The following is a 288,358-nucleotide window of genomic DNA, read 5'->3' as shown; positions in this document are numbered from 1 at the left end:
GCAGTGTGGCCCTGGCGAGAGTTGGGGAGCCCAGGTCCCTGCTGGGCCAGTGGGAGTGAAGCTTGGGCAGAGGGGCCGGTGCCTGCAGCCAAAGTAGCAGAAGTTGAAGCAGTGGCGACAGCCGGGCCTGGCAGTGTCCAATGAGCACAGGGCCATCCCCAAAGCCCCTAGGCTGGATGCATACCAGATCCTGAGGGAGGGCAGTAGGGGGAGCGCTGGGGGAGGCCCCACCCAACAAAAGTAGGAGACTGACACCCCCTTTCCCAGCCCGAGGGCAGCTGGGCTGCATTCTCAGGCCCACAGAGCCCCCATGGGTGGATCCCTCCTGGGGGCCCTGTGAGTCACTTCCCCAGGCCCTGGAGGCCTCAGATGAAGGTGCCTCCCTCTGCAGCAAAGCCTCCTTTGTTCTCCTGCTGGCTTCACTTCACAACCCTTTCCTCCCCTCTGGGTTGCAGATGCAGGTTCTGAGGGTTTGGGGGGCACTGACTGTCAGCAGCACAGAGGTGGCAGATGGACAGTGGTCTGGCATTGCAGAAGGCTGGCACCTCCCTTCCTCTGTCCCCTGCTCTCAGATCTCAGGCTCTCTCACCACCCCAGACATCTGGGGAAACCCTCACCTCCTGCCCAGGTAGTGGGTGTGCAGCCTTCAGAGCTCAGTCCTGGACGATTGCCGGGAGGGAGGGTGGTTTGGATGTGCTCATCCTGGCCGGCACCACCTAGAGCTGCTGAACTGGCCCCTGACTCTTCTCTTGCATCACGAAGAGGCTCCCTTGGCTCAGATGACTGCGGCACCATCACTTACTCTCGTGGCTCTCCATTCTCTCAGCCTCCCCTACTTCCCATGCCCCGGTGGAGGAGCCCAGTGGAAGCCCAGCCCAGGAATGGAATTTGTCAAAGTGCCTCAGACACAGCCTCTTGTCTGCCTTCTTTCCCCTCCCCATCTGCCATCTCCAGCTGGGCTGACCACATAGGGGCTCACTGTCCCCAGGGGTGGGAGGGGGGTGGTCACCTGCCCACTCTGCGCTGAAGGCAGAGTAGGTAGCTACCTACCCGCTTGGTGTGATGAGCACCAGCCTTGCAGCCAACTAGAACTCTTGTTTGGAAGAAGTAGAAAGCTAAAATTTCAGGGAAAAAAAAGCTGTGCACAAAGATTCTCAAATTTTATTTACAATAGTAAAAATTAAAATAGGGGTTCAGAGATCAGACAAGACAGGGGACATTCAGGGTAATACAGCCGTAGACGATCTTATTTACAAAGCAGAAATACAGACACAAATATAGAGAACAAATGTATGGATACCAAGGGGGAAAGAGGGGTGGTGGGATGAATTGGGAGATTGGGACTGGCATATATACACTCTTGATACTATGTATAAAATAGATAACTAATAAGAACCTACTGTATAGCACAGAGCACTCTACTCAATGCTCTATGGTCGCCTAGATGGGAAGGAAATCTCCAAAGGAGGGGATATATGTGTACATGTGCTGATTCACTTTGCTGTACAGCAGAAACTAACACAACTTTGTAAAGCAACTACACTCCAATAAAAAAATGTGTTTAAATGTGGGAATGTGTCCTAAAAACAGAGAGAAGATGACATCTATTATGGAACATCATTTGATGAAATGTATTTATCCTTCTATAAATACTTATTGTCTCCAGTCTGCCAGGCCCTTGTAGGGCCTGGGTTCAAGCAGAGGGGCTTCTAAGGAGGTCAGGCTCTGAGCCATGAGTGTTTCACGCATTAACTCACCAAATCCTTCAACCACACCTGGGATGAAGGAGCGATCAAGTCTCATTTACAGAGAAAAGGAAAGGTGTGAGATCCCACAGCTAACGAGGGCCAGAGGGGCAGCCCTGGAGTCCACACTCCTGCCACTGAAAGCAGCAACTATTGTGTTAACTTCATATTGCTGCTGTGACTTATTACCACAAACTTAGTGTCTTAAAACATAAATTTATCATGATGCAGTTCTAGAGATTGGAATTTTGACATGGGTTTGCCAGGCTAAAAGCAAGGTGTCCGTGCAGCTGACTGGTGGCTCTAGGGAAGAATGTGTTTCTTTGACTTTTCCAGTTTCTAGAGGCTGCCCACATTCTTTGTCTCATGGCCCCCTCCATCTTCAAAGCCAGTACTGTAATATCTTTAAATATCTCTGACTCTGACTCTTCTGGACTCATGATTACATTGGGCCCAACCAGATATATGGGCTTCCTTTGTGGCTAAGATGGTAAAGAATCTGCCTGCAATGCAGGTGACCTGGGTTCAATCCCTGGGTTGGAAAGATCCCCTGGAGAAGGGAATGGCTACCTACTCCAGTATTCTGGCCTGGAAGTGCCAGACACACCTGAATGACTTTCACTTTCACCCAGATAATCCAGGATAATCTCACTATTTCAAGATCAACTGATTAACCTGAATTATATTTGCAACCTTACTTGTTCTTTGCCACAACATCTAATACATTCACAGATTCCTAGGTTTAGGATGTGGACATATTTGGGGGTGTTATTCTCTCTGCCAGAGCTAAGTAGCAACCTTAACTAATCAGAAACTTTTTATTGAGCACCAACTATATGCCTATGGTCTTCCTTGGTGGCTCAGATGGTAAAAAAAAATCTGCCTACAATGCAGGAGACCTGGGTTTTATCCCTGGGTCAGGAAGACCCCCTGGAGAAGGGAATGACTACCCACTCCAGTATTCTTGCCTAGAGAATCCCGTGGACAGAGGAGCCTCCAGGCCTTAGTCCATGCGGTCACGAAGAGTCAGACATGACTGAGCGACTAACACTTTCACTTTCTCTCAACTATATGCCTAGCACTAGTGTAGGTGCTGTGCATGTGTGTGCTAAGTCGCTTTAGTCACGTCTGACTCTGCAACCCCATGGACTGTAGCCCGCCAGGCTCCTCTGTCCATGGGATTCTCCAGGCAAGAATACTAGAGTGGGTTGCCATGCCCTCCTCCAGGGGATCTTCCCAACCCAGGGACCAAATCTGCATCTCCCGTGTCTCCTGTATTGCAGGCAGGTTCTCTACCACCAGCACCATCTGGGAAGCCCGGTGCCGGTGCTGCTGACGCACAACAGTGAAAGAGGAAGGCAGATCCCCGACCTTGTGGAGCTTATGCTCCAGTAGAGGGAGATGCGCCATCAAAACAAATGAATAAATAAGCAAAACATTCATAGGTTACTACTACTAAGTCGCTTCAGTCGTGTCCGACTCTGTGCGACCCCATAGACGGCAGCCCACCAGGCTCCCCCGCCCCTGGGACTCTCCAGTCAAGAACGCTGGAGTGGGTTGCCATTTCCTTCTCCAATGCATGAAAGTGAAAAGTGAAAGTGAAGTCGCTCAGTCGTGTCTGACTCTTAGTGACCCCGTGGACTGCAGCCTACCAGGCTCCTCCATCCATGGGATTTTCCAGGCAAGAGTACTGGAGTGGGGTGCCATTGCCTTCTCCGTATCATAGGTTAGATGGTGCTAAGTCAAGGGGAAAATGTGAAGCAGAGAAAGGGATAGGCAGTTATGTGTGTATTGCTATTTCAGCCAACGTACTGGACATCTACCATTTGTCCCTCTATTCCTGCCCTTTTCCTGGTGGGCTAACATCTGTGAACAGCATGGTTCTCTTATCCTCTGCCTTTCTTTTGGTCATGGCTGATGAGAAACACCTTCAGGAGACTGGAGGGCAGAATACAACTGAGGTCAGCATCCCTCATCCAAAGGCCTCACCCCCTATCAGGAGTCTTTTCATGCAGCCCACCCAGCTCCAAGAACATCTTCCTTTTCTTGCCCTTTCAAGCCTAGGGATGGTAACTATGGCTGCCTTTATTAGTCCCAGGGTGACTCATCACCATTTCTGGTTTCCCTAAACCCTGTCCACTTTTTGTAATAGTATTTTATTAAACTCTCTTCAGCTTGTTCTAACTGGAGGGTGCCATCTGTTTTCCCAGGAAGCCTTGCTGAGCTGGTAACATTTAGATAAAACCCCTAAAGAAGGTAAGGTGGGAGACATGCAGATATCTGGTGGAAGAGCACTTTGGGCATGGTGGCTGCGAGTGCAAAGGTCCTGTGGCAGGTAAAATCATGCATGATGTGTTTGAGACACAGCCAGAAGGAAGCTTGTGTGGCTGGAGTAAGTACAGGAGTGATAGGTGAGGTCACGGGGGGACTTGGTGTAGGACAGAAGTCAGACCATGTGGGGCCTTTGAAGAAAGTGCTGCCGGTGCCCCACCTGTGTCCCCTCAGCGCTGCCCACTGATGCGTGCAGACCCTCTGGCTTCCTACTGCCCCTGCAGCTCTCTGTCTGAGGGCCTTTTCTGGCCACAGGAATACAGCAAGGCATGTCAGGGAGTTATTATCCTTGGAAGTAGCTCTCAGACAATGTGGAGTTGGTGAATAAATACCCAAATGCCTTAACGCTTGTGAGGCATGCCCTCGGCAGCCTCCCAGAGGTCCCCAGAAGCATGAAGCCCTGGTGCCCACAGCAATAACTCACTTTTAACACACCTTGTATTGGCAACCTTCCTTTCCCTGTCTTACTTTCCCATTTCTCTCTCTCTCTCTGCTCCTGGGGACCTCCCAAATGAACCTCTTGTACTCAAGCTCTTGTCTCAGCATCAGCCTCTAGAGCATCCTAATCTAAGGTAGCCTGTGGGCCATTACTAGGAGTTGGACTTTTAAGAAACTGAGATGAGCATTCACTGCAGGATGGTCATTAGAGGAATGACATGGACTGAAGTGGGCAAAGGGAGAGGAAGAGAGACCAGTTAGACGCTACAGTAATAGTCTGGAGGAGTGATGAAGGTGGCTTGGAGCAGGGTAGAAGCAGCAGAGGTGGTAAGATTTTGGAATACACTTTGAAAAGAAGAGTCAAGGTCATTTGCTGTCTGTTTGGATATGGCATATAAAAGACCCTAAACTGTCTAGGGTGATTTCAAGTTTTTGCCCTGAGCAAAGCAAGGATGGAGTTGCATTTTACTGAGATGAGGAAGACTACTGGGGGGAGAGTAACCTTCCCAACAGAAGGTTGGGAGCTCAGGTTTGGATATGCTGAGGTGAGATGCCTGTTAGACATATGAGTGGAGATGATGAGCAGGCAGATAGTCAGGTACACAAGTGGGGAACTCGGGAGGAGGACAGGCTACAGACAGAAGTTGGAGGCTCATCGGTTGAGATGTAGTAGATAAAGACTGGATGAGGTCTCCAAGGGAGTGAGGGGAGAAAGAATAGGGAAAAGGCCCCAGGACTGAGCCTTGGCACCCAAGGTCTAAAAGTTAGGAGAGACAAAAAGGGATTAGCAGAGGAGTCTGAGAAGGAGCAGCCAGCAAAGTGGGAGGAAGGCAAGAAGGCTGAATGAGGAAGATGAGATCAACCTGCCAGATGCCACTGATGAGGCAGGCATGAGGCCCAGCCTGGGGCTTACCGCTGGATTCAGGAGCATAGAGCTCATCGATGACTTCAATACTCACCCCATCAAGCGGAATGAGGAGGCAAGAATCTAAATATTCTAGACAGAAGAGGAGAAAATTGGAAACAAGTATGGACAACCTTGAAGGAAAATGTATCAAATATTTTAAATTAATTGTTTTTCATTTTGAAACAATCCCAAATCCACAGAGATGTTGCAATCACCATGTAAAACAAATTTTTTTTTGATGAGCCATTTCATAGTAACTCATTGACATGATTTTCTGTCCATCACCCCCAAATACTGATGTGAGTTTTTCACAAACAAGGACATTCTCTCATATAGCCACCAAACAATCTCAACCATCAGGCAAGTACACTGATACGTTATCAACATCTACTCCTCTGACCCACTGGGTCACCGCCTCTTCTGATAGCTTTCTTAACAGCAAGGTAACCAGTCCAGAATCATGTGTTGCATTTAGCAGCCATGGCCATGTGTTTTTAGTATCTCCATCTGGGAAATTTCCCCTGTCTTTCCCTAACTTTCATATTCTCAACACTTTTGATGATTATAAGTCAGTTATTTTACAGAATGTTCCTCAGTTTTGGCTCACTGATAATTTTCTCATGACAAGAGCAGGGTATATGATCCAGCAATTCTACTCTTAGGTACAGCCTCAAAAGAATTACAAACAGATGGCCAAATAAATACTTGCACAGCACTACTCATAATAGCTGATAAGTAGAAACAACCCAAATGTTCAGCAGTGGTTGAATAGACAAACAAAAGATGGTATATATGTGTGCAGTGCTAAGCGGCTTCAGTCGTGTCTGCCTCTTTACAACCCTATGGACTGTAACCTGCCAGGCTCCTCTGTCCAAGGGATTCTCAGGCAAGAATACTGGAGTGGGTTGCCATGCTCTCCTCCAGGGGATCTTCCTGACCCAGGGGTTGAGCCCACATCTCTTTACATCTTCTTCATTGGCAGGTGGGTTCTTTACCACTAGCACCACCTGAAAAGCCCTGGTATATATACATGGAATCTTAAAAACAAGGTGTGAAACAGAAGGTGAAAGTGAAAGTGATGAAAAATGGTGTAAATGAACCTATTCACAAAACAGAAAAAAACCTCATGCTTACCAAGGGGGAAAAGGGAGAAGGATAAATTGGGAGATAGGGATTGACATATACATACTACTATATATAAAATAGGTAACTAATAAGAATCTACTGTATAGCACTGGAGAAGGAAATGGCAACCCACTCCAGTGTTCTTGCCTGGAGAATCCCAGAGACAGCGGAGCCTGGTGGGCTGCAGTCCATGGGATCGCACAGAGTCGGACACGACTGAAGTGACTTGGCGGCAGCAGCAGTATAGCACAGGGAACTCTACTCAATATTCTGTAGTGATCTATATGTGAAAGGAATTTTTAAAAGAGTGGGTATATAACATATATAATCTGTATGTATAACAGATTTATTTATCTGTAAAGCAGGAACTAACACAACACTGTAAATCAACTATACTCCAATAAAGTGAAGTGAAAGTTGCTCAGTTGTGTCCAACTCTTTGCAATCCCATGGACTATACAGGCCATGGAATTCTCCAGACCAGAATATTAGGGTGGGTAGCCTTTCCCTTCTCCAGGATATCTTCCCAACCCAGGGACTGAACCCAGGTCTCCTGCATTGCAGGTGGACTCTTTACCAGCTGAGCCACAGGGAAGCCCAAGAATACTGGAGTGGGTAGCCTATCCCTTCTCCAGGGGATCTTCCGGACCCAGGAATCAAACCAGGGTCTCCTGCATTGCAGGCAGATTCTTTACCAACTGAGCTATCAGGGAAGCCTGTACTTCAAAAAAAGTTAATTTTATAAAAGGGTGGCATATCTATACAATGGAATACTATTCAGCCATGAAAAGGTGTTGATATATGCTACATGGATGAATTTCAAAAGCATTATCTAAGGTGAAAGAAGGCAGACACAAAAGGTTACATATTATATGAGTCCATTTATATGCAATATCCAGAATAGGTAAATCCATAGAGGCAGAAAGCAGGTTAGTGGTTTCCAGGGACAGGAGGTATGTAGTAATAGGGAGTTACTGCTTAATGAGTAGGGTGCTTTTTTGTTGTTGGGTTTTTTTTTTTTTTTTGAGTAATGAACATACTTTTGAACTAGATGGAGGTGGCAATTCCATAACATTATGAATGAACTAAATTTCACAGAATCATTTGCTTTAAAATGGTGATGTTTATGTTACTTGAATTTTACCTTAATTAAAAAAAAAATAAAGATTCAGGTTATGCATTTTTGAAGAGACTATCCCAGACAGGTATTCTTTTTTGCTCATTGCAGTCTACCAAGTTGTATATGATTTCTATTTGTCCCCTTACTGGAGATGATTGCTTTGATCATCAGATTAAGGTGGTGTCTACCAGGTTTCTCCTCCTTAAAGTTACTCCTTTCCTGTTTGTAATGAATAGTACTTTGAAATTATGTAATACTTGGTTCTTTGTGGAATTTTCCATCTATTTGTTTATCTGTTTATGTCAGTGACTTCATAGTCATCCACTTCTATTCTATTCGTTGGGTTATAATCTGTTACCTTACTTACTTTGGTGCTTCAATTACCCCAGATTTGTCCAGTAGGAACTTCTTTATGCTGACTTTCATATTCTTTTGACATGCCCTCATTATTTTTAATACCTCCTTGCTTCCTGGCATAACAAGGTCATCTTGTATTTTTCCTGCTCTGATCCTAGAGTGCCCTTCCTGCAAGGACCTCTAGTTCTTTATAATGGAGACTAGTATTTAGAAGCCAAGATATAGGGCTAAGCATACTCTTTGCTACTGGGGTATCATTTCTCCCAGACATTCTCAGTGGACAATGCCAGGGAATATAAGTGTGTGTGTACATCTCATGCTTTTATACGTATTTATATACTTCCATGGGTTTTCCTGGTGGCTCAGACAGTAAAGAATCCACCTGCAATGCAGGAGACATGGGTTTGATCCCTGGGTCAGGAAGATCCACTGGAGAAGGGAATGGCTACCCTCTCCAGTATTCTTGCCTGGAGAATTCCGTGAATAGAGGAGCCTGGCAGGCTACAGGCCACGGGGTTGCAAAGAGTCGGACACTACTGAATGGCTAACACTTTCACTTTCACTTTCTTTTTTTTTCACTTTCGCTTTCACATACTTCTATATATATAGAAAATTATGAGTTCTTACCAATAATTCCAATCTAGTATTCTCCGTTTTCCAACTATGAGAAACACAGCTCCCAGAGGCTTCAAGTATCCAGCCACTGCCCTCTTCCCAAATCCTCAGATGTCTTCCTCATTCCCCTTCAGCTCTGACATCTGTGCTAGGTCACACCCTTGCACAGATGTTCTCCTCATCCATCATGGGTTCTGACACCCTCATCGTGCACTGAAACACCCTCCTCTGCAGATGTCCTGCTCAGCTCTCAGGATGCAAGGGGTGCCTTGGATGACCTCAGCTTCCTCCCTTGTTCAGCCCCACCTAATAAATGTTTTCTTGAATTGTTAAGGAAAGAAAAAGAGATAGAAGAACTCTGATAAAACACCAGGCATAAAAGCAGATGAACAAACACTATGCAGTCTATATTTACAGTTTTAAATTTTGGGTGGAAAAAAAGACTGTAGAAAGTACACTAAAATGAGAATCAGTATGATTGTAGAGGTTTTTCCGTTTTCCATAGTTCCCAAATTATCTCTAATATGGTTATGTTACTTTTCAATTAAAAGCATAACTAAAATAGCACTTTCTTTTTTAAAAAAATATTTATTTACTTATTTATTTGGCTGTGCTGGCACACAGGATTGCTAGCTGTGGCACATGGGATCTTTAGTTGCAGCATGTGGGATCTAGTTCCCTGACCAGGGATTGAACCTGGACCCTCTGCATTGGGAGCACAGAGTCTTGGTCACTGGACCAGAAGGGAAGTTCCAAATAACACTTTCTAAATCATTGCAATCTGTATTCAGTGTGCTCAGGATTCATGCTGATGGCCCAAGAAGATACCCACAATTTTAATAGAAGGTCTGGAGAAAAGCAGGTTTAATATCAAAACAAACCTGGATCAGAATACAACAATTTGATAAAAATTAAATTCTTAGGAATTTTTAAAATAAAACTTGAGTACCAGTTCTGGCAAAAGATGATGCTTTTTTCTGCTTCTGTGTTGTAAGACTCAATACGGTGTGCTGTCTTGACACCTGGGAAAATCAGGAGGCCCTCAAATGGCATAACTGCAGGTTCCCTCCTCACTCTGCTCCCACAGATACGATCCCCTAGCCAAACAACCTCCTTATCAAAGGGACCCAGGTCCCTTTGTATCCTGAGTATTAGCTTTCAGTACTCTATCAGTCCATGGAATTATTCAAACAAGTTAATCACATTCTCCTGTGGGAATCAGGGGGCACCCCATCTTCCTGATACTGTGTGGCCTGCCTCCTACAGCCCCTGTTTGTTCACTCTGTTCCCAAGCGCAATCCCCATGTGACCCTGCATGGCATGTGGTGTCCTGCCTCAGGCTATGACTATATGTGACTATTAAAAACCTGGGAAGCTCATTTGCCCATCTCAGCAGTTGTATATTCAACCATCCCCACAAACCTAGGGCAGGAAGACCTCCTCACCCGTGGAGTAAAGAAAAGGTGTTAAAACACTGCCCTCTAATGATAACTAAGTATCTTGGAAATTATTTAACAGACAACGGTTAAAAGACTCTTAAAGTCAGAAAGCAGAAGGTGGACTAGCTAGGGGCTTCAGGACTTGAGGAACAACAACACAGTGAATTTCCCCAGTTTTCCTTTTTATCTCACATATATCAAGGAGTAGGTGTCAAAGATTCCTACAACTCAGAACCAAAAGGTCTGCTCTTTCTGGACAAAGGACAAAGAAAAGGCCCAAAGAGACTTAGCGGGGAGCCCCAGTGCCCGCTCTGTGATGGAGGCACTGGCAGGTGATCTGGTCCACCTACAACAATTGAACCACCAGAGTAGAGGTTGGTGAACTGGTCAATCTGCAGGGGCAGCAGCAGCTAGCGGCATAGAAAGATCCAGGCCCAGCAGCTTTTGTCCCCCATCCCTAACCCTCTAGCTGAAAAAGATGTTGCAGCAATGCCAGGCAGCCTTAGGAATGGCACTGACAGATGACGTCCACAGAGACTGAGCAGTAGCACCAGCAGCACTAGAAGAACGAAGCTAGAAGCCCAGAGTCACACTGAAAGGATTCCATAAGCAAACCATCACTGTAACTAACACACGTAGGTTCTGGTATACATAAGTCTACATATGATGTATTTCAGTTCAGTTCAGTTCAGTCACTCAGTCGTGTCCGACTCTTTGCAACCCCATGAATCGCAGCACGCCAGGCCTCCCTGTCCATCACCAACTCCCGGAGTTCACTCAGACTCACGTCCATCGAGTCAGTGATGCCATCCAGCCATCTCATCCTCTGTCGTCCCCTTCTCCTCCTGCCCTCAATCCCTCCCAGCATCAGAGTCTTTTCTAATGAGTCAACTCTTCGCATGAGGTGGCCAAAGTACTGGAGTTTCAGCTTCAGCATCAGTCCTTCCAAAGAAATCCCAGGGCTGATCTCCTTTAGGATGGACTGGTTGGATCTCCTTGCAGTCCAAGGGACTCTCAAGAGTCTTCTCCAACACCACAGTGCAAAAGCATCAATTCTTCGGCGCTCAGTCTTCTTCACAGTCCAACTCTCACATCCATACATGACCACAGGAAAAACCATAGCCTTGACTAGACGAACCTTTGTTGGCAAAGTAATGTCTCTGCTTTTGAATATGCTATCTAGGTTGGTCATAACTTTCCTTCCAAGGAGTAAGCGTCTTTTAATTTCATGGCTGCAGTCACCATCTGTAGTGATTTTGGAGCCCAGAAAAATAAAGTCTGACACTGTTTCCCCATCTATTTCCCATGAAGTGATGGGACCAGATGCCATGATCTTCGTTTTCTGAATGTTGAGCTTTAAGCCAACTTTTTCACTCTCCCCTTTCACTTTCATCAAGAGGCTTTTTAGTTCCTCTTCACTTTCTGCCATAAGGGTGGTGTCATCTGCATATCTCAGGTTATTGATATTTCTCTCGGCAATCTTGATTCCAGCTTGTGCTTCTTCCAGCCCAGCGTTTCTCATGATGTACTCTGCATATAAGTTAAATAAGCAGGGTGACAATATACAGCCTTGACGTGTTCCTTTTCCTATTTGGAACCAGTCTGTTGTTCCATGTCCAGTTCTAATTGTTGCTTCCTGACCTGCATATAAATTTCTCAAGAGGCAGATCAGGTGGTCTGGTATTCCCATCTCTTTCAGTATGTGTCTGTGTGTGTGTGTGTGTGTGTGTGTGTGTGTGTGTATATATATATAACGTATATACCAGCACCTATATGCTAAAATGGATTAAATAAGTCAAGAGTTCAGTTTAGTTCAGTCACTCAGTTGTGTCTGACTCTTTGAAACTCCATGGACTGCAGTACACCAGGCTTCCCTGTCCATCACCAATTCCCGGAGCTTGCGCAAATTCATGTCCATCGAGTCAGTGATGCCATCCAACCATCTCATCCTCTGTCATCCCCTTCTCCTCCTGCCTTCAATCTTCCCCAGCATCAGAACAATCTTTTCCAGTGAGTTTTCCCATCAGGTGGCCAAAGTATTGGAGCTTCAGCATCAGTCCTTCCAATGAATATTTAGGACTGATTTCCTTTAGGATTGACTGCTTTGATCTCCTTGCAGTCCAAGGGACTCTCAAGAGTCTTCTCCACAGTTCAAAAGCATCAATTCTTCGGTGCTCAGCCTTCTTTATAGTCCAACTCTCATATCCATACATGACTACTGGAAAAACCATAGCCTTGACTAGACAGACCTTTGTCAGCAAAGTAATGTCTCTGCTTTTTAAAAATGCTGTCTAGGTTGGTCACAGCTTTTCTTCCAAGGAGCAAGTGCCCTTTAATTTCATGGCTGCAGTCACCATCTGCAGTGATTTTGGAGTCCAAAAAAATAAAGTCTGTCACTGTTGCCATTGTTTTCCCATCTATTTGCCATGAGGTGATAGGACCGGATGCCATGATCTTAGTTTTTTGAATGTTGAGGTTTTTGTTTTTTTTTTTTTAATTTTTAAACTTTACAAATTGTATTAGTTTTGCCAAATATCAAAATGAATCCGCCACAGGTATACATGTGTTCCCCATTCTGAACCCTTCTCCCTCCTCCCTCCCCATACCATCCCTCTGGGTCATCCCAGTGTACTAGCCCCAAGCATCCAGTATCATGCATCGAACCTGGACTGGCAACTCGTTTCATACATGATATTATACATGTTTCAATGCCATTCTCCCAAATCTTCCCACCCTCTCCCTCTGCAACAGAGTCCATAAGACTCTTCTATACATTAGTGTCTCTTTTGCTATCTCATACACAGGGTTATTGTTAGCATCTTTCTAAATTCCATATATATGCGTTAGTATACTGTATTGGTGTTTTTCTTTCTGGCTTACTTCACTCTGTATAATAGGCTCCAGTTTCATCCACCTCATTAGAACTGATTCAAATGTATTCTTTTTAATGGCTGAGTAATACTCCATTGTGTATATGTACCACTGCTTTCTTATCCATTCATCTGCTGATGGACATCTAGGTTGCTTCCATGTCCTGGCTATTATAAACAGTGCTGCGATGAACATTGGGGTACACGTGTCTCTTTCCCTTCTGGTTTCCTCAGTGTGTATGCCCAGCAGTGGGATTGCTGGATCATAAGGCAGTTCTATTTCCAGTTTTTTAAGGAATCTCCACACTGTTCTCCATAGTGGCTGTACTAGTTTGCATTCCCACCAACAGTGTAAGAGGGTTCCCTTTTCTCCACACCCTCTTCAGCACTTATTGCTTGTAGACTTTCGGATCGCAGCCATTCTGACTGGTGTGAAATGGTACCTCATAGTGGTTTTGATTTGCATTTCTCTGATAATGAGTGATGAATGTTGAGTTTTAACCCAGCTTTTTCACTCTCCCCTTTCACTTTCATCAAGAGGATCTTTAGTTCCTCTTAACTTTCTGCCATAAGGGTGGTGTCATCTGTATATCTGAGGTTATTGATATTTCTCCTGGCACTCTTGATTCCAGTTTGTGCTTCATCCAACCCAGCATTTCGTATGATATACTCTGCATATAGGGCTTCTCTGGTTGGCTCAGATAGGTAAAGAATCTGCTTGCAATGCAGGAGACCTGGGTTTGATCCCTGGGTTGGGAAGATCCCCTGGAGGAGGGCATGGCAACCCACTCCAGTATTCTTGCCTGGAGAATCCCCATGGACAGAGGAGCCTGGTGGGTTATAGTCCATGGGGTTGCAAAGAGTCAGACACAACTAAGCAACTAAGCGTGCATGCATGCGTGCGTGCATGCACCCACCCCCCCCACCCCCCCCCCCCACACACACACACTCTGCATATAAGTTAAACAAGCAGGGTGACAATATACAGCCTTGATGTACTCCTTTCCCTATTTGGAACCAGTCCGGTGTTCCATGTCCAGTTCTAACTGTTGCTTCTTGACCTGCATACAAAAGTCAAGAGTATCATAACATAAAGACAAAAGTATCTAGGATACAATTGAAAAATCGCTCATCATTCCAAAGAAAAACAGTTTAAATGAGAAAACTGACTCTAATAACTAGATGGATTAGATGTCAGAACCACCTGACAATTTTAAAGCCATGCCATAAAAATTCTTCAACAAACACAAATTCTCAGAGAATAAATTTAAAAATTAAAAATCTTAGCAAAAAATAACTGTAATAAAAGACAACCAAATGGAAATTATAAAACTAAAAAATACAACAACTGGAAAAAAAAAACTTGCTAGATGGATTCAATAGTAAAACGGAGATGACAGAGGATAGAAATGATGAACTTGAAAACAGATCAATAGAATTTACTCAATCTAAATAGAAAGCAGATTAAGAATTTACAGAGCTTCAGAATTCTGTAGACAGTAATAAAAGATGTAACATTAATATGATCCAAGTCCAAGAAGGAGAGGAGAAAAGAATGTGGGACTGAAAAATATGAGAAGAAATTCTAGAAGAAATCTACACCAAGATATAGCTTCATCAAACCTCTGAAAACTAAAAATGATGGGGAAAAAATCATAAAAACAGTCAATGAGTAACAACACATTACCTGTAAAGAAAGATCAATTTAAATAACAATGAATTTCTCATCTGGAACCATGGAGGTCAGAAGGAAGTGGCACAGCATTTTTCAAGTGCTGAAGAACCATTAACTATGAATCTTCTAACCAGTGAAACTATTCTTTCAGGAATAAGAGAAAAGAAAGTCCTTCTCAGATAAAGAAAAATCAAGATAATTTGTTGCTTGCAGATCCATTCTTAAAGGAAGCTCTTCAAACAGAAAGAAAATGATAAAAGTAGAAGACGGAGTCATTCAGAAAAGAAAGAAAAGCAATGGAATGGGTGAAAAATAGAAGTCAGTACAACAGACTATCCTTCACCTCACGAATCTGTTTGATCATATTTTGTGGTTGAAGAAAAGGTTATAACACCAACTGGTATATAGAGAGGAAACAAGTCCATTATGTTTAGAATGTGGAGATGGTAAAAGGATCTAAATGGAAGTATGGCTTCTACCCTTCACTTGACGTGGTCAAACGCTGACACCAGTAGACTGTGATGCTATATGTGTATACGGTAACACCTAGAGCAATACTTAGAAAACCATACAGAGCGATATACTCAAACATACCATAGAGAGTTCAAAACGAAGCTCTAAAAATGCTCAAATAGCCCATGGGAAGGTAAGAAAAAAAGAAACAGAGCAATGAGAATCAGAGACAACAAACAGAAAACAAATAATAAAATGGCAGACTTAAACTCGAACATATCAGTAAGTGCTTTAAAAATGAATGCTCTAAATTCACAAATTAAAAGACAGAGATTGACAGAGCATGTAAAAAAGCACAACCCAAGGATATGCTGCCTACGAAAAACTCACTTCAAACATAACAACAGAGAGAGGTTAAAAATAAAAGGATGGAAAAGACATATCATGCAAACATTAATTTTTTTTAAATTGGCAATGATTTTTTAGATTTGACACCAAAAGCAAAGCCAACAAATGCAAAAATAAACAAGTGGGACTATATCAAACTACAAAGCTTCTGCACAGCAAAAGGAAACATCAACAGAAAGAAAAGGCAGCCTGCAAAATGGGAGAAAATACTTGCAAATCACATATCTGATAAAGGGTTAATATCCAAAATAGATAGCAAACTCAATATATATTTAAAATTTTTAAATGGGCAGAGGATCTAAATAGATGCTTTTCCAAAGAAGACATACAGATGGCCAACAGGTATTTAACATCCCTAATCAGCAGGGAAATGCAAATCAAAACCATAATAAGATATCACCTCATATCTGTTAGAATGACTATTAGCAAAAAGACGAGAGATAATAAATATTGACGAGGATGTGGAGAAAGGGAACCATTGTGTGTGGGTGGTTGGATGTAAAGTGGTACAGCCACTATGGGAAACAGTATGGAGGCTCCTCAAAACATTAAAAATAGAACTACCGTATGAACCAACAATTCTCCCTCTGGATATTCATCTGCATAAAATGAAAGCACTAACTCAAATATGTCCCAAAATGTTCATTGCACCCTTGTTCATATACTAGCCAAGACATGGAAACAATGTAAGTGTTCATTGATGGACAATGGATACAGAATATTTGGTGTATTTATACAATGGGATATTATTCAACCATAAAAAGAATGAAATTTTGCCATGTGGAACAATATGGATGAAACTTGAGGGCACTATGCTAAGTGAGATAAGTCAGAGAAAGAAAAATACTGTTTCACTTATATGTAGAATCGAAAAACAAAACTGATATAAACAAACAAAGGCAAACTAAACTCACAGATACAGAGAACACACGGGTGGTGGCCAGAGGCAGGAGCTGGGGGCGGGGAAAACGGGTGAAGGCCGTCAAAAAGATGTAAAGTTCTAGTGATAAAAAAATAAGTCCTGGGAGAGGTAATACAAAGTATGGTGACCACAGTTAATAATATTGTATTATATATATTTTAAAATTGCCAAGAGAGTAAGATCTTTTTTAAAAAAAATAATTAATCAATTAATTTTGGCTGTGTCAGGTCTTAGTTATGGCCCATGGGAGTTCTGCTGGAGCACATGGGCTCAGCCAACATAGACCATGTCCTGGGTTATAAAACAAATCTTAACAAATTTAAACCGATTGAAATCATACAGAGTGTGTTCTCTGACCATAAAGGACTCAAACTAGAAATCAATAACAGAAAGACAACAAGAAAATCTCTGGATGCTTTGAAACTAAACAACTCACTTTTAAACAGTCCATGGATCAAAGAAGAAGCCTCAAAGAAATTTTAAAAATATATCACTTTGTGAAAATGAAAACAATGAAGACACAACATATCTAAATTTGTGAGATGTAGCTAAAGAAGTGATGAGAAGGAAATTTATACAACTAAATGCTTACATTTGAAAAAAAGGAAAAGTCTCAAATAAATCATCTACACTCCCATCTCAAGAGTCTAGAAAAAGAAATTAAAAGCATACAAAAAAAAAAATTAATTAATTAAAAGCCCACCTCTCTCCATGGAATTCTCCTGGCAAGAACACTGGAGTGGGTAGCCATTCCTTTCTCCAGGGGATCTTCCTGACCTAGGTATTGAACCCAGGTCTGCTGCATTGCAAGCAGATTCTTTACTGTCTGAGCCACCAGAGAAGCCCAGAGAAAGAAATTAAAAGCATACAGATGGGATGGAACAAATAAAACATTCTCTTATTTGCATATGACATGCTGTTGATGAGTAAAATCCCAAGAAATTTACAGAAAAACAACAAAAACACCTCCTAGAGCTTATAAATGAGTTCAGTACACTTGCAGGAGACACCATCAACACACACAAAATCAATTGCATTTCTATATACTCACATGAACAAGTTAAAACTAAAATAAAGAATGCAATAGCATTTAAAATTGTACCAAATTAAATTAAATACTTAGGTATAAACCCAACAAAACATGTAAAAGTTCTATTTGATGAAAATTACAAAATGCTGATGAAAGAAATCAAAGACCTAAATACCTGAAGGGAAATACTATGTTCATTAACTGGAAGACACAACACAGTAAAGATGTGAATTCTCCCTAAAATGATCTACAGGTTTAATGCAACTTCTATCAAATTCTCAGCAAGATTTTTTGTAGATGAAATCAAACTTATTCTAAAATTTACAGGGGAAGACATAGACCCTAGCTTGACCAAAACAGTTTGAAAAAAAATACAGCGAGAACCAAAGAAACAAAATAGAATGAAGTGATGAATGCAAATATAGAAGCTTGACATATGAGAGAGGTGACTTTAAAATGAGTGGACAAAGGAATTACTCAATAAGTATTGTTGGGACTACTGACTACACATAGAAAAAAATAAAATCATCTCCCCCTACCATTTCACAGTATATATGAAAATAAAATCCTAAATGTGAAAAGCAAGATGTAAACATTTAAATAACATAGGTAAATTTCTGCATCTGGCCATCATATACCACACAGAATTAGAAAATTGGACAAAATATACAAATCCACCATATTCTTTTTTGTTTTTAAAGCAACATTTTTTTCTATTATTTTCTCATCCAGTTTTATTGAGATATAGTTAATATGCTGCTGCTATTTCGTCGCTAAGCCACGTCTGACTCTTTGTGACCCCATGGACTGAGCTTGCCAGGTTCTTCTGTCCATGGGATTTCCCAGCAAGAAACTAGAGTGGGTTGCCATTTCCTTCTCCAGGGAATCTTCCCGACCCAGGGATCTTCCCAACCCACGTCCACAGGCGGATTCTTTACCACTGAGCAACTTGGGAATCCCCCAAATCACCTATTTTCTAACACCAAACAACAGGCAGTGCAGGACTGTGATGTCTGAGAGAAAGGAAACGGATGAAGTGGGTTCTGATAATCACTTTGGCTTTCTGCTTGGCGGTACCTTTGGACTGTGCCACAGGGGAAGGAATTATTCAAACAGAGCAAGGCACTCCTATTCAAATGAGAATACAGAGACAAGAGTTCAGAGAAGTGAAGGAGACTGGAATTTTCAGGACACAATAGAGAAAAAGGAGTTCTGTACAGTACAATCTCTAGAAATATGTATAGGCATTCCCTTGATTCTTTAGTTGCAGTTAAACTGTATGTATAATGTGAGACTCAAAGAGGTAGGATAAGGAGCAGCTTATCCCGAAAAGAACAGTTATCAAGAAGCAATAAGTGGGAAAATTCCCAGAGCTCACGCAGAGCTGGAAGATGTTAGAATTCTAACAGGCAGGGTGGAGAGAATTCGTTGAACACAGAGGCCATTCAGTAAACACCCTAGAAGGAACACAGTGCAGTATTGGAGCCAAACTAGGCCTAGCAGAAAGACAACTCTAGACCCAACATAACAAACGTTTAAAAAAAGAAATGCTTCAAATGATCCACAGGTAACTTGGTTGGTTGTCAAAATAAAACTTCACTTTCTTGAAAGGAAGACAACAAAATCCAGTGACTAAACAATGTCTGCTGCTGCTAAGTTGCTTCAGTCGTGTCCGACTCTGTGTGACCCCATAGACGGCAGCCCACCAGGCTCCCCCGTCCCTGGGATTCTCCAGGCAAGAACACTGGAGTGGGTTGCCATTTCCTTCTCCAATGCATGAAAGTGAAAAGTGAAAGTGAAGTCACTCAGTCGTGTCCGACTCTTAGCGACCCCATGGACTGCAGCCCACCAGGCTCCTCCATCCATGGGATTTTCCAGGCAAGAGTACTGGAGTGGGGTGCCATTGCCTTCTCTGAAACAATGTCTAGCATCCAATAAAAATTATTAGGTATGTGAAAATGTGACCTATAACCATGAAAAAAATGAGGCAATACAATATACCAGAAATAATAGAGATGATAATATTATCAGGCAAATATTTAATCAGCTATTTTTTAAATTTAAATCCTTAAATTGAAGGATTTAAAGGGAATATAGTAAGACTAATGAAAGGTATAAAGAGAAAAGCCAAATTGAACTTCTAGAGATGAAAAATTTAAATATGAAATGAAAATTTCACTGGATGGGGTTAATATCAGAATAGACACTGAAGAAGATAAAAACCAGAAAACATGAAGACAGAATTTGAAAGCATAGAAATAAATTTAAGCAGAAAGAAAAAACTTTTAAAAATGAACAGTTTCAGGGATCTGTAGAACAATATCAAGCAGTATAGAAAATTGAACATTATCGACCATCTTGACATAACTGACATTTATAGAACACTACTCTTAATAATGGAAGAATACACATTCATTTCAAGTGCACTTTAATCAGTCACCAAAATAGACTATTGGCTGTTATATAACACAAGCCTCCATAAGTCTAAAAGGATTGAAATAATAGGTTTTTCTGACCACACAATGTTAAATTAAAAATCAGTAACACTAAGATACGGAGAAGGCAATGGCACCCCACTCTAGTACTCTTGCCTGGAAAATCCCATGGACGGAGGAGCCTGGTAGGCTGCAGTCCATGGGGTCACTAAGAGTTGGATACGACTGAGTGTCTTCACTTTCACTTTTTACTTTCATGCATTGGAGAAGGAAATGGCAACCCACTCCAGTGTTCTTGCCTGGAGAATCCCAGGGACGGGGGAGCCTGGTGGGCTGCCATCTATGGGGTCACACAGAGTCGGACATGACTGAAGTGACTTAGCAGCAGCAGCAACAATAAGATATCTATTAAATACCTAAATATTTGTAAATTAAATAATACAGTTTTAAATATTCAATGGGTAAAGAAGAAATCACCCTGCTTATTCAACTTATATGTAGAGTACATCATATGAAATGCTAGGCTGGATGAATCCCAAGCTGGAATCAAGATTGCTGGGAGAAATATCAACAACCTCAGATATGCAGATAATACCACTTTAATGGCAGAAAGTGAAGAGGAACTAAAGAGCCTCTTGATGAAGATGAAAGAGAAGAGTGAAAAAGCTGGCTGAAAACTAACATTTAAAAACCGAAGATCATGGCATTGGTCCTATCACTTTATGGCAAATAGACAGGGAAAATGTGGAGACAGTGTCAGATTTCATTTTCTTGGGCTCCAAAATCAACACAGACGGTGATTGCAACCACAAAATTAAAAGACACTTGCTCCTTTTAATAGCTACGACAAACCTAGACAGCGTATTCAAAAGCAGAGATATCACTTTGCCTACAAAGGTCCATAGAGTCAAAGCTATGACTTTTCCAGTAGTCATGTGTGGATGTAGGAGGTGGACCGTAAAGAAAGCTGAGCATCGAAGAACTGACGCTTTCAAATTGTGGTGTTGTAGCCTTGGACAGCAAGGAGATCAAACCAGTCAATCGTAAAGGAAATCAACCCTGAATATTCATTGGAAGGACTGATGCTGAAGCTGAAGCTCCAGTACTTTGGCCACCTGATGGGAAGAGCTGACTCATTTGAAAAGTCCCTGATGCTGGGAAAGATTGAGGGCAGGAGGAGAAGGGGATGACAGAAGATAAGATGGTTGGATGACATCACTGAGTCAATGGACGTGAGTTTGAGCAACCTCAGGGAGACAGTGAAGAACAGGGAAGCCTGGCATGCTGTTCATGGGGTCGCAAAGAGTCACATACAACTTAACTGAACAACAACAGAAGAAGAAATCACAGTTAATTAAATGAAACAAGCTAAATTACTGGTACACAGCTAATGTGGACTTGAGTGTAAATAGTGCTTAGCTGAAAACCGAGGTCTTTCAATGCATATATTTAGAAAATAAAAGTCTAAATTTAATAATCTATGATACCATATTAAGAAACTAGAAAAAGAAAAGAAAATCAAACCCAAGGAAAATAGAATATAGGAAATAATATAAATAAGATAAAACATAAACAAATTGAAGATGAAAAACAATAGAGAAAAAGCAACGACATTAAAATATGATTTTTTAAAAAATCAATAAGATCTAAAAACTTCTGGTTAAATTGATCACAAAAAAGTGAAGATAATTACCAACACCATATGCAAAAGAAAAGTCATACTAAATAATATACAAACATTAAAAGAATAATGAGGTATATTACAAACATCTCTATGTCAATAAAATTTGATGATGCAGAAAACTGGACAAGTTGCTTGAAAGATACAAAGAAACAAAACTGACTCAGTAAGAAACAGAGATTCTAAATAGTCCTCCAAATCTAGACAGCATATTAAAAAGCAGAGATGTCGCTTTGCTGACAAAGGTCCATAGAGTCAAAACTATGGGGGCTTCCCTTGTAGCTCAGCTGGTTAAGAATCTGCCTGTAATGCAGGAGACCTTGGTTCCATTCCTGAGTCAGGAAGATCCCCTGGAGAAGGGATAGGCTACCCACTCCAGTATTCTGGCCTGGAGAATTCCATGGACAGAAGAGCCTGACAGGCTCCAGTCCATAGACTCGAAAAGAGTCAGACATGACTGAGAGACTTGCACTTTCATGGTTTTTCCAATAGTCATGTAGGGATGTGAGAGCCGAACCATAAAGAAGGCTGAGCGCTGAAGGATTGATGCTTGTGAATTGTGGTGCTGGAGAAGACTCTTGAGAGTCCCTTGGACTGCAAGGAAATCAAACCAGTCAATCCTAAAGGAAATCAACTTTGAATATTCACTGCAAGGGCTGATGCTAAAGCTGAAGCTCCAATACTTTGGCCATCTTATGCAAAAGCCAACTCATTGGAAAAGACTCTGATGCTGGAAAAGATTGAAGGCAAAAGGACAAGAGGGTAGAAGAGGATGAGATTGCTTAATAGCATAACCTACTAAGTGGACGTGAATTTGAGCAGATTTTAGGAGACAGTGAAGAACAGAGAAAACTGGTGTGCTTCAGTCCATGGAATTGCAGTCTGATATGATTAGCAATAGAACAACAACAACTTTTAAAACTAACAAAATTACTGGGCCTAGGTGGCTTCACTGATTATTTCTGTGAAACACTTAAGAAATCATTCATAAGGATACATAAATTTTTTTTCAGAAAATACAGAAGAAAGGAACCACTTCCCACCCCATTTTATGAAGCCAATATTAACCTGATAATGCAGCCATGAAATTAAAAGACATTTACTCCTTAGAAGGAAAGTTATGACCAACGTAGACAGCATATTAAAAAGCAGAGACATTACTTCACCAACAAAGGTCTGTATAGTCAAAGCTATGGTTTTTCCAGTGGTCATGTATAGATGTGAAAGTTGGACTATAAAGAAAGCTGAGCGCCAAAGAATTGATGCTTTTGAACTGTGGTGTTGGAGAAGGCTCTTGAGAGTCCCTTGGACTGCAAGGAGATCCAACCAGTCCATTCTAAAGGAGATCAGTCCTGAGTGTTCATTGGAAGGACTGATGCTAAAGCTGAAACTCCAATACTTTGGCCACCTGATGCAAAGAGGTGACTCATTTGAAAAGACCCTGATGCTGGGAAAGATTGAAGGCAGAAGGAGAAGGGGATGACAGAGGATGAGATGGTTGGATGGCATCACTGACTCAATGGAGATGAGTTTGAGTAGTCTCTGGGAGTTGGTGATGGACAGGGAGGCCTGGCATGCTGTGGTCCATGGGGTCGCGAAGAGTTGGACATGACTGAGCGACTGCACTGAACTGAAACCAAACACGTACATTACAAGAAAAGAATACTCCAGGCTGATATACTTCATTAACATTGGTGTGTAAGTCTTCAACAAAATACGAGCAAATTAGTTCCAACAATAGATGACCAAATGTGGTTTTCCTGAGGAATGTTAGATGGGTTTAACATTTTAAAAATCAATGCAATTCATTTTGTTAATGAAATAAAGGGGGAAAATTCATATGACCATCTCAACAGATGCAAAAAGAAGCTTTTGCAAAATTCATCGATCATTTATGAAAAAGAAAAAACTCAGCAAACAAGGACTAGAAAGGAACGTCTTGAGCCCAATAAAGGGCACCTCTTTATTGGGCTACACCTAATATCATACTGAATGTTTTCATTCTGAGGTCAGGAATAACAAGATTTCCACTCTCACTGCACTTCTATTTAACGTTGCATTGAATATCCTAGTCAATGCAATAAGGTAAGAAAATTTTAACACAGACATCCAATTTAGGAAGAATTTTTTTCTTCAAAGATGACATAATATCATACACAAAAATTCTAAGAAATGTTCAAAAGTCTACTAGAAATAATAAGTGAATTTAGTAAAGCCCCAGAGTTAAATTCAGTATTAAAAACCCAGCTTTTTTGCATATTAGCAACAAACAATTGAAAATTTAAGTTTTAAAAATTTACAATAGCACCTAAAACCAGGAAATTATATAGGACTAATTTTAACAATGGGGGCTTCTCTGGTGACTCAGTGGTAAAGAATCTACCTGTCAATACAAGGGACTCATGTTTGATCCCTGAGTCAGGAGGGTCCCCTGCGGAAGGAAATGGCAACCCACTCCAGTATTCTTGCCTGGGAAGTCCCATGGACAGAGGAGTCTGGTGGGCTACAGTTCATGAAGCTGCAAAGAGTTGGACACAATTTAGTGACTGTATGTGTGTGCGTCTGTGTATCTATGAGTTTAGTCACTCAGTTGTGTCCGACTCTTTGAGATGCTTTGACTGTGGGATTCTCCAGTCAAGAATACTGGAGTAGGTTGCAATGCCCTTCTCCGGAGGATCTTCCCAACCCAGGAATTGAACCCGAATCTCTTGTGTCTCCTGCATTGCAGGCGGATTCTTTACCCACTGAATCATTGGGAAGCCTAAACAGCAACAAATTTAACAATAGATTTTCAAGACTTTTATATTTAAAACTATAAAACACTTGAGATAAATTAAAGAAGACCTAAATAAGTGGAGAAATATTCCATGTTTATTGATTGAAGACTCAGTATAGTTAAAATGTCAATTCTTTCCAAGTGGATCTACAGATTCAAAACAATCCCAATTAGAAATGTCAGTGGGCTTTTATGTTTGGGTTGAATGGGACAAACTTACTCTAAAATTTATATGGAAATGCAAAGGTCTAGAACATCCAAAACAATTTTGAAAAAAAGAAAAGTTGGAGGACTTGTGCTAACTGACCTCAAGACTTTTGGTAAAATGAGAGTAACCAAGACAGCATGGGGTTTCCTTGGTGACTCAGTGGTGAAGAATCTGCCTGCCAATGCAAGAGACACGGGTTCAACCCCTCATCCGGGAGGATCCCACATGCTGTGGAGCAACCAGGCCCAGAGCCACAATTACGGAGCCCACGCACCTGGAGTCCACGTACCACCAATGGGAGAAGCCACTGTAATGAGAAGCCCAAGCCCCAAGCTAAAGAGCAGCCCCCCACTTTCCCCGACTAGAGAAAAGCCTGTGTAGCAACAAAGACCCAGCACAGCCAAAAATAAATAAATAAATAACATTTTTTAAAAAGGACAATTGGTGTCAGGATAGACGTATAGATAACTGGATATAGATTCTGAAAAACTGATCAGAAGTCCAGAAATAGGCCCACGCTTAGTTACTTGATTTTTTTTTTCTTTCAGTTACTTGATTTTTGACACAACTTCTAAGGTTATTTGATTGGGAAAATGATAGTCTTTACAGCAAATGGTGCCAGAACAACTGGACATGTGTAGGGGAAAAAAATCAGCTCAACCCTTATTTCACAATTTACACAGAAATTAACTTGAAATGGATTCATAGACCTAAATGTAAAATATAAAATGATAAAATCTACAGTAGTAAACATAGGAGAAAATCTTTGTGAGCTGGTAGTAAGCAATCCCAGGGAGCCGCCTATGGGGTTGCACAGAGTCGGACTTGACAGAAGCGACTTAGCAGCAGCACCAGCAGCAGCAGTGGCAGCAGTAAGCAAAGATGTGTTGAATAAGACATATTTTCTTTTCATAAAAGACAGTTTTGACAAACTGGATTCTATCAAAATAAAAAAAAAAACTGCTTTCTGAAAGACACTTTCAAAAAATAAAAATTCAAGACATAAGTGGAGAGTAAATGTTCTTAACACATGTCTTACAAAGGACTTCATAATATTTACAAATGATTCAATAAGACAAACAACCCAAAATGAAAACGGGAAAAAGATATGAATAGACATTTCACAGGTCAAGAAACACATGAACAGATGTTCAACATTATTAATCATTAGGGAGATATCAATTAAGACCGCAATAAGATACCACTAAACACCCACTGCAATGGCAACTCACTCCAGTACTCTTGCCTGGAAAATCCCGTGGATGGAGGAGCCTGGTGGGCTGCAGTCCATGGGGTCGCTAAGAGTCGGACACGACTGAGTGACTTCACTTTCACTTTTCACTTTCATGCATTGGAGAAGGAAATGGCAACCCACTCTAGTGTTCTTACCTGGAGAATCCCAGGGATGGGGGAGCCTGGTGGGCTGCCATCTATGAGGTCGCACAGAGTCGGACACGACTGAAGCAACTTAGCAGCAGCAGCAGCAGCAGCAAACACCCACTAAAATAGGTTAAAATTAAAAAGACTGACCATACCAAATTTTGGTGGAGCAACTAGAACTCTCTTATATTTCAGAAATGTAAAATGGTTGAATTTGTTTGCAAACAGCCTAGCAGTTTTCATAATAATGTTAAACGTATACTTATATGTGAATCAGTGATCCCACACCTAGATATTTACCTAAGAAACAGCAAAACGTATATACATAACAAATATGGGCACACAAATGTTCATAGCAGCTTTACTCATAATAGCCCTATTGGAAATAAATGTGTAACAGATTTGCTGGAAAAATAAATTGTGTTATATCCATACAGTGGAATACTACTCAGCGATAAAAATGATGTACATGTGACAGCATGGATGACAGTCAAAACCATGATGCTGCACATGAAGAAGCCAGAAGTCTATCTATGTGCCGTATATTTTATTGATATGAAATCTGGAAAAGTTAAGCTCATTTATAGTGACAGAAAGTTGATGAGTCATTGCCTAGGGTTGGAGAGTAGGAAGGCAGTCTGTCTGGGCATGTATGAGGTAACATTCTATATTTTCTTTGGGGGGCAGGGTTACATGGTTGTATGCTGCTGCTGCTGCTGCTGCTGCTGCTGCTAAGTCACTTCAGTTGTGTCCGACTCTGTGCGACCCCATAGATGGCAGCCCACCAGGCTCCCCCATCCCTGGGATTCTCCAGGCAAGAACACTGGAGTGGGTTGCCATTTCCTTCTCCAATGCATGAAAGTGAAAAGTGAAAATGAAGTCACTCAGTCGTGTCCGACTCTTAGTGACCCCATGGACTGCAGCCTTCCAGGCTCCTCTGTCCATGGGATTTTCCAGGCAAGAGTACTGGAGTGGGGTGCCATTGCCTTCTCCAACATGGTCGTATACATTTGTCAAAATGCGGCAGGCACTATACTTCAAATGGGTGCGTTTTATTGTGTGTAAATTATGCCTCAATCCATTTGAATTAAGAAAAATATAGGAAAATATTTTTATGTCACTGAGGTTACAGAAGGATTTTTTGAATAAAATAGAAAAATTACCAACCACAAAAGAAAGAGAGACTTTTACCACATTAAAATTTTAAAGTTCTGCACATCAAAAAGACACCACTAGCAATGTTAAAAACCAAACCAAAATAAACAAAAAAAGCCACAGTCCAGTCAAAAGAAAACCCACAGTCCACAAGCTTGGAGGAAATATTTACAACCCCTATAACAACAACAACAAAAATCATATCCAGAGTATTTAGCAAACTGTTATAAATAAGAAAAATATGAATAATCCAATAGAAACGTCAGGATATCATCAGGCAAATCATAGGTGAGAAAAAAAGAAGTCCATAAATATGTGACAAGATATTCAAGCTTACTATTAAATAGGTCAACATAAATAAGAATGGCAAAATGTAACAATCTTCTGATGACATCAGCTGTTGGCAAGGATGTTGGAAATGGGACCGGTTTTGTGTTCCCTGTGGGACTGTACCTTCACGGCAGAATTTGGAGGTGAATTGGGCAAGAACTCAGCAAGTCGAAGATGCACTAACCCATCACCTGCAAGTTCTGCTTTTAGCTACATTCCCCAGAGTGCCCAAGGCTGGGTGCACATGGAAATCTAAAATGTGTTACCTGCAGCATTGTCTATTAGCACCAAACCGGGACTATCCTAAACTTTCATTAATTTAGCAATGGACAAATAAAATGTAGTACATGTATACACACAGCTGATTCACGTTATTGTACAGCAGAAACTAACACTTTATAAAGCAATTATATTCCAATGAAAAAATGTAGTACAGTCATATGATGAAATATATTCAGGAATTAAAATGAATAACCTAGATCTGGACGCATCACCACGATATACATTTATATATATAGAGAGAGAGAGATGGTGGAAAAGCAAGCTACAAAAACTGCCCCAGAAAGGGAGGTGCTTAGCAGGACCCTGAGACAGGGGGTCCCCACTTTATGGAGATAAAAGGGGGACCTGCTGGGCGATAAGCCCTTCCCCCTGACTGGGACTTCTCAACAGAGACCCGGTCCAAGCCGTCCACCAGCAATGCAGGTCTTTTGAATGTGTGGGATGCTGCTGCTGGCTTCCCGTCTCACCCGTGGCAATAAGATATGAACAAGTGCCGGAAAGCGTTGTGATCCCACACAACCGCGCTGCAGAATTCCAGATGAGCAGGCCCACAGGGCCTCCTGCGCCACGCCACATCACAACCTCGCCTCCGTGTTTCTTCTCCACTCCCATTCCACTTATTTAGGCTCCACGGACTTGCTTTGAGGTTTGGCACTTTCACATTTTTAATATAAATTCAGATTCTTAAGACACTAGCATCAAATAAGAAGGAAAAGAAAAAATAAAAAGCTACTTACTAATTTTCCAACTGCCCTTTGTCTCCAAAAATGACATGCATAGAAGAATAGCTTGTATGTTGAAAACTTTTAACTCAAAGAGAAATCTGCTTTTTTTCCTTCCCATGCACTCTGACCTCGATAATCCCAAACGAGTTTGTGGATGGAGCCTCGTTGTGATTTTAAACATGTGACTTCTGATCCCCCTTCTGAGGCTGGGGTGTAGGAAGATGGGGCATGGGGATGACTGTGGTTTGTCTCTGAGCAGGACCCTACCTGAGTCTCTGTCTGTCTTCTGTGGGGAATATAAAAAGCAACAGAATCTGTTCGCCAAGCAACAGAATGGGCAAAGCAGATGAAGGCCCTTTTCTGTACCCATCAGAGAACACTGCTGAGAAATGAGACCCACTTCCCCTTCCCCAGAGAGCCAAGCCTGCTCCTTTTGCCCTTCCACATCCCTCTTTACCCGGCCCTCCACCCTCAGGGCTGGCCCAAGTGGTCCGCATTAGTGGGTTCCTTTGCCTCTGGCTTTTAGTGGGGGTTCAGCCCCCAGGGATTCTCCGGCTCAAGATTGGAAAGAGAGAGGGCATTTATCCCCTATGGGGCCACCCTTGGTAAAGGTTACTGCCCAGAGGAGCTTCACACAAGCCCACTCACAGCCAGCTTCTTGTGACAATATCCTAACAGTACCTTCATTGTCATTGTCTTAGCAATCTCTCTCTATTAAGAAGAAAACTTGCTCCTTCATCCTCCTGCGTCTTTCTCTTTACTTTCACATGGAACACTTCTCATGCTTCTGGTCACCAGATGTGTGTGTGTGGTGGGGGTGGTGGGGGGCTGGGGCGGTTCCCACAGCAAGCAAGTCTGCAACATCAGCTGGATGTCCTACCATTTAACTCAGTTCTGCCACAATCAACCTGAAGATATTGTCAGATCCCATGGTTAAGGGCTCAGTCTCACAAAGCTGCCCTGCTCCCCACCCTGCCTTCAGATGCCAGTTACAAGTCTGGGTTGCCACCTGTGCTTCTGATGGATCAGCTATAAATCAGAAGCTCCCACGACCCTCTCTTTGTTGTTATCGTTGTTCAGTTGCTAATTCATGTCCAAATTTGTGACCCCATGGACTGCAGTACTCCAGGCTTCACTATCTCCCAGAGTTTGCTCAAATTCATGTCCATTGAGTCCATTCATGTTAGATACTACCTCATCCTCTGCCACCCCCTTCTCTTTTTGCCTTCAATCTCTCCCAGCCCTGGGGTCTTTTTCAGTGAGTCGGCTCTTTGAATCAGGTGGCCAGAGTATTGGAGCTTCAGCTCCAATAATCCCCAACCCTCTCTTTGGGCTCAATTAATTTGCTAGAGCAGCTCACAAAACTGAGGAAAGTGGTTACTTACATTTACCAGGTTATAAAAGGATATGATAAATATGATGAGCAGCCAGATATAGAGACACACAGGGCAAGATCCAGGAGAGTCCCAAGTCCAGGAGCTTCTGTGTCCATAGAGTTAGGGTGCTTCACCCTCCTGGTATGTGGCTGTGTTCACCAACCTGGAAGTTCTCTGAACCCTGTACTTCTGGGATTTTTGTGGTGGCTTCATCAGACAGACATGATCTATCATTAATTTCATTTTCTTCCTTTTCAAGAGAATCAGGGGCGGGGCTGAAAATTTCAAGCTTCTAATCACAGCTTGGTCTCTCTGGTGGCCAGTTGTCATCCAGGAGCACCGCCTCCCACCCCCTGCCCCGCCCAGAGTCACTTCATTAGAACCAAAGACACTCCTACCACCCAGAAAATTACCAGGGCTTCAGGAATCTCATGACAGGAACCAAAGTCAAAGACCAAAACATATTTTCTGTTATCTCACACTCTCTGTCTCCTTCCACTCATTCATTTACAGCATCTATTTATGCAACACCCATCATGTTCTCAGCATTGGGAGGATGACAAGGAGGAGCTGGATGCAGTCCCTGCCTTCCAGGAGAACGTGGTATGTCTGGGAGAGAAGTGCAGATACAGAGCTGGGAAGGTCACAAGGAGAGGACGGTTGGGCATTCCTAGGTAGTAATTTCAGACACTCGAGATTCAGAGCAGTTGCCTCGCCTGCAACTTCTACAAGTGCCTCGCCATTGGAGGCAGGTGTACAAGTTGGAAAACAACCCCTTCCCTTCCCTATTGAAGATTACGGTCTACTAGGGGGTATGGAGAAGGCAATGGCACCCCACTCCAGTACTGTTGCCTGGAAAATCCCATGGACGGAGGAGCCTGGTGGGCTGCGGTCCATGGGGTCGCTAGAGTCGGACACGACTGAGCGACTTTACTTTCACTTTTCACTTTCATGCATTGGAGAAGGAAATGGCAACCCACTCCAGTGTTCTTGCCTGGAGAATCCCAGGGACGGGGAAGCCTGGTGGGCTGCCGTCTATGGGGTCGCACAGAGTCGGATATGACTGAAGTGACTTAGCAGCAGCAGCAGCAGGGGCTTCCCTGGGGGCTCAGTGGGTAAAGAATCAGCCTGCAATGCAGGAGACCCCGGTTTGATGCCTGAGTCAGGAAGATCCCCTAGAGAGGGAACCCACTCCAGTATTCTTGCCTGGAGAATCCCATGGACAGAGGAGCCTGGTAGGCTACAGATCATGGGATTACAAGAGTCGGACACGACTTAGGGACTAAACCACCACCACTACAGGGGAATGTCAGCTGAGTGGGGCTGTCTGATGAGGAAGGATTTCTGGTGGGGAAGCAGCCTGTGGGCGCAGGGGAGAGTGGAGAAGGAGGGAGTCCACTAATGCTCTATCACACCAGGAAGGGGTTCCTTTAGTGAAAGGCCTTGAAAGTGTTTACAAATAGAGTGGCTTCAGATAATACAAAACACTGCTCCTGGACTCTTGAGTCACCCAGGGACTAATCAGCTCCTACATACATGTGTGTGCTTAGCCGTGTACGACTCTTTGCGACCCCATGGACTGCAGGTCACCAGGCTCCACCATCCATGAGATTTCCCAGGCAAGAATACTAGAGAGGGTTGCCATTTCCTTCTCTAGGGGATCTTCCTGACCCAGGGATCAAACCCATGTCTCCTGCATTGGCAGCAGGTTCTTCACCACTGAGCCACCAGGGAAGCCCAATCAGTTTCCGACTAGCATTCAATGGCTAGGAAGTTACCACCTGGTTCCCCAGGAGCCTCAGGACCAGCTCCGTAAGAAAGACCTGTAAGTGGGCCCACGAGTGATGCATACGGGCTGCCTTCTTGGGAGAGCTTGGCCCACTCTTTCCTTTTCATTCAACCCAACAGCAAAAGCTGTAGTCACAAACCAATCTACCAACAAATGTTACCCAAATAGCCACCATCTTTGCGTCTGCTGCAACTCTGACAAAGCTCCTGCCCTGCAGGTCCCCTGCCTTCAGCCCAGCATGAAACCATCTGTCAGAGGTGCAGAAGGAACTCCACAAGGAGGAGATGACCCCTTCAATGGAGGTGATCAGTGGGGCGGAGACAGAGTGGTGCCCCGAGGCCAGGTGGAGTTTGGAGAGGTGGTAGTAATAGTAATCATAATGATGATGATGATCAACACGTCACAGCTAATCATCAGTAGCTGTGGCCCACAGCTTAACTACTTAACTACTACTGTTAAGGGCTTCATGTGAATATTTCCCTCAGTCCTCTCTGAACTCTGTAGGGGAGACAATGAGGAAACTGAAATGAAACAGGTAAATTACCTGCCTGAGGTGACTCTGGGTTGTGTACTCTTCACACTAGTGCCACGTGGACTTGAGGGAAAATTCTGCACAGAGAGGGCTTCCCAGCTGGCTTAGTAGGTAAAGAACCTACCTGCAATGCAGGAGGCACGGGTTCTATCCCTGGGCTGGGAAGATCCCCTGGAGGAAGGCATGGTAACCCACTCCAGTATTCTTGCCTGGAGAATTCCATGGACAGAGGAGCCTGGCGGGCTGCAGTCTGTGGGGTCACACAGAGGCGGACAAGACTGAAGCGACTGAACACACACACACACACATACCTGCACAGAGAGCACAGCATAGGTGATGACTGTGGTCAAGAGTGGGCAGCACAAATCGGGTTTGGAGATGGGCAGGAAGCCAGTTCAGCCAGGGCAGAGGCTGGGTGAGGGGCCTTGAGGAGCCCTCTGGTGAATGCTTCCAGGGTCAGGGCTGGAGGGGGAAGCGGGAGGAGGGGGAGACCCCAGGAGGGCAACCCTGCTGGCTGTGGCGCTTCAGGCAGAAGTGGCTGCCTCGTCAGCCCCTTTTCATTCACATAAAGCTGTGTTTGTTTCCATTTATCTGCTTGGCTTTTCAGCCAAGATGCTGTTAGAAAAACATATTGCTCTAATTTAATCCACATGTGCATCCCCAGGACCGACTCTAAAAGGAAACTTTAGGTCCTGAGTCTCAGGCCCAAAGCTCCAGCCCTGTGGATGTGGCAGGGAAGGGTTGTGGCCTCAGGACTGACCCAGACCCACCTTTCAGGGTCCCCCTGAGCTAGTCTGCACCCTGCTGTGTCCTGAGCAAGGAGGAGAGGAGTGTCATGGGAAAGCAGGCTTGCAAGGAAGCCTCTATGGCCTGTACCGTGTAGGACAGAGTGGGCAGAGGGACCGGGCATGAGAGGTTTGACTTCCCATCACCTTCTTCTACTCCTTTCCCCAGGAACAAGGTCTCAAAAGTGGAGCAGGGGTGACATGAGGTAATTTATCCAATTGCTCGGGGGAGATGCTGTCTGCAGGATGGGCCCGGGTCAGGGCTCTATGATGTGGCAGAAGAACACATGAGACATATACGGAATCTAAAAACGTGATACAGGTGAACTTACTTACAGAACAGAAACAGACTCACAGACATAAAAAACAAACATGGTTATCAAAGGTCAAAGTGGGGAGGGGTAAATTAGGAGTTTGGGGTTAAAATTTATACATTTATATATATAAAGTAGATAACTATAGCACAGGAAACTATACTCAATCTCTTGTAATGGAAAAGAACCTAAAAAAAGACTATATAGGGCTTCCCTGGTGGTCCAGTGGTGAAGAACCTACCTTGCAAAGCAGGGGACACCAGTTCGATCCCTGGGTGGGAAAGGTCCCATATAGTACAGGGCAACTAAGTTTGTGGCCACAATACTGAGCCCGTGCTCTAGAGCCCTCAAGCCCTAGAGCCTGTGCTCCGCACCAAAAACCCACCGAAATGAGAAGCCCGTGCACCGCAACTCGAGAAAGCTCGTGTGCAGCAGTGAATACCCAGTACAGCCAAAATAAATAATTATTTGTTAATTTTTAAATGAAGAATACATAAATATATACACGTATAACTGAATCACTCCTGTACACCTGAAATGAACACAACGTTGTAAATCAATTATATTTCAATTTTTTTAAAAAAGAGCGAGAACACATGAAATCTGTGTCAACACCTGGCTGTGTGTTGTGGGCCGTGGTTTCAGAAACTGGTCTCGCAGCCCCACCTCACTGGCAGGAAGCCAGCAGGGAACAAAGCCAGGGCACTCATTTCAATACTGCCTTCAAATTCTGCTCCCGTCACAGAACTTATTTTGAATATAATTATTCGGAGGAACCCGTTGCCACAAATTAGGAAACAGGACCTCTCGCACACAGATGTTTACTCCTGACTGGGACAGGAGACACAGCACAGAAGGGCTGAGCCTAAGCGTATGACTTCGACTCACAGTCTAGGCTCTTTGGGTGGCTTCTGCGTCAGGGTCTTAGTGAATGAAAGAATCCACACAGAAATGCTGCTCCTCCTTCCCCAAGTTGGCCACCTCTGGAGTTGTTCCCTCTACTCCAAAACTTGCCGTCTACTTGGTCTGGCCTTGGATTCCAAGCAAAAGCACATTTAGACACCTGTATATAAAGAAACTGATGTCTGAGGCAGCACGGGAATGTTCACACAAGCTTACGCCTGGGACCCCTTTCACACTTGTGGTTTCCAAGAGTTGAGCCCACCCTTTAGCGAGGAAGTGCCAGGACCTGCCCTCAGAACCCATGTGGGTGGCAACTTAGAGGACGTGGCTGGAAAGATGGGATTTGGACAGCTAATGAATTTTTCTAAATTATACTAAAATGCATTCCATCAGAAGCAGCAGAGGAAATGAAACCAGTATTTGAGAACATCAGCATGGAATGGGTTTCCATTTACTGTCCACAGATTGGAGAACAGTCCTTGTTCATGTCTCTGACCAGGCTGTCTCATCAGGGTCCCCTCTGCCAAACACAGGGCAGGGCTCCCTGGGGTCTTAGATTGAAAGTTTTGAAATCTCCTGGCCACCAACTACACCTCTTAATCTGAAGACAGGGGTCCAGATGCAACCCGGAGGCCGCTATCAGGAGCTTCCTTCAGGATGGAAGGGTCTAGGAGACCTTCCTGAGCATGGCGGGACCCCAAGTGCCTCTCCCCTAGGTGGGCAAGGTGAGGGACGTCATTCTAGATTTCTCAAGGACTGGTGTCCAGGGCAGGCTCGAGCCCTGTGGCCCTGTAGGGGTGACTTAGCCCAATTCCTGGCCAATTCTTTGATGATCTTCACACAAAGGAGCTAATGGGCTACCACAGTGGGAGACACTTAGCAAGAACCTGGGCCAAGAGCAGGCAGAGAGCACAGACCCAGAGGCTAGACCAGCACACACTCAGCCCTGCGGTGCTGGATGGATCCAAAGTGAGGGTCCACGCGCGCAGCTGTGAGCTCACCACCTGGGGGGTGAAGGCAAGGAGGCCCCCAGATGCAACATCAGATCTAGTACCAGAAACCAGCCACCCCACTTAGACTCCAAGGAGAAAACCCAGCCCCTCGTGAGCTCCGGGCACCCGGATATAAATGGCACTTTACTTCCTTATTGGTGACTCAGACAGTAAAGAATTTGCTTGCTGTTCAGGAGATCTCGGTTCGATCCCTGGGTCGGGAAGATGCCCTGGAGAAGGGAATGGCAACCCACTCCAGTATTTTTGCCTGGAGAATCCCAAGGACAGAGGAGCCTTGTGGGGCTACGTTCCATGGAATCATGAAGAGTTGAACATGACGGAGCAACTAACACTTTCACGCCCTTTACTTCCTTATTGCGGCTGTGCTGAAATGTTGGTTTATCAGATTGGTCTTTCCCAGTTCCAGAGACCAATCTTTATTGGAAGGAAACCACCTTTCGCCATTAACCAAGTTGGTGACAGAGGCACAAATGTGCTCCCTGCTCACAGGCATCAAGGCGCCCAGGTTCCCCTGATAGAAACTTTCTTAGGGATTGACAAGAATTTGATGTGATTCTTTTTCCTGTGAAGGGCTGGGCCTCTCGACACAATGCTATATAGTAACCCTATAATCTTGGACCTCAGTCAAAACATATTTCAACAACATATTCTGGTCAATAAATGAATGTTTATTTTAAAACAATTTACTATGGCTTTTTTTTTTAAAGGGGATGAGAGAAGAGAATTTCTTGGGGCTAGATTTCTCCTTGCCCCTAAGTGGTTCTCTCCACTCAAAAGTCTGTGTCATATGCTCAGGTCATAATTAACCACAGCGCTGCTTGGGAGAAAGGGACAATGAGAAGGCATTTGACAAAGAGTTAACAGATGTCATTTCAGAGGCGGCTGGCCCGCTGCTGCCGGGTCATTTGGTGGATGGAAGCTGATTTTGCTGCTGTTGTAAACAGAGAGTGGTAATAATTATATGCAGGCTGCATTAGGCATAACAGATTGGATGTATAACATTCTGCTAAAAACCAGCTCGTATCCTGTTTCTCGACATACAATGGAAACGACCCCTGGTTCCTAGTTTTGAAAGTCGTCTCCCAGGATTCTTAGACTTTCCGATAGAGAAATAGGTCATGTTCTTTCGGGGCTAATTCTGCCGAGGTCCGGGGACGGCAGAGGTCTCTGCCCAAGAACAAGTACGGGCACACTTCAGCGAGCCAGCATCACCGCCCCACCGAGTCGCCTTTTTCCATTTGAAAAATGAAAGAATTAAATTCAAAACAAACAACTTCAATTTAACACCAAACTACAGGATAACCAATCTTAAAAATGTCACAGCGTAATGGATCTTAATACCCACAGAAAACACAAAAACAGCACCATTGTTCCCCAGCAAGCAGAGCAACCTCGTAGAATTTCAGTGAAGGAGAAAGAAGGGAAAAACACCTTATTACTTCCAACCCCTGCGAGCCATTTTGGTCTCCAAAGGTTTTAGGCTGCCCGAGGCCGTGTGTCTGCAGTGTTTCGGGAAATGACTTGCCTTTGCACGAACGCTGCTCGGTTCTGCAGCGAGGCTGCCTGCCCCGGAGCTGCGCCGCTCCATTTCTGGTTAACTCTTCCTTCCCGGGCCCGCCGCTCGCAGGAGCAGTGTGGACAGGGCTGGCGGTGGGCGGTCAAGGCCCAGGGACGCCAAGGCCGTGGCCACCCGGCTCCTGCGGGGCAGCCAGGGACTCACCCAAACCAGAGCCGCTTCCCAAAGGTGGCGACTCTGGCAGAAAGGCGAGTTATTCCCTTTGCTCTTTGGAGAATCGATCTTCGAACTAAACTATAAAGCAGCTGTCATGAAACACAACACGGCTGAAGCTAAGGGACAGAGGTGGGACTTTGTGGGCCAAGACTGGCTGATCCAGCCTCTAGGGACCCTGGGTAGGGACAGCTCACTGTCTCTGCCACCGGCTGGGCAGGACTGTCTTCTGGTGAGTGTGGTGCCAGCAGGCTCCGGCCTGCTCCCAAGGCAGGACTTGGGGTCGAGGACACTGGCCTCCCCCACTGACTGAGGGAGGCAGAGGAAGAGAAACACTTTGGGGCTGCACATCTGAGCGGGGAGACAGGCAGCCAACTGCTTAGCACTTAAGAGGTTAACACAATTCCTAAGTGTTCGGCAATCACTGCAATTTAGTGCCATTTCGATTATTACACAATAAACAGACCATGTTGTCTGGAAGCAAATTTTTATGAGTATAGCTGAAGGGGCTGCAACTTATTTAGCTGCTGAAACTCGAAGGGAAAGAGCGTTTCCGAATGCTAACACCACAGATCAGAAACCCAGGTAGCAGCAAAGGGTTATGCTTAGGTCACAGCTCCGGCAACACAATACCCTGACCTTTTCAAATGAGCGTGTCGTTAAAAGGCAACCAAGTTCAGCCAAGTGTTCTTTAAACAGAACCATGTTAATGACAATATTGTTGAGTTTCAGAGTGAAAGATTTGGGAATTTTCAGAAACATGTTATGTTCAGGAAAGAACATCATGTTAACATGGGTTGGGAATATGTAAACCATTTTGCCTGTCTCGAATATACATTATACACACACACACACACACACACACACACACACACACGTGTGCACGCACACACACACGCACACATACATGGAGGTATGCATGCACACCAAAAACAGCCAATTCATAGATACTAGCCACGGCTGTATTTTACAGGTGAAAAGTGAAAGTGCTAGTTGCTCAATAGTGTCTGACTCTTTGCGACCCTCTGTCCATGGAATTCTCCAGGCAAGAATACCAGAGTGGGTAGCTGTTCCCTTCTCCAGGGGATCTTCCAAACCCAGGGATTGAACCCGGGTCTTCTGCATTGCAGGTGGATTCTTTATTGTCTGAGCCACCAGGGAAGCATTTTAGAGGTACTTGGGTGTAATGCTCACAAAGGAGATCAAATTCCTAATATAACAAGGATGCAAACATTTAATCTGGAAAAGGGGGTTGGAGGAGAGGCTGAGACCCTCCAAGTCTGTGCAAAGTCTCACTGCACACAGACCTTCGAGGGGCCCTTGTCCTTCCCACCCCACCCTCCACCCCACAAGGCATGCAGAAGTTCAGATCGGGGGAGGAGGACAGCCCTGCCCCAGCTGCACCATGGAGGAAAGAAATCACCCCAGATGCACTTGAGGACTGTTAGTTCAAATGGGCACATATGCACACAGCCTTTGTTTACACTAAGACTTGCCAAGGCCTCTCACCTTCACAGGACGTCTGAAGCAACCAAGCATGGAGGTTGTTCTTACTCCCAGTTAACAGATGAGATGACTGAGGCTCCACCCAAGAAGCAGCTTTGTTAGCTGACCCCAACAACAGCTCTACCTCAGGAACTCCTCCCTGAATCCCAGAAGGAAGGTCTAGGCTCCCTCCTTTGGGAGAACTGGCTGGACAAGCTTGTAGCAAACCACTGACCCAAAGAGCCTGGGACCCCTCACTACACAAGGTCCCTGGGACCCAAGGAGCTTAATGTGGCAGCATGGGGGCAGGACAAAGCTGCAGAGGCCCACCCTGATCCCAGGAAGTGAGGAAGGTGCCTGCTGCTGACAGAGTTGGGATGAGGATTATGGGAACATAGCCTCTGCCTTGTGACTGGCAGGGCCCCTTGTGTTCAGGAGGCTGGGCTGGATCCTCAGGCTGCCTGGGCCCAGCAGATAAACAGTAGGTGGTGCAGAAAGGAGGTTCTAGCTGCTGACACCAGGAAAGAGTTTCCATTCCACCTTTTTCAGATCAGCATCCGGACTGCTGAAGTCTTACTTTTAGGATAGCTGCTGCTGCTAAGTCGCTTCAGTCGTGTCCGACTCTGTGCGACCCCATGGACTGCAGCCTACCAGGCTTCTCCGTCCATGGGATTCTCCAGGCAAGAACACTGGAGTGGGTTGCCATTTCCTTCTCCAATTTAGGATAGCAGAAGTGCTCAAATGCTCAAATGCCCACCAGGTTCCTCTGTCCATGGGCTTCTCCAGGAAAGAATATTGGAGTAGGTTGCCATGCCCTCCTCCAGGGGAATCTTCCCAACCCAGGGATTGAACTTGCTGTCTTATGTCTCCTGCATTGGCAGGCAGGTTCCTTACCACTAACAATACCTGGGAAAGCCCACTGGAGTGCACAAGAATCCTCAAATACTGGAGTGCACCTGTTCAAAACACACAATTCTGATGAAGTAGGTCTTGAGCGGGGCCCAGGGACTCAGTAAACAGGCTGCTCAGGCAAGTCACGTAACAAGTGGTTAGAGGAGCACAATTTGGGGAACCCCAATTTGGGGTAACATTTCTTTGTGTGTGCAGCATCCTACCTAGTGATAAAAGAAATTTTCATGTACTGAGGTATGGGGAAGTCATTCTGGCTTATATATGAATTAACTTGCACTGTATGCTAACTAAAACAGCCTGTTTATGGCCTATCAAACATACATTATACATCTGCTTTCGGTATTAAGGAAAGGGTGCATTGACCGGAAATACAGAATGTCCATATTAAAAATAAAGATGAAAAAGCCTTCCTTCCTGGGACACCAGTGCTGGTCCTCTTTCCATGATAAGATTCCCTCCCCGGGTGCCGAGGCCATACTGACTAGCTGTGTACTGCTGATCTATTTTTTGGACACCTTGAAGGAATGTATCCCTGACTTGTTTAATGTTCTTTGTTCTGATGAGATATAAAGCTGTGCTGAAAACCACGCTTCTCCGGAGCAGTCCCTCAGAGTTAGCTGAGAGGCCGGCTTCTAGACTATAGTCAGTTTGATTCAAATAAACTCTTTTCTATTCCTATCATAGATTGTTTATTGATTATTTTAGTCGATACTAGGTCTTTCAAAAAACACTCATGCTCCGGGGAGGGGTAGCTTATTCAGTTCCTGACATGAGTTTATGAGATACTCTCAACCATCCTCCAATCTGTCCATCCATCCATTCGCCACCAAGCCAGCCATCCATCCTTCTGCTCAGTGGATCTTTCCTGAACACCTGTTCTGTGTCAAGCCATGTTCTAGGTGCTGGAGTGATAAAAAGTGGTCTCAGTATGCAGAGGAGGGAGCAGATCTTAAAGGGGGCTAGTGACTCAGAGAGGGGACACCACTGTGGGAGATGCAGAGATGGGTGAGCCCACCACGACTGCACACACTGTTGGCCCTGGGCAGGGGGTCTCACAGCAGGCCCTGTGTGGCTTGGACCATGATAAAAGATGGCTCAAGGCACAGTTTAAACCCTAAGGCACTAATCGTCTCCTTGAGAGGTCTCTTCCTACTATCTCAGAGAGAAAAAATGTGATACACCATGCTTGCACAGTGAGAGAGAGGAGGCATGGGCAGGAAGGGAAACAGGAACAGGAGGGGAATGACAATGGCGGCCACAAACAGACTGTGCAGAAAATTCTGCATGCAGGGTCCCTTTAGAGACCCGGGTTGAGCCTATCCGGAGCCCAGAAGCCACCAGACTTACAGCCTCTCGTCCTCATGCTCCGGCTCTATTTTGAATTCTCTTTGAAACACTGTTTGTAACTGGCCATTTCAAACAACCCTAGTAGTTCTAAAGCCATCACCCACGTGGTCCAGTCTCAGGGAAGAGTCTCAGATGAAACACCATTGACCAACTTAAAGGTAATTTCAAAATAAGCCAAGTTCAACCCTCACACTTGTCTAACAGTCTGAAGGAGATAACAGATTACAGCACTCCTTTGGAACCCGGCTCTTCTGTCCTGCTTTCTCCCTGGAGTACTGTGGTGGCCCCATCTTTTCTACCCTCCTCAACACTATCCACCAGGCCTCTCGCTCTCTAGCTTGACCTTCTTTCCCTCTCTTTTTCTTTCTGATCCTGCTGTCAAAACCCCCAAGGGACTGGCCTGCTTGCCCAGAGAGGGAAGTTGCTGCATGATTGTGAGGCCCTTGCACCCATCTGAAAAATGGAGACAATATCATGACCTCATGAGTTTGTGGTAAGGATCAAATTATTTAAATAAAGCTTTTCATAAAGTAATTGGTATATGGTGGGCAACTGATGAATAACTTCCCCCACATGAAAACTTAAATGTAAGGAGATCATAGTAGATTTTGTTTCAGAAGAATTTACTATTTCACATAAAATGATTCTATACATTATAAATTATAAATTTGGAGAGAATGTTCTCATAGTTTATGGCAAGGAGAATTGGAGAGTAAAGTTACTATTATGCAATGTTTTTCCCTTCAATAATTCCCATACTGATAGTCTAATGAAAATGGGCTCCCAAAATTCTGCATTTTTCTCATGTGTGTCTGTGCTAGCATTTATGTTATATTCTGAATTAACAAACATCAAACGCTAAAAAAATTACATATGCATAAAAATGGGGAAAGGAATTTACATCTTTTGTAAATCTCGGTGGGAACATAGTCAAACCTCTAGCCCTACCAGATACTCCCAGCTGAAACCACATGGTAATTTTGGAAGAGGGGAGCATTAATGACTACAAAACAAAAAGAAGGCTATTTGGGCATGTGCTAAAAAAAAAAAAAAGCCTTAAATCAGGCTATCGTTATCATTGGATACTGACTAATGAATATCATTCTCAATAAAGAACCTTCTGGCTCACTCATTCTGTTTGTTAAAATAGCATTCAAGTCATTTATATAATGCAAAGTTAATGCCAACCCAAAACAAAATAAAGAAAGGAAAGAATGTCAAAAGAACAAACTTTTAAACTCTGCACTTTTTATTATTAGATGCTATTCCTAACTTGTTAAAACTGATCAAATAGAAAGCTGTGAAAAGAGAAAAAATTAAGCCAACTAGAAAAGTGTGACTTGGATTTAATATTTTATAATTGCCAAGGGACATACTGAGATCAATGAATTTTTGCCTGAGATGAACGTCAGAAAGAGATGTACTTCAGTCTTTTAGGGAACATTGGTCTATTTAATTCCTGTGTCTGATGCATGTGAAATAGGCCTGCCTTGGCCTTCTTTCTTTGCCAGGGGCACTGCCGGCAGCGAACATTACCACTTTTAATAGGCCGCTGTCTGAGGAGTGGCAAGGGATCCGATAACCCATCGACTCTAATGGATCTGCCTGTTTATTCACTTACACCTTTTTTTCCAGCTAATTTTAGTTTTGCATGCTGAGTTGTTCCACTTTGAATTAAATGAAAAGAAACAAAGGAAAAAGCCCGTGCAGCTAATAAACCATGATTATGTTCATCATGGCCCCTTCTCGACTGGCTCCTCCACATACCAGGTACCCCATCGGAGAACAAATTCACTGTGGCATTTTCTCCACTTGTTGACAAAATTAATATTTTATACATGCTCAAATTTAGAGGAAAGATGAGATTATTCAAATCACTTGACATAAAACGCACTGTTGTTTATAGCAGATCTAAATGCCCAGCCTCGGGCCCCAGACGTCCTCAGATTTCAGACACCCGGTCAGTGACTTTTCCTGCCTGGGGACTCACCCCAGAGCTCTCTGCAGGGTCATACAAACAGGACAAATGCCCAAATGCTTTGCTTTGTCTAATGAAAAACCAGAGGAGACTAGGTCTGGATGCCCTTCAACGGAAATAACAGGAATCAGTGCTTTAAAAACATCTTCCCTCCCCAACTCCTTCCTTATGCCCAGAGAGTTTGAAGTTTTCAGAAACCTTTTAGGCCAACATATGCCAAGGGACAGGAGAGGGACAAGGACGTCCAATATGGGAGATGATGAAAAAGGGGCCTGCCTCCCCAGATTTGCCAAACAAGAGCCATTTTCCACTGTGGGATTTTGTTACACAGATCCTGCCCACAGAGAGGGTGGGCAGGGACATCCCTGCGCCATGGGGGCTCCCCCTGATTCGTGGTCCCAGCAGGTTCTGGGGGCTGCCACCTCCCCCCACCCCCTACCAGCGGTAAAGTCCGCCTTGATTAGAGGGTGGTGGCCTGAACTTTGGGGGGAGGCTAACATCTCCCAAAGACCAGAAGTCTCACCTCTGACAGCTCATGCCCCAAGGTCACTATGCCAAGGATGGCACTAGACTGTGTGGCTGAGTTGTCTCCTGGCCAAAAATTAAGGCGATTGTTGCCCAATCAAAAACTAAGATCACTGATAATTTTTAGAGAGGGATCTGGAAATTTTTAGAGACTGTAGACTCATTGGGAGGAATAGAACATGATGCATCATAGAATTGAATAAAAAATAGGGCCCTCCATCAGAATCTCAACAGTTCTCTGAATGAAATCCTTTTGAGACGAAACAGCCTAATACTTATGTTTGCCCTCACGCAATAAAAACTGGGTAATTTTTTTAGCCTGTTTGTCTTCGCTACAATCTGTCACTCGAAGGAGAAAGCCCCTGAGCATCCCAGCTGTATCCAGTTGAACACAATGGCTCTTCTCCCCACTGAGCCTCAGCGCAGCCGGAAGTCAGGCAGCTCACAGACTCCTCAGCCCTGCCTTTCCTGGACGCACATTCCTGAGCAATGCTTTCTACCCTCCAAGTTCCACATCACCCAACCAGTCTTTCCTTCATTCAGCAACATTTCTTCAGTAAATCTCCATCAACTTCTTCCCTATGCAAAGGACTAGACTGTCTGCTCAGTCACTGGCCTCGAACTGAGTAAGATGTATTTCCATTTGCTTAAGAAATGAAGAAATGTGGTGTGTAGGGTCCCCGGCTTACCTCCCTGCAGTGTCATTCAATCCTGCTGTTCAACCCAGAGTCTAAGAGGCTTTCTCTCTTATCAACACACAGGGTACCATAAAATAACGGATAGGTCCACAGTCCGTGCCTGCGGCGTCACTGTGAGCACGTCCTCAACAAGCAAGAAACTCTGCAGTCACCGAATAATTATATTTCCCCTCGATCTGTATGTGTATGTGTGTGTGTGCGTGTGTGTGTACCTGGCTCTTCACTCTCACACCCAGTGTGCAAAGCAGACGGGGGAACAACAGACTCAAGTTGGAAGTGATTTACTTCATTAGCTGGGATTACAAGTTTAACTTACAAACCAGAGGTCAAAATTTCTCATTAACAAGGGGGCCGTGAATCGCTGCAGGCTTTGGTTCAAGAGGAGACCACTCTTATTACTAACTACACATTTCAATCTGTCTTTGATGTTCTCCTTCTTCCCTCCTCCCTTTTATTTTTTGGCAGAGGAGCTGATTTTAATTGTGGCACTACAACAAGGCTCCCTCCATCCCGGGGAGCAGCCTCCTGTCTGCCGCCGAGCGAGCCAGGCTGCGAGATTGGGTGCAGCCCATCGCTCAGGGCACATTTTAATGGCTCCCCTTCCCTACAAGGCTTGGATTGTTTTCCACGTGATTCTGGTTAATTTCGCTGCGGGAAAGGGCATCGGTTTTCCTTGTGAGCTTCTGATCCGTCTGCCTCAGAGAGGTGAAATATATTAAAACAGAGAAGGAGGCTGTCGTTCTAACTTTCCAAATGCGCATTCTCCAGCACTCAGAATACAGAAAGAAGTTTGACAGAGACCATGACGCTAGAAGAAAAAAAAAAAGTGCTCTTTTGATAAATCAGCTTTGGTTGTTTACAAAATACTCAGACCGTCTCCCTGTGCCTCTTCTCTTCAAAACCACTGCCAAGGGTTAAAAGAAGCAACTCAAATGAGATGCAACCTTTGCAGAGGACAGTAGGAATTTCAAAATTCAACAGCATAGACGCCTTCTCCAAATAGGAACAATGGGAAAAATATAGCCGAGCTTGTGGTGGGCAGTAAAAATAACAGGATGCTTAACACACACTTTCTATTTCCAAAGACTGAGCCCTTCATGCAGGCCACGGTGGCACCATGACCGTGTTAACTGAAACAGGGCTCCGAACGGAGTCACTGATGGAAATGATTACAATATCTAATTATTTAGAAGCATAGCCCTTATCGAAAATAACTAAATTGTTATTCCGGTCTAGTCTGGTAAGAAGGTCACATTCAAACCACATAAGCTCTAAATGCTCCGCTGTTTCTGTTAATGTGCAGGGACGTTGCCATTCAAACCTGTTCTCCCTGAGAAGTTTTCTTAGTGGCCACTGTGTGAAGAGCCCGTAGGTACCACAGAGACGATGGATGGGTGCCCAGGGCCTCGCGGAGAGGTGGCCGCGCTGCCCTGGATTCGGACGGCACAGTTAGCTGCCTGAACCGGGCTTGCCCGTTTGGCTGCACCCGGATCCCGGGTAAGGCGGTTTGGTGTGGAAGCCACATGATGTGGGGAAGAAAAGCCACTGTGCAAGAGAAGTAAGATTAAGTGGGGTATCGCAGGGGTTCTGCAGAGGACCAGTCCCCATTCTGTGCTCCTCCTTCTTGGAAGGTGACTGCATTCTTTGTTAATGTTCAGGTCGAGTCCCTTTATATCTCCAGGTTCCTTTAACAAAAAATGCTTGTTAGAACTCAAGGAATCTGTTTGACCTGGAGGTGGGAGCCATTCTCAGCTGGGGCCAGTCAGCAGCTCAGACCTGGGGAGCATCGGTGGCTCCAGGTTGTAGGAGCCCGAGGACCATGGCCATCTGGGCTAGCGGCCACTTCCCGCCACCCGGCAGCACCTCCGGCCAGGCCAGGCGGTTACCTTGACCCGGCTGACTGCTGAGGCATCTCACCCACTCTGGTCGGGGGGCCCCCTCGGCAGCCTTTCAATTTCAACAGGGGGCTATCTTAACAACGAGACATCTTAGAAAGGTCATTACTGCTCATCTAATTTCAAACAGGCACCACAATGAAGGGCTGTCTTTGTGTGGGATTAATTTTAAAACCTCAGGATTTGATGTCAGTGGGAAAGAAACCAGCGTGGGACTCATACTGCTGCCTTCCCCTGCTTCTGGCCATCGCCGGCGGCGCGTTTCTTAGGAGATGAAAACTCTGACAAGCCCTTCAGTCAAGCTGAAAGCAGGCAGCAGTCCAACAACACCCACAGGCCTCCAGGGCATCCTGTGACCCCTCCGAAAAGTCACATTCACTTTGCTCTTGAGAAAGGAAAAATAATGCTGGAGGCATTTTATTTTAAACCATGTGAAATAAGGAAATGTGAAGATGCGAAAATAAAGTGAAAAAAAAAAAGTTAGAATTCATTTCCGTCCTTCGCAAAGGCTTAGAAGCCAAACTGGTTCATTTTGAAGAGTGCAAAAATCTGATCCATTCACCAGTAGGCAGAGACTACAAAATGCTTAAGGTAAAATATGTAAATATGTAAAATTATCTGTTGAAAACCATCTCCTTTTGTGCTTGAAAGAATTTTTTTAAAGCATCTTTATTTCTATTCTGCATTAATATACTGTTGAACAGAAAAGTTACTTTCTGGCAAAGATAACAAAACCAAGGTGCTGAAAATAAAGTGATTTTAAAATGAAGTCCACAGATAAAGGGAAGGACAAAACGGATTCCATTTTCCCGTTCCCTTGGATGGCATTTTTAGTAATAATTTAAAGTATATCGTTAATATAAAAAAATTATAGAATCCAGTTTTTTTAAAAGCAGTATTTGCTTGAAAACTTAAAACTCAACTGCCTGCCTCCATTGCTGTCTCTTTTGGAAATGGGGTCTTCCTCTGCCCTAGATTTCCTCCAGCTCCCCCAACCTAGTCCCCCGACATCCCTCCTGATAGAACAGCAGCCTCCTCAGCAGTGAGCGAAGAACACACACCACAAATAATCACCACCAACAGCTTGTTGTTTAGTTGCTCAGTCACGTCCGACTCTTGAGACCCCATGGACTATATCCCACCAGGCTCCCCTGTCCAAGGGATTCTCGAGGCAAGAACACTGCAGTGGGTTTCCATTTCCTTCTCTAGATGGTCTTCCCGACCCAGGGATCATTGCAGGCGGACTCTTTACCACTGAGCCACCAGGGAAGCCCTTATTTCTAAATATTCTCAAATTAGTTTCTTTTTTAATATGTAGAATAGCAGAATAAATGCATATGATTACATTATTATTAATCTAGTTTGATTTAAATACTGTATCGCAACAAAAATTGTTACATGATTTCCAACTTAAAGAAAAAGGCCTTTCCCCCCTGCCCCAACCCCATTCCCTGGGTTGGGAAGAGTCCTTGGAGGAGGGCACAGCAATCCACTCCAGCATTTTTGCCTGGAGAATCCCACAGACAGAGGAGCCTGGCAGGCTACAGTCCATGGGGTTGCAGAGAGTCAGACATGACTGAGCGACTTAGCACAGAGCACATTCCTTTTGGGAGGGTATTTAACCAACTAAGGGATTGTCTCATCGAGCCAACATCTTCTACATTGTAGCTGTCTTGTCTCTTCCTAGGTGGCAGAGACCTAGGTGTCCCATACTGGATGCCCAGCCAGTATGGTGTCTCTTCCATACTGGCTGGGCATCCAGCCCCCTCAGCCAGGGATGGAGGGATGAGCCTGGGACTGAGATGGGTGGTGTCTGAGGGCAAACCAGCTGAGCTTTCAAGCCAGGTGTACAGAATGCTCAGATTCTAGAGGGGCAAGTGGGATGTGCACTTGAACTGTATTTACTGCAGCAGCATCGTTGAGGGGAAATAAAGGCACTTAAAACTGAAAATTTGCTTTTGCAAATTCCTGGCTATTTTCTGAAAAATCAGATGACAGACAGTAGAAGGCTTTCTGAAAACTGTTTTCAAATCTGCTTTCTCTAAATTCTCATGTTCCTATCCCTTGTTTTTAGGTTTTATTTTGTTTAAATCTATTTCCTCTACAGGGTCACCAAAAAATAAATATTTTAAAAAATCATATAGGAACTTCCCTGGTGGTCCAGTGGCTAAGATGCTGCATTCCCAATGCAGGGGGAACGATTCGATCCCTGGTCAGGGAACTAGATCCCACATGCTGCAACTAAGACCCAGCACAGCCAAATAATTTTTATTTTTAAAAAAGCCAGTGTGTGCTGTGCTTTAAAAAAAAAAAAAAAATCACACACACACACTCAAAAGATAATTGTCCAGAAAGGTTTCCTTGCTCCTCCCCATGCTGATGGAAGACAAATTACAGAGTCCATTCCCCAGCCCCTTTCTCCTAGACCTAGGCAGACCAAGCCATGCCCAAGAGAGCCCAGCAAGGAGGATGAAAACAGCTTGACAGCAGCTTATGGGATCAGTAAGATGAGACTGGAAGCCAGGGTGTAAAGTGATGATACTTTGTTCATCGTAGATTTTTTTTTTTGCATTAATTCTTATTAAACATATATTGCATTAAAATATTATTTATCTTGATTACTGAGTGCTTTGGCATGCTGTGCATGCTAAGTTGCTTCAGTCGTGTCTGACTTTTTGTGACCCTATGGACTGTAGCCCGCAGGCTCTCTGTCCATGGGATTCTCCAGGCAAGAATACTGGAGTGAGTTGTCATTTCCTCCTCCAGGGGATCTTCCCAACCCAGGGACTGAACCCACATCTCCTATGTCTCCTATATTGGCAGGTGGGTTCTTTACCACTAGTGCCACCTGGGAAGCCCAGTTTTGACACCGCCTTAAATTTTGCCCCCAGGCAGGTGCCTCGCTCACCTCTCCCTGGTCCTGGCTTTGCTGGTGGGAATGATGGATGCCTCACTAGCTGACTGGGGTCCCACAGGGGCCAGCCAACATGGCAGAGGAGGGCCCATTTCTCTGAACGCCTCGCCTCTGGATGGCTGGAAGCAATTTCTTTACTGGCCTTTCCCAATCCAGGCTCACTGGGATCTCTCTTCTTAGGTCTCATTCCTTCATAAAGATTTCTGAAACTATAAGCCTCCAATTTTAAGAAATGCAGGATAGGAAAGAGTTACTGAGTTAAAAGAAGAGTTTTCTTGAACATCACACTAGAATAAACTAAGTATTGGTTTGGCCAAAAAGTTCATTCAGGCATTTCTGTAAGATCTTCTGCAAAAACCCAAATGAACTTTTGACCAATCCAATACATCAGAAACCACATTCACAGTACGTCAAGGTCTGCTGTTCTGATAAAGGTCTTGAAGAGACAGGAGATGTATGTTAGCATCATTATTTTCAACCACCTCTGGGCGACATTCATGGAGCTGAGAGCTTGATAACATTTTATTTATTTAGTTCCCAGAAAGGCTGCTGGTGTATCTGAGGTTGCACAGTTACACGTACCAGCCGTGGGAATGAGCTGGCGTATGAATTCAGATCGGACTCCAAAGCCCCCATACTATGGAGCTTTGGAGATAAGTTTTACTCTTTTTTGCACATTTTTCTGGCCTAGCTCTGTGCCAGGATACTGAGCCCAGGGCTGAAGGTTGCCCAGTTGGCTGCAACTGAGGCTCCCATACCATCCCCACCTTGTAAACCTGAGGACCCCTGAGCATGACCCAGGAGAAGCAGGTTCCCCATCCACACACACATGGGCAGAAGCAGGTTTCTAGACCTGTTGGGCAGCCCTTTACAGCAAAGGTGTGTCCAGGGTCAGTGTCCATTCCTGCGGATGATGCTCTCAGAGGGGTCAGCAGCAGTACTGATTTTTAATTTATTTTTTATTGGCTGCATCAGTCTTAGTTGCAGCACATGAGATCTTCTTGCATCATACAGGATCTTTCGTTGCAGCGTTTCGACTCTAGTTGTGGTGGGTGGGCTCAACAGTTGCAGGCATGCGGGATTTCTAGTTCTGACTCATAGGATCCAGTGTGGGGGCTTAGTTGCTACACAGCATGTGGGATCTTCGTTCCCCGGCCAGGGATCGAACCTGTGCCCCCTGCATTGCAAGGCACATTCATAACCACTGGACCACCAGGGAAGTCCCAGGAGTACTGACTTTTTAAAATTTTTATTTTTGGCTGCACTGGGTCTTTGTTGCTGCACATGGACTTTCTCTACTTGCAGCGAGTAGGGGCTACTCTTTGTTCTGGTGTGTGGGGCTTCTCATTGCAGTGTCTTCTGTTGCAGAGCACAGTCTCTAGGCATGTAGGCCTCAGCAGTTGTGGCACATAGGCTTAGTTGCTCCCCAGCATGTGGGCTCTTCCCAGACCAGGTATCGAACCCATGCTCTCTGCACTGGCAGGCAGATTCTTAACCACTGGACCACCAGGGAAGTCCCGGAGTACTGAATTGTAATTCAGGGTCCTTATGCAAAACTAATCAATACTTCCTCTCTAAGCCAGCAAGAGAAATAGATTTCCAGCTTGAAAGGAAGAGAGGAGGAGTGTGGGGAGGAACCTTAGCTGTCACAGCTGGAAACTTCAGCATCAGGAAGGGCATCTCTGTGTGTCATGCTCCCTCTCCAGTCAAGGACAAAGCAATCAGCAGCCTGGCTCTTCACCTTCCCTCCCTGGGGGTTCCTTCTGCGTGTCCAGGCTCCCTGACTTTCTCACTCTGCTCTTCCCTTTCCTCCCCTCGGCCAGCCCCAGAGGGCTTTTGCACACAGTATGCTCACTCCCATTCCTTCTTCACCATTCTCTCAGCTTTTCATGTTGTATTCTGCCAACTGTGCCTACATGCAGTCTGTTTCCCCTAGCATACTCTTTTCAAAATTAATCTATATTCTACATAAGGTACAGTAACCCATTTGTCTCCCCAAAGCCTATAGCATTGTAGAGAAAACTCAAGCCATTCCATCCTTGCCAAACTCCTATAATCCATGGCTACCACTCAACCTTCTAAAAGGTAGCCACTGTACATGAGTCTGTACATATTTTTTCTGATTTTTGTTCTCTGCTTTTGCAATACACATAGAACTCCGTTAAAACTATGCAGTATTTGTCGTTATTGATGAAGGTTTTTTTTTTTTTACGTGAAAAATACATGTATTGTTCTGCAGATTTTTTTTTTTACTCAATCTTAGAAATCTATTTGCATACATATAGGTTCAACTCAATTTTTTTAAATTGCTATATAAAACTCCACACTGCGAAGATGCCTTAATCTATTTAGGCATTCCAATACTGATGGGCATTTGGGTTTCTACAATTACAAAGACTGGTGTGATCATTTCTCTCTGTGTGCATATGTATGTTTCTTGGGGGCAGGTAAAGCAGAAGGGAAATTGCTGGGTTTCAGGGTATACACATTTGAAGTTCTAAAGGACATGGCTAGGCCCTCCAAAACAGTTGCACCAATAGGTAGCTCTGAGAGCACTATCCTGACATTCTCACTAGTACCTGATACTATCAGACATGTAAATTTTTATCCATCTGATGAGTGAGAAATGCTACCTCATTTTTCAAATTTAATTTTTTGTTAGAGTGCAGTTGTTTTGGACTTCCCCAGTGGCTCAGCAGTAAAGGATCTGCCTGCAAAACAGGAGACTCAGGTTTATCCCTGGGTTGGGAAGATTCCCTAGAGAAGGGAATGGTAACCACCCCAGTATTCTTGCCTGGAAAACCCCATGGACAGAGGAGCCTGAAAGGATACAGTCCATAGAGCCGAAGAAGAGTCGGACACAAACGAGTGGCTAAACAACAACAGTTGAGTTACAATGTTGTGTTAGTTTCAGGTGTACAGCAAAGTGATTCATTTATACACATATTCATTCTTATTCAGATTTCAATATTCTTTCATATAGGTTACTACGGAATATTAAGTATAGTTCTGTGTTCTAGACAGCAGGTCCCTGTTGATTATCTATTTTACATAGCAGCACTATGTTAATGCCAAATTCCTAATTTATTCCTCCCCTGCCCATCTTGCCCCTTTGGTAACCATAAGTTTGTTTTCCAAGTCTGTGAGGCTGTTCCTGTTCTGTAAATCAGTTCATTTGTGTCATTTCTGTAGTTTCCACATATAAATGGTATCATATGATATTTGTCGTTCTCTGTCTAGCTTACTTCACTTCCTATGATAATCTCTAGGTCCATCCACGTTGCTGCAGAGAGCGTTACTTCATTTTATTTAAAAAATAATTCTATTTATTCACTTCTGGCTGTGCCGGGTCTTCACTGCTATGAGGGCTTTTCTGTAGTGGTGGTGTGCAGGCTTCTCATTGCAGTGGCTTCTCCTGTTGCTGAATGTGGGCTCTGGGGTGCATGGGCTTTAGTAGTTGAGGCACACGGGTTCAGTAGTTGTGGCTCTGGGTTCAGTAGTTGTGGCTCCCAGGCTCTAGAGCATAGATTCAATAGCTATGGCTCATGCGGCTTGGTTGCTTCTTGGCATATGGGATCTTCCCAGATTAGGGATCAAACCCATGTCTCCTGCATTGGCAGATTCTTTACCACTGAGCCACCAGGGAAACCCTATTTCATTCTCTTTTTCTGGCTGAGTACTATTCCAGTATATATATATATATATATATATATATATATATATATACACTACTTGATTTAAGTTGCATCTCCCTTCAGGTTTGGCAGGACTGAGCATTCTTTTTAAAAATCAATTTCCGAGCCATTTTCCATGCCTCTTTGGTGAACCTATTCATATTCATATACCTATTCATACCTACTCATATTCTTTGCCCATTTGAGCAGCTTGTCCTTTTGGCTTATCACTTGCTTTCCTGATTGAGCACACAGCAGGTGCTTGGGACACAGGGAATTTCAAGTTACTTATCCACTGTCTACGGGGACACAGCAGCTTTGGGCCAACCTGTAGGGCTTTGATGTATTCCTTTAAAGGGGATCAAATAGCACCTCCTCTGGGAAGCTTTCACAGTATTCTCATGGCACTGGGGGGCCACTGGTCCTGAATCTGGTAGGGACGTGCGCTGGCACTGAGCAGAAGCCACTTCACCACACTACACCTTGGGCCCCACAGCCAGCTGGGGTTTCTATGTGGAGCTCAGCAGCCTCTAATGGGCTAGGCCTGGGCCTGCCTCAGCCCAAAGCCTGGGGCTCCATGGGCCCCACCTGCAGAAGCCTTCACTAGCTGAGGGCCTACTGTGTGCAGGCCATATGCAAGGTGGCCCACGACTGCCACTTTGTTTCATCCCACTACGTTGACGGATGCCAACTCCAACTTCTGCAATTTTCTCCAAAGCTCCCAGTGTGGCCCTGGGAAGACTGGGATTTGAACTTGGATCAGCATCCCTGCTTTGCTGATAGCCCCACTGTGCTCCTGGGCTGGCTGCTCCTGGAAGCTGAAGAGTACAGGTCAGTGTAATCAGGGCCCAGTCACAGCATCCCACAGCCCTCCCAACACCTTTGCCCACTTGGTCCATCTCCAGAGCCCTGGTGGCAGAGCACTGGGGAGCCTGAATTCTCAGTGAGGGGAACACCCGCCTCCCCTTCCCCAAGGCCCCACATGAGAGGATGCTGAATAACAGGGACACAAGGGGACAGTCATCCTTGAACTGAGAAAACCTCAGGTGGAGGATCAGAGTCAGCCAGAGGACCACCCACCCCAAGTGCCCCAGCTCCACGAGCCAAAGGAAGAGAGAAAGAAAATGGGTCAGGGGACTTCCTAGATGGTCCAGTGGTTAAGAATATGCCGGCCAATGCTGAGGACACAGGTTTGATCCCTGATCTGGAACTAAGGTCCCACATACTGTGGGGCAACGAATCCAGTGCACCACAACTTCTGAAGCCCTCGAGCCTAGAGTCCATGCTCCACCACAGGAGCAGCCCCCGCAATGAGGAGCCCGTGCACTGCAATGAAGAAGAGCAACTCCCACTCACCGCAACTAGAGAAAGCCCACACACAGCAACAAAGACCCAGAATGGCCCAAAGTAAATTATAAATAAATAATAGGAAGAAAGAAAATGGGCGAGGGGTTCTCAAAGGTAAACAGACAAAATTTTGGTCAAATTCCAATACATCTTCCTCTTAACATTTAATACTAAAAAATCATAATGGTGACCTGATTGCCTCTTGTGAATTCCAGTGCTCTCAGAGAGCCTATCTCTTGAGGTGACAAGCCGGGGGTACCTGAATTCATTACTGCCTGATTAATTATGCTGCCTTTGTAGGAGGGAAATGGGGACTTCAATCAGACATAGCCACCACCCCCGGCCACCACCTCGTCAGGCCAGACGCTGCCTGCAAGCCTGGCCCGACTCCCAGTGTGGGGGTGACTAGGAAGCTGGGAGTGGTGGCTGGTTAGATGTGGCTGCCAGCGGTCAGAAGGCTTGGGATGTGGGGCCCTCTCTGCAGAAAAGAGCTTTGGGGCAGTCGAGGGAGGGAGGGGCGAGTTGGGTCCAGTGGCAGCTGAGTGGAGATTTCTACTCTGTCCCAGTAAGGGCCTGGCCACGAGGCCCTCCTCTGGATTCTCTGAAACTGGGTATCATTCCTTTGGGAGGGAGCAGGATCTCAGAAGGTGCTATTTAGCATAAATGTATCCCTTGGGACATACGGTCACTTGGGTGAAGGCAAAGGTTTACCCAGAGCTGTGCATGGGCACAGCCCTGACAAGCATCAAGGCAGAGTCTTGCCCTCTGGAGTGGAGCTCGGGGCAGCTCCAGGCACGGGGCAGGGTGAGAACAGCACCTCCCAACTGGTTTATTAGCCGCCAAGGCACCCACCGCTGCGGCCCTTTATCCTGCACGCTCTGCATTTATCCAGGTCTGTCTAGCAAGTAGTGAAGCACAGTCATATTTGAAGACTTGCATAGTGGCGTACTTTTTCAAAGAAGAAAAGACTAAGTATCTTTGGAAATATCAGTTGCCCACCCCTATCCTGAGGCTGCTCTGTGTGTGGAGCAACAGAAGGTGCTCATTCCAGCCTTGCGCCTTGTGAGCCTGGGCCTCGGTGGGTATGGTTTAAAATCATACCCTGTCATAGATGTGCTGTGTGACCGTGGCCAAGGTACCTAACTTCTCTGAGTCTTATGTTTTCAGAGAAACCACCTCCCCCAGGGGTAGTTGTGAGAGCTAAATAAGAGAGCACACGTGAAGTCCTTGTTCTTGCCCTGAGTACCTCCTGACACGGGCCAGCTTGATCCATACATCCCCCAGGGGTAGATGTGAGAGCTAAATAAGAGAGCACACGTGAAGTCCTTGTTCTTGCCCCAAGTGCCTCCTGACACGGGCCAGCTTGATGCAGTTGTATTGCTGCCACGTTGTCAACCCTGAGCAGTCAAAATGGGAAGTGCTGCTTTTTGTTACTAAACTGTGCATGAATCCATCCTCCCGCTGCCAAACTTCCAGGGGTGTGGAGAGCACGTAGTACAGGGCAATTCTGTAAAGCCCTGTTTCTAGGTCACAGCAGAGCAATCCAGACCCACCAGCTTTGCTGAAGTCCCCTGCCCCCTGCCCCCAGACTGCCCTCCCTGGAGGTGTCACCAGCCTCCTGACAAGCCACTTGGCAGGTATGGTCAGGGGCACCCTCAAAGGGCGAGGAGGGAGGGAATAGGCCCCAGGAAGACCCAGGACAGTTGCTCACGTGCTAGGGACAGGGGTGTGTGTGCAGAAGGGTCACCAGGGAAGCCATGAAGGGTCAGCAGTGGTTTTCAAGGGCACCGGGAAACTGGGAGAGGGTGTCGCCGATCAGAAGCAGAGACCAGAGTCCAGTCAAGGGAAAAGCTTAGGTCCAGGCTGGCCAGAAGTGGCCACAGGCCAAGCAGCAGGAGTCCTCAGCCTGGTAGGAGCACTGAGGCTTGGACACCCCACTCAGACTTCTGGTGCAGGCCCAGCACCTGAAAGAGGGCTGGGCTGGGCGTCAAAACCTTCGCTCGGAACCCTAGAGCACACAGCATGAGGTCCTACCAGAAACAAGGGGACCAGGTCCCCAAAAGGAAGATCTAGTAAATAGATTCTCCTGAGGATCAGTGGGAGTGAGTTTGGGGCACAGAGACAGACCATCCAAAGAAAAATAGGGCAACAGCCTCTACAGCATCTTTGTTTTCAGCAGCTGAACCTATAAGGTTCAAACTTCAGAGATTTAAAAACAATTAATTGGGAAAGCTATAAAATATGTAAAGGCCACTTAATGACCTGACCTTCAGATGGGAGCAGCAGTCACCTCCCTTAGGTCTCCAGGTGTCTAGACACATGCTCAATACCACCTGGGACATCTGGTTCCCACCCACCCCCCACCAAAACTCACTCAGAGAACTTGCATATAGCCTCCTTGGGGTCTTTTTTCTCAGTATGGGAAACTGGTCTCTCCTGAAACCTGACTATGAAACTGCCAAAGGGACCCCTGAAAAGACAAATGTTAAAGAACAAACATCAGGGCAGTGGCTCTTACTTGCTACCCTTTTGGAATCATAATATGCCCATTACCCTGGTAAGAGATGACGAGATTTGCTTGAAGGAAAAACCAATGTCTATGGGCTGAATTGTGTCCCCTCCAAATTTACACATGGCAACCCACTCCAGTATTCTTGCCTGGAGAATCCCATGGGTGGAGGAGCCTGGTGGGCTACAGCCCATGGGGTCATACAGAGTCAGGCACAACTGAAGCGACTTAGGATGTACACAGAAATTTATATGTTGAAGCTCTAACCTCTCATGAGATAGTACTCAGAGACGGAGGCTTTGAGAGGTAATTAGGTTAGATGACATCATGAGGGTGGGGCTCCCATGATGGGATTAGTGGCTTATTACAATTCCAGTGAGCTCACTCTTTATGCCATATGAGGACACAGTTAGAAGGCAGTCCTCTGCAAGCCAGAAAGAGAGCTCAGAGCCTGTCCATACAGGTATCTTGATCTCAGACTTCTACCCTCCAAAATTTTGAGAAAATCAGTTTCTATTGTTTAAGCCATCCAATCTATGGTATTTTATTAAGGCAGCCCGAGAAGACTACGACACCTATGAATGGTCTTTTCTTCATTTTTCTCTGGTCTGGTTTTGAAGCTACACTGTTGGCCAAAAGGACTAGGTGAACATCTTGCACAAGAGCCAGATGCAGATGCCAGTTCTAAATGAGTAAAGGACCCTCTAGAAACTGTCAAGAAAATGCTAGGACCCCCCTGATGATGAGAGGATCATCCACAAAGACAAAAGCCTTTATTCACCTTCAGTTGCTCTATCTCACTACCTGTCAGAAGATGACATGCTGATGCTAAGTCCCAAAGACAGGAAGGCCAATGGGGTGAGCGGTGGGTGGAGGAGGCACCAGACTCCAACCCCATCTGGGACTTCTAGGCATTTCAACCCATCAGCAGAGCAGACAAGGAGGATGAAATGTGTTCCCTCAGACTCCTCACATTGCCTCACAAATACCAGCCCCAAGCCCAGGGGATCCATGAGTGAAAAAGAAGGTCTCCAGGACACCTACTACTCAGTTGCCTTGTGTAGGAAGAACACTGGACCCAGAGTCAAAAGGCTTGGCGTCTATAGACCAGCTACTCAATTTGTAAGCTGGGGCCTTGGGACAAGTTACTCAACCTCTCTGTGCCTGAATTTCCAACCTATAAAGTGTACCCACACTTCCCACATTTGGTTATCATGGGGATCAATGAGAGAATAAACAGTGGAGGTTCTGTAAGGGTTATTTGCCTTCCTCTTCCCCTTTTCCCTACCTTGGCCTCTTGTGTTTACCTGTTTGCTGTTAATTTTATAGGTATTTCACAAAACTCACTGACTGGGGAGAAAAATCTTCCCCTTTAAAAAAAATGATGTCCATCCAGGGGCTAGGGCTTTGTGCTTTCAAAGCAGGGGGCACAGGTTCAACCCCAGCATAGTTTCGATCCTGCATGCCACATGGCACAGCCAAAAAAAAAAAAGTCATAGTTTTTTTTGGAAAGACTATGGGTCTTAGTTCAGAAAAAAATAAGACAAGGGGGAAAAAAAAACATGTTAATGAGTCTGGCACATAATAGGTGCTCAATGAATATTTGAGAAAGGAACTCTGCAGAAAGAATGAGTCCCTCTCTCACTGGGCTCCTGTGTCTTAAGTACAGCGCACACTCAGAGATGTGGGGTCCCATCCATGCCTGCCTCTCTCTCTCTCTCAAGTTTTGAGCTCCACTAGGCAGGATTGCAGCCATGAAGTTAAAAGATGCTTACTCCTTGAAAGGAAAGTTATGACCAACCTAGATAGCATATCAAAAAGCAGAGACACTACTTGGCCAACAAAGGTCTGTCTAGTCAAGGCTATGGTTTTTCCAGTGATCATGTATGGATGTGAGAGTTGGACTGTGAAGAAAGTGGAACACTGAAGAATTGATGCTTTTGAACTGTGGTGTTAGAGAAGACCCTTGAGAGTCCCTTGGACTGCAAGCAGATCCAAGCAGTCCATTCTAAAGGAGATTAGTCCTGGGTGTTGATTAAAAGGACTGATGCTAAAGCTGAAACTCCAATACTTTGGCCACCTCATGTGAAGAGCTGACTCATTGGAAAAGACTCTGATGCTGGGAGGGATTGGGGGCAGGAGGAGAAGGGGATGACAGAGGATGAGATGGCTGGATGGCATCACCGACTCGATGGACATGAGTTTGAGTGAACTCTGGGAGTTGGTGATGGACAGGGAGGCCTGGCATACTGCGATTCATGGGGTTGCAGAGTTGGACACAACTGAGTGACTGAACTAAACTGAACTGAGGACAGGCACTGCCCAACACTGAACCTGACCTTTGGCAAAGCTCAGCAAACTTGGGGTGAACAGAAAGAGAGCTATGAGTATTTATACACTATACACATGCCGACTGCCAGACTCAATGGCATGGTTTTCAGGCTAGCAGGAAGCTCTTGGCACCTGACTCTTGGAGTATGGGTGGCATGTGGGTAAAACAGAGTGTGATCCTTCTTTAAGAAAATGCTAGCTTCAAAGACATGAAAACAATCAATAAGATGGTTTGATCCAATTGTTTGATCCAATAAGAATCAGAAAAATACATTTTCCATGAATTATTACTGACAGTGCCAAATTTGTGTGGTCACAGAAATATTTATCTTTCTGCCTCTCAACAATCTCTTTAGTCCTTGTTTGCATAGTGTGTTGTTCTTTGATTTTTGGTAGTTTGACTCGGATGTGTCTAGATGTGATTTTTTTTTTTTTTAATTTACACTGCTTAGGGCTCTAAAGGCTTCCCTGGTAGCTCAGCTGATGAAGAATCCACCTGCAATGCAGGAGACTCCGGTTTGATTCCTGGGGCGGGAAGATCTGCTGGAGAAGTTAGGGTACCCACTCCAGTATTCTTGGGCTTCTCTTGTGGCTCAGCTGGTAAAGAATATGCCTGCAATGTGGGAGACCTAGGTTTGATCCCTGGGTTGGGAAGATCCCCTGCAGAAGGGAACAGCTACCCCCTCCAGTATTCTGGTCTGGAGAATTCCATGGACAACAGTCCATGGGGTCGCAAAGAGCTGGATGTGACTAAGTGACTTTCACTCACTCACAGGGCTCTAAAGGGATTCTTGAATCTGTGGATTTATGTATTTCATCAATTTTGGAAAATTTCCGGCCATTATCTATTCAAAAATTGCTCTGTTCAATTCTCTCTCTCCCTGTCATTTTCTGGGACTTCAGTTACAATTTTGCTAAAACCTTTTACTATGTCCAAAATATGATACACTCTTTCTGTATTTTCCACTCTTTTATCTCTTGGTGATTCATTTAAGATCATTTTCTTTCTTCCAGTTCACCTCTCTTCATCTGTCTAATCTACTTTGAACTCATCTAATATGTTCTTATTTTAATTACATTCTCTCTCTTGTAAAATTTCCATTTATTCTTTATATATATATATATATATATACACACACATTTCCTGTTGGAATTTTCCATTTTGTCTTTATCTCCTGAAATGTATTGATCAGAGGTTATTCTATCAATACATGTCTATATCTGATAACTCCAATAACTGGATTTCTGTGAATCAGTTTATATTATCTATTTCTTCTCTTGGTTAAAGGTGACTTGGTCTTATCTCTAGTATGCCTAATACATTTTGATCAACTGCAACATGTTGTATATGAAAAGTTGTAGAACAAATGTAGTTTTGTAGGTAATGCTATCTTTCTCCAGAGATTTTCTTTTGCTTTTGTAATGCAGTTAGTATAGAGGCAGACCATCTTAACCTAGTTTGAGTCAAAGCTGAACCTTTGTGAGAGTTGAGTTGGTCTTTTTGTGATTTGCCCTTCCTACTGGTGTAACCTTTCAGAGTGAAGTGAAGTCACTCAGTTGTGTCTGACTCTTTGCAACCCATGGACTGTAGCCTACCAGGTTCCACCATCCATGGGATTTTCCAGGCAAGAATACTGGAGTGGGTTGCCATTTCCTTCTCCAGGAGATCTTCCTGACCCAGGGATTGAACCTGGGTCTCCCGCATTGTAGGTAGACGCTTTACTGTCTGAGCCACCAGGGAAGAGACCTTTCAGAAGTCCTAACCAAAAGCCCAGGATATTAGCAGGGTCTCTATGAGATTGCCAAAGCTTTTCTCAACTTCTTAGCATTGAAATCACTGTTCTTAGAGATGTCTTAAGGGGAATAACAGTGCTGTTATGTACTGAATATTTGTGCCTCCCCCATTCATATACTGAAGCCCTGGCCCTCAAAGTGCTCATATAAGGAAGTGAAGCCTTGGGAAGGTAATCAGGTTTAGGTTGGGTCAGGTGTAGGGTGTAGCCTCTATGATGGGATTAGTGCTCTTGTAGGATGAAGAAGAGACACCAGAGCTCTCTCTCTGCCATGTGAAGACACACACAGAGAGAAGGTGGCAATCTGCCAGGCAGCCATCACCAAGAACCAAATCTGCTGACACCTTGATCTTAGACTTTCAGCCTCTATAACTGTGAGAAAGAAATGTCTACTGTTTAAACCACCCAGACTCTGGCATATTTTATTGCAGCCCAAGCTTAGACAAATGTCAAATGTCAGGCTCACCTTCCTATGTTTCCATTCTCTCTAGGATCTTGCCCTCTCAGGTTCTCACTGTCAGATATATTCATTAAATTATCCAGCTGTTTTACTTGTTTGAGGTAGGAAGTTTAGTTTGATCTAGCCTGGTGTTCCAGAGCCAGAAGCAGAGGTCTCAACTATTCTTATAGCATAATTCCTCAGTTATAATGATGGCTAGCACAAAAATTAAGGTTTAGGTTATTAGCTTTGGTGTAATAAATTCCATCTGGGTGGGTAAAAAAAATACAAATTGGTTCAACCGATTGGAAAAAGTAGAAAATTATAGTTTCCTATTAAGGTAAATTATTCTAATTAAATTAGTATAAGAAGCTTTTGAGCAGTCACTGGAAACATACAATATATCATAGCTAATTTCCCAATATTTTCCCACAGTGAAGTGTACCTTTGGTTTACAGCAGTAAAAATTAGAGGAGCTGCTAGCATTCCCAGCCCTCCACCAGGCTCTGGATCACACTGCTAGATGCTGCCAGGTCCCTAAAAAAACAGCATATTTGATTCAGCATCATAGCCCAGGCAAACTCATTCAACAAACACGGAGCAACCAAATTTAAATAGTCATATCTTACTTCTCCAAGAGTTTCAGAAATTGTCCTTTTAAAGTACAAACATCCACAAAACCAAGAAGATGAAAAGAGAATAATTCTCCATAATGGAGTAAAGACGTGATACTTCCAACTACTTGCTAAATGGCAACTAGTGTTTTAAGCTTTGCCCCAACAGATGGTTCATGTCACATGGGTGAAAAGGCCATCAAAGCACAAAGTGTGACCTGTTTTGGCAGAGTATCAGCATGAACAATTAACCTGAAGGCCAGGCTGCATGCTGTATATTAAACTGCATGTCCTACAGGAAGAGTTGGGAAGGCAGAGAGTATTCACTATAGGCACCCATGTTTTGAGGAGCAAATGGGCTTTACCACCAAGGCTGAGCCTTGGTATAGCTAAAGTTACTAAGTGAAATGCCTTGGGAACCAGATAGACAGAAATAAATCTAGGAGTCCAAGAGACCATTCCCAAAGAAGGTTATAGACTGGTTAATATGATGATGCTTTGGCCTTCAAACACAACTAGGGGACTCACGTTTGGATTGTCTCAGCTAACAACATAAAGGATGATGACAAGAAGTACACAGTGTGGAGCGGGTGGGAGGTGGCGGGGGGGGGGGGGTCGCTCAACTCCCTGGAGGGACACCCAGAGAAGAAAAAAATTGGTTACCGGCACGTTAAAACCCCAGAATCTATTAGGATTAAATGGATGTAGACCTAGTCTAACCACCTTACCTTATAGAAGATGAACTGATGCCACCCAGGCAACTCCTTTTCTTCTGTCAGAATCCATATCAAATGTCAATTCTTTTGCAAAGCCTTTCATGCTTCTATTTGGCAGATTCCTTCTTTGTTATTTTCTAATTTAAAGTGTCAGTGCCATGATTTAGAAGCCCAAGCAGACAGGAGGTTCTCCAGAGTTTTTTTTGAATGGACAAGTGAGAAGTGACATGTACAGTCACAGAGCAAGACAAGGGCCAGTCGTCCTGAGCTCCATCCCAGGTAATTTTGTCAGGCTACAAGGCTGGTTCCCAAGTTTGAGAATACCTTGCAAAAAGTAAAACATAAAAAAAAGAATAATAAAATGAACCACCATATACTCATTACTAATGTTCAACCCTGTTTCCAACACTTACTTTTTCTTATTTCTACATAAGATTATTTAGAAATAAATTCCAGATTTCATATCATTTCATCTGTATTTTAGTACTGCATTTCCAAATTTCAACATACATTGAAAATGTTTAAATGTTTGTAAATACTTAAAAATATAACCATGATATTATCCATCTGATATAATGTAATAATACTTTTTAAATATCCAATACCCAGTAGTGTTCAAATTTACAAGTGTCCTATGAATGTCAATTTTTCCTTTCATTTATCCAATTTAGAATCTAAATGCAATATTTTCTACACAATTATTATTAAAGAACTGGGCCATTTATAGTTTCACAAGATGTAGATCATTTTGATTATGTTCCACAGTGTTGTTGATCTAGATGACTCTTGATCAGATGCTGCTTTGATTTGTGTGAGGGCAGGGTTGTAAGGAGTATCAAGATGATTTCATAGCTGGTGATGAGTTTTTTCATTAGCACATCATGTGCTCTTTTCAAGACTTAGTAGTCATAGCTGATCATGCCTAGATCTAACCATTCATTAAGAATACAAAATGGTGATGTTCTGTCTATAATTCTTTCTTCATTTATTAGCTGGAAATACTTTCACAAAGCGAAATTTCCCCCCATCTACCATCTGGCCACCCAAGCCCAGTTTTAAAAGAATTTGAACCAACACCATGCTTTCTCTCAAAGTAGAATCCTCTGCAGGAGAATGAACAGCTTCAAGGAAACCTTCATTTATTCTTTATTTTTTAGTCAAGAACTAACTGAAAGACGGTGGGCCTGACAGCTGCAGAAAGACCATCTCACTTGGTTCTGAGGACCTGCCTGCCCTGAGATTTTCTTTAGAAGCATTGCTCCTGGGCTTGCTCTAAAAGTCTACCTTTTCTCTTTGAAAATGTTTTCTCCTGTAATTAAGGGAGTTTCTAATTTGGGGAATGGATAAAAATTCATCAAACTTATATTTTAAAAAAGTCATAATCCTGAAGCTGCAAATATCTGGCTCCAGGGAAATCCTGGATGGAGGAAAGATGCTAATCAGGGTAGAATTTAAGACAATAGTTTATAATCTTTCATCCTCAGAACCGAGACTAACCCAAGGAAATGCCAAGCAAAAAAGTAAAACCGGCGATTGATTCTGCATTTTGAGAAACTGACCAAGTTTCTTGATCAAATGCTGATTGCAAGTCTGACTCAAGGTTGAGCATATAAAAGAATCCTCCAGGGTACCCCGCTTTCGGTCTCAGCATGCTGCGATTTTGAAAAAAACAAGACTCTGGCAATCAGAGACCTCACTCGTTCCACTGCCGCAGAGGAAATGAAGGATGCTTCGCCTCCAGTTCCTGGCTCCTGCTGACATGCCCTCGGGTTCATGCTGGCGCCAGGCTGGGAGGAGAGTGGTCGCTGTCTTACTGTCTGCAGAGGTTAAACGGAACCTCTACTCCTCGACTGAGGAAAGAAAGGCCTCTTCCTCATTAATTTCGTGAGGCTGGGGACCGCCGCGGTGATCCTGCGAACCTGTCAGGGCAGCGTGCCCAGACCTTCCTGCGTCCCTGCCTGCCTCTTCTACTCCAATCCCTCAGGACTCAGGCCCTGGGAAAAATCCTGGCCTTCGTGGGGTCTCTCCGGTAGGCTTTCCCTTGGCTTCCTTGTGGTTGGCTAACTTACGGTAAGACCTTGGCACAGTGTGTGCCTCAGTTTCCCCAGTTGTAAAGTAATAAGGTTACTTTATTCGCAGCCTTGATTCGCAGAATCACCCAGGAAGCTTCAACATAAACCTTCGGTCAGGGTGCCCTTGGGGAGCCACCGGATCGGAAAGAGGGGCTCCAGAGCTCGCTAGAACCCAGGACCCGGGCTCTTGCCTCTCCAGCCGCTCCACCCACCCTCCTGCTCGCGCCCTCGGCCCGGGCGGGGTCGTTCACGTCTCCGAGCGGGTTCCGGGAGGCCGGGCGGGGCGGACCCGGCTGGGCAGCCCCACCGGAAAGACTCGTTTCAGCCGGCGCAGGCGGAGACCGGGAGGAAACAGACTTGTCGCCCCCGCCTCGGGCCGTCCGGGTCCCCAGCCCCCAGCGCAGCCCCACCGAAGTCGGAGAAACTCCGGCCGGCAGCTGGGCAGCCCTGGAGTCACCCACTCCCACGCCCGTCGGGCTCCACACCCCCAGGCCCCCAGGCCACACCTGGGCTCCGCCTTGGGTCCCGGGGCTCTGACTCTGCAGAGCTTCAGTGGGGGAGGGGAGACCGACCCAGAAGAGGGAGGGCGCGACCCGTGCAAGGGCCTCGTTGCCTAGAAACCGACCCCGCCTTGGGCACAGGCCGCAAGCAGCCGTGGCGCAGCTGCTTCTTCCCCCTTCCCCCACGCCCTCCGGAGGAGCCCTGGTAGACGCAGTACTCAGGCGACCCCAGGCGGAGACCGGAACCTCGGACGGCTGCTTTGCCGGTGAAAGCCCGCGGGCACGCCAGCGGACGACCCCCGTCCCGCCCGCCCCGCGTGGGCCGCGGGCGCCGCGCCTCTGGGCTCCGGGTGGGGCTATCCGGCCGGCCCAGTCACGCCACCTCCGTGGGCCGCACCTCCTAATGGGGGCGCTCGGGCTGAGCTGAGCCTTGTGGCGGCGAGACCCAGGCCCGGGTCTGGGGGCTGCCAGAACCCGCCCGGGGTCTCTGGGGTTTGCAGCTCAGGCCATCTGGTCAGCTGGCGCGCCCAGGGCCTCCAGTTTCGCTCCAGGGGCGTCAGGGCACGAGCGAGGCCGGCGCCTGTTCAGGCTGCGTGCGGCCCTGCTGAGCGGGGACAAAGCACGGCCTCCTCTGGGGCCTCGTCTCTGCCTTTACTGTTGGGTAAGATCGCCCCCTTCCCCGCTACCCACACCAGCCCCACCCCCTCACTCCCCCCCCCCCCCTTTCTGCTACAGCTCCCCTAGGGACACAGTGACGCACGAGGTCGGGCATCCAGGCGTTTTACACGCCCTCTGTGAGAACGGAAAACTAGACAGAAAACAGCCCTTTCAGGGAAGACACGCAGGTGACCAAGAGCGCATGTCGAAGACCAAAAGCATGTCAGATCTCTGCTTACTCTCTGGGAATTTATGCCAGGCGAGGAGGGCAGATCGGCAAGTACGACTGTTTGGAAAATACCCACAGTAACCATTGGCCTTTGAGAACAAGTGCTGCTTAATTGTCAAGCTGGGTTTAGACGGAAACAAGTCTGGAGACCAGTTAAGAGAGAAGTGCCAAGACCAAAGCCCCCAAACTGGGCATCAGGAGACTTGAGCGTCAGAGCTGCCCGGTCCCATAATCCTGTGTGACTTGGTCAATGTATGTAAAGTCTCTGAGCCTCACAGTGTTCTCATGCATAAAAAGAGCCTGCCCTACTTCAGAGTACAACAGGACACGCAGACAGGACAACTGACTGCTACCAGTTTTCTTACCCCCTGGAAAAGAATGTACAACTGCCCAGACTTCTGGGAGGGAGATGATACCATCCCCGAAAGAAGAGAACTTAAATAAGAAGTTTATTTTTCCTTCTGCAAAAGTATAATTCCATCCTGGAGAAATGTAAAAAATCAAGGAGTCATTAGAAGCCATTTATTGGGTTTTAACTTTTTTTTTTTTAATCATAGAGATGGATGGAGGGTGGACAGGAATGCTGGTGTTCTAGATCTAAGAGAGTTAAGAGCATCAATTATGGAATCACACATTTCTGAATTAGAGTCCCACCTCTATTTACAAGCGTTGTTACTTCAGATAAGTGACTTAACCTCTCCGAGCCTCAGACTGCTTAGCTATCAAATGGGGAAAATAATAGCACCAGAAAATAATAATATGGGGCTGTTAGAAAATTAAGTGAGATGATTATAGCAGTGCTTGGTACAGGCCCAGCACATTGTAATACATGATAAATGTGAACTAGTGATTTTTTTTTTTATTCACAGTGGTTCCTACTCTTTCCCTTACCAACATTCTATTGTAAAAAATGTCAAATATACAGAAAAATTCAGAGAATTGTGCAGTAAACACTTATGCATGTTCCACCTACATGATACAATTAATATTTACAATACTTGCTTTATCACGTATCTGTTCATCTGCAGTCCTCCAGGACTGTGAGAAATTGAGTATCTGTTGTGTAAGCCACCCGGTTTGTGGGGTTTTGTTACGGTTAGCCCTAGCAAACACACATAGAACACTTTAGGACTAGATGACAATTGGAGTTATCAGTGCAAGTACATGGTTTTCAATGTACATTAAAATAGATATAAAAACAAATGCAGATGTAAATGCGTGTGTGTTATATAAATAGGTGTATGTATGTTTGCATGTATGTATATGCATTCATGTGTTTCCTATTTCTGTTCCCATCCCCGTTCACTGAGAGTCCCTGGGAGCAGTGACATCCCCAAAGGCACAAGTTCCCCTAGTGTCCAGATCTTGCTTTCTAAATACCATTCTCCATTAAAAGGGCAGATTAGGGAAAGAAGAAGATGAGCCTGGAACATCTTGTGGTGCCAGAAAATAAGGAAGTGCCCAAAGAATGATACGGACATGGCAAACACACAGAAGGAGCTCCCCCTGGCCACGTCTGGGGCAACTGAATGAAAACCCATGAATCTGTACTGATAAGTGAAGTGAAGTTGCTCAGTCATATCTGACTCTTTGCAACCCCATGGACTGTAGCCTACCAGGCTCCTCTGTCCATGGAATTTTCCAGGCAAGAGTACTGGAGTGGGTTGCCATTTCCTTCTCCAGGGGATCTTCCCGACCCAGGGATCAAACCCAGGTCTCCCGCATTGCAGGCAGACGCTTTACCATCTGAGCCCCCAGGGAAGCTATCTGTACTGATACTCATGATTAAATGGGAAGAACAGTAGAATGCTTCCCTATGGCAGAATGCCAGCTGTAAAAGGAACAGTGGAGTCAGAAAAGTATCATTTCACAACTAAGAGTAACTCATCTAAGAATCATCAGTGGATGTTAGAACTAATAGGAAGAAGTTTGATGAGGAATGAGATAGTATTTTCAAAACACTTTCCCCACAAAATGTTTACTAATTACAAAGGTAAAAAGTAATTTTGTAGTAAAGAAGCTTGGTAGATACAAATCCAGCTTAATCAAGTTACCATCATCAGTAATGGGATAAATTGAAAATTGATGCTACTTCATGGGGTCGCAAAGAGTCGGACACGACTGAGCGACTGATCTGATCTGATCTGATAAGGTATACCTAGAAGAGCAACCTGTGACCTTCCCACTCATACAAATCTGAATCTAAACATGAGGGGACATCAGTCAAACCAAACTGAGGGACAGTTACAAAATACCTGGTCTGTATTCAAAAACCTTCAAAAATATTAAAGTTAGGAAAGTCAAGGAAAGTCAGGAACAGTGGGAATATTTCCAGACTGAGGTAAACTAGAAGATGTGACAATTAAATGCTTCATGTGATTCTAAACCTAATCCTTCTGCTATAAAGGATGTGACTGAAACAACTGGTGAAACTTGAATAAGGTCTGAGGAGTAGATGTGAGTAATGTGTCAATGTTAATTTCCCAATGTTAGCTGTGCATTGTGCTTATTTAGGAGACTGTCTTTGTAGGAAATACGCATTCAATACAGGGCATCAAGCCAGCAACTTAAGTTCATGTTGTTCAAGAATAGTGAAGCTCTTCATACTGTATTTGTCTTCTTTCTGTAGATTTGAAATTATTTAAAAACAAAAATGATCTATAGAAGATATACAGATGGCAAATAAGCAAATGAAAAGATGTTTAACGTCGTTTGTCATTAGGGAAATGCAAATCAAAACAGCAATGCAATACTGCTACACACGTATTAGAATGGCTAAAATCCAAAAAACTGACAATACCAATTGCTGATGAGGAAGTGTGAAGCAACAGGAACTCATATTGCTGATGGGAATGCAAAATAGAGCAGCCACTTTGGAAGATCATTTGGCAGTTTCTTACAAAGTGCAACCCAGCCTTACCAAACAACCCAGTCATACTCCTAGGCATTTATCCAACTGGATTGAGAACTGTGTCCACGCAAAAGTCTGTCCATTAATACTTATAGTAATTTTATTCATAATTATCCCAAACTGGAAGCAACCAAGATATTCTTCAGTAAGTGAAAGAGTGTGTGCATGCACACTAAGTCGATTCAGTTGTGTCTGACTCTATGTGACCCTATGGACTTGTAGCCCACCAGGTTCCTCTGTCCATGGGGATTCTCCAGGCAAGAATACTGAGTAGGTTGCCCTGCCCTCCTCCAGAGGATCTTCCTGACCCAGGGATCAAACCCATGTCTCGTATGTCTCCTGCATTAGCAAGCAGGTTCTTTACCACTGGGAAGCCACCTGCCACCTGGGAAGCCCCAAGTTAAAGGATCAATTCAGTTCAGTCACTCAGTCGTGTCCGACTCTTTGCAACCCCATGAATCACAGCACACCAGGCCTCCCTGTCCATCACCGACTCCCGGAGGTCACTCAAACTCATGTCCATCGAATCGGTGATGCCATCCAGCCATCTCATCCTCTGTCGTCCCCTTCTCCTCCTGCCCCCAATCCCTCCCAGCATCAGGGTCTTTTCCAATGAGTCAACTCTTCGTATGAGGTGGCCAAAGTATTGGAGTTTCTTCAGCTTTAGCATCAATCCTTCCAATCAACACCCAGGACTGATCTCCTTTAGGATGGACTGGTTGAATCTCCTTGCAGTCCAAGAGACTCTCAAGAGTCTTCTCCAACACCACAGTTCAGAAGCATTAATTCTTTGGCACTCAGCCTTCTTCACAGCCCAACTCTCACATCCATACATGACCACTGGAAAAACCATGGCCTTGACTAGATGGACCTTTGTTGGCAAAGTAATGTCTCTGCTTTTGAATATGCTATCTAGGTTGGTCATAACTTTCCTTCCAAGGAGTTAAAGGATAAGCAGTGATAAATCCATTCAGTGGAATACTATTTAGTGATAAAAAGGAATTGTTGCTGTTTAGCCCATCAGGCTCCTCTGTCCTTGGGGTTTCCCAGGAAAGAATACTGGAGCAGGTTACCATTTCCTTTTCCAGGGGATCTTCCCAAGTCAGGGCTTAAACCAGTGTCTCCTGCTTGGCAGGCAGACTCTTTACCACTGAGCCACCTGGCAAGTCTAAAAGGTTAAAAATCAATTACATCAATTAAATTAGAAAAATAAAATTTTCTAAGTTACGTTGTTTAGTCACTAAGTCACGTCCAACTCTTTTGTGACCCCATGGACTGTAAATATGGGTGAATATTAAATATATATTGCCAAAATGAAAGAAGCCAATCTGAAAAGGCTTTTTTGATTTTTTATGATATCATATTTTATGATTCCATTTATATGACATTTTAGAAAAGGCATAACTGTAGAGATGGTAAACAGTGGTTGCCAGAGGTTTGGAAAAGAAGGCTTATTTGAGCAAAACCCAGGTGATTTTTGTTTTTAAGGCAGAGAAACTATATGATGCTGTAATGGTGGATACCTGATACTATGCATTTATCAAACCCATAGAACTTTACAGAGAAAAGAAGAATTTAAGCTGTGTAAATTTAAAAAATCATTTAAGAGGCTGGAGAATCCCAGGATAGAATGCAGATGACAAGAGAATTTAACTGTATTAGAAATGGATGAAGTAACGTCACTGAAGGGATTGGGACAGTAACTTAAGAAATGAGTGGAGGGACTTCGCTGCCAATCCAGTGGTTAAGAGTCCACGCTTCCAATGCAGGGGACACAGGTTCAATTCCTTACAGTCAGGAAACTATAAGATCTCACATGCTTCACAGCACAATAAAAAAAAAAAAAAAAAGCAGCAGCAGCAGAGAGAAGACTTAGGACTAAAGGCAAAGGGAACTATACATACATACTGAACTGTAGTCGATACAGTGTTTCCCTTGGGGGTTGTTGTTATTCAGTCACTCTGTGTCCAGCTCTTTGCGACCCCATGAACTGCAGCTTGCCAGGCTTCCCTGTCCTTCACTATCTCCCAGAGTTTGCTCAAACTCATGTCCACTGAGTCAGTGATTCCATCCAACCATTTCATCCTTCGTAGCCCCCTTCTCTTGCCCTCAATCTTTCCCAGCATCAGAGTCTTTTCCAATAAGTCAACTCTGTGCATTAGGTGGCCAAAGTACTGGAGTTTCAGCTACATCATCAATCCTTCCAATGAATATTCAGGGTTGATTTCTTTTAGGATTGACTGTTTGGATCTCCTTGCAGTCCAAGGGACTCTCAAGAGTCTTCTCCAACACCACAGTTCAGAAGCATTAATACTTCGGCACTTAGCCTTCTTTTTCTTAGTTCAGCTCTCACATCCATACATGACTACTGGAAAAACCAGAGGTTTGACTATAAGCACCTTTGCTGACAAAGTGATGTCTCTGCTTTATAATACGCTGTCTAGGTTTGTCATAGCTTTCTTTCCAAGGAGCAAGCGTCTTTTAATTTCATGATTGCAGTCACCATCTGCAGTGACTTTGGAGCCCAAGAAACTAAAGTCTGTCACTGTTTCCATTGTTTCCCCATCTATTTGCCATGAAGTGATGGGACCGGATGCCATGAATTTCATTTTCTGAAAGTTGAGTTTTAAGCCAACTTTTTCACTCTCCTCTTTCACCTTCATCAAGAGGCTCTTTAGTTCCTCTTTGCTTTCTGCCATAACGGTGGTGTCATCTGCATATCTGAGGTTATTGATATTTCTCCCGCAACCTCGATTCCAGCTTGTTCTTCATCCATGATGGCATTTCATATGATGTACTCTGCATATAAGTTAAATAAGCAGAATGACAATATACAGCCTTTCCCAATATACTCCTTTCCCAATTTTGAACCAGTCCATTGTTCCACTGGACTGCAGCCCACCAGGCTCCTCCGTCCATGGGATTTTCCAGGCAAGAGTGCTGGAGTGGGGTGCCATTGCCTTCTCCATCCATAGGGGTAAGGGTTAACAATTGTAAAACTACTCAATATATATAATAATTACATAAATGGATGGTGGATGATTGGAGCCAGGTTTCTCACTAATGGAGTGTTGGTTTACACATAAGCAATGGGAGGATACTAGAATGATACATGCGGTAATAGATTAGAGTTGGAGACATCAGTATGTGTCCAATAAGATCCAGGTAGCTCAGTCGTGTCTGACTCTTTGTGACCCCATGAATCACAGCACGCCAGGCCTCCCTGTCCATCACCAACTCCTGGAGTTCACTCAAACTCATGTCCATCGAGTCGGTGATGCCATCCAGCCATCTCATCCTCTGTCGTCCCCTTCTCCTCCTGCCCCCAATCCCTCCCAGAATCAGGGTCTTTTCCAATAAGTCAGCTCTTCGCATGAGGTGGCCAAAGTATTGGAGTTTCAACTTTAGCATCAGTCCTTCCAATCAACACCCAGGACTGATCTCCTTTAGGATGGACTGGTTGGATCTCCTTGCAGTCCAAGGGACTCTCAAGAGTCTTCTCCAACACCACAGTTCAAAAGCATCAATTCTGCATTCTGCTTTCTTCACAGTCCAACTCTCACATCCATACATGACCACTGGAAAAACCATAGCCTTGACTAGATGGACCTTTCTTGGCAAAGTAATGTCTCTGCTTTTCAATATGCTATCTAGGTTGGTCATAACTTTCCTTCCAAGGAGTAAGCGTCTTTTAATTTCATGGCTGCAATCACCATCTGCAGTGATTTTGGAGCCCCCAAAATGAAGTCTGACACTGTTTCCACTGTTTCCCCTCACGTTTAACTTAATATAAATAAATATTGCTACATTTAGACATATTTAGAGATGTGTATGTGTACACAAGTTAGCATATACATGTATATTTTCTTGCTCTGTCATTTGAGAGGCTCCAGAAGCAATAAGACCCAGGTAGCAATGAACACATCTATTGACCAGATCTTGGCTTCTAATATCACACTCCAATGAGAAGGAACTAGGGCTCTATGGAGAAACAGCTGATTCTAGGACTGGGGTATACAAAATGAACCTGGAGCATCTTGCAGTGCTAGAAAGTAAGGAAGTGCTCCATAAAGGGAGAGTTATGGAGGAACGTCAGAGACATATGGAACCAACTGGAAAAGCTCCCACTGGAGCACGTGCCACATCAAAGGATCTGCATGATGCAACAAAGATCCTGTGTGCCACAACTAAGACTTGATGCAGCCCAATAATAAAAAATGAATATTTTTAAAAACAATTTTTAGAACTTTTAAAAGTTCGGTATTACTATGGAGAAACACACATTAATCAGGCCTCAGTTCCAATGGTCACTCTGCCGTGTGTGTGCAACACTAGTTAGAGGCTCTTGCTGGACAGAGGCTGTGTGGGGGATTGAGATATGCTTGGGAGCTCTGCCGGTCAGGGCTGTGCTGCTGGTGCTGCTGTCCCTTAGTCATTAACCGACCTCTCCTCCCCACTGGTCCCTGACCAAGAGACAGATTCAGTCTGTTCCTCCGTCCCTGAAGGTGGAGATTCAGTCATTGCAAAGATGCAGTTTCCCTGAAGCAACCCTCAAGACTTGTGCGATGCCTATAACCATGTTTTCTGAGTGCTTCAGAGGTAGACTTTACGAGTGCTGTTCTCATTTATATATTTTCTTCCAATACTTTTGCACACACTTGCTGCTCTACACAATCATCTCTGAAAATGCTGTCCCTTTAACCATGGATCCAGAAAGGTGACAATGCATCAATGTCATTGGCTTTTAAAGTAATCAAGTCACCTCTGATTTTAAAAATAAATAAATAAAATGGAGTAAACAGGCAACCTATGTTTTTCTTGAGCAAATCCAGAGCAAGGCAGACCACAACATCCATTCTTGTCTCAGACCGGAGTTCCTGCCTGGGCCCAGCGTGGCTTGGGTACTATGGATTGTCAGTGGAAAAAGTTCCAAGTCAAAGTAAGAGAGAGAAAGAAAGACAGGAAAGAGACTTCCCTGGTTGTCCAGTGGTTAAGAATCCGCCTGCCAATGCAGGGGACACAGGTTGAGTCCCTGGTATGGGAAGATTCCACGTGCAGCGGAGCCACTAAGCCTGTGTGCCACAACTACTGAGCCTGTGCTCCACAACAGGAGGACATGTTAGTCACTCAGTTGTGTCCAACTCTGTGTGACCCCATGTACTGAAGCCTGCCAGGCTCCTCTGTCCCTGGAACTTTCCAGGCAAAAATACTGGAGTGGGTTGTCATGCCCTCCTCCAGGGGATCTTTCCAACCCAGGGATGGAACCTGGGTCTCCTGCACTCCAGGCAGATTCTTTACCACTAGCGCCACCTGGGAAACCCACAACAAGAGAAGCCACTGCAGTAAGAAGGCCACGCATCACAACTAGAGAGGAGCCCCTACTTGGTGCAGCTAGAGAAAGTGTGTGTGCAGCAATGCAGACCCAGCACAGCCAAAATGAACACTTTTTAAAATTGATTAATTATAAACAAAGGCAGGAAGGAAAGAGGAAGGGAGGGATGGAAGGTAGGCTCGTTCCTGTCCCATCCTGGACTTCTTCAAAAGGCTGGCAATCTAATGGAAGGAAAGTGAGCAGATGAAACTTCTGTCTATGGTGCATCCAGATAGGGAGGTGGAAGGTCCCCTCTTAGCTTTACTAGGGAGCTTGCAGTGCTTTCAAGTGTGCTCAGAGAAGTGACTTTAGTTGCACGGCAGTCCTCCTGGGAACTGGCCAAGGCTGACATCTCCTTCTTTCAGAGGATCAGGTTGAGTTCAGGAGAGCAGACAGATTGTCCACTGTCAGAGAGCAGGAGCTATGGACGTGACACCTCAATGACAGGCACAGGCTGCCTGCTCTCATCAGCTTGAGAGATGAGGGTGTATCTAACAAGGCTTCCAAAGACAGACATCCACACCCGGGATCATCACTGCGTGAGATCAGGAGCAGTTTGAGAGCTGCCTCCAGCTGGGCGCTTCAGACAGCATGCAGGAAAGGTGATGGTGACACTGTCTCCTATTCAGGTTTTTAGACCAGTCAAGTGTATTGCCAGACAGATGGATCAATAGGAATTTTATATTCTTTATCTCTAGAATTTAAAATCATTCAGGCAAGCATACTGCTGCTGCTGCTGCTAAGTCGCTGCAGTCGTGTCCAACTCTGTGCAACCCCATAGACGGCAGCCCACCAGGCTCCCCCGCCCCTGGGATTCTCCAGGCAAGAACACTGGAGTGGGTTGCCATTTCCTTCTCCAATGCATGAAAGTGAAAAGTGAAAATGAAGTCGCTCAGTTGTGTCCGGCTCTTAGCGACCCCATGGACTGTAGCCCACCAGGCTCCTCCACCCATGGGATTTTCCAGGCAAGAGTACTGGAGTGGGGTGCTATTGCCTTCTCCAAGCATACTAGAACACCTAATAAACTCGTGGTTGAGAGTGATGGATGCCAGGAGTCCATTTGAAATGTTCCAAAGTTGCTTTGAACCTTAGCTACAACAAGGAGACCTTTGGGAGGCCCTTGGACCTTAAGGAAAAAAATTTTTACAATTAATAAGCTTTATTTTGGGGACTTCCCTGGTGGGCCAGTGGGCTAAGACTGCGCTTCCGATGCAGGGGGCCTGGGTTCGACCCACAGTCAGGGAACTAAAAATCTGGCATGTCGAAACAAAGACTCAGCACAGCAAATAAATCAATAAGTATTTTTTAAAAATAAAGTTTATTTTTTAGAAAGCAGTTTTTGGTTTACAGAAAACTTGAATAGAAAGTACAGAGAGTTCTTATATACTCCCTCTCTCCCACACAGTTTCCCCTATTAACACTGTATTAGCATAGTGGGTGTGTGTTTGGCTTATCAGTTATAACAAATGCATTCATGTGGTACATTTGTTACAATTGATAAGCCAATATTGATACATTATGAACTAGTAAGTGTTACTATTATCAACTATCAACTGTTATAGTAAGGTTCACTCCTATGGATTGCCACCCATCTCCACCCTTATAGCATCATATAGAATATTTCCACTGCCGCTCAAAACTCCCTGTGCTCTGTCCCTTCATTCCTTCCCCACCTGTTCTTCCCTGAACCCTGTAAATCACCAGTCTTTTTTACTTTTTCCTAGTTTTGTCTTTTCCAAAATGTCATGGAGTTGGAATGATATGATGTGTAACCTTTTAGATTATGCCTAAAAATACGCATCTTAGGTTCTTCCTTGTCTGTTCATGGCTCCATTGTTTTTACAGTGCTCTATAAATTCCACTGCACGGATGTTCCACAGTCTGTTTATCCAGTCACCTATTGAAGGATATCTTGGTGGTTCCAAGTGTTGGTGATTATGAATGAAGTGCTATAAACATTTGTGGGTGGACATAAGATTTCAACTCGTTTGAGTAAGTACCAAACAGCATAATTGCTGAATCACATGGTAAGAGTAAGAGTACGTTCAGTTTTGGAAGAAGCTGCCAAATTGTCTTCCAAAGTGGCTGCATGTATGAGTTTGCATTCCCACCAGCAATGGATGAGCACTCCTGTTGCTCCACATATCACCATCATTTGACATTGTCAGTATGTTAGATCCTAGCCTTTCTAATAGGTGTGTAGTGGTAGCTTATTGTTGGTTTAATTTGCAGCTCCCTGGTGAGCATATTTTCCTGTTTTATTTTGCAGTATTTTTGTGAGGTGTCTGGTAAGAGCTTTTGTCCATTTTTTAATTGAGTTGTTTATTTTCTTGTTGTTGATTTTAAAGAGTTCTTTGTCGATTTTGGGGAGCAGTCTTCCATCAGATACGTGTTTTGCGAAGATCTTCTAGTCTGTGGTTTGTTTTCACTCTCTTAACAGTTTCTTTCCCAGAGCAGACATTTTTAATTTTAATGAACTCCAACTTACCAACTCTTGCTTTCATGGACCATGCTTTTGGTGCTACATCTAAAAAGACATTGCCAAACCCAAAGGCCATGCAGATTTTTCTCCGAGGATATCTTCTAAGAGTTTTATAGTTTTGCTTTTTACATTAAGGTTTATGAAGACCTAGTTTGAATTGAAAACCCCAACGGATGGAACCACATCATCAACACTTGGAACACCTCAAGTGAAAATAATAGTCATTGAAGGCCAAGTTGCAGTTGAAAACACCCATGACAAGTGTGGCAGGTGAGATCTAATCCTCCTGGAGAGAAGGAAAGTTCTTTCAGACAGAGATGCCAGAGACTTGTCCCCCAAGGATATGCTGCTTCTCCTTCATGTTTCCTGACTCTTTTTCAGCCACAAGAGGAGTTAATCTTATCAGAGAGAGAGGCAGGGATAGAAATAGTCCTGCTTGTCGCCCTGAGGGTCCCCATCCTCAATTAAAAAAAAAAAAAGAATTTTGAATTATCACTAGTTTTTGGTTAATATATACATATTTTTCTGCTGCACTGTTATTTCTTTGCATCTGCTTCCAAGAAAAGGACAGACTCCAAGGAGAGGTTCTGGAGTGGTTACAAGCTTCTGTGAGTTTCTGTACCCATCCTCAATGTCACTCACACTGCATAGGAGGGGCAGGAAAAGAGAAGGGAAAATTCCCATCCTCCTGGTCAGATGATAGGGAGCAAAGGGAAAAAGAAAGAGTGAACAAGAATTTCAAATTGGGACTTCCCTGGAGGCCCAGTGGTTAAGAACCTGCCTGCCAATGTAGGGGACACAGATTTGATCCCTGGTCAGGGAAGATTCGACATGCTGCAGAGCAACTAAGCTCATGGTGCCACAACTCTAGAGTTCATGCTCAGCAACAAGAGAAGTCACTGCAATGAGAAGTTCAGTGCAGCCAAAAATAAATAAATAAAAATAAAATTAAAAAAAGAATTTCAAATTATTACTTGTTTTGGGTTAATTTTTTTTTTCTTTCCACTTCCAAGAAAAGGACAGACTCCAAGGAGGGGCTCTGGAGGTCACACTTCTGTATCCCTGCAGGATTACTTTGCTTGGAGGTGAGACCTGGAAAGGGGTGCTGAGGAGGCTGCCAATGGAGGCTGGAGGTTTGCAAGGGAAGTTTTCTTGTGTGTGTGAGGCTTGAGCAAAGATGTCCCAGGACAGGGCTGGATCTTCCGATCTCCAAGACAGTCCCAAACCTATTCAGTGAAAAAGACAAGGTCCATTTGGAATATACTACTGAGAACTAGAAATGAAAGGGCAGGTGAGTGACAGGGGGAAGGACAAATGGAAGGAGGAATCAGGGAGGCCTGTGGAGTTCTGGCTCAGGTAACCCTCTCCAAGGAAGAGATTCCACAGCTCTCTGTTGAAAGGTGTCAAGTCTGAAGTACTTGAGGACATCTGAAAAGTAATGTGTTCCTGCTAAAGCCCCAGTATCTGTGATCAAGGGGGCTTCCTGGTCCCTGGGAGTGCCTAGCTGGTCAGGGCAAGCACAGAGATAAGTGGTCCAGCCAAGACCAACCTTAGAATGAAAATCGCTTTGAGTTCCAATGGGCCTTGGGCCAAAGGAAAGAAAGAGTTCATGAAAAAACTAAAAATAATTCGCGTATTTCTTAGCTAGGCTGGCTTTGCTCAAGTCTTGGAAAAGGCAAGAGAAAAAAAAAAAGAACTTGAGAGCAGAAATCCATGGCAACAAGCAACTTCTGTTTAAGAATTGCATCCTAGGGAAAGTAAATGTCTGGCTGCTATAGAACAGAAATGCACGTGAAGTCATATATATCCATTTATCTTCCAATTGAGCAAAAGAAAATTCATACCTGTTCTATCTATTCATGAGAGATATAGTCTTCTATTTTTGTTTGACAAGACATATGCTGTATTGTTTCAGGAGTTTTGAATAAAGATTATAACATACCACTCTGATTGCTGACCTAGATTGCAAACTGGCTTTCTATAGCCTGGATTACCAAGAAGAAAGGGGCATAGGATGAAAGGGGTGTTCATAGGTGGAGGTTCTGATTTCTTTTTAAAATATTTATTTTATTTATTGATTTTGTTTCATATTTGGCTGTGTCAGGTCTTAGTTGTGGCACACAGAGTCTTCGTTGCAGCATGCAGGCTTCTCTCTAGTCGTGGCCGCTGGGCTCAGTAGTTGCCGTGGACATGCTTAGTTACCCCTCGGCATGTGGGATATTAGTTCCCAGAACAGGGATTGAACCTGAGTCCCCTGCACTGGCAGGCAAATTCTTAACCATTGGATCACCAAGGAAATACCTGGAGGTTTTAATTCTTAATTAAAATTCGTCTCACTTTTTCACTTAAACTGTTGACTGCCCTCCTTGATTCCTTTTTAAAATTATAATTGGTTTCAAACATACAGAAAAGCAAAATGATCCACATTCAATGATCTATAAATATTTTAAACACATTTTTGAATGTCTTTCAGTTTGTTCTATTATTTCCAGTTCTTGAAATGCCAATTTCTCTGTTGGAGCAGACTCTCTCTTGTGGTGGTTTGTAATTTATTATTGTGAACTCAACTTCAGCAGGGGTTTCTTTGGGAGTCTCATTTGCCTTGATTGCAAAAGCAACATAAAGTGTTGTGACATAGAAGTGGTGTGAGCCTCTCCTCCAAGACCTTGAGGCTCTGCTCTTATTCCTGACCTGAGGTGCTCTCAGGACCCAGTAAAGCGATCACTACAGATGTCTGTGTCTCAGAGTGTTGCATGCCACAGGTGACCACACGCGTTTTTGAAGTCATCTCTCCTGAACTGATGCGAAGAGCCAACTTATTGAAAAAGAGCCTGATGCTCAGAAAGATTGAAGGCAGAAGGAGAAGGGGGCAACAGAGGATGAGATGGGTGGATGGCATCACCAACTCAATGGACATGATTTTGAGCAAACTCCGGGAGATAATGAAGGACAGGTAAGCCTGGCGTGCTGCAGTCCATGGCATCGCAAAGAGCTGGACACAACCTAGCAACTGAATAACAACTCATGCACAGGGCATTGTTGCCTGTCCTGAAAGGTGTTCCTCTCCATGAATAAGGACATTCCCATTTCATATCTTTCACTTCCTCCTGCCAGGGTTGTTGGCCAATCAACACTTTCATCCATCAATATTCCTCCCAAGTTAAAGACATGCCTCTGCCACTATAGAGGCAAACAGGGGCTGCTTCACAGATTTTGCTGGCACTGTCCATGTTCCTGTTTCATAGTCCTGAAGTTGTAAACAATTAGAAAACCATGCTCTGAAGGAGTGTGACTCGAAGGGAAAGTCTTTACTATGCTGATTTATCGTCCCTTCTTTAGACTCACAGAATAGTCTGACTTTATCCATAACACACCACTGTCTCTCCGGCTGCCGTGGGGGAGTCAGCCAAGCAAGACTGAAGAGACGGATGACAGGGAGATGGATGAGGGAAGGACAACCAGAAGGCTTGGAACTTGGCATAGGAGGCAAGAAACGAGGAGAATGAACAAGAGCAGCAATCCTTTATTAGGGAAGGATCACTATGGAAGTCTGAAAGAGGAAGGCTGCAGGGAAGCCAGAGCAGCGGGACAGAAGAGGGAGGGCAGAGATGGGAAAGAGGGTCTGGGCAGGTGTGCAGTGCGTGACAGGTGTCCAGAAGGCAGGCTGGTGTCCTTGGATGAGGGGAGAGGTCAACCCTCTGAAGTCACATTGTCTGACAAGCAGGGTCCGTCCAGCCTTTGGTCAGAAGGTTGCCACCCTTTTGGACCCTCCATGGTGGGGAACCCTCAGACTCTGACACCACTGTTCCCTTCCCCATCAATCCTGCTGATACCATTCATCAGATGAAGGGGATGCCTTGAACTGGAAGACATTTCCAGGCTCATTGAGACAGCAGCTCGGGAAAACTGGTACCAAGCCAGGGTCCCTGAGCCTGCATTGCTCAGCACTCCCTCTCAAGGATGCGTAATCCTCTTGAGCTATGTAGGTGAAATGAGAGTTCCTTCCTGCCTACAGAGGTGGGGCCAGAAGGAGAAGGGGGAGCAAAATCCCAGAGACAGGAATAGCAGTGGGGTGAGAGAGCCATGTGGGGGCCTGTTACCCAAAAAGGACTCTGCCTGTAGCACAGACTGCAGAAAAGGGCACCTGTAATCAGAACCAGGTGGCTGGACACAGGGGGCCCCCCCTGACCCCAACACCCACCCCTGAGATATCCAGATCTGGGGGTGAGGTGAGACATTCAGAGCCAGGTTTGAGCCCTCAGGTTCTAATCGATTTTCCAAATACCGAACACGCTCCAATGGCGAGGTTTTCACCCGGGCCAGGCACTGCACATGGTATAAGGGCACATCACATTTCAGTGACTGCCTATGGCCAGCTCCCCGCTACTCCTCAGGTGCTAACAGACACGGGCCCGCAGTTCATTCTGCTTCTCAGCAAGTATTCACAGAGTCTTCCAAGTCACAGGTGTGGTTCCAAACGCAAAGGGTCAGTGTGAATGGGACAGACCAAGACACTGACCAATCTCTCCTCATGAGATTCACATTCAGGCAGGGAGAGATAATAAAACAATAAATTAATAAGATAACTTCAGAGAACAATGAGTACTAGAAAGAAAATAATACATGTTCATGGTATATAGGGGCTTCCCTGATAGCTCAGTTGATAAAGAATCCACTTGCAATGCAGGAGACCCCGGTTCAATTCCTGGGTCAGGGAGATCCGCTGGAGAAGGGATAGGCTACCCACTCCAGTATTCTTGGGTTTCCCTTGTGGCTCAGCTGGCAAAGAATCCTCCTGCAATGCGGGAGACCTGGGTTTGATCCCTGGATTGGGAAGATCTCCTAGAGAAGGGAAAGGCTACCCACTCCAGTATTCTGGCCTGGAGAATTCCATGGACTGTATTGTCCATGGGGTTGCAAGAGTAGGACATGACTGAATGACTTTCACTTTCACCACTTTCTTTCATGGTATGTAAAGTAACAGCGGGATGTGAGGTGGAACAGACCTGGTGATGGGAAAACACCTCTCACAAAGTGGTTTTGGAACTTCCCTTGTGGTCCAGTGGCTGAGACTCCGCACTCCCAGTGCAGGGGGCCTGGATCTGATCCCTGCTCAGGGAACTAGCTCCCACATGCCACAACTCAGAGTTCAAATGATGCAACTAAAGATCCTGAGTGCCACAACTAAGATCTGGCACAGCCAAATAAATATATATTAAAGAAAAAAAGGTGGTTTTGAGCTTTGATCTGAATGACAAGGAGAAGTTAACAAAGAAGATCAGAGGGAAGACATTTCCAGGCAGAGAAATAGCAAGTGCAAAGGCCCTGAGGCAGGAAAGGGCTTGAGCCCTTCCAAAGGCTGAAGAGGCCAGGGTGGCTGAAGCCTCTAGGAAGGAGGAGAGTGGAACAGAGAAAGTGGAGAGGAGAGGCCATGCAAGGGCAGGCCGGCCTTGGGCCATGATTATAGCTGGAGTCTACTCCAAGTGGGGCAGGAAACCCTTGGAGGGTTTGAGGTCGGGGCATGGCATGCCAAATCATCTTTTATTTATCTATTGGCTGTGTTGGGCGGCTTGCAGGATCTTAGTTCCCCGACCAGGGATTGCACTCAGGCCACGGCAGTAAAAGCGCTGAGTCCTAACCACTGGACCACCAGGGAAGTCCCCAAATCATCTTTTCAAAAGTCTCCTCTGGGGACTTTCCTGGCAGTCCAGTGGTTAAAGCTGCACTTGCAATGCAGGGGGTGCAGGTTCAATCCCTAGTTGGGGAACTAAGGTCCCACATGCCCCATGGTGCAGCCTTCCCACCCCCACCCCCAATTGTATGTTGCCACGAATGATCATTGTCATAAATGGTTGATGGGTGGGTGAATTTTTAAAAAAGTAATGGAGGGGCTTCCCTGCTGGTCCAGTGGTTAAGAATCTGAGCTTTCATTGCAGGGGGCATGGGTTTGATCCCTGGCTGAGGAACTAAGATCCCACAAAAGGACAGGGCACTAGTGGAAGCTGTCATAGTTTTCAGGTGAGCAGGGATGGAGGACTAAGTTAGGACAGCTGTGCAATTGGTAAAGAAACCTGTTTCACCTGGTTGGACCTAGTACTTCCCAAACTGCCTGGACAGTGGAACCCTTTTCTCCTGTAGCCCCTTTTCACCTATCCCAGCGGCTTGGGTATTCCCTGGAATACACATCAGAATATGTGGCTGTCTGCTCTGCCTATTTCAGCTAAATTCATGAACGCCATCTTCTCTGCTGGTTTTGTCCCTGCCAGTTGGTCTGGGTGTGAAATTATACTATATTTACTTGACTACACAAGTCAATTATTCCAGAATCTTGGGGGCACTGATGCATGGCTTCTTCTGAATTTTTTAACATACAGATTCAGAAAAGAATTTAGAAAACTACCCAGCCCTCGACTCAAACATTCATCATTTATTGATACAGGTTTCTGATGAACGCCCCTGAACTCAGGTCTTTTGGAGGTCTGTAGCATCAGCAGAGCTCTGCAAAAGTAACATTCCCACAAAGGTTAAGCAGTGACTCTAAGTGCAAATTACACACTTTAAAAATGCAGGGCATTATTCTAATCAGAATAATTACTAATAGTATATGTGCCAAGACAAAGGTGAAATTCCAGAGATACAAGTTGCCTGTGGTGGGATCAATTATCATACCTCACTGCCGTGCACTTCCTTCGTTCGCAGGAGCAATAGCTTTTGCACTAAAGATTCTCACCTCAGTCCTACTGTTATACATTATCTGCAAAACATGACACTAATGTAAGCATCTTTGAAAACACTTACATGTACACATGTTAATAGTGGGAAAATAAACTAAACTAAAATCAGCAAAGTTGCTGCTCTTCAGGGAGTGAACAAAAGGTACCGACACATAAAGATGCAGCAGCATCCTCCACAGTCAAGATGCTTTCCCGTCCCACACTGTGCTGGGACCCATGCCTGAGGATGTCAGGGCTCCCAGGATGGCGGTTCCACGAGTTCAGGCCCCAGGCTCAGATCTGCTGCTGAGCCTAAGGATGCACTTTAGAGCCCATCCTGACTGCACACAAAACACATCTTACGCTTCCCGATTGCCATGGTATTGGGGAATTAAATCAATTGCTTCCAACTGTAATCCTTGGATGTACCATAACAGAAATATCTTGAAATATGCTGTGCTCACATTACGGGGCCCTGCTAGAATGTATACATTAAAACTCGACGAAAAAAGAAATTTAAATGAAAACTCGACGATGGGATTTTCCTGGTGGTCCAGTAGTTAGGAACCCGCCTGCCAATGCAGGGCACACACATTTGATTCCTGGTCTGGGAACTAAGATCCCATGTGCCTCAGAGCAACTAAGCCCATGTGCCACAACTACTGAGCCCATGCTCCAAAACAAGAGAAGCCCCCACAATGAGAAGCCCGAGCATTGCAGCAAAGAGTAGTCCCCACTCGTCGAAAGTAGAGAAAGCCCACTTGCAGCAACGAACACCCGGTATAGGCAAAATTAAAAGAACATTTTAAAATTAAATCTTTTTTAAAAATGATGATGACAACTGGGAAAGCCCACAGATTTCAACCCCAACCTGTCAGATTACACTCTCTTGTTCTATAAATAAAGGAACAGGACCAAGGAGACACATGGTACTTGGTTTCCAATGCACTTCAAAGGTCAAACAGAAGGAAATGCTTACCCATGAGATATAGAAGAAACCATGCACAGCCACCTAGACAGATGCTCACCTCTCCAGCCGGGGAAAAAGCTCAGGTGAGTTTACCTGGCTGCCTCTCACGGGCTGGAAGCTATTGATGCTGTTTGGTTCTCTGCCTTTGCCTCCACTGAGCTAGCTTGGATCTATGTTCATGACAAAGAAAGAAAGTTGTCCTGTACATTCTGTTTCTAAGAACACGGGTGTACTCATGACGCACGGGGAAACACAGCCATAGCACGCACCTTCCTGAGACTTGTGCAGCAGGACAAAACAGTGCTTTACATGAGACTTCGCATGGGATTTTTAGATCATAACTCTTTTCAAAAATTAATTTTTATTGGCATATAGCTGCTTTACAATGTTTGCCAGTTTCTACTGCACAGCAAAGAGAATCGGCCACACACATACACACATCCCCTCCTCTTTGGATTTCCTTCCCATTTAGGTAACCACAGAACATTGAGTAGAGTTCCCTGTGCTACACTGTAGGTTCTCATTAGTTATCTATTTTACACATATTAATAGTATCAGTAGTGTATAGCTGTCATTCCCAATTTCCTGACTCATCCCACACCTTGCCTTTCCCCCTTGGTATCCATACAAGGGAATATGACTCAGCCAAAAGAAGGAAAAACATTGAGTCATTTGTAGAGACGTGAATAGACCTAGAGACCTTCATACAGAGTGAAATAAGTCAGACGGAGAAAAACAAATATCGTATATCAACGCATGTACGTGGAATCCAGAAAAATGGTATAGGTGATCTTATTGGCAAAGCAGAAATAGAAACAGACATAGATCATGACTCTTTTTAAAAACAGTTCTTTATTTTTGGCTGTGTTGGGTCTTCCTTGCTGCTCTGGCATTTTCTCTATTACGGTGAGCAGGGGCTACGAGAGGATCGCACAGGCTTCTCATCGTGGTGGTTTCTCTTGTTATGGAGCACAGGCTGTACAGTGTGGGTTTATAGTTGCATTCCCAGGTTCTAGAGCACAGGCTCAATAGTTGTGGTGCCTGGTGTAAGTCGGGCTTCCCTGGTGGCTCAGACAGTAAAGTGTCTGCCCGCAATGTGGGAGACCCGGATTTGATCCCTGGGTCAGGAAGATCCCCTGGAGAAGGAAATGGCAACCCACTCCAGTATTCTTGCCTGGAAAATTCCATGGACTGAGGAGACTGGTAAGCTGCAGTCCATGGGGTCGCAAAGAGTCGGACATGACTGAGTGACTTCACTTTCAGGTGGCACAGTAGTAAAAAATCTGCCTGCCAATGTAGAAGACATCGGTTTGATCCCAGGGTCAGGAGGATCCCCTGGAGTAGGAAATGAAAACCTATTCCAGTACTCTTGCCTGGGAAATCCCCTGGACAGAGGAGCCTAGAGAGTTACGGTCCATGAGGTCACAAAACAGGCAGATAGGACTGAGCACGCACACTCGCATAGGCTTAGTTGCTTCGTGACATGTGAGATCTTCCTAGATCAGGGATCAAACCTGTGTCTCCTGCATTGGCAGGCAGATTCTTTACCCCTGAGCCACCAGGGGAGCCCTTGTAGATTATAACTCTTGGTGATGTCTTTCACTTCGGGGAACACTGGTGCTTTTATGAGAATTCTGTTAGAGGTTGCATCACAGAGACATGCCAGCAGCCAACCGTGGGATCAAGCTTTGTTTGCTGACTCATCTCAGCTTATCCCCTTCCCTGGTGTCCCCCTCTAATCCTGGGAGCTCAGGTGAACTCTCATGGGTTGGAAGAGGAGATAGGCTTTCCTGGGGACTGGCGAGATAAGGAGCTACAGTAAGGTTACACTCAGGTGCTTAGCCGGAGATGGGGGTAACCCATCTGCTTCCAGTATCTGCTTCCTGAGCAGGTACAGGCCTGCTGCCCAGAGCGCTCAGAGGAGCCAACACAGAGCTAGGCTGTGTGCAGTGGACAGGGGAGGTGCGGGGTGATGATGGGTGTCATGGGGCACTGCATGGATAGCAGCTGACATGCAGATACCCAGGAGGGTCAGTCCCAGGAGAGCTGGCCTGTCTGCAGAGGGGATGGAGGGTGTAGAGAGAACCAGTGGGTGACAAGGCTGGTCTTAGGGATGTTTAGAGAGACCTAGTAGCAGACAGCCCAAAGACCACTGTCCAGAAGGAAACAGGTTGCTATTACATAAAACAAGACTCTGGTAAAGCAAGGCCGTCAAGACTCTATTTCAATGACACAGCTGCAGCCTGACCACAGACAAAGGTAGCAAATTATTCTTAATAGCAGTGGTTCAAGAAACTGATGAGGGGGCTGGCATTTAAATAGGAGGCTGTCTCACCCTCCCTGTGGCCCCAACATTGCCATCAAGGGGGGCAGGTGGGAAGCAGCCTTCCTGAAAACCCACCTTTAGGAAATGCAGGAGGATCATGTTCTAGGCTTCTGTGGCTGAACTTCAGCTATCTGCCCTCAGGCAGCACCCCCAGGGACCTCGGGCGGGCAGCTCAAACATGCTGCAGCTGGCTTCAGCCTGAATCAGAAAGCCTGGCCCTGAGGACAGCTGGGACATTACGTGGGAGCTCAATGCTAGGCCTGGATGAAGCTTCTTCAGTAAGAACTATTTACACTGCAGCTTGAGCTTCACAATCTAAAGCTTAGCAAGGAGATCAAATCCAGTGATTTAAGAAAAAGAAGAAGAGGAAAGAAACTTCTTCCTAGCAAATAACAATTTTATCTGCAGGTTTCAAACTTCCAGGGATGTTCTGAATTCAGGCCCCAAGGGTGCTTACTGCAGCTCCATCCAGATATTCTCAGAACCCGGGACTTGGTCCAAAGAAAGTGGGTGTGGGGGACACACTGGAAGTGTCCTTGGGGCGGAGACAAAGTCCACAAGCCCTTTCTCTACAGGCAGCTCATGGCCGGTTTTCACCTGGAATATCTTTGGCCCATGTCCAGATTAAATGCCAGTTGGAAAGCTCTGGCCGCTTGCTCTTTCTGGGCAGACAGCAACAGTGGTGAGCGCTAATCATTTACAAAGGTCACGATCGGGAGCCAGCCCCGGAGCAGTCATTTAAAATTCGATTGATCCCGATTTGTAGTCAAGGAAAGAAAATGGGCACTTGGACTGTATTGTAATTATGGGGCTTCCAGGCAACCATAAATAGATGTGCAATCTCGATACTGGCAAATACCTGGGAGAAGAAATTATTACTCTGGTAGAGCACGTTGCTAGGAAAGGTTGAAGATAAAATTGCGCATAAAAAAAATCAATCATCTTTTGGCTAATTTGCCCTGCTCACCACCCATCAAGGTTATCACAATTGTCAGATGTCTGCTGAATATATGAAGATGAGGGTCTACTTGCTAAAAATGATCACCAAGAAAGCTAAGGCCTCACAAAGCAGTGGGGCCCCTGGAGTGCTGATGCTGGGAGCTGGGTGGGTTCACGGTACAAAGAAGGGGACTCTTACTGAGGGACACAGTAGTAGGGAAATCAGCACCAACTCATGTCTGAGATGCCCTTCACAGTGGGCACTGCAAACACCAGCCCCAGGTCCACCCTACTGACGACTGGGAGAAAGCCATCCGGATGGAGGAGAGTCGCCGTCCTGTGAATGGCAGTGGGGGAGTGAGGGTCGGCACATTCTGAGCTGCTTGGTTACACAGGGCTGGGCCTGGCACTTTTAACACCCATAACCTTAACCTTCACTACAACCCCCAGAAATAAGTAGTATTAGCGCCCTTTAAAAGAAAGAAAGAAAGTCAGTCACTCAGTCATATTCGACTCTGCAAACCCATGGACTGTAACCTTCCAGGCTCCTCTGTCCACGGGATTCTCCCGGCAAGAATATTGGAGTGGGTAGCCATTCCCTCCTCCAGGGAATCTTTTCGACCCAGGGATTGAACCCAGGTCTACCACATCACAGGTGAACCCCTTACTGTCTGAGCCACCAGCGAAGCTCATTAGTGCCCTTTACTGATGGGAAAATGGAAGCACAGCAAGGGTCAGAAAGGTGGCCGAGGTCACAGGGAGGAAAGTAGCAGAGTGGGTTCAGAGTCAGCTGGAGGTGGAGACCGGGGTGTCCGGGCGATTCATTCTGCTCCAGCCGAGGTCCCACCAGCATCTCTGGAAGAGCTGAGGGCAGGGGCTGTTGGCAAACCTGCAAACCCCTCTCCACACCTGCCTCTGCCTCTCCTGCACACCTGGAGCATCTCCCCCTTGGCCTCTCTAGAAACCTACAAGGACCAGGCAAAAAGTGCTACTGGCGGAGGTGCAGGCAAATTCTGTTTGGTCCCACTTACATGAAGTACAGAGAACAGTCAAATTCATAGAGTCAGAAAGTACACTGGTAGATGCCAGGGGTGGGGGGAGGGGGAGTTAATGTTTAATGGAGACAGAGTTTGCATGTGTGCATGCTAAGTCACTCAGTCGTGTCCATCTCTTTGCGACCCCATGGACTATAGCCCGCCAGGCTCCTCTGTCCATGGGATTCTCCAGCCAAGGATACTGGATTTGGGTTTCCATGCCCTCCTCCAGGGGATCTTCCTGACCCAGGGATGGAACCTGTGTCTCTTATGTCTCCTGTGTTTGCAGGCAGGTTCTTTGCCCCTAGTGCCACCTGGGAAGCCTGAGTTTCCATTTAGGAAAGTGAAAAACTTGGAAGGACTGGTGGTGAGAGCTGCAGAACAGTGTGAATGTACTTAGCGCCACTGAACTGTATAGTTAAATGCAGTTAAAATAGTATTTTTTTGAATAGTATGTTTTGTATTGTGTGACTTTTTAAATTTTATTTTTAATTGGACGATAATTGCTTTACAATGTTGTATTAGTTTCTGCTATATAACAACATGAATCATCCATAAGTATACATATATCCCCTCTCTCTTAAACCTTCTTCCCACCCATCCTCATACCACCCCTCTAGGTTGTCACAGAGCACCAGGCTGAGCTCCCTGTGAAAGCCTGGACAGCAAATATTCCCCACAAGAACTGGTGGTGGCGGCCGGGTTGGGGTGGGTTCTGTCTTTCTTCTGAGCTGAGTCTACCTTATGAGAAGCAAGGTTGTAACAGTCTGGAGAGGTCAGTTCTGCTGAGGATGGTCTCTAACATTGGCACCCTCTCATCAATCCTTCCTTCTAAGGTTGGTGTGCACAGCGCCTTGGTATCCCAGGAGCTCTGTGACGGCTGCCCAGAGGGATGGGCAGGGCCTCTCTCAGGAGCGATGTGTGTTAAGCCAAGATACCCCTTTCTCCAAGTGGAGTCAACAGCACCAGGACACAGGTGGTGGGCTGGGCTTCAGCCAGAGGAAGTGCCAAAGGTACAGCCTTTCTGAAATCAACCTGCCACCATGGAGCAAACTTCTATAAGCATTCGATATCATACCCAAGTAATTCTACTCCTAAAAATCTATCCCAGGGAAATAACCACGGGCTAGACAGAGATTTATGCACAGAGACCTTGATCCTAGTGTTCTATGTAGTGTGAAAAACTGTGGGACTTCCCTGGTGGTACAGTGGATAAGAATCCACCTGCTAATGCAGGGGATACAGGTTCAATCCCTGGTCAAGGAAGATTCCATATGCAGAGTAGCAACCAAGCCCATGCACCACAACTACTGAGCCTGTACACCATAACAAAAGATCGCATGCGCCAAAACTAAGACCCGACTCAGATGAATAATTAAGTGGTGAATTACAGCATTTCCATATGGCCTTTATAGTGCTTTATACAGAGCTTCCAGTGATATAGGGAAATGTTTATAAAAGAGTGCTAAACAGTCACAACAATAAAAACCCAGGTATCAAATTGTAGAAAACTTTGTAAGGAAAAATTCATAGATAACTACAAGGATTACAGGTGACGTGGTGCAGCTTTCAGATACTCTAGTTCTTTTCAGAGTCGTCTACATTTAGTTATTATTCTCCAAGGTGTCTGGGGTCCAGGCCTGGGCCAGGGTCCAGCCAGGCCACAGCAGCTCAGGAAATCCAATTTGCGTGCATCAGAATGGATATGAGAGATGGACCATAAAGAAGGCTGAGCGCCAAAGAATTGATGCTTTTGAACTGTGGTGCTGGAGAACTCCTGAGAGTCCCTTGGACAACAAGGAGATCAAACCAGCCAATCCTAAAAGAAATCAACCCTGAATATTCACTGGAAGGACTGGTGCTGAAGCTAAAGCTCCAACACTTGGGCTACCTGATGCGAAGAACTGACTCATTGAAAAAGACCCTGATGCTGGGAAAGATTGAGGGCAAAAGGAGAATGGGGAGACAGAGGATGAGACGGTTGATGGCATCACTGACTCAATGGACATGAGTTGGAGCAAACTTCAGGAGATAGTGAAGGACAGGGAAGCCTGGCATGCTGCAGTCCATGGGGTCACAAAGAGTTGGACACAACTTAGCGACTGAACAACAATAACCCATTGAATAATGACTCTCTATTCTTCCCTCCTCCTAGCCCCTGGGAATTGCTATTCTACTTTCTATCTCTATGGATTTACCTATTCTAGGTACCTCAAACAATGTTCATCCCTTAGTGTCTGTCTTATTTCACTTAGCCTGATATGTCTTCAAGGTTTGTCCAAATTGACACACCCACCCTACTTTTACCTCCATTTTCAATGAACTTAGGATGGACAGGGTTGTGCCCACTTCAAACTGAAAAAACAGAGGCTCACAAGGGTAGAGCAGGGACTTTTCCTTGGGTTGACTGAGTCCATCCCTTGCTGTCGGCCATCAGTGGTCCAGAGTCAGACAACAAGTATTGACCTGGCCTCTTTGCTGTGCTTATCTACGCTAAAATTAAGTGACTAAGCATCTCCCTCACCAAAACCAGAGAATAAAAGTTGCATTTCAACCAAAAACTTTCTTTTTAAAAAAATATTTACTTATTTGGCTGTGTTGGGTCTTAGTTGCAGCACTTGGGGTCTTATGTTGCAGCACATGGACTCTCTACTTGAGGCACAGGGGCTTAGTTGCTCTGTGGTATGTGGGATCTTAACTTCCCCAACCAGGGATTGAACCTGCATCCCCTGCCCAGCAAGGTGGATTCTTAACTGCTGGACCACCATGGACGTCTGCCTCCTGCAACCCAAAAAACACTTTGTTGAGGTCAGTAGGGTCTGGCATAAGAATCCACTCTTTCTGGGCAGTGGGTCCCCAGCCCGACCATTTCCAAAGCACAGCTCTGCACCCTGGCTCTCCAACCTTCCTCCCCACCTGTGGGCAGAAGTAAGCAGACACCCTTGCCCACAACCAGCCCACCACCCACCCCACGTGCTGCCCTCCCCCTGCAGCATTACTCTCGGCTGAGTAAGCAGCCTGAGTGCAGCCTTGTCGAGAGCCTTCTTACCTCCTCCTTCCAGATGCATCCTCACGGGGGATGTGGTGAGAGCTGGGGCAGCAGGGTCTAACTGTCCCCAGAACAGGTCTTCTCCTAATGCTGGCCTTTTGCTCCTGCCCTGAGAAGCATTCTCACTCTGAAAGATGTCACAGGTGGATTGTGAAAAGCCTACCCCTATTAAGGGTACATTTTCCAGTGTGCAGGTTTCTTAAAAAACTAAAAATAGAACTAGCATATGATCCAGCAATTCCACTCCTAGATATATATTCAAAACAAACAAAAATAAACCCTAATTCAAAAGATACATGCATTCCTATGTTCACAGCAGCATTATTTACAACAGCCAAGATATGGAAGCAACCTAAGTGTCCATCAACAGATGAATGAATAAATAAGATGTGGTTCGGACTTCCCTGGTGGTCCAGTGGCTGAGAATCCGCCTGCCCATGCAGCGGACATGGCTTCAATTCGTGGTCTGGGATGATTCCACGTGCCTTGAGGCAACTAAGTCCGTGCGCCACAACTGCTGAAGCCTGTGCGCCTAAAGCAGGTTCTCCGCAACAAGAGAAGCCACCGCAAAGAGAAGCCTGCGCACCGCAACAAAGAGAGCCCCCACTCACAACCGGAGAAGGCCCACGCACAGCAATGAGGACTCGGCACAGCCAAAAACAATAAAAAAAATAAACGTTAAAAACTTCTTAAAAAGTTATACATATATATGCTGCTGCTGCTAAGTCACTTCAGTCGTGTCCGACTCTGTGTGACCCCAAAGATGGCAGCCCACCAGGCTCCCCCGTCCCTGGGATTCTCCAGGCAAGAACACTGGAGTGGGTTGCCATTTCCTTCTCCAATGCATGAAAGTGAAAAGTGAAACGGAAGTCGCTCAGTCGTGTCCAACTCCCAGCGACCCCATGGACTGCAGCCTACCAGGCTCTGCCGTCCATGGGATTTTCCAGGCAAGAGTACTGGAGTGGGGTGCCATTGCCTTCTCCGATACATGTGTGTGTGTGTGTGTGTGTGTGTGTGTGTGAGATGATACACACACACACACACACACAATGGAATACTGCTCAGCCACAAAAAGAATGGAATTTTGCCATTTTCAGAAACCTAGATGCACTTGGAGAGAATTATGCTCAGTGAAATAACTCAAAGAAAGACAAATACTGTATGATATCACTTCTATGTGGAATCTAAAAAATACAACAAGCTAGTGAATACAACAAAAAATAGACTCACAGGTATAGAGAACAAACCAGTGGCTACCAGTGGGGACAGGGAAGGGAGAGGGGCAATTTAGGGGTAGGAGAGTAAAAGGTACAAACTATCATGCCTAAAATACGCTACAATGACATATTGCGCAACATGGGAATTATAGCCAACATTTTATAACAACTATAAATGGAGTACGACCTTTGAAAATTGCGAATCACTATACTGTACACTTGTAATATATGTAATATTGTATAGCAACTATACTATGATTATAAAAAAAATAAAGGTACACTTTTCATGACCCAATCACAACAGTTCCTTAAGTTGATGGAGTCCTTCTAAACAAGTCTAATACCTGCTAACAACACACACCTCGTAGAATACATTACCTGTGAACTGATGCTAGGCAATTATCAAGTTTCTCTCTATTTAAGACAACACATTACATCACTACTGTGGCACAGTCACTGTAGTGACTTAGAAAATGGTCATTTTTGTCCTTCTGTGTATTTCACTTTGATCCCAGCATACCCAGACAGGCCTCTTCCTGCAATGCCCATCTTTGCCCAAACCTCTCCCACCATCACCCAGGCTTCCCAGCTGGCACTAGTGGTAAAGAACCCACTTGCCAATGCAGGAGACATAAGAGATGCAGGCTCGATCCCTGGGTCTGGAAGATTCCCCTGGAGACGGAAATGGCAACCCACTCCAGTATTCTTGCCTGGGAAATTCCAAGGACTGGGGAGCCTTGTGGACTACAGTCCACGGGATCACAAAGAACCAGATGTGACTGAGCATGAACTTGAAAAAAAACAAAACCAAAAACCTCCCATCACCCCCAGCTTGGACAACCATGGGGCCTCTTCACTACCCTCCCTGCTTTCACTCTTGCCCTCTTTGAGTCCATTCTCCCCAAAGCCAGAGTGACCTTTTTAAAAATTGATATTTATGTATTTGTTTGTTTGTTTGCTGTGCCGGGTCTTAGTTGTGGTATGGGGGTTTTCCATCTTCACTGGGGCATGCAGGTTCTTCAGCTGTGGCATGTGGGACCTTGTTCCCTGACCAGGTATCAAACCCAGACCCCCTGCGTTGGAGGCAGGGAGTCTTAGCCACTGGACCACCAGGGAAGTCCCCAGAGTGACCTTTCAAATATGTAAATCATTCCATGTGTAAATCATTCCCTGCTTCAGAAGCTCCAACGGCTTTACACGACAACTAGCCTCACCTCAAGCCCCCATGGCCTACAGTGCCCTGCGTGGTGCCAGTCAGCAGCCTCCTGTCCTTGACCTGCTCCAGGCCCATGGCTTCCCCCTCTCCCTCAAACACCCACCCCAGGGTCTTTGCACTGGCACACCCTCCCCCAGTTCTCTGCCCAGCCAGGTCCTTCTCATTCCCCAAAGCCACAGCACTCGTCACCTGCTCAGAGAGACCTTCCCTAACTGGTCCTAACAGTTGAAGTAGCCCTCACTTGCACATCACCCTGATTTATCTCTTTGTGCTTCTTATCAATATCTGAAATTATTTTATCTATCTCTTTCTCTTTATTTAATTTTTTTGGGGGCAGGACCTTCATTCCCTGACCAGGGATTGAACCTGGGCCATGGCAGTGACAGGGATAATGACCACTGGACTGCCAGGGAATTCCCTGCAGTTATTTTATTTTTGTTTTATGTTTACAGTATCTGAAATTGTTGTGTTTTCTATACACATTTACTCTCCAAGGAGAGAAGCTTAGTGTGTGTTGATAATGGTGGTATCCCCAGGGACTGTCATAGATTAGGGGCTCAATAATGCTTGTTGACTGACTGACGGAATAGTCTTTTTCTCAACTTAAATCCTCCTTTCACTCTAACTCTCACTCAACCTCTGTCCTATGGTTCTCCTTGAAGGGACTGTCCTGGGCTGTGGGCTTCACGTCACCCCTGCCCCCTCACACACACCCCACTGCAGTCAGACTCCGTCCCTTTGCTCTTCTGCAGCTGGTCTCACCAGGACCCCTCACCCTAGGGCTCCAGAGCTTCAGCCCCACCTCAGCTCAAGCTGCCTGCAGGCCCTGGCATATGAAAACCCAGCCCATTGCTACTAGAATCTGTGCCCCCTCCCCAAGCCTGGCTCCACCTACTGGGCTCCCCACTCCCCTCCTTGCCCAAGCCAGAAGGTCAGGAACCTGAGGCGGATGCTTCCTGTGCCCTAGCTGCGTCCCCCAGACACACCTGATTTCAGCACAGCAGTCCCACCTCCAAGGCACCCCTCAGTACTCACCAGATTTTTCAGTCGTCACAGGAGACCACTCAAGCAGGGGACGGAGGGACAACACCCTAGGGCCTGGGTGACAGTTCATTCCGTGTGTCAACCTGACTGGGCCATGAAGTACCCAGATACTTGGTCACACATTACCCTGGGTGTATCTGTGGGGTGTTTCTGGGTGACATTAACACTTGAGTTGGTAGACTGAGTAAAGAAGATGGTCCTCCCCAATGTGGGCAGCCCTCGTCCAGTTTTTTGAAGGTCGGAATGGAACAAAAAGGCTGACACTCTTGAGAGTGAGAGAGAATTCCTCTTGTCCGTTTGAGTTGAGAACACGGGGTTTTTTGTTCCTGCCTTTGGATTTTAACTGAACCATCAGCTTCTCCTGGGGCTTGTGCCTGCTGGTTTTCAGTGGTCTTCTACCCCCATTGGCTGTCCTGGCTCCAGCTGGCTGACTGCAGATCTTGTGATAATCATGTGAGCCTCCATAATCATATGAACCAGTTCATCATAAAATCTCTCTCTCTATTGATACACACACACACACACACACACACACACACACATAGTTGCTGTTGTTATTTAGTCGCTAAGTCATATCCAACTCTTTGGTGACTGCATGGTCTGTAGCCTGCCAGGCTCCTGTCTCCATGGGATTTCCCAGGCAAGAATACTGGAGTGGGTTGTCATTTCCTACTCCAGGATATCTTCCCAACCCAGGGTCTCCTGCATTGGCAGGTGGATTCTTTACCACTGAGCCACCAGGGAAGACCTATATATACATATATATATATATATGTATACATTCTTATTTTTGTTACATGTTACAGATATAGATATTTAGCATATATGAGAGATGTATATGAGATTAATTATAATGAATATTTGACATATTTATATTAAATATAATATAAATATAATATTTACATAGTCCATTGATTCTAGAAAACCCTAATACAGGCAACCATCAACCACTGGGACATGGGAGCTAGTGGATAAATGCCCCAGCTACCTGTCCTCCTGAGGGACGATTCAGGTGAGTATTCCACGTGGCTTCTCTGCCTGCTGAAGTCACCAGCTCAATCACACACCTTCACAGGAGTCTCTTCCTTCCCTGGGTCCTCCCTCTGCTTCCTGGGCCTGGTCCTACACCTCTAACTGAGTCTCAGGCTTGCTTTTGGCAGAAGCCAGCTTGGGTACCTCCTAGATGTCTCCCATCCCTGCAACAAATACATCCACTCAGTCCCCAGGCTGGTGGATTCTACTCCTAGGTCCCTCTGACTCTGTCTGTATTAGTTTCCTGTGGCTGCTGTAACAAGTAACCACAAACCCTGAGTACAAAGGGTGGGGGATGGGATAGGGTTAAAATGACACAAATGTGTTCTCTTACAGTTTTGGGGTAGAAGTTAGAAATCAGTGTAAAACAACAGAATGATCTCTGTTTGTTTCCAAGGCAAACCATTCAATATCACAGTAATCCAAGTCTATGCCCCAACCAGTAACGCTGAAGAAGCTGAAGTTGAACAGTTCTATGAAGACCTACAAGACCTTTTAGAACTAACACCCAAAAAAGATGTCCTTTTCGTTACAGGGGACTGGAATGCAAAAGTAGGAAGTCAAGAAACACCTGGAGTAACAGGCAAATTTGGCATTGGAATACGGAATGAAGCAGGGCAAAGACTAATAGAGTTTTGCCAAGAAAATGCACTGGTCATAACAAACACCCTCTTCCAACAACACAAGAGAAGACTGTATACATGGACATCACCAGATGGTCAACACCGAAATCAGATTGATTATATTCTTTGCAGCCAAAGATGGAGAAGCTCTATACAGTCAGCAAAAACAAGACCAGGAGCTGACTGTGGCTCAGACCATGAACTCCTTATTGCCAAATTCAGACTTAAATTGAAGAAAGTAGGGAAAACCACTAGACCATTCAGGTATGACCTAAATCAAATCCTTTATGATTATACAGTGGAACTGAGAAATAGATTTAAGGGCCTAGATCTGATAGATAGAGTGCCTGATGAATGAGGTCCATGACATTGTACAGGAGACAGGGATCAAGACCATCCCCATGGAAAAGAAATGCAAAAGAGCAAAATGGCTGCCTGGGGAGGCCTTATAAATAGCTGTGAAAAGAAGAGAAGCAAAAAGCAAAGGAGAAAAGGAAAGATATAAGCATCTGAATGCAGAGTTCCAAAGAACAGCAAGAAGAGATAAAAAAGCCTTCTTCAGAGATCAATGCAAAGAAATAAAGGAAAACAACAGAATGGGAAAGACTAGGGATCTCTTCAAGAAAATCAGAGATACCAAAGGAACATTTCATGCAAAGATGAGCTCGATAAAGGACAGAAATGGTATGGACCTAACAGAAGCAGAAGATATTAAGAAGAGATGGCAAGAATACACAGAAGAACTGTACAAAAAAGATCTTCATGACCCAGATAATCACGATGGTGTGATCACTGACCTAGAGCCAGACATCCTGGAATGTGAAGTCAAGTGGGCCTTAGAAAGCATCACTACGAACAAAGCTAGTGGAGGTGATGGAATTCCAGTTGAGCTATTCCAAATCCTGAAAGATGATGCTGTGAAAGTGCTACACTCAATATGCCAGCAAATTTGGAAAACTCAGCAGTGGCCACAAGACTGGAAAAGGTCAGTTTTCATTCCAATCCCAAAGAAAGGCAATGCCAAAGAATGCTCAAACTACCACACAATTGCACTCATCTCACACGCTAGTAAAGTAATGCTCAAAATTCTCCAAGCCAGCCTTCAGCAATATGTGAACTGTGAACTTCCTGACGCTCAAGCTGGTTTTAGAAAAGGCAGAGGAACCAGAGATCAAATTGCCAACATCCGTTGGATCATCGAAAAAGCAAGAGAGTTCCAGAAAAACATCTATTTCTGCTTTATTGACTATGCCAAAGCCTTTGACTGTGTGGATCACAATAAACTGTGGAAAATTCTGAAAGAGATGGGAATAACAGACCACCTGATCTGCCTCTTGAGAGATTTGTATGCAGGTCAGGAAGCAACAGTTAGAACTGGACATGGAACAACAGACTGGTTCCAAATAGGAAAAGGAGTACGTCAAGGCTGTATATTGTCACCCTGTTTATTTAACTTATATGCAGAGTACATCATGAGAAACGCTGGACTGGAGGAAGCACAAGCTAGAGTCAAGATTGCCGGGAGAAATATCAATAACCTCAGATATGCAGATGACACCACCCTTATGGCAGAAAGTGAAGAGGAACTAAAAAGCCTCTTGATGAAAGTGAAAGTGGAGAGTGAAAAAGTTGGCTTAAAGCTCAACATTCAGAAAACGAAGATCATGGCATCCGGTCCCATCACTTCATGGGAAATAGATGGGGAAACAGTGGAAACAGTGTCAGACTTTATTTTTCTGGGCTCCAAAATCACTACAGATGGTGACTGCAGCCATGAAATTAAAAGACGCTTACTCCTTGGAAGGAAAGTTATGACCAACCTAGATAGCATATTCAAAAGCAGAGACATTACTTTGCCAACAAAGGTTCATCTAGTCAAGGCTATGGTTTTTCCTGTGGTCATGTATGGATGTGAGAGTTGGACTGTGAAGAAGGCTGAGCCCTGAAGAATTGATGCTTTTGAACTGTGGTGTTGGAGAAGATTCTTGAGAGTCCCTTGGACTGCAAGGGGATCCAACCAGTCCATTCTGAAGGAGATCAGCCCTGGGATTTCTTTGGAAGGAATGATGCTAAAGCTGAAACTCCAGTACTTGGGCCACCTCATGGGAAGAATTGACTCATTGGAAAATACTCTGATGCTGGGAGGGATTGGGGGCAAGAGGAGAAGGGGACGACAGAGGATGAGATGGCTGGATGGCATCACTGACTCAATGGACGTGAGTCTCAGTGAACTCCCGGAATTGGTGATGGACAGGGAGGCCTGGCGTGCTGCAATTCATGGGGTCACAAAGAGTCGGACACGACTGAGTGACTGATCTGATCTGATCTGAACAGGGAAGTGCTCAGTAGATAACTGTAGAATAACGAATATGCCCTCGTGCTTAAGGAAATCAACACTGAATATTCATTGGAAGGACTGATGCTGAAGCTGAAGCTCCAATACTTTGGCTACCTGATTCGAAAAGCTGATTCATTAGAAAAGACCCTAATGCTGGGAAAGATTGAAGGCAAGAGGAGAAGGGGACGACAGAGAATGAGATGGTTGGATGGCATCACCGACTCAATGGACATGAGTTTGAAAAAACCCTGGGAGATGGTGAAGGACAGGGAAGCCTGGTGTGTTGCAGTTCATGAGGTCACTGAGTTGGACACGACTGAGTGACAGAACAACAACCTCAAGCTTAAGAAAGCATCACACATTTCATTTTCTGAGCAGAGCCCCCAAATCACCAAGTTTTGAAATATAAATATGGGTTAAAGTTGTATCAAGATGAGTCCTTCGATTTAGAATTCAAGATTGTTTGGTCTATTCTAGCAAAGGACAGACAGGAAAAAAGATGCGCTGTCTGCATCTTAAGGGCAGATTCACTAGTCCCTGATTTATACACCGTTTGCTGCAAGCACTCAGCAGCCTTCTGTAGCTGGGATACCTGCATCCATCTGCACACACCTGCATGCCCTGTATCCCAGCTCATCAATACTACTGTGGGCTGGACTTCTGTGCTGGTCCAGTGGTTAAGATTCCATGCTCCCAACGCAGGGTCACTGGTTCAATCCCTGGTTGGGGAACCAAGATCGCACATGCAGCCAAATAAATGAATAAAATAAAGAAATGTTATAAAAAATATTTGATATTAAAAATTCTCATGTGAGTGAGTGAGTGAAAGCTGCTCAGTTGTGTCTGACTCTTTGCGACCCCATGGACTATACAATTTTGCACTTTCCAGATTGGAAAGTGCATCATCACATTGGTCCATCGTCACACACTAACACACATTACCTTTAGAATCAAGCAAAGGATGAAATTTTTAAATGTGTGGAGAAACAACTGATCATTTAGCAGCAGTTCCCCAAAAATCCACTGTGCTGCTAGACTCGGCACCACTGGGGCACCGGGCAGTGGGCAAGACTCTTCTCTCCTGAGACATGTCATGAACTTAAGAAGCTAGAGCACCAACGTGTGGCACTCAGCCCAGAGGCCGGAGGACAGTGGAGTGGATGGCCAGGAGAATGAGGTCCATGGTGGGAAGTCTCATGTCCTGGGAGAAGCCTTATGGGGATTTCAGTTGCTATTTTAATACTACTTTCCCTTCACTGTGTGTGTGTGTGTGCCCCTTCATGGTACTGAAGCAAATGACTTGCTAAAGGAACAACCTCTTGTCTTCTTCAAAGACAGAGACAGAGGTTTGTGCCTGAGCACCGATGCACTTGTGAGAGGTAGGCCCCAACCCCATCACCCTTCCTGAGAAGCTTCCCCCAGGCGCACTGGCTCTGGGAGGGGCCACTTCAGAGACCAGCTCAGAGCCCAGCATCCATCAGTGACACTGACTGAATCTTGAAGGATGACAGATGAAATTCAAGCATCGTCTCTAACCCTGAATGTGGCAAAGCCTCGTAGCGGTTATGAGCATTAAGGAGCAGAATTGTGCCTGAGGACTGTCCCAAGGGAGAGGGTACTATGCTGGTTGATGGTTACTTTCAATCAGTTCAGTCACTCAGTCACGTCTGACTCTTTGTGACCCCATGGACTGCAGCACACCAGGCTTCCCTGTCCATTACCAACTCCTGGAGCTTGCTCAAACTCATGTCCATCACGTTGGTGATGCCATTAATCCTACAATATTTAGATAGCATTATGAACCCCCCGAAGTGATCTGTAAAGCTCACTCCACACACAGGACTTGTTTGAGAAGGTGGTTTCATCCCCTTGGAGATGAGGTTGTGTCCAGGTATTCCTGAATTAAAAGAGGGTCCAGGTCTGGGCCGCCTGGCTTTCCCTCCTGCTTGGTGCCAGGCTGACCACACCTTTCTATAGAAAAGAGATTCTAAAAGGGGGGAGCACACCATATAAAGTGGGTACAGCTTTCAACTGTCATCTTACAACCAATTTAGAAGCAGCGGTGTGTCCTGGGGGTGATGAATTCATCATCAAATCCAACACCACCTGGACGGTGGGTGTGAATATGGCTGGATTTTCCATTTCTGTGGCTGTAAACCAGTAAGCTGTGAAACGAGAAGTCTCAAGTAGCTGCAAGAGACAACCGCTAGACTCTACAAATAGAAGGCTATTAATTCACTCTGATGCTCTGTCCCCAAAGCTGGAAGCCTCCTTCTGGAGGGTCCCTGCACTCTCTTCTCCCAAGGTCTATTTTTTCCACCTCAGAATCTCCTTCAGTCCATGCTGGTTCAAACCCTGGCTGCCTGGATGGGCAGAGAGTCTCTGCCTTCACCTTGTACAACATTTTATAAAACATCAAGGAGAGGAAACATCAGGGAAAGCACCTCTGGTGTGGTACAACTGAGTGGGGGAGGGATTGGCCAAAGCCTCCTTTATAAATTTACATCTGATCCTGTTTTCACTTTGTCCTAAAACCTCGCAGTCGGAGGTGACTCATTTGGTAAAGAATCCACCTGCAATGCAGGAGGCCCAGGTTCAATCCCTGGGTTGGGAAGATCCCCGGGAGAAGGGAACAGCTATCCTCTCCAGTATTCTTGCCTGGAGAATACCATGGACAGAGGAACCTGGTGGACTACATCCATGGGGTTGCAAAGAGTCAGACATGACTGAGTGACTAACACTAACACTAAAACCTCTGATCCTCTCCCCCGGGAGACCCTACTACAAACTCTCTAGGTTCATTCCAAGTTGGAACCTGATGAATTCTTGCAGCCTCTGAACCCACCATGCACACTCACGTCTCCTCACTCTGCACTAACTGCCCCTTGTTTAGAAAATCCTCCCCCACTACTTCATTCTAATAAATTTTCCTCATTCTGGAAAACTCAGAGCCATGTCACCTCCCCAGTGAGGCCTCTCTCTCCAGGCTGCTGCTTTGAAATTTACAGTGCGTCCTCTATATTCTCTGCAAACACACACCACTTCTGCCGTCTCTTGTGAGCTTCTTAAAGAGAAGAGACGGGGCTTTTATATCTTTGCATCCCTGGCTATTCACACTCCCCTGAAGAAGGAAATGGCAGCCCACTCCAGTATTCTTGCCTGGAGTATCCTGTGGACAGAGGAGTCTGGCAGGCTACAGTCCATGGGGTCACAAAGAGTCAGACACAACTGAGCGACTCACACTTACTTGCATTCAACCCAGTAAAGGCCCAGAGAAGGCAATGGCACCCCACTCCAGTACTCTTGCCTGGAAAATCCCATGGATGGAGGAGCCTGGTAGGCTGCAGTCCATGGGGTCCTAAGAGTCGGACACGACTGAGCGACTTCCCTTTCACTTTTCACTTTCATGCATTGGAGAAGGAAATGGCAACCCACTCCAGTGTTCTTGCCTGGAGAATCCCAGGGACGGCGGAGCCTGGTGGGCTGCTGCCTATGGGGTCGCACAGAGTCGGACACGACTGAAGCGACTTAGCAGCGGTAGCAGCAGCAGTAAAGGCCAGGTGCTCAAATCCCACCTGAGGAACTGAACAAGGTGTTTGGGAAAGTGCTGTGTGAGGACCCATGCTGCACCCTGTGACCCTCAGTAAAATTTTCAAGGTCAAGCAGGCGGATGCTCTTGCAGAGGCAGCTTCCTTTGCCTCTGAGATTCCTGGCAGGCCAGTATCCATCCCATCACCCTCTATTCCCTACATTTCATGGGCCCTGCACCCGGGGCTGGAGCTGTGCAGAGAGTAGATGCGTTGAAGGGGCTGAGGACACTTCTGCATCCTCCCATGGAGTTCTATAGACCTGCATGGGCTCCTCCTAAGCCAAAGCCCAGGCCTGCGGTGGCCACACACTGTCCCTTCTGCCCCTGACTCCCCAGCCGGGCTGGAGGCTATAGCAGAGCCAACAGCAATGCTGTGCACCCGAGCTAGCATCCAGGGTAGTGTGTGGGCCTTAGGGACCTGAGCAGTGTGCCCCTGTCCCCTGCAGCCCTCTCTCCTCTAACTGACTCATCCTCCAGCCTTCCCTCCACTCACACCCCTGCAACGGGCAGTATTTCCACACCTTTGCACGTGCCGTGCTCCCTGCCTGCAAGTCCTCCTCCACTTGGCCAGTTCTGCCTGGTCCCCAGTGGCCCTCACAGAGTCCCTCCCTCTGTGGCCTCAGTCCCAAGTCCCCTCCCCTGGCAGGCTCCCCACTACCCACCACTCAGGGGTAATGACTTGCTTCTTTTCTGGTTCTTTATTCCACTCGTATGTGGGGTCCTGAGGACAAGGATGACCTCTGTGTCTCAGGCTTCCCCCAGGACTGGGGCAGTGCTCTGCAAGCAACAAGTGCTCAGTGTGTGCTCATGAGCGCAAGGTCGGATGTTGAGAATGGTGGGGAAAGCACCTACAAAAACAGTTACGCGCTCTGTGTTTTTTTCTCAGGAAAAGCAGGTATAAAAGGCTTCCTTTTTCTAAAGAAACATTTGCAAATCTTTTGCCAAAAATCTGTTATTGAGCACATACAATGATTGCAAATGCTCTGGATGTGCAGAAAGGTGAACCTGTTTAAGATATTCATTAACCACCCAGACTGATAATGGGGTTATTGAACAGGCTTCTCAGCAGAGACACCCAGACTTGGTGGGGCTGAGCCTCGCTTCTCTCTCTTTTTTTTAAAGCTACACCTTTCACCCAATGAGAGGTCACTCTCTTTTCCATTCTCATTTAACCACAACACTTCTTTTTAACCAAGCAGCAGGAGAGAAGGCCACTGAAATTTATTTCCAAAGTGTTTTGCAGGTTGGAATAGGAGGCAACGTGGTGCTTAAAGGCACTACTGCTTCTGGCATGGCATCTAAGCCAAACTACTATTTAAATTTTTGGTCTTTTAAAAGACACACGATAGGGACTTCCCATGAGGTCCAGTGGTTTAGATCCCATGCTTCCAAGGCAGGGGGTGGCACGGGTTTGATACCTGGCTGGGGAGCTAAGAACCTACAGGCTGTGCAGCACAGCCAAGAAAATATTTTTGAGAAATAAACTTTAAACAAACACTTAAAAAAAAAAAAGACACAGTACATTTAAAGTCTCGGTTCTGGGCTTCCCTGGTGGTCCAGAGGTTAAGAATCCATCTGCCAACGCAGGGCACATAAGTTTGATCCCTGGTCCAGGAAGATTTCACATGCCTCAGGGCAACTAAGCCCGTGTGCCACAACTACTGAGCCTGCGTTCTAGAGCTCAGCCTCTGCGACCAGAGAAGCCACCCCAGTGAGAAGCCCATGCACCACAAGGAGTAGGCCCTGCTCACTGTAACTAGAGAAAGTTCATGCGTGGCAATGCAGACCCAGCACAGCCAAAAAAATCCATTTTTTTTTAATTTAAAAAATAAATAAATAAAAATTTAAAAATAAAATAAAATTTCAGTTCCAAGAAGTGCAGGTCTCTATTACAAAAGACCGTGTCCAACAAAATGACCTGTTGCATCTTGCTTCTTCCTGAGCAGAGGGGGGCCGAGCGTGGCCTAGGAGAAGGAGCTGGTCAAACTCCCTCCTTGGATGACTGTGTTTCAGAGGCTTCCCTCTTTCTGTGCAAGAGAACAACAAACCACCAGACCAGACTCCAACAGCTCAAACGAAGCAGCTGTCTTTCTCACTCAACACCCTCCTTTCCCAGATGAAGGACACTGATTCATGGAGGGGGGACACATATTTGAGGCCATTTTTCATACACTGACAAGAAGTAAATTAGGAAATCATGTAAGTACAATACCCAAGTCATCCCTTCCTATTGATCACATGTAATTTACATCTTACAGAGATGTGAATTCTTGCATTCTCACTCCACAAGGAAAATCTCAATGATTTATTCATTTCAAATGAAAAATAGAAGGTAGATGAGAAGAATGACTTCACAGACGCATCGTTCTCGGGGCACTGGTGCGAGGCTGTCTCGCACACTGCCCGAAGGGCTCCGTGTGCAAGTCCCTCTAATTAACAAGGTGAATCAGGCGGCAGCTCTCTAATTAGTGAGCATGACAAGCCAGTGGAAACAGGCAGGCAGACTGGTACACAGAGCTGGCCAACAAAGGCTCGGCACATTTCAAGTGAAAAATGCAGATTTCTTCTAAATAACTATTAAAAGTAAGACTGTTAGGGGGAAGAGAACACCTCATTTTAATTCGCACGTTTCATGTGTATTCTTCCTTCATTCTCAGGGATCACCAGCTCCTTTGGTAAGATAGGGTGTGTGTCAGCCCTTTGTACAACCTTTCCAGGCAGAGCATTGCTGAAAACACAGGCATTTTTGCTTGAAATAAGAATCAACATCTTAGTTTGGGATTTATGATCAATTTGTGTGTGTTTTAGTCTAGTAAGCAGTATCTGCCATTTATCTTTATTTTTTCTTCTTCCAGAACTCAGAGGTGTCTGACGGGAAACTCTCCGGAGACTTTGCTCAGTGCTGTTCAGTCCCTCGGGAAACACTGCAAGGAGCCCCCACAGGACAGAAACTACTAGCACCTCCTCCCTCCAGAGAGGGGCAGAGCCCCTGCATGGTCACACCTGGTTACCAGCTCGATCTCAAGGTGAGCCTAGACTGCCGCTGGACACAGGCTTGGCCCCCTGGTTATTGCCCTGGTTTTACCAGTCTTTGCTCATCTGCCATCTTTATCTGTCTCTGCTATCTTGAGGGCAGCAGTCAGGCCAGCTCCCCTCTGCATGAGCCAAGCTCCGTAGGTGCAGCCTGCAGTCACCCACAGCACAGCAGCATGTCTCTGGGGACACCATCATGCACGTTCACCTCCTAAGCAATGGCTCCCAAGGACTGGGCTTGCTGCCCGACGGGTTGGGCTTCACCAAGAATGGTGAACAGCCTCTTTTCCATTCTAGCTGCTTGCAGTGTCTCCCGAAAGGTATTTTCTTTCAGCATCAGGGACTTGTTATCAGGTAGCTGCTAAGAGAGTCTTGTGAGTGGAGAACATACTGACTCAGATTCAGCTACAACAGTGGTTCCCAACCTTTTTGCCACCAGGGACCAGTTTTGTGGAAGACAATTTTTCCACAGACCTGTGGAGGAGGGGTGGCGGGTGGTTTGGGATGATTCAAGTGCACTACATTTATTGGGCACTTTGTTTATATTATTATTATGGCAGCTTCACCTTAGATCATCAGGCATTAGATCCTCGAGGTTGGGGACCCCTGACATAGAACACACGTCTACTGAATCTGAACACCGTGCTGGACACTTCCTCTGGAGCAGGCACTGATGCTACTGTTTACAATTTATGGTCAGGAGTGGTAGAGAGGGTGTCCTGGGTCCCTCAGCTGACAGATGCTGCTGGAAGCAGATGATGAACTCTGGGTTTATACCCCAACCTGAAGTCTCCCCTCCTCTCTTTACCAAGACTTACAAGTTCTGATCCACAGACCAAAAGATGTCACTTCATAAATCTCACTGCTTTTCCCATATAAGCAAACTCTAAGACCTGTGAGCAGTTCAACAGTTGCTTACAAAGAATAGTCTTCCTGCCTGTCTGGAGAGAAATAAGAGGGATAGCTTAGAAATATGGGGATCCTTGTAAGGGTACCTGTTCCCTGCATTTCACTGTTCCTGAAAGACTGAACCTTGTGAAAGATTATTTCCAGGCAATATAAGTGAAAAAGATCTGAAAAGCAATCATGGGGGTGGGAGGCAGTCATGAAAGAGAAGTCAAAGGAAGCTGGGCCAATTGGGAGGCTGCAGGAGCTCTGTTCCACTGTGCCCTGGGCTCCCCTGCCACATGTGCCAGGCAGCGCCCATATTAAATTTCTACAGGGCTTTCTCTGCATCCAAGCAAACATCCCTCCACATGCCCTCTCTTCCCTCTTCAACTCTTCACTCATCATCAGGTTTATCTATATAGTCTCCATCTTATGTAGAAATTCAGCATTTAAGAGTTTCTAGGACTTCCCTGGCAGTCCAGTGGTTAAGACTCCATGCTTCCCATAAAGGGGGTGCAGTTGCCTGGCAAGGCCAAAATAAAAGTTGCCAGCGCACACTGGCCCCAGGACAGCGGTGGCCGAGAAGCAGGGAGGGCAAACGTGTCACTCCTTCCTTCTCTCTGCCCTCCCGCTCATTCCTCACCAGCTCTGCCTGCAGAAGCCTCTGGAGCCCCTCTCCTGCACCCACTGTTCCCTGAACTTACCCTCGTCACCACAGCCCCTTCCTCTGAATCCCATAGGAACCGGATGCGCTTTTTGAGCCGTCACCTTCTGTCTCCCACGCACTGTCACTCAGGCAGCAGGACAAAACTGTGCTTTCAGTCAGTCAGACCTGGGCTCCAATTCTGCCTCTGCTAATTTCAGGCCATGGTACTCTATTTCCATCCTTTAAGTTTCTGTTTCCTTACCTGAAAAAAGTAGAAATAACCCTCCAACATTGAAGAGGTGTTCAGAGGATTGAATGGGATAAAGCTGAACTAGCCTCATGTGTTATCTAGCACATAGCAGGTGTTAAGGTCTAATTTGGGCTTTTCTGGTGGCTCAGTGGTAAAGAATCTGCCTGCAATGCAGGAGACCCAGGTTCGATCCCGGGGTCAGGAAGATCCCCTGGAGAAGGAAATGGCAACGCACTCCAGTATTCTTGCCTGGAGAATCCCCATGGACAGAAGAATCTGGCAGGCTATAGTCCACAGGGTCATAAAGACATGAATGCTGCTAAGCAACTTAGCAGCAGCAGCAGCAGAAAGGACTAATATAAGAAAAATTATTTTCATTTTGGAAATTTAAAAAATGGTATAATTTTTTAAATGGTGTATTTGAACTTCATTTATATATGGTACCAATCCCAGGCAGGTCAGTCATAAACAAACTATGTGACCTTGTGCAGGGCACTAAACCCCTCTGAGCCTTGGTTTCCTCATCCATAATACAAGGTTGACCATTCCTGAGTCCCAGGTGTGGCTTAACGAAGCAGTGGATGCCAGAGCCCTAAACACAGGGGTTGTTCAGTAAGCGTCAGTCAGAAGCAAGAACCTTGTGTGTGCCCGGACCTGACAAAGAATTTGAACAAGAGGAATACTCTCAATGAATGAACATTTGTGGAAGGAAAGAGAAGGGAAGATACATGCTAGATACATGTTCCTGTTGCAGTTTTTATTCTTTATGGCTTTAGACAAGCCACTTGCCCTTCTGAGTCTCAGCATTTTCAATCTACAAAATGGGAGAAAATCTGTCAACCTCATTGGATTGCTTCCAAAACTAATGTTTAGAAAACATAAGTCTGACTCAGCCATTAAAAAGAATACATTTGAATCAGTTCTAATGAGGTGGATGAAACTGGAGCCTATTATACAGAGTGAAGTAAGCCAGAAAGAAAAACACCAATACAGTATACTAATGCATGTACATGGAATTTATAAAGATGGTAACGATAACCCTGGAGAAGGCAATGGCACCCCACTCCAGTACTCTTGCCTGGAAAATCCCATGGACGGAGGAGTCTGGTAGGCTGCAGTCCATGAGGTCGCTAAGAGTTGGACACGACTGAGCGACTTCACTTTGACTTTTCACTTTCATTCATTGGAGAAGGAAATGGCAACCCACTCCAGTATTCTTGCCTAGAGAATCCCAGAGACGGGGGAGCCTGGTGGGCTGCCATCTATGGGGTCACACAGAGTCGGACACGACTGAAGTGACTTAGCAGCAGCAGTAGCAGCAACAATAACCTTGTATGCGAGACAGCAAAAGAGACACAGATGTATAGAATATTCTTTTGGACTCTGTGGGAGAGGGAGAGGGTGGGATGATTTGGGAGAATGGCATTGAAACATGTATAATATCATATAAGAAACAAATCACCAGTCCAGGTTCAATGCAGGATATAGGATGCATGGGGCTGGTGCACTGGGATGACCCAGAGGGATGGTATGGGGAGGGAGGTGGGAGGGGGGCTCAGGATGGGGGACACGTGTACACCTGTGGTGGATTCATGTTGATGTATGGCAAAACCAATAAAATATTGTAAAGTAATTAGCCTCCAATTAAAATAAATAAATTTATATTAAAAAAAAAAAGAAAACATAAGTCTGGGGGGAAAGTACATCAAATTATGGAACAAGGACTATTTCAGAAATTTAGTTAACTAGTTCAACAGGAATGAATATTATAGATGAAAGCATCTATGACATTCATTATAATCCTATGTTGTTACCTGGTGAAAATTTGATGGTCGATTTTCGCTCAGTACTAAAAGTTTCTGCCTTTTAACCTGTGCAGGTAAGCCATCTGAGCTAATTCATGAGAGCTGCTTTTAATCAGTCACGGAAATTTTTAAATTTCATCTTAAAAATATAACAAATTTTATGTAAGAATAGTTTGAAATGTCTGAACTTTTCTATTGAAACGTTAGCATGTGGTTTAAAATTCCGAAGTAGATTTTTAGGGGTTTGCAAACCATTGAAGTAACATTTACTTATGTTTGGGGCAGGATGGGAAACACCTATTTAGTAAATTATAATTTGTCTTTAGGAATATCTTTTGGTGCTAATGCCTTCTAATACACAGCCAAAATGCTTATCTCATCTGAAATGAACTTTTGAAAAATTAAAAAGCACTAGACAATACTTACTCAGCCCTGCAGAACACCTGTGCCAGCTGGGAAAAAAATTCCCCATAGCCAGAGATTCTCCAGGGCCACACCAAGTTAGCCTGAGTGTATTTTATATTCTTAAGGCATTGCTTTTCCAGCAACAGGTGATGTCAGGGACCAGGGCTCTGACATCAATGGTGAATCATAATGAACAGCTTTCCCTGGGGGCTCGGTGGTAAAAAATATGCCTGCTAAGCAGGAGACTTGGGTTTGATCCCTGGGTGGGGAAGATCCCCTGGAGGAGGAAATGGCAACCCACCCTGGTATTCTTGCTTGGGAAATCCCACAGACAGAGGAGCCTGGCAAGCTATAGTTCATGGGGTCGCAAAGAGTCAGACACAGCTTAGGGATAAACGACAACAATGGACAGCTTTAATTCAGAATTCCCTGGCAAAGAGTCTGGTACTAGGTGTATTAGTTTCCTAAGACTACCATTAAAAAGTTCCACAAATTGGGTGGCTTAAAATAACAAAAATGTATTCTCTCCCAATTCCAAGGCTAGAAATTCAAAATCAAGGTGTCATCAGTATTGGTTCCCTGTAAGGGCTGGGAGCCTCTTCCATGTTTCTCGTATCTTCACATCATCTTCTCTTTGTTTTTTCCCCTCTTAAAAACAACAACAACAACTTTATTTATTGATTCTGGCTATGCTGGTTCTTAGTTGTGGTGTGCAAGATTTTTTAGTTGTAGTATGTGGGATCTTTAGTTATGGCATATGAACTCTTAATTGCAGCATATGGAATCTGATTCCCTGACCAGGGATCAAACCCAGGCCTCCTGTATTGGGACCACGGAGTCTTATTCACTGGACCGCCAGGGAAGTCCCTCATCTTCTTTTTGTGCCTCTCAATTTCCCTTTTTTACAAAGACACCAGTCCAACTGGATTAGAGTCTACCCTACTCACCTCATCTTAACATGATCATCTGCAAAGACCTATTTCCAAATAGGGTCACATTCACAGATACTGGGGGTTAGGACTCCAGCATCTTTGTGGGGCACTGTTTGGGCCTATAACAGGAGCCTGGTGAGCTGCCATCAATGGGGTTGCACAGAGTCGGACACGACTGAAGCAACTTAGCAGCAGCAGCAGCAAGGCTGTCACTGGTCAGGGAGCAGAGGTGTGTGGCTGGCCTGTGCTTGCCAGGCCTCCCAGAAGGCAGCTGGCAGAAGTGCCACAGTGCAGGGTCTACCCATGGGCCCTGCAGGGAGGGAAGCTGAGTGTTGCCAACAAGTGGAGAGTGCCTCCATCTCTCAGGAGCTGTGTTCCATGAGGCAAGTGCTCAGGACTGTTGTACAAAATCAGCATGCCCATTTACTGATAGAAAGGGACCATTCACAGGGAGGGTGACACCTGGGTCTACATGATCTGCACATTCTCCTCCTCCAGGCAAACGTGCAGCTGTGCAGAGAGTGAGTTTGTCTGTTTCAGGTAACATGGCTTGGTCTCCATCTCCATCTCCATCTCAAGGAGAGTCTCACAGCGGGAGTGCGGCCAGGATTCCTGGGGAGAGCCTTGAGGGGCTGCTCATAATCTCTCCCTGCTAATCTCGAGTGGACCAGACATGCTTCTAAGAGACACTCTTTTCTTTTTTCTTTTTTTGAAATATTCCTGGGAACTTTCCTTTTGACAAACTGACTCTGAAGAATTCAGCTTTGATTCAATTCCTGTAGATTTCATCATTTAGCACTGAGGTCATTCTCTCCTCCCTCATTTCCCGGTTCTTGGAGTACCTCACTGTAGTCCCCAACTACACACTCACAGCCTTCCTGAGAACATGTTTGCCTTAATTAATTCTCTCTTTAAGAATAAATAGAACCAAACCTTCTGACGTGGTATTTTATTCAGTGACCGTCTTGGAAAAGGTCTGCTTCTTCTCTTTCACAAATAGGGGCCAACCAGACAAGCTCATCAAGATCCACGCAAGCAGGCTCTGAGCCGAGCTGGCACATGTGTGAATGGCCAGGAGGGGCTGGTCTTTGCTGAGATGTGAAGCCAAGTTGGAGGGGACTCAGTTGTGGCCAAAGAATTAAGGAAGTGCTGTAAATTCTCTTCTTTAGGACCAGGGGCATTTGTAGCTCCTGAAAAAAAACAGCCTGCAGTTTCTCTTGTGCCATGTAAAATGTTCAAATAGATAACTGATGTCAATTATACCTCAAGAAAGCTGGAAAAAAGTAAGTAAAAAGAAACGAGATACAGTAAATCTCCTACACATGAATGAGTTCCATTCCAAGAGCATGTTTGTAAGTCCAATTTGTTCCTAAGTCCAACAAAGTCAGCCTAGGGACCCAACTGATACAATCAGTTATACAGTACTGTACTGTAACAGGTTTATAAAACTTTACACACAAATAATGCATAACAAACAAACACAAAAAATAAAGAAAACATTTTTAATCTTACAGTACAGTACCTTGAAAAGTACAGTGGTACAGTACAACTGTTGGCATACAGGGGCTGGCATTGTGTGAACAAGCAAGAAGAGTTACTGAGAGGAGGTGTGATATGATCGAGTTGAAGGATCATTAGCAGTAGGAGATGGAGGGCAAACTGCAATTTCACTCACATCTGATGTTGATGGAACACACGTTCACATCTTTGAAAGTTCTCCAGATTTGTATGTAGGGGACTTACTGTATTAAAAAAAATAGATCGCTCATTTTTCTAAGTGACAAGATAACTATAAATAAATAATAAAAAGAAGTCTTATTCTAAGATCAGTAATATACACCTCTATTAATTATTAAAATATAATAATTTGGGGATAAGTAAGTATTCGTAGAAACGATCATGCTCTAACTTAGAAAATCACTTTAAAATCAGCAGTCAAAATGACTAGTTGAGATCATGGAAATAAACAACTAAATAATTTCTTACTAAATATGAAGTGATCTCTTTTATCTAGCTTCTATTTCATCCATGTCTTAATAAGAGTGAACATTTCGATCTTTACTATCTTGCTGAATATAATTAGCACCTGATTCCTACTCTGTAGTCAGACTAGTTTCCCATTTATATCTCTGACACCTCCCGACAGCCTACTTGACTTGCCTGACACATTTTCAAGGTAATAGGAGGACTCCATGCAGAAGAGAGATTTCTTGTCCTCACTATTTGGGGATATGAATGGTTTTTGGGAGGCTTAACATTTGGATAGAATCTCTGGCAAAAAAAGGGTGAAAAAGACATTAAAATAGAATTATCACTGGTTTTTAAAATAGGAATACCTTAAAGAAGCTCCCTCAGATACTGGTATACTTAAAGATTTATTTTAAAGTGCATCTATGATGTTTCTGTTTAACAGCAGAATCTGTATAGCAGACAAAGATTTCCTTCATCCTGTCCCAGAGAAATGGCAAATTCTATGACCAAGACAAAGGATGCAGAACTAAGAAGCCATGGCAATTGGAAATAAGAATCTGTATGATCTCACCAGTGAAGAGACTGACAAAGCACTGTGAAATAACAAACAAAAAGGCATGGACATGAAGAACATGGGGCTTTTGAGTCATGTAGTGCTGTGTTTGAGGCCATACCAGTTGTGGAACTTGTTCTGTTGTCCTGCCTGGGTAGGAAAGCAGATTTGAAGCTCCATCTACTATTGAATATAACCCCCAATCTAGCCCAGCTAGGGGCCTGGCTGGAGTACCCAAGGGTTGCATGGCCCATCCTACAGTCCTACTTACAATGGTACTTGAGCAGAGAACCAAGTCAGGAGCTCTGTCCACATGCAAAACCAAGCCAATGGCCTTCTCTGGTCAGAGAACTCAGTGGACATTTCTGCCTGATTCAAGCCCCTAGCCAATAAGCTATGCCATCCTTGGAACCTGTTCTGCCACCCCACCCAGAAAGGGAAGCAGGTTCATTGTATATTCCTGCCATGAGAATAGCCCACAATCCCACCTAACCAGAAGGGTTAACTAGAGCATCTTGGAGACTGTATGGCCCACCATTCAACCCAGCTTGCAGTGGTACCCAAGCTGATAGCCCAGCCAGTGAGTGGCTGGGTTGTAGGATAGATATGCTGCTGCTGCTGCTGCTAAGTTGCTTCAGTCGTGTCCGACTCTGTGCGACCCCATAGATGGCAGCCCACCAGGCTCCCCCATGCGTAGCATTTTCCAGGCAAGAGTACTGGAGTGGGTTGCCATTGCCTTCTCTGTAGGATAGACATAAAGCTACAAAATATCATCAAATCACAAAAAAGACAGAAATGTAAGTGAGGAACAAAGACTCTACAAAACAGCCAGAAAACAATGAACAGATAGGCAAGAGTAAGTCCTTTCCTACCAATAATTACTTTAAATATAGATGGAGTAAATTCTCCCACGAAAGACACAGAATGACTGATAGATTAAAAAAACAAGATATAAAGGAGATAAACCAATCAAGAAGATATAACAATTGTACATATTTATGCATCCAACATCAGAGCATCTGTATAAATCAAAAGCTAACAACTAAAAGGAGAAATAAACAGTAACATAATTATAGGTAGAAACTTTAATACCTCACTCTCAGCAATAAATAATCATTCAGATAGGTAGCCAATAAGAAAACAGTGGATTTTAACAGCACTATAGACCCAACAGACAACATTCCCAACAACAGCAGCAGAATACCTATTTTTCTTTAGTACACACAGAACATTTTCTAGAGTATGTTAGGTCACAAAGCAAATCTTGGCAAATTTAAGAAAACTGAAATCATACCAACTGTCTTTTTCAATCACAAGAGTATGAAACTAGAAATAGTAGCTGAAGGAAAGCCAGAAAACTTATAAATACATGGAAATTAAACTACAGAGTCCTGAACAACCAATAAATCAAAGAAGAAATCAACAGAGAAATTTTAAAGGAAAATTTTAAAATTTAAATTTTAAAAGAAGAAGAAATCAAAAGAGAATTTTAAAATAAAAAATTTTAAATTTAAATTTAAAAATTTTCATTTGTCTTGAGACAAATGAAAATGGAAACACATGTAACAAAATTATAGGATATAGCAAAAGAAGTTCTAAGAGGGAAGTTTACAATGATAAATGCACACATTAAAGGGGGAAATCAATTTAATAACCTAAATTTATACCTCAGCGATGAAGAAAAAGAACAAACTAAGCCCACCTGGTGCAAAGAACTGACTCATTGAGAGAGACCCTGATGCTGGGAAAGACTGAAGGCAGGAGCAGAAGGGGGCGACAGAGGATGAGATGGCTGGATGGCATCACCGACTCGATGGACGTGAGTTTAAGCAAGCTCTGGGACTGGTGATGGACAAGGAAGCCTGGCGTGCTACAGTGCCTGGGGTCACAAAGAATCACACATGACTGAGTGACTGAACTGACGGAAGCCCAAAATTAGCAGAAGGAAGGAACAAAAACTAGAGCAGAAATAGAAGAAACAGAGGACAGGAACATAATAGAAAAGATAGGCAAAAAAAAAAAAGGATTGGTTTTTTGAAAAAATAACCCAAATTATTAAACTTTTAGCAAGACTAATCAGGAAAAGAAGAAAGAGCCAAATAAATATGATTATAAATGAAAAAGGAGACTTTACAACTGACACCACAGAAATACAATGAATCATGAGACTACTATGAAGAACTATACCCCCAACAAATTGGACAACCTAGAAGAAATGGATAAATTCCTAGAAACCTACAACCTGCCAAGATTAAATCATGAAGACTAGAAAATCTGAACAGATCAATAGCAAGCAAGGATTGAATCAGTAATCAAAATTCCCAACAAAGAAAAGTCCAGGACCAGATGGTTACACAGGTGAATTTCACCAAATAGTCAAAGAAGAATTAACACCAATCCTTCTCAAACTTTTCCTCAAAAACAAAGAAGAGAGAATACTCCCAAACTCATTTTAAGAGACCAGAATTAACCTGATACAAAGCCATACAAGGACACAACAACAAATAAAAACTATAGGCCAATATCTCTGATGAATATAGATGGAAAAAATCTCAACAAAATACTGGCAAACTGTAATTTAACACCACATTAAAAGACTTATACACCATGATCAAGTGAGATTTATCTCCAGTCTGCAAGGATGGTTCAACATACATGAATCAGTAAAAGTGATATACCACATCAATATAGAATGAAAGATAAAAAATCATATGATCATCTCAGTTGACACAGCAAAAGCATTTGACAAAATACAAAATCTTCTCAAATAAAAACTCCGAACAGAGTACAGAAGGAATACATGCCAACATAATGAAGTTCATATATGACAAGTCCAGAGCTAACACCAAATTCAATGGTAAAAGGTTGACAGCTTTTCTTCTAAGAATCAGGAACAAGCCAAGAATGCCCACTCTCACCCTCGTACTCGACATAGTACTAGAAGTCCTAGCCAGAGCAATCAGTCAAGGGAAAGAAATGAAAAGTATCTGAATCATAAAGGAAGAAGTAAAATTGTTTCTATGCTTTTATATATAGAAAATCTTGAACACCACCAAAATGTGTTGTAACTCATCAGTGAATTCACTAAAGTTGCAGAACACAAAATCAACATGAAATATTCAGTATCATTTCTATACACTAATAATGAATTATCTGAAAAAGAAATAAGGAAAACAAACCCACTTACAGCAGCATCAAAAATAATAAAATACTTATGGATAAATTTAACTAAGTAGGTAAAAGATCTCTACCCTAAAAACTGTAACATATTGATGAAATAAATTGAAAACGTGAATAAATTGAAAGATATTCTGTGTCCATGGAGTAAAAGAATTAATACTGCTAAAATGTCCATATAAACCAAAGCCATCTACAATGCCATCCCTATAAAGATTCCAATGACACTTTTTACAGAAATAGAAAACACAATTCTAAAATTTGTTTGAAAGCACAAAAGACCCTGAATAGTCAAAGCAATGTTGAGAAATAAGAATAATGCTAGAGGCATCTCATTTTGTGATTTCAAACTATACTACAAAGCTACAATAATCAAACTGCATGATACTGACATGAAAACAGATCCACAGACCAATGAAACAGAATTGAAAGCCCGGAAATAAGCCCATGCATGTATGGTCGACTAATACTGGACGAGGGTTCCAATACTTACTAAGGAAAAGGTAGTCTCTTCAATAAATGGTGCTAGAAAAACTAGATATTCACATGGAAAGGAATGAAACCAGACCCCTATCTTACACCATTCACAAAAATTATGCTGAAATATATTCTGCTTAAATGTAAGACTTGAAACTGTAAAACTAGAAGAAAGAATAGGGGAAAAGTTCTTGTATTGGTCTTGGCAATGATTTTCTGGTTATGAAACTGAAAGCACAAGCAACAAAAGCAAAAATAAGTAAGTGGGACTACATCAAACTAAAATGTTCCTGCACAGCTGAAGAAATAATCAAGAAAATGAAAAAGCAATCTATGGAATGGGGGGAAATATTTGCAAAGTATATATCTGATAAGGAGTTAATATCCAAATATATAAGGAACTCACTCAACTCAATAGCATAAAACCAATAATCCAATTTAAAGATGGGCAGAGAATCTGAAGGGCTTTCCTGTTGGCTCAGCAGTAAAGAAACCGCCTGCCAATGTGGGAGACACAGGAGTTGTGGGTTTGATACTAGAGTTGGGAAGATCCCCTGGAGAAGGAAATGGCAGCCCACTCCAGTATTGTTGTCTGGAAAATCCCATGGACAGAGAAGCCTGGTGTTGCAAGAGTTGGACACAGCTTAGCAACTAAACAACAGCAACAGAGAATCTGAACAGGCATTTTTCCAAAGAAGGCATATAGATGGCAAATGGGTATATGAAAATGTGCTCGACATCACTAATCACCACTAATCATCACTAATCATTTTGAAATGCAAATCAAAGCCATAATGAGACATCACCTCACACCTGCCAGAATGGCTATTAACAAAAAGACAAAAGATGACAAGTGCTGGCAAGGATGTGGAGAAAAGAGAACCCATTTTTACTGTTGTTGGACATGTAAATTGGTGCAAACCAGTATGGAAAACGTTTTGGAGGTTCCTCAAAAAATTAAAAGTAGAGCTATGGTATGATCTAGCAGTTTTCACTTCTGGGTATATATCCAGAGGAAATGAAATTATTATCTCAAAGAGATATCTACACTCCAATGTTCATTGCAGCATTATTTATTAATACAATAGCCAAGACATAGAAACAATCTAAGTGTTCACTGATTAATGAACAGATAAAGAAAATGTGGTATATATAACAAAATATTATTCAACCAAAAAAGGAAGGAAATCCTGCCATTTATGAGTCATGGATGGGCCTTTAGGGCATTATGCTAAGTAAAATAAGTCAGATAGATACAGGCAAATACTCTATGATCTCACTTATATGTGGAACATTAAAAGAAAAAATCAAACCCATAGAAACAGAGAACAGATTTGTGGTTGCCTGAGGCAGCAGGTGGAGGTAGAGGAATTGGGTGAAGGTGGTCAAAAGGTACAAATGTCTAGTCACAAGATAAGTAGGTTCTGGGGATGTAATGTACAGCCTGGTGACTCTAGTTAGAACTACCGCATTATATATTTGAAAGTTTGAGAGAGGAGATCTTAAAAATTCTCATCGTAAAAATTGTAACTATGAAGTGATTAATGCTAATTAAACTTATTATAGTAATCATTTTGCAATATATACGTATATCAATGCAGGAGACCTGGGTTTGATGCCTGGGTCAGGAAGATCCCCTGGAGAAGGAAAGGGCAGCCCACTCCAGTATTCTTGCCTGGAAAATCCCATGGACAGAAGAGCCTGGTGGGCTACAGTCTATGGAGTCATAAGAGTCAGACACAACTTAGTGATTAAACCACCACCATCACCATGTTGTATACCTTAAACTTATGCATAAATTGTATTTCAATAAAATGTTCAGATTTTTTAGCCATCATCAACTGTACCATAAAGGATATGTTCCATTGGTCTATAATGGTCAAGGTCAACTACAGTGTCTGAAATTCAGGAAGACTGACATGATCCTATGGTTGTGGGACTCAAGTCAACAGGATCTTGCTTTGTGTGAACATTTTAAACCCTCAATGTCTTTACAGCTTCTCTGACTCTTCACATATTCCTTCTTTCTATTATATAAACACTATATGCCTAGCCTTCATCTCCACCTGCATGTCTAAATAGCCAAGTCAAATTTAACATGTCTGAAGCCGCGTTCCTGAAATTCTACCCCTAATCTGCCCTAGCCACAATTTTCCCCATCCCAGGTAAAGGCAGTTCAATTCTTTCTGGTACTTGTGTGAAAAGCCTGGAATTACTCGACTCTTTTTTATCTCAAACTCCATACCCAGTCCATGAATATATTGTGTAAGCTCTGTTTCCCAAATATATCTAGAATCCAACATTTCTCTCTCTACTTTTACCACAGCCACTCTGGTGCAGGTACCCACCTTATCTCTGGGGACTACTGCAATGGCCCCAGTCAGAATCCTGCTTCCACCTACATTCATTATGGTTATTCTCAACATAGCCTGACTGGCAACTATGGACATTACTCTGTCCATGGAATTGTCCAGGTCATTCCCTTCTCCAGAGGATCTTCCCTACTCAGGGACTGAACCTGAGTCTCTTGCACTGCAGACAGATTCTTTATCATCTGAGCCACCAGGGAAACCCTATCTGACTGGACCTGTGATCAAATAAGTCAGACCATAACCCTTCCATTGATCAAAATTCTCCAGCAGTACCCCATTTCACCCAGAGTAAAATCTGTATATGTTGGAGCCTTAGATGTATTTGTCTGTTACATTGTTGTTGTTTTTAGTTCCCTGCTGTGTTTTTGTGGGAGGTGACAGTGGCCTGCAGTAAATAGCAGGGATAGAGATGAAGAGGGGCAGAAAGACAAGAGAGATGAAACAGGGAAAAAAGGAAAAAAGTATGCAGCCAAATCTAGCAAATAACTTCTAATACTTCTTAGCTTAGAAAGTCCTCCCTTCTGAGATTTGGTGAATATTCAGTTGAGATTTTCATGTGCTTTTAAAAAAAAACTAATTCATTCATTAGGCTTTGTTGAGTCTTAATTGCAGCATGATCTTCCATCTTCATTGTGGTATGTGGGTTCTTTAGTTGCAGCATGTGGGATCTAGTTCCTTGAACAGGGGTTGAGCCCAGGCCCTCTGCATGGGGAGCATGGAGTTTAACCACTGCACCAGCAGGGCAGACACATGTGCTTCTTTGTTATAAGGTAAAGTTTTTTTTTTTTTTTTTTTGTCTGCTGTTACCATCTCTAAGATGCAAAGATCCCATGAACCCTTTGCTTCCAATGAGTCAAAAGACTTAAGAGAAGAGAAGTGGGGGCAGGGGTAGGGAGGGTTATTTCTCCTTTTGATGCCAGCCCATCTTTGTTTGCTAAATAAATCTGTATTTCACTGACTAGCAACTTACTTATTCTTCAGATCTATACAGAATCAAGAAAATTTAAGCAATGAATATTTATTAATCAATAATTATCTTCTTTTAGCCAGGGTCAAGATAAACAATCCATAACTTACCACTGACTTTTAGAAGAATAGTCACAGAGAAGGCAATGGCACCCCACTCCAGTACACTTGCCTGGAAAATCCCATGGACCGAGGAGCCTGGTGGGCTGCAGTCCATGGGGTCGCTAAGAGTCGGACACGACTGAGTGACTTCACTTTCACTTTTCACTTTCATGCTTTGGAGAAGGAAATGGCAACCCACTCGAGTGTTATTGCCTGGAGAATCCCAGGGACGGAGGAGCCTGGTGGGCTGCCATCTATGGGGTCGCACAGGGTCAGACATGACTGAGGAGACTTAGCAGCAGCAGCAGCAGTCAACAAAAATACTAAAATTTATCAGTTCATTTTGAACACCGCTAGTATCTGATCAATAGAAAGATTTATCATATTTTCACTACTTTCATAAGTCCCACAGTGAAATCTTAATTAATTTTAGTGAGTGAGTAAGTGAGTTAGTGCTCAATCACGTCTAACTCTTTGTGATCCCATGGACTGTAGCCCGCAAGGCTTCTCTGTCCATGAGTTTTTCCTGAGAAGAATACTGTTAGTGGGTTGCCATTTCCTCCTCCAGGGGCTCGTCCTGACCCAGGGATGGAACCCACTTCTCCTGCGTTCCCCTGCATTGCAGGCAGATTCTTTACTGCTGAGCCACTGGGAAAGCTCCAGTTAATTTTAGTAGACCCTCCTAAACAATTCCTTCCAACTCTCAAATTACAAACTCACTCACTATAAGAGAGATTTAGGAGAAAATTGACCATACTATTGACACTTATTTACTTTAAATGGCACTTATTTACTTTAAAAAATGTAACTGGAGGGAGAAAACATTTTTAACAACATGCTAAGCATCATATCATTATTCAATTAAGATGATATCCTTATAAATCAGAAAGCTCTTCAACAGGCTGAACGGTAAGTTATTTCCCACGCAAATGAGAAATTAAAAATAGATATTCAAACAAGGATTCTTTAGTCATCTCAACACCAATTAGTGATACACTGCTTAATTTACATATAAGCTGAGTTTGGGGGCATATAACTATATATTGCTTGGCATTAGGTTTTTGATATTTTGGGAAAATGGGAATTTTTGCATATCTTTGGGCAATTGGCTGCACAGATGGAAAATAGTATCACAGATGCAACCATGCTATGTGCCCTACCTGAAAGGAAAGGAGCAATCAAAGTCAGTCTTAACCCCACAGAAGGCTCAACTGAGGTCCTTAGTCACACTTGGTTTTATCCAGAATGGCTTGTCCAAACAAGTTCATAGGTCAAGGCTGGATCCAAAATTCTTCTCAATTTAGACAAAATCTTTTATCAATTTTTACCTTTCATTGGGCACCACCAACTTAGGGAACAGAAGCTAGAAAGATCTGTACAAATTAGTTTCTTTTACTTTATTTTAGGTTTCTCTGTCTTAAGTACTCTACCTTCTAGGGTTCGGGGAACAAGAACATTAGTTCAACATCAGGAAGACTGAGCAGATGCTCTCCCCACCTTGCCTTGCCTCTTCTGGACCTGCCATATTTACTCTCCTTCCTGTGAGTGTGCATGTGTGTGGCTAAGTCACTTCAGTCGTGTCCAACTCTGTGCAACCCTATGGACTACAGCGCTGAGGTCCTTTAATGGACCGGAACCTGGTGGTCCAGAGTCAACAATAAGAAGTAAAGGAGAGAAAGAGGCTGATATTCCTTGGTTTTTGCAGAAAGCCAATAAAGCCCCTGGCACGGGGCTTGCTCTGTTCACAGAGGCCTCAGGCACCCTCTCTATAGGATGAAGGCGCAAAGCGCCTTCTCAAGAGGGTCTTAGAAGCCTGGGCAGGAAAGTGAACTCAGAGGGCCTCTGCGCTCCAGGGGATCAGTCTGAAAAAGAGAGAAGGGGAGAGAGAGAGAGAGAAAGAGAAAGAAAGAGAAAGAAAGACACGGGGACCAGAGCTCTGATGGAGCAAAGGTGTTTTAATCAACATGGTGTGGGCATATATACTCTCTTACAAGGTAGTTATTCTCAGCAAAGATAAAGATTAAAATTCCAGACTTACAAAACATAGGTGATCCGTATTAAAGAGAGAGAGAGTTGTAAACAATCACTTTTACAGTATGGTTCACAAGAAGGAAGAGGGTACTTATCATCATATAGAAACACTAATGAAGGAAATGCTTGGATTCCTCAATCCTGGGAGAGGCTTGCCTCTCCTCTTAATTCCAGAATATTCAGGAATTAATAAGGGACAGAGAATTCCTGATAGATCCAAAACAGCACACAGGAAGCCTCCTGTTAAATGCTTCCTGACACTATAGCCTGCCAGAGTCCTCTGTCCATGGGATTTTCCAAGCAAACATACTGGAGTGGATTTGCCATTTCCTCCTCCAGGGGATCTTCCCAACCCAGGTATCAAACCTGTGTCTCTTATATCTCCTGCACTGGCAGGCAGGTTCTTTATCACTAGCGTCACCTGGGAAGCCCTCTCTCCTTCCTGAATATCTGCCCAAGGTAAGTCACAGCTCAGCTGGGGCTCTCAGTGGTCCTCGATGGACCACCTGATGACAGCTAGGCCTGCACCATTCTTCAGGTCAGCATCACTGACAGCCCACCTAGGAGAGTTCACATGACCCCATTTTACCTACCCCTTCTTGGTCTACTCCACGTCTCAGTGAAACAAACCTCAAATCTCACACCTGGGAAAGGCTTCCTTCCAAACCCAGAGGTCCCGGTGCTCTGTGATCTCCAGATTATGGATAAAGATTTTTTTTTTTAAAGGTAACTGACACCAGTAAGGCTCCTTATGGCTCATCTCTATTCTCATGTGTCTTTTAGCCAGCTTTCTACATGCCAAGACATCAATCCCCACTCTCATTGGGATGAATTTTTTAAAAACATTCTCCATATGAAATGTTGTCAGTGTCACCACCTTGAGCCCTGCAGCTGCTTATGATACCCAGGGACATCCCGAGTCTGATTCCTTCCCTCCCGCCTGCCTCAATCCTCTTTCCCTTTTTTACTTCAATGACTTTTTATGTGCTGGGAACTGTTAGAGCTCTTATTTAATTAATTTTTAATGAAAAAATTTTAACATGATGCCATATTATTTGCTTCAAGTTTTTTCTTTTGTTTTTTTTTTTTTTGTTGTGTAAGAAATAACACATTACTACTAGAGATGAAGTCCCTGCTTTATTCCTCTATCCCAACCTCCACTTCTCAGCCAGTGGTGATTGGAAGTTGGTGTGCATCCTTTCTGTTCATGTTGTTGCATCTTTACAACTTCTGTGTACATATACATATTTTAAAGAGCTTATAGTATTATTTCCCTTATGTATTTAATAAAAGATTCTTCTTATATAATTTGATTTACTTTGGCTGTGCTGGGTCTTTGTGGCTGAATGGGCTTTTCTCTAGTTGTGGGGAGTTACTCTGTAGTTGCGATGTGTGGGCTTCTCATTGCAGTGGCTTCTCTTTCTGCAGAGCACAGGCTCTAGGGTGCACTGACTTCAGTAGTTATGGCTCATCGGCTCAGTAGTTGCGGCTCCCAGGCTCTAGAACACAGACTAAGTAATTGTGGTACATGATTAGTTGCTCCAAGGCATGTGGGATCTTCCCAGACCAGGAATCAAACCCGTGTCCTCTGCATTTGCAGGCGGATTCTTTACCACTGAGCCCCTAGGAAAGCCCTGTTTCTCTTACTTTCAAATTTTGCATTATGTCATGCTGTACATCACCATTCAACATGGTCCTCCTTTCATCAAATGTATTCTCAAGATTTATCCCTGTTGATGCACATAGATCTAGTGAATAATTTTAACTGCTTTGTACTAATCTACTAATCAAAATACCTCAGTTTTAATCTCATTTTCCTTTTGAGGGACACATAGTTTGCTTTCCTTTTTAATTATCATAATAGTGCTGCAGTACAGACCCTGATACGTCTCCCTATGCATACATTCAATACCTCAAGAATTTATAACTAGATTTGGGATGGCTGGATCAAAAACAGTACATGTATTGGACTTTCAATAGATATTACCTATTATAATTAGCTGTCCTCATTTGTACTCTGACTCACAGAGTGACTTCTTGTCTCTCCAATATGTTTTAAAGAATTGTATGATTTTCTTTAAATTTTGATAATATGATGGGCATGAAACACTTCATTGCTTTAATTTTGAGTTCCCTGATTCCTGGAGAGCTGAACATCTTTCACATGTACTGGTCACTACATCTTCTTCAGACAATTGTCTATATCTTTTGCCATTTTCCCCTATGGGGTTTCTTTCTTTCTTTTTTTAAAAAAATATTTATTCTGGATACAAATCTTTGGTCAGTTATGGAGGCTTAAAAATTATTTCTGAAATGGACATGCATTTTAACCTTGATTTTGGTGACTTTTGTTCTTATGAACTTTACATTTTATTTGGTCTGATTTATCAACTATTTTTTAAAAGATGCTTTCTGGATACTTCCGCTTTAAGAATATCAAGATAGGGTCCTCTATTTTCTACTAGAAGTCTTAAGGTTTTACTTTTATTTTGGCCTTTAATTCATGTTGAGTATATTATTGCATATGAAGTGAAGCAGAGGTTCACTTTTCTTTTTTCAAGACAAGCCAATTTTCAAGGGAAAAAACTAAGCAGAGCACTCCCGCTTCAGGTAATGGTGGGCTAGATCCCAATAACCCACAAAAGTCAATTAGAAAACCTGGAAAATGAAAATAAAACCTGCTTGAACAACTAAAGAGCTCTACCATGATAGTACAGAATTACCAGGATAAGGAAAAAAAAAAAAAAGAATTAGGATATGGGGAAAAAGGGAGACTCTGTGAGTAGAGCATACATTTGGGGCCACTTTCCCCAAGAGGCATTTGCCTGTTCTGAGATGGAAAAATTGAGAAGCCAAGAATTAAGCTATAATTTTGCCAGCCTTGAGCACGAGAGGGATTGGTGTTCAGGCCTGCCAAGTGGGGAGACTAGTGATGGAAGTGACTAGCGATGGGAGACTCCCATCACTTTGGCATGGGACCACAATAACTCTGTGTCCTGGATGAACCATATGTAGGCTCTTTCAAGAACTTCAACTCAACTATAATTTCTGTCAAACACTAGAATTTTCTTCCCTCTCATTATGTACTTTGACTATGTGTGTGGGTATTAATGGGCTTCCAAGGTAGCACTAGTGGTAAAGAACCTGCCTGCCAATGCAGGAGATGTAAGAGATGTGGGTTCAATTGCTAGATCAGGAAGACCACCTGGAGGAGTACATGGAACCAACTCCAATATTCGCCTGGAGAATCCCATGGACAGAGTAGCCATAGGGTCACAAAGAACTGGACATGACTGAAGCGACTTAGCACACATGCACACACATACATTTAATATAAATTTACATAACTGTAACCTTGCTTATCTGACTTGGCTATGTATTATTTCTGCTGGCTCTTTCTTATGTTGCCTCCATTCGTGTATATTTTGAGTATGTTTTTGTTTGTTCAGTTTTACTGTACGCTCATATTTTTCTAGAACATCATCTAGGTAAATTCTTTGAGCTCATAAGGAAGGTGAGTTCCTACAGAAAGAGATTTTCACTTGTTTCTGTCTATTGTTCTGGAGTACTTCAAGAATGGGAACATTCTACACTAAAACTTCAGTAAATCTCAGGTTGAGATTTTCTTTGACCATCTAGGTAGTGTGAATTTATGGTGAAAGTTTATATAAAGACCTGACTTGTCTGTGGTTACAAACATTGAGGAAGGATTGTTTCCCATGTGATTTTATCATTACATTTCAAGACCGGTCATTTTCTTTGAAATTCCTTGGGGTAGGAGGGTGGGTTTATTTCTCGTTTGTCCTTATTTTAAGGGTGTAATCTCTGAGGTCTCAGTTTTATGGTGGAGGACTCCTATTAGACTTCCTACATTTGAATGGGCTGCAAGTTGCATCCTATACTCCACAGCCAAGAAGGAAATAAAAATAAAAATTCAAGTTCATCTTATTTAGCAAATATGCTCAACATAAAGGGGAAGCATCTATGTTTCCCTTTCTGAGTTTCTCTCCTTACTTGGTTTTTGGTTTGAGGGCTTCTTACTTTCTTGCCACTTCACTGATTCATTTAAAATTTTATATTAAAATTGTTTTCAATCAGAACAAGATGGCAGAGGAGTAGGTGGACGTGGAGTACATCTCTCTCCACGGATACATCAGGAATACACCTTCAGACACAGAAATGCATGCAGAACACCAGCTGAGGGCAGACAGGAGTACCTGACCAATGGAAAAGAATATATAGAACCATGCAAAACTCTGTAGGCAGAACAAAGGAACTAGGGGAAAAAACAGGAGTGGTATTAGGACTGGACCTGCCCTCGGTGGGTGGGGGAACTGAAGCAGGGGTCCGATCCCCACATCAGGGCAATTGTCTGAGTCAGAGGAGAAACATTAAAGGCTGAGAGTGAAACAGCTGATCTGTGGCAGCCTACATGGAATGATAATCAGATAGTCTTTGCTGCAGCCAGATATACCTCAGACAGCAATGCAGGTCCCCTGGAAGGCACAGCCTCTGAGAGCTGGAGTTTAGGGTTTGTGGAGCAATCCCAGGGCGAGGGCTGCTGTTGACTGTGGAGAGATGGATTGAGGGGATGTGAGGGACAAGACTGTGGTGCGAAATGCTTGTGGAGGAAAGCCAGGCAGCCATGGAAGCAAGGTAATACTGCTGAGTCAGGCATAGGGGGTGGAGCCATCATTATAGCTTCTCTCCCCCACACGCCACCATTGGCAGCTGAACAATAGAGAGTCTGGCCCATCAAATGCCTGAGACACTGAACTACAGAGTAGGGCCCCACCCAGGGTGCCCCTTTAAGTGCCTGACCAGAATAACAGAGAAGGATCCCAGGCAAGGGAGCCCTCTAAGTACCTAAATGGGCAGAGCTATGGAGAAACACTGGCCAAAGAGGCCTTCTGATTGCCAGCTACCAGAGGCTCGAAAAAAGACTCTGATAGGGCCATAACTCCTGCAGCGGAGGCAGTCTGTGTCCCTGCACACTTGGCGCCGCCAGGGTCCCCACAAGCCAAGCAGCTGCACCACCTTCATGCTCAACTCTCACTGGGGCAGAGCTGCCACAGGCAAAAAAAAAAAAGACTTGCGTCTGCGCACACAGGGTTGCTTTGGTAGTGTCTGACTCTTTGCAACCCTATAGACTATAGGCCTGCCAGGCTTCTCTGTCAGGGAGTGGGGTTCTCCAAGCAAGAATACTGGAGCATATTGCCCAATACTGATTGCCATTCCCTCCTAGAACACTATATTTTCTGCTCCCCTAGCCACCAACTCCTCTGAGTACCTGGTGCTGCCAGAACCCCTGTGACCCAAGCAGTTGCACCACCTCCACACCTGGCCCTCACAGAGGCAGACCCAAGTCTTCCAGGGAAGAAGCCTCAGGAGCAAACACTAGTGGATGACCCACACGCAGAGGTGGAAATAAAATCACAATTGAAACCCAGGGACAGCGTGGCTAAGGAAGAAGACCCAAAACCTTCCCACCAGCTGTACAAGCTGCAGATTAAATCCACACTGTGTCTATGAAATATATATAAAGTCATTGAGAGCTCCCATAGAAGAAAACGCACTAGTTCTGATAGCTGTGGACATTGGAGGCAAGATCACATAGGAGTAGGACCAGATTCGAATCTGAGCTGCCCCCCACAGCAGGTCCAGAGATCAGCAGTGTTTGAGGGCATTCTAGGGAGGTGAGGTGGACTGTGACTCCCAGTGAGGGAAAGGACTCTGACAGCAGTGACTCAAGAAAAACATTTATTATTCTTATGTTTTGACTTCTTCTGTAGATTCTTTTGGATTTTTTTCTCTCCCTCCCCTGTTGTAGTTGTCAATTTTATTGGCACTGTGAAATCTAATTAACGTTTTGAGCTTTTTTTCTCAGTCACATTTTTTATTGTTGTTATAAACCTCTGCCTCTATGTTGGGCTTTTGCAGTTCTGTGGAGTCTTCCTTTTTTAAAATTTTCTTTTCTCTTTTTTAATTTTAATTTTTAAACCTATTATTATTTTCTACATTTATTCCTTTGTTTGTTATCCTGTTGTTCTTTTCCCCTTGCAGTTAATCTTTAATGTATATAAATCTTCTTATCTACCTCTATTTAACTTTGCATATCTATTCTTTCTTTCTTTTCTTTCTTTCCTTTCCTCTCAACATATTTGTTAGTTTTATTTTCATTGCTTTATTCCCCAATTGGCATCTTACTTTAGTTTTCTTTTCCAGTTCGTGCTTTAGTTAGTTTTCTTCTAATAGATATAATTTTTGGTTTTCTTTGTTCGCCGGGTCAATCCATTGTACTTTATTTTTGTTGAACTATTTTGATTTTGCTTATGTGTGTATATGTTTATGTGTATGTTTATGTGTATATTCAGTCACACTTTTTATTGTTGCTATAAACCCCTGCTTCTACATTGGGCTTTTGCAGTTTTGTGGAGTTTTCCTTTTTTTCCCCCCTTTTTCTTTCTTCTTCAGTTTTTTCTTTTCTCTTTTTTATAATTTAAATTTTAATTTTTTTAACCTATTATATTTTTCTACATTTATTTCTTTGTTTGCTTTTCCTACTGTTTTTTTCCCCTTGCAGTTAATCTTTAATGTATGTAAAGCTTCTCCATCTACCTCTATTTAACTTTGCATATCTTATCTATTCTTTCTTTCTTTTCTTTCTTTCCTTTCTTCTCAACATATTTGCTAGTTTTGTTTTCATTGCTTTATTCCTCACTTGGCACCTTACTTTAGTTTTGTTTTCCAGTTTATGCTTTAGTTAGTTTTGTTCTTAACTGGTAGATGTAATTTTTGGTTTCCTTTGTTCACCAGGTCAATCTATTGTACTTTATTTTTGTTGGACTGATTTGATTTTGCATATGGATGTACATGTATATGTGTATATTCCATTATTTTAATTATTATTTGCCTGATTTTGTAACTGCCATTTGTCTGGGGTTCATCTTTGGTTTCTTGTTTTTGGATATTTGTTTTAATCTCACTTAATACACTCACAAACCACTTGTGGAATTTTCATTCCTGACCAGAAATCAAGCCCTGAGCCTTTGGAGTGGGAGCACTGACTCCAAGGCCCTAGACTACCACAGAATGAACCCTAGAGAGTATCAGATAGTGAGAACTCACAAAGGAAACCACTTGAATACAAGACCCAGCATCACCCAACCACCAGTAGCACTCTGTGCAGGATGCCTCATCTAAACAACAAACAAAACAAAAATACAAACCCAATCATCAGTAGACAGGATCACCACCTTCCTCAGCCTTGCCCATCAGACGAAAAACAAACAAACAAACAAAAACTCAGCACACATTTCACCCTATACAAAGCTTACACAAACCACTGGACCAACCTTAGGAGGGCAGAAACCAAAAGGAAGAAAGAATTCAACCTTGAAGCCTGGGAAAAAGAGACCTAAAACACAGTAAGTTAAAATAAAATAATGAAAAGGCAGAGAAATACTATGCAAATGAACAAACTAGAAACACAGAAGTCCAAATAAATGAAGAGGAAATAGCCAAACTACCTGAAAAAGAATTCAGAATAATTATAGTAAAGATGAGCAAAAACCATGAAAACAAAATGGAGAAAATGCAAGAATCAATTAACAAAGACCTAGAAGAATTAAAGAATAAACATACAGAGACAAACAACACAATTACTGAAATTAAAAATACTCTAGAAGGAATCAATAGCAGAATATCTGAAGCAGAAGAACAAACCAGTGAGCTGGAAGATAAAATGGTGGAAATAACTTCTGAAGAGCGAATAAAGTAAAAAGATTGAAAAGAAATGAGGATAGTCTCAGAGATCTTTGGGACAATATCAAATGCATCAACATTCAAATTATAGGGGTCCCAGAAGAAGAGAAAAAGAAAGGGTACGAGAAAATTTTTTGAAGAGATTGGAGTTGAAAATTTCCCCAACATAGAAAAGGAAATAGTCAATCAAGTCCAAGAAGCACAAAGAGTCCCCTACAGGATAAACCAAAGGAGAAACATGCCAAGACATATACTAATCAAACCAACAAAGACTAAACACAAAGAAAGAATATTAAAAGCAGCAAGGGAGAAGCAACAAGTAACATACAAGGGGAACCCCATACACTTAACAGCTGATCTTTCAGCAGAAACTCTGCAGGCCAGAAGGGAATGGCAGGACATATTTAAGGTACTGGAAAGGGAAAGATCTACAGCCAAGATTACTGTACCCAGCAAGGGTCTCATTTAAAACTGATGGAGAAATAAAAAGCTTTTCAGACAACAAAAGTTAAGAGAACTCAGTACCACTGAACCAGCTTTACAACAAACGTTAAAGGGACTTACATAGTCAAGAAATACAAGAGAAGAAAAAAATCTACAAAATCAACCCGAAACAATTAAGAAAATGGCAATAGGAACATGTATATCAATAATTACTTTAAATGTAAATAGATTAAATGCTCTAACCAAAAGACAGACTGGTTGAATGGATGCAAAAACAAGACCCATATATATGCTGTCTATAAGCAATCAACTTCAGACCTCAAGACACATATAGACTGAAAGTGAGAAGATGGAAAAATATATTCAACGTAAATGGGAAGCAAAAGAAAGCTGGAGTAGCAATCCTCTTAGACAAAATAGATCATGAAATAAAAAATATTACAAGAAATAAGGAAGGACACTACATAATGATCAAGGGATCAATCCAAGAGGAAGACATAATAATTGTACACATCTATTGTCACCCTGCTTATCTAACTTACATGCAGGGTACATCATGAGAAATGCTGGGCTGGAAGAAGCACAAGCTGGAATCAAGACTGCCAGGAGAAATATCAATAACCTCAGATATTCAGATGACACCACCCTTATGGCAGAAAGTGAAGAGGAACTAAAGAGCCTCTTGATGAAAGTGAAAGGGGAGAGTGAAAAGATTGGCTTAAAGCTCAACATTCAGAAAACTAAGATCATGGCATCTGGTCCCATCACTTCATGGGAAGTAGATGGGGAAACAGTGGAGACAGTGTCAGACTTTATTTTGGGGGGCTCCAAAATCACTGCAGATGGTGATTGCAGCCATGAAATTAAAAGATGCTTACTCCTTGGAAGGAAAGTTATGACCAACCTAGATAGCATATTCAAAAGCAGAGACATTACTTTGCCAACAAAGGTCCGTCTAGTCAAGGCTATGGTTTTTCCTGTGGTCATGTATGGATGTGAGAGTTGGACTGTGAAGAAGGCTGAACACTGAAAAATTGATGCTTTTGAACTGTGGTGTTGGAGAAGACTCTTGAGAGTCCCTTGGACTGCAAGGAGATCCAACCAGTCCATTCTGAAGGAGATCAGCCCTGGGATTTCTTTGGAAGCAATGATGCTAAAGCTGAAACTCCAGTACTTTGGCCACCTCATGCAAAGAGTTGACTCATTGGAAAAGACTCTGATGCTGGGAGGGATTGGGGGCAGCAGGAGAAGGGGACGACAGAGGATGAGATGACTGGATGGCATCACTGACTCTACGGACATGGGTTTGGGTAGACTCTGGGAGTTGGTGATGGACAGGGAGGCCTGGTGTGCTGCGATTCATGGGGTCGCAAAGAGTCAGACACGACTGAGCATCTGAACTGAACTGAACTGATGCACCCAACACAGGAGCACCTCAATACATAAGACAAACACTAACAGACATAAAAGGAGAAATTGACAGTAACACAATAATAGTAGGAGACTTTAACACCCCACTCACACCAAAGGACAGATTATTAAAAGAGAAAATTAATAAGGAAACACACGTCTTAAATAATACATTAGATAAGGTGGATCTCATTGATATCTTCAGGACATTCCATCCAAATGCAGAAGAATACACCTTTTTCTCAAGTGCATATGGAACATTCTCCAGGAAAGACCACATCTTGGGTCACAAATCAAACCTCAGTAAATTTAAGAAAATTGAAATTGTATCAAGCATCTTCTCCTACCACAATGCTATGAGACTAGATATCAATTACAAGAAAAAAACTGTAAGAAACACACATGGAGATTAAACAACATGTTCCTAAATAACCAACAGGTTACTGAATAAATCAAAAGGGAAATAAAAAAATTTCTAGAAACAAATGAAAATGAAAACACGACAACTCAAAACCTATGGGATGCAGCAAAAGCAGTTCTAAGAGAGAAGTTTATAGCAATAAAATCCTACCTCAGGAAACAAGAAAATATTGAATAGACAATCTAACTTTACACCTAAAACAACTGGAAAAAGAAGAACAAAAAAAACCCCCAAAATTAGTAGAAGGAAAGAAATCATAAAGATCCGAGTAGAAATAAGTGAAAAGAAATGAAAGAAACAATAATAAAGTTTAATAAAACTAAAAGTTCATTCTTTGAGAAGATAAACAAAGTTGACCAACCTTTAACTAGACTCATCAAGAAAAAAAAAAAGAGAAGAATCAAATCAACAAAATTAGAAACAAAAAGGGAGCGGTTACAACAGACAATGCAGAAATATGAGGATTATAAGAGAGTATTATGAACAACTATATGGCAATAAAATGGATAACCTGGAAGAAATGGACAGATTCTTTAGAAAAGTTCCATCTTTCAAGACTGAACCAGGAAGAAATAGAACTTATGAACAACCCAATTACAAGCACTGAAATTGAAGCTGTGATCAAAAATCTCCCAAAAAACAAAATCCCAGGACCAGATGGCTTCACAGAAGAATTCTATCAAACATTTAGAGAAGAGCTAATGCCTATCCTTCTAAAACTCTTTCAAAAAATTGCAGAGGAAGGAACCCTTCCAAACTCATTCTATGAGGCCACCATCACCCTGATACCAAAACCAGAAGAAAACAACACAAAAATGAAAACTATAGGCCAATCTCATTGATGAACACAGATGCAAAAATCCTCAACAAAATTTTAGCAAACAGAATTCAGCAACACATCAAAAAGCTCATAGACCATGATCAAGTTGGGTTTATTCCAGGAATGCAAGGATTCTTTAATATATGCAGATAAATCAATGTGATACATCATATTAACAAATTGAAAGATAAAAACTTTATGATAATCTCAATAGATGCAGAAAAAGCCTTTGACAAAATTCAACACACATTTATGATTAAAACTCTTCAAAAAATGGGCATAGAAGGAACATACCTCAGTATAGTAAAGGCCATATATGATAAGCCTACAGCAAACATTATTCTCAAAGGTGAAAAACTGAAAGCATTTCCCCTAAGATCAGGAACAAGACAACGGTTTCCACTTTTACCACTATTATTCAACATAGTTCTGGAAGTCCTAGCTACAGCAATCAGAGAAGAAAAAGAAACAAAAGGAATCTAGATCAGAAAAGAAAAAGTAAAGCTCTCACTGTTTGCAGATGACATGATACTGTACATAGAAAATCCTAAAGATATCAGAAAATTACTAGAGCTAATCAGTGAATTTAGCAAAGTTGCAGGATACAAAATCAATAACAGAAATCACTCGTACTTCTATATACTAACAGTGAAAAATCAGAAAGAGAAATTAAGGAATCGACCCCATTCACCATTGCAACAAAAAGAATTAAATATCTAGGAATAAATGTACCTAAGGAGACAAAAGAACTGTACACAGAAAATTATAAGACACTAATGAAAGAAATCAAAGATGACATAAACAGATGGAGAGATATTCCATGTTCCTGGGTAGGAATAATCAATATTGTGAAAATAATGACACTACCAAATGCAACCTACAGATTCAATGTGATCCCTATCAAATTACCAGTGGCATTTTTCACAGAACTAGAACAAAAAAATTTCACAATTAATATGGAAACAAAAAAGACCCCAAGTAGCCAAAGCAGTCTTGAGAAAGAAGAATGGAGCCAGAGGAATCAACCTTCCTAAAACTTCAGATTATACTACAAAGCTACAATCATCAAGACAGTATGGTACTGGCACAAAAACAGAAATACAGACAAATGGAACAAGATAGAAAGCCCAGAAATAAACCCATGGACCTATGGGTACCTTCTTTTTGACAAAGGAGGCAAGAATATACAAAAGGGCAAAGAAAGCCTCTTCAATAAATCGTGCTGGGAAACTGGACAGCTACATGTAAAAGAAAGAAATTAGAACACTTCCTAACACCATACACAAAGATAAACTCAAAATGGATTAAATACCTACATGTAAGACCAGAAACTATAAAACTCTTAGAGGAAAACATAGGCAGAACACTCAATGACATAAATCAAAGCAAGATCCTCTATGACCCTAGAGTAACAGAAATAAAAACAAAAGTAAACAAGTGGGACCTGATTAAACTTAGAAGCTTTTGCACAGCAAAGGAAACTATAAGCAAGGTGAAAAGACAACCCTCAGAATGGGGAAAAATAACAGCAAATGAAACAACTGACAAAAGATTAATTTTCAAAATATACAAGCAGCTCATACAACTCAATGCCAGAAAAACAAACAACCCAATCAAAAACTGGGAAAAAGACCTAAACAGACATTTCTCCAAAGACATACAGATGGCTACCAAACACATGAAAAGATGCTCAAATCACTCATTATTAGAGAAATGCAAATCGAACCTACAAGGAGATATCACCTCACACTGGTCAGAATGGCCATCATCAAAAAGTCTACAAACAATAAATGCTGGAGAGGGTGTGGAGAAAAGGGAACGCTCTTGCACTGTTGGTGGGAATGTAAATTGATACAGCCGCTATAGAAAATGCTATGGAGATTCCTTAAAAAACTAGGAATAAAACCACCACTCCTAGGTATATACCCTGAGGAAGCCAAAATTGAAAAAGACACATGTATCCCATTGTTCATTGCAGCATTACTTACAATAGCTAGAAAATGGAAGCAACCTAGATGTTCATCGACAGATGAATGTATAAAGAAGCTGTGGTACATATACACTATGGAATATTATTCAGCCATAAAAAAGGAACACATTTGAGTCAGTTCTGATGAGGTGAATGAACCTAGAACCTATTATACAGAGTGAAGTTGAGTCAGAAAGAGAAAGATAAATATCATATTCTAATGCATATATACAGAATCTAGAAAAATGGTATTGAAGAATTTATTTACAGGGCAGCAATGGAGAAACAGACATAGAGAATAGACTTATGGACATGGGGAGAGGGGAGGAGAGGGTGAGATGTATGGAAAGAGTAACATGGAAACTTACATTACCACATGTAAAATAGATAGCCAACGGGAATTTTCTGTATGGCTCAGGAAACTCAAACAGGGGCTCTGTATCAATCTACAGGGATGGTATGGGGCGGGAGACAGGAGTGAGGTTCAAAAGGGAGGAGATATATGTATACCTATGGCTGATTCATGTTGAGGTTTGACAGAAAACAACAAAATTCTGTAAAGAAATTATCCTTCAATAAAATTAAAATAAAAATAAATTAAAAAGAAAAAAATTGTTTTCATCTAGCATTTCCAGTTGTTTTCAGTAGGAAGGTTAGCCAGGGTCTCTCATCCATTGCACTGCTAATTGTAGATATCCTCTAGACTGATGTTTCTGAAACACCAACCAGATCGTTTCACTTTACTCCTTAAACATCATTAGTGCCTTCCTACTACTTTCACAATCACATGGAAGCTCCTTAGCTCGATACTCAAAGACCTGGCCCCTGCTCCCCTCTCTAGCCCTACTATCTGCCATAGCATTCTCACATCTCCCTGTTTTTGTATGTAATCTCTTCTCTCAGCTTAGGCACCAGTTTTCCAGTCTGGGTACATGCTCTCAGTCTGTTCACAGAAACACTACAATGCTTATCCTCATTGTACTGTAAATCATTTGTTTGCTAGATCAGTACCAATAGAAACCACAGAACATATTTTTCTAGCATGATGGACTGTAGCCTATAACAGGTATTCAACAAGTGTTTCTTAAATGAATGAACAAATAAACCATTATTGTTACGGTTCAGAGTTTACAGAGTGTTAGAATGGACAAAGAAGATTTCATTAGGGTAGGAGGTTTTAGCCAGAATACTTCATAAGACTTGAATTCAGAAAAGATTTGGATAACCTTAATCTGATAGTTCCCAACTGGAGCTTCCCAGGTGGTGCTAGTGGTAAAGAACCCACCTACCAATGCAGGAAACGTAAGAGACAAGGTTTCGATCCCTGAGTCAGGAAGATCCCCTGGAGGAGGGCATGGCAACCCACTCCAGTATCCAATACAGTAGCCCGCCAGGCTCCTCTGTCCATAGGGTTGCAAAGACTCAGACATGATTAAAGTGACTTCACACACAATCTAATACTAGGGACTTCCCAGGTGGTGTTAGTGGTAAAACCCACCTGCCAATGCAGGAAATGTAAGAGACATGGGTTTGGTCCCTGGGTTGGGAGGATTCCCTGGAGGAGAGCATGGCAACCCACTGCAATATTCATAGCCTGGAGAATCCCATGGACAGAGGAGCCTGGCAGGTTAGAGTCTATAGGGTTGCAAAGAGTTGGACATGACAAGCAACTTAGCATGCACACACAATCTGACACTAATTTTCAAAAAAGTTCAAAGTCTTAAATTTTCTCACAGATCATATATTCTGAAATATTTCTGTAGAAAAACCTAAGGCAGTTAAAGTGAAGAAGCATTGTCTTCATAGGCTTGCATCTTTCTAACAAAATTCTGAGTAGCATAGACTTACCCATTTCTGACTTGCTTAGAAAAACAAACACAGCAGGTCAGGTCTCATGGAGCAGAGCAAAATGAAGGAAGAACTGCTGCTGAGGGATGGGATAGAACTGGGGAAGTAGGAGGAGATATGGTTCTTTTTATATACATGATGAATGGTTTGTACTAAGAGTTGACCTAAATTTAGTCAGTAGCATCAATCTTTACTAATACTGGTTATAGAGATTTGTCCTTACGTTTTCCCCTCCCTTAGAGAACTGTCTACCAGCTGCATTTTCACCCTCCACGATAACCAAAACGGTCCAATTTGAAATCTAAAACCCCCAAAAGACAAAAATTCCAACTGAGACAAAAAGTCATATGCAAAGACATTCATTTTCACTGTTATTGTTCCAGCTGTTATACTGTTAATTGATACAACCTATTTATTCATAAATAAATATATTCATAGCAAAAATATGAATAATCAAACCTGATATAACCATCTGTCTAAACATTTAAATTCCTCCAACCTTACAAAATTCTTAAATGCAATTAGTAATCAGTGGCTGGAAAGAATATTTCTTAACTTACAGTATCTTCTGCATTTTGGTGAAGATAAAAATTCTTAATTTGGTAATATGGGGATGGATTAGTGTGTTTTCATGCTATATAGTTGGGTCAAAATTAATTAAGGATACATTATACCATTCAGTTATTGTGCTAATACATTTATCTGGTGGCTACTATAACATCCCCACAAAGCTCCATACATTTGATGGTATTTAAAACTTTGTATACAGGGGACTTCCCTGCTGGTCCAGTGTTTGAGAATCTGCCTTTCAATGCAAGGGACTTGAGTTTGATCCCTAGTCGGGGAACAAAGATCTCACATGCCACAGAGCAACTAAGCCCACATGCCACAATTAAGGAGCCCATGGACTTTAGAGTCCATGCTTCACAACAAGAGAAGCCCACACACCACAGCTAGAGAAAGCCTGAGCACCGCAATAAAGACCTAGCATTGCCAAAAAAAAAATTTTTTTTAATTTTAAGTGAAATTTTGCATATTAAAATTTCTGTACTGCTACTCACTAAAAACCAAGAACAAGTAAAGCAACTTCAACGTCCAAGTGATGACCATTATAAAATAGTGTGATCAAGGCTGAATGATGCTGAATCATAGTTATTCACTCTATTTGCCAATCTCCTCGAGACATCTGGCAGTTCAACCCCTGCCAGTTGCCAAGGCTATCTTTAAATGGAAGCAGCTTTAAAATGGATTTCTGAATCATAAGTAGGTGCCCACTTCCCCGCCAACATTTCATACCACCCTAGGCTTTTCAGAAGACCCATGACCCATGAAGGAAAGGATAAGACAACTGTTCTCCAGAGGGCATCCCAAGATGCAGAGAGAGGCTTGGTTCCCTGCTCCTGGCAAGGCCCACATGCCAGCCTGTCACTCTGGAGCCTGTAGCAATGAAACTTTACTACATCTGCATTCCCAGTGGAATATCAGTATAAGCCTTGTTTTCTCTCTTTCATATCTAGAAATTAAAGAAACTCAAGACACAATGCAGGGAACCAAACTTAACTTTTCTTAGTTATTTCAGTATCACTGGTTCAAAACTGGGAAAGGAGCATGTCAAGGCTGTATATTGTCACCCTACTTATTTCACTTATATGGAGAGTACATCATGTGAAATGCCAGGCTGGATGAAGCACAAGCTGGAATCAAGATTTGCAGGAGAAATATCAATAACCTCAGATATGCAGATGATACCACTCTAATGGCAGAAAGCAAAGAGGAACTAAAGAGCCTCTTGATGAGGGTGTAAGAGGAGAGTGAAAAAGCTGGCTTAAAATTCAACATTCAGAAGCCTAAAATCATGGCATCTGGTCCCTTCACTTCACTGCAAATAGATGAGGAAAAAGTGGAAACAGTGACAGATTTTATTTTCTTGGGTTCCAAAATCACTGTGGACTGTGACTGCAGCCACGAAATTAAAAAACACTTGCTCCTTGGAAGAAAAGCTATGACAAACCTAGACAGCATATTAAAAAGCAGAGACATCACTTTGCCAGCAAAGGTCCATATAGTCAAAGCTATGGTTTTTCCAGTAGCCATGTATGGATGTGAAAGTTGAATGATAAAGAAGGCTGAGTGCCAAAGAACTGATGCTTTCGAATTGTGGTGCTGGAAAAGACTCTTGAGAGTCCCTTGGACAGCAAGGATGTCAAACGAATCAATCTTAAAGGAAATCAACCTTGAATATTCATTGGAAGGACCTATGCTAAAGCTGATGCTCCAATATTTTGGCCACCTGATGCAAAGAGCCATCATTGGAAAAGACCCTGATGAGGGGAAAGATTGAGGGCAGGAGGAGAAGGGGGCAACAGAGGATGAGATGGTTGGATGGCATCACCGACTCAGTGGACATGAGTCTGAGCAAACTCCGGGAGATAGTGAAGGACAGGGAAGCGTGGCATGCTGCAGTCCATGGGGTCTCAAAGAGTCAGACAAACTTAGTGACTGAACAACAACAACTGGTGAACCATGGTGTTTAATCTGTCTGAGTCATAGTTCCCTCATCTGTAATCAGAATCTTGTCATCAGCTTCGCACAGTTGTAAGAAAGTTCACAAAGAGCTGTCCACATCACAATTCCCCCATCTAAATGGCAGATGCTGGGGACAGGGACTTCCATAGTGCTTGGCATATTATAAAAACAGATAAATATATGTGAACTCATAACATTATGAAATAAATGTTAGTTAAATATTCTATTAATAGTCATCTTTTTCTGCTTAACAAATCACCCCAAGACTTGGGAGGTTAAAAACAACAAACATGTATTATCTTATATAAGTTATGAGGATCAGGAATCTGAGAGTGGCTTAGCTGGGTGGTCCTAGCTCAAGGTCTCATGAAGTTGTAGTCAACCTGTTATCAGGGCTTCCATCTTCGTGGGCCTTGACTGGAGCTGGGGGATTCACTCCCAAGCTCACTCATATACTTGTAATTGGGTCTCAGTGTCTCGCTGGCTATTGATTGGAGGCTCCAGTTACTTTCTGCATAGTGCTCTCCTTAGTAATGCCCACAACATGGCAACTAGTTTCCCCCAAAGAAAGCAAGAGAGAGCCTTCTAATCTTAGAAGTAAGACATCTTCACTTCTGCCACATGTTACTGGGCATACAGGCCAACTCTAGTACAATATAGCTGTTGACTACATCTGGGTATGACTATGGGGAGGTGGGGGATCATTGGAGACCATCTTTGGAGGCAGGTTGCCACATCAAAGGAATGAATAGAGATGTCCTTTAGGAAACGTCTATGCCCTGTTTATCATGAGGAGAGTTCCCCTTAAATACTCCTGGCTTCTTGTCCCAACTTTTACTACTTGCCTTAGCTAGAAATGGGGTACAATGATGGGTGACAACCAATGGCCCATATTTCTTGACTGGATGGAATTAATATATTTAGGTTTACAAGTAGGAATGTTCGCTTCTATTTGAACTAGTTCATGGAAAAATCATGGTTAAGTGAGTCCACTCTGCAGACCCAAACTTGCCTTTAGATGGACAGTTCCAAGGTTTAGACTGTCTGCAGGGAGTCAGAGAATTCACCTGGCCTGAATTTCAGGCCACTCTTCTCAATATATCATTGCTATAACAGAGGTAATATTCAGTCTCCATCCGAATTCTCACTTCTCTTCTTAGTTGGTTTGAACTCAGGCCGGGAACAAGGGTATCCTGCGTTTGCACTCAAACCTCAACAAGAAGGAACGCTATGCCGGAATGAGGACATGTCATCTAATGACACTTGGATGTGTGTGTTGTGTGTTGTGTTCAGTCGCTAAGTCGTGTCTGACTGTTTGCGACCCCATGGACTGCAGCATGCCAGGCTTCCCTGTCTTTCCCTATCTCCCGGAGTTTGCTCAAATTCATGTCCACTGAGTCGGTGATGCTATTTAACCATCTCATCCTTGGCCACCCTCTTCTCCTTTTGCCTTCAGTCATTCTGAACATTAGGGTCTTTTCCAGTGATTGGCTCTTCACATCAGGTGGCCAAAGTACTGGAGCTTCAGCTTTAGCATCAGTGCTTTCAATGAATATTCAAGATTGATTTCATTTAGGATTGACTAGTTTGATCTCCTTGCAGTCCAGGGGACTCTCAAGAGTCTTCTCCAGCACCACAGTTCAAAAGCATCAGTGTTCAGCCTTCTTTATGGTCCAACTCTCACATCTGTACATGACAATTGGAAAACCATAGCTTTGACTATATGGACCTTTGTCGGCAAATTAATGTCTCTGTTTTTTAATACACTGTCTAGGTCTGTCATAGCTTTCCTTCCAAGGAGCAGTCTTTTAATTTTATGGCTTCAGTCACCATCCACAGTGATTTTGGAGCCCAAGAAAATAAAATCTGTCACTGTTTCCATTTTTTCCCCATCTATTAGCCATAAAGCAGATGCCATGATCTTAGTTTTTTGAAGGCTCAGTTTTAAGCCAGCTTTTTCACTCTCCTCTTCCACCCTTATCAAGAAGCTCTTTGATTCCTCTTCACTTTCGGCATTAGAGTGGTATCATCATTGCTTTTTACTTCTCTTCTTTCCTCAGCTATTTGTCTGAAAGCCTTCTCAGACAACCACTTTGCCTTCTTGCATTTTTTTCCCTTTGGGATGGTTTTGGTCACTGCCTCCTGTAAAACGTTATGAAGGTTTTTCCCATAGTTCTTCAGGCAGTCTGTCTACCAGATTAGATCTGTCTACCAGATCTAACACTTGAATCTATTTGTCACTTCCACTGTATAATCATAAGGGGTTTGATTTAGGTCACACCTGAACGGCCTAGTGGTTTTCCCTACTTTCTTCAATTTAAATCTGAATTTTGCAATAAGGAGTTCATGATCTGAGGCACAGTCAGCTCCAGGTCTTATTTTTTGCTGACTGTATAGAGTCTCTCCATCTTTGGCTGCAAAGAATATAATCAATCTGATTTCAGTATTGACCATCAGGTGATATCCATGTATAGAGTCATCCCTTGTATTGTTGGAAAAGGGTGTTTGCTATGACCAGTGCATTCTCTTGACAAAACTCTGTTAGCCTTTGCCCCACTTCATTTTGCATATGAAGGCAAAAGTGAGAGTTGCTCAGTCGTGTCCAATTCTTTGCAACCCCACAGACTATACAGTCCATGGAATTCTCTAGGCCAGAATACTGGAATGGGTAGCCATTCCATCCTCCAGGGGATCTTCCCAACCCAGGGATCAAACCCAGTCTCCCACATTGCAGGCAAATTCTTTACCAGCTGAGCCACAAGGGAAACCCTTCGAAGGCCAAACTTGCCTGTTATTCCAGGTGTCTCTTGACTTCCTAATTTTGCATTCCAATCCCCTATAATGAAAAGCACATCTTTTTTTGGTGTTAGTTCTAGAAGATCTTGTAGGTCTTCATAGAACCAGTCAACTTCAGCTTCTTCAGCATCTGTGGTTGGGGCACAGACTTGGATTACTGTGATGTTGAATGATTTCCTTGGAAACAACCAAGATCATTCTGTCATTTTTGAGATTGCATCCAAGTACTGCATTTTGAGTTCTTTGGTTGACTATGAAGGCTACTCCATTTCTTCTAAGGTATTCTTGTCCACAGTAGTAGATATAATGGTCATCAGAATTAAATTTGACCATTCTCATCCATTTTAGTTCACTGACTCCAAAAATGTTGATGTTTACTCTTGCTGTCTCCTGCTTGACCACCTCCAATTTACCTTGATTCATGGATCTAACATTTCAGTTTCCTATGCAATATGGTTCTTTACAGCATCAGACTTTACTTTCACCACCAGACACATCTACAACTGAGCATCATTTCTGCTTCAGCCCAGCCACTTCATTCTATCTGGTATTAGTAATTGCCCTCTGTTCTTCCCCAGTAGCATACTGGACACCTTCTGACCTGGGGAGCTCTTCTTCTGGTGTTTTATCTCTTTGCTTTTTCATATTCTTCATGTTCATGGGGTTCTCACAGCAAGAATACTGTAGTGGTTTGCCATTCCTTCCTCCAAGGGACCACGTTTTGTCAGAACTCTCCACTAGGACCCATCCATCTTAGGTGGCCCTCCATGGCATGGCTCATAGCTTCACTGAGTTATGCAACCCCCTTTGCTATGACAAGGCTGTGATCCATGAAGGGGAAGGCATTGGGATATTTTATATAGTTACAAGTGAATAGGATTGATCATCAGTTTAGGAATTTTATTTGTTGATTTTCCTCATTGAGACAGAGGGAAATTTTAATATAGTAATTAGGTTACTTCTCCCCCCATGGAAGTTTAAATCTTTAATGTTCTTTATCTTTGTAGTGATGTTTATTCCATACAGAATGCTAAATCAGAATTTTACTTCTGGCCTTGTAATACATTCAGGGTTTTAGTTATTTGCACTCAAATTGCAATAGAATAACCACAAGATGCTAAAGGATTGCAATAAGGTTGAGTCACTTTTGTTTTTACATACAGTTGGACTTCAACTGAGCCAACTTTTGTAATCTGTCTTGAGATCATATGAGATTTTAATGTGATTTTTCCATTTTAAGATACATTTCTCCCACATTTTAATGTTTTAAGGATCAATATGTCAATAGGAAAATAAGTATGTCAAGGCTGTATACTGTCACCCTGCTTATTTAACTTATATGCAGAGTACATCATGAGAAATGCTGGGCTGGAAGAAGCACAAGCTGGAATCAAGATTGCCAGGAGAAATATCAATAACCTCAGATATGCAGATGATACCACCCTTATGGCAGAAAGTGAAGAGGAACTCAAAAGCCTCTTGATGAAAGTGAAAGAGGAGAGTGAAAATGTTGGCTTAAAGCTCATTATTCAGAAAACAAAGATCATGGCATCTGGTCCCATCACATCATGGCAAATAGATGGGGAAACAGTGGAAACAGTGTCAGACTTTATTTTTTGGGGTTCCAAAATCACTGCAGATGGTGATTGCAGCCATGAAATTAAAAGACGCATACTCCTTGGAAGGAATGTTATGACCAACCTAGATAGCATATTGAAAAGCAGAGACATTACTTTGCCAACAGAGGTCCGTCTAGTCAAGGCTATGGTTTTTCCAGTAGTCATGTATGGATGTGAGAGTTGGACTGTGAAGAAAGCTGAGCACCAAAGAATTGATGCTTTTGAACTGTGGTGTTGGAGAAGACCCTTGAGAGTCCCTTGGACTGCAAGGAGATCCAACCAGTCCATTCTAAAGGAGATCAGCCCTGGGTGTTCTTTGGAAGGAATGATGCTAAAGCTGAAACTCCAGTACTTTGGCCACCTCATGCAAAGAGTTGACTCATTGGAAAAGACTCTGATGCTGAGAGGGATTGGGGGCAGGAGGAAAAGGGTATGACAGAGAATGAGATGGCTGGATGGCATCACCAACTCGATGGATGTAAGTTTGAGTGAACTCTGGGAGTTGGTGATGGACAGGGAGACCTGGCATGCTGCAATTCATGGGGTCTCAAAGAGTCAGACACGACTGAGTGACTGAACTGAACTGATGTCAAATGAAACTTGCCAGGGCTTTCTTTCATTTTTATAGCCATAATGCCTTCTAAAATTAGTTTTGAATCAAAGAAATAAAAATTTATGGCACCTGGGCTTATGGAAATCTTTCAGCTTGAACTATATAGGTGAAAGTTATTCAACAATAACTTTTGGTAACCTTTTCCTAATGGTATTTGATATGTAATTTGCCTGTGTCTCCTGGCACTCTTTTTTTTTTTTTTTTTTTAATGGGTAGTCTTTACTCAGTGGGGCTTCCCTGATAGCTCAGTTGGTAAAAATCCACTTGCAATGCAGGATACCCTGGTTCAATTCCTGGGTAGGGAAGATCCACTGGAGAAGGGATAGGCTACCCACTCCAGTATTCTTGGGCTTCCCTTGTGGCTCAACTGATAAAGAATGCAATGCGGGAGACCTGGATTTGATCCCTGGGTTGGGAAGATCCCCTGGAGAAGGGAATGGCTACCCACTCCAGTATTCTGGCCTGGAGAATTCCATGGACTGTATAGTCTATGGGGTTGCAAAGAGTCAGACACGACTGAGCGACTTTCAGTTTCACTGTCACTTACTCAATGTCTCATGTTCAGACATCACAAAAGTCCATGTTATCACTACCAATATTTTCATTATCTGAGTATTAACAACATGCACATTCTTTTCTATTTTATTTATTTTTATTTTTTTATCTTTTAGCCACGCCACAGAGCATGCAGGATCTTAGTTCTCTGACCAGAGATCAAACCCATGTCCCCTTCACTGGGAACATGGAGTCTTAACCACTGAACCACCAGGGAGAAATGAGGGAAATCTTTCTCCTGGCAATCTTGACTGGCTTTGATTTCCTGGAAGATCTCTGGAATACTAAACCAATGACATGGGTGGCTAGATAGGCCATTCTCACTGACACGAGTGGTGACTTCACCAGTGGACACATGGTATCCTTTGTTTCCAGCTGTTTTGTATTCCTGCTGGTGCCATCTAAGGATTCAGCCCTTCCATTTGAGTCCTGCTGGTGCCATCTAAGGATTCAAACCCTTCCATTTGAGTCCTAGAAATTGATGTCAATGTAATTCTGCCAGATGAGTTAGGAGCAGGTCTCCAGGGAGGCAGTAGAGGAAGGAAGTTGCCTATCTAAAATGTCAGAAGCACAGTCTGGAGAAAGAGTCCAGCATTAAAATGGTGGGATTTTAATACTTAATTAAACTTAATACTAGTCTTGGAAAAAGGGAAGCAGCAGTGAGGAAAAAAAAAAAAGAGAGAGAGAGAGGAAAACGACAACAAGCTGCCTCCCTCAGGAATTAAGGAGATGTTTGTACATGAAAACCAGAGTTGATGTGGAAAAAGCAGTTAATATTCTCAACTACACCAAATATTTCTTTACTATACTGATACAAGAAAAAGAGTAAAGATTTGGGAGATTAGATTCACCCAGGAATAACAGAATTCGTGGCTTAATGTTGCTGGCTAGGACATTAATTTGAAAGCATTTGTGAATTTCTGTATTGGATTTATCTATAAGCCCAAGAAGAAGTGGAGGTGAATATAAATTAGAGACACAGAGTCCACTATAAGCCATAACATGACCCATGGCAAGGAATAATCCATGAGTGATGAAATTGTACTATCCATACCAGGAAAGGGCACAACCTCAGGCCGTACATTCTCATGGCAATTTACAAAAGCCCTAATTTGGAGCCCAAAGTAAGGATAGCCATTCTGTGCAGTTATAACTGTTACATGTATATAATGATCCTTTATTTAGTCCCTATAGCTTCATGCTATTACAACATAATAATAAAGCATGAAAAGAACTCCATCTTTTGGGGTGTTTCCCATCTCTGATATAAAGGTAAACTCTTAGCTGCCGTGTCTGTACCACATAACTAGGCTCTCTGGCCACAGCCAGACGATGAGTGGACAAGCATCCAGTTGAACCAATCTGATGCTGAGAAAGAGGAGCTAGTTCTGCCTGGACTATTTCCTTGAATGACAGGACATGAACCGAGAACCTGGGGTATGTCTATCACAGCCTCTGAAGCAGAGAAGAATAATGAAGGCAACTCTCTAGAAGTGGAGGTAAAAGACCTGGAGAGGGAATTCCCTAGCAGACAGAGGGAGAGGGAAAGAACATGAGAGAACAGGAGTCCAAAAGGTCCTGGGGGTTCCTGGTTCCAGTTCTTCCTGAGAACTAAGACTCAGCTACATGTCCTACTTCCTGAGAACTGAGACTCTGGCCTTCTATTGTACAATGAATGCAGTACCCTCCACTTACTTCTGCTAGTTTGAACTTTATAACTTGACACTAAGAGTCCTAACCAAGATGTTGTGGTTCAGTTGCTAAGTCATGTCCGACTCCTTGCAACCTCATGGACTGCAGCATGGCAGGCTTCCCTATCCTTCACTATCTCCCAGAGTTTGCTCAGATTCATGTCCATTGACATGGATGATGTCATGGATGACATCATGACACATGATGACATTGATGAGGCTATCAACCATCTCATCCTCTGTTGCCCCCTTCTCCTCCTGCCTTCTACCTTTTCCAGGATCAGGGTCTTTTCCAGTGAGTCAGCTCTTTGCAGGTGGCCGAAGTATTAGATCTCCAGCTTCAGCATTAGTGCTTCCAATGACTATTCTGGGTTGATTTCCTTTGACTAGTTTGATCTTCCTGGTATCCAAGGGACTCTCAAGAGTCTTCTCCAGCACCACAATTTAAAGGTATCAATTCTCTGGCACTCAGCCTTCTTTATGGTCCAACTCTCACATTCATACCTGACTATTGGAAAAACCATAGTTTTGACTACACAGACTTTTGTTGGCAAAGTAATGTCTTTACTTTTTAATACGCTGTCTAGGTTTGTCGTAACTTTTCTTCCAAAGAGCAAGTGTCTTTTAATTTCATGGCTAGAGTCACCATCTGCAGTCCAAGATAGGCCCATAGATTTAATATAACTTAACATACCTTATATTCCTCTTATCTAACTGTGAACCACATGGTTCCCTACCTCTGCTTCAGTACAAAGCAGGTCAAAGAGATGAAGGAATGAGACACAGTGTTGATATAAAGGTGAGTCTTTTTGTAGAGAAAAAGATATGAGAAATATAACAGATATTATAAAGATATAAGAGAAAAATAGATAAGATAAAACAATTAAGACCTCTTTATTCTCTGCTAGTTATATTCCCAGCCTTAGAGCAGTGACTACATACAGTAGGGACTACTAAATATTTGTTCAACTGAATTTAACATCTCAAACTAATGACTGGCACTGAGTATTATACTTCATGGCTTGTGTCAGAGACACTCCCCGTAAATGAGGAATGAGAAAAGAATAGATGTTATTCCTGTTATCATTTTATGTTATTGCAGAAACACTAGCCAGTACACTAAGTAAGAAAAAATTATGTAACAAAATGCTATATAAAGTTCTGGGAAGATGGAATTGATTTACATTTCCCTATTCCTCCAGCTAAGTACAACTAAAAATCCTTGACACTATATATAATGTGTATACATATAATGAACATAAAACTCCAAAAGATGGAGAGAAAAAGGCAACCTAACCAGGGAGGTTGGGGATGACTATCAAGGAACATCACGTTAGTGAGTTGTCTGGATTTCCTTTTTGCCTGGAATATTCCAGACTTGTAGTTAAAGAGGCTGTAACCCAGAAACATCAAACTGCACAGAGATCCCCACTCAAATAAGCCCCCCCAAAATTCTGCATTTTCAAGCCAAAGGACCAGGAAAGAGACTAGCAGGACAAAAACATTTGGACAATAACTGTTCTACTTCAGCCAAACAACACAGAAAAACTGTACCCCACCTGCCTGCAAGCAGTGAGCAGGAAGCTTGGACTTCCATCCGCACCAGGCTGTACTGAGGTTGTCCCAAACCCCCTGAGAAGATAGTGTTAGAGCAGGCTGAGTAGGGAACTGAGATTTCCACCCCCAACCAAAGTAACAAGGCACCATCACTTTCCCCACAAGGGTGGTGCGTTAGAGAGACCTAAAGAAGAGTCAGGACCTTCACCACCGCCCTGTGGTAATGAGGCTACTCCACCCCTTCTTCTGTGGTATCAGCAAAGGGCTAGTGGGGAGCCAAAACTCCCACCCCCAGCCACTGGTAATGAGGAGCTTATTTCCTTCATAGGGAGGGGTCAACAGAGGCCAGGACTTCCCTGGCAGTCCAGTGGTTAAGAATCCACCTGCCAATGCATGGGACACAGATTCAATCCCTGCCCCTGAAAGATTCCACATGCCTCAGGGCAATGAAGTCTGTGTGCCACACTGCTGAGCCCATGCTCTAGAGCATGCACTCTGCAACAATTCAAGCCATTGCAGGGAGAAGCCCACACACTGCAACTAGAGAGTAGCCACAACTAGAGAAAGCTCACATGCAGCACTGAAGACCCAGTGCAGCCATAAATAAATAAATACACCTTTTAGAAAAACAGAGGTCAAGTAGGAATCTGGATTTCCACCACTGCCTTGCAGTAATGAGGTAGCACCTTTTCTCCCCTGCTGGAGCACCGTCAAAAGAAACCAGCTAACATAGAAAGTTTAAATAAGATTCAGATGCTTATACCATATAATACCTAAGATCTTGAAGTTCCAAAATAAAAAATCATTCATCATACCAAGAACCTGGGAAATCTCAATTTGAATTTTAAAAGATAATGAAGGGACTGACAAATATTTCAAAGTAGCCATTACAGAATGTTTCAACAAGCCATCATGAACAAGTCTGAAACAAATGAAAAAATTTTAAATCTCAGCAAATAATAAAAGATATAAAGAAACAAATGTAAAACTGAAAAAGCACAATAACTGAAAAAAACTTAACTCAGTGAAAAGGATAAACCTGAAGAGGACAGATAAGGATGGACAGAGGAAAGAATCAGTAAACTTGATGTTTGAACAATAGAAATTATCCAACTGAACAGCAAGAGAAAACAATGAACAGAGCCTCAGGAGCCTATGGGACTATAACAAAAGATTTAGCACTTATGTCATCAGAACCCCAGGAAAGGGTGAGGCCAAAAAGTATTCAAGTATTTAATGGTTAAATCCTTTCATGAGAAATGCTGGGCTGGATGAAGCACAAGCTGGAATCAAGATTGGTGGGAGAAATATCAATAACCTCAGATATGCATATGACGCCACCCTTATGGCAGAAAGTGAAGAAGAACTAAAGAGCCTCTTGATGAAAGTAAAAGAGGAGAGTAAAAAGTTGGCTTAAAGCTCAACGTTCAGAAAACTAAGATCATGACATCCAGTCCCACAACTTCATGACAAATAGATGGGGAAACAGTGGAAACAGTGGCTGACTTTATTTTTCTGGGCTCCAAAATCACTGAAGATGGTGATTGCAGCCATGAAATTAAAAGACGCTTACTCCTTGGAAGAAAAGTTATGACCAACCTAGATAGCATATTGAAAAGCAGAGATATTACTTTGCCAACAAAGGTCCATCTAGTCAAGGCTATGGTTTTTCCAATAGTCATGTATGGATGTGAGAGTTGGACTATAAAGAAAGCTGAGCACCAAAGACTTGATGCTTTTGAACTGTGGTGTTGGAGAAGACTCTTGAGAGTCCCTTGGACTGCAAGAAGATCCAACTAGTCCATCCTAAAGGAGATCAGTCCCGAGTGTTCATTGGAAGGACTAATGTTGAAGCTGAAACTCCAATACTTTGGCCACCTGATAAGAAGAGCTGACTCATTCAAAAGACCCTGATGCTGGGAAAGATTGAAGGTGGGAGAAGGGGACAACAGAGGATGAGATGGTTGGATGGCATCACTGACTCAATGGACATGGGCTTGGGTGGATTCCAGGAGTTGGTGATGGACAGGGAGGCCTTGCATGCTGCAGTCCATGGGGTCACAAAGAGTCGGACACGACTGAGTGACTGAACTGAACTGAATGGTTAAAAATTCCCAAACTTGGGAAAGATATAAATCTTTTATAGATTGAAGAAGCTGGGAAAATATCCCAACTAGGACAAATCTAAAGAAATACACATCAAGACACCTAATAGTTATATTTCTTAAAGCTAAAGACAAAGAATATGTCTTCAAAGCAGTGAGAGAAAAACAATGCCTTACTTAACAAGGGAAAAGCAATTTGAATGACTGCAGATTTCTCATCAGAAATCATGGAGGAGTTTCTGTCACACAATCAGTTAGCTCATTCACTGTTAACACAAAGCATTGTGTTTGAACCCACCCGGGGATACCCCCTTGACAGAAACCATGGAGGCCAGAAGAAAGTGGCACAGTTTTCAAGTACTGAAAGAAAAGGACTCTCAACCCAGAATTCTATATGCAGTGAAAATATTCATTAGGAATAAAGTGGAAATCAGAACAGTTTCAGATGTAGGAAAACTAAGAGAATTTGTTGCTGGTATCACCTGAAAAGAATGGCTACAGAAAGTTCTCAAAACGGAAATGAAACTTTAAAAGGAGACATTTTGGAACATCAGGAAAGGAGGAAGAACAACAGAAAGAATGAAAATATGGTTAAATACAATTTTCCTTCTCCTCTTAGGTCTTCTAAAGTCTGTTCGACAGTTAAAGGAATTAGGTAGGAATACTGTCTAATGTGATTCTAAACATATACACATGAAAATATTAAGACAATTATAAATAAGGGAGGGTAAACAGACATAAAAGGAGATAAAGTTTCTATACTTCACTTAAACTGGTAAAACATGATAAGTTCTACCTATATAATGTAATAACTAGAGCAACCATTAAGAAAGCTATACAGAGACATACAGTGGAAAATATTATAGATAAATTAAAATGGAATTCTTGAAAAATTATAGGAAAGCAGAAAAAAATAAAACAGAAAAATAAAAAGCAGAAGACAAAAAACAGAAAAGCAGACTCAAGCCCTAATACAGTTGACCCTTGAACAATATGGGTTTGAACTGCATAGTTCCACTTGTATGTGGATCTTTTCCAAGAGTAAATACTAGAGTACTGCATCACCTGTACTGGTTTAATCCATGTATATAGAACCTCATAAACACAGAACTACAAATGCGAAGGGCCAACTGCAAGGTACATGTGAATTTTCAGCTGCATGGAGCGTCAGTGCTCCGACCCTCATGTTGTCCAAAGGGTCAACCTATATCAGTGATTAGATTTAATGTAAATGGCCTAAATATATTAAAAGATTGGTAGAGACTGTTATAGTAGATCAAGGAAGATCACTACACTGTATACCTATAATACACAAATAAATTTAAAAAAATGATGACCCACCTATATATGCTATTAGAAACTCACTTCTAACATGACAGTTGTCTTAGTTCATTTGGGCTGCTATAACAAAATACCATAGAAGGGGTGGCTTATAAATAACAAATATTTATTTATTACAGTTCTGGAGGGTAGGCAGTCCAAGATGAAGGCATGATAGATTTGGTGTCTGGGGAGAGCCCGCTTTCCAATTCATAGACAGTCATTTTTTCACTGTATCTTCACATGGAAGAATGGGCAAGGGACCTCTCTAGGGTTTATTTCACAAGGGCACTAATCTCATTAATGAGGCAGAGCCCTGATGACCTAATCACCTCCCAAGGGCTCCACTTCCAAATACCAACACACTGTGGATTAGGCTGGGCTTCCCAGGTGGCTCAGTAAAGAATCTGCCTGTTAATGCAGGAGATACAGGAGATGTGAGTTCGATTCCTGGTCAGGAAGATCCCCTGGAAAAGGAAATGGCAACCCACTCCAGTATTCTTTCTGAAAAATCTCATGGACAGAGGAGCCTGGAGGATTCCTCTGAGCAAAGAGTTGGACACAGCTGAGCAAATGAACATGTGGATTAGGTCATAATACGTGAATTTGGGAGAGACACAAATATAGCAATGAGGCAGGCATAATGAAAGTAAAAGGATAGAAAAAGCTATACCATGCAACCATTACTCAAAAGAAAACAGGAATGGGTGTGTTTATATCAGGTAAGGTAGACTTCAAAACAAAAAACTGCCAGAGACAGAGATTCATTACATAACGAAAAAGGGTCAATCCATCTAGAAGACACAGCAATCCTGTGCATGCACCAAATAAGAGAACTAGAAAATATGTAAGGCAAAACCTGATAGAACCAGAAGGGGAAAGAGACAAATTCACAATTATAGTTGGAGACCTCAACATCTCCCTCTCAACAATAGAGACACAGAGAATCAGTAAGAATATAGCCAACAATACCATCAACCAACAGAGTCTAATCAACATTTATAGAATATTCCACCCGACAACAGGAAAATCCACATTCTTTTCAAGTGTCTATGGAACATATACTAAGATAGACCATATCAACAGCCATGAAAAAAATTTTAACAAATTTAAAATAATTGAAACCATGGAGGGAAAAGAACTTTCACAGCTGATAAAAGATCTGTAAATTGGTCAGTTATAAAATAAATACATAAAAAGCAATAACAACATTGGCATAAACTATGGTACCAAAATAATCCTATTCACAGAAACAATAAACAAAATAAAATATGTAGGAATACACTCAACAGTAAATGTGCTGGCGTTATGTGAGAAAAACCATAAAACTTCACTGAGGACTAAATCTTGTAGATATATGTAAACTTACTATAAAATTTATATGGAAAGGTAAAGAAACTAGAATAGCTAAACAATTCAAAAAACAAGTATATGGTGGGATGAATCAGTTTACTCAATTTCAAGACTTATTACATAGTTATAGTAATCAAGGCTGTGTAGTATTTAATACTGGAATAAATCCATGAATGCTCAGATAAATCTCCAAATACAAAACAATTCCTATAATTGCCTATACTTGGGAAAAGATACACCTGATTCAGCCAGGAACATTTTGCAAAAGGGTAATGGGGTGAGACTTACTATACGAAATATTGACATGTATGATATAGTTTCAATAATTATTTTAGGGATAGAGGATTACACAGACAGAACCATGGAAGAAAATAGGAAGTTCATAATCAGATCCATGCAAATGTACAAATTTAGTATGAATTTATGTACTTAAAACAGTTGTTTCATGAATTTTGATAGGTTTTCTAGTTGTGGTAAATCAAGTCGTGCATCTTCCTTATATCAGAAACAGACATTCTCTGGCTGCTTTCAGAGAATAAACTGTAGGGGGTTTATTCTCTGGGGCTCCATTGTGATCCAGAAGAGTCTGGAACAGGGGAATGTAGGAGGGGGGCGGCAGTTCTATGAAAAGCCACCTGGATTTAAGCTGATTTTGAAGGAAGAGCCAACAGAATTTGCTACTGAATTAGATGAGTGGGTGAGAAGGAGTGGATTCCAGGATGACTGAGCAACTGGAAGAATAGAGTCCTGAGCTGGGCAAGACTGCAGAGGCACAGGACACAAGGTTCCTGGTTCAGGCTGATGCTTATCAGACATCCAGGTGAAGGTGATGAGTGGGCAGAAAATAACAGTACATGCATATAAACATATATATCTGTATTTTCAAGTTTTTCATAATGAATTATATTATTTTTATATTATTTTATCTGAAAAGATATTTTAGAAGTCACTGGTGGGGCTTTCCTGGTGGCTCAGTGTTAAAGAATCTGCCCGCCAATGCAGGCAGATCAGTCCCTGATCCAGGGAGATCCCAAATGCCATGGAGTAACTAAGCCCGTGCACAACAACTACTGAGCCAGTGCTCTAGAGCCCAGGAGCCTCAACAGCTAAAGCCTGCGCTAGAGCCCGTGCTCCACAACAATAGAAGCCACTGCAATGAGAAACCCACACACTGCAACTAGAGAGTGGCCCCCACTCTTGGCAACTAGAGAAAAGCCTGTGCAGCAAGACCAGCACAGCCAAAAATAAATAAATAAAATTATTATTTTTTTAAAGTCACTGGCTAAGGTCTTCCCTGGAGTCTCAGTGGTTAGGATTTCACTTTCCAATGCAGGGGGTGCAGGTCAGATCCCTGGTCGGGAAGCTAAGATCCCACATGCCTCTTGGCCAAAAAACCAAAACATAAAATAGAAACAATATTGTAACAAATTCAGTAAAGACTTTAGACAAGGTCCATATCAAAAAAAAAAAAAAAAAAAGTCACTGGCTATATTTTACTGAATTCAGAACTTCTGAATCATATTCATTTCTAAGTTAGCAGATTTTCCCCTTAACGGTTCACAAGAGGTTGAGAAATACATGTAAGCTTCCTAGAGGGAGTAGTGAGTTAAGGACATAACTCCCTGGGAGCCTGGAGGAATCTTCTTAAAAAGGAAGAGTGGGCCAGCCTCCATACCACCAGACAGAGTGACAGCCCAAAGCACCACTGAGACAGGATCCAGAACCCCTACGGCATTGCAAATCCCTTCTTAGGACTCTATTTGTAGCTTCTGTCCCTGGCAAATAGCAAGTAATTTAAGTTTTTCTTTTTCTTTCTTTAAGCAGAGAACTCAAAGTGGAGGAAGATCTTTCCTCACTCTGCCTAAGGGGTCAAAATGGCAGCTTCCAAAGTGGAGAAAAGGTACTAAAAGAATGACAGTAAAAAAGGCGAGGAAGCTAGAAAGTAGCTGGGTAACAGCACGATATGCAATAGCCAATATTACTTTAAACTAAATTCCATGTGATACCTAATGTATACAAGTATATGAAAATGCTGTGGAATAAGCCCAGGAAGGATGGGTCATGTTCCCGCAGGTCTTTCTGTAAGTAAAAACAATCGAAGCACTGGCTACAAATGGTCAATGCGTGATTGGGAGCCTTTTCAAGTAATAGTCAATATAAGTTAAGAATCAGTCTTAGTGACTTATTCCAAGTCACTCCTTGCCATCATTTTGAAATTATTAAACGGGGCACAGTTCAGAAAGCAAACCTGATGCCTTTACGAGAGATGGAGCCCATGTGCTCTGGGTGGGATCACCTCTGCAGGAGAACGTTACGTCTCCTCTTAAAGCAAAATTCTTGTAGGTTTTTGCCTCTTTACTTTATATTTACATTTAAAGTTCACCTACCATTGTTTAGGAAATCCTATATTTGGGGTGCTTCTTCTATAATAAAATGTCATCATTTGTCAAAACAAAATAGAGTAAAATAAAGGTGGGGGGGGGGCGGGTAGAGGCTTAGTTAGACCAAACATCCAGGTAAGAAAGCAGGTTGGATTCCACAAACATTGATTACTTGGTATTTGCCAGGGACAGAAGCTACAAATAGAGTCCTAAGAAGGGATTTGCAATGCAGTAAGGAAAAATAAAATCATTACAAAGAAGGGAAAAGGCAAGGAATGAACGTCTATTAGTAATCACTCATTTGCCATTTATTTCATCACAATTAGGCTATGAGTCAGGAGTCCAGGTTTGCAGAGGCAAAAGGCAAACACTTCAACACGAATGCCCAGATTCAGGGGTGAACCCCAAACATTTAACCACAGACTGGTGAGAGCCTCCTGGCCAATTACCAATCCTGCCCAGACAGGTGGTGGGGAAATCCACTGAGAAATGAGCTCACACTTTGTCTTAAAGCATAACCAGAAGTTTCTTACACGCAAGTAACCTCTCTGGCTTTGGCCTTCCAGAAGCCTGAGTTCCTTATGGAGATTCTGAGTAGGGAAAAAAAAACAACGGGGCAAAAGCTAAAACTGAGGGGATGGAGCAGGACACAAACAGAGGACAAGTACACATCGGGGGGACTAAGTCAGCAGGTGCCATACCAGTGGGGAGAGCTAGGCCTCACTGAGAGGTCCCAGCTCAGTGTGTGCCCCAGAGGCTAGAAATTGAAACCCAGTCTCCCAACACTGGCCATTCTTCCAGGACCAAGCTCATGAGAGAAGCAGCAGAGCTACCTCCTTCAAAGGAACTTGGAAATGAGGTCACTGGGGGACTGAGAGACTGAAGATGGGTCTCCTTCCTCATTTTCCAGGCACCAAGGAAGTTTCTCAGATCCTGGGAAGAAGGACGCTTTATTCACACTCCCCAGGATGAATGTGATCAAATTTCCCTCAACCCAGCCATGCTGGAATTCAGAATTCAATTTATTTTGATTTAAAGGGAATAAAGGGAAGCTTCATTTCTTTTACACGGGGGTCTGTGGACTAAGATGAATACCCTTCATAGAGGTTTCACAGCCCCCCAGTCATTTATTTATGGAGCAAAACTGGACGGGGTGAGCAGAGGAGATGTTCAACAGGAGCTGTGGTTTTATAGCTCTCTGAGGACAGCTTCCTACATTCTACAAATAATGTTCTCACTCCTGCTATGGGCAGCCTCTGGACTAGCTATTGGCAACACAAACTTAACGAGGACATGGACATACCATTAGGGACATCAGTCTGGAAGAAGAGGCAGATGTGCCCACAAAGGATTCCTGAGCTCCTTGTGGGTGAAAGAGACACAATTCAAGAGCTGGTTTGTCGCCATTCATCTGAGGAGACATACCCTGCTTGGTCAGTGGTCAATAACAAGGCACTGCCACCCAGAAGCAGGTACCAAAATTGTAAGCTAAAAACCTTCAAGGCCAGAAACAGACTCAAGGGTATGCCCGGAAAATTCAGTCCAATTCAGTGCTAATTCACAGCATCCCATACTGAGAACCCTGCTCTCTAAAGGCCTCTATGACCAATAAATATTGTGAAATTAAAGGAAAATTCCAGGATTCTTAACAAACAATGAGCCAGAATGGTAATAGAGAATTAGGACCTTATAGTCTTAGCAGTTGTTGTTGTTTAGTTGTTAAGTTGCGTCCGGCTGTTTTACGACCCCATGTACTGTAACCTGCAAGGCTCCTCTATTCATGGGATTTCCCAGGCAAGAATACTGGATTGGGTTACCATTTCCTTCTCCAGGGGATCTTCCCAACCCAGGGATCAAAGCCACATCTCCTGCATTGGCAAGCGGATTCTTTACCACTGAGCCACCAGGGAAATCCACAAGTCTTAGTTAGGTTGCAATAAATAAATAGAAACAGACTACATGGAAAAGTTAAGTGCTTTTGTTTATTTATTGGCTGTGCCATGTGACATGTGGGATCCCCAGTCAGTGATAAAACCTGTGCCTCTTGCAGTGGAAGTGCAGAGTCCTAAACCCTGGACCACCAGGAAAGTTCCAAGTTATGTGCTTTTAAAACTACCTGAGATTCCCTGACCCGATATAGTGGGCCAGGCAGATATGATTTTTGTTCTTTTTGTATTATAGAGAGTCCCATCGGGAAATAAAACAATATTTAAAAGGGATCAATCAAAAAGAGTTTAATAGATTATTTACAAAGTTGTGGGTGGGGTGTAGGGAAACCCATAAAGGATGGGTGGTGCCCTAGGGCCAGAAAGAAGGGTCCTTTGCCATATCTGCCTGAAGAAGCAAGGCTACTACAGAGGCCAGAGGCCCCAGAGGAACCACAGGCCTATGTGAAAAGGGCCACCTGGCAAAAGCTATGGCTTTTAATAGGGGGCTCAGCCTGGGTCAGTTTCACAGAGAGAGAGCTGAAGGAATAAATACCATGGCCTCATTCTTTCCTTCCTCTGATCCTGTGCTAGGGTCCCCATTAGCTGGATCCAATCAGACACAGAAGGCAAGGATGGTAGTCAATGTATCTCTACAGGTCAGCCACGTGGAACAAAGGTCAGGATAGAAGAGGGTGAGGTGATGGTAAGGAGTGGTAAATGGAAGACATGTGACATACTCTTCCTCCTGAGTTCCCAAGGAAAGATAGTAGGCAAATAGAAAAGATTCACTCATCCATACTATACTACTCTAGTATTTATAAATATCCATCCTTTATTTCTCATCCAAAATATGCAGAGAACAGGGTGGGATCACTGGTGGGCCAAACAAAGGTTGGTTGAAAGGGATGGACAATATGAGTTAGCTGGGGAGGTAGGGCCGAGAAAGTTGCAATTTGAACATAGGTAGGAGGCCTAGAGCTGTGGTAGGAAATCAGCTGTAAGAGGTTCTAGACTCAGACAGGTCAAATTTCATACCACAGAGTCAGCAATGGGGCTGGAAATAAGGAAATTAATTAAAGGATCTGTATTCTGAATGATCTGCCATCTGCCTACTCAAATCCAAATGGAAAAAAGCCACCAGTCAGGTGTTCATTCTGCCCTTGAGCATATGGACATAATGTGGGCCTTTAAGGTAAGAGGATCTCTCAAAGTTTCAGCAAGCTGAATGTAAAAGACAACATAAATATATCCCTGTTAAATTTCAGAATACCAAGAAGAAAGATTTGAAAAGACTCCTGAAAGAAACAAAGAATTTGCTAATAAATAAATAAAAAAAAAAAAACAAAATCAAACTCACATTATATTTCTCACCTGCAACACTAGACACTTGAAGACAATAGAGCAGGACCTTCAAACTGCTGATGGGTATTTAGATCTAGAATTCTATACCTAGCCAAATTATCAAATTTGAGGACAGAACAAAAGCACTTTTCAAACATGTGAACACTCAAGAGCTTCCCTCCCATATACCTCTTCTGAAGAAGTCACTTGAGTTAATTCTGTGTTTAGGGGTCTGATACAGAAGAAGACATGGAACTGGGAGGACAGGGAGGTACCAGAATGTCAACTACACAGCAGCTGAAGATGCCAGCAGCCCTATCTGGACTAGGGAGATATCAGGCTTTGGAAGGAAGGTGACCAGGAAAAAATGTGGGAGGATTCCATAGGCGTATATGATGGGACTTTATAATAACTGAGAATCTTAAAAATGCACAGAATGCAAGGTAAATAAAGGGAAAGATACCTAGAAAACTCTAGGAAAAACTAACAACTGCGTCACAGAGTTATAACAAAATAATGTAAAATTAGAGCAGATTTGAGCAGAAGTCAATAGATATGAAAAAAGAATTGAAGTTCTAAGTAACAGAGAAAATAACCTGGAAGGTACATATAATGAATAAAATAGATTTCTTCTTTATCAAGAATAGAGAAAGGTAACAGCAAAGGTGGTGGGGAAAATACACAAGAAAAGTAGGATCCAAATATCATGTAGGACACTCCCCTGGTAGTCCAGTGGCTAAGACTCCATGCTCCTAGTGCAGGGGGCCCAGGTTCAACTCCTGTCAGGGAATTAGATCTCACTTGCTGCAACTAAGAGCTAGCATGCTGTAACTAAGATCCAGGGCATCTAAATAAATAAATAAAATGTAAAGAAAAACATGATGTGACTATGAGCAATTAGCCAAGCACAAGAACAAATTCTATTGAACATCCTTCTATGAGTAACAAAGAGTGGGGTCCCCGGAAGCACTGGGAAGGAATGTTGTCATAGTACCTTCTTTTTTTTTTTTTTTTTTTGTACCTTCTTAGTTCTATGGCAAACAATACTTATTCTTTATAATGTACATGTACTTACTGCCTACAACTCTTTCCCCCAATATCTACATGGATTACCCCCTTACTTCCTTCCTTCCTTCAGAAGAAGTGAAGTCGTTCAGTCGTGTCCGACTCTTTGAGACCCCATGGACAGTAGCCTACAAGGCTCCTGTGTGCATGGAATTTTCCAGGCAAGAGTACTGGAGTGGGTTGCCATTTCCTTCTCCAGGGGATCTTCCCCACCCAGGGATCAAACCCAGGTCTCCCGCATTGCAGGCAGACGCTTTACCATCTGAGCCACCAGGGAAGCCTACTTCCTTCAGAACTTTACTCAAATATCACTTTTAGAGACCTTTTCTGACTATTCTATCTAAATTACAAAACACACAGGTACGTGTACACACATGTAAACACACACACACCTTGTACCCTTTCCTAGCTTAATTTTTCTTCTAAGCACAATAATCATACTGAATATTTTACTTTTTATCTTGTTTGTTTTCTGTCTCCACCTGACCCCCCACTAGAAAGTATGTTCCACAAAGGCAGGGATTTTTCTTCTCTACTGTACTTACTTCTGTTTCCCCAGGACCAAGGACAGGGGCCAGCTCATGATAGGTCCACAATAAATATTTGCTGCATTCACAAATGTTGAATCAAGCCATAGGCAAGTCACAAAAGCCATAATTGTGTTTATGTGATAGAAATTAAATGTTATTATGCTTGGCAATGCAAAAATGAAGGCACAGCATATAGAAGTCGGGGTGGAAAGGCAAAAAAATAAGAGAGAAGGAAAGTTAAAAGTGCTAATATCCTTATATTACTATGTGGATAATTAAGATACTTTCCAGAGTTGATGAATAAGAACTATAGGTTTAAGAAGGTTATTTAAAGTTGCATGGGTAACAATTAAAACAACAAAACAGTAACGTAACGATATTGGTATGACTGAACAATACTATATGGAGGTGAAAGACGCATAAATTAAGTTAAATTTCATCTAACACAGCAAAAATCCACCAGCTAATTCTAAAGTTGAGGCATTCAGACATAAGCATAGTATTTTAAGCATGGAAATAACTACAGAAGACCTTATACTAGAAATGGTTAAACATGATTGCTGTGAAATTGTGGTTTAAACTATGAAAGACTATATTGTATCAGACTACCACTTCTGTAGATAATAATTATAAACTCTGAACAAAATTTTTGAAAAACTGTTTGAAGGCACTAGAAAATGACCTGAAACAGGCATAAAGAGGTAGGGATTCAAGCTTTGAAATAAGGGAATTGCACTGGGTGAGATCTATGTTCTTATTAATTTTCCCCAAAGGCACTCCCTAGTCTCTATGGGGTGGAACAGCTTGAACTGAAACAGAGAGTCTGAGTTGACTTGAAGTGTTAGAATCTGAAGTAGCCAGAGAAGCCAAAAATTGAGAGGGAAAAAGTCAGGTGGGGGAAAAAAAGGAACCATAGGATGGGGAGTCACCAAATTTTCATATAAACTCCCCTCAAATCCTTAGCTCACCCTGAACTGCAAATATGCAGGGAAACTCTAAGAAGCCTGCTGAAAGGCAGCTGCTGAAAGAGGAGAGATTTCAGCTTTCATCTACTGCAAGCAAGACAGTTTGGGCTTAGCATCCTCCCAAGTTAGAGGAATTTGGTCATCACTTAGGCTTTCCAAAGAACAAAGTCTCGATGAACTCTGAGATAATATTAATTGGTCAAGCATATGTGATTGAAGTTTCAGAAGAACCGGGTGAGGAGCAGAAAATCATTGAAAAATTAACACTGTTCACTGATGCCTCATTGGAAATAATGGCTACCAGCTGGCAATGGAATTACATTTCTAAAGATGAAAACATGAAGAAAAATGCTGTCAACACTGAATTCTATATTTAATGAAAATAACCTCCCCAAATGAGATGAAATAAAAATATTTTCAGATGAATCAAAGCTAAAAGAATTTGTCATTAGATTTTTAATACAAGGAAATGCTAAAGGAAGTTCTTCAGGATAAAGGAAAGTGATACCCAATGGGAACTTGAATTTACAGGAAAGAATAAACACTAGAAATGGTAAATAACTTTGTAAACATACAAAACTTTTTTCTTCCCACATTTACTTTAAAAACTGACTGTTTAAAGCAAAATAATAAGCACTGTAAGGTGGGACTTATAGTGAAGTTGCTCAGTCGTGTCCAACTCTTTGTGCCTCCATGGACTATAGCCTACCAGGCTCCTCCGTCCATGGAATTTTCCAGGCCAGAGTATTGGAATGGGTTGCCATTTCCTTCTCCAGGGGATCTTCCCAACCCAGGGATTGAACCCAGGTCTCCCACACTGCAGGCAGACGCTTTACTGTGTGAGCCACTTGGGACTTATAAGATATATAGAAATAAAAGATATAACAACAGTAGCATAAAAGATGGGGTGAGAGAGTGAATACACGGAATGATTCTACTTTAAGGTTATTGAATTTGTGAAGTGTGAAATATAAATTGTGATGTGGGAAGTAGTGTAAGGTGTGAAATGAGAATCAGTAGATGTGAACAATGGTACAGTGTTATTCTAAACAGGCTTTGATACACCAAGGATACATATTGCTAGCCTTAGAACAGCCACTAATATATAATAAGTTCAGTTCAATTCAGTCGCTCAGTCGTGTCCGACTCTTTGCAACCCCACGAATCACAGCACACCAGGCCTCCCTGTCCATCACCAACTCCTGGAGTTTACCCAAACTCATGTCCATCGAGTTGGTGATGCCATCCAGCCATCTCATCCTCTGTCGTCTCCTTCTCCTCCTGCCCCCCATCCATCCCAGCCTCAGGGTCTTTTCCAACGAGTTAACTCTTCGCATGAGGTGGCCAAAGTATTGGAGTTTCAGCTTTAGTATCAGTCCTTCCAATGAACACCCAGGACTGATCTCTTTTAGGATGGACTTGTTGGATCTCCTTGCAGTCCAAGGGACTCTCAAGAGTCTTCTCCAACACCACAGTTCAAAAGCATCAATTCTTCGGCACTCAGCTTTCTTCACAGTCCAACTCTCACATCCATACATGACCACAGGAAAAACCATAGCTTTGACTAGATGGATCTTTGTTGGCGAAGTAATGTCTCTGCTTTTCAATATGCTATCTAGGCTGGTCATAACTTTCCTTCCAAGGAGTAAGCGTCTTTTAATTGGAGCCCCCCAAAATAAAGTCTGACACTGTTTCCACTGTTTCCCCATCTATTTGCCATGAAGTGATGGGACCGGATGCCATAATCTTAGTTTTTTGAATGTTGAGCTAATCCTAACCTTAACCCTATGTTTAAGCCAATTTTTTCACTCTCCTCTTTCACTTTCATCAAGAGGCTTTTTAGTTCCTCTTCACTTTCTGCCATAAGGGTGGTGTCATCTGCATATCTGAGGTTATTGATATTTCTCCCGGCAACCTTGATTCCAGCTTGTGCTTCATCCAGCCCAACATTTCTCACGATGTACTCTGCATAGAAGTTAAATAAGCAGGGTGACAATATACAGCCTTGACGGACTCCTTTTCCTATTTGGAACCAGTCTGTTGTTCCATGTCCAGTTCTAACTGTTGCTTCCTGACCTGCATATAGGTTTCTCAAGAGGCAGGTCATGTGGTCTGGTATTCCCATCTCTTTCAGAATTTTCCACAGTTTGTTGTGTTCCACACAGTCAAAGGCTTTGGCATAGTCAATAAAGCAGAAATAGATGTTTTTCTGGAACTCTCTTGCTTTTTCCATGATCCAGCGGATGTTGGCAATTTGATCTCTGGTTCCTCTGCCTTTTCTAAAACCAGCTTGAACATCTGGAAGTTCACGGTTCATGTATTGCTGAAGGCTGGCTTGGAGAATTTTGAGCATTACTTTACTAGCGTGTGAGATGAGTGCAATTGTGTGGTAGTTTGAGCATTCTTTGGCATTGCCTTTCTTTGGGATTGGAATGAAAACGGACCTTTTCCAGTCCTGTGGCCACTGCTGAGTTTTCCAAATTTGCAATTCAAAAGTTGATAGAAGAAATAACATACAAAAACATTAAATTACTCCAAAAGAAGGCTAGATATTGTAAAAGGAAGTTTGAAGGCCAAAAGAAGAAGATAAAAAACAAATCACGAGGCAGCAGACTTAAAATCAAACCACACCGGTAACTGCACTAAATATAAATGCAGTATTTATTGCAACTAAACAGCAAAGAATGTCAGACTACATATAAAAGCCATATTCAACTATATGCTACCAATAAAAGATGCACTTTTAAATATAAAATAAAGTCTGGTTGAAAATAAAAGTGTGGGAACATATATATCATGTAAACAGTAAGCATAAGAATGCTTCAATGGTTATTTTAATGTCAGAAAAGCAGACTTCAAGACAAAGAGTATTTCTAGAGAAAAAATGGAAAATTTCATAATTATAAAAGAGCAATTCATCAAGAAGATATAATTATCCTAAATGTGTATATACCTAATAACAGACCTTCAAGGTTCATAGAGCAAAAATGACATAAATAAAGGCAGAAATCAACAACTACACAAAAAATTAATTTGAAATGGATCATAGACATAAACTTCTAAGATAGACCACAAAACTTCTCTAGAGAGCAAGGACATCTTGCCCACAGTATAGATATAATGGTCACTTGAATTAAATTCACCCATTCCAATCCATTTTAGTTCACTGATTCCTAAATGTCAAAGTTCATTCTTGCCATCTCCTGTTTGACCACTTGCAATTTACCTTGATTCATGGACCTAACATTCCCGGTTCCTATGCAGTATTGTTCTTTATAGCATCAGACTTTACTTCCATCACCAGACACATCCACAACTGGGCGTTGTTTTCACTTTGGCTCAGCCTCTTCATTCCTTCTGGAACTATTTCTCTGCTCTCCTCCAGTAGCATATTGGACCCCTCCCAACCTGGGGAGTTCATCTTTTCATGTCATATATTTTTGCCTTTTCATACTCTTCATGGGGTTCTCAAGGCAAGAATACTGAAGTGGTTTACCAGTACTCTAGAGAATAAATGGGTTTTCTGAGTTCTGTGAGCCACTCTTTTAACAGATTAATCAAACACAAGGATATGGTGTGGGAACCTTCCATCTGTAGCTGGTTTGGTCAATTAGAAGCACAGGTAACAATGAACTTACAATTGGCACCTGAAGTGGAGGGCAACCTTGTGGGATTAAGCTGTGTAATCTGACCCTATCTCCAGATAGCGTCAGAATTGAGTTGAGTGTAGGACATTAGTTGGTGAAGGCACATTGCTTGGTGGTGTGGGAAAGACTCCCAACTGACATTGGAACAAATATAGGCAAAGATCTCTAAGACAGAACACAAAAAATACTAGCTATAAAATTAAAAAATTGATAACATGCACTTCATCAAAATTAATTTATTTTTTTAACCAAAAATCAGAATGCTTTCCTCCTAAAACTGAGAACAAGACAAAATGTGTACTCCTAACATTTTCATTCAACACTATACTGGAGGTTCTGGACAGGGAAATAAGGCAAGAAAATGAAATAAAAGGCATCCAGACTGAAAATATAAGTATATAGAAAACCTTATGAAATCAAGTTTAAAGAAAAAAGAAGACTACAACTTAATAATGAGTACAGCAGGTTAGCAGGATAGAAGATCAACATACAAAAAAAAAAAAAAAAAATCAACAAACAGAAATCAATTTTACTTCTAAGTGCCAGCAATGAACATCTGAAGTGAAATTAAGACAGCAGTTCCATTCATAATAGTATCAAAAAGAATAAAAGACTTAGAAATAAATTTAACAAAAGAAGTGTAAAACATACTCTGAAACTATAAAACATTATTGAAAGAAATTAAAGTAGATCTAAACAAATGGAGAGACAATTACATCTTCATGGATTGGGTAACAATATTGTTAACATGGCAATTTTCTGCCAACTGATCTGCCTCAATATAATCCCTATCAAAGTCCCAGCTGGGCTTTTTTTTTTTTTGGCAGAAATTGATGAGCTGCTCTAAAATTCACATGGAAATGCAAAATGACACAAAAGTGCTAAAATAATCTGAAAAAAGAAGAACAAAGTTGGAGAACTTATTCATCTCATTTCAAAACTTATTACAAAGCTACCATAAATCAAGACAGTGCAGTACTAGCATAAGGATAGACATTTAGGTCAATGGAAGAGAATCAAGACTCCAGAAATAAGCCCTTACATTCATGGCCAAGTGATTTCCGACAAGGCTACCAAGACAATTCAGTGGCGAAAAGAACAGTCTTTCCACAAATGGTGCTGGGACAACTGGAGAGCCATATGCAAAAGGTTGTATTTGGACAATTACCTCACACCATACATAAAATGTAACTCAGAATACATCAAGACCTAAACATAAAAATTAAAACTACAAAACTCTTAGAAGAAAACAGAGGAGTAATTATTAGTGACCATGGTTAGGCAATGATTTCTTAGGAATGATATGAAAAGCATAAAAGATAAAATTTTTTTAAAGACTGCTAAATTGAACTTCATTCCTCCCTCTAGTGGATTTAAAATATAACCACATTTGTAACTATTTCACCTTTTTTGAAACAATAGTAAAAGAAATTTCTATAGCAATCACTCTAACCAGTGATCATTTTAACAGCCACTACGGTAAATTAATTTTGGGGCTTCCCTTGTGGTCCAGTGGCTAAAAATATGTCTTCTGATACAGGGACACAAGTTTGATCCTTGGTCCAGGAACTAAGGTCCCACACGCCATGGGGCAACTAAGCCCGTGAGTCGAAACTAGAGAAGCCCATGGATTGTAAGGAAGACCCAGCACAGCTAGAAAAATAATAATAATAATAATTAAAAAAATATATATATATAAACACACTGGAAAACATATAACCAAATAAAAATACAATAAAGACAAATAAAAAAAATTTTTTTTTTTGAAAAGAAGAGGCGTGAGGGCATTTTCTGGAATGACAGAAATTACCTGTATCTTGAGTGTGGTGGTAGTTACACAACTGAACCAATTAATCAAAACCAATTTACTTGAAGGCTTTCAAGTGTGAGTTTCAGTGTATGTAAATTTTACCTCAGTAAAATTTTATCAAGTGATCACTCTGAGGAGTGGTATGAAAGGAACGGAAGATGAGCCCAGTGTTGCACTCCCATTGCAAGCCCTTCGGTACTTCTAAACATTTGTAAAACATTGTGTGTGAATTACTTTAAATTCTGTAAGTTTTGGGAAATGAAACGTTACATTTGAAGCTTCTTATTATCACTTCATGGAAAAGAGAAGACCAGATGACATCTTCTATCTGGGAGGGTGTCATTTACCCACCAAGCCAAAGCACTGGTCAGGCAGACCACCAGGAGATCCAGAAACAGACACATGCTCTTGAAAGCCACAGTAGAAATGAAATGGTAATCATTTATTCCCTGTTGTGGGGCTTCCATACCAAACACACAATCTCTCAAAAAATGAAAGTCAGAATTTCAAAAGCTTCCGGTTTTCTTAATGCTAAAGCTTATTTGCATATCAAAATTGCCTCAGGACAGTAAGCAGAATTAGAAAATTAAGGAATTACATTAGAAGGAAGAGAAAGAAGTAGGAAAAACGTGTGAAAGTATAGAGCATTCTCCTCTGTCACCGAAAAGCTGGCTTTGGGTTTAAATCAACCACCTAGCAACATTTGCAAATAAAAAGAGACTTAAAATATCACGGCTGTTAAATTTTGATAATACTATTACCACAAATTTATTTACCAACTCAATGACAAACAGATCTTTTTAAAAGTACCTATCTGTACAACACTACTCCCTCTAGTGGATCTAAAAAACAACCATGGTTGTTAACGATTTCACCTTTTGGGGAACAATAGTAAAAGAAATTTCTGTAACGATGACCCTGATCAGTGGTTATCTTACTGATCACCACGGTGAATTAATTTTGCTTTCCTGTGCAATGTGCTTTTTCCCATTCCCTCTCCTCTTAGAGAAAGGTACTTAACATTTACCTGAATAATTAACCACTCAGAAATCAGAATATGATAGACATTTCAAACATTACTTACAAGGATAAAAATCTGAAAGCTATTGAAGGTTGTATGGTACTCAGCATAAATCATAAATATTCAAAGAATTTCACAGTCACTTTTGAGTAAAACACAACTTAAAGGGCCATTTCAACAGCCTATTCCCCCATGTGTCACTGCAAGGCATTCAAAATGGGGTAAGCAATCATTTTCCAATGAGTAATCATTCAAGTTTCCTATCTACTTATTTTCATAAAATAAAATTTCAAATGTGATCTAGTTATTCACTGGATCCTTGAATCTCAAATACTCTTTCAACGTTTTCAGTGGACACTTTGTCATGTCATGACTATATTTTGCATTGGGGGACCTGTACATACGTTAAGGAACAAGATGACATGTTTTAGTTGGCGTGACTTACGTTTCTGGACAACTGGGTTTACTGCAACTCAATTAGTCAGGCACAGCTGCCACTTCTAGGAAGCAGGCACCTTAAAGGGAGCAAAGATAATGACATTCAGTTGAGCTGATCTCTGTAGCCTAACCTAAGTGAAATTTTAATAACCAGACAGCAAGCCCTGTGATTAGATGATTTGGGATGAGTTTTACTATTACAAATAACCGAATGGAGTTTCACACATCTTTCCAAAATGAAGAATTTGAAATGGCAACACTTCTTAGAAGTTCAGGACCTTACTGAAGTGAATTTAGGTAAAATATTGATGACAAGGTTTCTCATGCTTCGAAAGTCACATTTAATGGCAGGCAAAGAAATACATTTCCCAACCAAAATCGAATGCCACCACCATCAACAACCCCACAGAGGCTCAGCTACCTAAAATGGAAATGAAAACATAATGTATGGAAATATTCTCTTAGAAAAACTCCTTAAGGCTTCACATGTATTAATGTATTAGTTTGCAAACATTAAGATCAAAGCCAAAGCAACAAATACATCCTAAAAAGTTTTTCGTCAGATTTTTATTAACGATATACAAGTAGCAAGGCATAAAAAATTAATAGGCAAAAGCCTTGAAATGTCAAACCCAATGATCTCGAGCCATGCCTACCTCCTTTGCTTTTTGTTTCAGTCTTGCTGTCTCTGGGTCTTCTTGCCTTGAGCGACTCTACATGGTTAAAAAAAGGAGAAAGAAAGGTTAACAGATGGTTTAAGAGCCCCTCATCTGTTGCAGTAAGTTAAAAATAGCAAAGGAGGGAGAAGAGGATCCAAGGTGTCAAAAACGCAAGGCCTAAATTCATAGACGTGTAATTTCAAGCCTTTAGGCTTACCCAATTAGCTGTTAAATATTCAGTTTTAAATAAAATCTACTGTAGGTTTAAAAAAATCAACCCACTTTACTTATAATATTGCTCACTCTTAAGTTTCAAAATAAGTTTCCATTCTTTTTTAGGTATTCAAATTGCTGTACACCAAGTCCTTCCACATTAATTAGACCCTGTATACAATTATGCCCCCAAATCTTTTCTTTCCAGGAAGCCCAACTCATCTGATGGAGAAGTAGCTACGACACAAGAGATAAAGAAGTTATGTGAAATGCACATGTCCTACTTCCTGGATCCTGAAATAGCCTGTGATGCCAAGCTTTCAGTCCCCAAATCTCTTGGACAATGAAATCAATCCTTAATTGCTAGCAGATCTTTGCACATCTATCACAGAAAAATGCCAGCAACATAAGGCAAGATTCCCTCCTTCCATGCTGGTTAGCATGTGCTGACATACTTGGGGCTTAAAGTGAAGAAGCAAATAAAAATTTTAAATATTTGATTTGAAATTCCAAAAGAAAAAAAATATGCCTGGTCCTAATCCAATATTTATTGGCAAAACAGTTGAAAAAGACAGAATAAAGAATGACATGCTAAGGTCCTCCCTGGTGGTCCAGTGGGTAAGACTCCACAATCCCATGCAGGGGGCCTAGGTTTGATCCCTGGTCAGGAAACTAGATCCCACATGCAACAACTAAGACCAGGTACAGCCAAATAAATAAAGAGATATTTTTAAAAAGGAAAAGAATGACATGCTAAAGCTAAAATACACCCACTTAAACAGAGAACAGTGGCAGAGACCATCAGAGGGACCTGAATTTGGACACTGACACCAATGAGGAGTTGTGGTGGGAGGGGAGAGACATCATTACCATTTGCAGAAAGAGCCTCCTGATGCTGGACTAATGGGGAACCCCTTCTCTCCCAGTCTGAGCTTTCCTTGTAGCTCGGTCAGAAAAAAATCTGCCTGCAATGCAGGAGACCTGGGTTTGATTCCTCGGTCAGGAAGATCCACTGAAGGAAATGGCAACCTACTCCAATATTCTTGCCTGGAGAATCCCATGGACAGAGGAGCCTGGCAGGCTACAGTCTGAGGTTGCAAGAGTCGGACATGAATGAGCAACTAAACTACTACCCTTTCTCCCAAGAGAGGAGCCCTAGGCTGCTCCATGACTGCTGCCCATCTCAGTCCTGGCTGCAGTGTTTGGACCCTCCCCATCAAGCATACAGCTGTTCATGCAACTTCTGATGTAGAAACTGCCTGCTTTTCCTTCTTTAGACAAGCTGCACCAGATTCTCCCGGTTACAATGAGGTGTATACGTGTTTGCTGCCGCTGCTAAGTCGCTTCAGTCGTGTCCGACTCTGTGCAACCTCGTAGTTGGAAGCCCACCAGGCTCCCCGTCCCTGGGATTCTCCAGGCAAGAACACTGGAGTGGGTTGCCATTTCCTCCAATGCATGAAAGTGAAAAGTGAAAGGGAAGTCTCTCAGTCGCGTCCGACTCTTAGTGATCCCATAGCCTACAGCCTACCAGGCTCCTCCGTCCATGGGATTTTCCAGGCCAGAGTACTGGAGTGGGGTGCCACTGCCTTCTCCGGTATACGTGCTTAGTCATGTCCAACTCTTTGCAACTCCACGGACTATAGGCCGCCAGGCTCCTCTGTCCATGGAATTTTCCAGGCAAGAATATTGGAGTGGATTGCCATTTCCTCCTCCAGGGTATCTTCATGACTCAAGGACAGAATCCGCGTCTCCTGCATTTCAGGCAGATTCTTTACCGTTGAGCTACCGTAATCCCAGTAACAACAAGATCTGCCGAACAAGATCAGGGGGCTTGTCTCATTGCTCCCTCCTTCCTGCCATCACCAAAGCCTCCTTGCTTTGTTGTATGAAACTGGTAGGAAGAGAAATAAAAGGAAAAGAGAGGGGTAGTGGGGAGAAACAAATGAAGGCAGAAAACAAAAACCGCATATTTCCTAGTTTTTTTGGAGTGAGGAACTAGATGAATGGTGGTGTTATATCCAGAAATGGGAAAATCAGGCGAGTATAAGGAGTAACTCAAGAGTATGTTTTGGGACACACAAAGTCTGCTGTATCAGAGAGCCAGGAGACAGTATCAAGTAGGAAGTTGGAAGTTGTATATAAGTGACAGAAATGCAGGGGAGAGGTAATGGCTAAAGATAAGACAATGAGGGACTTTCCCTGGTGGTCCAGTGGTTGAGAATCTGCCTTCCAATGCAGGTGACACTGGTTTGATCCCTGTTCAGGGAACTAAGATCCCACATCTCTGAGGCAACTGAATCAGACTGCCTCAACTACTGGGCCTGCCTACCATCACAAAAGAGAAGCCCACATGCATAGCAACTAAGACCCCTCATGCCACAACCAAGATTCAATGCAGGCAAATAAGTTAATAAATATTCTTAGAAAAGTAAAAAGGAGATGATAAGAATCTATCAAATCTGCTAGGAGCTCAAGTAATAGGAGAACCAAGAATTAACCACTGAGTTTGGCAAGAAGCAGGTGTTCTAAGATCTGTTTCAGAGGAATGCTGGGGACAAACATCTGATTAGAGTCATTTAAACAGAAAACCCAGGCAGAAGTATATTCTAAAGTGTGTACCCAGGATTTGTTTGAATCAGATCTGGTAAGGTACACAAACATGGAAATGACTGTCAGGAATGAAGAAATTTATACCTACAGATCCCCAGAAATGGGCTTCCCTTGTGGCTCAGCTGGTAAAGAATCCACCTGCAATGCAGGAGACCCTGGTTCGATTCCTGGGTTCAGAAGGTCCCCTGGAGAAGGGAAAGGTTACCCACTCTGGTATTCTGGCCTGGAGAATTCCACAGACTGTATAGTCCATGGGGTTGCAAAGAGCCAGACATGACTGAGAGATTTCCCCTTTCACTTGCAGTGTTCAGCTCAAGGAATGTCCTCGTTCACACTCAGTGCAACTCTCTTCCTGCTTGACAGAGAAAGTGGAAAAAAAAAATCCAGTGGGATCCCCCACATGGGGAAGAACCCAGGTCAGCCAGGAGGCAATAGGGGAGAGGGGAGCATGGCCCAGAGCAGAAACTTCACTGGGATTTTCAAAGGAAGGAATGGGTGAGGCACAGGAGGTAGGTTTAAGTTTGTGATTATCTTTTCTGGATAATTTCAGCAGGCTGTGGGCTAAAGGAATGGCCCCTAGTTGTCCAGTGTCTGGCCTTGGGGTAACTTAGGGCAGGGGAAATACTGGTTTGGTGTGTGAGAGTTTGATACAGGAGATGGTTGAGTGGGACCTCTGAATTGGTTACTTTGTATATCAAAGGTGCTTGCAGGGCAGTCCTTTGCTAATTCCAGGAATTAGCTAGCTCTGGGAGAGGCAGTTTCCCAAAGATCAAGACCCCAAACACCAAAGCATCAAGAATACCAAAAATAAGAAAATGTAGTCAATATAAAGTGAAAATGGTCTACCAACTCTTGAGAAATTCTACCATAAAGGCAAGCAGAGAAATGTGGTTGTGGGTGATACAGACGTTAGGACATGTTTTTAAGATGGCTGAGAGCACAGCATGCTTCTGTGCTACTGGGATTGAAGGAGTTGAGAGGAAACCTGATGAGTGGAAGAACGAAGGAACGGTCAAACCCCGTCAGAAGCAAAACCACTGACTAGGAGAACGGATGGGATGCAGAGCTTATATGGGGGTTGCTCACAGCAAGAGGAGAGTCAGAGTGGGAACAGTGGCCAGAAGGCTGGTGGGTGTGAGCTGATGGCTGGGCAATGAGACAGCTTTCACTGTATTGCTTCTATTTTTCTCTTTGAAATAAGAAACAAGGTCATCATCTGAATGAGAGGGAAGGAAAGGGTGTTAAAGATTGGGAGAAATAAAAGGTGGCATAAAACAGTGGTCTTAGAGAGTGGGAGGGTGAACCAACTGGGGAAGTGGACTCACATTGCTGAGCTGTGCTAAGGGTCCCCTTGAGGTTTTTGGTCATAAAATTAAAGTAGGACCAAGTTTGGGTGTTACTGAGCAAACAGGAGGAACAAGGGAGTTGGAAATGTTCTAAGGAGAGAGGGTAGTTATGCACCACACATATATAGACAACTATATTTCTAGTTCCCTATAAAGGACCAGATGATGCTGTGAAAGTGCTGCACCCAATATGCCAGCAAATTTGGAAAACTCAGCAGTGGCCACAGGACTGGAAAAGGTCAGTTTTCATTCCAATCCCAAAGAAAGGCAATGCCAAAGAATGCTCAAACTACCACACAATTGCACTCATCTCACACACTAGTAAAGTAATGCTCAAAATTCTCCAAGGCTTCAGCAATACATGAACTGTGAACTTCCAGATGTTCAAGCTGGTTTTAGAAAAGGCAGATGAACCAGAGATCAAATTGCCAACATCCGGTGGATCATGGAAAAAGCAAGAGAATTCCAGAAAAACATCTATTTCTGCTTTATTGACTATGCCAAAGCCTTTGACTGTGTGGATCACAATAAACTGTGGAAAATTCTTCAAGAGATGGGAGTACCAGACCACATGACCTGCCTCTTGAGAAATCTGTATGCAGGTCAGGAAGCAACAGTTGGAACTGGACATGGAACAACAGACTGGTTTCAAATAGGAAAAGGAGTCCGTCAAGGCTGTATATTGTCACCCTGCTTATTTAACTTCTATGCAGAGTTAAATAATGAGAAACGCTGGACTGGATGAAGCACAAGCTGGAATCAAGATTGCCAGGAGAAATATCAATAACCTCAGATATGCAGATGACACCACCCTTATGGCAGAAAGTAAAGAAGAACTAAAGAGTCTCTTGATGAAAGTGAAAGAGGAGAGTGAAAAAGTTGGCTTAAAACTCAACATTCAGAAAACTAAGATCATGGCATCTGGTCCCATCACTTCATGGGAAATAGATGGGGAAACAGTGAAAACAGTGGCTGACTTTATTTTTCTGGGCTCCAAAATCACTGCAGATGGTGATTGCAGCCATGAAATTAAAAGATGCTTACTCCTTGGAAGGAAAATTATGACCAACCTAGATAGCATATTAAAAGGCAGAGACATTACTTTGTCAACAAAGGTCCATCTAGTCAAGGCTATGGTTTTTCCAGTGGTCATGTATGGATGTGAGAGTTGGACTGTGAAGAAAGCTGAGTGCCAAAGAATTGATGCTTTTGAACTGTGATGTTGGAGAAGACTCCTGAGAGTCCCTTGGACTGCAAGGAGATCCAACCAGTCCATCCTAAAGGAGATCAGTCCTGGGTGTTCATTGGAAGGACTGATGTTGAAGCTGAAACTCCAATACTTTGGCCACCTGATGCGAAGAGCTGACTCATTTGAAAAGACCCTGATGCTGGAAAAGATTGAGGGCAAGAGGATAAAGGGATGACAGGATGAGATGGTTGGATGGCATCACTGACTCAATGGACATGGGCTTGGGTGGATTCCAGGAGTTGGTGATGGACAGGGAGGCCTGGCTTGCTGTGGTTCATGGGGTCGCAAAGAGTCAGACATGACTAAGCGACTGAACTGAACTGAAGGACCAGAAGGATTTAAATCAAGTGGAAGAGAGGCCATCTCCAGGAAATGGAATTACAGGTAGTCTTTGCTAACCTCTTTGTATTTATAGGATTTTCTTAAGCTTTTGCAGAGAGTGCCGGGGTCCAGCCCCCCAGCTGGTCCAGGGTATTCGAAGGAGAGATGGCATAGGCGACTTATTTATTTAAATATTTATCAAAGATATAAAGAGTAATAGAATGAGGATAGCTCAGTAGGAAAATTCAGTGGAGAAAAGAGGCTGAGTAGCTTGGTTTACGCGGGAGACCAATAAAACTTCAAGACAAGAAGTTTGCACCACTTACGTAGGCCGCAGGCATCCTTCCGTTCTCCCAAAGGAGAGGAGACACTGAGGCCTCCCCGGTCAGATCTTAGAAGCCCAGGCATAATTAGCAAGCATGGCGGGTTCCGCGCTCCAGATGGAGACTCAGCCAGAATTTGAGAGAGAGAGTGACATGGGGAGACCAAGTTTTGGTGAACAAGGCCCGCACTTTATTTTCCAAAGTAGTTTTTATACCTTAAGTTGTGCATAGAGGATAATGGGGGAAGGGGTGGAGTCATGCAGGGACAGCAGTTCCTGGTCCTAATCAAAGCCAGGCTTTCAAACTTATCATATGCAAAAGTTCAGGTGAATTACATCATCTTCTGGCCAGGAGGCCTGTTAACATTTTAAGAAACTTATCTTTCTCTAAAGGTGATTATTCCAAAGTCAGGCACCAGCCTCCAAAAAAGCATTGGATAAAGCTGCATTCCTATAGGGCAAAGGTGAGGTGGGCTCAATCAAGAAAAGAATTAACTCAAGGGTCCAAGGTTACAAACATTGAGCTACTACTTACATTTCTATACACCCATTATATCAATCAATACACTGCCAAGGACACAGTAGGTAAGGAGTATGGAGACTTAGCAGCAAACATTGGCCCAATAAGTGAAACACCCTTCACCAATACAATTTCTAATCAATCTTTTAACTACTCAAAGGAATCTGTGTTTAGACAGTTTAGAACATCTCCTGCCTCTCACAGTTGGGAGGCTCTGAACAATCACATGTGGCCGGAAAAACCTATTCAGTCAGGCTAGAGGGTTTCCAAAGGAGTTAGTATGTTAAACACTGTCACACCCAGGAATTATTAACTGGAGCTGTAAGCTAACTCTTTTTTCAGAGAGAGGTAGTGGGGACAGCCTCCCATAAAGTCAGAGGTGTAGGTGAAAGCACAAAGCAGAAAGTAGGCAGACTCTGGTTTTGGGGGTAGATGCTCAAGAATTTCCAGGGGGACTCCTGAGGCTCGATCCCGCCTTTGCGTATGCCAAGCCTCCTTCCTCATGACCTTTGTCATGCGTGGAGCTCCTCACGCTGGCTCCCAGCAGTGACAGAATTCTAGTTGAGCTATTCCAGATCCTGAAAGATGATGCCGTGGAAAGTGCTGCACTCAATACGCAATATGCACTCAATATGCAATATGCCGGCTCCCGGCAAGAGAGTATGTATTTCACTTTATAAACACATGAAGACAATAAAGCTATTTCAAGAAAAAATTTAAAAACTAAAAATGTAGCAAAATGAGGTTTTGTTAGGAAAGAAAGCAACTAACCCAATTTCCTATATGTATATAAAAAAATCATTGCCCTAAATTTGGATACTTCCTTGACTATTAATTTGTATATTAATGATAACCCTCTACAATAGGAAACATACTAATGAATCACTTGGGGAAAATGAAGAAAAGCACAGGACTGGAAAACACACCACAGACAAATATGCAAAGCTACTGAAAACGCAACAGGATGTCAACAGGAGCTGCATGTCCTCTTGGAGATTTCCAGGTGAAATGGTTGGAGATAATTTTACAGCCATCCCGAGAAGGGGCTGTAAAGAGGAAAAATTCCCTTCTGGATCCGTCTGCTGCTGCTGCTGCTGCTGCTAAGTTGCTTCAGTCGTGTCCGACTCTGTGCAACCCCATAGACGGCAGCCCACCCGGCCCCGCCGTCCCTGGGATTCTCCAGGCAAGAACACTGGAGTGGGTTGCCATTGCCTTCTCCCCTGGATCCATCTATGAAATAATAAAGCAGAAGCTGAGGGAAGCTTTGGGAAGGTTGGAGATGCTTATGGAAAAACCCATGCAATGGCTGCTGATATGTATGGTCCCCTCTGCCTCATGAAGCTAGGACAGGGGCCCCATGCCTCTTCCTGGTCACACAGCTGGCTGGGCACAGAGGTCTGATGTGGGAGCGAATGCGGTACCCCCAGTTTTCTGAGCTCTGAAAGCCAGTGGGTTGTGGCCCTCCTGCTCACCCTGGACAGCCATTCCAACATGCCTGGTGCTTTCAAGAGGTCCCCTCCATCAGCCACAGTTGCTCATGTGAAAACTGAATCTTCTGAAAGTATCAGTGTTGTTGTTTTGGCTTTGTCAAGCGTGTGGACTTACGGGGAACAAAATTCCTTATAAATTTACCCAGATTTACCATCTTTTAGTTTGTTTTCACTAAATCTCAGCTTTCAGTTCTTGTCAGAAGACACGGGGCAGGTACTTGACTGAAAGACCCTTCTCCTTCTCCCACTTTAAATTTTAGGGATGATAAATTACCGTGAAATTAATTTAGCTTTACTATTACACTTTTACTGTGAGTCCTGAGCCAAGGACATTTTTATGTTAAAGTCTTTGTAGATGTAACATGCTGTATGCCTGAAATACCTCTGTGTATAATACTGATACTGGGGGAAATCTATTAATATTTTGTAAAGTGATGTGTCTGGTATGACATTGGGTTTTTTCTGTGGGTGGGGGGCGGAGAACATAATTCTACCAAATATTAGAAATTCTACTGAGTGAACTGCACAGGCATGACAGATACACTGATCTCAATAGGCTGAGGTCCTCATGAATGGGAAACAATTGTTTGAAAACATACTTTCTGATATAAATGGAAATTAGAGAGGGGGATCTTAAGACTCTCCATAAATAAAAATACTTTTCTGAATACCTTATTTTGTAGTCAAGAAAATTAACTAACTCCTCAAGCCACTCCCACTGGCACAAAGACTGTAGACCATGATTTTTTTCACAGGGATTTTGCTATAATCAGGTTCAGCACGTTCCAGAATGATTGTTTGTTTCAGACACTTGTCAACTTTATGAGGTTGGTAAAAGTGAAGAGGAATTCTGCTTTGCCTGACCTCATTTAGGCACAGGATACACATTCTTTTACAGTTTGAAACCTCGAGTATTCATGCTTTAATCTTTCAAACTCATACCTTCCCAGGGCACCCTCGGCTTTCATCAGTGCTTTTCTCATAGTCATGCCTCTTATAGTTTTATAATTTTTTTAAAGTTAATACTAGAAGAGTTTAAGGCATTGGTATCCTTTTTCCATTAAATAAAGTGTCAAAACTCCTGATGCTGTGCTATAGTCACCACCATGTCAACCGTTTCAATTTTAAACCCATTTTCCCCATTCTGATAACATTAGAACTTCACCCATGGCACTATTACCTTATAACTTTCATTTTTAATTAAAGAAGTTAAATTGGCAACAGAAAACACTTTGCTTTCACATTAGCTTCGTTAATAAAAAAGTGAAAGTTAAAAGCAGTATACCTATGGATAAAATCTAGTTTCAAACCCCAGTTTCTCCTTTATCACATAAAGTAAAAGGTATATGCTTATGACAATCTTAAAATAAAAGGAACAATGAAGGTTGAATATAATAAAAAACCAACTAAACTAGAATAGATATTTCTCTCAGCAAAAGTTTCACAATTCTGAGGACACTTTGGTACTTAATTAATAAAGACAAGCAGCAAAATCCCAAAGAAAGTGAAATAAAAATAATTCTTCTCAAAAAACATGGTAGATGTTGATGCCCACCTGTAATTATCAAATCTAACTAAGGAATTAATGTTAAGATATGAGAGCAATATACAGATGTAAAGGGTTTTTATTGTCATATTTTGGAAAAGACTCTGATGCTGGGAAAGATTGAGGGCAAGAGGAGAAGGGGGGTGACAGGGAATGAAATGGTTGGATGGCATCACTAACTCAATGGACATGAATCTGGGCAAACTCAGGGAGATAGTGAAGGACAGGGAGGCTAGCATGCTGTACTTCATGGGGTCACAGAGTCTTACAGGACTTAGTGACTAAACAACAGCAATGAACAAATTAAAATATTTTTCTCTGGTTAACATAAAGAAAGGGGGAAATCTGAATGTCTTATTTATCATATATATATATATTTCATATATCATATATAAATATTCATATTCTACAATTAGAGGGAGGCTCTATTCTAACCAGCTAGAAAAAACAAAACAGCAGATTTCCAATTAATTCTTCCAACTTTCTAATATATGCCTCTGTTACCTGTTATAAAAGAAAAGAAAAGAAAACAACAACAGTAAGAGCTTGAAATGGAACTAAAACAGTAACTAATACTAATGGAGAAAAGCAAGGGAAAAATAGTCAAAGTTTGCATAGAACACAATTTTTTTAGAATCCATAAAACAAAGAAGATTGACCATCTCCTCTTTTTCTTAATTTAAGACTTTACCAGAGCTATAAAGAGCTTTGGTAAAGAACAAAAACACAAGTTCATGAAGACAAAGAGAACTGAAAAGAAACACCTATAGATGGATGTATCAAATGTCAACAAATGTTTGAAAGACAAAATGGATGAAGTAAGAAGGAAAAAGTACACTCCACCCTGTCTCTCCCACTGAATGCAGTTATAAACTGTAGACGAATGAATGAATCAGCTATTTGAGGACTCAAATGAAAATGATAGATTGGGGGAGAGACATATTCAGAGTCACCAAATCACATTTTCCCCCAGCCTGGATGCAACACAGCTGAAACCTGGAATGGGCAGAATACAGTCCTTGTTCTGGATTGAAGAGCAGGAAAGAGGTCTGCTAATGCTCAGAGTAAATGGGAGAAACATTACTCCCTTTTTGTTCTCCATTTCCTCACACTCCCAGCCCAGTGTGCGGAAGAGTAGGATAAATAAAGCCTCAGCTTTCTGACCAAGAGGAGTAAAAAGAGGACACCTAGGAAATATGAAAGTATCTGAGAGAGTATGAAGAGGCAGAAGCTGGGAAAAGTGGCCCCATAAAGCCATTTATCAACTCGTGGACAAATCCCTGGACTGTGCATGCATGGGCCTAGTCCTAAACTGCCTACCATAGACTTTGTGAAGGGAACAGGATAAGCCACAGCCCAAATCCCAGACTGACTGCTAGTGGTACCTTCCTGGGATAGATCCAATAACACTGCAAAGACTCTGCAAATGAACCATAATCCATAGATCTGGTTGGAACTTGTAGCCTGAAGCCAACTGGGTAGATAAGGTTTAATACAACTATAGTATATCAATAACCTCAGATATGCAGATGACACCACCCTTATGGCAGAAAGTAAAGAAGAACTAAAGAGCCTCTTGATGAAAGTGAAAGAGGAAAGTGAAAAAGTTGACTTAAAGCTCAACATTCAGAAAACTAAGACCATGGCATCCGGTCCCATCACTTCGTGGCAAATAGATGGGGAAACAGTAGAAACAGTGGCTGACTTTAATTTTTTGGGCTCCAAAATCACTGCAGATGGTGACTGCAGCCATGAAATTAAAAGACACTTACTCTTTGGAAGAAAAGTTATGACCAACCTAGATAGCATATTCAAAAGCAGAGACATTACTTTGCCAACAAAGGTTTGTCTAGTCAAGGCTATGGTTTTTCCAGTAGTCAGGTATGGATGTGAGAGTTGGACTATAAAGAAAGCTGAGGGCCGAAGAATTGATGCTTTTGAACTGTGATGTTGGAGAAGACTCCTGAGAGTCCCTTGGACTGCAAGGAGATCCAACCAGTCCATGCTAAAGGAAATCAGTCCTGAGTGTTCATTAGAAGGACTGATACTGAAGCTGAAACTCCAATACTTTGGCCACCTGATGAGAAGAGCTGACTCATTTAAAAAGACCCTGATGTTGGGAAAGATTGAAGGCCGGAGGAGAAGGGGATGACAGAGGATGAGATGGTTGGATGGCATCACTGACTCAATGGATATGAGTTTGGGTAAACTCTGGGAGTTGGTGATGGACAGGGAGGCCTGGCGTGCTGCAGTCCATGGGGTCACAAAGAGTTGGACACAACTGATTGACTGAACTGAGCTGAACTGAACAACTATAATAAGTCATATTAAATAAATTGCACTAAATAATTAATAAGAAAACCATAAAATAAAGGGGATAAGGATAATAGGCCCTACATAATGGTAAGTTTCTACATTCTACCTGATTCTAGGTGGAATGAAAAGTTAACTATGTCTTTTGTAGTCCTCAGAGCAATGAAACCATTCTAAGAGATATTATACAAAAAAAAGATAAACTAATATTGAATACTAAAAAATTTAAACATTAAATAAGTATCCATAGCAAATTTATTTGTAATAGTAAAAAACTGGGATTGGCCTAGAATGTTCTTCAACAGGTGAATTGTTAAACAACCTGTGGTACCAGTATACCACTAATTATTATCCAGCAATAATAAGGAACAAACTATTAACCATGAAACAACAGAGATGAATCTCCAGAAAATTATGCTGGGTGAAAAATATCAATCCCAAAGGTTATATGCTATACTGCTGCTGCTAAGTCACTTCAGTCGTGTCCGACTCTGTGCGACCCCAGAGACGGCAGCCCACCAGGCTCCCCCGTCCCTGGGATTCTCCAGGCAAGAACACTGGAGTAGGTTGCCATTTCCTTCTCCAATGCATGAAAGTGAAAAGTGAAAGTGAAAGTGAAGTCGCGTCTGACTCTTAGCAACCCCATGGGCTCTAGCCTACCAGGCTTCACCATCCATGGGATTTTCCAGGCAAGAGAACTAGAGTGGGGTGCCATTGCCTTCTCCATATGCTATACAATTCCATTTAAATAACCTTTTAAGATAGAAAATTTTAGAAAGACAGGAAAGATTGCGGTTGCCAAGGGTTAGGGCATAGGGAGCTGAAGTAAGGTGAATATAGTTATAATGTAAGAGACCAAGGGACACTTGACTGGGGTGGTGGATACAAAAACATGCTGCTGCTGCTGCTAAGTCACTTCAGTCGTGTCTGACTCTGTGTGACCCCACAGATGGCAGCCCACCAGGCTCCCCCGTCCCTGGGATTCTCCAGGCAAGAACACTGGAGAAACTCCAGTGGGTTGCCATTTTCTTCTCCAATGCATGAAGGTGAAAAGTGAAAGTGAAGTCTCTCAGTCGTGTCTGACTCTTCGCGACCCCGTGGACTGCAGCCTCCCAGGCTCCCCTGTCCATGGGATTTTCCAGGCAAGAGTACTGGAGTGGGGTGCCATCGCCTTCTCCAACAAAAACATAAAGAAGTGATTAAGTTATATAGAACTTAATACACACACAAATGGATACAAGTAAAACTGAGGAAATCTGAATAAGACTGTATTAATGTCAATATACTGATTTAATATTATAGTTTGGCAAAGTTTATAATTAGAGGAAACTAAGCAAACTGAACAAAGGATTGCCATTATTTCTTACAATTGTCAATGTAAGCTTTTTTTTAATGTTTAAATAACCCAAAAGAGGACTTCCCTGGTGGTCCAGTGGTTAAGAATCCATCTGCCAATGCAGGGGACATGGCTTTGATCCCTGCTCTGGGAAGGTTCCACGTGCCACTGGGCAACTAAGCCTGTGAACCACAATCACACAGTCCATGCTCTAGAGCCCATGAGTTGCAACTACTGAGCCCATGGGCTACAACTACTAAAGCCCAAGCACCCTAGAGTCAGGGCTCTATAACAAGAGAAACCACTGCATTGAGAAGCCCACACACTGCAACTAGAGAAAGCCCACTCACAGCAACAAAGATCCAGTAATAGACCTAATAATAAAAATAAATAAACAGATCTAATAATAGATCTAGTAATAGATCTAATAACAAAAATAAAAAAATAAATAAAAATTTTAAAAATAACTCAGAAGGCAAGAAAGGGTAAATAGGAAATAAAAATATAAATAGAACACAACAAAATGATAGGCCTATTAAAATATATCAATGATTACATTAAATGTAAACATCTAAATAAACCAATTAAAAGATAAATATTTAGAATTAATAAACATGATGAAACTAAATGTTTATAAGCAATTCACTTTAAATATAATAATATTAGTAGATTAGAAGTATAAGGATGGAAAAATATATACCATAATGGCAATAATCAAATGAAGCCTAGAATGGCAATAATTATATTAGACAAAGTATATTTTAGACCAAAAAATTACCTTAAATAAAAACAGACATTGCATAATGATTAAAGGATCAATTTAAAGCATAATAATCCTAAATATGTATGCAGCTAACAACAGAACCTCTAAATACATGAAGCAAAAACAGAAAACTGAAAGGAAAAGTAAACAAATATTCAATTATCATTAGAAATGTCAACATTTCTAGTAACTGATAGAACTTGCAAACAGAAATTGCAAGGTTATATGAGAACTAATCAATACCATCAACTGATTGACCTCAATATGCATTTATAGAATACTTCATTTAAGAGTAGCAGAACACACATTTTTTTCAAGTGTACAGGGAACATTCACCAAGTTAGGCCATATCCTGGGTGATAAAATACATCTTAACATATTTAAAAGAATAAAATGATACAAACCAAATTCTCTGACTATAATTGAATAAATTAGAAATCAGTAATGAAAAAATAACAGGAAAATCTCCTCCTTAAACCTTAGAAACTAAACAATATGATTCTCAAGTAATCCATGCTGCTGCTGCTGCTAAGTTGCTTTAGTCATGTCCAACTCTGTGCAACCCCATAGATGGCAGCCCACCAGGCTCCGCTGTCCCTGGGATTCTCCAGGCACGAACACTGGAGTGGGTTGCCATTTCCTTCTCCAATGCATGAAAGTGAAAAATGCAAGTGAAGTTGCTCAGTTGTGTCCGACTCTTTGTGACTCCATGGATTGTAGCCTACCAGGCTCCCCCGTCCATGGGATTTTCCATGCAAGAGTACTGGAGTGGGGTGCCATTGCCTTCTCCCAGTAGCCCATGAATCAAGGGGAAAATCATAAGGAAAATTAGAAAATATTTTGAACTGGAAGTAAGTGAAAGTAAACATTTCAAAATTTGTGAAGTGCAGATAAAGCAGTGCTTAGAGGAAAACATGGCATTAAATGCTTATATTAGAAAAGTTCTTAAATCAATAATCTAATCTTACCTTCAAGAAATCAGAAGAGGGACTTCCGTCTTCTAGTGCAGTGGGTAATAATCTGCCTGCCAATGCAGTGGGCATGAGTTCAATCCGTCATCCAAGAAGATCTCATGTGCCATGGAGCAACTAAGCCCATGTGACACAACTACTGAAGCCCAAGCATCTAGAGCCTGTGCTCTGAAACAAGAGACGCCGCTGCAATGAGCAGCCTTCACACTGCAATGAAGTGAAGCCCCGCTTGCCACAACCAGAGAAAGCCCTCACAAAGCAACAAAGACCCTCTGCAACCAAAAATAAAATGAATCATTAAAAAAAAAAAAAAAGAAAGAAATTAGAAGAGCAAAGAAAAAAGCAAATCAAACAGCAGAAAGGAAATAATAAAGTTAGGGTAGAAATCAATGAAATTGAAAAGAGAAGAATAGTAGACAAAATCAATGAAATCAAAGCTGCTCTTTGAAACAATCAATAAAATTGATAAATCTCTAGCAAGATATACCAAGAAATAAAAAAAGATATAAATTACCAATATTAGGAATGAAACAGGGGATATCACTACAGATCCTACAACCATTAAAATGATAACATAGCAGTACTGTGAACAACTCTACATGCAGAAATTCAATAGATAAAATCTGCCAATTTTTGAGAAACACAAATTATCTAAGTTGACTCTAGGTTAAGTAGAAATTCTGAATAGTCTTATAAGTATTAAAGAAATTGAATGCCTAATTTATTTTTTTTCCTAGGAAAAGGAAACTCAGATGGTTTCACTGGTGAATTTTACCAAAGATTCAAAGAAGAAATTATGCTAATTCTTCATAATCTTTCCCAATACATAGAAGAAGGAACATTTTTCAACTCATGAGAACCAGCATCACCCAGATACCAAAATCTAACAAAGACAATATAAAAAGTGAAAGTTACAAACCAGTACCCTTCATGGATACAGACACAAAAATCTTTAATAAAATATTAGCAATGAATTATTACAATGAAATACATTATAAATAAGATATATAAAATATATTAAAAGAATAATAACACCAAAATCAAGTGGGTTTATCCTGGGCATGCAAGTCTGGTTCAACATTTGAAAATCAATCAATGTAATCCACCATTTTAACCACCTAAAAAAGAAAAACTACATAATCACCATATAAATAAAATTTTCAATTAAAATTTTTAATTGATATAAAAAAGCATTTGACAAAATTAAACATCTATTTATTGAAAAAAATCTCTCCACAAATTTGGAACACAAGGGAACCTCCTATGTTTGATAAAAAGGCATCCACAAAAAAACACTTTTTAAGCAACCATCATGCTTAATTGTGAAAGATTTCCCCCAACACTGGGAAGGATGTCCATTCTCACCATTTCTAGTCAACATTATACAAGAATTTCTAGCCAAGGACATTAGAAAAGAAACTGAAATACAAAGCATTCAGATTGGAAAGGAAGAAATAAGTCTTATTTGTAGATGACATGATTTTATATGGAAAATCCCAAGTAATCTACCATAAAACTATTAGAAGTAATAAACGAGTTCAGTAAGGTTATGAATACAAGATCAATATACAAATTCAATTGTACTTTTATACTCTAGCAACAAACAATCAAAAAATGAAATCTTTAAAAAATATTCTATTCACAATACCATCAAAAAAGAAGAAAATACTTAAGACATTTAACAAAAAAGTACAAAACTATACTCGGAAAACTACAAATCATTGTTGAAAGAAATATAAAAATATCAAAATAAATGGAAAGCCATCCCATGTTTTTGAATTGGAAGACTTAATATTTAGGTTTTATATATAAATGTTAATAAGTTTCAGTTCAGTTCAGTTCAGTCACTCAGTCGTGTCCGACTCTTTGCGACCCCATGAATTGCAGCATGCCAGGCCTCCCTGTCCATCACCAACTCCCGGAGTTCACTCAGACTCACGTCCATCGAGTCAGTGATGCCATCCAGCCATCTCATCCTCTGTCGTCCCCTTCTCCTCCTGCCCCCAATCCCTGCCAGCATCAGAGTCTTTTCTAATGAGTCAACTCTTCGCATGAGGTGGCCAAAGTACTGGAGTTTCAGCTTTAGCATCATTCCTTCCAAAGAAATCCCAGGGCTGATCTCCTTCAGAATTGGATCTCCTTGCAGTCCAAGGGACTCTCAAGAGTCTTCTCCAACACCACAGTTCAAAAGCATCAATTCTTTGGTGCTCAGCCTTCTTCAGAGTCCAACTCTCACATCCATACATGACCACAGGAAAAACCTAATATTTACTATATTAAGATAGCAACACTTCCTGAACTGGTCTACAGATTCAACGCTATCCTCATCAAAATTCTTGCTGGATTCTTTGTAGAAATTTATAAGCTAATCCTAAAATTTATGCAGAAATGCAAGGGACCCAAAATAGCCAAAACAATCTTGAAAAGAAAAACAAAGTTGGAGGATTTACATTTTCTGACCTCAAAGGTTAACGACAAAGGAATGGTAAACAAGACGATGGGTTATTGATCAAAATCCTCACATTTAAAGTGAATTTATTTTCAAAGGGTGCCAAGACAGTCCAATAGGAGAGGCATAGACTCAACAAATTGGTCTAGGGACAACTGAACAGTCACATGCAAAAGAATGAAGTGAAACCCCTACCTCACATCATAGCAAAAAACTTGACTCAAAATGGGTCAAAGACCTATATATAAGAGCTAAAACCATGAGATTCTTAGAAGAAAATACAGGTGTAAATTTTCATGACCCTAAGCCATGGTTTCTTGGACATGCATCAAAAGCACAAACAACAAAAGGAAAAAATAAATAAACTGGGCTTTATCAAAATTAATAACATATCTGCAAAGGACACCACTAGGAAAGTAAAAAGATAAACCAAGAATGGGAGAAATATCTGTAAATTATATATATGATAAGGGATTCATGTCTAGAATATATAAAGAACTTTTATAACTCAACCACAACAACAAATGACCCTTCTACTCTTGTATTTGTGTATATATGCATATATTGTGAAATGGAATGAACTTTAATAAAATTATTAAAATAATTTCTGCATGGTAGAGTATTCATTGACTTTTACTTGTTTCTTTGTACTTTTCTGTATTGCTTGATTTGTTAAAATAATGAGTATGTATCTTTGTCAAAAATAAAGTTATTTCTCTTCAAGAGTACGTTAAAATGATAATTTGAACATATGCATCCTTTACTCTGAAAACCTCAGTAAAATTATAATAAAGTTATTTTCTCAAGAAAAGGAGACATAATCCCAAGAAAATAAATCATAATAGAACAAACAATAAACTTTTGGGAGGTGGAAAGCAGGTGGAAGAGTGACTTAACAGGCAAAAGAATGTCAGATCCTAAACTGAGAACTGATTTAATTTACACTATGCTACCTTCAAATGCCTTCCATGTATACAAATCTCATCCATTCTCCAAAAGCCTCCTACTTTTGGACATTCATATTGCAGCCCATCCTCTACTCACTCTAAAATCCTACCTCTATGCTCCTAACAACAACAATAATAGCAATAATAATAAACCTATGGAGCATTTTTACCAAGGGCCCTAGTATAAAGCCAAGTATTTAAAGAACTAATAGACTTTGACATTTGCTTCTTATTGTTCAGTATTATTTCTAAAATTTGGATATAAACTTCTTAAGAGGAGAAATTCTATTTTATCTAGCTCTAAAATCTTTCATAGCACCAGACTCCAAATCAGTAATCATTAAGTATCTGAGTTGGCTTAGTTCATAGAATACACACCTACTGATCTCTTTTAGTGCCAGTTAGCCAATGTCCGATTGGCAATCAAAAATCAAGGGAGCATGCCTCTGTTGCCATTTTAGGTCTTGCCACCAAAAAAATGTGCCTGTTGTCCCAAAGGACAGCAGGTGGCATATCTGAGACTCATCTATCCATCTACTGCGGGGTGACCTGCCTAGTTTAGCATTTAGCAGTCAGACTTCTAAATAGCAATAAACCCCATGCTGAGTAGGCAACAGATGAAAAAAAAAAAAAAAAAAAAGATGCCTTTTATGGCACTTCATGATAATGGCTTTATTGCCAAAAGCCATATTAGCAGAAGATGGAAGATTCAATTTATAGAATCTCCTGAATGTCTGTCTGTTCAACAACAGCCTGTTTATACCCAAGAAGAGATTGGTGCCTGTGGAAAATGTATTGGAAGGACAACCCACAATGCTACTTTCTCTGCCAAGTGAAAGAATTCACAGCCTTTTCTTTTTCAAGCCAAAAGGGGGCAAAACTAACCAAATGAATTAAGGCAGTCTGCTCTAAACTTTAAAGTCAAATTGGAGCACTGAGAATTAGGACCACCCCACTCACTGTGATGATCTAAAAGTCACTTAAGACAATTCAGAGAAATGCCAGGAAAACTTCCTTCTTTTTGAGATAACAAAAGCAGATGGAAAACTGCTAAAATGGCTCAAATATGTGGCACTTTTATAACATTTATGTGGCTCTTGAAAAAAAAAATCAGATTTAATTGACTTTTTGCTTCCCATGTCCTAGTTCTGTCAAAACCTCTTCTGGTTTTTCAGGGATTTAAATCAGAGAACAAACCATTCTGAATATACCTTTAATTACTAAGATTCAGAAACGATGTACTTCTCCGGTCCTTGCCAAAAAGAGTAAGGGAGGAAGGCGGTGGAATGGAAAATTGTAAATAAAATCTATGGCATTAAAAATGAAACAAACAGAAAAATTACACTGACAGTAAATTTTGTCAGGTGACCTAACAGAGCATTCAGCTCCCTGTGTGACCTGGAAAATTCCATTAAACCTCTTATTTTCTATCATCTCCATATGAAGAATAAGGAAGTTAACATACTTCTACCTCAAATACCAAATATCAGAGCTGAAGGAGGCCTTGATACTCACCTAATTTATGCCTGCCTTCATCTGTACATGAGTGCCTTGAAAGGCATGCTGTGGAAAAAAATGCAACGATGACAGTGCTCTGATTCTCAGAAGGTGTAAGTAATGGGTTTAAAAAGCAAACTAGCAAAAAAAAAAAAATCTTTCACCTTCTTTATGGACAAATCTTTCACCTTCTTATGGGCAAATTTGACCTTGGGTTAACATTCTGCCTCTGACCCCTCTGGAAACCTGGTCAAAGTGTAATGTCAACTTGGTCCCAGGCTGTCACTGGGTCGGGGGAGGCAGACAAAGAGACTAAGCTACCTGAAGTGAGTTAATAGTGCTGAGTGGGGTTGATTTGGGTCTTGTGGGTCTATATGTCTGGTTGCTAAGTCGCTTCAATCGAGACAAACTCTTTGCAATCCTATGGACTGTAGCCCACCAGGCTCCTCTGTCCATGGAATTATCCAAGAATACTGGAGTAGGTTGCGAGTCTGGTTAGATCTAAGAAAATCCCTAAGATGAGGGGCTTATTAAAACAAAAATCACTATGTAAATTTTCTAAAGTATGGGTATATTTTAGACAACTCATCATGTTTTTTCTCTTTTTTAACCTTTTTAAATAAAATAAACATTATCATTAAAAAAAAAAAAAAAAAAACACCTTGTAACCCTCACCAAAGTCAAGAAATACAAATCTACCAACAATCCCAGAAATCCCTCCATAAACTCATCTCAATAAACTCCCTCATAAACTCATTCTCAAGGCCCTCCTGCTCCCCAAAAGGAACAAATGTCCTGTTTTGCTTATATGTGTATATGTATATGTGTATGCCTGGCTCTTTCTCTCTTTGTTTAATATATATTTATTTATTTGGCTGTGTCGGCTCTTCGTTGCAGCACACTGGATCTTCATTGCATCATGCGGGATCTTCTTTATTGTGGTGCACAGAGTCTGTAGTTGTAGCTCGAAGCCTCAGGAGCATGTGGGCTTCAGCAGTTGCAGCACGTGGGCTTAGTTGCTCCAAGGTATATGGGATCTTAGTTCTCTGATGAGCGATCAAACTCACATCCTCTGCACTGCAAGGCAGATTCTTAACCACTAAACCACCAGGGGAGTCACTGTGTGTCTGATTGTATCACCAAGTGTGCACGCCTAGTGTGTACCTTGTCTTGCCCTTTGGAAAAAATAATATGTCTTGGGTCTCTCTTAGTTTTACAGGTCCCTTTCCAACCCTTTTTCATTTATAATTTATCTGTTGAAAATCTGGTGCGTTTGACCCATAGAGTTAGTTTTGCTGATTGATACTGTTGGTGTAATTCAACATATTCCTCTATAGTTCTTGCAAATGGGCAGCTGGATCTAGAGGCTGGATGAGAGTCAGATTCAACCTCCCTGGTAATACAAGTGGTGCTCAGTTTTCTCAATAGAAGGCACATAAAGTCTGAGAATCTTTCTTCTTATGATGTGAGCAGCTGTCAATGCACCATGCTCGAGTCCATTAAAGTGATGATATTCTAATTCTGATGTTTCTTCTTTATTTGTTGGAGTGTTTTTATAAATAGATGCATCCCCTCCTACCATTGGCTCAGGTCATTTAGAAAAGTCAAAATAAAGACTTGAATCTTTCCCTTCATTTATCAATTTCAAGATAATATATTGGATTCCTATCATCTGAAGGTGACCAACCAGGCTTTTATTTTAAAAATCATTACACATTCATGAATTTAAACATATTTTGATAAGTTTCGATTCATTACAAATACTTCTCTTATTGTAGGTCAAATGGTCTCAAATTTAGCTAATAAAATTATTTTCAAATCATCTCCTGAGTCCTTCTGACATGATCTTATAGTTTCTGCTAGCTTCCTCACTATTTGTTAAGATGTTCTAGTTCATCTTGCACATTTTTGGTCTCAGATCTGGAATCAGTCATTTCTCCAAAAGCCCTGGTTTATATATACATATATATATATACACTTATATATAGTTTTATTTATTTATGGCTGTGCTGGGTCTTTGTTGCTATGAGGGCTTTTCTCTAATCACAGCAATCAAGGGCTACTCTTTATTGCAGTGTGCAGGCTTCTTATTGCTGTGGCTTCTCACTGTTGTGGCTTCTCTTGTTGCAGAGCACAGCTTCTAGGGTGCACGGGCTTTAGCAGTCACAGCACATGGGCTCAGTAGTTGCAGTTCCTGGACTCTAGAGCACAGGCTCATTAATTGTGGTACATGGACTTGGTTGCTCTGCAGCATATGGAATCTTCCCCGACCAGGGATCAAATCCATATCTCCTGCATTGGCAGGCAGATTCTTTACCACAGAGCCACCAGGGAAGCCCATACCCTGATTTCTTTTAATGGGAAATGACATTATAAGGCTATATAGTCTGGGCACTGAGAATGCTCACTCATAGGCCTTCTCATTAGTCAGAACTAGAAATACACATTCACACACACACACATATAATGTTTTTTAAAATAAAATAGCTCTTGAGTTCATACTGGTAACTCCTCATTTAAACTCAAGACCACTACTGTTTCATACAGTCTCTCTTTATTACATCTATGTCTCCCTTCTTCCACACCAGGAACCCTAGTTCTCTAAAACACAAGAGATGATAGAATATCTCAAAACTATTCATTTACTTCCTCCCACATTATACACACAATGGTCTCACATTACAATACTAATACCATCACCACCAATCTAATTACTGAGAACAGTTTTTAAAAATTTATATATGCTCTCTCCTTTATCCCCTGTTATAGTTATATTGACAGTATCAGAGCATACAGCCATTACATACCACAGTCTCTCCCTTTTGCCCTCAATTTTTTATATTTACCAGCAGTCCTTAGACTGGTGTCTTTCTAGTCATTTGGATAGTTTGAAGCTCTTTCTCTAGTAGACTCCTCAAGAAGGGTACATGGAAACATTATTTTCCGAGTTCCTATAAATTGATAACAGTAATCTTTTTTAGTTGAAAGTCAATTTTCTTGGATATAAGATATTTGGCTCCCATTTTCTTTCTCTGAATACCTAAATATTACTCCTTTTTTTCTGGCATAAAATGTTGCTGTAAAAAAAAGTCAATATTTCATTGACTTTCCCTTCTCTAAGTCACTTGCTCTTCTCACTTAGAGAGTCAAAGGAATTTTAAGTCTAGTTATTTTAGCAGAACAAGTCTTGGTATTGGTCATTCTGGATTGATATTCACTCTGAATCAATATTCTAGGTACGTGGTGAATTCTTTCAATATGCAATTTCAAATATTTTTTAATTTTAGAAAACTTTTCTGAAATTATAGATTTTAGCATTTATTCTCTTCCCTTGCTTAGTCCTCTTCTTTAGGGTATCTTATTACTTATATGTTGGACTATCCTTGCCTATCTTCAATATTTGTCACTTTCTCTAAAATACTTTTATCTCTTTCCTCATTTATTTTTATGTATAACATTTTCATCCTTTTAACCATTTTAAGACATTATCTATTGTTTTATTTGTGCTTATATTCCTTCTAACTTGTCTTCATTCCTAAAATAATTTTCTTGGACTTCCCTGGTGGCTCAGTGGATAACAATCTGCCTGCCAATGCAGGCAACACAGGGAAGATTCCACATCCCATGGATCAGCTAAGCCTGCATGCTATGCCTAGAGCCTGTGCTCTGAAACAAGAGAAACCACCACAATGAGAAGCCCACAAACCACAATAAAGAGTAGCCCCTGCTTGCCACAACTAGAGAAAAAAGCACTCACAAAGCAATGATGACCCAGTATAGCAAAATAAATAAATATTTAAAAAAACAAGAATTGTTTTTTAATATATTTTTTATATAGTAAAAAACTATTTTTTAAATAGTTAAAAGAAACAAAGCTTTTAAATAAATTAAATAAAATGTTTTTCACTTTTATTTTTAAAAGAATTTGGACACCTTTTTATATCTTTCTAATTCTGATTTATTCTTTCATGTCTTACACAATTTCTTAGTATCTTTTACCTTATGTTGAAACAGAAGGTTACAGTTTAGATTTGTTTTATGGGCATATTTTTATGTGTGGTTTCATTGTCTGAAAGTATGTTATTCTGTCTTTTAATTTCTCTTTAAAATAATAATAACAGTGCAGGATTTGGCCTCGATTTCCTGCTTATTTTTATATAAAATTCATTTTCCCATAATTTTAGAAGGGGTTAGCTTTTTTAATTTCACAGAGCAGTCGCTCCTGTTATTTTCTCCATATGTTAAAATATGGAGGTTTGGGGATTTCCCTGGTGGTCCAGTAGCTAAGACTCCCAATGCAGGTCCTAGGACTCTAGTCAGGGAACTTGATCCCACATGATGCAGCCAAGAGTTCACATGCTGCAACAAGAAAGATCCCACAAGCTGCAACCAAGACCCAGGGTCCCGAGTGCCACAACTAAGACCTGGTGCAGCCAAGTAAAAGGATATATAACATTTTTTCAATGGAGGTCTGCTTTCGGAGATTTCCTGGCTCTGCTGCCCTTCAGCACTTTTATCTGGACTTTCTCTTTCTTTTCTCTCTCTCGTCCGACTCTGCTCAACATAATTTCTATTGCTAGCAGTGGTTTCCTGGTATGGGGACCACACCCAAGAAGGCACAAGCTGAGACAATCCATAGAGCCTAGTCTAACCCGGTCCTTCAGACCTTCCTGTAGACCTACCCAGGTCAAAAGGTGCAGAATCCCCTATCTCTGCTACTGTTCTTAAGTTGTCCCACTCATGTTCTGGTGAATGTGGCTATTTTGGGGGTGCTATTATTCTTAAGCCCATCAAATGTCCCATTAGTTCTCTCTGCATTCTTCCACAGAGAGACTGATTCTCTAAAGGTCTGTGGTTGTTAGTTTGTCTTCACCCACTGGGGATTTAGGGTATGGGGGATTCCCTGTTACTAGTTTTGCTGCCAATGTCATCCATGGCTTTGGTTATTCCATCCAAGGATCTATTTTTATGTGTAAATTTAGAGAGATCAGAAAACTCTCCCCCTACAACTGTTACCATCTTCCCAGAACTTCTCATTATTATTTTAAGTTTAACATGATCATCTGAACCACTTGAACACCAGATACCAGAATGGGTCTACATGATATGCTTATGGTATCAATACAAGAAACTGGGATGAACATTAAATTCTCAAGTATTATAATAGGCACTCAAAAATTGTCTTGCCAATTTTTTTTAAATGATGTGTATTTTGTCATGCATATTTGTTTTGGCACCTCTATAAGAGGTTCACATTTATGATTCCTTTTTGCCTTAATTCCATTGCCTATGTAAAAAAAGTATAGTGTTTTTAAAATATTAAAAAGACATAATTTTTATTCCCTTGTGGTCATAATGCATCAACTAAGATTTGATGTATCAGGAAAGGACTCAGTGGCATAGCCAAAAACAGATGGGTCCCAATCAGCTTTCCATCACAAAACTAGCTTTTTGAAGGTAACAGAAAGATCAGTATCCTGAAGGCTGAGTTTTCTTCAAAAAGAAAAGCTTCTCCGATCTCCAGCTCCAGAGTTCCTCTATAATCCAAACTGAGAGGACTCACCCTAGGGAGACCAGGTCCTGAGGTAGAGGAGAATCAAACTGTGACAGAAGAGAAATTCCCACTGGACAAGTAAGGAAGAGCCTTCTGTGATGAAGAAACACCAAAGGCTAAGGAAAATTTCAGAAGCAATCCATCTTGATCTGGGTTCCCACAAAAGCAGAACCTGTGAGCTATGTTCATTCGTGATCACGAACAGCAGACTGTTGGTACAGGAGGAGTGAAACAGGAACAGCCAGTTCAGGGTGCACTCTTACACTGGTTAGTTACCACGTCAGACACGGTGTCTCCCTCCCATGGGACCACCGCAGGAGCTTTATAAAATATCTAGGAACCACCACCCCCAGCCTCTCCCCACTCAAGGAAGAAAAGTGATGGCACCTGTGCCCCAAGGATTAAAGGTTTCCCTGGGGGTAATATATCCCCTGCACTTCCAGGTTGCTCAAATGGTTGCACAAGTGTGAGTGCTGAATGGGTACCCAGGAGCAACCCACATCACAGCATCAGAAGCCTCAGGGCAGTAATCAAGAGCCACCAGGAAGTGCTGACTGGTTTCACCTGTGTGTGCAGAACTGATTGCCACTGCGGCCACAGTGATGATTGTAAGAGGTGCACGCACAGGCAGTGTCCAATATAGGACCCAGTGGAGCTCTTGCCACGGTGACAGTGAAAAATTTAATGAGATGTTCTAACTTTCATAACAACGTGATTAGTCACTTTCTGCATATCTACAGAGTCTGCCAACATCGGGTTTTTATTCATTTCATGCGCAATAAAGGACACATGCTGCTGCTGCTGCTGCTAAGTCGCTTCAGTCGTGTCCGACTCTATGCGACCCCATAGACGGCAGCCCACCAGGCTCCCCCATCCCTGGGATTCTCCAGGCAAGAATACTGGAGTGGGTTGCCATTTCCTTCTCCAAAAGGACACATACAGTGCTATATAAAATGTGAAAGAGGAACTTCCCTGGTGGTCCAGGGGCTAAGACTCTGCACTCCCAATGCAGGGGACATCCCTGGTCAAGGAACTAGATCCCACACGCCTAAACTAAGAGCTCTCATGTGGCAACTAAAGATCCCACAAGTGAGCAACGAAGATCAAAGATCCCCAGTGCTGCAACTAAGACCTGGTACAGCCAAATAAATAAACATTTTAAAAGTGCAAAAGTAGACTTCGTTAGTTAATATCTTCACAGACAGCAGACCTGTCCCTGCTCTGATGGGAGATTCACTTCTCCCAGATCATATGGAATCTGCATTTTTGTTAGAGTCCTCTCTACCTTCAGAGAACTTAGGAAGCTCTGCTGCAGGCTGACACAGTCCAGGTTCTTCCCCCAGCCCCCTGACCATGCCAAGCAAATGAAGATCAAGTCTTCTTGTTAGATGGCGTTAGCCTCACCAGAACCCAGGGACCTCCCTAGTTTCTCACATCATATATAAAACACCAGCAGACTCCCCAGACACACAGCCAGCCTCCCCCAAGAACCATTCAGGAGCTGCTTTTTTCAGTATCCTTGAATCAACAATGTCATTACTGAATTTCTGTAGCTTAATGTAAGCTTTTAATATCCTTTCACCCTTTAATATCCTGTTCAAGCAGGATAATGTTCTCCTTACAATACTATCTATCTTGTCACTTATGTAACATGATGAAATTATGAGTCTCCCTGACTCTTAAGTCCTTCAGGTCAGCAGCTACGTCTGAGCACCTCTGCACCCACCAGGATATATCAAACAGAATGGCTCAATCAATTTTAGTGAAACTGAAATGGAGGAACTTCCCTGGTGGCCTGGTGGCTAAGAATCCATTGCAAGGGGCCTGGGTTCAATCCCTGATCAGAGAACTAGACCCCACATGCAGCAACTAAAGATTCTGCATGCCATAGCTTTTCAAAAGAACCTGAATCCTGCAACAAAGATCGGAGATTCAGCATGCCACAGTGAAGAGCAGAAGCAGTCAAATTAAAAACACAAATAAATATTTTTTAAAAATCCGAAATGGTGTTAAGTTTAATAAATATCTGACGTATGGATATCTTTTGGTAACTGCATATTTATGGTGCTCATCTCAGCCTAGATAACAGGCTTCTTTTTACAGTCTGGGGTCCTCAGCTTGCTTCATCATTGCACTAAATCATGATCTCTGGGCTGGGGGTGAGTCAGACTCCCACCAGCTTCCACTTGTCAAATGACAACTAGAGCCAACATTTAGCAGGTGATGGGCAGCACCCTATGTCCTTTACAGATTTAACTCATTTAATGCCCCCATAAACCCTCTAAGGTTGGTACTATTGTCATCTCCATTGTACAGGTGAGAAATTGAGCAAGTTAATTCACTATGGTCCCTCAGCTAGGAAGTGATGGTTTTATTTCCAACATGTAAAGTGTCTTTTGGGCATTTCTTCTCTGAGGGCTGAAAGACAGAGCTGTTAAAGTGCTCTGGGCTTCTCTTGGTTCCTCCCTAAACTTTTTATGGTTTCTAGCATCCCCATTTCCACAATGAACTCTGTCTCCTTTCTGAGAAATTAGAGCCATAAAACAATAACTGTGGTTCTTTCTACTCTGAACACATGTCTATCCTACTGATCCCTCAAAGGATGGTCCCTCCCAGCCGGGTAGAGCAGCTGAACTTGTACTGGGTGCTGACAGCCACTCCTCAGCCCTCACTGCACACAGAACATCATGCCAGACACCCTGTGCTCTGGGAACTTGGAAGGAGCCCTAAATCCATGAACACACAAATACCACAAGACTTGCCGGTGAGACAGGCAAACAGCATGCCAAAAGAGTTCAGAGCAGGGAGAGAGCACTAGGAGTTGACTGGAAAGGCCTCCTAGGTAACATTTAGGCAGATGGAAAAGACAGCATCTCAGGCAGGGAGACCAAGTTTGGAAAATGCACAGAAGTCAGAACACAACTGCTGCTTTTGTTATTCTTTCAGTTCCTTGGTGACTCCTTCTGGGGAGGGGGATGGAATTGCTGGCAGAGACTGCCACTTGCACTTGGAAAGAAGCTCAACGTTATGTTCAATCAGAGGTTGGCAAACTCAGGCTGTTTTTGTGAATGTAGTTTTCATGAACAGCCACGGCCAATCATTTACAACGGTCTGTGGCTGCTCGCCCCCTACAGCAGCAGAACTGATCATGTGAGAGACCAGAGGGCCCAGAGAGCCTAAAATATTTACTATCTGGTCCATTAAAGAGAAAGTTTGCTGACCCTGGTCTAAAATACCAACCCTTCAAAGGAAAAGCGACAGGTGGCACTGTACTAGATAGATACATTATACTAAAAATCATTTATCTAAAGCTTCAAAGAAATTTAAGATACCCAAGTTAAGTTCATTCTTAAAAAACTATCAAAGAAAATAATCTGAAAAAACTGATACTAATATTCAAAGGTAACCCTTTTCATGTGTTTCAAAAGATCCTAGAGCACACTCTGATCTGCGAAATCCTATGGTTACATAACTGAGGCTCCCAAAGGATTTGGGATTTCATTACCAAATTCTCTCATTCTTTCATAGCAACCAAAAAAAAAAAAAAAAACAAAACCTCAGAGGTCATCTGTATGCTATTTGTTAAGCATATGTTAAATAAAACATACATGATCCATAGATGTGAAATAACTTTTAAAATTTATTTATTTATTTTCCACTGCCCTGGGTCTTGTCGCTGCACTCGGGCTTTCTCTTCATTGCAGTGCTGGGCTTCTCATTGCGGTGGCTTCTCCTGCCGTGGAGCACCGGCTCTAGAGCTCTTGGGCTTCAGTGAAAGTGTTAGCTCCTCAGTCATGTCAGATTCTTTGCGATCCCATGGACTGCAGCCCGGCAGGCTCCTCTGTCCATAGGGATCTTCAGGCAAGAATCCTGGAGTGGGTTGCCATTCCCTTCTCCAGAGGATCTTCCCAACACAGGGACTGAACCCAGGTCTCCTGCACTGCAGGCAGATTCTTTACCGTCTGAGCCACCCGGGCTTCAGTAGTAGTGACTAGGGGGCTCAGTAGTTGCGGCTCACAGGCTTAGTTGCCCTGCAGCATGTGGGTTCTTCCCAGATCAGGAATGGAATCCGTGTCCCCTGAATTGGCAGGTGGACTCTCAACCACTAGACTACCAGGGATGCCCCTAAAATAACTTTTAAAATTCAGTTGAAAATGTTTTATAGGGATAACAATAACAAAATTAATATGCATTAAAGCCAAGATCATGTTACCAAAAATGTCACTAAACAAGACAATTCCTCATTCCTCAAAATGATGATTAAAGGAGAATGTGGGTGTGGGTGTCCATGTACACTGAAGTATTTGTGAGAATGGGGGAAAGGCATTGATAGACGGGGAGGTGAGAGGCACGGCAGAAAAAGCTTGTCCTAGAAGACACAGGCCTTAGTCAAAACTCGGCCAGGAATGAGGCATGGGTTAGCACGTGTCACCTGGGGCTCAGCTTCTCTGGGAAAGGAATCCTGCTAGGTGATCTCCAGGGCTTTTCCATTTTGCGCTTCATGAAGGTTAACAGAATATGAGAATATATTTTAGATCAAGGGAACATTGATGTCTTTAATGAACATTAACAAAGGAATTCCTTCTATAGCCTTCTGTTATTTTTTTGGTTACTGTATTTAAATAGACTCTCTCTACTTGAAATAATAAAATTACTTCATGTACAACCTAATATTACCTAGACTTCCAAGAACCTTATTGTGTTGGACCCTCCCAGATCAGAGAGAAAACTGTAGAGCAAGAGCAAGGAATAAACACAGAAGTCCCCTGAGAAGAGTAATGCTGTTAAGAAACAGCCCGTGGCCTTAAGCAGCTGCATGATCACCCACTAACGGTGCTCACTTTAAGAGGATGGCAGAGAAAGAGGGAAACTGCACGCCTACATTCCCTCCTCAGTGCTCATCAACAGCAGTAATGAAGGCTGCCCTCCAGGGAAAATTAGAATGAGATTTGGGAAATGGCACAAAGCACATAATAAAAGAAGAGGGAACATGTTAGAGGAAAGCTCAATGTTATCAAAGGAGCAAAGATAATAAAAGAGGGATGGGGGAGACGACTCTCTCTTCTATGGCTTTGTCTCCTGACAGAGGAAAATGTTCAGAATGCACAGATTTCAAAGAGTCACATAAACTAAAAAACCAGGGACTTCCCTGGTGGTCCAGTGGCTAAGACTCTGTGCTCCCAATGCAGGCAGCCTAGGTTCAATTCCTGGGCAGGGAACTAGACTCCACATACTGCAAGTAAACATCCCACAGACCACATGTAAAGATACCACAGGTCACAACTAAGACTCAGCACAGTCAAATAAATAAAAAATATTTTTTAAAAAACCAGCAACCAGTTGGTGTGGTATGAGGAAGGTAACAGATCCACGGGGTGTTCAGAAACAGAAGGAGTAAACATGTAAGTGGTGACAAAGCAGGGCTAGGAATCAGATCCAGAATTGACAGATCGATGGTCTAGAGCTGCCACTCAGTGGATGGTCTGCACCCAAGTGGGTGTGTGATCAAAGTAAGGATGTGTGTTAGTTGCCCAGTCATGTCTGACTCTTGTGACCCCGTGGGCTATAGCCCACCAGACTTCTCTGTCCATGGATTCTCCAGGCAAGAATATTAGAGTGGGTTGCCATTCCCTTCTCCAGAGGATCTTCCCAACCCAGGGATCAAACCCAAGTCTCCTGCATTGCAGGCAGATTCTTTACCATCTGAGCCACCAGGGAAGCCTCAGTGATCACTGAGAGGGAGGTGGAACACCAGAGCCAGGGACAAGGAGCATCCACTAAGCTGGACACTACTGAGAACAAGTAAGGAGATGCCCAGACATCAACCACAGAACAAATGACCAGAGAGTCATTTGGGGCTAATGCGGCTGGCTGTTCCAGTGCAAGGCTGGTGCTGAAAGGTAGTCAGGATTGGGTGGACCAAGAGGGACAGGGTCTAAGAGGACATGGAACCCTGTGCATGGACAACTCCTTCTGGAATGTGACAGGGAAGGGTGAGGAGGGTTCTTTAAAAATCCAGACAGATCTGAGCCTGTTAAATGAAAAAGAAAGGATCCAGCTTGTAGGAAAAACAGTGGAATATATGAGGGGGGCAGGAAGGGATGATCTGCAGCAGTATTTTTCAAATTGTGAGCCAGGATCCACCAATGGTTGAAATATCAATTTATTGGCCAGTATTTTAAACATTAAGCTGAATGGATACAATAAAACAGAACAAAATTTAAAATATCAGAGAATTTCCAAATAAGGATTGCTTCCTGAAACCTGTAAGGGAAGTGTGTGTATACATGCTTGTGTGCACACCGGAACGTAGTGTAACCACGGAGTTCGGTGAGAAAGTGTGGAAGCCACTGATGTAACGGGCAAGGCTAGAGAAGGTGGAGGAGGCCAGGGTTAATGGCATCATGCGACAGAGTGTTTTAGAGAGCGACAGCCCCCACCCAGCGCCCGCTGTACCAGAAACGAAGCAGCAGAGGATGGGGTGTTCTTGTAAGCAAAAATCAGAGACCAGATTCCTTCTGATTTGGGACCCCCACCCCCAATTCTTCTTTCTTTCATCCCTTCCCTCTTAGATCCCTTCCATTACTAAGGCTTGACCATGAGGCCAGAAGTGAAGAGGAAGGTATAATATGAAAATGGAAGGTCAAACGCCAGCAACTTCTATTTCCAAGAAATTTCAGGGTGCGGGATGGGAAGGAAAGGAAGAGACTGAAAGTCTAAGAAAAAGCAGAGCAGTTGATGGCCTCCGACCTGGTCAAAGAGCAGCCATGGTGGAGGCAGCTGACCCAGAAGGATACGTAGATGTGCTCAGAATACAATGTCTGAAACAGCAGGACCCAACGATGACAAGTTCAAGGTGAAGTGGCTGAAGTGAGTAGTGGAGATCAGTGGAACCACGGGGTCACAGTGCTGGATGGGAGGTACATGGGCACCCTGAAGAACTCCAGGACAACGGCAGGGCCCAGAAGAGAGAAGGGCCACAAACCAGATGCTCAAGTTCTCCACACCTTGACCTCCTTGAATAATAAAACTGCTGCCCTCTGCTGGCATAGAAGTGGGGGCAGTCTCCTAGGAGTACAGAGGCAGAGTGAGAGCTGGAGCTTCCGGGGGCTCTCAGACAGCTTATCATATAATTCCCTGTTCTTAGGCCCACCTTCAACCTTGGTCTGCCTATTCCTAAGCCTTGGCAGGATTCTGTCGTGTAAATTGGATGCTTCTTGGCCTTTCCTCTGCCGACTTAGACTACAGCTATCTTCTCTCTGCTAAGCAAGTTATCATGTGCTTTTTAACTTCCAAAATGTTGTATTCTTCTTTCTTGTTTTTGTTTGTTATTGTTGTTGAATGTGAGGGAGGGGTTGTTTGTTTGTTTGTTTTCTTTTGAGGGGGTTGGTCCTAGAGGATTTTTCATTAAAAAAAAAATCATTTTGGAACCTCCCTGGTGGTCCAGTGGTTAGGACTCCACCTGCTGATGTAGGTTCAATCCCTGGTCCAGAAAGATCCCACATATCATGGTGCAACTAAGCCCGTGAGCTGTAACTACTAAAGCCCACATTCCTGTGCAACAGGAGAAGCCACCTCAGTGAGAAGCCCATGCACCGCAACTGGAGAGTAGACCCTGCTCGCCACAACCAGAAAAAGCCCGCACGCAGCGACAAAACCCAGAGCACGAAAAATAGAAAAGAAAGAACAAAGAAAATGCTTACTTACACAGAGGATGGGGAAAAATAAAATAAAAAAACTAAAATAAGAAAAATAAGTCATTTTACTCTTGTTTCAGTAGGCTTCAGGAGGGAACATGGGGGCTTCCCTGGTGACTCAGATGGTAAAGAATCAATCTACAATAAGGGAGACCTGGGTTTGATCCCTGGGTGGGGAAGATTCCCCTGGAGGAGGGCATGACAACCCACTCCAGGATCCTTGTCTGGAGAATGGCCATGGACAAAGGAGCCTGGTGGGCTACAGTCCATGGGGTCACAAAGAGAGGGACAAGACTGAGCAACTAAGCCCAGCACATAACACAGGACTATAAGAAAATGCATGTGCTGAATCCACCTTTTTTTTTTTTTAACCATTGACTTAATTTTTATGGGCTTCCCTGGTGGCTCAGTTGGTAAAGAATCCACCTGCAATACGGGAGACCTGGGTTCAATCCCTGGGTTAGGAAGATCCCCTGGAGAAGGGAATAGCTACCCACTCCAGTATTCTGGCCTGGAGAATTCTATGGACTATATAGTCCATGGGGTCACAAAGAGTTGGTCATGACTGAGCAACTTTCACATTTTTATAATTACAAAAACTAATAATATAATAATCATTTCTACACACAAAGATATGTGCTCTTCTTGTTGTGTAAACAAGATGCCTCAGTCTCCAACCCCAGGGCCAGCTGATGGAGTTAACTGAAGGGTGTTCAGTCATGGAAGCAATTTGCCCAGAGCCAAACACATCCTCCCGGCCAGACCATGCCAGAGCTGTGTCTCTCACAGAGAGTTACCACCCCATTGGGAAGAAGATCACCAAACTGTTCTTTAAACATCACGGCAGGGTGGAATCCTTATCAATTTAAATAAAACCTTTTAAAACATCCTTTCACTATAATGTACAGATACAGAGCCCAAATAAATGATTTAAGGAAAATGTAACTCCTTTATGATTAAATATGACATCATCTAGTTCAGTGCAGTTCAGTCGCTGTCAGTCACATGTCTGACTCTTTGTGACCTCATGGACTGCAGCACACCAGGCTCATCCTCTCATCCCCTTCTCCTCCCACCTTCAATCCTTCCCAGCATCAGGGTTTTTTTTAAGAGTTAGTTCTTCACATCAGGTGGCCAAAGTATTGGAGTTTCAGCTTCAGCATCAGTCCTTCCAGTGAATATTCAGTGATTTCCTTTAGGATGGACTGGTTGGATCTCCTTGCAGTCCAAGGGATTCTCAAGAGTCTTCTCCAACACCACAGTTCAAAAGCATCAGTTCTTCGGTGCTCAGCTTTCTTTATAGTCCAACTTTTATATCCATACATGACTACTAGAAAAACCATAGCTTTGACTAGATGGACCTTTGTTGGCAAAGTAATGTCTCTGTTTTTTAATATGCTGTCTATGTTGGTCATAACTTTTCTTCCAAGGATTAAGTGTCTTTTAATTTCATGGCTGCAGTCACCATCTGCATTGATTTTGGAGCCCAAGAAAATAAAGTCTGTCACTGTTGCCATTGTTCCCCTATCTATTTGTCATGAAGTAATGGGACCGGATGCCATGATCTTCGTTTTCTGAATGTTGAGTTTTAAACCAACTTTTTCACTCTCCTCTTTCACTTTAATCAAGAGGCTCTTTAGTTCTTCGCTTTCTACAATAATGGTGGTGTCATCTGCATATCTGAGGTTATTGCTATTTCTCCCAGCAATCTTGATTTCAGTTTGTGCTTCCTCCAGCCTGGCATTTCACGTGATGTTCTCTGCATATAAGTTAAATAAACAGGGTGACAATACACAGCCTTGACGTACTCCTTTCCCCATTTGGAAACAGTCTGTTATTCCGTGTCCAGTTCTAACTGTTGTTTCTTGACCTGTATACAGATTTCTCAGGAGGCAGGTCAGGTGGTCTGGTATTCCCATCTCTAAGAATTTTCCTCAGTTTGTTGTGATCCACACAGTCAGACTTTGGCATACTCAATAAAACAGAAGTAGATGTTTTTCTGGAACTCTCTTGCTTTTTCAATGATCCAGTGGATGTTGGCAATTTGATCTCTGGTTCCTCTGCCTTTTCTAAATCCAGCTTGAACATCTGGAAGTTCACACCTCACTTACTTTTGAAGTCATGCTTGGAGAATTTTGAGCATTACTTTGCTAGCGTGTGAGATGAGTGCAATTGTGCGTTAGTTTGAACATTCCTTGGCATTTCCTTTCTTTGGGATTGGAATGAAAACTGATCTTTTCCAGTCCTGTGGCCACTGCTGAGTTTTCCAAATCTGCTGGCATATTGAGTGCAGCACTTTAACAGCATCATCTTTTAGGATCTGAAATAGCTTAACTGGTATTCCATCATCTCTACTAGCTTTGTTCATAGTGATGCTTCCTAAGGCCCACTCGACTTCACATTCCAGGATGTCTGGCTCTAGGTGTGTGATCACACCATTGTGGTTATCTGGGTCATGAAGACCTTTTTTATACTGTTCTTCTCTATATTCTTGCCACCTCTTCTTAATATCTTAGGTCCATACCATTTCTGCCTTTATTGTGTCCTTCTTTGCATGAAATGTTTGCTTGGTATCACTAATTGGTCCTTCCCATTCTATTGTTTTCCTCTATTTCTTTGCATTGATCACTGAGAAAAACTTTCTTATCTCTCTGTGCTATTCTTTGGAACTCTGCATTCAAATGGTTATATCTTTCCTTTTCTCCTTTGCCTTTAGTTTTTCTTCTTTTCTCAGCTATTTGTAAGGCCTCCTCACACAACCATTTTGCCTTTTTGCATTTCTTTTTCTTATGGATGGATGGTCTTGATCACTGCCTCCTGTACAAATGTCACAAACCTTTGTCCATAGTTCTTCAGGCACAAATCTAATTATGCCATTCCTTTTATTAAAACCTTTCAATGGCTTCATGGTGTTCTTCTCGCTGACTCCATCCAGTCATCCACACCCTGGCTACCTGTGCCCTGACCTCACTGGCCTTCCTTCCACTCCTTTGCTCCATGGACCTCTGCTTGGTCTGCTACAGAAGGGCTCTTATCCCAGCTTTTTGCTCAGTTCTGACCTTCCCCTTACATCAACAGTTCAACTGGCACTTCTTTAAGGAGGTACTCCTTGACTCTTCAATTTAAATTCAAGCTTCCTTTTGTATTCTATCTAAATTCCTATGTTTCTTTTCACATGACTCACCACAATGCCATAAAGAAATCAATCTCTTAAAGATTGATTTCTTTAAGATTGATTGGTTTGATCTCCTTGCTGTCCAAGAGACTCTCAAGAATCTTCTCCAGCACCACAGTTTGAAAGCATCAATTCTTCAGTGTTCAGCTTTCTTTATGGTCCAACTCTCACATCTGTACCTGGCTACTGGAAAAACCATAGCTTTGACTATACTGAACTTAGGTGGCAAAGTGATGTCTCTGCTTTTTAATAAACTGTCTAGATTTATCATAGCTTTCCTTCCAAGGAGCAAGCGTCTTTTAATTTTGTGGCTGCAGTCACCATCTGCACTGATTTTGGAGCCCAAGAAAATAAAATCTATCACTGTTTCCACTTATTCCCCACCTATTTGCATGAAGTGATGGGACTGGATGCCATGATCTTAGTTTTTTGAATGCTGAGTTTTAAGCCAGCTTTTTCACTCTCCTCTTTCACCTTCATCAAGTGACTCATGAGTTCCTCTTTGCTTTCTGCATTAGAGTGGTATCATCTGCATATCTGAGGTTGTTGATATTTCTCCAAGCAATCTTGATTCAAGCTTGTGATTCATCCAGCTCTACATTTGTACTCTGCATATAAGTTAAATAAGCAGGGTGACAATATACAGCCTTGACATACTTCTTTCCAATTGTGAACCAGTCTGTTGTTTCATGTCCGATTCATGTTGCTTCTTGACCTGCATACAGGTTTCTCAGGAGGTAGGTAAGATGGTCTGGTATTCCCATCTCTTTAAGAATTTCCCACAGTTTGTTGTGATCCACACAGTCAAAGGACTTCCCTGGTAGCTCAGCTGGTAAAGAATTCACCTACAATGCAGGAGACCCCAGTTTGATTCCTGGGTGGGGAAGATCCCCTGGAGAAGGGATAGGCTATCCACTCCAGTGTTCTTGGGCTTTCCTGGTGGCTCAGCTGGTAACGAATCTGCCTGTAATGCCGGAGACCTGCATTTGATCCCTGGGTTGGGAAGATCTCCTGGAGAAGGGAATGGCTACCCACTCCAGTATTCTGGCCTGGAGTATTCCAAAGACTGTATAGTCCATGGGGTCGCAAAGAGTCCGATACAACTGAGTGACTTTCACTCATACAGTCAAAGGCTTTAGCATAGTCAATGAAACAAAAGTTGATGTTTTTCGGAATTCTCTTGCTTTTTATTATTATCCAACAGATGTTGGCAATGTGATCTCTAGTTCCTCTACCTTTTCAAAATCCAGTTTGTACACCTGGAAGTTCTTGGTTCACATACTGCTGAAGTCTAGCTTGAAAGATTTTGAGCATTACTTTGCTAGCATGTGAAATGAGCACAATTATACAATACTTTGAGTATTCTTTGGCACTGTCCTAGAAAGTCTTTTCTAGTTCATCTTTCTCCACCCTCTACTGCCTTATTTCTTTACTCCTCTACAATAAAACTTCCACAAAGATTTATCTAGCCTCATCTTCCACTCTTCTCTCACTCTTACTCTCTCTGTTTTATCTGTACCTAAACTCAACAATAAATAGAACTTATTTTTCTTAAACGATTGGTAAAAAAACAGCCAATATAGTGCTTCATCACACTTGAATACTTTAGTCCACAGTTCCCAAAATAAGGAACATCCTTATATTAAACCACAGAAAAATGTTAAAATAAGGAAATTAAGACTGATAAACTACTTCCATTTAATCCTCAGACCTCATTCAAGTCCTGTCCAATAATATCCCATGTAACAAAGTATTTCAGTTCAGAATTGCACATGGCATTCAGCTGTCATGTCTCTTTAGTCTCCTGAATAGTCTTTCCTTGACTTTCATGACCTAATTTTTTTTTCCTCTGTTTTTTTCCTTTTTCAGCCACGCAGCATGTGGGAACTTGCTTCCCTGACCAGTGATCAAACCTGAGTCCCCTGTGTTGGAAGCATGGAGTCTTAACAACTGAACCACCAGGGAAGCCCCCATGACCTGAACATTTTTTTTTTAATTTTATTTTATTTTTAAACTTTACAATATTGTATTAGTTTTGCCAAATATCGAAATGAATCTGCCACAGGTATACCTGTGTTCCCCATCTTGAACCCTCCTCCCCTCCTCCCTCCCCATACCCTCCCTCTGGGTCATCCCAGTGCACCAGCCCCAAGCATCCAGTATCGTGCATCGAACCTGGACTGGCAACTCGTTTCATACATGATATTATACATGTTTCACTGCTATTCTCCCAAATCTCCCCACACTCTCCCTCTCCCTCTCCCACAAAGTCCATAAGACTGATCTATACATCAGTGTCTCTTTTGCTGTCTCGTACACAGGGTTATTGTTACCATCTTTCTAAATTCCATATATATGCGTTAGTATACTGTATTGGTGTTTTTCTTTCTAGCTTACTTCACTCTGTATAATAGGTTCCAGTTTCATCCATCTCATTAGAACTGATTCAAATGTATTCTTTTTAGTGGCTGAGTAATACTCCATTGTGTATATGTACCACTGCTTTCTTATCCATTCATCTGCTGATGGACATCTAGGTTGCTTCCATGTCCTGGCTATTATAAACAGTGCTGCGATGAACATTGGGGTACACGTGTCTCTTTCCCTTCTGGTTTCCTCAGTGTGTATGCCCAGCAGTGGGATTGCTGGATCATAAGGTAGTTCTATTTCCAGTTTTTTAAGGAATCTCCACACCGTTCTCCATAGTGGCTGTACTAGTTTGCATTCCCACCAACAGTGTAAGAGAGTTCCCTTTTCTCCACACCCTCTCCAGCATTTATTGCCTGTAGACTTATGGATCGCAGCCATTCTGACTGGTGTGAAATGGTACCTCATAGTGCTTTTGATTTGCATGTCTCTGATAATGAGTGATGTTGAGCATCTTTTCATGTGTTTGTTAGCCATCTGTATGTCTTCTTTGGAGAAATGTCTATTTAGTTCTTTGGCCCATTTTTTGATTGGGTCATTTATTTTTCTGGAGTTGAGCTGTAGGAGTTGCTTGTATATTTTTGAGATTAGTTGTTTGTCCGTTGCTTCATTTGCTATTATTTTCTCCCATTCTGAAGGCTGTCTTTTCACCTTGCTAATAGTTTCCTTTGTTGTGCAGAAGCTTTTAAGTTTAATTAGGTCCCATTTGTTATTTTTGCTTTTATTTCCAATATTCTGGGAGGTGGGTCATAGAGGATCCTGCTGTGATGTATGTCGGAGAGTGTTTTGCCTATGTTCTCCTCTAAGAGTTTTATAGTTTCCGGTCTTACATTTAGATCTTTAATCCATTTTGAGTTTATTTTTGTGTATGGTGTTAGAAAGTGTTCTAGTTTCATTCTTTTACAAGTGGTTGACCAGATTTCCCAGCACCACTTGTTAAAGAGATTGTCTTTAATCCATTGTATATTCTTGCCTCCTTTTGTCAAAGATAAGGTGTCCATATGTGCATGGATTTATCTCTGGGCTTTCTATTTTGTTCCATTGATCTATATTTCTGTCTTTGTACCAGTACCATACTGTCTTGATGACTGTGGCTTTGTAATAGAGCCTGAAGTCAGGTAGGTTGATTCCTCCAGTTCCATTCTTCTTTCTCAAGATAGCTTTGGCTATTCGAGGTTTTTTGTATTTCCATACAAATTGTGAAATTATTTGTTCTAGCTCTGTGAAGAATACCGTTGGTAGCTTGATAGGGATTGCATTGAATCTATAAATTGCTTTGGCTAGTATACTCATTTTCACTATATTGATTCTTCCAATCCATGAACATGGTATATTTCTCCATCTATTAGTGTCCTCTTTGATTTCTTTCACCAGTGTTTTATAGTTTTCTATATATAGGTCTTTAGTTTCTTTAGGTAGATATATTCCTAAGTATTTTATTCTTTCCGTTGCAATGGTGATCCTTGCATCCCTGGGATAAAGCCCACTTGGTCATGGTGTATGATCTTCTTAATGTGTTGTTGGATTCTGATTGCTAGAATTTTGTTAAGGATTTTTGCATCTATGTTCATCAGTGATATTGGCCTGTAGTTTTCTTTTTTTGTGGGCTCTTTGTCAGGTTTTGGTATTAGGGTGATGGTGGCCTCATAGAATGAGTTTGGAAGTTTACCTTCCTCTGCAATTTTCTGGAAGAGTTTGAGCAGGATAGGTGTTAGCTCTTCTCTAAATTTTTGGTAGAATTCAGCTGTGAAGCCATCTGGACCTGGGCTTTTGTTTGCTGGAAGATTCTTGATTACAGTTTCAATTTCCATGCTTGTGATGGGTCTGTTAAGATTTTCTATTTCTTCCTAGTCCAGTTTTGGAAAGTTGTACTTTTCTAAGAATTTGTCCATTTCTTCCATGTTGTCCATTTTATTGGCATATAATTGTTGATAGTAGTCTTTTATGATCCTTTGTATTTCTGTGTTGTCTGTTATGATCTCTCTATTTTCATTTCTAATTTTATTGATTTGATTTTTCTCCCTTTGTTTCTTGATGAGTCTGGCTAATGGTTTGTCAATTTTATTTATCCTTTCAAAGAACCAGCTTTTGGCTTTGTTGATTTTTGCTATGGTCTCTTTTGTTTCTTTTGCATTTATTTCTGCCCTAATTTTTAAGATTTCTTTCCTTCTACTAACCCTGGGGTTTTTCATTTCTTCCTTTTCTAGTTGCTTTAGGTGTAGGGTTAGGTTATTTATTTGACTTTTTTCTTGTTTCTTGAGGTATGCCTGTATTGCTATAAACTTTCCCCTTAGGACTGCTTTTAAAGTGTCCCACAGGTTTTGAGTTGTTGTGTTTTCATTTTCATTAGTTTCTATGCAAATTTTGATTTCTTTTTTTATTTCTTCTGTGATTTGTTGGTTATTCAGCAGCATGTTGTTCATCCTCCATATGTTGGAATTTTTAGTATTTTTTCTCCTATAATTGAGATCTAATCTTACTGCATTGTGGTCAGAAAAGATGCTTGGAATGATTTCTATTTTTTTGAATTTACCAAGGCTAGATTTATGGCCCAGGATGTGATCTATCCTGGAGAAGGTTCCATGTGCGCTTGAGAAAAAGGTGAAATTCACTGTTTTGGGATGAAATGTCCTATAGATATCAATTAGGTCTAACTGGTCTATTGTATCGTTTAACGTTTGTGTTTCCTTGTTAATTTTCTGTTTAGTTGATCTATCCATAGGTGTGAGTGGGGTATTAAAGTCTCCCACTATTATTGTGTTATTGTTAATTTCTCCTTTCATACTTGTTAGCATTTGTGTTACATATTGCGGTGCTCCCATGTTGGGTGCATATATATTTATAATTGTTATATCTTCTTCTTGGATTGATCCTTTGATCATTATGTAGTGACCATCTTTGTCTCTTTTCACAGCCTTTGTTTTAAAGTCTATTTTATCTGATACAAGTATTGCTACTCCTGCTTTCTTTTGGTCCCTATTCACATGGAAAATCTTTTTCCAGCCCTTCACTTTCAGTCTGTATGTGTCCCCTGTTTTGAGGTGGGTCTCTTGTAGACAACATATGTAGGGGTCTTGTTTTTGTATCCATTCAGCCAGTCTTTGTCTTTTGGTTGGGGCATTCAACCCATTTACGTTTAAGGTAATTACTGATAAGTATGATCCCGTTGCCATTTACTTTATTGTTTTGGGTTCGAGTTTATACACCGTTTTTGTGTTTCCTGTCTAGAGAGTATCCTTTAGTATTTGTTGGAGAGCTGGTTTGGTGGTGCTGAATTCTCTCAGCTTTTGCTTGTCTGAGAAGCTTTTGATTTCTCCTTCATATTTGAATGAGATCCTTGCTGGGTACAATAATCTGGGCTGTAGGTTATTTTCTTTCATCACTTTAAGTATGTCTTGCCATTCCCTCCTGGCTTGAAGAGTTTCTATTGAAAGATCAGCTGTTATCCTTATGGGAATTCCCTTGTGTGTTATTTGTTGTTTTTCCCTTGCTGCTTTTAATATTTGTTCTTTGTGTTTGATCTTTGTTAATTTGATTAATATGTGTCTTGGGGTGTTTCGCCTTGGGTTTATCCTGTTTGGGACTCTCTGGGTTTCTTGGACTTGGGTGATTATTTCCTTCCCCATTTTAGGGGAGTTTTCAACTATTATCTCTTCAAGTATTTTCTCATGGTCTTTCTTTTTGTCTTCTTCTTCTGGGACCCCTATGATTCGAATGTTGTAGCATTTAATATTGTCCTGGAGGTCTCTGAGATTGTCCTCATTTCTTTTAATTTGTTTTTCTTTTATCCTCTCTGATTCATTTATTTCTACCATTCTATCTTCTAATTCACTAATCCTATCTTCTGCCTCTGTTATTCTACTATTTGTTGCCTCCAGAGTGTTTTTAATTTCATTTATTGCATTATTCATTTTATATTGACTCTCTTTTATTTCTTCTAGGTCCTTGTTAAACCTTTCTTGCATCTTCTCAATCTTTGTCTCCAAGCTATTTATCTGTGATTCCATTTTGATTTCAAGATTTTGGATCAATTTCACTATCATTATTCGGAATTCTTTATCAGGTAGATTCCCTATCTCTTCCTCTTTTGTTTGGTTTGGTGGGCATTTATCCTGTTCCTTTATCTGCTGGGTATTCCTCTGTCTCTTCATCTTGTTTAAATTGCTGAGTTTGGGGTGTCCTTTCTGTATTCTGGCAGTTTGTGGAGTTCTCTTTATTGTGGCGTTTCCTCGCTCTGTGTGGGTTTGTACAGGTGGCTTGTCAAGGTTTCTTGGTTAGGGAAGCTTGTGTTGGTGTTCTGGTGGGTGGAGCTGTATTTCTTCTCTCTCCTTTCGAAGACTTGGGTTGCTTTTATGGGTGCCTGATGTCCTCTGCTGGCATTCAGAAGTTGTTTTGTGGAATTTACTCGGTGTTTAAATGTTCTTTTGATGAATTTGTGGGGGAGAAAGTGTTCTCCCATCCTACTCCTCTGCCATCTTTGGTTTACTCTGACTTGAACATTTTTGAAGATTATAAGCCAGTTAAATTGTAGAATGTGCATCAACTTGGGCTTGCCTCTTTAGATTTGGGTTATGCATCTCTTGGATAGTGATGCTGTGACTCCCTCATTACATCTTATCAAGTAGTTCATGATTTCCATTTGCCCATTACTTAATGATGTTGTTTGGTCACTTGATTAAAGGAGTTTGCCAGAGTTCCGTACTGCAAAGTTATGATTCCTCTCTATAATTAACAAATATTTTGTAGGAAGGTACTTTGAAACTTCTCAAATATCCTGTTCCTCATCAAACATTCAATGCATTCATTCATTCATACTAGTGTGAACCCAAGGATTTCTACTTTCTTCTATCCATTGCTCTCAATATTCTGATGCTTCAGTTGTCTCAAAAGTAGCCAATGGAAGCCCTTCAATATAGTTTTTGTGTCTGTTTGATATGTCTTCATCATTTTTCAAATATATGCATACTTTCTGGCATTTGATGTTCCAGGTTTGTCTTATAATTTCCTACACCAGCCATCTTTCTCCCATTCAAGTTCTGACCTTTCCACCAAGTGACCTTTCCACCCCCACCATATACATGCCTTCTTTGTTCTGCTTGGACTCTGACATCCCACACCAACCTGCCCACCTGGTATGGATGCCCTCCTTACCCCATTAGGGATCCCACACCCCATGCCAGGCTTACTCCACTATGTGGATATGTTCCTCACCTTGCTCAAATTCTGATACCCTGTATGGACATCCCTCTCACCTGTTCAGGCTCCAACATCACACACCAGTCTGTTCTCCTCTGCAGACAACTTCCTCATCCCACTCTTAATATCATTCTACATGAATGCCTTTCCCACCCCATGTCCTGTACTCCAACCTAGGTCTCTCATCCACTTTATCCCATTAAGGTCCCAACGCCCTGTATCAGACCACCACGCCTCTCCCTAGTTGGCTCCAAGACCCCATGCTGGGCAATCTCCCTCCTATGTGGATACCCACCTTTGTAGAACATGAGTGAACACCTACTTTAGGGTACTGGGAATTCCTACCACCTTGCATGAATACCTGTCTTGCTTGGTCATATCTAACAGCTTATATGTGTGGTTGTTGGTCACTCAGTCATGTCTGACTCTTTGCGACCCATGGACTGTGCCTGCCAGTCTCCTCTGTACATGGGATTCTCCAGGCAAGAATACTGGAGTGGGTTGCCATGCCCTCCTCCAGGGGGTCTTCCCTACCCAGTGATCAAACCCAGGTCTCCCGCATTGGATTCTTTACCATCTGAGCCACCAGGGAAGCCCAATGGCTTGCAGAGTTTTTTAATTATTTATTTGTTATTTTTGGCTGTGCTGAGTCTTCATTGCTATACTCGGGCTTTTCTCTAGTTGTGGCAAATAGGGACTACTCTCTGTTGTAGTGTGCTGACTTTTCATTGTGGTAGCTTCTCTTTTTGCGGAGCACGGGCTCTAGGGCACATGGGCTTCAGTAGCTGCAGTTTCCTGGCTCAAGAGCACAGGCTCAATAGTTGTGGCCTACCATCATAGCTGTTCTGCGGCATGTGGTATCTCGCTGGACCAGAGATGAAACCCATGTCTCCTGCATTGGCAGGTGGATTCTTTAGTCACTAGGGAAGGCCCTCTAATAGCTTTTAAACTGATTTGTTCAGGAAGTGAAAGAAAAGAAAGAAGTTGGGAGAAAGGATAAGATGAGGACAAAGGAAAGCCCATTCTCTGATAAACCCACCCTAATCAGACCTTTGTTCCACCACTGGACCAAAACCTCCCCTGACAAGGTTACAGTGGCCTCCCCAGGGATCAGTTCTCGGTATTCATTCAACAGTGATCACTCCCTCCCTCTTGATACATTTTCTACCCTTGGGTTTTAGGACACACGTTCTCCTGGTTTTCCTCCTACCACACTGGAAATACCTAAGTAGACAAGGCGTGTATTCATTAACCTTAGGCATTTAAACCTTAATGTATACTACATTCTTGGATTTGTTGTTGTCATTGCTGTTATTGTTTAGTTGCTTAGTCGTGTCCAACTCTTTGACACCCCATGGACTGTAACATACCCATCATGGATGTATACAAAGAAATTAAACTCATCTACTATGGGAGCAAAATTAATAATTTGATAGTTGTTCATTATAAAAACAATTACCTTCACCAGAGGCCAAAGTTAAAGTGATAATCTAAACACTAATCTGGTCCTTAGTTTTAATTAATTTTCTTTAACATGATCATCATTTAGAAACCAGAATAAATGAATACTAATTCATATCAATGAAATAAAAAAGAAAGGGTTTTTTTGTTTAAAATGCTTCTCTAATTTCTAACAAAATGAACATTCCTAAAATATTACATGTTTAAAATTTTCTCTGCCAGGGTTCAAGTTAGGTTTCCCTACTGAACAAGAATACAGTTCCTACAAATCAGAGCAAAATGGCTTGTTATATGAGCTAAGACAGAGGCTGAAATACAAACATTTTTGTGAAGTGTTCATATTTTATCAGCCAAACTGAACTACAGCAAATCCTCACATGTCTAAAAAATGTAGGGAAAACCATGAGCTGCTCATTTTATACTGACTCGACCTTCTGTTCCTTTAATGACCTGATCTAAAATGACCTGGCAGGCTCAGCATCACCCCCGGCTCAGTGTCAGCAAAGGGACCCACTCTGTCCATCACTGACATGAGGCAAACTCACAGCTGCCGTTCACCAGCAGGGGGCACTGAACTTGGGTTTTTCTGTAGGCAAAACCACTCAAAAGCTGAAGACTGAGAAATGTGTATATTTCAGGAGACTGAAAAATGTGTTACCATCCTAGACAAATAGACGGCCACACAGTCTATAGGGTATCCCCATGTGTGCTTACACTGACAATATCCACTGTAGGGTACTCTGAAGCCTGGAGTGTATTTTTTTAGAAAAACAAATAAAATGGGGCAGGGTCAGAAATAACAAGTCTTTCTGGAATCTTTTCAATGAGCGGGAACATTATAAGGAACAGGGTACAAAACTCTTCTTCATTAGATTCTTCAGTTCATAGCTTCAGATCGATCAGATCAGATCAGTCGCTCAGTCATGTCCGACTCTTTGCGACCCCATGAATTGCAGCACGCCAGGCCTCCCTGTCCATCACCAACTCCCGGAGTTCACTCAGACTCACGTCCATCGAGTCAGTGATGCCATCCAGCCATCTCATCCTCTGTCGTCCCTTTCTCCTCCTGCCCCCAATCCCTCCCAGCATCAGAGTCTTTTCCAATGAGTAGCTTATTGGGCCAAAATTATTACCCAAATACGCTCAGCTATGTCAGTAAATTGCCCTAATATGCAAGAAAATGGCCCAACTATCAGTATTTAAAACAAATTCAGCCAAATTAACTTGAATCAAATGTCACATTTATTATTACTAAAATAGGATTATTAGGTGTAGGGAAACTTGTAATTACTGAAATATCAACATTAGTATGCTTTGTATTAGCAAAATTGTTTTATAAAAATAATTTTTATACCTTAAACATTCAGAAAACTAAGACCATGGGACCTGGTCCCATCACTTCATGGGAAATAGACAGGGAAACAGTGTAAACAGTGTCAGACTTTATTTTTTGGCTCCAAAATCACTGCAGATGGTGATTGCAGCCATGAAATTAAAAGATGTTTACTCCTTGGAAGGAAAGTTATGACCAACCTAGATAGCATATTCAAAAGCAGAGACATTACTTTGCCAAGAAAGGTGTGTCTAGACAAGGCTATGGTTTTTCCAGTGGTCACGTATGGATGTGAGAGTTGGACTGTGAAGAAAGCTGAGCGCCGAAGAATTGATGCTTTTGAACTGTAGTGTTGGAGAAGACTCTTGAGAGTCCCTTGGACTGCAAGGAGATCCAACCAGTCCATCCTAAAGGAAATCAGTCCTGGGTGTTCATTGGAAGGACTGATGCTGAAGCTGAAACTCCAATACTTTGGCCACCTCATGCAAAGAGTTGACTCATTGGAAAAGATCTGATGCTGGGAGGGATTGGGGGCAGGAGGAGAAGGGGACAACAGAGGATGAGGTGGCTGGTTGGCATCACTGACTCAATGGACATGAGTTTGAGTGAACTCGGGAGCTGGTGATGGACAGGGAGGCCTGGCGTGCTGTGATTCATGGGGTCGCAAAGAGTCAGACATGACTGAGTGACTGAACTGAACTGAAATGTTACAAAAAGGAAAAACTTTAATTTTATAGAATCCTGGGGGCTTCCCTGGTGACTCAGATGGTAAAAAAATCTGCCTGAAATGCAGGAGACACAGGTTCAGTCCCAGGGTTAGGAAGATCCTCTAGAGAAAGGAATAGCTACCCACTCCAGTATTCTTGCCTGGAGAACTCCATGGATAGAAGAACCTATCACCCTTCTTATTTAACTTCTATGCAGAGTACTTCATGCAAAATCCCAGGCAGGATGAATCATAAGCTGGAATTGAGATTGTTAGAAAAAATACCAACAATCTTAGATATGCAGATGATACCACTTTAATGGCAGAAAGCGACAAGGAACTAAAGAGTCTCTTGAAGAGGGTGAAAGAGGAGACTGAAGAAGCTGGCTTAAAACTCAACATTCCAAAAACAAAGATCATGGCATCTAGTCCCACCACTTCATGGCAAACAGAAGGAGAAAAAGTGGAAACAGTGACAGATTTTATTTTCTTGGGGTCCAAAATCACTGCAGACGGTGACTGCAGCCATGAAATTAAAAGACACTTGCAACCTTGGAAGAAAAGTTATGACAAACCTAGACAGCATATTAAAAAGCAGAGACATCATTTCGCTGACAAAGGTCCATATTAGTCAAAGCTATGGTTTTTCCAGTAGTCAGGTATGGATGTGAGAGATGGACCATAAAGAAGGCTGAGCACCGAAGAACTGATGTCTTTGAACTGTGGTGCTGGAGAAGACTCTTGAGAATCCCTTGGACAGCAAGCAGATCAAACCAGTCAATCCTGAAGGAAATCCACCCTGAATATTCATTGGAAGGACTGATGCTGAAGCTGAAGTTTCAATACTTTGGCCACCTGATGCGAAGAGCTGACTCACTGGAAAAGACCCTAAAGTGGGGAAAGACTGAAGGCAACAGGAAAACAGTGCAGCAGAGGATGAGATGGTGGGATGGCATCACCAACTCAATGGACATGGGTTTGAGCAAACTCTGGGAGATAGCCGGGAGTACTACAGTCTATGGGGTCACAAAGAGTTGGCTATGACTTAGTCGCTGAACAGCAACAGCAATAGAATCCTGAAGTCACAGGTGGTCTGTCATGATCCAATGATATCTTTTCATAAATGTGATGCCTAAGCAGAAAACTATTTTAAATGATCACTTCTATGAATCTCTTTGCAAAAAACCTAAATAGAATGAAACAGATTTATAAGATTGGAAAAGCACTTGGCAAAATTTTTTTATTTGCTCCCACATGAGTAAAAGCATTGTTAACATGCTCCCAAATTTATGTACATTTTGTTTATAAATTATTCTTAATATTGTACTGATATATCATATATAGTATAAAACATATAAAATAAAAATTGTTAAAAGATACCATAAAAAATCAAAATATAAGCTCCCATATGGGAGAAAAATCATCATCTTTCTTTGAATTTTCCTAGAATATACATTCCCTACTCTAACTTGGGAAAAGTAGAACCCATAAGTCATGTATTTTGTGATCCAAGAGAGACAAAATAAGAATTTTTGCTGCATTTATATTAAAAAGAATATAGGAACACTCCTACACTATTGGTGGGAATGAAAATTGGTACGGCCACTCCAGAGAACAGTATGGAGGTTCCTTAAAAAACTAAAAGTTGAACTACCATATGATTCAGCAATCCCTGATAACAATGTAGTGTATAGCACAAGGATCTCTACTCAATACTCCATAATGGTCTATATGGGAAAAGAATCTTTAAAAAGAGTGTATATATGTATATATATAACTGATTCACTTACTTTATCCTCCAGCTAATGCAAGAGTTATATTGGACATAGTCTAAGGCAAACCCCCAATTCCACATATATGTACATGTATAACTGATTCATTCTGCTGTACCTGAAACTAACACAATTTCATAAATCTCCTATACTCAAATAAACATTTAAAAAACAAAAAAAAAGAATATAATATAAAAAAGCAGCATTTCATCAATTATTTCCTCTGTATTGGATCATTCCTATCAGCACACATTTTTCCCATCTCAATAAAGTTTTTGACCTTACTTTGTCCCCTGGCTAATACCCTATTTTTCTTTCCCTTTATGATGAAATTCCTCATAAGAGTTATATTGGACATAGTCTAAAGCAAACCCCCAGTCTCACTCACTGGTATCACACTCTTGATCAATCCCTTCCTCATGACTGTGAATAGACCTGTGATTTACTTCTAATCAACAGTATATAGGGCAATATTGATGGAATGTCATTCCCGTGATTATGTTATATAAGACTTCATCTTGCTATTAAACTCACTCTAGGTGGCTATGAAGAAATGAACAGCCATGATGGGAGGCTCATATGGCTTTCTTGCTGAGAAGTTAAAGGTGGCCTCTAGGGCCTGAAGGCAGCCAATAGCCAGCAAGATGCTAGAGCCCTCCATCAAACAACTATAAGAAAATGAGTTCTGCCAACAACTCTGGTGAACTTTGAAGCAGATTCTTCCCCAGTCAAGCCTTCAGATAAGAACATATTCCAGTCAATCCCTTGATTGCAGTCTCATAAGACTCAGCTAATCTATGCCTAGACTCTTGTGAGCAACCAGTGTGCTTTCTTTTAAGTCACTAAGCTTATGATAAATTGTTATAGAGCTGTGTTCAAGGGTCCCCAAAACTGCAGTCAGGTTCAATAATTTGCTATAAGGATTCATGTGTGTGCGCATGCTCAGTTGCTCAGTCATGTCCAACTCTGTGACTCCATAGACTATAGCCCACCAGACTCCTCTGTCCATGGAATTTTCCAGACAAGAATACTGGAGTGGGTTGCCATTCCCTTCTCCAAGGGGGTCTTCCCAACCCAGAGATCAAACCCACATCTCTTGTGTCTTCTGCATTAGCAGGCGGATTCTTTACCACTCAGCCAATCTGGGAAGCCCATAAGGATTCATATCATTTAGCAAAACCATTATAACCATGGTTAAGGTTTATTGTAGTTAAAGAATACAAATGAAAATCAGCAGAAGAAAAAGATGTATAGAGCAGAATGCAGGAAAGGACCAGGCATAGATTTCCAGTTGTCCTTTCCCAGTAGAGTCATGTGGACAGAACTTACTTAATTCTCTCACAAATGGTGTGTGACAACGCACAGAGTATTCCCTAGGAAGCTCAGTATTCAGGGTTTTCATGGAGAGTTGGTTATATAGGCACAGCTGACTGCCTGTATGGCTGACCTTCAGTCTCCAGCCTTTCCAGAGATCAAACACTTATGTGTAGCCCAAGGTACCCACACACATCACAGTTAGCATAAACTATCTAGTATGGCCCAAGGCCTCAGCTAAACAAAGCCACTCTTAACAGGCAGGATATTCCCAGGAGCCAGGCAAGGACCAAACCTTTCTTTGGATGTACAAGGTTTTGACAGCCCAGACTTACTGAACAGCAAAAGGTAACTAATAAAGATTTCGTTACCTGAGAGTATGGTGCTACTGTAATAAATATCTAAAAATTTAAGGAGTGGCTTTGGAACCAAGCAGTGGACAGAAGCTGGAAGAATTTTGAAAAGCATCATAGAGAAAGCCTAAATTTCCTGAAACAGTCTGTTAGAAGAAATTTGAAACTGGAGGATACTGCTAGTGACAGTTAAAAGGAAATTCTCGGGAAACACGTTATTGGAAAATGAAGGAAGGGGATCCTTGTTATGCAGTGGCAGAAAACTTAACCTGTCTTCTGCAGTCATATGGAAAACCAAACTTGTACATAATTAACTTGTCTATATAGCTATGGAAATTTCCAAGCAAAGTATTAAAGGTGCTTCCTGGTTTCTTATTGCTGCTTATAGTAAAATGAGAAAAGAAAGAGATAAATAAGAGAAGAATTGTTAAACAAAAGGAACCAGAACTTGATGATTTTTAAAATTCTCAAACTTTCCAAATATACTAACAAATAATTTCTAAGCACTATCAGGAAAGTATGCTCTATAGAAAAAGCTGAGGGTGTGACCATACAAACTTCTACTTACATCTCAGAAAGACCAAAAAGTCGGAGTATTCAGTCACTCAAAGTGCCCTTTCAAGAGGTGAAGACTGGGCCTCAGAGAGCCTCTCAACCAAACCTACAGCCTGTAGGTGCTTAGGAAGATATTCCCCAACACTCTGGGCAGGTAGAGAAGGGCTTATCTCAAAAAGATCTGTATGTGTTTGACTTTGTTAGAATGGAGTAAATCTAAGTGAAACCCATGGAAGGCCCAGAAAGTTCCTGAGAAAATTATTTCAACAGAAACTAAGAGAATAGATTGAAAGGGGAAAAGAATACAAAATGAAAGGAAGTTATAGGATTCCCAATATTCTATTGGTAGGGAGCAGGCTAATAAAACTCAGGTGCAAACACATGCTACCTTTCATGAAAAGGGAAGAATGACTCAGAAAGCAGAACCAAGACCCCAGAGAGCAGAACTGAGAAATACCAAAGGAAAATTGTTTCTCTACTTGTACATCTGACACCAAATATAGAGGGATGTTTCCACACTAAGAACAAATTATGAAATAAATGGCCATGTTGGAGAATCATAAGTGGTAAGAAATTGCAGGGAGCCTTGGTAAACTGGGAACACCTTGAGCCAACAGCCAGAAAAAACAAAAGATCTCAGTCCTACAACCTCAAGGAACTAAATGTTAACAAAATGGATCCTTCCCCAGTTGGACCAACATAATCGCAGCTTTGTAAGACTCTAAGCACAGGGCTCATCTAAGCCATGTTTGAATACTGATCCACAGAAAACTGAGATAATAAATGTGTGATGTTTCAAGCCACTAAGTTTGTCATAATATTGTTATTCAGCATTAAAAAACCAAATACAATTTTTTAATCATAGTCTACAATGTCTCTCTTCCTATATTCTATGAAATTCCACTCTGCCTCAGAGAATATACTTCATATGATTTCAATTTTGAATTTGTTAAGATTTGTTTTATGACACAAGGGGTGATATATCTTGGTGAATGTCCCATGTGTGTTTGATAAAAATGTTATGTTGTGTTGTTAAGTGGAATGTTCTATACATGTCAATTACATCCAGTTGGTTGATAGTGCTGATCAGTTATTCTGTATCCTTGTATTTCAAAGCTCTGTTGTCAGATGCATAAAGATTTTAAATGGTTATATCTTCATGGTGACTTGGCCCATTATTGTTATGTAATGTCCTTCTTTACCTCTTATAATTTACCTTCCAAAATTAATTTTTGATATTAATGTAGCTTCTCTAGTTATCTTTTATTAGGATTTGATAATGTATTTTTTCTAACACCTTATTCTTAATTTACTTACATAATTGTATTTAGAGTGAGTTCTTCTAGACAGCACATAGCTGGCTCATGTTTTTTAGTTCAATTTGAAAATCTGACTTCCAGTCAGTGTGTGCAAATAGTTAATTTAATATAATTATTGATAAATTTGGATAATTATTGATATGTTTGGAAGAGAAGTGTGTTCCATTTTCCCCATTTTAATTTTCTCTGCTTCCTCTTTTCTATTTTCTTTGGTTTATGTGAATATTTTTAATATCTATGGGGTTTTAATACTATATATTTTTGTATAGTTTTTGTTCTTGTTTTAATTTCTGCCTAAATTTTCACAGTCCAGTTAGAATTAATATTTTACCATTTCAAGTATTTAATTCATTTACATTTAATATAATTACTGATAAGGTAAGATTTATATTTACCAGTAATTGTCTACATGTTTCATGTTCTTTTTGTTCCTGTATTTCTCCATTACTGCCTTCTTTTACATTAAATAGATACTTTCTATTGTACCATTTCAAGTCTCCCATCATTTCTTTTACTAATTATATTCATTTTTTCCCATTATTTTCTACCTAATTTCTCCTAAAGATTATCATTAATATTAACTTATAACAATCTAATTTAGATCAACTTAATTTCAATAATATTAAAAACCTTGCTTCTACATAGCTTCATTCCTCTCTGTTTTTGTGCTGTTACTAGCATAAAAGTTACATCTTTATACAATGCATACCCATCAACACAAATTTATGATCACTGCTTTATGCAGTTATGTTTTAAGTCAGATAGGAGGAATAAAATTTAAAAACAAAAATCATATTTATACTGTCTTTTATGTTTACCTAGCTGGAATCAAGATTGCTGGGAGAAATATCAATAACCTCAGATATGCAGATGACACCACCCTTATGGCAGAAAGTGAAGAGGAACTCAAAAGCCTCCTGATGAAAGTGAAAGTGGAGAGTGAAAAAGTTGGCTTAAAGCTCAACATTCAGAAAACTAAGATCATGGCATCCGGTCCCATCACTTCATGGGAAATAGATGGGGAAACAGTGGAAACAGTGTCAGACTTTATTTTTCTGGGCTCCAAAATCACTGCAGATGGTGACTGCAGCCATGAAATTAAAAGACGCTTACTCCTTGGAAGGAAAGTTATGACCAACCTAGATAGCATATTCAAAAGCAGAGACACTACTTTGCCAACAAAGGTTTGTCTAGTCAAGGCTATGGTTTTTCCAGTGGTCATGTATGGATGTGAGAGTTGGACTGTGAAGAAAGCTGAGCGCTGCAGAATTGATGCTTTTGAACTGTGGTGTTGGAGAAGACTCTTGAGAGTCCCTTGGACTGCAAGGAGATCCAACCAGTCCATTCTGAAGGAGATCAGCCCTGGGGTTTCTTTGGAAGGAATGATGCTAAAGCTGAAACTCCAGTACTTTGGCCACCTCATGCAAAGAGTTGACTCATTAGAAAAGACTCTGATGCTGGGAAGGATTGGGGGCAGGAGGAGAAGGGGACAACAGAGGATGAGATGGCTGGATGGCATCACTGACTCAATGGACCTGAGTCTGAGTGAACTCCGGGAGTTGGTGATGGACAGGGAGGCCTGGCGTGCTGCGATTCATGGGGTCACAAAGAGTCGGACACGACTGAGTGACTGAACTGAACTGAACTGATATAGTTCCTTTACTGGAACTCTTTATTTCAGTATATGGCTTTAAGTCACTCTCTACTGTCCTTTCATGTCAGCCTAAAAGACAACATTTAGTATTTCTTGTAGGGCACGTCTGCCAGTGGTAAAGTTTTAGTTTTTTTTAATCTGGAAATGTAGTAACTTCTTTACCTTTTGGATGATAATTTTGCTGCATACAGAATTCTTGGATAACTTTTTCATTCAGCTCTTTTAATACATCATCTCACTGCCTCCTAGCTTCCATGGTTTCTGATGAGAAATGAGCTGTTAATCTTACTAAGAATCCTCTGCACAAGATGAGATACTTCTCTCACTTTCAAGATTCCCTTTGAAAGATGTCTTTTATGTGCAACAGTTTGATTATAATGTTCCTAGGAGTGTATTTCTTTGAGTTTATCTTATTTGAAGTTTATTCAGCTCCTTCAATATGGAGAAATTTGAATTTTCTGCCATTATTTCTTCAGATATTCTTTTTTTTTCTTTCTTTTCCTCCCTCTAGAATTCCATTATGCATATGTTTTGGGTACCCTACAGGTCTCTAAGGCCTTGTTCGTATTTATTCATTCTTTTTTCTTTCTGTTCCTCAGACTATATAATCTCAATTATCTATTTTCAAATTTACTGAGTCTTCTACTTCCTCAAATGTGCTGTTGAGCCCCTCTAGTGAATTTTTAATATCAGATATTTGACTTTTCTATTCTATTTAAAAATGATCCCCATGATAAGTCTACTTATGTCAACAAAGATATTACCTAGTCATAGACTATATTCCTCATACTGTACATAGCAATAAATAAATATATATATGATTATCTCAAGTTCAAATGCATTTTAATGACCCTGTATTTTTACTCTCCCTCACCATGTTTACTGTTTTTGACATTTTTTAAAAATATTTTTTTGTTTTATATCTCAACTACTTACTGCAGACATAGAGGATTTTGCTACTTTTGTCTTGTAACCTTCCTACTAGCTTTATTTTTTTAAGTTTTTTTTTTTAGTTTATTTATTATTATTATTTTATTGACTGTGCTGGGTCTTCATTGCTTCACATGGGCTTTCTCTAGCTGCAGTGAGCAGGGGCTACTTTTCCTTGTGGTACAAGGGCTTCTCATTCCGGTGGCTTCTCTTGTTGCAGAGCACAGGTTCTAGGCTCACAGGCTTCAGTTGTTGCAGCACACAGGCTGAGTAATTGCAGCTTGCAAGCAGCCTCAGTCGTTGTGGCACATAGGCTTAGCTGTTCCACGGCATGTGGAATCTTCCCAGACCAGGGATTGAACCCATGTCCCCTGCATTGGCAGGCAGATTCTTATCCACTCTACCAACAGGAAAGCTCCCTACTAGCTTTATACATGGCTGATTTACTATTTTCCTGTATAGTTGCCTTTACCAATGAGATTTTTTCTTTCATAATTTTTATATTTCTAGTTGCAACCTTTTCTTTTTGCTTAAAGAAGTCTCTCTAACATTTCTTGTAAAGCTAGTTTGATGGTACTGAACTCTTCTAGTTTTTGCTTGTCTGTAAAACTTTTGATCTCTCCAACAAATCTGAATGAAAGCCTTGCCAGGTAGAGTATTCTTGGTTATGAGTTTTGCCCTTTCATCACTTTAAATATACCATGCCATTCCCTTCCGGTCTGCAGAGCTTGTACAGCTCTGCTGATAGACTTATGGAAGTTCCCTTGTAGTAACTTCTTTTCCCTTGTTGCCTTTAATATTGTTTATCTTTGATTTTTGCCGTTTAAATTATTCAGTGTCTTGGTGTGGTCATTTTTGGGTTGATTCTATCTGGAACTCTGTGTTTTATGGACCAGAATGTCTGTTTCCCTTCCCAAGTTAGGGAAGTTTTCAGCTATTATGTCTTCAAGGATGTTCTCTTCCCCTTTCTCTCTCTGTTCTCCTTCTGAGATCTCGACAGTGCAAATGTCATTATACTTGATGTTGTCTCAGAGGTCTCTTAAACTGCCTTCAATTCTCTTCATTCTTTTTTTCTGCTCAGTTTCAGTGATTTATTTCCTCTACTCTCTCTACACTGATCCATTCCTTTGTTATCATCTAATCTATTTTTCTTCTACTAATCTTTCTAAGTTACTTTTTTTCTTTCATTTTAGTTATTATAACTTTCATCTCTGTTTATTCTTTATATTTCTAACTCTTTGTTAAAAAGAGATTCTTAAAGTTACTTTCTAGTCCTAGTTTGCTGAGAGTTTTAATCTTTAGTTGATTTAGAAATTTATCAAATGGTTTCTGGTGTTTATGGAGATAATCATATGGTTTTTCTCCTTTTGTCTGTCAATATGATGAAATACATTGATTGGTTTTCCTAATGTAAACCAATTTTGCATTCCTGGTATAAATCCTACTTGATCTGATGCATTTGACTAAGTGTTGTTGTTTTTTTTTCCCTCTAGTTCTCCTACTCCATTTAGCCTCATATATTTTTCTGATTCACTTTTTCCACCCACATAATTGAAATACATCAAAATGTAATGAATTATGTAGTGTGCAAAAAAGCATGAGAAAGTATTTTGGAAATCAAACTGATACTTTACAAGAAGAAGTCATAATTTATAGTAGTAGATAGCACAAGAATTATATGTTACCATACTTCAGAAGATACTAACAATTTTTTAAAGATATCTGAGAACAATAGTAATTATTTCCACAGTCAATAAATTGGCAGTTGACAAGTAAACCAAGGCTTTTAAAATAGATTCTAACAACAGTCCTATCCAAAATACAAAATTATTACCAATAGAACCCTAAAGCAAGTTCTGAACTCAAATCCAGAATAAAACATGTATATCAGAAAATTCTAGATCATGATGCTACTAAAAGTATCAGTTACTCAATAAAGCAAAAATAAAATAAAAACAATGTGTAAGAGGGAGAAAAAAAAGACAAAAACATAAAGAAGCAGGATGCTTCCTTTATTTTAAATATAGGTATGTGACACTGAATCAAACTTTTTAGTAGTAGAATATTGCAAAATGATCATCTCCAAACAAAACAAAACATACACAAATTAATGTGCAGTTTCTATCACACTGTAAAAATTCTCTTTGCTTTACCCTTTTCTGCATAAGAAAGCTAAGAACTCACTGCTCCCACATCTGATTATGCTCTGCCTATACTTCAACATGAATAAGAGCCAAGACTCTACCCCTAGAGAATGGAATGAGTCATTTCTATGTAGAATAATCTTCAGAGGATTCTTTTAAGCCCAAATCAGAAAGTACACAGGGACTTCCCTGGTGGTCCTGTGGTTAAGAATCCATGTCCCAATGCAGGGGACACTGGTTCAACCCCTGGTCTGGGAAGATCTCACAAGTGATGGAGTAACTAAGTCCATGTGCCACAACTACTGAGCTCACATGTAGGGCCTGCAAGCTGCAGCTACTGAGACCACATGTGCCGAAGCCAGCACTCCCTACAGCCCATGACCCTCAACAAGAGAAGCCACTACACTCCCTACAGCCCGTGCCCCACAGCAAGAGAAGCCACTACAACGAGAAGACCACGCACCACAATAAAGAGTAACCCCTGCTCAGAGCAGCTAGAGAAAGCCTGCACACAACAATGAAGACCCACCACATGCAAATTAAATGAAGGGTTTTTTTTCAAGTACACAAAACAGGATGGACTTTAGACTGTGAAAATGGACAAAAAGAAAAGAGAGAGAGACAGAAGTAAAGACAGCATGGTTTTATACTTTCCCCAAATCCCCTCATAAACAAAATCAAATAGGATAGTAGAAGTCAAAACCCAGGATGACATCATTAACAAAGTCATTTCACAAAGAATCTCCAATAACCTTATGATACAAGTGGGTGGGGCCAAATCACTAAGCACAGTAAGACCCACAAGAGAATGACAGCAAGGCAGAAACAAGGGAGAAAACTGGGTCCTCAGTGCTGGAGAACTGAGAGATTACCAACAAGTAGTTAGCTTCAAAAGGAAGGGCTCCCACTTAGATGTGGATGTAGGCACAACAGGTGGAAGGGGCTTCACGATCAAAGCAAGGTCACTACGGGAAGACTGAAAGGCAGCAGACCGTCAGGACTCAGGAACACCCAGTGGGCTCCCCTTCAGGCAGTATAAACACACATGGAGGAGGATAGCAGAAGCACAGCAAGTTGATCAGAGCAGGGCACCTGCGCATAAAAGAGAAACGTGTTCAGATACCAGTGGAGGAGGGGACAGGGGGAAGCAAGTAGAAAGCACTGAAGAGATGAATGCATAAGAACCATTAAATACTCCGTCATAAAACCGAAAAATAAAGAAAGATATTGTGGCCCTCTCCATCCCCTACATATGAACTTCCTTGTAAAAATACCATTTCAGCAACAGAAAAAGATTAATCAATTTCACATTCAAAAATACCAAAAAGTTAAAAAAGTGATGTAAATAACACATATACAGAAAATAAATATTCACCAGAAGAACATAACTACAAAGCATTTTAAAACAGTGAGCTAATATTTCAAAATGAGTTAAACAAAATTTAAAAATAAGGGACTTCCCTAGTAATCCAGTGGTTAAAACTCCACACTTATGATGCAGGAGGTACGGGTTCGATCCCCAGTTGGGGAACTAAGATCCTACATGCTGCATAGTGAAACCAAAAAAAAAAAATTTTTTTTAAACAGAAACAAAATTAAGAAAATAGGAAAAGTTATGAAAGAAGAGCATAATCCAGAACTAGCAAAGCTCAGAAATGAGGTAGCCAGAAAATAGGCAGATATGAAGAGTTGACAAGCTCAGAAACAATTCTAAAGAAGAAAAAAACACTTCAATAATGAAGACTAAACTAAAAGGAATAACTGGAAACCACAAAGTACAGTAAGAGCATAAATGTGTGGAAATAAGAAAAAAAGTGAAGGAAATAAAACAGAAATGAAAGGAATAAAATACATTAAGGGAAGAACAATAAACACAGAAGACAAGCAAAAAAAAAGCTAACATGCATAGGAATAAAATGAAAGGAATTTTAAAACTATAATCAAAAATCCTTCCCTGAAATAAAAGAAGACTTGAACCTTCATATTTACAACACAAAGTGGTCAATACTGAGACAGACATGCTAGAAAAACAACGGAAATATAAACGGAAAAAAAGCTTTCAGGATTCAGGCAAAAGGACAACATGACTTTTAAGGAAAAGAAAGACAGCTTGGCATAAAACTTCTGAACAGTAACTCTCAAAGCCAGAACACCAAGGAAGAGCATATTTAAGATCTTCAAAGAAAGCTAATGGCCAGCAAAGATCACATCCTGAATCACTTTCAAGCATAAAGTCATGGACCAGTTTCTTCTGAGCACATAAGATATCGGATATCATTTCTTCCTCTTCCCCTGTTTCTTCCTGAACAGTTCAGTCCAGCTCAGGCGGTGGACAGAGGAGAACAGGTAGTCATCTGCACAGGGTGTGTCGGGGAGGCAGGGAGCAGCTGTGATGGCATAAAGTGCAGTGCGAAAGCTTAAGTGGGCTTTCCCGGGGACACTGGGAAACAATCCATGTGACCACATGGTAAAGGGAGAAAGACAACAGTCCACATCTCTTTTTTAGAAACAGAGTAAGACAAATCTTAGAATTACCACTTCAAAAAGTTCATTAAGTATTATCTCCATAGCCTCAATCTATTCGGGGAACAAACACCTTTTCAAGGGGGCTTTCCTGGTGGCTCAGACGGTAAAGAATCTGCCTGCAATGCAGGAGACCCAGGTTCAATACCTGGGTTAGGAAGATCCCCTGGAGAAGGAAATGGCAACCCACTCCAGTATTCTTGCCTGGAGAACTCCATGGACAGAGGAGCCTGGCGGACTACATTACAGTCCATGGGGTCACAAAGAGTAGGACACGACTGAGCGACTAACACATACCTTTTCAAGAAAATGCCTTTCAGTTAAAGAGGCTGATAGAAATAGAAGGAACATTCCTGTGAGCGGGATCACAAAACAACCCATATAAAAGGTTTTGGAGTAGAAACAGTATTACTTTTTCCCAACCCACAGGCAATATGCTCTAAGGGTTGTGATGATGCTCATTTAAGCATCAGTGCTCACATACACAGTAGACTCAGCAGAATGGGACACTATGAATCACATACCTATGAAGCAAAAAATAATAAACTGAAAAATAACTGGTTAGCCTGCTAATTCAGAGAAGGCAATGGCACCCTACTCCAGTACTCTTGCCTGGAAAATCCCATGGATGGAGGAGCCTGGTGGGCTGCAGTCCATGGGGTCACTGAGGGTCGGACATGACTGAGCGACTTCACTTTCACTTTTCACTTTCATGCTTTGGAGAAGGAAATGGCAACCCACTCCAGCGTTCTTGCCTGGAGAATCCCAGGGACGGGGGAGCCTTTGTGGGCTGCCGTCTATGGGGTCGCACAGAGCCGGACACGACTTAAGTGACTTAGCAGCACCAGCAGCCTGCTAATTACTTAGGTTTATTTAGCAAATCTGCTGCGTTTGTATTTTGTTTAGGCTCTAATATAAATCATTGCATAAAGTTGAAATTCTCTTTGAAACACTCAACCAATTACCTTGGGAGAAATAAAAGGAAAATAATTTTCCTTCCACATTTGAGCAGCGAATATGTTCTCTTTCCCCATGATGACTTCAGGGGCAGGAGCTTCCAACAGTCTCTCCAAGTGACCATCCCAGGTGCTAATGGGCTCATGTGTCATGATCTGGAGTGACCTCACAGCAGTGAAAGGTCGAGACCTTCCAGTTCACACTTGTCCTTGGTACCAGGTGAGTGTGGGACTTTCTGTGACTACATAGGTATCCATCTAACCTCATCTTTTCAGACAGATAATCCAGTGACACTTTGGGCCTGTCACCAACAGCCAAAGCCTTCTTTGCTTGGTCCTGTTAAACTATCATCATATCCCTACCTAGGCCAGTCCTGAATTTAAGTCAACACAGTTAGCGTTGATCTAACACAAACCCCTTAGGCTTCCACAGTGGCTCAGTGGTAAAGAATTCACCTGTAATGCAGCAGACATTAAGAGATGTAGATTTGATCCCTGAGTCAAGAAGATCTAAGGAGGGCATGGCAACCCACTCCAGTATTCTTGCCTGGAGAATCCCATGGACAGAGGAGCTTGGTGGGGTGCAGTCCATAAGGTTGCAGAGAGTCAAACACGACTGAAGCAACTTGGGATGCACACGCACAACACACACCTTATGTCAAACCCTGTGATAAACACAGGGGACACAACACCAAATAAGACACATTGTTCCTGCCCCTGAAGAGGTCAGTTTATTCAGAGAGGCATGAAAAACAAAGACAACCACATACCACCATAAACACCTAAACAGAAATTATTGAAAGATACTGGGGCCACAGAAGAGAAAGATACCAACTCTCGGAGCTTCAGACAGAAAGAAATATTTACACCAGATGTTCAAGAATGAATTTTCTGGGAACTTGGAGGTGGAGGGATAGCAGAGGAAAAGACTAGTGGACTTCCCGGTGGTCCAGTGGCTAAGAATCTACCTGCCAATACAGGGGACACAGGATTGAGAAGATCCCACATGCCTTGGAACATCTAAGCCTGGGCACCACAACTAATGACCCAGATGCTGCAACTACCGAAGCCCATGCACCTAGAGCCCGTGCGCCAAAACAAGAGAAGCCACAGCAATGAGAAGCCCGTGCACCGCAACAAGGAGTAGCCCCTGCTCGCTGCAAACTAGCGAAAACCTGAGCACAGCAACAAAGACCCAGAACAGCCAAAAATAATAAATAAATAAATACATTTTTTTAAAAGACTAGTATATGAAAAGCCAAGAAGGCATGAAAAAGCATGGTATTTTCCAGATCTCCAGGAGAACAGGAGGACCAAAGCGTATATGGCACATGTTGGGAGGCAATGAGACCAGGACTGGCCAGAAACCAGATCCCACATGGTGTTAGGTTCAGTACCAAGAAGTTTAGACTTTATTCAAAGGCAGCGGCACAGAAGACCATTCCACAGAAGAGTCATGTGGTCAGATTTCAGTTTCAGAAGGATCAGACCTTGGTTGAATGGAGTGGGGCAAGACCAGAGAGAGAGACTAATGGAGAGACGATGACAGCGCAGCAGAGCAGTTAGACAAGTTGGCTTGGGGAGTCTGCAGACGTCGGTTTGATGCAAGTTCATCATGTCATAAGGTGGGACTTTCACTTACCCCTTCTGCCTCAGATGCTCACCCCAGGGCTACCTTCACCGGCCTGCCACCTGTGTAGCTGCAGAAAGGACCACATGTATATAGGCTCTACACTTGGTTAATGCTGTCCCTCTCTTGAAATCCTTAATCATTTTTGGTGCTCTCCTTAATCATTTTTAAAAAAGAAGTCTACATTTTTGTTCTGTATTGAGCCCTGCAAATTATGTAGTAGGTTTTGCCTCACCTCTAAATGGATATAATAACAGCACCATAAGGTTACTGGGAAGACTAAAGGAGCAAATACGTATAGAAAGCACAGTGTTTGGCACACAATCCTCCATAAATCGAAACCATTTTTATTACCAATAATCCACACCTCAAGAAGAATGGAGGGGCCTGAAATAAAGGACCAGCACCAGAACTCTACAATGTACTAATTTTATTGTATGCAAATTATACTTAAAGTTGATTAAAAAGGAAAAAAGAAATATACATGTATTATCATGCAAATAAATAAATAATAAAATGTGATTCTGATGTTTAAAAAGAAAATGGACCAGGACCAGCCAGAGACCAAGGAGAAGGAAACAGGAGGCAGAACGCACAGGACGTTTCTCCAGACGGTTGAGAAGGTGTGTGAGAAGGAAGCAGGAAGGCTAGTGGGCAAGGTGCCCTTACCCAGACCAACACTTGCAGCAGCTTTAATAAAATGGAAAACAACCTGCAAATATCCACAAGTCTATAAACTAGAGCACCTTCAACATTCATATCCAAATACAACATTTTTTCTAAAAGTGAAATCTCATTGCTACTTCTGTGCAGGTCTTAGCAGTTACAGAGCACACTGCAAGAAACGCTGAAGTATAATATATGGCCAGTGGAGAGGCCAGTAAAGTTAAAGGAGAGGAGTTAAAGGAGAGAGCGGTAATTCCTTCTCTATGGAAGCAATGCTCTGAGAAGAGTGTGCATGGGATCAGGTTTCAGCGAACTATTGAAGCTCCAGTCAAATTAATCTGGGACAACTTAAAGTCAGACATTTCACTGAAAGGCTGAGTGACTGTTAAGTAATATTACTAAAGCAAGCAAAAGTATCAGATTGAACCATTTGACATTGCCATTTCTGTAGCCAGAAATGGTCAAATGTCAGCAATTTCATAGCTCAACCTAACATTTCCTAGAGATACAGGAAAGGCAACACTAACCAAAAACACGACAGTAGCAAAAAAGGAATATTATGCCTTAAAAAAGGAAATTTAGAAATTTTTTAAAGGGCATCATTCATCACTCCTATGATCAGAGAAAAATAAATATTAATTTTTAATGCAATAATTCAGGAAGAAAGCAAACATTTTGCTAAGAGACATCATATAGAAGCAATAAATGATCAAACATCCTGGTAAAAACTACAGCTGAAGAAACTATGTACGGGAAAGGAAACAAATACTACAATAAAAAGTTTAATGTTTGAATTACAGGCATATTATAGCACATGTTCAATAATGCAAAAAATGGCAATTTATTAAAACACGAACTCTGCTTGATAAAAAAGCAAATTAGTGACTGGGTAATTCCTCTATTTTTTATTTATTGAGCTAATAACAAATGCAGAAAGAAATGAGACAGAAGGCTTTAAAACCTATTGGAACCCTCTTTGCAGAATTGGGCCAATCAGATCTTCCAGGCAGTTCTAACTCATGATATAAAAAGCCCTCGAGAGCATTCGGATGGGCTTTTAAAACATATACACAGCTGCTTGACACCAGGATGCCACTATGGGGTAGGTTAAATGGCTACCAACAGATACAAGGCCTCCAGCGCTTTTTAATTCTTTAATCTTTTTCATTCTACGTCTAATGATATTCTTAGAATGGGATGGGAGTTGCAGGGTGGGTTTTGATATCCCCATAAGAATAGTTACAAATACTGAGGACTACAATTAAGGTGTCAAAATACAGGAAAATCAAAGTTCAAAACTAACAAAAGGGCTCCAATGATCTTGGTCTATTCACAGAGCTAATCTTTTTGTTTGTTTGTTTTCATAGTAGCTTTATTTATTTTTTAAGGTAGTCATTAAAAAAGTTTTTTTTTTTTTTAGGCCAATTTTAGGTTCACAGCAAAATTGAGAAGAAGGGACAGAATTTATGTTGTCTGCTCCCACTCATGCACGGTCTCCCCTATTAGTAACATCTCCCACCAGAATTGTACATTTATTACAACTGGCAAATCTACATTGACACATCATAATCACTGCAGGTCCATAGTTTCACACTAAGATTCACTCATGGTCTTGCACATTCTATGGCTTTGGACAAATGTATAATGACACGAATCCACTATTATAGTATCACATAAGAGTATTTTCACCACCTCCTACATCCTCTGGGCTCTACCTACTCATCTCTTCCCCCATTGCAACCACTGATCTTCTCATTGTATTCTTTCCCAGAATGTCATATAGTTGGACTGATACAGTATGTAGCCTTCTTGGTCTGGCACCTTTCACTCAGTAATATGCATTTAAGCTTCCGCCATGTTTTTTCATAGCTTGATAGCTCATTGCTTTTTTTTAGAGCTGAATAATATTCTGTTGTCTGGATGTGTCATGGTTTATTTATCCTCTCACCTACTGAAGGGAATCTTGGTTGCCTCCAAAGTTTGGCAATTATGAATAAAGCTACTATAAACATCTGTGTGCAGATTTCTGGCTGGACATAAAAATTCAAGTCCTTTGGGTAAACACTAAGGAGTGCAATTATAGGATCATTTGGTTAGCGTACACTTAGTTTTGTAAGAAACCACCAAACATAGAGTTCATCTTAATCTATCAGCATTTGACATAGGGATTTTCCTTACTTTAAAAAAAAATTTATTGATTTATTCTTTCTGGCTGCACTGGGTCTTCGTTGCTGCCTGCAGGCTTTCTCTAGTTGCGGTGAGCAGGGACTACTCCTCGTCTGATGAGCGGGCTTCTCATTTCAGTGGCTTCTCTTGTTGTGGAGCACAGGCTCTAGAGCACATGAGAGCTTTAGTAGCGAGATGTGTGGCCTTAGTTGCCCCACTGAATATGGGATCTTCCCGGACCAGGGATCGAACCCACGTCCTCTGCATTGACAGGCAGATTGTTAACCACTGGATCACCAGGGAAGTTGCTCCCTACTTCTTAAAGTACTGTTTTCATATGGCTCCTGACTCACCCACCATACTCTCCTGATGTCACTTCTGTTTTCATTGGCCTCCACCACTTCTGTTTCCCTTGCGAGGTCCTCTTCTCTTCCCAATTTCTAACTGTTGGAGGTCTGAAAATTCCTTCTCATCTCTCTATATATTCCCAGGTAATCTGGGAATAGGACTCTAAATGTAGCTCTCCAGCCCTGACCTCTTTCCTGAGCTCCCAGTATGCATAAGAAGCTGCACATTCCACATTTCTACTTGCAAGTCTAAAAGGCATTTCAATTATTTATTTATTTTATTATTATTCTTTCTTTTTCTTTGTTTTAAACTGTGGATGGGCTGTCTCTAGTTTTAGCAAGCAGGGGCTGCTCTCTAGTTGCAGTGCTCAGGCCTCTCATGGCAGTCACATCTCTTGTTGTGGAGTATGGGCTCCAGGGCGCACAGGATTCAGTAATTGTGGCTCAGGGGCTTAGTTACCCTGAGGCACATGTAGTCTTTTTGGACCAAGGATCAAACCCATGTCCCCTGCATTGATAGTGGATTCTTAACCCCTGAACCACCACGGAAGTCCCAATATTCAAATTTAATACAGACAAAACAACTCTTGATTCCCCTGCCCCATCCTCTTGTTGCCCAGTCTTCTCCATGTCATTAGTGAGACTAAAAACTAGGAATCATTCTGTCAAAGCCCATATCCAATCCATCAAAGATTCTATGAACTCTGTCTCCAGAGTATATCCTGAATTCTAACCGTTCATCAGCATCTCCACCAGTACCACCCTATCCAAGGTCTCTGATCCTAATGATTACAGCAATAACTGTCCCCTTGTTTCCACTCTTACTTACCACCCCCTAGTCCCCACAAACAGCCAGAGTTCTCTTCTATTAATCAGATCATATCACTGTCACACTTAGGCCTTCTAATGGCCTCTCCTCACCCTTTGAACAAAATGCAAACTTAACTGCTTCAAGACATGGAAGTATAAATTGATACAACTACATCAACGACAAAATGCTATATACTAGTTAAAATAAACAAATTAGGTTGATGGACATAATAAGAAGTCTGACTTTTTTTGACCATGGCCCTCAGCTTATGGGATTTTAGTTCCCTGACTAGGGATGGAACCCAAGGCCCCGGCAGTGACAGCATTGAGTCCTAACCACTGGATCACCTGAGAATTCTGAGTCTGACTATTTTTCATATTTGACCACTAACAGTATTCAAGTCCCACTATTCTCCCTTTCTCTTTTGCCCCACATCTAGGCCAACCCATAAGAAAGTCCAGGCACCCTCCCTTGGTGTTGGCAGATAAGTTTAAACTGGCCTTTTGGTGGAACCCTCCAACCATCTCACTTCCTGAACATAATACAGACCAGAGCCACCACCCCCGTCTTTCCTCTCTTTTGCTCCAGATGAAATCCGAGTTCTTCACCTGCTGGGAATTTTTTCTTTTTTATCATTTCAACGTCTTACTTTTTTCCCAGCTTTACTAAGATAGAGTAGACATATAACATTGCATGAGTTCAAGGTGTACAATGTGTTGACTTGATACCTTTATATATTGCAATATGATTACCACCGGAGAAGGCAATGGCACCCCACTCCAGTACTCTTGCCTGGAGAATCCCATGGACGGAGTCCTTGGGGTTGCTGAGGTCGGACACGACTGAGCGACTTCACTTTCACTTTCCACTTCCATGCATTGGAGAAGGAAATGGCAACCCACTCCAGTGTTCTTGCCTGGAGAATCCCAGGGACGGGGAAGCCTGGTGGGCTGCTGTCTATGGGGTCGCACAGAGTCAGACACAACTGATATGACTTAGCTTAGCTTATGATTACCACCATGGCTTTAGCTAATACCTCCATCCTATCACATAATTACTATTTCTTTTTAGCGGTGAAAACATTTAAGAACTCCCCTTTTAGTAACTTTCAAGTACATAAAACAAGAGGATTAGCTATAATCACCATGCTGTACATTAACTTCCTAGGAATTATTAATCTTAAATCTGAATGTTTATACCCTTGATCCATTGCCCCCAACTCCCAGGGCTTGGGAACCATGACTCTACCCTTGATTTTTCCAAGTTTCAGCTTTTTTAGATTCCACATGTAAGAGATACCATACAGTATTTGTCTTTCTCTGACTGATTTTACTTAGCTTTATCCAAGCTGTCAGAAATAGTAGGATTTCCTTCTTTTTCAGGCTGAATAATAATAGTCCACTGTCTGTGTGTGTTTGTGTGTGTATATACATAAACACTATATCTTTTCTTTTTTTAATTAATTTATTTATTTGGCTTCACTGGGTCTTTGACTGTGTGGGATCTTTCGTTGCAGCACGTGGACTCTCTAGTTGTGGCACATGGGCTCTGGAGCACACAGGTTCAGTAATTGTGGTGCGTGGGCTTAGTTGCTCCTTGGCAAGTGGGATCTAGGTTCTTGATCAGGGATCAAACCTGTGTCCCCTGCATTACAAGGTGGATTCTTAACCACTGGGCCACCAGGGAAGTCCCACACACTACATCTTTATCCATTTGTTGATAGATTATTGTTTCCTCTCTTAGCTATCATAAATCATGCTGAAATGAGCATGGGGGTACAGATATCTTTTTTGCAATCCTGTGCTTATTTCTTTTGGATATACACCGAGAAATGGGATTGTTGGATCATATGATAGATCTGCTTTTAATTTTTTAATAAGTGTCCATACTGTTTTCCATAGTGGCTGCACCAATTTACACTCCCCCAAACAGTGCAAAGACTTCCTTTTCTCCACATTCTCACCAACACTTGTTATTTCTTATCTTTCTGATGACAGTCATTCTAACAGGTATGAGGTGATATCTCATTGTGATTTTGATTTGGATTTCCCTGGTGATTAGTGATGTTGAGCATCTTTTCATGTACCTGTTGGTCATTTGTACATCTTCTTTTGGAAAAATGTCTATTCAGTTCCTCTGCCCACTTTTTAATTGAATAGGTGATTTTTTGCTGAGTACATTTTGGATATTAACTTACCAGATACGATTTGCAAGTAGTTTCTCCCTTTCCAAAGGTTGCCTTTTTATTTCATTGTTTCTTACGATGTGCATAAGCTTTTAGTTTTATACAGTCCAGCTTGTTGGTTTTTGCTCTTGTTCCATGTGTTCTTGTTGTCATATCCAGGAAACCACTGCCAAGACCAATGTCAAGGAGCTTCTTCCTTTCAGGTAATATTTTTGATGCTGACAATATGAGTAACTATCTCATATACATTAGAACCTATAGGTCAATGCAGTCATCCCAATATCCATAAATTCCTGAAGGGGGAGGGAAGGGCTTCCATGCATCTAGCAAGGATTGCCTGCCTGCCTGCCTGCTAAGTTGCTTCAGTCATGTCTGACTCTTTGCGACCCTATGGACCCTATGGACAGTACAGTAGCCCACCAGGCTCCTCTGTCCATGGGATTCTCCAAGCAAGAATATTAGAATGGGTTGCCATGTCCTCCACCAGGGGATCATCCTGACCCAGGGACTGAACACCTGTCTCCTGCACTGGCAGGCAGATCCTTTACTACTGAGCCACCAGGAAGCCCCTAGCAGGGATTCCTGGTATCCAAATAAAACATGAACCAGTAGATAAACCTTGAAAGCATAATGTTGGGGTGGGGAGAAGGGTTGTTACAAAATTAATACTGTTTAATTTATGTAATAATCTGATCTATTTCCAATAAGTTTTTGTTGTTTTAAAGTCTGTCTTATCTGCTATTGAAATTTTTAGGTATATACATTATTAATATATCTTGTGCAATTCTTTCATTTGCATTCTTTCTACATGCTTAGGCTTTAGATGTGCCTCTTACAAATGGTTAATTTTTTAAATAATTTAAAAAATCTAGTCAGATAATCTCTGTCTTTCAATTGGAACATTTACACATCCTCTGTGTGTGTGTGTGCGTGCCTCATCACTGTCCAACTCTTTACAACCCCATGGACTATAGCCCTCCAGGCTCCTCTGTCCAAAGAATTCTCCAGGCAAGAATGGAGCAAGTTGCCATTTCCTTCTCCAGTGGATCTTCCTGACCCAGGGATCGAACCCACATCTCCTGTGTCTCCTGTACTGCAGGCAGATTCTTTACCTGATAAGCCATCAGGGAAGCACCCCCAGCCCCATAATTTTTACAGAGATAAATTTAATTCCAAAACCTTAGTTTATGCTATCAGTCCCATGCTTTTGCTCTCCCTTCTTGGCTTTTTTTAAGGAACTGCTTTCTAATTTCTATTCTATTTTCCTCTACTACTTAGGCAATTCTATACTCTATATTCTAAACATTTTAACATGCATAAGTTACTTATCCAAAGCTAATTTGGCTAGTCTCCAGAAGAACACAGGACTCAGATCACTGTAATCTTCATTACTGCTGCCCCAGACTTAACAAGCTATTGCTGCCATATATTTTTATTCTATCTTGTTTTTTGATCCCCAAACCCTTGTTATTGTTTATTTATAAAAAACAATTGTTTATTATTGTTATTATAACTTGTTATTGTTATTGTTGTTTATACAATCATATATGTCCACGTTTAACCATATATTTATTTTTTCTTTTTTTCATTTCTTGTTATCTCTCAGACTTCATCTGGAATCACTTTTGTCTAAACTACATTCTTTAGACCAGTGTCGTCCAATAGAAATATAATGTAAGCCCATGTGCAACTTTAAATTTTTAAAAACTTTAAAGAAACAAGTAAAATTAATTTTAATAAAAATATCTCATGATAGTTTGACTTGATGCAGTTTTTCTTAGTAAAAACAAATCATCTAACAGTTATCTTTCCCCAAAGATTATTTTGTCATTGCTAACAAATTAGTATGCTTCAATTACCAAGATATAAAAGGATTCTCTTAGAAAGTTGCAATATTAACAGGCAGCTGTGTGTGAACACAGTTAATACTGAATTCTGAAGGATTCAGGATAACCTGGCAACTGAGGTACATCTTTTAAGGTTTATAAGCTGTATTTCCTATTTACGGATGTTATTATAACCTTTGGACATTCCTTGGACTTTCAAAGACAACTCTCTGACATCAGAACTAAAGCTTTAGGATCATTACTGAGCTAGAGCCAGCTTGTACCAACTCACAATAGCAGATTGTTAAATATCAAATGTTGTAACTTAAGCCACTGGTATTAGCCATTAATTAAGCCATTGGAATCAGCCATGGTGGGATTATTTACCCAGGGAAATCATCAAACACCACAATGCTGAGCTTCCTCTTTCAAGACTCAGATGCCGGGAAAGATCAAAAACAAAACAAGAGGACAGCAGAGGATGAGATGTCTGAATGGCATCACTGATTCAATGGATAAGAATTTGTGCAAACTCCAGAAGATGGTGAGGGACAAGGAGGCCTGACATGCTGCAGTCCATGGGGTTGCAGAGTCAGAACAACTTAGTGACTGAACAACAACAACTAACAAAATCAACCAAGATTCACCTTTCTTTACACTACTGATGAAAGTGAAAGAGGACAGTGAAAAAGCTGGCTTAAAGCTTAACATTCAGAAAACAAAGGTCAGGGCATCTGGTCCCATCACTTCATGGCAAATAGATGGGGAAAAAATGGAAACAGCGACGGACTGTATTTTCTTGGGCTCCAAAATCACTGCAGATGGTGACTGTAGCCATGAAATTAAAAGACGCTTGCTCTTGGAAAAAAAGTTATGACCAACCTAGATGGCATAGTAAAAAGCAGAGACATTACTTTGCTGACAAAGGTCCATCTAGTAAAATTCAGACTTAAATTGAAAAAAGTAGGGAAAACCACTAGACCATTCAGGTATGACCTAAATCAAATCCCTTATGATTATACAGTGGAAGTGACAAAATAGAGATTAGATCTGATAGAGTGCCTGAAGAAGTATGGATGGAGGTTTGTGACACTGTACAGGAGACAGGGATCAAGACCATCCCCAAGAAAAATAAATGCAAAAAAGCAAAATGGCTGTCTGAGGAGGCCTTACATATAGCTGTGAAAAGAAGAAAAGTGAAAAGCAAAGGAGAAAAGGAAAGACATACCCATTTGAATGCAGAGTTCCAAAGAATAGCAAGGAGAGATAAGAAAGCCTTCCTTAGCGATCAATGAAAAGAAATAGAGGAAAACAATAGAATGGGAAAGTCTAGAGATCTCGTCAAGAAAATTAGAGATACCAAGGGAACATTTCAGGCAAAGATGGGCAAAATAAAGGACAGAAATGGTATGGACCTAACAGAAGCACAAGATATTAAGAAGAGGTGGCAAGAATACACAGACGAACTATACAAAAAAGATCTTCACGACCCAGATAATCATGATGGTGTGATCATCCACCTAGAGCCAGACATCCTGGAATGCAAAGTCAAGTGGGCCTTAGAAAGCATCACTATGAGCAAACCTAGGGAGGTGATGGAATTCCAGTTGAGCTATTTCAAATCCTAAAAGATGATGCTGTGAAAGGGCTGCACTCAATATGCCAGCAAATTTGGAAAGCTCAGCACTGGCTCCAGGACTGGAAAAGGTCAGTTTTCATTCCAATCCCAAAGAAAGGCAATGCCAAAGAATGCTCAAACTACCGCAAAATTGCACTCATCTCACACGCTAGTAAAATAATGCTCAAAATTCTCCAAGCCAAGCTTCAACAGTATGTGAACCGTGAACTTCCAGATGTTCAAGCTGAATTTAGAAAAGGCAGAGAAACCAGAGATCAAATTGCCAACATCTGCTGGATCATTGAAAAAGCAAGAGAGTTCCAGAAAAATATCTACTTCTGCTTTATTGACTATGCCAAAGCCTTTGACTGTGTGGAAAACAACAAACTGTGGAAAATTCTGAAAGAGATGGGAATACCAGACCATATGACCTGCCTCTTGAGAAGTCTGTATGCAGGTCAGGAAGCAACGGTTAGAACTGGACATGGAACAAAAGACTGGTTTCAAATAAGAAAAGGAGTATGTCAAGGCTGTATATTGTCACCCCGCTTATTTAACTTAAATGCAGAGTACATCATGAGAAATGCTGGGCTGGATGAAGTACAAGCTGGAATCAAGATTGCTGGGAGAAATATCAATAAGCTCAGATACGCAGATGACACCACCCTTATGGCAAAAAGTGAAGAAGAACTAAAGAGCCTCTTGATGAAATTGAAAGAGGAGAGTGAAAAAGTTGGCTTAAAGCTCAACATTCAGAAAACTAAGATCATGGCATCTGGTCCCATCACTTCATAGCAAATAGATGGGGAAACAGTGGAAACAGTGGCTGACTTTATTTTTCTGGGCTCCAAAATCACTGCAGATGGTGTTTGCAGCCATGAAATTAAAAGACACTTGCTCCTTGGAAGAAAAGCTATGACCAACCTAGACAGCATATTAAAAAGTAGAGACATTACTTTGCCAACAAATGTCTATCTAGTCAAAGCTCTGGTTTTTCCAGTAGTCATATATGGATGTGAGAGTTGGACTATAAAGAAAGCTGAGCACTGATGAATTGATGCTTTTGAACTGTAGTGTTGGAGAAGACTCTAGACAGTCCCTTGGACTGCAAGGAGATCCAACCAGTCTATCCTAAAGGAAATCAGTCCTAAATATTCATTGGAAGGACTGATGCTGAAGCTGAAACTCCAATACTTTGGCCACCTGATGCGGAGAACTGACTCATTGGAAAAGACCCTGATGCTGGGAAGGATTGAAAGCAGGAGGAGAAGGGGATGACAAAGGATGAAATGGTTGGATGGCATCACTGACTCATTGGACATGAGTTTGAGCAAGCTCCTGGAGTTGGTGATGGACAGGGAAGCCTAGCGTGCTGCAGTCAGCGGGGGTCGCAAAGAGTCAGACACGACTAAGCAATTGAACTGAACTGAACTTCCCTTTTCAACTGTATCATGTAATGCACTGTTTTTAATTTGCAAGAAGTAACCTTTTGAATAGAATATTAAATGAAAATGTATGTGTATGTGTTAGTCACTCAGTCATGTCTAACTCTTTGTGACCCCAAGGACTATAGCCCACCAGCCTCTTCTGTCCATGGAATTCTCCAAGAATACTGGAATGGATATAAGGGGTCACAAATAGCATTTTTTAGCAAAATTGAATACTAAGACCGAAAACATCAAATTTTATTATATGTAGTAAAGTTAATGTTATTTATTTTGTTCTAGTTCTTCCTGTATGTATTTCTTTGAATGCTCTATGCCCAGTATTGTCTAGCTTTAGTTTGAACTTAAAAATTGAAAGCCACAGTTATAAGGCTAAGTTTGGCAGGATATAAAATTGTAGTACATTCAAGAAAGCACTCAAAGTATTCACCTAAAAACTCATGAAGATGGGGAATTAGTACTAATGGATACACAGTTCAATTTATAACTGTAAAAAACGTTCCAGAGAAGGATGGTGGTGATGACTGCAGAGCAATGTGAATGTACTTAGTGCCACAGAGCCATACACTTAAAAATGGCTGAAATCATCAAATTCGTGTTATGTATATTTTACCACAATTTTTAAAACTTTCATGAAGAAGAACAAAAGAATATTTATATTTTCTATCAACAGTGTTTGTGTAATATTCATAATACTAATAAACATTCAGAACACATCACTTAAGTGGCAAAAATATACAAAAAATATTTTTATATAATTAATATCTGAATTCGAACCACTTTAAAGAGGAAATAAAAGTCATAGAGATACCCCCAGAGGAACCCCTGGTTCATGATAATGAGTTAGATCCCACATGAACATATTTTGTCTTTATAAACTTTCTATTTGGTATTGGGGTATAGCCAATTAACAGTGTTGTGACAGGTGAACAGCGAAGGGAGTCAGCCAAACATCATTCTGTCTAGAAATGTTATACTCTTTTGGCTATGACAGAAGAAAAATAACAAGCTGAGTAAAACATTAAAACAGAAAGGATGAAATCTGAAAATTTTGAAAATTTGAAAATTTTCTGAGCACATAAAGTGAATGGGTGAAATTCAATTCATTAATTGATTAATTAGCTAATTTAAAAAGCAAACCAATGCAGTGGATGGTCTGGCATTCCAGTAGAAAGATAAAGTGGTGCATCTGGGAGCTTCCATGTGGTTCTAAGTTCATATGACATGAACTGAGGCCCCAGTCATGATGTCTAACTGAGAGACTATCTCCAGAATGAAGGACCAGTTAACCTATTCCTCTCACCCACAAAAGTAGGACCTCTGTGACATCACTTGCCCCTTGCTGGGTCCCAGCTAATGGTTTTCTTTTGAAGACTGTAGGATTTTTCTGTTTCATTAGAGTGCCAGAAAAAAAATTTTTTTCAATCCAAAATTCTGACCCATGCTAAAACGTGGGTGAACCTTGAAGCCATTATGGTAAGTGAAATTAACTAAATATAAAAGGAGAAATATTGGGTGATTCTGCCTACAGGAGGAGCCTAGAGTACTCAGTTTATAGAGGAAGAAAGTAGAACACTGGTTGTTAGGGCTGGGAGGAGGAAAGAATGGAGAACTATTACAGCAATATGGAAAGATTAATTTTTGAAGATGGGTGATGGTGATGGTTGAACAACAATGTGAATGTATTTAATGTCCCTGAAATGTATGCTGAAAGTGGTTAAAAGCTTATGTTATCTATATTTTACCACAATAGTAAAAATTAAAAGCCAGTTATATTCTGTTTCCCAGAGACATAGCTATAACAGAAGAACATAAAAAAAGAAAAATAAAGAGCAGGAAAAAAGAAAAGTCAAAAGAAACCTAGAACAACAAACAATATTATAAATAGACAAAACAGATGTTAAAAGAAAAGTGATAAAGGGGTATCAAATAATAATAAAAGGAAAAATTCACTAGGAAGGCATAATGGTCCATAACTCATTCATATCTAACAAAATACATATATGAATGCATAATATGTATAAAAAATATTACAATGAAAGATTTAAATCACCACTTGCAGAAATTGGCAGATCAAAAAGATATCTTAAAATTCTGTGATGACAGAAGATTTAAATATTATAAATAAAAAGCTTGAAATAATGGAAAGATAGAGAATCCCCACATGTGACAGTTATGCAATACACATTATTTTCTACCAACATGAAACAGATAACAAAAAGAAGAACATATACCTTTTCACAGAGAAAGGCTGGGAGGGAAAAAAGAATTGATACCATATAAAGAACATTCCAAAACCACAATGCAATAAAATTGAATGCTCATAATGCAAAGATAGTCCCCAAAAGTGACCCTTGAAGTACTCGCAGGTTTGGTAATTCAAAACAATCCTCTAAGGACAACTAATAAAGCTGAATTAAACATGATTTTTTAAAATCTTCTTAAAAGCAGAGGCCAGCTAAAAAGAGAATGAAGAATTACTGAACCAAAATCTAGGAGGTTAGAACCCAGAGAAATAACCTAGCTTTCAATACACCTTCTATCTGAATGGCATTTAACAATTCATAAGGGTAAACTTCCAAACTCATTCTATGAGGCCACCATCACCCTAATACCAAAACCTGACAAAGATCCCACAAAAAAAGAAAACTATAGGCCAATATCACTGATGAACATAGATGCAAAAATCCTTAACAAAATTTTAGCAATCAGAATCCAACAACACATTAAAAAGATCATTCACCATGACCAAGTGGGCTTTATCCCAGGGATGCAAGGATTCTTCAATATCCGCAAATCAATCAATGTAATACACAACATTAACAAATTGAAAAATAAAAACCATATGATTATCTCAATAGATGCAGAGAAAGCCTTTGACAAAATTTAACATCCATTTATGATAAAAACTCTCCAGAAAGCAGGAATAGAAGGAACATACCTCAACATAATAAAAGCTATATATGACAAACCCACAGCAAACATTATCCTCAATGGTGAAAAATTGAAAGCATTTCCTCTAAAGTCAGGAACAAGACAAGGGTGCCCACTTTCACCATTACTATTCAACATAGTTTTGGAAGTTTTGGCCACAGCAATCAGAGCAGAAAAAAAAAAAAAATAAAAGGAATCCAAATTGGAAAAGAAGAAGTAAAACTCTCACTGTTTGCAGATGACATGATCCTCTACATAGAAAACCCTAAAGACTCCACCAGAAAATTACTAGAACTAATCAATGATTATAGTAAAGTTGCAGGATATAAAATCAACACACAGAAATTCCTTGCATTCCTATACACTAATAATGAGAAAACAGAAAGAGAAATTAAGGAAACAATTCCATTCACCATTGCAACGGAAAGAATAAAATACTTAGGAATATATCTACCTAAAGAAACTAAAGACCTATATATAGAAAACTATAAAACACTGGTGAAAGAAATCAAAGAGGACACTAATAGATGGAGAAATATACCATGTTCATGGATTGGAAGAATCAATGTAGTGAAAATGAGTATACTACCCAAAGCAATTTATAGATTCAATGCAATCCCTATCAAGCTACCAACAGTATTCTTCACAGAGCTAGAACAAATAATTTCACAATTTGTATGGAAATACAAAAAACCTCGAATACCCAAAGCTATCTTGAGAAAGAAGAATGGAACTGGAGGAATCAACCTACCTGACTTCAGGCTCTACTACAAAGCCACAGTCATCAAGACAGTATGGTACTAGCAAAAAGACAGAAATATAGATCAATGGAACAAAATAGAAAGCCCAGAGATAAATCCATGCACATATGGACACCTTATCTTTGACAAGGAGGCAAGAATATACAATGGATTAAAGACAATCTCTTTAACAAGTGGTGCTGGGAAAACTGGTCAACCACTTGTAAAAGAATGAAACTAGAGCACTTTCTAACACCATACACAAAAATAAACTCAAAATGGATTAAAGATCTAAATGTAAGACCAGAAACTATAAAACTCCTAGAGGAGAACATAGGCAAAACACTTTCCAACATACATCACAGCAGGATCCTCTATGACCCACCTCCCAGAATATTGGAAATAAAAGCAAAAACAAACAAATGGGACCTAATTAAACTTAAAAGCTTCTGCACAACAAAGGAAACTATAAGCAAGGTGAAAAGACAGCCTTCAGAATGGGAGAAAATAATAGCAAATGAAGCAACTGACAAACAACTAATCTCAAAAATATACAAGCAACTCCTACAGCTCAATTCCAGAAAAATAAATGACCCAATCAAAAAATGGGCCAAAGAACTAAATAGACATTTCTCCAAAGAAGACATACAGATGGCTAACAAACACATGAAAAGATGCTCAACATCACTCATTATCAGAGAAATGCAAATCAAAACCACTATGAGATACCATTTCACGCCAGCCAGAATGGCTGCAATCCAAAAGTCTACAAATAATAAATGCTGGAGAGGGTGTGGAGAAAAGGGAATCCTCTTACACTGTTGGTGGGAATGCAAACTAGTACAGCCACTATGGAGAACGGTGTGGAGATTCCTTAAAAAACTGGAAATAGAACTACCTTATGATCCAGCAATCCCACTGCTGGGCATACACACTGAGGAAACCAGAAGGGAAAGAGACACGTGTACCCCAATGTTCATCGCAGCACTGTTTATAATAGCCAGGACATGGAAGCAACCTAGATGTCCATCAGCAGATGAATGGATAAGAAAGCAGTGGTACATATACACAATGGAGTATTACTCAGCCATTAAAAAGAATACATTTGAATCAGTTCTAATGAGGTGGATGAAACTGGAGCCTATTATACAGAGTGAAGTAAGCTAGAAAGAAAAACACCAATACAGTATACTAACGCATATATATGGAATTTAGAAAGACGGTAACAATAACCCTGTATACGAGACAGCAAAAGAGACACTGATGTATAGAACAGTCTTTTGGACTCTGTGGCAGAGGGAGAGGGTGGGATGATTTGGGAGAATGGCATTGAAATATGTATAATATCATATATGGAATGAGTCATCAGTCTCCAGGTTCGATGCACGATACTGGATGCTTGGGGCTGGTGCACTGGGACGACCCAGAGGGATGGTATGAGGAGGGAGGAGGGAGGAGGGTTCAGGATAGGGAACACATGTATACCTGTGGCGGATTCATTTCAATATTTGGCAAAACCAATACAATAGTGTAAAGTTTAAAAGTAAAATAAAATTAAAAATAATAATAATAATAATAAATAAATAAATAGAAAAAAACAATTCATAAGGCAAAAAATTTTTTAAACTGAGTTATACTTATAAAATAGGGAGAGGAAAGTGAAATTGAAAGATTCATACAAAGCACAAAGTCTGACAAACACTCCTTCATTTAAGCTAGGATAAGACTACAAGTATGGAGTCATATACAGAAGAGAGGAGAATCTTATACTAGAAGAGAAGCAAAATGCAAAGGAGAAAAGTAAAGATATACCTGTTTGAATGCAGAGTTCCAAAGAATAGCAAGGAGAGATAAGAAAGCCTTCCTTAGGGATCAATGCAAAGAAATAGAGGAAAACAATAGAATGGGAAAGTCTAGAGATCTCGTCAAGAAAATTAGAGATACCAAGGGAACATTTCATGCAAAGATGGGCTCAAAAAAGGACAGAAATGGTATGGACCTAACAGAAGCAGAAGATATTAAGAAGAGGTGGCATGAATACGCAGAAGAACTATACAAAAAAGATCTTCACGACCCAGATAATCACGATGGTGTGATCACCCACCTAGAGCCAGACATCCTGGAATGCAAAGTCAAGTGGGCCTTAGAAAGCATCACTATGAACAAAGCCAGGGAGGTGATGGAATTCCAGTTGAGCTTTTTCAAATCCTAAAAGATGATGCTGTGAAAGGGCTGCACTCAATATGCCAGTAAATTTGGAAAACTCAGCACTGGCTCCAGGACTGGAAAAGGTCAGTTTTCATTCCAATCCCAAAGAAAGGCAATGCCAAAGAATGCTCAAACTACTGCACAATTGTACTCATATCACATGCTAGTAAAGTAATGCTCAAAATTCTCCAAGCCAGGCTTCAGCAATACGTGAACCGTGAATTTCCAGATGTTCAGGCTGGATTTAGAAAAGGCAGAGGAACCAGACATCAAATTGCCAACATCCGTTGGATCATTGAAAAAGCACGAGAGTTCCAGAAAAATATCTGCTTCTGCTTTATTGACTATCCCAAAGCCTTTGACTGTGGAACACAGCCTTTGGAACACAACAAACTGTGGAAAATTCTGAAAGAGATGGGAATACCAGACCACGTGACCAGGAGGCAACGGTTAGAACTGGACATGGAACAACAGACTGGTTCCAAATAGGAAAAGGAGTACATCAAGGCTGTATATTGTCACCCTGCTTATTTAACTTAAATGCAGAGTACATCATGAGAAACACTGGGCTGGATGAAGCACAAGCTGGAATCAAGATTGCCGGGCGAAATATCAATAATCTCAGATACGCAGATGACGCCACCCTTATGACAGAAAGTGAAGAAGAACTAAAGAGCCTCTTGATGAAAGTGAAAGAGGAGAGTGAAAAAGTTGGCTTAAAGCTCAACATTCAGAAAACTAAGGTCATGGCATCTGGTCCCATCACTTCATGGCAAATAGATGGGGAAACAGAAACAGTGACAGACTTTATTTTTGGGCTCCAAAATTGCTGCAGATGGTGACTGCAGCCATGAAATTAAAAGATGCTTGCTCCTTGGAAGAAAAGTTATGACCAACCCAGACAGCATATTAAAAACCAGAGACATTACTTTGACAACAAAGGTCTGTCTAGTCAAGGCTATGGTTTTTCCAGTAATCATGTATGGATGTGAGACTTGGACCATAAAGAAAGCTGAGCACTGAAGAACTGATGCTTTTGAGCTGTGGTGTTGGAGAAGCCTCTTGAGAGTCCCTTGGACTGCAAGGAGATCCAACCAGTCCATCCTAAAGGAAATCAGTGCTGAATATACATTGGAAGGACTGATGCTGAAGCTGAAACTCCAATACTTTGGCCACCTGATGCGAACAGCTGACTCATTGGGAAAGACCCTGATGCTGGGAAAGACTGAAGGCAGGAGGAGAAGGGGATGACAGAGGATGAGATGGTTGGATGGCATCACCAACTTAATGGACATGCATTTGAGGAAACTCTGGGTGTTGGCGATAAACAGGGAGGCCTCGTGTGCTGCAGTCCATGGGGTCGCAAAGAGTCGGACACAACTGAGCAACTGAACTGAATGAACTGAAGACTCCAAGACTTTGCTCTTTCTGGATAATTCTGAGAACATTAGACTTGAACTTGCTATAAGATAGCCCTAAACTAGTAGGGTCTGCAGACAACTGGTAAAGCAAGCAAGAATTCTCTCTGGAAGAAGGTTCAATTGTCCTATGTCTCAATTTTTTCCCACAAATATGTTTTCAAGTACAATGACCAGAATACAGTCAAAGAGAAGTAAGCATTCAAGGTGGGGGCACAGAGGGGGTACTCCTTTATCAAGAATCATCAGGGGAAGAAAATACAACAGAAAGACTTCAACATCTTAGATATTAGGCTTTTCTGACCCAGATTATAAAATCACTATTTTCACTATGATCAAAAAGATAAAACAAACAGTAGCAAATGTCATCAGGGAACTGTACACTTTAAAATGTGGCATTGCAGAAGTGAAAAGGAGTCAAATAGCAGTTGTACATCTAAAAACAGTAAATAAAAAGTTCAATGGACAGATTTATTTATTTTTTTTTTTTTAGTTTTAGACACTTTATTGGCAAAGGTTTCAATCTTTATGTCACCACCTTGTAGCTTTTATAAAGTCTCAAACTGCTGGAATGCTGGGAGGAGAGGGAAAAAATGGAAAATAGGAAGGAAAACGGGTATTTTAATTAATTGAATTTCCTGGTTAATGCAGTCTGATGAGTATGTGTTGTCTAACTGCTGGGCTCAGCACCATATTAAGTATGGTAGAGAAAAGATAGGAACCAGGTGGGGCTATTTACGCCCACAGCAAGTTTATCTTGCCTATGCTTCTCTATTTTCTTCTTCTAACCTTTCTTTATCAAATCTTTTCAAAATATTTTAGTCCTCATTGGTGCCTTAATAATTACAAAAAAACAGACATGATTTAATCTTCCTTCTGTGTATTTTCGATATCCAGCACACCCTGAAACAAAGTAGGTGCTCAGTAAGTCTTCACTGAATTGAATTGTATGATGTAGGTCCTTGATGATCCCAAGACATAATTGAAACTTTTCTTATGTGACAAAAATCCGCTGTGTCCACAGGGTGCCCAGGACACCCTGTCACTTTGTGCTGACCTAGAGGGTCGAGATCGGGGGAGGGAGGCACTTGAGGGAGGGGATATATATATATATATATATATAATTATGACTGATTCACATTGTTGTATGGCAGAAACCAACACAACATGTAAACATTGTAAAGCAATTTTCCTCCAATTAGAAAAAAATCCACTGTATCAATCTATTTGATGAGCTGTAGATCTATTAAATATTTCTTAATTAATTTCTGAGTGAGAAGCAACATATCGTTTAGTTGTTGTTCAGTCACTCAGTCGTGTTCAACTCTTTGCAACCTCATGGACTGCAGCACGCCAGGCCTCCCTGTCATTTACCATCTCCCAGAGCCTGCTCAAACTCATGCAATGGACATATTTAATAGCAAATCAGAAACAGCTGAAGAGGTCACTGACAAACCAAGAGAAAAGTCAGAAGCAGTTATCCAGAAAGGAGCATGAAGAAAATATACATAAAATATAGATGAAAAAGAACAAGCCCAGAGAACACAGTGAAAAAGTCTAATATACATTTACTCAGAATTCCAGATAAGAGAATAAACAGAGGCTATACATAAAGATATAATGAATGAGAATTTTCCAGAACTTACAAAATTCACCAACCCATAACTTCACAAAGCTTAACAAATCCCAAAGAGGATAAACAATTTTTTAATCCACACCTAGACACATCACAGTGAAACTACAGAGAATCAAACAGGAGAAAATCTGAAAAGGAGTCACAGAAAAAGAGACATGATCTTCAAAGGAGCCACAGCTAGCCTGACTGCTAATATCTCAAGAGAAAATATGGATGCTAGAAAATACTAGGATATTATTAAATATTATCAATGTGCTAAAGGAAAATAACAACCTACAAGAATGGTATAAAGCCATGATATCCTCATATATTGCCTTTGTTTATACCTAGCAAAAGAAATGGAGAAGGCAATGGCACCCCACTCCAGTACTCTTGCCTGGAAAATCCCATGGACAGAGGAGTCTGGAAGGCTGCAATCCATGGGGTCGCTGAGGGTAGGATACGACTGAGTGACTTTACTTTCACTTTTCACTTTCATGCATTGGAGAAGGAAATGGCAGCCCACTCCAGTACTCTTGCCTGGAGAATCCCAGGGACGGGGGAGCCTGGTGGGCTGCCATCTATGGGGTCGCAGAGTCGGACACGACTGAAGTGACTTAGCAGCAGCAGCAGCAGCAGCAAAGCCTATATAAGGAAATTTATAAAACACTCCTGAAAGATATAAAAGGAGACTAGAACAGATGGAAATATAGTCTTTCTAGCAGTATCCCTTGTTCTTGGAAAAGATGGATAAATTCATAAAGATGTCAGTTCTCCCCTAAGTTAATTTAAAATTAAATGCAATCTCAATTTTAAAAAACCAACAAGATTTTTTTTATGCAACTAGGCAAGATGACACTAAACTTGATAAGAAAAAATAAAAATGTAAGAAGATTACAAAAATACTAAAAAAATGCTATAGGTAAAAAAATATTTTCAAGACAGTGAAAATATTCTGTATGATACAATAATAAATAATACAATATGTACATTGTATCCAAACTTATAGACTACGCAACACCAAGAGTGAACCCTAATGTAAACTGTGGACTTTGGTTGACTATAATATGTCAGTGTATAGTCATGAATTACAAATATACAGCTTCTCAGGTGAGGGATATTGGTAATAAGGCAGGCTGTACAAGTGTGAGACCACGGGATATAAAGGAAATCTCTGCACTTCTTCTCCATTTTGCTGTGAACCTAAAACTGCTCTTAAAAAAAAATGAAGTCTTTAAGAATATGTAAAGAGAGAGAAGGAAGCAAGGAGGAACAAAATGCTACAAGAAGGATTAGTCTTGTTGTTGTTGGGTTTCCCTGGTGGCTCAATGGTAGAGTCCACCTGCCAATGCAGGAGACACAGGATCAATGCCTGATTCAGGAAGATCCCACATGCTGCACAGCAACTAAGCCCATGCACCACAACTGTTGAGCTTGTGCTCTAGAGTCCAAGAGCCGCAATTACTGAAGCCCGCATCCTAGAGCCTGTGCTCCACAAGAGAAGCCACCACAGTGAGAAGCCCATGCACTGCAACTAGAGAGTAGCCCCCACTCGCCACAACTAGCAAAAAGCTTATGCAGCAATGAAGACCCAGCACAGCCGAAAATTAATTAATTAAAAACTTTAAAAAATACATACTATAAAAATTCTGTACTTAAAACAATATGGTACATATGAAGAGACACACCAGCATAACAGAATAGAAAGTCTGGAAAGAGACCCAAGTACGATAAAAATTTTTTATATAATAAGGATTGTATTTCAAGTCACAGGGGAGTAAATAGAGTTTTTAATAAATGGTACTGAGACAACTGATTAACCACTTGTTATTGTTCAGTCGGTAAATCGTATCCGACTCTTTGGGACCCCATGGACTGCAGCACACCAGGCTTCCCTGTATTTACCTTAAAAATAGTTACGATAATGCTGACTCCTAGGTCAGGGTCATGGTGTAAATTCCATCACACCTTCCTACCTCCCAGAGTTTGCTCAAACTCATGTCCACTGAGTCAGTGATGCTATCTAACCATCTCATCCTCTGCGACCCCCTTCTCCTCTTGCCCTCAATCTTTCCCAGCATCAGAGTCTTTTCCAAATAGTTGGCTCTTCCCATCAGGTGGCCAAAGTATCAGAGCTTCAGCTGCAGCATCAGTCCTTCCAATGAATATTCAGGGTTGATTTCCTTTAGGATTGACTGATTTGATCTCCTTGCTGTCCAAGGGACTCACAAGAGTCTTTTCCAACTCCACAGTTCAAAAGCATCAATTCTTTGGTTCCCAGTTTTTTTTATGGTCCAAATCTCACATCCATACATGACTACTGGAAAAACCGTAGCTTTGACTAGATGGACCTTTGTCAGTAAAATGATATCTCTGCTTTTTAATATGCTGTCTAGGTTTCTCATAGCTTTTCTTCCAATGAGCAAGCATTTTTTAATTTCATGGCTGCAATCACTGTCCACAGTGATTTTGGGGGCCCAAGAAAATAAAATCTGTCAATGCTTCCATTTTTTCCCCACCTATTTTCCATGAAGTGATGAGACCTCATGCCATGACCTTAGTTTTTTTAATTAACCACTTTGGAAAAAATTAATTAGATCCAGAATAAACTCTGAATGAATCAGGCATCTAAATATAAAAGTAAAACTATGTAAGTACTAGAAAAAATGAAAGTGAATTTTGCTTGAACTTGAGTTTAGGAAAAGGCTTTCTAACTGTGGCCCCAAATTCAGAATCCATGGAAGAAAAGAAATTGATAAATTTAACTACATAAGGAAAATTTTTAAAAACTACTGCATAGTTTTATCATCAAGAAAGTCAAGAAAATAAACTGGGTTGGGGGTAAGAACACTTGCAATATATCACAGATAAAGGAACAATATTCTTAATATATAAAGGACTCTTACAGATGAGGAAAATAACATTAATCCTTCTAAATTCTTCAAAAAAAGAAATTAAAGAAGAAGGAACACTTTGTAATTCTAAAAAAAGACACTACAAGAAAACTACCAACCAATATCCCTTATGTGTATTGATGCAAAAATCCTCAACAAAATATAGTAAACTGAATTCAGCAGCATATTAAAAGAATTACACAAGTGGATTATGTGAATTATAAGAAAGGATTATGACCAAGTAAGGTTTATTCTCAGTATACACAGATGATTTAACATATGTAAATCAATGTAATACACAGTATTAACAGAATGAAGGGAAAAAATACATGACCATCTTGATGCAGAAAAGCATTTGACAAAATTCAACATTCTTTTGTCATAAAAATAGTCAAAAAACTAGGAAAAAAAGGAATTTTTCTCAAAATAATAAAGGACATATGTGAAAACCCCACAGTTATCATACTCAACTGTGAAAAATTGAAAACTTTTTATCATATCTATCTCAGATAATGAATGCTAACTAAACTTCTGTGGTAATTATTTTACAAAATATATAAGTCAAATCAATACATGTAAGTATACTTTAGACAGTGATGTATGTCTACTATATCTCAATAAAACTGAAAGAAAGGGACTTCCCTGATGGTACAGTGGTTAAAACTTTGCCTTCCAACACAGGAGGTGCAGGAAAAATCCATGGCCAGGGAGGTAAGATTCCACATGCCTCATGGCCAAAAAAACAAACATAAAGCAGAGGGAGCCATGTTAGGCATTACTGACACAGAATATTGTAACAAATTCCATAAAAGCTTTTTAAATGGTTCACATCAAAACAATTGAAAAAAAAAAAAAAAAAAAGGAGAGAATAAATCATTGGTGTCCCTTATTACCAGTGCTGCTCAGTACTGTACTCTAGCCAGCAGAGAAAAGGGGTCAAGGAGAGTAACAAAGATTTGAAAGGAAAAAAACAAAATCATCATTAATCACAGATGATCTATATTTCACTTAAAAGCATGAACATCAAGAATTTTAGCTTCTAGCTCTATGGCAGTTTATACCATCACTTGACACTGCCCATCACCATTGTTAATTTTAAACTCTATACATGTTCCTTGGGGCTTCCCCAAGTGGTGCAGATGGTAAAGAATTTGCCTACAATGCAGGAGACCTGGGTTCGATGCCTGAGTAGGGAAGATCTCCTGGAGAAGGGAAGTGCAACCCACTCCAGTATTCTTGCCTGGAGAATTCCATGGGCAGAGGAGTCTGACAGGCTCCAGTCGATGTGGCCGGAAAAAGTCAGACTCGACTGAGCAGCTAACACTTTGACTTTCACATGTTCGTTGAGCAGGTCCCCAACACTAAACGTGGGTTTTTGTTAAAGCACCTGTGTTGCAGTGAAGCATTTCTCAATTGCCTGAGACAATGATTAAAAGCAGATTTATGGGCCCCACCCCAGAGTTATGGAATCAAAACATCTACAGTTTAGACCTGGGAATCTTTACTCTTTAAATTTTCCAAGTGATTCATTTGTATACTAAACCATTACAGTGGATTTCAGAGGTGTGCTACAATCCTGTTACTACTACTAATTTCTTAGGAATGCTACTAAAAATGATCAGTTATAACCCAGTAAGATCCTTCCTTCAAATCCTAATCCATTTCATTTACAAATAGCATATTTTAATCCATCAATTTTGAAATTTCCTTCTTGTTCAGTTAATTGTCTGGCCCCTCTCATGTTATCACAGCAGAATGTCTACAAAGTGTATGTTTAAAAAAAATACTAGTTTCTTACCTCCAAACAGAAAAATTATATAAAAAAGGTCATAATGACCTGGATAACCATGATGGTGTGGTCAGTCACCTAGAGCCAGACATCCTGGAATGTGAAGTGAACTGGGCCATAGGAAGCTTTACCAAGAACAAAGCTATTAGAAGTGATTTCAAATCTTAAAAGATGATGCTGAGCTATTTCAAATCCTAAAAGATGATGCTGTTAAAGTGCTGCACTCAGTAGGTCAGCAAATTTGGAAAACTCAGCAGAGGCCATAGGATGGAAAAGGTCAGTTTTATCCCAAAGAAAGACAATGCCAAAGAATGTTCAAACTACTGCACAATTGCACTCATTTCACATGTTAGCAAGGTAATGCTCAAAATCCCTCAAGTTAGGCTTCAAGAACTTTCTGATGTACAAGTTAGATTTAGAAAAGGCAGAGGAACCAGAGAGCAAATTGCCAACATCTGTTGGACCATAGAGACAGCAAGTGAATTCCAGACAAACATCTACTTCTGCTTTATTGACTAGGCCAAAGTCTTTGACTGTGTGGATCACAACAAACTGTGGAAAATTCTTAAAGAGATGGGAATACCAGACCACCTTACCTGTCTCCTGAGAAACCTATATATAGATCAAGAAGCAACAGTTAGAACCAGACAAATAACAACAGACTGGTTCAAAATGGGAAAGGAGTATGTCAAGGCTGTATATTGTCACCCTGCTTATTTAACTTATATGCAGAGTACACCATATGACTGCAAGGAGATCCAACCAGTCCATTCTGAAGGAGATCAGTCCTGGATGTTCTTTAGAAGGAATGATGCTAAAGCTGAAACTCTAGTACTTTGGCCACCTCGTGTGAAGAGTTGACTCATTGGAAAAGACTCTGATGCTGGGAGGGACTGGGGGCAGGAGGAGAAGGGGACAACAGAGGATGAGATGGCTGGATGGCATCACTGACTCGATGGATGTGAGTCTGAGTGAACTCCGGGAGTTGGTGATGGACAGGGAGGCCTGGCGTGCTGCAATTCATGGGGTCACAAAGAGTCGGACATGACTGAGCGACTGAACCGAACTGAACTGAACACCATATGAAATACTGGGCTGAACAAATCACAAGCTGGAATCAAGATTGCTGGGAGAAATAGCAACAATCTCAGATATGCAGATGATACCACTCTAATGGCAGAAAACGAAGAGGAACCAAAGAGCCTCTTGATGAGAGTGAAAGAGGAGAGTGAGAAAGCTGGCTTAAAACTCAACATTCAAAGAACTAAGATCATGATGGCAGCCTGTTACATCACTTCATAGAAAGGGGAAAAGTGGAAACAGTGACAGATTTTATATTATTGGGCTCCAAAACCACTGCAGATGGTGACTGCAGTCATGAAATTAAAAGAAAACGACACTTGTTCCTTGAAAGGAAAGCTATGACAAACCTAGACAGCATATTAAAAAGTAGAGACATCACTTTGTACACAAAGGGCTGTACGGCCAAAGCTATGATTTTTCCAGTGGTCATGTATGGTTGTGACAGTTGGACCATAAAGAAGGCTGAGCACCAAAGAACTTATGCTTTTGAACTTTGGTGCTAGAGAAGACTTATGAGTCCCTTGGACAGCAAGGAGATCAAACCAGTCAATCCTAAGGGATATCAACCCTGAATATTCATTGGGAGAACTGATGCTGAAGGTGAAGCTCCTATACTTTGGCCACCTGATGTGAGGAGCCAGTTCACTGGAAAAGACCCTCATGCAGGGAAAGACTGAGGGCAGGAGGAGAAGGGGGTGACACAGGATGAGGTGCCAATCACTGACCAATCACCAATGGCATCACCGATTCAACAGACAAGAGTTTGAGCAAACTCCAGTAGACAGTGAAGGACATGGAAGCCTGGCATACTGCGGTCCATGGGGTCGCAAAGAGTCACACATGACTTAGCAACTAAACAAAAACAACCTCAAAAGATACAAAAAATAGAGTATGCAATGTGGTTTATTGTGTTTTCTAATAATATAATGTTAGGTAGTTAGAATAGGAAAAAGGAGTCCAAAATTGCAGTGGCTAAAAGACAAAGAAGGGAAAAGCCCTAAAAAAGAGAACAAAGGAAAGTCTGAGGACCAGAGTGAGGACCCCAGGTAAAACAAACAGCTCTCCTGGCTAGCCCAATTTACATAGGACAGACTCAGTGGGAGGAGAAAACACATATAAAAAGAGGAGCCAAAATTGAGCTGGGGGCTTTTCTTCTCTTCGCATCTTTTGGGTTGGCCTGCCCTCAAGCCTTGAGGGTGTATTTTCCTTTGCTTTCTAAATAAAACTGAGCTGTAATATAGAGCTGTAACACTGGTCCGTCTGAGGAAATTACACAGGACTGTAACACCAATTTGTCCGTTGCTTCAAATTTTTGCTGCGGCGAGACAGAACCAAGGAAATTACAAACTCCCCCAACAATAACATAACAAAAAGAAATTCCAATGAGCAGTATAGTTTTAGTAGAAAGGCAATTTAATATTATCTCTTATTCAATAAGTGAAATACTTTAGCTCATCCCAACAGTAAAGTGAAGGTTGCCCCTCAAAAACCACAATATAGTTAAAACTACTTGCTGCTAATCCTAACATCTGGCCTAGGTTAGGGATCAATTCCCAGTTTAAACATACAGGCAGATAATGAATAAAGATATCCAGAAAGCACAGGCTGTGTGATAGAATTTACACCATGACCCTGAGCCAGGAGGCAGCATTATCATAACTATTTTTAAGAATTAGAACATACAGCTCATTATGTGTCAGTAACATTACGATTTACAAAATAGCTAACAATGGATTTAGCTTTTGACTTATAGTCAATAGAATCATCATCCTTACAGATAAGGATGCAATTTTACTGTATATGAAAGGAAAATATACATTGCTGATGAGACTTATATCCCATTGCTCCCCTACACTTGTGCCAGCTGAAGTGAAGAGCCATTCTCCAAAGAGACAAGACACACAAACACACACACACACACACACACAGTCTCTCCCCACCCCACCCCCCTCCCCTGTGCTTTTACAGTCAGGATAAATGTAGCTACATTGTTGAAATACCATCAGTCCTTCAAAGTTCACCTCCAATGCTCCATTGTCCACAACCTCTCAAACAGGATTCTTTCCCTGATGGGTAAACTCTGGCATTCTCTTTACTCTGTCCTGTATCTTGAGCTCCTGAGGGCAGAGGCTAGATTTTACTTCATCCTGGATTAGCCTTCACCTGCCCCACTCTACCCTCAACCCCTCCATGCCTTGCAAAAAGAGTCCTATAAATCACTATCAGTGACTCTTTAGATTAATGTGCCAATTCATCAGTTTAGTCTGGTCGTTCTACCCAAATATAATTCACACTTCTATGCATGCTAAAGAATAAAGAGCCAGTTGAGAGACTACATTTGGGTTTTTTACCTGAAAGCAAGCACAATAATAACTTAAACTTAGAGAAATAAATCCACAGCCCAAAGTCGTGCTCTTCTATTATATGCACTACAAACCTAAGCTATTGCCTTCCAGTACAGTACCTGCCAACACTTCCAAATGGGCCCTTATTTGTTTAGAGGGAAGGCCACACAGATATCCTATTGGAAATCACCAGGCCTTCTCTACCAGGGGGTAAAATTTCTGAGCCACCCATCAATGGCTTGGTATTTAAATGATAAAGAAACAAAGAACACTTAACAATCAAGACTGCAGCATTCCACAACAAGTGACCAAAACTTAACATGTGAATATCAAACAAAACTAAGCTATTTTAAAAGAAAGTAGAAATAAGGAATAATGAAACCAACAAGAATAAAACACTACAAGCAAAATAAATTTATACATAAGACAACTATTTTTCAAAATTCTTGCTCAGCTTTGGATGTTCTGTTTGCCTCCCAGCTACAAACACATTCTTCACACATGCTGGGGATGCTGTGGAAAACTAGTCAGCATTCAGAGGCTTAATCCACAGTCCCAGTGCTGCGCCTGTGGGCTTAATAGTCAGACAGCTATTTGTCCTCAGGAGAGGTTAGGGGTTAAAATGCAAATATGCAAACAACTGAGTTCTTTCCCTAAAATAGCTGGAAAAAGCAAGATCCCTATTGCGATTTTTTTTTTTAAGGGAAAAAAAGCTTGCAGTCTCAGGGATTTGTTTAAATACCTTAGTATAATACAGTTCTGAAGGAGAAAACAATAGAAAGGAATAAACACTCTTGTCCTGGATAAAATCTATATTCTGGAGAAAAGGTTGACATATGTGTGACAGTTGATTTACTAGACTCACTAAAGATTTTGATTTATCAATCAGTGCCTTGGGCACCGGATTCTCCCCAAGGGAATATTAACAATTTCAACTAAACTAATATATTCTATTATGAACTAAAATGAATGCAAGAATCAATCCTGTCATTTTGTACAACATCCAATTACCAAAAAAGTATGTCTATCCTTTGGGGGATACCTAAAATTAAAAGTTATTTAATGAAAGAAATAATATATTAAATAATCATAATTGAAGCCAATTGACATTTTTAAAGGATGGCTTTGACATGCTTTAAAGGAGATGAGGGAATCTCAGAAATGTAATTGCATAACTGGGTCAAGAACATGATTTTTAAAGTCAGACTACCTGAATTGACTGCTGCCTCTACCATTTAGTAGAAGCAATCTCCTGGGCTTCTCTAAGCTTCAGTTTTGTCCCCTGCAAAATGGGGAGACACAGTTGTCCCCATCAACTCAATATTCAAAAAACTAAGATCATGGCATCCAGTCCCATCACTTCATGGCAAATAGATGGGGAAACAATAGAAACAGTGGCAGACTTTACTTTCCTGGGTTTCAAAATCACTGCAGATGGTGACTGCAGACATGAAATTAAAAGATGTTTGCTCCTTGGAAGAAAAGCTATGACCAACCTAGACAGCATATTAAAAAGCAGAGACATTACTTTGTCAACAAAAGTCCATCTAGTCAAAGCTATGGTATTTCCAGTAGTCGTGTATGGATGTGAGAGTCAGACCATAAAGAAAGCTGAGCACCAAAGAATTGATGCTTTTGAATTGTGGTGTTGGAGAAGACTCTTGAGAGTCTCTTGGACTGCAAGGAGATCAAACCAGTCAATCCTAAGGGAAATCAACCCTGAATATTCATTGGAAGGACTGATGCTAAAGCTGAAACTCCAATACTTTGGCCACGTGATGTGAAGAACTGACACATTGGGAAAGACCCTGATGCTGGGAAAGATTGAAGGCAGGAGGAGAAGGGGATGACAGAAGATGAGATGGTGGGATGGCATCACCAACTTGATGGACATGGGTTTGAGCAAGTTCTGGGAGCTGGTGATGGACAGGGAAGACTGGTGTGCTGCGGTCCATGGGGTCACAAAGAGTCAGACACGACTGAGCAACTAAACTGAACTGAACAGCTGTCCTTAGGAAAATGAATAATGATAATGAATATAAAAGCATTTGGCACAGTAGCTGGCATACAATCAGCTTTCTGTGAAGTGATTCCATTTTTATTACTGTCATTCTAAAAGCATATGAAGTATAATACTATGAAGATCATGTGAACGAAAAAAGAACAAAAAGCATCAGTCATCATTCAGTTATACAAGGGTTAAATTGCAACCCACTGCAGTCTCCCAACAACAGTGAACCCTGAAAAGAATTCAGGATGATAAAACAGGATGAGGCACGCTATGCTTGGGATAAAGGGGCCCCTAGACAGTCAGATGTACATTTCAGGAAGAATTTCAGTGACTCCAGATTCTAGCATCTTCCCATATGTAAAAAGGTACTAAAATCATTAACCTGAGATATCTGTTCTTCATGATTAGCAGTAGTTTTTAACAAGATGAATGCCTGACTACATGTTATTAGACTGGCTCCTCCCCTAGTTCTCCAAAGCAGTTCCTCAGAGCTGTCTCCTGGGCTATAGTCCTCAGTAAGACCCCGAACAAAATTTAAATTCCAAACTCTTATATTGTGTGTTTTTATTTAAGTCAGCAATAGACTTGGGACTTCCCTGGTGGCCCAGTGGTTAAGAATCTGCCTTCTAATGCAGGGGACATGGGTATGATCCTAGCTCAGGGAACTAAGATCCCGCAGTCATGGCGATGTAGGAGAGAGATGGGCTCCAGGTTAGACGTTCACAATCAGCCTCCTGTCTGCTCTCGGAAATGGAAGTAACAACAGAAACAGGGTAAATAGCCAGTGTTTGTCTCTTGTAAATGCCTTAAGGTAATAGTTATGGCGAGGACAAAGAGGGGCAAAACCTGTTTGAGTAAAGGATTAAGGGATCTCCCTTCTCCCCTCTTTTGGGACAAGGGAGACACTGCACATGCGCAGAAAACTCCTTGTGGCTCAAAAGTCAGGGGCTAATTCCAGGCCATAATGAGCCCTGCTCCTCTCAGAAGACTTCACTTCGAGATCCATCCTGGCTGTGGGATGTATGCACACCCCAGGGGAGGGTCTCAGGGTAGGTGAGATGTGGAAAAAGAAACCAAATACTTGGCCTGAAGGAAGACAAAGACCCGAAAGAACTGACCTATAAAAATGACTTACCTGCCTCTTTACTGTGCTCCTCCTCACTAGCGGGCATGCCCACAACCTTTTCTCTCAGGGTGTGCATCTCTGCCTTGCTTCTGTATTAACAAATAGTTTTTCTACGTGCTCTCCCACTTGTTGTGTGCTCTGTCTCTAATAATAAACCTTGTATCTGCATTTACAGTTTCTGCCTCCATAATAGATGCATTTTTCGCAGGGAGCAAAGATCCAGGGAAAAATAGCTTCTTGCCTCTAGTGCTTGCTTGTCTGGTGGCTAGGATTCCTGATTCTCATCCAGGCTTCCCAGGTTCACTTCCTGGGCAGGGAATTATGATCTCACTTCATGCCACCGCACACTGCTGCCTCAGCAAGATCAGCGGCCTTAACTAACACTGTGCATAGGCCCACGTGCCACAACTAGACAAGCACGAGCACAACAACAAAGACCCAGTGCAGCCAAAGGAAATTTATTTAACTCACACACACACAAAAAATAGACCTCAACACAGATAAGCATCAGAACTAAAACAGTACACAGGCCTTCAAGTTTCTGCAAGAGTCATTCAGTGTCATCTAACTGATAGCTTAAAAAGCTTTACCAATTAACTTATATACAAAACTTTACTTAGTGTTACCCATTGATGAGAAAAATTAACATCCATAAGAATGCTTTAAAGAAGGAATCAGCAAACCACAGCCAGGGCGCCAAATCTGGTCCACAGCCTATTTTTATAAACAACGTTTTATTGGAACACAATCACACTCATCATTTATATATTGTCCCAGCTATTTTGGCACCACACCTGACACATTACCTGTGACGAAAACCGAATGTCTTGTTTTAACCAAGTTACCTTTGGTGAGGTGGTGAAGCCAGATGCAGATCAAGAGAGAAACTGAAAAGAGTTTTACAACTTTGTTACTCATAGTTCCCTAGGCGGGACACAGCACACCGTGTAAAGTCACTCAGGAGAAGCACCAGGGTCAACTGCAAGGCAGAGGGACAAAGGGATGTCGGCCAAAAAAAGTAGTCACAATCTGAAAGTAGAGAGTTATCTTAATTGATGGTAATTATGAGGACTTCAAGCCCCGGAGACAGCATCTCAAGGGACCTGAGACATTGCTCCGAGGAGGCGGGGAAAGGAGTCGGGATATATAGAAGTTTGTATCAAGAAGGGGCAGGCAGTCTCTTCATTAAAGAAAACCAGATCTCAAGGAATCAAGCGTTCTTCTATGTATGGGAAGATGCAAGTGTCTGAACTCCCTGAATTCAGTCCTTTTATATGCATCTCAGCTACCTGGGACCAAATCCTGCTTCTTGATTATTGTCGTTGTTGCTGTTCAGTCACTCAGTCATGTCCGACTTTTTGTGATCCCATGGACTGCAGCAAGCCAGGCTTCCCTGTCCTTCACTATCTCCTGCAATTTGCTCAAACTCATGTCCACTGAGTCAGTAATGCCATCCAACCATCTCATCCTTTGTCGCCCTTTCTCCTCCTGCCCTCAATCTTTCCCAGCATCAGGGTCTTTCCCAATGAGTCGGCTCTTCACATAAGGTGGCCAGAATATTAGAGCTTCAGCGTCAGCATCAGTCCTTCCAATGAACATTCAGGGTTGATTTCCTTTAGTGTTGACTGGGTTTGATCTTCTTGTAATCCAAGGGACTCTCAAGAGTCTTTTCCAACACCACAGTTAGAAAGCATCAGTTCTTTGGTTCTTAGCCTTCTTTGTGGTCCAACTCTCACATCTAGACATGACTACTGGAAAAACTATAGCTTTGACTATACGCATTTTTGTCATCAGCAAAGTGGTGTCTCTGTTTTTTAATATGCTATTTAGGTTGGTCATAGCTTTTCTTCCACAGAGCAAGCATCCTTTAATTTCACGGCTGCAGTTACCATCTGCAGTGATTTTGGAGCCCAAGAAAATAGTCTGTCACTATTTCTATTTTGCCCCATCTATTAGCCATGAAGTGATGGGATCAGATGCCATGATCTTAGGTTAATGAATTTGAGTTAAAACTAAGCCAGTTTTTTCACTCTCCTCTTTCACTTTCATCAAGAGGCTCTTTAGTTCCTCTTCACTTTCTGCCATAAGGATGGTATCATCTGTATAACTGATGTTATTGACATTTCTCCAAGCAATCTTGATTTCATGCAGTAGGGCATTTCACATGATGTACTCTGCACAGAAGTTAAATAAGCAGGGTGACAATATACAGCCTTTACGTACTCCTTTCCCAATTTTGAACCAGTTCCATGTCCACTTCTAACTGTTGCTTCTTGACCTGCGTATAGGTTTCTCAGGAGACAGGTAAGGTGGTCTGATATTCCCATCTCTTTAAGAATTTTCCACAGTTTGTTGTGATCCACACAGTCAGAGTCTTTAATGTGGTCAAGGAAGCAGAAGTAGATGTTTGTCTGGAATTCTCTTGCTTTTTATATGATCCAACAGATGTTGGCAATTTGCTCTCTGGTTCCTCTGCCTTTTCTAAATCCAGCTTGTACATCTGGAAGTTCTCAGTTCACATACTGTTGAAGCCTAGCTTGAAGGATTTTGAGCATTACTTTGCTAGCATGTGACATGAGCACAACCGGGCGATAGCTTGAATATTCTTTGGCATTGCCTACTTTGGTATTGGAATGAAAACTGACCTCTTCCAGTCCTGTGGCTACTGCTGAGTTTTCCAAATTTGCTGACATATTGCATGCAGCACTTTAACAGCATCATCTTTTAGGATTTGAAATAGCTCAGCTGGAATTCCATCACCTCTGCTAGCTTTGGTCACAGTAATGCTTCCTAAGGCCCACTTGACTTCCTACTCTTGATTGTTCACATTCTTAAATTCTCATTTACCGTAAGGGGTGGTGGATGTGGCAGATGGCTGCCTCTTGCACATTCATGCTCAACCCCCTGCCCCACTTGAAAGATTTGAATCCTTGATAGCTGTGACATTCTTGTTTAGAGATACACCTGGAAATATTTAATTTCACAGGGAACTGTGATCAAACATCTTTAATAGGGTTTCCACAGAAAGGAAAGGATGATCCAGGGTAAGCAGGTTTAAGGTTTGCTAATCTGAATCATTTCAGGGGACTCTGGGGCATTGGGGCTATCCTCGGTTGTCAAGTATCCAGCCCTAGGTGAATATGTAGTCACCCAGAGTATGAGAGCCTCTTCAAAGGGGTAAATGGGGGACATGGATTTAAATGGCTACTGAAGAAGAGGAGCTGACCAGCCCCTAGCCAGAGCCTCAAAATCAGTCAAGACAACATTTTTTAAAACTTCACTGTTTCCACAAAGCCTAAAATGTTTGCTATGTGCCCATTTACAGAAAAGTTTCCTGACTCTTGGTCTAAGTAGGAAGTCTGGGCATCCAATTTAAGTAGAGGTTACAGAGTGCTCTCTGTAAGGGCTTATGGAAATCACTGAGGGAATTTTAAATAGGTAGAAAGCTTAATCCATACTAGGAATGAGGGAAAGACGCTCTTAGAAGTCACAGGGTCAGTTCTTAGTCTCACAGGCCACAGCAAATCCAAAGAATCAGTTGTGGTTCACAATAGGCCCAGGATAAGAGGGCTAGATACATACCATAGCTATCCCCATGGCAATGGAGCCCAGTGGTCTATAACTCAGGCTCTGAAGTTTGACAGACCCAAGTTCGAGTTTTTGTTCTGCTACGTATCAATAGTGTGTTCTTGATCAAGTTTATATATATATTGGTTATCTATTGTTGCATAACATATTATGCCAAAACTTAGCAGCTTAAGATAATTATCATTCATTATATTAAACAGTTTCTGAAGATCAGGAATCCAGAAGCCCCTTAGTTAGGTGGTTTGGGTTCTAGAGCCCTCACGAGGTTGCAGGCAAGCTGCCAGCCAGGGATACAGCCATCTGACAGCTCGAATGGGCTGGAGAATCCACTTTCAAGCTCAGTCCTGTGGTTGTTGCCAGGTCTCAATCCCTTGTCAGCTGTTTGGCAGTGTTCTTTACCCCACAGGCCTCCCTACAGGCTGCCTGACATCCCTACAACACCTTCCCTATAACAAATTATTCGAATGAGAGAGAAAAAGAGAACAAAACAATGTCCATTGTCTTTTCTGACCTAATCTCAGAAGAAACATATCCTCCTTTATTCTGTGTGCTATTGGTCCCACAGACCAGCCAGCCCTGGCACAATGTGGGAGAGGACACACAAGAATGTAAAGACCAGGAGGTCAGGATCATTCGGAACCACCTTGGAGGGTGGCTATTGCATTACCTAATTTATCCAAGTTTCAGATCTATCATGTACAAAGTTGGAGTAATAATAGTACTTGGTTCAGAAGATCATTATGAGGTTTAAGTGAAAGACTGCATGTAAAACCTCATCACAGTGCTTGGTACTCAGTGAATGCATACGTGCTCAGTTGTGTCCAACTCATTGCAACCCCATGGACTATAGCCCGCCAGGCTTCTCTGTCCATGCGATTTCCCAGGTAAGAATACTGGAATGGGTTGCCATTTCCTCCTCCAGGGGATCTTCCCCACCCAGGAATTGAACAGAGTCTCCTGCATCTCCAGCATTGTAGTGAAGCACTCTATAAATGTTATCAACCTCATTGTTTCACTGCTGTTATTCCTACTGCTGCTACTTCCATAACAGTAACTAAAGGGGAAAACAAAGCCCAAAAAACTCTTCAACACCACAGGGAAGTTTCCAGCCCTTGGCTGCTTCCAGGTGAGCTCTTTTTACTCTACACAGGCAATTGTAACTCTATCTGAAAAAATAAACCTCCAGCAAATCCAAACTATTCTCTTCTCCTCTCACCTTGATCTGAAATAACTGAAACAGAAACCCATAATTAATAACTGATCAAATCTATTATTATTAAAGCATTGGCCAAACATGATTCCCTCTATAGGGATGAGCCAAAAAATTGCCAGAGAATAAAAAATTCAATACCATGACATAAGGGCAATTACTCCGTTTTAAATAAACTCATTGCAAGAAATTGGAGAAACATCAAAAATATAAATTTGAATACTTAAGACATTTATTCATTCATTCATTCAACAAATATTTAAGATGTAATTGCTATGCACTAGGCACTGTTCCAGGAGCTGTGTAAACAACCTTGACTATAATAAAAAAAAAAAATCTGCTTTTATGAAACTTGCAGACTAGTTTCTGCAAATACAGAAATAGGCAATAATAATAATAATGGGGTATGTTAGCTGGAAATGAATTAGATGTAAGAAAGCAGGTGGATACACAAGTTTGGAGCTCAGAGGAGAAATCTAAACAGCAGATATAAACTTAGAGTTCCAATTGAAAAGACAATATGTTAATCTTAATAATGAATGATGTGATCACCAAAGGAGTGAGACCAGATAAAGAACAGGCCAAGCTTTAAGTCTTGGGAGACTCTAGCACTCAGAGATGGGGGGAAAAGGGGAAAGCAGCAAAGGACTCTGAGAAGTAGCCGATAAGGCAGAAGTTCTGAAAACCAAGTGAGTGGTGTTCCGGAAGCCAATGCAGAATGAGTATCAGAAAAGTAATGAGCCATCAGATGCTGTTGGCTGATCAAGTAATAACAGGATGTAAACTGACCATTGGATCTAGCTAAATGGAGGTTCCTGGACACTGGTGACCTTGCCATGAGTGGTAGTGGTGGAGTGGTGAAGATGAACAGCTGACTGGAATGGCTTCATAAGAGAATGCGAGGAGAACTGGAGGAAAAAATTCAATACAATTTGCATACTTTTCTCCTCTGTTTCTGTCAGTTTAATTTTCAGATCCAGCCACGAACCCTAAGAGGATCAAGGAGAACTCTTTCCTTCCCTAAGGCAACTACAGTAAAGACTCGTTAGGCAAGGATCACCAATGGGTACAAAAACTAGAGGGAAATTTTGATAAGGGATAGGATATTTGCAGAGACTTAAAGTACCTCCTCATAATAGATGGGGTATTAGTTTTAAGGGGGAAATAGTTACTATCCACTGGAGAAATAGAACTTGATTAGATGATCAGATTGAATGAGTTGAACGAATGCCACCATTGTGGGACAGATGGATATGGAGGGCCTCAAGATGGATGTGCTAAGGACACACACCATATAGCTGGTATTCCAGCCAAGAATGCATTTCCTAAATCTAGTCATGAAAAAAACATCAGACACCCAAAATGAGGGACATTCTAATTTTAAAAACAAGGGATCATATGTGCTATGGTCTGAATGTTATGACCCCACCACCAAATTCCTGTGTTAGGAATAGGGAGGTAGGGCCTTTGGGAGGTGACTAGGTCATGAGGGCAGAGCTCTCATGAATAGAATTGGTGTCCTTACAAAAGAGAACCGATATTATCCTATCCTCTTGCTAGGTGAGGAGCCAGCAAAGAAGTCTTCAGTCGGCAACTCAGAAGAGAGCCTTCACCTGAATCCAACCATGCTGGCACCCTAGGATTGGATTTGCAATCTCCAGAGCTGTGAGAAATAAACTTCTGTTGGTTATAAGCATCCAATCTATGGTATTTTGTCATAGCAGCCCAAATAGACTAAGACAATAATATCCTTTTTTGGGAGAATAGCATTGAAACATGTATAATATCATGTATGAAACGAGTTGCCAGTCTAGGTTTGATGCATGGTACTGGATGCTTGGGGCTGGTGCACTGGGACGACCCAGAGGGAGGGTAGGGGAGGGAGGAGGGAGGAGGGTTCAGGATGGGGAACGCGGGTATACCTGTGGCGGATTCATTTCGATATTTGGCAAAACAATACAATACTGTAAAGTTTAAAAATAAAATAAAATTTAAAAAATATATATTTTTATTTATTTGACTGCACCAGGTCTTAGTTGCAGCATGTGAGATGTTCTGTCTTCACTGTGAAATGTGAACACTTAGTTGTGGTATATGGGATCTAGTTCTCCAACCAGAGATTGAACCCAGCCCCCCTGTATTGGAAGCACAGAGTCTTGGCCACTGGACCATCAAGGCAGTCCCAATAATATTCTTTTTTAAATGTCAATCTCATAAAAGACAAAAGCTGTGAATTTCCCAGGTTAGAGGAGCTTTTGTGTGTGTGTGTGTGTGTGTGTGTGTGTGTTCAGTCACTTAGTCATGTCCAACTCTTTGTGACCCCATGGCCTACTGCCTGCCCACTGAGGCTCCTCTGTCCATGGGATTTTCCAGGCAAGAATACTGGAGTCGGTTGCTATTTCCTGCTCCAGGGGATCTTTCCAGCCATTTACTTTCCAGCCATTTACTTTCCAGCCATTTACTCCTCCAGGGCTTAAAGAAACATAACAACCAAGTACAAGATCTGATCTAAACTGGATCTTGTTTTGGAGGAAAACAAGGCTATTGGGTCAGTTGACAAAAGTGGAATGCTGACATTATATTAAAGTACAATATTATGCAAATTTACTGAAGTTGACTATTGCACTATGGTACTGTAAAAGGACATTTTTATTTTTAGGAAATATACATAAAAGTATTTAGAGGTAAGAGGCCATGATATATGCAACTTTACTCTCCAATGGCTCAGAAAAAAAAATTAGGTATATGGAGAATGGTAATAAAGAAAAATGGGCAAAATGTTAATAGTATGTACATCTGGGTAAAGTGTATACAGGTGTTCTTTATACTAGTTCTTTGCAACTTTAAGTGTGAAATTATTTCCAAAAGAAACATTTTTATTTAAAATCACAACAAAAAAACCTAACATCCCAATCATAAAAATAAGCACAGGACATGAACATACCATGCACATAAAAATCAACATATGAAACAATATTTAGCCTTGGTGGTGGTTGTGGTGGTTTAGTCACTAAGTTGTGTCCAACTCTTGCGACCCCATGGACTGTAGCCCGCCAGGCTCCTCTGTCCCCAGGATTTCCCAGGCAAGAATACTGGAGTCGGTTGCTATTTCCTGCTCCAGGGGATTGTTCTGACCCAGGGATCCAATGAGTGTCTCCTGCTTCTCCTGCACTGCAGGCGGATTCTTTATCGTTGAGCCACCAGGGAAGCCCCACAAGACCTCTATCCCCTCACCATGCAGTGGAAGTGAGGAATCTTAACCACTGGACTGCCAGGGAAGTCCCCTGGGGGTTTTTAAATAGTAAGAATATTCACAGTAGGCAAGAGTGTGAATAACCCAGACTCTCACATATACTGCTGATAGGAGGGTTCAATTTAGTTCAGTTCAGTTCAGTCACTCAGTCGTGTCCGACTCTTTGCGACCCCATGAAATACAGCATGCCAGGCCTCCCTGTCCATCACCGACTCCCGGAGTTCACTCAGGCTCAAACTCATGTCCATTGAGTCGGTGATGCCATCCAGCCATCTCATCCTCTGTCGTCCCCTTTTCCTCCTGCCCCCAATCCCTCCCAGCATCAGAGTGTTTTCCAATGAGTCAACTCTTCGCATGAGGTGGCCAAAGTACTGGAGTTTCAGCTTTAGCATCATTCCTTCCAAAGAAATCCCAGGGCTGATCTCCTTTAGAATGGACTGGTTGGATCTCCTTGCAGTCCAAGGGACTGTCAAGAGTTTTCTCCAACACCACAGTTCAGAAGCATCAATTCTTCGGCACTCAGCCTTCTTCACAGTCCAAAGTGATTTAATGAATCATATATATTCAACTATAAAATACTAAATAATCATGAAAAGTGATGATTCCTATTGCATTGTCATGTGGTAAAAATACAAATTATAAAATAGCATGTACGGATTTCTTCTATATTTTTAAGAAAAAAATTGAAAACAGCAGAGAATATATACAACAAAATCTTATTTATGAGATGAGATTAAAGTATTTTTTTCTTTCTTTTTTTGCTATATTTATTTTCTATAATAATGTGTAGCAAGCAGGGAAAATCTTTTTTTAAAGAGCGAAAATAGGAATTAACCTGGTCATTGCAAATATGCTTCCCTGTTTTAACAAGGATAACAGAAGACTAAGAAAGTACTTTAAGATTCAATAGATGGTTATATTGAATGGAAACTAGCAAACAAAAAGAGACGGGGAACCAATCATAGTATACTGAAATGTCCCCACTACTGTTCATTGTTTTAAACTGCAAAAAGTATAAATGTGTTTTTCTCTGAAACTGAGTTTTGTGTCATGGACGGTAGATAGTGAAATGTGCTTCAGGGCCTATGCTGGAAGCCCAGAGCTTCTTTTGGAGGCTTTGAGGGCTGGCCCCTCTTGAGATGAAGTTACAGACAGCTGGTCAGACTTGACTCCACCTTCTAGCCGCTGGTGTAGCTGCCTTGCATGGGGTTCTTGAAAGTGACCCCCTTGTAAGATCTTTTTGGGGTTGCTCTGCTGCCCTCAAGAATAAAAGCTTCTATGATCCGGAGTTGCTAAGCACCAAATTTTGAAGCCTTTTAAATATTAATATATTGAGGCCTATAGCACGAGAAATGCTTTCCTATGTAAAATATAAGTTAAGGACTTCCCTGGTGTTCCAGTGGTTAAGAATTCTCCTGCCAATCCCTGGACCAGAAACTAAGATCCCACATGGCATGGAGCACTAACTCTGCACATGGCAACAACTGAAGTCCATGCACTCTAGAGCCCGTGCTCCACAACAAGATAAACCACTGCAACAAGAAGCCCACGCAGAACAACTAGAGAAAGCCTGTGAGCCTCAACAAAGACCCAGCGCAGCCAAAAATTACAATAATTAGTCTATAAAGAAACAAAATTAAGAATTAGTGTTATTTTTTTAAAACGTCATCCCAACCACTTAAAAACTAATAATAAAAAAGTTAAATGTAAAAGAAAGTACAAATATTAAATACATTTATTAAGGGTTTCTATGGTGGCTCAGATGGTAAAGAATCTGCGTGCAATGCAGGATACCCAGGTTCGATCCCTGGGTTGGGAAGATCCCCCAGAGAAGGAAATAGCTACCCACTCCAGTATTCTTGCCTGGACAATTGCATGGACAGAGGAGCCTGGTGGACTACAGTCCATGGGATCGCAAAGAGTGGGAAATGACTGACTTAACTAACTTCCACATTTATTAAAGCTTATTTTCTTCGCAATAAGATCAGGATACTCTTCTGGAACAAAATTTACAAATTCTGACCACCTCTTAAGCCAAACCAACTCACTAGCTGCAAACAAATCTGACTTTTACTCCCTAAAAGGGCAGGAGCTCCTTTGGGCATGGGCTGGGGGCACGCGGTGTTGTGAGAAAGCCACTCAGCCCTGCCAACCAGACTAACCCCTGAAAGCCCCACAGCTTACTGTGAAAATTAATTCTGAGAGGTTTAACTCCTCAAAACAGAATGTTGTTTTTTTTAAGCATGCAGTTTATGAAATTCTATATTAATTATGACTCTCAGAACCAGTGCATTTTATAGCAAAACGGAGAAAAACACTAAATATACATAAGACATCTTTTTTAATCCATTAGATAATTACACAGACTATGAGGACGTTTTGGCAACTACTATAAAACACTGCCCTCTGGTGTTGAGGTCGTTCCATATTTATTAACATTACACACATACAAAAAGAAAAGCCTTTCCTGAGAGTAAAAACCACTACCTTCAGGGACTTGTGCTTCTGGCTTGCAAAAATCTGAACATAAAATCCCACAGGATTTCACAGGAATATGTTGTGGACCGCTTTCCTACTGTGCTAGGAAAATACTAAGTAATGTTATTACAAGCTGTCTTAGCCAATTCCTGTCACAGGACCTCTTCAGTAACTGCAGTCAATAGTCTCTTTGAAAAAAATGTATAAATAAATAAGATTTTAAAGAGTTTTGCTGGAAAGGGGTTTCTGGTAAAATAAACCAAAGATTTTTTTCACAGGAAAATTTCTATTAGTTTTGATAAGAAAAAAATAGGAATGATACTATTGTTATATATGTTATATAACATATATATAACATAATATATATAACCTGCCTGCCAATGCAGGAGACTTAAGAGATGCAGGTTTCTCCTAGGGTCAGAAAGACCCCCTGGAGCACAGCAACCCATTCCAGTATTCTTGCCTGTTATATATATATATATATATATATATATATATATATATATATATAAAACATAATATATAATAATGTTATATATTATATATGTCTTTAAAAATATGAGACAATTTTTACTAATAACAAATGGCAACATTAACTAAGAAGGTGGCAATAACTTCCTTATATAGTGATCATCTTATCCATACAAAAGGTACTTCAAGGAAGTAATTTGGGAAGGAAGCTCAGAATGTGTTACCATTGAGCTAAAAACAAAATCTGAAAGAGGGAAATAATGTTTTCTCACATAAACAGAGTTTACACTGCACACTTTTCAGTCTGAAATATATATATATATATAAGTTCAAATAGCTATGATTTTTGTCATTTACAACTTTTTAATGTTTAACAAACAAAACACTTACTGAAATTAATAAAGAATACTACTTACCAATAATATTATTACCAAAAGAATATTTATCATAAATCTGTGAGAGAAATTAGAGCAATATTAATTGTAGGCAACATTTATCTAATGTATAATTTGTATCAGGCACTAACAAGTACTTTGCCAGAATTATCCCATTTAACCATCCCAGAGTCCATAAGGTAGGTATATCCCTGTTTTATAGAGGAGGAAAGTGACATTTACAGAGGTCACTCTAATAATTTTTCCAAGATTATACAGTTAAAAAGTGACATTAAAACACAGGGATTCTGACTCCAGAAGCCATGATCTTAATCCACTACTACACTGATCACTAGGGAATGTACCAGTACAAACTGGTTACCCTAGAGTAGATACAAAACAAAATGGGGTAACTGTCTATACTTATGTATAACCAAAGATTAATATCCAAAATTTGTAGAGTTCCTACAAATAAACTTGAAATACAATCATTAGAAAAATAAGGAAAAATTATGCAGTTATCAAATATATATTACTTGTCTTTACCTGTCCCCTAAATTCCAAGTGTCTGCATTCTCTTTTCTACTGACTTTCTCTACTTGAATATCTTTGGTACAGGGGCCAACGACTTACGTAAGGGGTCTATACTAATTTCTGAGGGCTTCTATAACACAGTATCACAAACTGGGTAGCTTAAACCAACCTAAGTTTTTATTCTTTCATAGTTCTGAGGGTGAGAAGTTCAAATTCAAGGTGTCAGCAGGGCCATATTCCACCAAAGTCTTGAGAAGAGTCCTTCGTCTCTTGTATCTTCTAGCACGTGTGTGGGTGCTAAGTTGCTTCAGTCGTGTCCAACTCTTTGAGATGCTATGGACTGTAGCCCATCAGGCTCCTCTGTCCATGGGATTCTCCAGGCAAGAATACTGGAATGGGTTGCTGTGCTCCAGGGGGTCTTTCTGACCCTAGGAGAAACCTGCATCTCTTAAGTCTCCTGCATTGGCAGGCAGGTTCTTTACCACTGGCACCACCTTGGTGGTTGCTGGCAATCCCTGGGGATCTTTGGTGGGGACAGCACAACTCCACTTTCTGCTTCCATCCATACATGGCTTTCTTCACTCTACTTGTCTGTCTGAATCCAAATTTCCGTCTTATTAGGACACTAGCCACTGATCAGGGCCCATCTTAATCCAGTATGACTTCATCTTAATTTAATTACACTATTTTCAAATAAGGTCACATTCACAGGTATCAGGGGTTAGGACTTAACCATACCTTTTGGGAGGACACAATTCAATCCAGACTCCCACCAGTGGCCTCTGTCTATGTTGTGTGTGTTTATAGATTTCAAACATATAAATTTAAATATGTTTGCATACATATAATACATAAGCGCATGTGTGCATACTAAGTCACTTACCAACTCTGTGCAACCCTATGGACTGTAGGCCCCCAGGCTCCTCTGTCCATGGGGATTTTCTAGGCAAGAATACTGGAGTGGGCTGCCATGCCCTCCTCCAGGGGATCTTCCTGACCCAGGGATCTAACACATAACTCTTATGTCTCCTGCACTCACAGGTGAGTTCTTTACCACTAGTGCCACCTGGGAAGCTCAGTATATCAATAAATATACATACATATATATATAAACCATATATATATATGTATATATATATATATACACATGAGTGATTTCTATAAAGGACAAGCTCTAGAATACTTAAATATTATACACGTTTTTAAGTTATTTTTATCCATACATAAAAGAAAAACTTTCTTAACAATAAAAATTTCCTGGAAGATTATTTAAAGTACCAAATTCTCTGGCCAAATGACTTTTTTTTCAAAATAGAAAAAAGCAACATGGGAGTTCCACATACAGACACAACAGAGTAACTAGAATTAGACTTGCCCTCCCACTACAAATAACTAAAAAATTGGACAAAATATACAAACCAATTGTTTTCAGACACTGAACAATAGACAACACAAGACTATGACCCCAGAGAGAAATGCAACAAAGTGAGCCTTACAATTACCTCAATTTTCTGTGCAGAGACATTTACCAACACCCTGGCACAAGTAGGGAGATCCTTAATAGCTTATAGCAACCTTGATGAACTGAAGAGAAAGGTACCAGTTTGGAAAACATATGGTAGCTGGAATTTATGGGGCAGAGAAGCACAGACTTGTTAGTTGCTCAGTTGTGTCCAAAGAGGAAGGAGTTAATCAGAGAAAGACCTCCAGATACCTGAAAATAGTCACCTTGAAGTTTTGACTGAATTGCAAGCCATGCAGACATAGAACGAGACATCACAGGTAGGGCAAAGAAAAGGCTCTTGGGAGGAAAAAAACAGCTACCAAAGAGATATAAACTGAAAAATTACTGGAATTCATAGTGTTGAATGAGATGAACTCACAGTAAAAAATTACGTACTGTACAAGAAAACCAGTCACCAAAAGGGAAAGTAAGTAGATCCTATAAAATAAATATGTTTAAAAATATTTAAGGAGATTCTTTAAAAGAGAAATCCATTTTTTAAACAAAGCAAGGTATTTTTAACAGAATTTCTATATATAATAAATATAGTCATTAAAAATGTTAGGTTGATAATTAGATTAAACAGATTAGACAAAGCTGAAGAAAGAATAAACAAACTGGAAAACATACCAGAAAAGTCATCTAGAATACAGTAGATGGAGATAAAGATACAGAGAGTGTGAAAAGTAAGTAGTACACATAAAAAATAAAATAAGATTCAACATTTATCTAACCATGGATTCATATACAACCAGTGGGTCAAAGAATAAATCAAAAGAGAAATCAAAAAATGCCTTGAGATAAATAAAAATAGAAATATGATATAACAAAACTTATGGGATGCAGCAAAAGCAGTTGTGAGAGAGAAGTTCATAGTAATAAATGCCTACATCAATAAACAAAAAAATCTCAAACAATCTTACTTTACACCTCAAGGAACTATAAAAAGAAGAATAAATGAGGCCCAAAGTCAGTAGAAGGAATGTGAAAATAAATTAGAAACAAACAAAAAAAAAATAGAAAAGATCACTGAAACTAAGAGATCGTTCTTTGAAAAGATAAAACTGACAAACTTTTAGCTAGACTCATCAAGAAAAACAAAACAGAGGACACAAAATCAGGAAGAGAAAACATTACACCTGATACTACGAAATGTAAAGGATCTTAAGAGACTACTGTGAACCATTACACATCAACAAAATGGACAACCTAGAAGAAATGGATAAATTTCTAGAAACATAAACAACCAAGACTGAATCACAAAGAAACAGAAAATCCAATTAAAAAATAAGGATATTGAATCAGTAATGAAAAACCTCCCAACAACAAAAAAAAAGTCCAGGACCAGATAGGTAAACTCTATCAAACATTCAAAAAACTAATACCAATCCTTCTCAAACTCTTTTTAAAAAACAGAGGAGAGGGGAACACTTCCAAACTCATTTTATGAAGCCAGCGTTACTGACTCCAAAACTAGACGACATCACAAGAAAAGAATTACAGTCCAATATCCCCAATGAACATAGATGCAAAAAGTCCTCAACAAAATATTAGCAAACCAAATTCAACAATACATTTAAAGGATCATACACCATGATCAACTGGGATTTATTCCATGGATGCAAGAAGTATTCAACACCCACAAATCAATCAAAGTGATACATCGCATTAACAAAATGAAGGATAAAAATCATATGACATTCTCAATAGATGTAGAAAAAGCATTTGAAAGAAATCAACATCCATTTATGGTAAAAGCTCTCAACAAGTGGGTATAAAAGAGAATCTTATAAGAGGGAACGGATCTCAACATAATAAAGGCCACATGTGACAAACCCAGAACTAATACCATATTCAATAGTTAGAAGCTGAAAACTGTTCCTCTAAGATCAGGAACAAGACAAAGATGATTACTCTCACCACTTTTATTTAACACAGTATTGGAAATCCTAGCCAGAGTAATTAGGCAAAAAAAAGAAATAAAAGCATCTAAATTGAAAAGTAATAAGTAAAACTGTTACTATTTGCAGATGACATGATATCAAAGAAAGGCAATGCCAAAAAATGCTCAAACTACCGCACAGTTGCACTCATCTCACACGCTAGTAAAGTAATGCTTAAAATTCTCCAAGCCAGGCTTCAGCAATACGTGAACTTCCTGATGTTCAAGCTGGTTTTAGAAAAGGCAGAGGAACCAGAGATCAAATTGCCAACATCTGCTGGATCATGGAAAAAGCAAGAGAGTTCCAGAAAAACATCTATTTCTGCTTTATTGACTACACCAAAGCCTTGGAGTGTGTGGATCACAATAAACTGTGGAAAATTCTGAAAGAGATGGGAATACCAGACCACCTGATCTGCCTCTTGAGAAATTTGTATGCAGGTCAGGAAGCAACAGTTAGAACTGGACATGGAACAACAGACTGGTTCCAAATAGGAAAAGGAGTACGTCAAGGCTGTATATTGTCACCCTGTTTATTTAACTTATATGCAGAGTACATCATGAGAAACGCTGGACTGGAAGAAACACAAGCTGGAATCAAGATTGCCGGGAGAAATATCAATAACCTCAGATATGCAGATGACACCACCCTTATGGCAGAAAGTGAAGAGGAACTCAAAAGCCTCTTGATGAAGGTGAAAGTGGAAAGTGAAAAAGTTGGTTTAAAGCTCAACATTCAGAAAACAAAGATCATGGCATCTGGTCCCATCACTTCATGGGAAATAGATGGGGAAACAGTGGAAACAGTGTCAGACTTTATTTTTCTGGGCTCCAAAATCACTGCAGATGGTGACTGCAGCCATGAAATTAAAAGACGCTTACTCCTTGGAAGGAAAGTAATGACCAACCTAGATAGCATATTCAAAAGTAGAGACATTACTTTGCCAACAAAGGTCCGTCTAGTCAAGGCTATGGTTTTTCCTGTGGTCACGTATGGATGTGAGAGTTGGACTGTGAAGAAAGCTGAGCGCCAAAGAATTGTTGCTTTTGAACTGTGGTGTTGGAGAAGACTCTTGAGAGTCCCTTGGACTGCAAGGAGATCCAACCAGTCCATTCTGAAGGAGATCAGCCCTGGGATTTCTTTGGAAGGAATGATGCTAAAGCTGAAACTCCAGTACTTTGGCCACCTCATGCGAAGAGTTGACTCGTTGGAAAAGACTCTGATGCTGGGAGGGATTGGGGGCAGGAGGAGAAGGGGACGACAGAGGATGAGATGGCTGGATGGCATCACTGATTCTATGGACATGAGTCTGAGTGAACTCTGAGAGTTGGTGATGGACAGGGAGGCCTGGCGTGCTGCGATTCATGGGGTCGCAAAGAGTCGGACATGACTGAGCGACTGATCTGATCTGATCTGATATTATATATAATGAGATCACAAATTAAGAATTCACAGAGATAGGAGAAGGTAATATTTTAAGATACAATAGCTGAAATTATGAAATTAGGGATCCTCACCGCTGAGTAGGATAAATTAAAAAGAAAAACCATCGCCCCATCAAAGAAACCCTAGTAAAATACAAAAACATATGAAATGTAAGAATACAATCTTTAAAAGCTACCAAAAAGAAAAGTCAGATTGCCTAATACACACACACACACACACACACACACACACATGAGACTTGGCTGCCGGCACATTTCTTATCAAAACTCTGGATATAAAAATTAAAGGACAGTAGTATACAGAATTTAGGGAAATTGTCAATCTAGAACTCTATACTAAATAATCAGTGAGATAATTGTGAAATTATCAAGAGTAAGAGTGAAATAAAGACATTTAAAAAAAAATATTGTGAGGACTTTCCTGGTGTCCAGTGGTTAAGAGTTCACCTGCCAATGCAGGAGACATGGGTTTGATCCCTGGTCCAGGAAGATCCCACATGCCATGGAGCAACTAGGTCCTCACATCAAGACTACTGACCCCAGACTCCAGAGCCTGTGCCCTGCAGCTACTGAGCCCATGAGTCACAACCACTGAAACCCATGTGCTGCAAGCACTGAAGCCACACACCCTAGAGCCCGTGCTCTACAACAGGAGAAGCCATCACAGTGAGAAGCCCACACACCAAAACTAGATAGTAGCCCCTACTCATTGCAACTAGAGAAAGCCCTTGAGCAGTAATGAAGACCCAGCACAGCCAAAAATGAATGAAATATTTTTTTTAATACTGAGAGAGTATATTACTGACAGACAAATGTTGCTAAAGAATTACAAATGGTTATACTTTGAGGAGAAAAGTACACTCTTGCTTGCAGGTACAAGCAAGAAAAACAGCATAGAAATTCATAAATGTATTTAAATAAGTAATGACTATTAAAAAACATATTTCTAAAAAGTAATGTCCAACTTACAGGAAGAAGAAGTAATTAAAAGAAGGCAGAATTTGGGAATTCCCTGGTGATCCAGTGGTTGGGACTCTACTTGTTCACTGTCAAAGTCCTGGGTTCAGTCCCCGATTGGGGAAATAAGATCCCTCAAGCCATGCAGCCTGGCCAAAAAGAAGAAAAAGGTGGAATTTAAAACTACTTAGTGATGATCTGAATGATAAGACAGATCAGCTTAAAAGTTTCCTAAAGTCCTTCCATTATTCTGTAGGAAAGTGGAGATATTGCTCACTAAGCATATTAAAAACATAAAAGAAACCTCAAAAACAAGAGAAATAGAGTGTAAAACTTCTAAACTATTGCCAGAATAAAGAGAAAATAAGGAATAGGAAGAGAAGACAGGAAAGGAGTAGGAGTGGGAGAATCATAGTTATATAGAAAAAGCATTACCTCATAGAAATATATTCACATATGTCAGTGTATTAATTTAGGTTCCCCAGAAGCACAACCTGAAACAAAGATCCAAGTGCAAGTCGTTTATTTGGGAAGTGATCCCCAGAAGCACTAGTTGGGGAATGGAAAAGTGAGACAAGAAAGGGAAGGCAGTCACAAAAGGGTATGTTATGAAACACGTTCTCATTGTGGATAACTGCAGCTTAGTCCTGTTGGAGATTTTTGAGCACTGCATCAAGTCCCTGCAGAATGAGTCCAGAGTGAAAAGGGGAGAAGAGGTTGGGGTGTATATTTATCAGTCAGTGGTTGAGAGATGCTGCTCGGTATAAGCTCTCAGATATTTTCACCCTAGACTGCATGTGGCTGAGCAGACTTCGGCTTCTTCTTTAGTCACGAATTAGGTCCAACTCTTTGCAACCCCATGGACTGTAGCCCGCCAGGCTCCTCTGTCCAAGGCATTCTTTGGGCAAGAATAGTGGAGTGGGTTACCATTCCCTTCTCCAGGGGAACTTCCCAACCCAGGGGTCGAACTTGGGTCTCCTGAGCCACCAGGGAAGCTCAGACTCCAGCAGTTATGGAAAATTTCAGGCCAGGAGATATAGATGCTGCCATGGATATGCCAGCAAATTTGGAAAACTCAGCAGTGGCCACAGGACTAGAAAAGGTCAGTTTTCATTTCAATCTCAAAGAAAGGCAATGCCAAAGAATGTTCAAACTACTGAACAGTTGCAACTCATTTCACACACTAGCAAAGCAATGCTGAAAATTCTCCAAGCTAGGCTTCAACAGTACATGAACCGAGAACCTACAGCTGTTCAAGCTGGACTTAGAAAAGGCAGAGGAACCAGAGATCAAATTGCCAACATTCACCGGATCATAGAAAAAGCAAGAGAATTCTAGAAACACATCTACTTCTGCTTCATTGATGACATTAAAGCCTTTGACTGTGTGGATTAAAACAAACTGTGGAAAATTCTTGAAAAGATGGGAATACCAGACCACGTGACCTGCCTCCTGAGAAATCTGTATGCAGGTCAAGAAGCAACAGTTAGAACTGGACATGGAACAATGGACTGGTTCCAAATTGGGAAAGGAGTACATCCAGGCTGTATATTGTCACCCTGTTTATTTAATTTCTACGCAGAGTACATCATGCGAAATGCCAGACTGGATGAAGCACAAGCTGGAATCAAGATTGCCAGGAGAAATATCAATAACCTCAGACATGCAGATGACACCACCCTTATGGCAGAAAGTAAAGAAGAACTAAAGAGCCTCTTGATGAAAGTGAAAGAGGATAGTGAAAAAGTGGGCTTAAAATTCAACATTCAGAAAAACTAAGATCATGGCATCTGGTCCCATCACTTCATGGCAAATAGATGGGGAAAAAATGGAAACAGTGCCAGGCTTTATTTTCTTGGGTTTCAAAATCACTGCAGATGGTGACTGCAGCCATGAAATTAAAAGATGCTTGCTCCGTGGAAGAAAAGCTATGACCAACCTAGACAGCATATTAAAAAGCAGAGACATTACTTTGCCAATAAAGATCTGTCTAGTCAAAGCTATGATCTTTCCAGTAGTCATGTATGAATATGAGAGTAGGACCATAAAGAAAGCTGAGCACTGAACTGATGCTTTTGAACTGTGGTGTTGGAGAAGACTCTTGAGAGTCCGTTGGACTGCAAGGAGATCAAATCAGTCAATCCTAAAGGAAATCATCCCTAGACATTCATTGGAAGGACTGATGCTGAAGCTGAAACTCCAAAACTTTGGGGACCTGATTGAAGAACTAACTCATTGGAAAAGACCCTGATGCTGGGAAAGATTGAAGGCAGGAGGAGAAGGGGACGACAGAGAAAGAGATGGTTGGGTGCCATCACCGACTCAATGGACATGAGTCTGAGCAAGCTCTGGGAGCTGGTGATGGACAGGGAAACCTGGCATGCTGCTGTCCATGGGGTCGCAAAGAGTTGGATATGACTGAGCGACTGAACTGAACTGATAGATAGCTATGATGAGGCAGGGCATCCCAGAGCTTCCAATGTAAGCAGTGTTCATAATAAACTAAATCATTTAAATTGCCTACAAAAGCAGAGTCCTCAGATTGGATTTTTAAAAGAAGAAAATCACATATACATGCTGTTTAAAAGGAGACGTATATTATACATACATATTCCCTTGCTCTGAGAGGACCTAGAAGCAACGATATTGCAGTAGTAAATAGCACTCTTAGCTCCCACATTTTGGTTTCTAATACCATCCTCCAACAAAAGGTACCAAGGGTTCCTTGGAAGAATGGCTGATTCTAGGACTGGGCAGGAAAAAAATCTCACATTAAAGAAAGTATGCCAAAAGAACACAGGAGACAACTGAAGAGAGCTGCCGGTCCAAAGCTGGAACAATTTGAGGGAATAAATGAAGTAGATTGTATTATAACCTAAAGTCTAAAGTAAATATCCAGGAGTCCATGTGTATGTGTGTATGAGTTCAATCTCAGTCGTAACTGACTCTTGGCAACCCCATGGACTATAGCCTGCCAGGCTCCTTTGTCCATGGAATTTTTCAGGCAAGAATACTGGAGTGGGTTGACATTTCCTACTCCAGGGGATTTTCTAGACCCAGGGGTCAAACCTGCATCTCTTTCATCTTCTGCATTGGCAAGTGGATTCTTTACCATTGCATCACCTGGGAAGTCCCCTGAATAGATAAAAGATTAAATAAATAGACGGAGGAGAAGAGACAAATATCCAGACATTAGAAGTTAAAATAATTTATGTAGATGCTACACCCTCAAGGAGGTGGAGCATAACTCCACTACTTAGGTGTGGACAGGACATTGGGACTTACTTCCAAGTATGAGAAGGATGGAGGGATGGGGTAGTGAAGAATCCTGACAAACACTACCTCTGCAGGTGATTAAGGTCAGCATCAACAGTGATAAGTCATAACGGTAGTGCATACCTTTGATAGAAGGTGATGAAAATGGCACTTCACCGGTGTGATCTTTCTCCCTAAACCCCACAATTTCAGTCTAATAATGAGATAAACATCAGAAAAAACCCCAATTGATGGATAGTCTACAAAAAACCTGACCAGAACTACTCAAAACTGCCAAAGTCATTTAAAAAAAAAAAAAGGAAAGTCTGAGACACTGTCACAAGCAAGAAAAGCAAGAAGACATGACAACTAAGTCTAATGTGGTATCCTAGACCAGATTCTGAGACAGAAAAAGGCAAAAACTGGGGAAAGCTAGGGACTTCCCTGGTAATCCAGTGGCTAAAACTCTGCACTCCCAATGCAGGGGACCCAGGTTCAATCCCTGGTCAGGGAGGTAGATCTCACATCCCCAACTAAAGATTCTTCAAGATGCAATGAAGATCGAAGATCCCACGTGCTGCAACTAAGACTCCGCACAGCTAAATAAATAAATACTTTTTTAAAAACTGGGAAGAGTTAAATAACCAAAGAATTAACTTTGGTTAATAATAATGTATCAACATTGGTTTGCTAATTATAACAAATGTAGCATACTAATGTAAGAAGTTATTAGGGGAAACTGGGTGCAAAGTATTTGGCAACTCTCTTTGCAATTTTTGTGTAAATCTAAAGCTGCACTAAAAAAAAGATAAAGCTTATTTAAAAAAAAAAAAAAGAGAGCGATAAAGAGAGAATGAAAGTAGAGACAGAAAAACAAATGCCAAACAAATATTCACCCACTTAGAGCTAGTATAACATAAGATAAAATGGGAGGCAAAAAAATGCTTAAGGCAAAAAGCATTACTAACAATAAAGATAGTCATTACTTTACAATTCACCAGGGAAAATATCACGATCTTATAAGCACCTGTCAACACAGCTTCAAAATATATGATTTGTATACTTTTTCCCCAAAAGCTTTAATTCTGAAGTAGGCTTCCAAACAAAGCTCACAATGTTCTTATTTTTTCCATTGTTTATCAGCTTCCTGTTCTGAACTGTGACATACTGAAAAATATTCCAAGTTATACTTCATGTAAGTTTGAGTGAAATTATGAAATTGTAAGTCCTTCCTTTGGGCAAAAGAAAAATGCCTCAAAAGCAACTCACATAGAGAATTATCAAGGATATTCCATGTTTAGACCTAACTGTTGGGTTTCTAATTTAGCATTAGCCTGAAGTAAAAACTCCTAACTCAGTGTCTCACTTGCTTAGAGTTTCCTCCCTCTCCAGACTGAAAGACACTACCTGAATTAGACTTCCATTTTATCAGGAATTGCACAGCACACAGCACCTCCAAGCTCTCAAAAAGCTTCCTGGAGACTTCCAGAACCGCAGGAATCCTCTTGGAGAGCATTCAGACTTTAGCATCTGGAGAGGTCATCCACAGAAGGAAGGTAAGAGATAAATACAAAAAAGAGGGCTTTTTTTTTTAATTGCAGAAAGAAAAGAGGGACTCAGGTGGCTCAATTAACAAGTAAGCGAATATAGTTATAGAGTTTATCAGGAATGTATCACATGACATTTACACAGATTTACAAAAAGAGGGCAGGTTTGGTAAATTAGAAAATATGAAATGGTGATCAAGGTAGGAAAAATCCTGTCTTCTCAGGCAACAAGGAATTGTAAAAACCATGAAGTTTGTCATCATTATGTCAAGATTTCCCCTGTGCTACAGTTGAAAATGACAACAAAATTCCTAGTGAGGCCTGTATTAAGCTTACTGAAATATTAAACCAGACACCTTGTAGTCTAATTCTCAGTTGTTTCTAAGGTCAAAGGACAGTTTTTTCTTTCACATACTAAGTAAATATTGCCTAACCTGCACTTTATATTATACTTACACGTCACAAACACAACATATATTTAGAAGAATGAATACCTGCAACCATATTTTTTATATCCAAGGGATTTTCTAAATTAGAACCAATTAGGAAAGCTCAGTTATGCTATGCACCACATGTGTATGCATGACCTTAGTTCCCCAATCAGAGATTGAACCTCGGCCCTCAGCAGTGAAAGTATGGCATCTTAACCACTGAACCACCAGGGAATTCCTCAGAGGAAACTAATTTTACGTAACTAATTTCTTAAAATGCTAGTAAGTGGTCTCATTTTTAAATTTCTAAAATGAGTAATTTGTAAAGTTCGAAAAACTAACATTTATGAAGTGTCTCAAATCCAGCACTGTTTTATATGTAGAATTTTACTTAACATTTTACTTACAACATCATACAAGCTACATATTACAAAGCCTATTTTATATACCATGACTCAGAATGGTTAAGTGATTGCCCAAAGGCACAATAGCTGGCAAATGAAGAACTAGAACTTGAATTCACATCTCTGTGACCCAAAGCCTGAACATATTGCCCAGCATGTAACATGTCCCCAGTTCATATTTGAAGAACAAATGTTCAAAAATTAATTTTGAAATTTTGTGAGCCAAGACTACCAAATATTAATAACTCCTAAGAATCCAGTAACATCTAAAGAGAAAAATATTTGCTAATAATATACTCATATACACATTTAGCTGCGGATATTCTAAAAATTCAGTTCTGTTATCATGTGATCCTTATCTATAGTTTGAGAATAAACTTGAAAATCATATATCAGTGACTGAGAGTCAATATCCATTAAAACAGCACTCAGTCCTATCCGAATCTTCGCGACCCCGTGAATCGCAGCACATCAGGCCTCCCTGTCCATCACCGACTCCCGGAGTTCACTCAAACTCATGTCCATCAAGTCGGTGATGTCATCCAGCCATCTCATCCTCTATCGTCCCCTTCTCCTCCTGCCCCCAATCCCTCCCAGCATCAGGGTCTTTTCCAATGAGTCAACTCTTCGCATGAGGTGGCCAAAGTATTGGAGTTTCAGCTTTAGCATCAATCCTTCCAATGAACACCCAGGACTGATCTCCTTTAGAATGGACTGGTTGGATCTCCTTGCAGTCCAAGGGACTCTCAAGAGTCTTCTCCAACACCACAGTTCAAAAGCATCAATTCTTCTGCGCTCAGCTTTCTTCACAATCCAACTCTCACATCCACACATGACCACTGGAAAAAACATAGCCTTGACTAGATGGACCTTTGTTGGCAAAGTAATGCCTCTGCTTTTCAAAATGCTATCTAGGTTGGTCATAACTTTCCTTCCAAGGAGTAAGTGTCTTTTAATTTCATGGCTGCAAACACCATCTGCAGTGATTTTGGAGCCCAGAAAAATAAAGTCTGACACTGTTTCCACTGTTTCCCCATCTATTTCCTATGAAGTGATGGGACCAGATGCCATGATCTTCATTTTCTGAATGTTTAGCTTTAAGCCAATTTTTGCACTCTCCACTTTCACTTTCATCAAGAGGCTCTTTAGTTCCTCTTCACTTTCTGCCATAAGGGTAGTGTCATCTGCATATCTGAGCTTATTGATATTTCTCCCAGCAATCTTGATTCCAGCTTGTGCTTCTTCCAGCCCAGCGTTTCTCATGATGTACTCTGCATATAAGTTAAATAAGCAGGGTGACAATATACAGCCTTGAGGTACTCCTTTTCCTATTTGGAACCAGTCTGTTGTTCCATGTCCAGTTCTAACCATTGCTTCCTGACCTGCATAGGTTTCTCAAGAGGCAGGTCAGGTGGTCTGGTATTCCCATCTCTTTCAGAATTTTCCACAGTTTATTGTGATCCACACAGTCAAAGGCTTTGGCATAGTCAATAAAGCAGAAATAGATGTTTTTATGGAACTCTCTTGCTTTTTCAATGATCCAGCAGATGTTGGCAATTTGATCTCTGGTTCTTCTACCTTTTCTAAATCCAGCTTGAACATCTGGAAGTTCACGGTTCACATATTGCTGAAGCCTGGCTTAGAGAATTTTGAGTATTACTTTACTAGCGTGTGAGATGAGTGCAACTGTGCTGTAGTTTGAGCATTCTTTGGCATTGCCTTTCTTTGGGACTGGAATGAAAACTGACCTTTTCCAGTCCTGGGGCCACTGCTGAGTTTTCCAAATTTGCTGGCATATGAATGCAGCACTTTCACAGCGTCATCTTCCAGGATTTGAAATAGCTCAACTGGACTTCCATCACCTCCACTAGCTTTGTTCATAGTGATGCTTTCTAAGGCCCACTTGACTTGGCATTCCAGGATGTCTGGCTCTAGGTGAGTGATCACACCATCGTGATTATCTGGGTCGTGAAGATCTTTTTTGTACAGTTCTTCTGTGTATTCTTGCCACCTCTTCTTAATATCTTCTGCTTCTGTTAGGTCCATACCATTTCTGTCCTTTATTGAGCCCATCTTTGCATGAAATGTTCCCTTGGTATCTTTAATTTTCATGAAGAGATCTCTAGTCTTTTCCATTCTGTTGTTTTCCTCTGTTTCTTGGCATTGATCGCTGAGGAAGGCTTTCTTATCTCTCCTTGCTATTCTTTGGAACTCTGCATTCAGATGCTTATATCTTTCCTTTTCTCCTTTGCCTTTCACTTCTCTGCTTTCACAGCTATTTGTAAGCCCTCCTCAGACAGCCATTTTGCTTTTTTGCATTTCTTTTCCATGGGGATGGTCTTGATCCCTGTCTCCTGTACAATATCACAAACCTCCATCCATAGTTCATCAGGCACTCTGTCTATGATCTAGTCCCTTAAATCTATTTTCACTTCCACTGTATAATCATAAGGGATTTGATTTAGGTCATATCTGAATGGTCTAGTGGTTTTCCCTACTTTCTTCAATTTAAGTCTGAATTTGGCAATAAGGAGTTCATGATCTGAGCCACAGCCAGCTCCCAGTCTTGTTTTTGCTGACTGTATAGAGCTTCTCCATCTTTGG

The 288,358-nt window shown here is 41.7% G+C and overlaps 1 protein-coding gene and 2 long non-coding RNA genes across 3 annotated transcripts; 1 reads left to right on the top strand and 2 right to left on the bottom strand.

Moving 5' to 3' along the window:
- Window positions 1-52,284: 52,284 nt before the first annotated feature.
- On the bottom strand, window positions 52,285-62,027 carry LOC113876584. Its single transcript, XR_003506532.1, has 4 exons — window positions 61,838-62,027; window positions 61,141-61,232; window positions 55,998-56,093; window positions 52,285-53,094 (listed from the first exon to the last, which is right to left on the bottom strand). It is a non-coding gene; the product is annotated as an uncharacterized LOC113876584 (long non-coding RNA).
- Window positions 62,028-63,103: 1,076 nt separating this feature from the next.
- LOC113875333 lies at window positions 63,104-66,700 on the top strand. The gene is made up of 3 exons (XM_027513661.1): window positions 63,104-63,118; window positions 63,915-64,054; window positions 64,165-66,700. The coding sequence occupies exons 1-3, from the start codon at window positions 63,104-63,106 to the stop codon at window positions 64,712-64,714; spliced, it is 705 nt and encodes a 234-aa protein (XP_027369462.1). The 3' UTR covers window positions 64,715-66,700.
- Window positions 66,701-91,280: 24,580 nt separating this feature from the next.
- LOC113876582 lies at window positions 91,281-280,218 on the bottom strand. The gene is made up of 4 exons (XR_003506531.1): window positions 280,130-280,218; window positions 168,539-168,595; window positions 167,890-167,959; window positions 91,281-91,405 (listed from the first exon to the last, which is right to left on the bottom strand). It is a non-coding gene; the product is annotated as an uncharacterized LOC113876582 (long non-coding RNA).
- Between the last annotated feature and the right edge of the window lie 8,140 nt (window positions 280,219-288,358).

Source organism: Bos indicus x Bos taurus, chromosome 18, assembly GCF_003369695.1.
Source record: "Bos indicus x Bos taurus breed Angus x Brahman F1 hybrid chromosome 18, Bos_hybrid_MaternalHap_v2.0, whole genome shotgun sequence".
Lineage (NCBI taxonomy): Eukaryota > Metazoa > Chordata > Mammalia > Artiodactyla > Bovidae > Bos > Bos indicus x Bos taurus.
This window is presented reverse-complemented; position numbering and strand designations above follow the sequence as displayed.

Coding starts and splice junctions, on each gene's coding strand:
- LOC113875333 (XM_027513661.1), top strand. Junction 64,055..64,164: donor GCCTTCGTGGGGTCTCTCCG/GTAGGCTTTCCC, acceptor CTTTATTCGCAG/CCTTGATTCGCAGAATCACC.